The 288358-nt window shown below is 42.3% G+C and overlaps 3 protein-coding genes and 2 long non-coding RNA genes across 10 annotated transcripts; 3 read left to right on the forward strand and 2 right to left on the reverse strand.

The window, feature by feature from the left end:
* Window positions 1-1252: 1252 nt before the first annotated feature.
* On the forward strand, window positions 1253-17401 carry LOC115342277 (putative uncharacterized protein C1orf229). 2 transcript variants are annotated; one of them, XM_030016354.1, is made up of 2 exons: window positions 1253-1793; window positions 16625-17401. In XM_030016354.1, exons 1-2 carry the CDS (start codon window positions 1355-1357, stop codon window positions 16876-16878), a joined length of 693 nt encoding a protein of 230 aa, XP_029872214.1. In that variant the 5' UTR covers window positions 1253-1354; the 3' UTR covers window positions 16879-17401. The 2 variants fall into 2 exon arrangements, with proteins under 2 accessions (XP_029872214.1, XP_029872215.1); XM_030016355.1 differs by lacking the exon at window positions 16625-17401 and adding an exon at window positions 6502-7048.
* Window positions 17402-54815: 37414 nt separating this feature from the next.
* ELAPOR2 (endosome-lysosome associated apoptosis and autophagy regulator family member 2) lies at window positions 54816-107867 on the forward strand. The gene is made up of 21 exons (XM_030015198.2): window positions 54816-54937; window positions 72667-72862; window positions 73489-73636; window positions 77058-77144; window positions 79542-79647; window positions 80288-80440; window positions 81527-81615; window positions 84945-85125; window positions 85878-86006; window positions 86974-87064; window positions 88196-88298; window positions 89469-89606; window positions 89884-90147; window positions 91064-91237; window positions 92715-92904; window positions 96742-96838; window positions 98062-98163; window positions 100462-100588; window positions 101368-101546; window positions 102555-102720; window positions 105788-107867. Exons 2-21 carry the CDS (start codon window positions 72699-72701, stop codon window positions 105845-105847), a joined length of 2748 nt encoding a protein of 915 aa, XP_029871058.1. The 5' UTR covers window positions 54816-54937; window positions 72667-72698; the 3' UTR covers window positions 105848-107867.
* On the reverse strand, window positions 58427-76886 carry LOC121233334. Its single transcript, XR_005932482.1, has 3 exons — window positions 76876-76886; window positions 59525-59531; window positions 58427-58596 (listed from the first exon to the last, which is right to left on the reverse strand). It is a non-coding gene; the product is annotated as an uncharacterized LOC121233334 (long non-coding RNA).
* Window positions 107868-113570: 5703 nt separating the features above from the next.
* GRM3 (glutamate metabotropic receptor 3) lies at window positions 113571-220647 on the reverse strand. 5 transcript variants are annotated; one of them, XM_030015560.1, is made up of 7 exons: window positions 220554-220646; window positions 182017-182116; window positions 159187-159790; window positions 145990-146845; window positions 124248-125314; window positions 119678-119852; window positions 113571-114118 (listed from the first exon to the last, which is right to left on the reverse strand). In XM_030015560.1, the coding sequence occupies exons 3-7, from the start codon at window positions 159682-159684 to the stop codon at window positions 114045-114047; spliced, it is 2670 nt and encodes an 889-aa protein (XP_029871420.1). In that variant the 5' UTR covers window positions 159685-159790; window positions 182017-182116; window positions 220554-220646; the 3' UTR covers window positions 113571-114044. The 5 variants fall into 5 exon arrangements, with proteins under 5 accessions (XP_029871420.1, XP_029871419.1, XP_029871421.1 ...); XM_030015559.1 differs by having other exon boundaries at window positions 182007-182116; XM_030015561.2 differs by lacking the exon at window positions 220554-220646 and adding an exon at window positions 219718-220059 and having other exon boundaries at window positions 182007-182116.
* Window positions 220648-223998, forward strand: LOC115341931. The gene is made up of 3 exons (XR_003923579.1): window positions 220648-220753; window positions 221835-222444; window positions 222851-223998. It is a non-coding gene; the product is annotated as an uncharacterized LOC115341931 (long non-coding RNA).
* The last annotated feature ends 64360 nt before the right edge of the window (window positions 223999-288358 follow it).

Below are 288358 nucleotides of genomic sequence, written 5' to 3' on the forward strand. Positions count from 1 at the left end.
TCCAACCGACATTATTTTTTTCCATGTATTTACAGGGTGAGTCCGTTGCTGCAGGTCTAGGAGTGCCTGCAGCTTTGTGTGTTTTATTTTAGCAAATGTAAAAAGAACCACTGCTCCAGCTGAAATCAGTGTTCCTCAAACATGGTTTTTTATCCCACAGTTAAGGTGAGCAATGAATCCTTGGGACCGACTTTGTGATCTACCTGGTCCAAGAGCACAAAATATAAAGCACTGTTGCAGTTTCTATCCTGTTCTCCACTTTTTCTGGAAAGATAATTTGACTTCTTCGTGTAACAGTTTACACAAGCTGCTTCATTTGGCACCCTGGTGAGGGATGGGGACCGTCAGCAGAAGAACCGATAACCCATTTTCCTTCCTCCAGCTGGAGCTAAAAGCAGAGCAAGGCTTAGTACGAGAACAAAGAGAAATTTCAAACTTGTCTCCGTTAGCAGAGCATCACGGAGCTCCCTCCAGACTGCTCCAGCAAGGTCCTCAAATGACACAGAATAAGCAAATTAAACCATTTTTGTGTTAGCGTACAGTCACAGCGATGACACCAGCCAGGGATGGCGAGAGGGGTTACATGACGCAGGCAAAGATCTGACTCTACCCTCAGACGACTCATCTCTTTTCAAGAGATGAATAAAGGCTGAGTCAAACCTGGATCACGGTGAGCAGGAATTGCGGTAAAATTGCCAAAAAAAAGTGTCACTCAACAAATTAGAAGTAAAAAAAAAAAACCCAACGGGCTGTGTATTGGAGTTTGAAAAGGTAGATCAATAGGAACGGGAACATACCGTGCTAGCGATGAGGAGCGCTGTGTCTGTGCTGGGTTTTGCTGGTTAGGTAAGAGGAGGCAGAAAGGAGGGAAGAAGCAGGAGGGAGCTGGAAAGTGAGGAGGTTTGGCGGAGATGCTGGGGAGGCAGAGGACTGTCAGTGCCCCGGGCAGTGAAACACTCCATGAGGAATGAGTAGCTGGACGTTGCTGGGGAAGGGGAGACAAAATCCGGGCTGAAAGGCAACCTCTGAGGGAGAAGTCTGCCTAATTCTGGGGATAAGAAGGATTTGGGTCAGACCACCAATAAGCTGCTCTCCCACCCCACGGAGCAGGGTGGCTGTCATGCTCTGGCGGCGAGGCGCTGGCGGGATCCCACCTTCCGAGGAGGGGGGGGACGGACACACGGACATCCTTGTCACCGGCATCCCGCAGCAGGACCGGGGCAGGGGGATTTCACACCCCCCCCCCCCCAGGGCCGCTCCTACCCCGCAGCCTTTTTGGGGCCGGGGACTTCCAACCGGGGGGGTGCTGGCGTACTCCCGCTTGTCATGCCGGGGCTGGACGAACCTCGGCAGCATGCGCCTGCGCTGCCTGCCTGCCTGCCTGCCTTCCTCCTCCTCCTCCTCCTCCTCCTCCTCCCGGCCCCTCCTCCCGGCTTTAGCGGTGCCGGCTGCCGGGAGCGGGCGGCCGGCGGGGCCGCTGCCGTCCGTGTCCCCCCCCCCCCCCCCCCGGGGTTATGCCTCCCGGCCGGGGCAGGGAGGAGGTCTCCGGCAGGAGCAGGGGGCGGTGATACCCCCCTACACCCCCCTTACATCCCCCCCCCCCCAGCCCTCCCGCCCCCGGGTGCGGCGTGGGGAAGGGGTGCGCGGCCGCTCCGCGGCGGAGGATGAGGAGGATGAGGATGCTGAGGATGCGGCGGGCCGGAGCGGAGCGGGGGTACCCGGGGAGAGCCTGGCTGTACTGCTGGCTGCTGGGCTGGCAGGCGGCCGCCCTGCAGCTGCCTCCCTGCGAAGAGGTGAGATTCTTCCTCCTCCTCCTCCTCCTCCTCTGGGGTTTTCCCTATCCGTGGCAGGGGGTTGGGGATGCACGGGTGCGGGTGGAGGGTGGCACCCCGGGAACGGGGGGGGGGGGGGGGGGGGGTGTTGCTGGTCGTTGGTGCTCCCCCAGCGTTGTCCGTGGGGTCGGACCCACGGAGAAGGAGCCTCCGCCGCGGTGCTGCTGAGGGCTCTGTGGGGCGGCCGAGCTCCCCCCCGCATCACGCGTGGAGGGGCCCCCTTAGCCGACGGTCGCGAAGCCCCCCCCCCCCCCCGCCCCGGTTGTTGCTGCTCCCTTCGGTGCGTGGAAATAGCAGAGCCCCCCTCCGAACGAGGAGGGGCTCGCCGCTTTTCAAAATCCCGTGTTAAATCCGCGCAAAAGGAGGAGAGTAAAGGCGGGGGGGGGGGTGTGGAGGTGTCCCGACCTCCCTGTGTCAGGCAGGGGTGTCCTAGGCTGAGCCGAGTGTGTGACATGGGGAGAGAAACTTTCTGCCTCTCTCCTGCTATAAAAACCCGAAACAGGAGGGACTTGGTGTTTTCGGAGCAGGGACCGCTCTGCGGGGCTGTGCGGGATGTGGGAGCCGAGGCTGCCGGACAGGGATGCCCAGCCCTGGGTGGCCCAGGAGCCCCGATGGAGGGGACGAAGGCTGAGCCTCTGCTCCAGGGTTTCCATCCACACTACTACATGCAGGGAGATCCTCTCTGCTGCTTTTAAAGAGCAAGGGGGTCTTCCCTGTGGTTTAAATCTAGGCGTAGGGGCGAGGAGGCTGGGTACCACCTTCCTAAACAGGTCTCGGTGGCTGGGGCACTGCTCTAGCAAGCAGAAACCTGTAACTGGGTTGGCAGCGGTCGGTCCCCTTTCTCCTACCCCTCCGAGGATGCTCTGGAAACAGAGCTTCCTCACCTCTCCTGCTGCAGTTGCGCTGTTTAGCAAGAAATGATTTGTATATGCTCAGACTGGGTTGGTTGTGGGTGACTGCAGCCAGGTCGAAGCACTCGGCCGGCGAAGGGTCCTGATCCGTGTTTGGGGGGCTATTGCAGTGTGGGACCTCCTCGGCTGGGGGTGCAGAAGCCCGTGTCTCCTCCCTGTGGTGAAAGCAGGCATCCCTGACCCGGGGAATATTCCCTCCTTGCCTATTGAATCGACTTTTTGTCTTCCAAGTAGCAAAGCCTCAGTGGGAAAGCTCAGTGCTAGTCTAGCATGGGAAATCTTGCAGTAGGGGGACATGTGGGATACCCAAATCGGTGGCTGTTTTGGGCATGTTTCTCCTAAACGTTGGTCAGCCTCAGAGAGGGAGATTTATGTAGCCACCTGCTTTGAATTACCTATCTCCCTTTTCAGCTGGTGAAGGGAAACAGGCCCTTCTAGAGCTGATCTCATCCTAAACTGTTTGCTTAAAAAAATGAACCTCTGCAGATGGTGAGAGGTGGCAGCTGAATCTAAGCAGAGGTACCAAAGGCGCAGAGCTAGTATTTTAAGCATTACATATCGGGCTTTACGTGTGCAAATTCTCTCCTGTGCCCCACTTCTGTGCCCCTTTGGATCTGGACCTGAGTTCTTTTGCTTTCTTTTCAGAAGGATGGACATTGTTGTTTTACTTCAGTTTCACTTAAATACTCTTTGAGACAGAGACATCCCTCACTCACATGGTTAAAAAGCTTGTACGTTACTTGTGCTGGTGTGTATGTGCAGCCATGCAATCATATGTCCCAGGGAATATAATTACAAACATGTCCGGATGGAGAGGGAAAAAAAAAAAAAAAAAAAAGGCTTGCAAAGAACCAGGGTAGCAGATCAGCTGATTTACAAAAAGGAAGAACAAAAGTTAATAGTTCATGTAAAACATGGCTAATACCTGGCTATTATGTGTCAGTCTCAAAACTTTGCCGTTTGCCCTAATTCAGCCTAATTCGAGTGAACTGGGTTTATTGCCATTAAAATCATGACAGCTCCCGTTGTGATTGACTCTGGTTTGGGCAGACTCAGACAGGGATGAAGTCGCGCAATGAGAAAGCACAGCCTGTTAGAGGGTATTGCAGTCCTTTGAAGACTTAGTAAAGGTCTTACTGTTTTATACCCAAAAGGCTTGAGAAGCACAAGGCTTAATGCACTGGCAGGTGGTTAATTTTGAATCTATAGGGGATCTTTCCTTTAGCTGCACTTTCCCCCCTCCCTTCCCTGACAGCTTGTTTTTCTGTTTCCTCACTGTTATGAGAAATACGGCTATCTGCCAGTTTCTGAGATTTCTGCACTGGTACAGCATTTGGAGCAGTGGGATCTCTGGCTATGCCTGAGGCTACATGGTGCTCTGATAACATAGATAGTAAAAATAATAATGTATAGCAATGTCACTTTCCAGAAACCTTTTTGTCATTGGTTTCTTTCATCAGGGACGGTCGTAGTTCAGCACTTTAGGAAAGGCATGTTTGTGCTGCAAACCCAGTGTACGAGCAGCTCAAATGAGTATTCCCGTGGGTTTTTTGGATTAAATTGATATAGCCATAAGCTTCTGGCATAATAGCGTTCAGTCCAGGCTGTGGTGTCCGTTACCATCACGAGCTTCCCCTGAGCTCTCTGATGCCAGCAGTTAGTTTGAAGGTGATTTAGGTTCATCTTCAAGAGACAGAGGCAGACTCTGGGCTTGGATGGCCGCGGTACCTCTGGGGTGCAGAAGCTGGGACACCCACCTCTGTATCCTGTGCTTCTGGTAACTTGGTAACTTAAATCAGGACAGTGGTAGAAGAATAACTGCTTGGTGAACTCTTTCTGCTTATGCCAATGATGAACGGGATACTAATGCAAATGTTTCATGTGTTGCATAAATTATGACTTCAAGTGGAGTTGATGACACCCGTGTTTTTCACTGCCATTACATACACATTCAGCTATTATGATGGAAATGGTGAGATGTTCATGCCCACCCCCCTGCCACTGCAGAGCGCATCTTTGCTACATCTTGTTTTCCAGTGTTTTATGCTTTTTCTAAACTTTCCAACTGAATGAATCTTCTTTGGCTTCCCCTTCGAATTGCCCAAATCTGAAAAGATTTTGCTTTTAGGACATTTTAACTGATACTCAGCCTAAATGGATCTTCTCTTTATTTCATCATTCCTTTCTCTCTGTTGTTTTTGCAACCATAAAAAAAAAATCACTGAGTGACTCTTCTCTTACTTCCCATTCAGCCGAATTGTTTGCAAAGAGAGTTATGGAGTATCTGAGCTGCTGGCAAAAATGTTTTCTTTCATACTCCCTGTTTGAGTCTCAGTTACTATGCAGATTGAGAGCAAACACATATGGTTTTGGTACAGATAATAAACGTGATTCCGCTACATTGGATGATTTACCTGCCATTTCAGTAGGCAGGTAAACCAAATATAGCATTATAAAGTGACTAAGTGAATGGAAAGGGTAATGTTAAATGCCTTCTATAAGGGAAAGTATTTCTGTACTAGTCTGCTGGAATACTTCTGGAGAAGATAAAAATGATAGAAGAAATTTATTTGGACAATGAAAAAATCTTTTATAAAATCACTTGCAAGACAAAGCCAAGGAAGTCTTAAGGAGGGAGGGGAAGCATGAACTTGAAACTGGGCCAAGTACAGCAGATTAAGTATGTTGAATTTTGTCAATTTTCATGATGAGAAAAGGTTAAAAAAATGGGGTGGGTCTAATTTAAGCGTGAAGTATTTTAAGGATATTAGTATCTTAAAGCAAGGTACTAGGTGCTAAGCTAAGCAGCCTGGGAAGCAAGGTGAAGTTCTGCCTCTCCATGTAAAGGATGGAGAGGAGATACCTGTCAGTCGTGGAAGGACGCTATGTAACAAAGCTAGATAAAAGTCAGCATGCTTGCCACCCGATATACGCGGCAGGAATAACAGGGGTGTCTGCCGGAAGGAATCTGAGTATCCTATACACTCTGATATTGTAAGTGAACTGTACCTGCTTGGGAAGAGGGTTGGGGTCATTGTGGATGGCTCTGTAGAGACAGCCCATGTGCTCATGATGAAATAAGTTGGACGGATGATAAAAAAAAAGAACAAAACATGTAAGAGTGTTTTTTTGCCTTATCATTAGCACTCAGGAACCATGAATGTTGTGTTTGTTCTTTGACTGGTTAATAAGCATATAGTGATCACAGCAGAGGGTGGTGCTGTCTAAGAAGGGAGTAACTTGAGGGAGGAAGAGAAAGAAGAACATGCATTAATGCATGGGGTAGAGAAAATTAATGAGATGCAAATCTTTAGGACAAGGTAGAAATAAAAAGGCTTTCTGTTCACTTGAAAGGGTAAATGCTGTTACTCTTAAAAGGTAATACTTTTTTCTTTTCATGTAACTGTAAACAACCTCTTGATCTCTGGGATTCATTTAGTCTCTGTTGGCCTTAAAACCTCTGAAGGGAATAGCTCATTGCTAAACATTTAGGAAGGAATTCTCCTAAGTCTGTTCCCTCGCTGTCCCTTATCGGTACCCTTGTCCCTTTCTCTGAAGCATCTGCACTGCCTATTTTGGCAACATAGCAGGAGCTATCTATACCAGCTGCTGGGGTGATCCAGTGTTGTATTCCCTGATTTCTAAACACCCTGAAACACCTTAGACTCTTAATTTATGAACAGTTCATAGTCAGCAGAGGCGGCTGTGGAAAGAGTCCTAGACAGATCATATTATTTTTATCACCTCTTGCTATGCAGACTTGTGTCTTTGAGGTGAAAAGAGAAATGTACAGCTTCCATTTGCCACCGTGATGGATGGTCATAAAGATGAGGAAAGAAGAGCAAAAAACCATGCTATAAAACTGCTGACAATAAAGTCGATGGAGTGGAAACAGGTGCACAAAAGGTGAGAAGACAGATGCTGAGACACAGGTACCACAGCAGAAAGCATTGCCACCGCAGCAGGTAGGCAGACCAAGGTGGGAGGTGGGGGGAAGCACAGGAGGAACCGGTGAGGTGTCGGAATTGAAACCTGAGAAGGAGGACAGATGCTGGTATAAAAAATGGAAAGTGAGCCATGGTCATAATGATTCAAGAATAAGAAAATTAGGCACAGTGGAAACTGCTATAACAGACCATAAATTTGAAAGAGTAGTAGACATTAAGCCAACACAAGATTGCATTTCTTCCACTATCAAACACCACTTGATCATTCAGGATGAGTATTTATCATCTATAAAAAAGCCCATGATTTTATTTTCTTCTTCCCCCCCCTGCTTTGTTCCTCATAACTTGTGTAGATTTAGGGAGGGCGAGCTTGGACAGGAGCTCTGCTGGGGTTCCTGACACATCCATGCATGGTGCTGGTGGGGACCATCGCTGAGCTGGGTGCCAGGATGGGTGTATGCAGTGATTTGGGTTGTCAGCTGCCTCCTCCGGGCCACATTTTCCACCGGGTGTTTGTTGGGAAGGCTTTAGCAGTGCTGTGCATTGCTTTATGCTGGCTGATGACCTGGGTCAGAAACGCTGGAATCACTTGAAGGAAAAGCCTTGCCTGGAAGTGGGACCCCATGCTCAGCAAAGACATTGGCAGGGCTCCCACCGACCGCAACGACCGCGGGGCAGAGCCAGGGGTTATCGCGACTTGCAGGGCTCACTCTGTGGGCAACGGGGAGATGCCATCAGAGCAGGCTTCCCCCATGTCATATGTGTAAGTTGGCTATCGATGCCTGCTGAAGGAAGTTAACTACTGGTTAAGTAGAAAAAAAAAATTAAAGTGGAGAACAGATATAGGTTGGTAACAAGAAAGGCAGCCTTGAACTCCTCATGCTTGAGATGGGAAAGAAACAGTGTTTGGGAACAGGTCCCACATGTCTCCCAGATGTCTCCAAGGTTTTTCTAGGTGCTGCTACTGTGAAGGTCCCGTGCTGGTATCCAGCATGGCTGTGTCTTTCCTAACTCTTACACCGACTTGGAAAAGAGTGTTCCTCCCACTCTCCCTTGGTAATATTTTAGCTCTTATCCTGGACCTGAAAAATCTGTTTAGGTTTTGGCTGCTTGTAGTGGAAACATTTTGGTTTTCAGCCTTTTGAAAGAGAAAATCTCTGGCTTTGAAGAAGAGGAATAGTTAAAATCCCTTTTTTTGACAACATCCTTTTTTTAAAAAAAAAAAACAAACAAAAAACTTTCAATTGCAAAACATTAGCCAAATCTAATAACGACCTTGCTTCACAAACATTGTGATGCTCACTTTTATAAATAGTGCCGGACAGTAATTGCTGTGCACCTGGGACACAGGCTCACAGCTGATTTAAGATGATCTAAGATGACACGTGCAGCTGAGCTGCTGGCTGCCCTGTGTTGCTACTGACGATCCTGTCTCTGTGTGCTGAGTCAGAGCAAACGTTGATTCGGCTGAAAACTAACCTGCCAAAAAAAAAAAAAAAAAAAAAAAAGAAAAAAAAAAGAAAAGGGTCAGTGTTTAGCTGGGTGTGTGGCAGAGATGATTCAGTGTTTAGTCTCTGAGGGGCTACAGGTAGTGCAGGAAGTTTTGGGACCCACCAGGCACAAGGCTGGTCCCCTGTTATTTCTTGAACATAGAATTTTGGTTGGATAGAGCTAGCCTGGGTTTACACTGAGATAATGGCAAGGGGATTGTATTTCCTGATATAAGAAGAAGAAAATGAGAGATTTGTGTGTTAAAGGTGTGAGAGAACTGGGTTGTTGCTCTCTGTTGTGGAGGTCTGTGCTCTGGCTTCAGAGATGCAAGTGCCATCTCTGTAAGGAAAGGCGGCTGGCTGTAAGATATGTTTTCAATGAAAAAAAAAATAATTTCAGATGACAGGCTATTCCCAACTAGAAAATTCCTTTGACAGAGAATTTTTACTGCTACAAAGAGAGGGCAAATCACTCATCCCATTTTCGCTTGCTGATATGGCATTAACCTCTCTTATCTGTTAGTGTTTTATGGTCAAGAAATGTAACACATAACAGAGATGGTTTATGGTGGTACTTGAAGATTATTAGAAAGTACCTACAAAAATGATAGGAACTGTGTTATTTGCTGGTGAAAATGCTGGGAAGCTCAGTTTTCATTTGTTTAGATTTCGTTCCACCTTAGAGGTGCAAATATTTTCCAGGGATAATCCACAGGAAAGTGGCTCAGGGTGTTTGGGATTGGTTGAAAGGATATGCCCATCCTGCCGAGTACAGGAGCATCAGGAGAAGAGACTCATGTAAACAAGGCGAGCTGCTCCACAACACTGGACCTCTTTCAGTTACCAGGGTAGACCCAGCCCAAAGAGCTATTTTTTTATATAATAATTACCAATGTAGGTTACTAATGCTAATCTTATAATCCAATTTGATGAAAACCCCCTGCTTTGGGGAAAGGGTGAACTTTCCCTCTGAGGTTGGAACTGACCTGAACATGCTCAGAGGTATTTTTGATGTAATGAATATGGTCAGAAAATTGAAATGCATCAGATAACCAAGCTAGAGGAGGAAGCGATAGGGAGTGCAAAACCTGAAGATTCCATTAACATAATTGCTGCTGGCTTGATAAAGTACACTATACATTTAACAGTAGAGAAATCAGTGTCTAAATTGATTGTACTGTCCCAGAAAACTAAAATGCACTGAGGTGGCAACTTTTAGCAGCAAACTCAAGGGTAAAGGTGAGCTAGACCTCAGCTGTTGACTCTTAAAGTGTTAAATTCCCATAGTGTTTCTTGTGGCATGTGAAATCCTTCTGGTTTTGTACTTACTCTCTGAAGTTTCTCAAAGGAAGATCTTCACACAGGCCGGCCGTGTTTTATACACACGTAGGGGTGGTGGTGTGTCTTTTGAGAGACGTACGTCAGAAATGGATGACTTCTGATTTTTCCCAGCCTTTTATATCCATGGCTCCCTCCTGCTGGCAGGTCAACAGTGCTGATCAAATGCTGCTTGTTTCTGGTTAGCTGCTTTTTATCTCCAGCTCTGTGGTTCCTTAAAGCAAACGAAGAAAAAGAAAGATTTCCCAAGACAGTTCTTTTCTTCGCTCTTTTGTTTGGTCTTATTTCATCCAATTTTTAAAAAATTCAGACTTCTCTTGAAAGGAAAGAAACAGAGGCCCTAACCAGACTCCTTTACAGCAGGATTTATGCTTGCGTGGAGGGAATATGAGCTGACGTGCATCTCGGAGATGCTGGGGGGATGCTGCTCTGTAGAATTGGAGAGGATAAATGATTCAGCTCTTCACACCGCACCTTTATTGGCAAGCACCTGCCCTGCAGACCTGCTGATGAGCAGCTTGTCTTGCCTTGTGATAAATGTCAAGTGTCCTGGTTAGTAAGGTAATGGCTGTCTCCCCTAGTGCTGCTCAAGTAATAGCTGAACCCAGGCCAACTGTGTCCTCTTCCAGAAGACCAGACAGGGTGACTCTGTCGATTAATGCCTGTTTTTGATGCTGAATATAGGATTCACCAGGACTCTGAATTCTCCTTTTTTTGGCTGAAAGCCCACTGTGCTCTGTGTTAGCCTCTGCATGGTGAAAGGCAGGGGATCCATAGGCATTGCTCAATCCTGCACCAAAGCAGCATGTCCTGTTAGTGTCAAGGCATCCTTTAAGGGATGCACAGGCCAGGTATCACAAATAGTTCAGCACTGAGACTTGCAGTCCTACTGAAATAGCTGTGATCGATGATCAGAATCCCACTCAACCTAGCTAAGAGGAGCCATAATATAAAAAAGAATCAATTCCCATATCTTTTTGTTCTGCAGTATTTTTAACTGCACTTAAAGCCAACCCTACTTAAATGTTTGCTGGCTTCTCTGAAGAGTCATCGCTTTTTAGTTCCAGCTTTTAAATTAAAAAAAAAAAAAAAAAAAGCTGATTTGCAGCATTGCCCATTGCAATACTGACCTGCTAATCTCTTGAACTGCTTTGCTAAACAAGGGAAAAGATCTCCTTAAAGCCTCATCATGTGGTTATGCAGGAATCGCAGCTTTCATTTAAAAAGGGGGAAAGGAAAAGGTAAGTCAGCCCCTCAGTATTGCAGAGAAGAGTTGGAAAATGTGAACCTTGTGAAGCGAAAACCTGGAAAATTAAATGAACTGGAGCTAAGTTGCATGGTGTTTTAAAGTCCTGTGGCACTTAAATAAGTCATATGAATTTGATGGGGTGGAAGCAACGATGCCTGACTCAAGGTTCTGGGAGGCTTTATGTGACTGTTACTGAAAGTACAATCTGATTAACAAACTTTGCCATTATTCAACTTTAGTGTTTACACTGTAGATAGTCTGATGGGGAGATCCAGTGGCACCTCATTGGGCACTACACATGCTGGAAATAAAACTAAATTATTGGGGCAAAATCCTGCTTTCATAGGCAGTCTCTAGCCTGCTAAACATGATGGGCCCAAAGAGCTCTGGTCCTCGAACTGTCAAGATTGCCCCAAAGTTTGTTAATGTGCTCCCTGACATGGATTTGCCCATGAAAGCCGGGACAGGATGGGACATTGCAGTAGAAGCTGTGATGAACTCCCACAGTAGTCCTCCAGTTAGACAATAGAGATGAGTGGAGGCAGTTTTGTCATGGAATGACTGTAACTGGGTAGTTACTTGAATACCTATCAAGTTAGGAGGGCACGTAGCACCCTCGTAGTTCTTCAGGACAGCAGAATATAAGTGTGAACAGAAAACTTGCTCCAGTGATCCATGCATAGTCCAAGCATGAGATCCTGGTGTTGTGGAAGTAGCTGAGCACTGGGCAGAACCAGCATTTCATACCATAAAAAGGACTTATCTTGCTTTTAACTGTACAACTTGGGCAGCTAGTCTGACCTAAATGTCTAGTTGTCAAGACAGAGGCAATCACACTTCAAGACTAATTTTTCCCATCCTGAAAGGGTGCTGTGATTTTTCTGCTGAATGTGCCCGTTTTCTTCCACTGACTACAGAGGGACTCTGGCTTATGTCAGGTAGATGCTCAACTTCTAGTTATCTAAAGTAAAATTAATCTGGACCCGTCAGGGGAATTAATCTTCACTGTAATTTAATTACCTTAGCTGTTACAGAAGCTACAAGGTTGCTTTGCAGTGCTCTGTAAGCTGCAGGGGTGAAGGTGTTTTGATAAGGCTGGGGCATCGCAGTGGTGGAGCTAGGTCTCTGCAATGACCTGATTACACTGGAGAAGGGACCTAAATCTTTGCCTCTGAGCTGCTGAATTAAAATGGAAGCACAGCAGGAGCACAGCCTTGGTCCTTAGTTCTGGACAGCTATTTGTGAGTAAAGAGTTTTATTGTTTTGCCTCGTAGCGGCTTCCTGCAAAAGGCACATTATCACACAGCAGAGTCCCTTCCTATCCAGGGAATAATTAACATCAAGCTCGTGCCAGTGTAAATTTCTGTCCATGATATATGCAGGATTAAACCTAACATGTAAGCTTGCTTGTAATGATCAGCTTGTAATTTATTGCAACCGTTTGTCAAATGGGCTAGACCTTGTATTTGGATTTAATTTCCCAGTGCAAAAAGGCGGGTGTTCAATTTATGATTGCTTACAATGTGCATGATTACAGGCTGACTGCATTACCCGGGCAGGAAAACCAGCTATGAATGCATTTCTTTCTTCATGTTGTAGACTGGATCATATCTCGTGGGCGCAATCAATAGCAAGGGACGGCTCAGGAATGTGTCTGAGCAAAACTCTGATCTCTTCCTTGTCCTGCCTTTCCCCAAAGTCCGTGGGCTGATGAGTCACTGCTGATTGATTTGAATGATACAGCCCTTGCAATAACGCGCTACCCTGTCCCTTGAAGAGGGATTAATGGTGCCGCAGCCAAAGCTCTGCCTGCTGCTGTCAACCCCCGGCTGATACCTCAACCCAGCCTTGGTCCTACACAAGAGGGAAGCTTGTAGCTCCAGGCACCATCTAGCTGCTAGAAATGCTAACAAATTTGGATCTGTAGCTGCCTAAAAAGCTGCCTTAGCCCTATGGGTAAATCTGGACTTCAGAAGAAGTGTGCGCTGAGCAGGGCTTGGCTAGACCCTGCTACTGGAGATCATTTTGACTGGGGTTAGCAGCGTGAGTACAGAGAAGAATCTAGGAGCTGAACGCAGCCGATGGCCGAGTTAAATCTAAGATGCATTTTCTCCATCATTTGCTTAGCTCAGGCTGCCTTGGGCTGCTAGCTTGTCCTTGGTTTTATTTATTAGTTATTCTTGCAGTGGAAATGGACTCTGTGGGCTTGGAGGCAACCCAAGAGGGCAATATTGGATGAGGCTTCCTCATAAGAATATCCAGTTACATATTTTTCTTGTCAGGCTGTGATTTAAGATCTTGCTTTGTTCAATGAACAGGGTTATTATTTCAGACACATAATACAATTAAGCACTCAGAAAGGGCATGGTCCTATCCTGAGACAAGCGGTTGCGAGTCAGGCAGAAGTTCCTGAGCTAAACCTCCCAAACGTGACCTCCCTCTGATGTTACAGGTGTCATCAGTCTCTTTTTTGTCTTCCCCCCCCTCAAACAGAATACTCATAAAAACATGCAGCATTCCCAAAGCTGAGTATCGATGAAGGTTCAGCTAAAAATTGTAAAAAATATCTTATTTGCTGTGGGTTGCTTTTTTTTTTTCCTGTTTGAAAATATTCAGCCATCTGGTCAGCAAACAAATAAAATGCTGCATGATATTGGCAGCAAAGCATACACTGAAAAACAGCTAATGGGAGAAGAAAACAATTCAGAGTCTTTCTGTAGTCTGGTGGGTTTTGCAGTTTTTTCCCTACACACAGGACTCCTGAGATAAATTTGTGTTTGTAAAAAGCAGAATCTGGTCATGGTCTTCATATAAGTAAGTGCAGCTTTGGCAAACGCTAAAGTCAATAAAAATATTTCTATTTTTACTTCCCCCCAAGGATTAATTAGGGTCAGTGAAAGAAGCACAGCTTTCTTCATTATCAGAATCCTTACTTTGTAATCCTATATGTAACAATTAAAGTCCTGACTCTAAACACGTTTTCTGTCAATGTGACCACTTTGGTTAAAGTCCTGTGTTGAGGAAATTATGCGAGTTCAAGTTCTAGAGCAAATCAGTTGTATTGACACAGAAGTGACTAACACCTGTAGCTCTTATCCCTCTTCTTTTGGGGATTATACATATTGGTAGAGGAGACTTTGTTTTGGGGTAATTCCTTCCACAATGAAGGTTTATTTCACTTTATCTCTCCCCGGCTGTACCTAAAACTCAGCCTCTGAGGAAGTCCAAGTCTGAAAGGGAAAAGCGGAGCTCCGAACTGAGCCAGACCCTGTCCCCATGGCTTGAGCGAGGAACACACCAAGAGCACACAGACCTGGGTCAATAGTGACGAGGAAATGAGGGACGGGCTTTTCACAGCTGTACCCTGCTCCTGCCAGGTGCAAGCCAAATAGCTAGCAGATATTTTTTCATATAGTAACATCTCTCAGGATAGAAAAGGAAATGCGGAACAAGTGCTTTTGGTAGGAAATTGTAGAGGAGGTGACAGGGCAGAAAAATGATACAAGATCAGATGAGCCAGCATCACCCAGACTTCCTTCTAATAACAGCATTGTTCCTTTTCTAATATTTTTCTGCTGCCTAGTGCCCTATGAAAAACTCGCACACCTAATGGAAACTGATAACCGACAGCAGAGGGGCAGGAGCAGAAGCTTTGTGAAACGCTCGTGCGTGTGCCTGGTTTGAAGCACATGAATAATTCCACTGAAGTTTGAAAACCAATGCCTTATTTAATATGAAGTTCATGCTTAAATACCGTGCTGGATTAAGGTCAGGGAATTCTGTGAATTGCAGAAAGTCAATACTCTGACATAACTGAGATATATTACTGAATTTAAACCTTTTACTCCAGTAAACTGAAGATTTTCCTTTAGGTGCAGTGTTGAAAAAAATGCATTGACTGGTGTTCTTTAAAAGTATTGAAACGTTAAATCAGTTTGGTGCTCATTTCATGCTCTCTTTTGTGGGTTTTCATAAAAATACTTCTTTTGTTCTGTATACATTCAGCGGACTTTTTAAGACTAACTGATGATGTCCTTTTATATGCTTTTTAAAATTTAATTGCGTAGCAGATTGGACAGGATGCTGCTGTGGGACTCTGCTACTGGAGAGGAAATGCAATGAAATGGGCCACATTGATTCCTCAGATGATTAAATCTGGCCATAGTTGAGGTCTTCTCTGGATTAAAGTGGACAACTTGTAAAACTGTATTACCTTTATAGTGCTCCACATGAACCTGCTGGGAGCCCTGCGAGGATGAGACAGGCGGTTTGGTGACAGTTTGTGGACTGAATCCTTGAAGATGTATTTTCCCTGTGGATACTGTAACTGCAGAAGTTAAACTTGGTTCAGAGCGGTGGCTCGGTGAGGTAGTGGCCATACGGAAGGAGATGCACAGGCTCTAGGATGCACTTGCACATGCCCCAGAAATGTTTATTTTGCGCTAAATGGCTCACTCCGATAGGAGGAGACTCGTAGATAAATATGCTATAATGGTTACTTTGACATTTGCTCCATCTCTCTCATTTTTCTCAAGTACATAGATATATTTTTCCCACTGAAATTATCAGCTCAGGTCCTCAACTGAGGTAAATTATTTTACGCTACTCAGCTGTTTTATGTCTAATGTAGTTCTAGTTTGTTGACTCTACACATCTCAGGAGCACACAAAGTGAGGTTTTTGCTGTGTCCTTTATTTTGAGAATATAAAAAAGGACCCAAATCTCTAATCTTGTCTTCCATCTGATAAAGAAAGGATGTGACAAGGCATGACAAGAAGTGGGTTCACTTGGCTGGTGCTTAAGGAACTGCTGAAATTGGGCACAGCATTGGTGTAGGGGTTCAGAAGGAGGGCAAGGGGCAGAAATAAAAAGGAAAAAGTTGTCTTGGGGAATGGAGAGCTGAGTGCCCCAGGGAAGCCTGGGGAAAGCTTGTACATCTGTTGAGTGGAGGCCGCCTGGGGCCAAGATCTGCTCGTTCACCTTGAAGCAGTTGACTCATCTGGTTGCTGTCCATCTCAGATCTGGAACCTCCTGATGGCCTTGACTCCTTCACAGACGAAAGCTCAGCAGTTTTCCCCCTGGCTTTAATACATCTGTTGGGATGCTGCAGGTACCTTCAGTAACTGCCTTCTTGGGATTTGCTTCTGGGCTATTAAATAATTATACCATGAACTCTTTTTTGTGCAGATTGCCTTCTGAATAGGCAACAGCCAGCAACATCTATACTCAAAAAAATAAAAGTTTCTCTTTTCATTTACGAGTCTTCAGCCTTGAATAGCTGGGAATAAAACATCAAGGTCGAAAAGGAGGAGGAATGAATAAAATCCAGCATATTAAAAGTTATAATTAGAACTGTGATCAACTTTGATACTGTCAGGCCTTCTCAACTGTAATAACTGTGTAGCTCTGAATAAAAAGCCTAACCATATTTGCAGTGAAACATGAATCCTGTTCTTGGAGAACGTTTTGGCTTATTACACAGTGCCAGCGTGTGTGAATTAGAGTATGCTGTACTGAGATCTCGTGGGTGGCTTTATCTAGTGTCCATATGCACACAGTGTTTGCATAAGGCGTACTGTATAGTTGACGTTTGTGAATAATAGACACTCAAATTTACTTTCCTGACAACAAAAGCTGGTTTCTGTGTATGGAAGTGACCTTGTGCAAAGAGTTCTCTGCCGACGTGTCTGGAGGCTGCTCTGTTAGCGTGGTAGAGAGTAGGCGAGGGGCACCCGGCCAGCTGGGGACCGTCCACCCTGATGGCACCACAGCACACGGGGGGGTACCTGAGCACCTGGCGTCTCAGAGCACTTTGGAGAACGTCTTCCAACGCTACCCAAAGCTTTCCTTGCCGTAGGGAAGACAGACGAGTGTCATCACGTGCATGGTCTTGGAAGAGCCTTCAGCAGTCAGCATGGACATCACCTGCGGCTCTTGGCTGAAGCGGGATGTGGAAACTCCTCGCAAATGTGGCACATGGAGTCAATGTGTCATTGTTCCCTCTGCAAGGCTGCTTGTTTGCTTTGTGCTGTGCCTGTTGAATACCAAATAACAAAACGTGAGGATTTAGTGAGTTTTCTCCTTTATAGTTTCGTAGGTAGAAATTTATGATAGTGGGGAAGGGAAAATACTATCAAATCAAAAGTGTGAGGCACTACACCTCTTTTTACCTTTTTTTATTGATATAAAAGGGTGGATAAGGGATAGATTCCCAGCAGTTAACAAAGCAAGTACTTAAGCTGCGGATAGGATGCTTAAATATTGATAGTTAAAAAGCTGTAGCCCATTAATTCTCCTTTTGATGGGCCTGCACGGGATCGTGAATATTGGCATTAAACCTGACATTTTTTACTTAAGCCTAACATCTCTGTTAATGCTTGATCTTTCAAGCTAGTTGGCTTTAATATCACAGGTGTAAGCCCTGAGAGCCTACTTCAGCAAGGCGTTTAAGGGATTGGTCTTTCTGGGTTGAGGTGAAGATGTGCCCAGTAGTACGGTGACCCGGTTTTCCATCACAAACTTGCACATGCAGTGACCTGAAAACCTCTTGTCACAAACAAGAACAAGTGAAAAAAATGTTATTTTTGAATACTTTTATTGAGTATTGAAATAGGGCTTCCTGCTTTGCAAGAGATAACCTCAGGAAAAGGCATTACCATTGAAAAGGCTGGAAACAGTGGATCTCATAACTCCTGGAAAAGCTGATTCTTGCTGTGTGGAAGCAAAGTGATATGAAGCAGCGTGATGAATACTTGTAGGGTAGTGTAAAATAATCACCGATGTCTTGCCACAGATAGTGAAAGTATCACTGAAGAAGTTTAGCCACATAGCAAGTTGTGTGTGTGTTTATTAAACTTAAAATATTATTGCATGTGCATTTCAATGCTTGTAGTGAGTGAGACTCTTAGAAAAAGAAAAAACAAACCCACAAAAAACAAGCCCTCATGGATAACCCTTAAACTGTAAGATTTTCTTGTCGTGAATATTAAAGAACAGTTGTCATGTATAGATTGATATTAATAGAAGTAATTCTCAGTTTGACAAACTACGTATATTTGTCTGTAAATATAAGAGGAAAATAATAAAAACTCATAGAAAGCTCATGGCAGTTAATATTCACTTTATGGAACTGGATTAAAACTGTCCAAATATTACTGCTGGGTGACTAAAAGACTGGATGACTCAGCAACATTAGGACAATGAAGATAAATATATTTATGAACTTCCTTTACCACCATGTTCTTCACTTCAATTTTCTCTTTAATCTGACTGTTTTTTCAGAAGATTTAGGAGCTCACTGAAAAAAATATGATTTTCTGATCACCCTTGTCTAAAATCTTTCTGAGAAACAGTAGAGATTTGCAGGTGAATTTGTTAGGTTTTGAGACTGAAGGGTTAAAAACCCCACAACCCAAGCTCCAAATTTCTGGGTTCATCAGAAATGTCCTCCTGGTTGCTGGGAGAGCCTGGCAGTCTGGAGGGACTCCTGGGTCAAAGAGGGGTTCTCCACCTTTCTGCTGATACTTGCCTTGATTTAAATCTTAATTTCTGCATTAGACCTTTAAGTCTCTGCTACAGGCTGTGTAGGAAACTTAGGTGTCATAGGAGGGAAACACTAAGGAGTGGGGAATTTTTGGGTCCTCCTTCCAAGCTGTGGAGCCCAACTGGGTAGATGTGCCTCACCCCAGCCCTTTCTTCTGTAGGCTGGACCCGGGCGTGAGCATGGGTGTAATGTCATGTTCAAACTTGCCCACTTTCTGGGCTCTGTTGTAACTTGCTAGTGGGAACTGTGGAGCTTTATACAGAGTAGCTCTTTAGGATAGTCTCATGTTTTATTATCTCATTCAGCAGTCTCGCATCCCTCCTGCTCTCGTGAGAAAGGGACATGATGGCTATGGTGAAGAAAGGGGACTGATGTGGTAGCAGGAATCATTAGGATTTTTGCTTTGGTTGTGGAGTTAACTTCAGCCTGCGTAAATGACACCGAAGAACTCCCTGAGAAGAGACTGGTCAATTGAGATGAAACCACAACGTTATGGGGTAATTAAGGTGTGAAGCAAGCTTTCAAAGCAGTGTTTGAAAGGGTCAACCACTTCTGCCTGTTCAGAATGTAATGGTCAGGTCTTCCGTTAAAGAAAACCCCAATCTGAATTAACATGTGCAAACAGCACGGTTTTTTTTAGAATCTGAGTTGTTGGGCTTCTTTCAGTGTGTGAAATGGAGTGGGATTAATCTCTCTGAGTGGTGCTTCTCTAGTGGGCAACACTGCCATCTCCAACCTGCATCCCACCCTGTCCTGTACCAAGTCCACCCTCCGCATGTGCTTGTTGACCACACAAGAATTCCCACCATGTAGATGGCTGAAATTGGATGAGATGGATCCATCCCTCTTCTGCTTGCGTTCGTCCAGCAACGATGGTGGATAGTGGCAGAGTTAGAGAGCTGGGGAACTTGTATCTTGGAGGTGTATAAAGGGTGTGATGTGTGGACACTGTGTGAATGCATTCAAGAGCGTGCTTTGACTCCTGGAGAGCCGAAACTGAAACTTGGTGCGGTGTGAATGGAGATGAGGCTTGCCCTCTGGCTCTGTCCTCTCACAGGGTGGCAGAGTTGCCGTCCCATGTTGAAGGCTGTAATATTTGTTTTCCAAGAGCCCTGGTGCCAGGGAGTTTCACTGACACGCTCCTGGGAAGAAAATGGAGAAGTGAGAGGGACTTAGCCTCAGCGAATTCATTTTCATAGAGGTTAATTTTCAAGAGGGAAGGCTCTGAACTCTCCTTTGGGCTCTTCTAATATTTGTAGAGCTTTATGAAGACGAAAGGCTGTGTAAGTGCTCAGTGTTACAGTTCACAGAGACAGCAGATGACATGCCGCTACCCTACAGTAAGCCAATGTGCCGCTGACAAGTCTATTATGAGTAAGGTCTGGCTGTGGCTTATTGCATTCAGCATCTTTTTACAAAGGGTAAAGTGTTTTAAAGAATTCTGTGGGAGAGCTGTGACAAAATGGTCACACCAATTTCTTTGCTCCGCACCAAAGACAATGCTCATGTCAAAGTAGCTGACCTCCTCTGAAACAGTTGTTATTTAAGGCCAGAAATGGTAAAATCTGGCCTTACAATCAAATCCAATGTGTTATTTAGACTGAAAAACCCTTTGAGAAAGGTCCTGTGGATCAGGAAGAGCCAGACCCCGAGTGGTTCCGGCATTATAACTGGATGAGTGCGTATCAGAAATACTTAGGGTTGGTGCTGGGAATCCTGAAAGGCAAATTGACACATCTCAGGTTAGCAAAGGTTAGCAAAATATTAGATGTATTCCAGGGACCGGAAAGAACAATAATTAAATGTGTGGTGAAACACTGACAGGTGAGAACTGGGTACATCATGTCGCAGCAGGAGCAGGGGCTGTAGAGAGGGAGGAGGCGGGGGTGGGTAATGCAGCTCATTGCAGCATTTGAACTGCTCCCTTGGCCTGGAGACTGGCTGGCTGGAGGTTGGCTGGGCTGGTTTTTGCACCAAAAGTATTTAAATTTATATTATAAACTGTATAATATAATATTATATATTCTCCTAACTAGGCAGCTCCTTATATTTTCCTCCTCGTAAAGTTTCTCTGAATTAATCCAACAAATGCTGTTGGATTTCAAGTCACTAATTATCGTAGAAAGGGTTGTGACAAGCTTGAGGCTTGCTAGCTGCAGCTGTACTGGCTGGAAAGGGCACCTCCATCTCTCTGCCAACCCCTCTCCAAGCTGAGTTTAAAAACGTATGAGAGCTGTCTTGGCTCCCTTTCAGTGATGCAGGTGAAGGAGGGATTACATGAGCTGGTCATCCTGGGGGTGGGAGAGGGGAGGAAGGGGAGTGAGCTGGGGCGAGTCGGTGTGGAGAGTATAACCCTGTTCGTTTACCACAGTGGCATCCGAAACACAGTGTGTGATCGTACTGTGTTTGGGAGCAGAAAGTCTTTGTCATTTATGCAAAAGGAGGATCCATATTATTGCTGCTGACCAATATTCATTAACTTGCAATCAAAATTAATTTAAAAAAAAATCAATGGATTTTGGTGCTATTGGAGAAAAACCTTAAATGATTGTAGACTATGTGGGAAACCAGTTCTTGACTGTCTGTGGTACATACGTGGGGACCCCATCCTGCAATACTCCAGTGCCTCACAGTAAGCTATACCTATTCTCTTGCAGTGGCTCTGTAGCAGAGCCGATATCTTCTAGCCTCATTTTACAGATGAAAAATAATGGCAGATGTGACTGGTTTATGTGTATCCACTTACAGTTCAGAGAAGATTGTTCCCATCTGGTTCTAAAAAAGGGTCATTTGATCCCTCTGCATAATGATATGCCCGTGCTCCTGGGCTGAGCTGGTGATACGTGTTACTACAGGGTCCCTGCTCGCAGCTGAGATCCTTGCCCATGCGATGGAGAGCACTACCAGCCCGGGCCCCTCTCCTACTCCAGCCTGCAAAGCTGCATCTTCCCAGCACGTTGTCAGAACAAGGTTCGGAGTTTCCTCAGGACCTTTTATTTGGCTTTATTATGGTGGATTTCTTAATGATGGAAAAAAAATGACATCTTGAGTCCTAGGGAGATGGAAGAGGAAAGGGTTTTACAAAGGATTTGATGTTGGTTTGGTTTAGTTTCCATTGAAATGGGTGGAATTTCTGCTACTGATTGAAATGAGAGTGGACTTAGACTGATCTCTCAAAGTCTTACCCTTGTTTTTTCATCTGTTGTCATGGTGTGTCCTTGAGGTTTCTAAAACTGTAGTGTGAAAGTCTGCACCCAGTTGAGAGCCTGGGTTGGAGCCACAAAACCAGGCTTTAGAGTTGGGGTTCTCGGTGGCGACATGACTGAGCACTGCATTCTCCAATGTATTGGAGCTGCCTGCAGTCAATACACGGATGTAAGCCAAGAGGTACAGGCAAAGATGGTCAGTTTTTGGCCTGTAGGTCTAAACCAAGGATCTTAGGTCAAGTTTGCAATTTCACAAGACACTTGATTCCTGTTAAAATATTACTATGTTAGTTTTCATTTGGACAAAAACCTGAACTACTTCTATCCTGATCCTGACCATTTTTAGGACAAATCCAGAATTCTTTCAGAGTTTATCTATTTTTAATTCAAATAGATTTTCATTTTCACCTTCAGAGTGAGGAAAATGAACCTGACTGGAGTTCCTAGGGAAATCGTGAACGACCGAAGCTTCTTCAAAGCCTTGATTTTGGTTACCTTTCCCCACAGAGTTGATTTTTAGCTTCAGCCATGCAAATATCCCCATGATTAACATTAACCTCTGTGCTGAGCCCTGATGGATGGCATCTCCTCACTGCTCTCCCCACCACCCTAGGTGCTATGCCATGGTTTTTGCCTGTCCAGAGATGTGTCGTGCCCCAGGCACCACCATCACCTCTGAGCCGTGGAGGCACAGTTTTGCGCCAGTCCCCCTTGGTCCCCGAGGTTTGGGCAGCCCCATCACCGCGTGGGAGTAGTTAAGCAAAGCACATGAGGGTTTATGTGCCTGGGGGCTACCAAAACACATGGCTTGGCGGGGAAGATGTTTGGAATATCTACCATAAAATAATCCTAGTGTTCCCTGAGCCCTCCAGCTAAGGGGATAGGTAGTAACTTTGTACCTTGCACCTCCTCATTAGGGGATTAATTAGCTGTGCTTTTACAGCTATTTTGACAGTCTTGAGGTCTTCATCTGTAATTATTATGACCTCACTGTTTTATCTCAAATGTTTCACCTCTAGAATTGGGCAGCATTTTCCTGCCTTTAGGCAATTTCAGTGTCAAAGCTGTTATTTTCACTCAATGTTATGGCCTGATATAATTTCTTCCTCTAATTCTACAAAAGAAGAAAATTGACATCTCAGTTTCTCAGCCTCCTACACAGAGTAGCACAGTATTTGCCTTTTATTCCCAGAGTAGCAGAGTTAGTTAGCAGTGGTAAAATCTGGTCCTGTTCTCTGTAACTGGAGAAGTAATAAAAATAAAATGATAGAGGAAATTGTTTGCTCGTTTGTTGTTATTTTGCCTTTAGGATTAAGTGATGTGCTACTGAAACTAGAGACTTAACGATGGCTTAGTCTCTCTCTGTTATTGGATGTTGCCTTTTGAATCAATCTCTAGGTCTTTGAGCTAATTATTTTGAGGAGGTATGACGGTGCATGGCCCATGCATTCCCCATGCTGGCATGGCCTATGAGGAGGGAAAGGACTTACGCAAAGTCCAATATAAATGCTGACCCTGTCTGAGTAAGTTAAGAAGGAGCTGGAATTACTGATAGGAGTGATGGACTCCATAATCTGAACAAGAATGAACATTCAGATAAGAAGTATTACTTAGGTGAATCTGTAGTGAAATTTTAATTATGCCCTTTTGTGACTAAGCCTAAATTGCTGCCTTAACAACTTTCCAATCAGTAAGGCTAGATGAAATGGTGTTAAATAACGTTAGTGTTTTATCACTAACATTTCTTAGGAGCAAGGCTCTGTGTTAATTTTCCGAGAGAAGCACACTGCGTCGTTTTCCGCTTTGCTCCAGCTCCCTCTGATGCCATCGGGAAGGTGCTCGCCCACTGGAGTGGGAGCTGACTGTGCCGTGGGCGGGCGGCTGCAGCCACGTTAGGCACATGAGCTGTCATCGTGATTTTGAGAGCAGCAGGGTCGACTCAGACCATCGGAGGTCCAGGGGAACCCAAGCTCCCAAGGCAATTGGGAGAATTGGGGTCTGCATCTGAGTTTTCTTATTATAGGAGCATGGTTTATGTTTTGCAGCTATTTGCCTTCTCTGACTGTATAGGGTAATGGATGGGGATGAAACCTGCATTACTGTCTGGAAGTTAAGCAGCCTATAAATAATTGTGCCTTGCTTCTGAGTTTTCCACGTTTCCAACAGTGAGGCATAACACAATATGCTGCAGCCCTTAACCGTGGGCATATTAGGACATTAACAAACCTGTGTGTGCACATATACTTGTAATACTTGTGTCCTATGAAAAAGGGCTTTTAAAGAGTATGCTTTTAAGGTATTAGAGATGCAGAGATTGAAGTGGGAGGCCCAGTGGTTCTCTCAAAGCCACACAACAGCTCAAGCTGGTGGCAGAAGGGGGATCAGGAGCTGTAAGCCCTATTCCCAGTGCTTGCTCTAAATACTAATGAACATGCCTTTTTCTAATGCAGAGCCAAAGCCTAAAGTCTGTGTTGTCAAATATCCAAGAGAGTGAAACTCAGGATGTTTATAAGCCAGTTATCTTCAACCCTCCCAGACATTTAATAGAGAGCCACAGTCCTGACTCACTCTTGTATACCATTATGAGTAATCAAGCTGGTGAAATGACAGAAATATCTCTGATTACTTATAGCAGTTCCTCGTGTTCAGGGGAAAACATACAACTAATGTAGAACTTAAGGTGACTACCAAAACTACCTATGGCCCAAAGAGCAACAGGATTCATTCTTACATGTACATTTTCGTTGTACTTACTTATCACAGGACTCCTCAGGAAGAAAAAGAAAACCATACAATTGATTAGATGGGATATTGGAAAAAAGTGGGTGGAAAATGAGTCAGTGACTAGTTGTTATGGTACCTAGATGTGCACTACAGGTCTAGTAGTTTCATTTGGATACATACTCATGAGTAATTCCCTATTCCCTTCTGCCATGCAGAAAAGAGCATCTGCACTCTCATTTATTATTTATCTATGAGCAATGTTTTTCATTTAATTAGAAATGTCAAGGTAAAATGATCTTTTCTGGGAATAGAAATGGCTCTTGTACGCAAAGGGTAATGTGTGCTTGGAAAACGTTAATACATTTTAATTAGTGAATGTCATGTTAAAACTAGTGTACTGCACAAAACTTTGTAGAAATAATGTTTTGGAGGAGATGATAAAATTTGATAAAAAACCAGGTTATTTTTGGTCAACCTAAGCAGACATTTATTGGTAATTAAAGTGCGTTCTTTTTATGTGTTATAATGTCATCCCTGTACGTTATAAAGCTCTTTGATTGCGGATGCACATGAAGTGTAATGTGTAGGAAGAGATGCACTGCTATATTGTGCCTATGCTTTGCACTTACCCCTGTTTCACATTTGGTCACTTCTCAGTTTGCTGTGTTGACTGCTATCCATAAGTAAATGCTCAGCAGCAAATTCAATTTCTGAATGGATGGGGGGTTGAACATGTTCCTCGTGTGTCGTCTTGGATGGTATTGCAGCGAAAAGCAAGGCAGCATGCAAAAATGTCAAGTATCTCTAGTAGGAGGAGTCGAGGAGGGAAGCATGGAGCGGGTAAGGATTAGTCCTGCCAGTCCTACAGACCTTAAGAAAAACACTCCTGAATTCATGGAAAAGGCATCTCTCTTTTGGGGATATGGTCTCCATTCCCTTTCTCCAGGCAGCACAGCTCTGGGAGGGTGGATGCTGCAGATGCCAAATCTGTGGTTCCATGACAGAAGTACTGGAGCAGGGCACTAACAAAAGGGATGCTATTTTTAGCGTTAAATGTCATCTGGCGACCGTATCACTTAAGGAAGGACTTGCTCATTCATATTAACCTGGGGATGCTCAGACCCACTTGTGCTATAGACAGACCTTACCACGTGGCTTCCCATCCTTTTACATGACCAAAGGGGAGTCCACAGCCTTTAGGTTGTCAATCTTTGCTAGCTAACCCAGTTTCACCGTCAGTAACTCTTTTAACAATTTTTAAAAAGGAGCAGCAGTAGTAAGATTAATATGTTTGAAAGCATCAGTTGATGAGAAATGGTGTTTTTTGGCAACTCTGCCTCACAGGGGTAATTTCTCTGAAGTCAATGGGATGACTTGCTTGAGTAGAGGCCATTAGTCATTGCATCTGGCTCGGTACATCCTTAATGAAGCGCGTGTCGCTACAGGAAGGTTGCTGCTTCTAAGAGGAAGGCACGGGTTCAGGCTTACTGAGTAGATGGTGTTGTGGGCAATCATCGCTGCTCAGTGGTTTCATCATTTTAGGAAACATGACTCAAAAATTGTTTCCGTCAAAAGTTCCCATTATATTTTTATTTGGATTAGGTTAGATGCTATTGGGTCAGCGGGGTGAGAGTCTCCATTAGCCTAGAAGCTATGTGTGTTCTTGCCATGAATATTAATCTTTGCTGTATTCATTTGTAAGCCAGTGACCAAGTCTTTGATGGGTTTGATAGCCTAACTCCACTGATTTCAGTGGTCATAATTTCTTCAGCAGGTTAAAATAATGCAGACAGATTGGAATATAGTGAAACCATTACCTACAGGTCACTAAAAGGAAAACCAGGGCTAAGCAAGCTGCTCAGTTCGAATAATATTGTTTCCAAATTTTCCCAGACAGCTGCACATGAATTTTCTTCCAGTTGCAATGCATTTTCCATGGTGAGGTATAGGGTGGGAATGGCTGGAAAAGTCTGCAGCCTGAGCTGTGCCGCTTTTATCATTTAGTGTTTTTTCTCTGGTGCTCTAATTCAGTGGACTTTTTGATATGGGATGTTGCAACGTGCAGTTCATAGCACTGAAAGGATGCTTTCCTATGAGCTGTGTATGCAGCAAGACTTAGAAATTCTTCTTAAAAAAAAAAAAAAGTTTGACCAAAGCAAAACTGGACTGCAGAACCCGACCCACTGCTGATCCTGGTCATGATTTTGGTGGTACCTGAGCGCAGCCGGAGTCCACTCCTGGGCTGATAACAGTGCTCTGGGTGCAGCGGTGCCGAGGGCAGAGCATCGCGGGTATCTCTACAGCATGTCTGTGCTCTTATTGGGACTGGGACTACTGGGGAGTAGCTGAAAAAAGCCAGTGGTAGTAAAGGACGTAAGGTTTTTCTTAACATATTATGGACCAGCTAACCAGAGCTCTTCAGAAAAAGAAATAAAATAAATGGTATTATCAAAACAGTGGGGATAAAAATATGTGCGCTGAGAAAGGTAAACAACCAGATGAAGATATAAAGAGGCACCTCTGACTAATACGGGAAAAATAGCAAACAAACCCGAAGAATGATATATATTATATAAAATAGGTGATGTTGGCCAAAATATATCAAGGGAATGGAGAGAGCTTTTAGACTCCTAGAGACGAGAGAATAAGGTTTACTTTACATTAACGCCATTACTGATAATGTCTTAAGCATTTTATTATGAAGGGATACTCACCTGTGAAATACCTTTATGGAAAATAATTAGAAAGTGGTGAAGAGCCGGTACAATAATTAAAAGCATGATTTGAATCTAGAAAACAAATATTCAGTTAATGTATATAAAGAGTTTGGTACAATAATGAGTAATGGAAAATTCTGAGAAATGGAAAAAAATAATGCTGTACTGTTTTTCAAAAAAAGGCAGTCTTGGCTATTACTGGCCCATAAACCTGACTAAAACAGTGTAGCAAATAATGGAGGAGAGAAAATCATTATCTAGCAAATAGCAAAATCATGGATTTCACTGGAACAAATGATGTCAGACAAATTTCATTGCTTTTTCTGATAGAGACAAATCGGTAGATGAGGGTGACTACAGCTCTTGTTATTTATGTCTGTCCTGTGATAAAGCACTTGCTATCGTATTGCATTGAAACCTGCTCATAAAGCAAATTCAGCCTGTGCTTTGAATCCTACTGCGTGGATTGATAAGTGGCCAAGGAGCTATAAAGCAAGCAATGACATGTCCAGACAGAGATTCATAGCAGGGTAAGTAGTTCACAGAGCAAAAAGCATTTCTATTTAACATTTCCTTTGCTAAGGGTAAGTTTCAACTACTCTCAGAAACTGTGTAGATGGCATTAAACTGGTAGGTATAGGAAACACTGAGGAAAAAGAATAATTAATGGTATGGAGATATTTGATTGCTAAATGTGTAACTTAGTAACAGAGCGACCAATAAATTATTTTTACATCCTCAGTGTTTGCTTTATTTTTTGTTTAGGATTTTAGGTGTACACAAAGAAAAATTATGTGAAACTCTTCCTCATTTCTGTGCAAGAGAAAGAGTTGGCCATATGCAGTGAATCAACTGCATGTGTCTTAACACCAGAATTGCATTGCTTTAGTCAGAAGGAGACTGAGCCAATGTTTGCCAAATTTGCAATGGAAATCCGATTCTTTCTTCCATCCCTTTCAAAGGCTGTTCATGGACATTTAGACAGCTTTTTGTCCACATGCATATTTGATAATTTTAATTTTAAAAGTTCCATCTCTCCTGTAAAGGATCTGATACAACATGTACCAGGGCATGCAACTAGTAAGAAAGTATACAGATCCCAGCCCCCAATCCATCAGCCCCCTGCAGATACATGCTTAGTTCTGAGGTTGGGTTGGGTACTGGAAGAATACTCTATATTTTGGGTTTAAATAGGGGATATGGAAATGTTGACATGTGCTGGAGTGTTCTGCCACGTAACTGCAAGGGACAGTGCTCTCCCAAATGACTCGGTTCCTGCACACTAGCTAATATCTACCAATAATAAAATAATTACTTTCTAATGACTTCTTAGAGAAGGGAGGATTATATTAACCAGAAAAAATGATTTCCAGTGAATAATTCAAATATCTGTAGTAAAAATAATCTCAAAGATGTGTTCAGTGGAAAGCAGAAACCTGGAAATAAGGAATGTCTAAAGAGATACGGGGATACAGGGTGACAACAGAACAGACTAAATTTGTCAAGTAGCATAGTGAAAAAGATCAGTTTGGTGACAGAAAGTGCCAGTCTGTCTCCTGGTGGCTTTTCCTGAAGAAATTATAAAAAATACCAGTGATGAAGGGTGTAAATAAACAGCTTAGGGAAAAATTCAATTAAAATTCAAATTTAATTCAAACTCAATTCAAATTAAATTCAAAAATTCAATTCAAATTCAAATAGATTGTAAGTGGTTGTAATGGAGAGGGAAAATGTGACATCGGTTTTATTCTGCTGTTTACGGCCCCCTGAGTGCTGAGCTGAAGCTGAACTGCCTGAAATACTGACAGCACGAGATGAGGACATATCACTTCTAAGAGGGTGACCGATTTGAGATGACCAAGGTGACCGGGACTGGTTCCTGGACTCTTGAGTCCATCTCTGCATCCTGTGGTGGCACCAATGGAGGCTTTCCAAGGCTCTTCTTTTCCCCTGGAGAGTAAAGGTGTGGCATAAAAATATTTTCCTAGGAAGCTGGGGTGGATTTAGACTTTCTAAATCAAATACAGGTGTTCTGAGAGACACTGCTGGTGGAACTGCTGTCTTTTGAAAACCCTTGCAAATGCCGGTAAGACAATTACCGAAACAATCCTGACACAGCTTTTAACTCTGTTTCGCGTTGCCTTATCAAAGCACCTGTATGTGGTGTGGTGGCTCCAGGGAGCTGGCAGCCTGTCGCGGCCGGCATGAAGTGTGCATCCATTTAGGTCCAGCTCTGGTGGCACCCCGTGTTGCTAAGGCTGCTTGAGGGCTGAAAGCTTTGTCCCCTCCTGACACACAGCTCCCGCCAGCGTCTGAAGCCAAGAAGATTTTAATGAGTCTGCCTCTCACAATAGTGGAGACGAAGGGCCAATTATAGGCGGTGTTTCGGTTTCAGGATCATTAAATTAATCTGGAAAATGCATCCTAGTTCCTGTGAGGATGTTGTGTTTTGCAGCCGAAGAGACTGTTCTACCTGCTGCCTTTGTCCACCGCCCAGAAACAGCGAGAAAAGCTGAAAAAAGAAAAAAATCCCATTGCAGGAAAAACAGCTCAATGTAAAATTTGGTATTGTAGTTGAGGCCAACCATGAATGTGGTCTCTTCTGTTGACTTCATATAACCGTGCTGCAATATTATCTGCCTGTGCCTAGTTTGCTCTGTGAATGTATAACATGATAGCCAATATATTTCTTTCTAATGTATTCCTTACAGTTAAAACAACTCCCTACCTACCTCCTCTTTGGCAGTGATGACCTTGTCTTCTGCCTCCATCTTAGTTCTTATTTCTTCCTTCTCCCTACAATCCTTCCATTTATCTCCTTTCTCTACCAGCCTTGTGCTTCCTCCCCTGCTATAGCACAGCCGGGTTTAGAAATGATTTTATGAACTGAAATTTACAGAGATAAAGAGCCAGCTCCTGCAAGTCATCTGTACATAAAAGACCATTTAACCTTGAGAATCAGTCCTGAAGGAAGCTGGGGAAGATTTCTTCTATTCATAAGTCTATGGGGTTTTTTTCTTCTCTTTTCTTTGAAATGTGCCATTGGATCAAGCTGTAAGGAAACTCCATTGACTTTGGTGGTACAAATGAAATTGCATTTTGATACCGAGTTTGACTCAGTAGTTTCCTTTGAAGAACGCATGTTCTAGGAAAAAAGCACTGTGACAAGTTGTAGCTTCAGTAAAGACGTAGCAGGGTGACTTTGGACCAAAGAAATTTCTTTTAATGAAGAGAGTTGTAGAAATCTTTGTGATTTAACATTTTTCACTGCTTGCTCACTGGAGCAGAAATTTAGTTTTGTGAAGTTGGATGTAAATGCACCAGGGGTCATTTTACAGACTGTTACTGTAGATAGGAGCTATCAAAATAAAGCAAGTCATTTGTTTAAAGAACAAGAACACAGGCAACAAAGATAGAGAAAGACAAATATTGGCAACCAGATTCTGTTCTGTTGAAGGATAACTTGGTGATAATACCAAAGATCTAAATGAAAAGTAGTTTCTAGATGTGGGGTGAAACCTCTACATTTATACTCAAGCTATGAAATACATTGGAAGCTCTCATTGCTTTCTTAGAGCATTACATTTTTTTAATGTACAAATGTGCTATATATAGATACCATTGATTTCAGTAAACAATTGACTCTTGTTTTAGAGAACAGTTTCACCAGTCTAAATAAGATCTCAAGTCTGACATGCTGCAAGTTAGGAATTGTATTTAATTTATAATTTTGTCTCTCTTCAACTTTTACAAAACTTTATTAAGCTAAAGGAACAGAATTATCATTTGCTTATTGAATCATACTTTGGAGTTAAAAAAAAAAATCACATTAGGGAAATCCAAGGAAGGAAACTCTTACTACTAACAGGAAACTGATAAGAAATGCCAAGTGAAGCCAAGTTGGACTAGAAGCCTGGAAATTCATAGATATTTGCAAATTGCAGTGTGACAATCCTGAAAAGCATTGAAGTTGTCCTTGGAGTCGATAAGAAATGAGAAAGCTTCTCTCCTCAGTTGAACTCCAGGACAGTTTTGAGCTCTGAAGCAAATATTTTTAGGTTTTTATTTTTAAAAAAGTCTGAAATGCAAATCACCCTCAACTTATACTGAAGGGGAATGGATTCAAAGTGTGCCGAAGGCAGGGCAAGTTTTTCCACTGAATGCAGGGGTTTCTTGAACTCCTCCGTGTCCTCCCCTCCCTCCATCTCTGACTTACGACCGGTGGTCTCATTTCTGTAGCTGTGTCATAGCTTCTTCACGATAAAAACACAGATCTGCTCTTTTTATAGCTGGCTTTGCAACAGTATCATAAGATGCTGTAAGACTAAAATACATTAAAGTTATGAGGATGTGTGAGCAGTTCCAGGCTACAATAAACCTCGTCTTCAGTCTGTCCTTATATGTCTAGTCATGCTGCGTATTCCCAGCTAGACAAAGGAGTAAGGGGGTGTGATAGACCTGAAGACTTCTATAATTTGGATAGCATAAAAATACCGTGAAATCTATGAAGATCATGTTGCTATTAAACCTTTTCATCAGGAATGGTGAATGGGGATGGAGCTTTCTCTTCCCCTCTTCACCCCTCTTGCCCCAGCTGTGTGATTCCCCTTGGAGCTGGTTCCTGCCCCAAAGGGATTTCTTCTTGTGGGGTGAGGTGGGGAGAAATGGATCCTACTGGTCCCTTTTCTCTTGCCCTCCGGGGGTGTGGGCACCCCTGTCCCAGACACCGCAATGAAAATCTCTTGGGGCTCATATTCCTCCTGTCCCTTACTAATGGCACATACACACCGTCTTTGCTCCATGTTTCAGTGGGAAGGAGGTTGCAGAAGACTGGGGGGAGGAAAGGAGGCTGTGGCATGGCAGGACTTTTGGTTTCTTGGTGGGTGCAGGGCACGCTCAGAATCGCAGAATTACGGGTGATCCATCCCTTTCCCTTTTGGATGCTAGCGCTGGGGGGTTGCTATCAATGCTTGGACAACATTTACCATACTTGTCACTTTACAGCTGATGATCGTCGCAGCTCCATCTTGGTCCCCATGTGTCCACGTAAACTCCTGTTGACGTGAACAGCAATATATGCCAACCGAGGGGCTCGTAAGGAATGACATCCTCGTGGCGTGTGAGTGGGCACAGTGGGTACGAGCCCCTCCAACGGTGGGATGCCGTAACCTTTGTCTCCGCTCCGGGTTGCTGGGATACAGAGCACCAAAGTGACAGATACAGGAGGCTATTCATTACTGATTTCCCTGTCAGCAGACAACTGCCACTTTTCAGGGCAATCAGCTCTGCTTTTCCTTGTGGCTCTAGCTCTGTCGAAAGCCCAGCTGAAATCTTGGCTGGGTGGTTTGTCCTCTTCAGATCTACTTACAGAATATTTTTTCTGTGTGGAGAACTTTCCTTTTAAAAGAGATTTTTTTCCTTCTCTCATTTAATGTCTTTGTCCACACTAGATTTATAGATTCACAGAGCAGGGCTACGGCTGTCAGCTTTGCTCTGCTCACTTTGGCTTACTTAGGACTCCAGAAATGTGGCAAATGCAGCCAGACAGAAAATAGCAAAGCATGAGCTGCTTCTCCAGCAAAGCAGAGGACTCTTCCAGCCACTTGAGGAACAAATAGCACACGTTTTAGCAAACACTGTTTTTCTGTTGAGAGATCAAATTACATTTTTTTTCTTACTAATTGATGGGAGTGTCAGATCCCCACTGGCAGGAGGACCTGTGGATCAAATCCCAGGTGCCCTTTTAGAGCTTCATCCTTTGAAGGGTGCAGCTTGCTGATGCCGTGGAAGTTGAGAGAATTTGGTGTATTGTATGGTTTGGTCCTGAGTGAGACTTTTTTTCTTTGGCCTGCTTGAAATTAGTTGAAAGATAGTTACTGACTTAGTGGATTTGGATGGTGGCCCTTTTCTGAGTCAGTTAAAAGCTGAACTTCTCTGGAACCAGCTATTTCCCTGCTCAGCAAAAGCACTGGAAGCTCAGAAGAAGAGCACTCCAGTTCATTATGGAAGTCAAGCTTCATTTTTTAACTAAAAAGTGAAAAAGAAATCTGGAAAAGACAAAATTAGATGTTAATAGTTTGTCTACTTGGAGGTTAAAGTATTCTGTACCACTGGAGTGAAAAAGTGGATAATCTATATATAAAATGACTAACGAGGACATGTGGACAATACAGATTTTCTAAAACGGTTCAGTTTGAAAAGTTTACAAAAATGTGGTCACTTCCCACAAAATATCTCAGGGAACTGATGCTTTTCCAAAGAGCAATTTTTCAACCAGAAACTCCCAGCCAATTCCTGTCCATATGTACTGACCTTTCTGAGCCAGAGCTTCTCGCCGTGCTGTAAGGCCAGATGAGGTCCTCCTGGACCAGAGACTTGCCCTGCTGTGGTCTGGAGCATCTCAGCAGCAGCAGGAGCCCTGGGGGCTCCTGGGGCCCTGGGAGAGCATCTTCCCAAGCCCTGCCATCACTGTATTCCCTGTTCTGGTAGGAGGACAGGAGAGGGTCTGTGTATCCTGGATGTATTTATGGAATAAGAAGATATTCTTTGAGGGGTGATCATTGTCTCCAGTAAATACTAAGCACCTCTTCTCGTAAGTTTAAAAATGTTTATTTTTCCTATAGTTCTCCCCCTGCTCCTATTCCCAGAACAATTTGTTTTCTGCCTTTTCATGTGTAGCCTCTTAGCATTAAGTTTACAAATGTGCTGTGTTTGTGCTGTATATAATCTGTTTAATAGAAAATGATTGCCTGAGGCTACAGATCTTAACCAAGCGTTAGGCAGACCTAATTCAGCCATGGTGCCTATTAGCCTGCAAAAGCCAGTTGTTTTTTTTTATTTCCCCTTTCCTGGCTGCATAAATCTTCAGAGGATCCTTAGTCATGTGTTAAAGCTTGTTTGGCCTGAGGAGTTAATCCTTTCTAAGATAAGTCTTTTCTCTCTCACATGCATGGGTATTCGTGAAAGCACAGTCTAAATCCAGGGGAGTTTTCTTTAGAAACTCATGGCCTTCTGCTAAGGAAAGTACATTATTCATCTAAAGAAGAGACCACCAAGGCTGCTGCATTTAACATTTTCCTCATATATCATAACCTTAATTTAGACCCATTTCTGTCTTTGCTTTGAAAAATTAAATTGTTTAATTGTTGGAAATTTTATTCTCTCTCTAAAACAGGGAGCGCACACTCCCCTGCCTAATCTTCCTGCATCTACCCCCCCCCAACCCAAGCTCCGGTGGTTAAGAACTATTATGCATTCCCTGACTTTTAGTAGGGTTTGATATGCCAATAAATATGAGCCTCCCTCTCTTGCCTGCCTAAATTTCTGCTCATGAAAAATAATTTTTTAGCTGTTTGGGCTCACATTCATTGCCATGAATTCAGTCTGATTCATCAGGACATCGGGGGAGGTTGTGACTGAACGTGCTTATAAAAGAGCACTTTTTTTCTTGGGATGAAAGGATTATGGTTATGTGAACTGCAATATTGAATAATGAGAGCATTTGTAACAGGAAGAATTATATGTGAGATCTTTCTAGGTAAAAGGACAAACTTTGCTTGCATGCAAGTACTAGAAAACCTCTGTACTTTTATGATTACCCAATTAATCAGAAATTTTCCTCTCCGAGTCACCCAGTTAGGATTGTATTAAATCCATGAGCTCCAGACACAAGTAATTATACGGCAAACACCCCAACTGCGTGAGCAAATGTGTGAGCACCCTTCTCCTAGAGAGCCTGTATAGCCCTACAGTCCTCTTCGTGACCCCCAAATACCGCTCTGTGGGCAGCTTCTTCCCTTTCAGCTCTGTGTACAGCCTCAGGGTTCACCACCCACAGCCCCACGCGTGCCAGCTTCCGAGCCTTGAAACCATTCTACCCCCGACACGAGGTACAGCCCACAATATCAGTTATGTCTGGTTTTCCCAAGCACGTTACTCTCTGCTTGTTGCCAAATGGCAGCAGAGATTTAGGTGTTCAGCTGCTAATTCCCATTCTGCACTACATGAGGTGTCTTCAGATGGTTTACCCCTGTGTTAGCTGTGGTACCACCCAGGATCCAGGTGGGTGAAGCACCTGTGAGTGGAAATATCCTAAATCGGCTGGGCGGTTGGTAGTGCCTTGCAGGCTGTGAGTTTCTCACCACTATCCCGAAGGTGGGACCTTGCTTGGTGATGAGTTTCCCATGGGCAAAGACAGACACCAAAAAACTGCTTTCTGCTTCTGTCTACCATCATTTAACATGATATAGCTTGTGATTTGGGTAGCATGTGATTGGAGAAGAAAAAAATAGTTAGAACTTGATTATGCGCCTGGTAGAATCATTCACACCATTTTTCCTTCCTTAAAAACCACGCTGAGTGCGTAAGTGCAATGGCCCTGTACAAAGAGCTGTTAGTCAGCTATATTATTACTATTTCAAAATATAGAGGCTTTTTCTTTGTGCAGAATGTGGGAATGGCATTTAATGGTCCGGTTACACCCACTTCTGTCTACAAAATTTAGGTCCTGGCTCTTCAGAGTGTTTCTCCCTGTGGGATCACTTACGGTGGGAGCCGGCATGCGGGTGTGTGGCTCCTGGCAGGCGAGGGGCCGCGGGCAGAGCCGAGCCACTGGTGCTTATAAATTGCTTGTGGGCAGAGGATTATGATGATGGGAATTGGCTGTCTGTCGGTGGCATGCTGGGTCTTATTGCACAGCGCTGGCGAGTGGGGGAGAAGAAGAGGGGTCAAGATGTGCACCATGATCCTCCAGTGTGCACGTACCACCACCCTCAGGCAATGAAAAACATTTCCTCTGTCCTTTCTGCGAGTGGGACGAGGACATCTCCCACTCTGTTGCAATGGAAAGGTTTGGTGAGGCACCTCCCAGACCCATGAGAGGGGTGGTTTTGGTTGCACCTCCATGATGCGCACTGTCAGGACATGCCTCTTCACCAGGTACCTTCTGCAAAGCACTTCCCTGCTTTAAACCCAAAGATAATCCTGGGATTACACCTTCTTCCTCCACTCTACAGGGCATCCATCACCCACCATTGCTATCACATGGCCCCGTGGTCTCCACGAGAAGGATGTGGCCCTAGCCACGGACAGGACCGGGCTGTTCCCAGGGGATGCTCATGCCTTACCGTGCCTGAACCCATCTGCATCCCTTGGCATCTCTGCTTCCTGGCCACGGCTTTCACACCAAGCAAGCAGCTGTGTTGCTCTGCCAGCGCAGGGAAAACATCTTAACTCCTCCTCTGCTGTCCCGTCCTGACTTCTGCATGCGCTGCTGCTTACTGCTGGCCCTGCCATTCCTCATATGTGTTTTTATCCCTAAGGGTCAATTAAATCACTAATGCCATCGTCTGTCTGCCCGGGATGACTCCCAAGCACCTAACATTTTGCTGCGTAGTAACACAGAGGCACTTGTTTCTTTGAGGCTGTATCTGTGAATCACTGTAATGTATTTGCACAGTGAAAGGGATTTGGAATTAATGCGGCCCAAATCGTGGCTATTGATTTAGCCCTCTTTTCTGTTTGACACTGTTTATGTTTTTTAACGAAGACACGTCAGCCATGCAGTTCATACTGTGCTGAATCATCGTTCATAAATCACCAGGTCAGGCTGGTTTTTTATTTTAATTTCCCTGTCCAGCGGAGTGGGGATAGCGGTGCTTCGGGAGCAGCTCAGCCCCAAAGGGATCGGTCACTCCTGGGTTTAATTTTGTCATGATTTACTGTAGCATCACACAGTAAAAAAAAAAGCAAAGCAAACCCCCAAGCTCGGGCAGATGGCCTGTGCTGGTAATCCTTCATTGTAATGGCTCCTGACAGAGCAGCTGTGGTTCACTGCTAGTCAGGGTTTTCCATCAGAGACAACAGTTTTCCTGGGATATGAAAATTGGCTGTAGCAGTTTGCTTCACTCAAGCATCTCTCATACAAAAGAACAACACAAGAGAGGGAATTACTCTTTTGGAAAAGGGAAGCAACTTCCTTCACACTGAGATAATCTGCCGGCATGTGACTTTTGCTCTCCGCCTGTGCTTATGTATTTTTAAAAAAAATGTTTCAGCCTTTAAATTGTGGTGTTGGAAAACTCTTGTAGAGGCTGGAGGTGAAAGCCTACAAAAGTAAAACAGCTTCAGATGGTCACAGATCTTCATAAGAGACCAGTGCATAGGCAAGAGTGAATTAGAGAGTCTGGGGTTGCTAATGGAGGATTTGATTTAGCACTTTATTCCTTCTCTTCGTGAATCCCATGGATGTAAAGCTAGTTTTTCTGCAGGACACCTCCAGGAGCTTCACTGACTTTGTCATCTCTTGTGTTGGATTATCCAGTCCTGCCTGAGGTGTCAGACGGGTAGAAAGGCTGTAATTGAGATTTGCTGCACTCGGTTCTGTGCCTGTGTGTATGTGTGCAAAACACTCAGACAGTGGTGGAGGATTCTTAATTATTTCTCTATCTCTGTGCCTAGCAGTGCATAGTTGTATATTGATTTGCTGTAGTTGAGATGAGCAGACTAACTACAACATTTCATTACTAACACTGAATTATAGCATTAGGCAGACAGTTGTTTGGTGTGTGAAAAATCATGAATAAACAGGATAGGATATTGCACAGAGAAAGACACGTGGAAGGTAGCAGGTTGGAATGGCAAGGAGTGCTTTGGCTGATTTGGCAGGGCTGCTTCTCCCTGAGTGCTGCAGGAGACCCTTAAGTCATATTGATCGGGGTTATCTCTGCATTGGGTGTTACGGTGAATTAGTACTGATGGTGTCTCCGTCTGACACAGTAAAGCTTTGGCTGGGTTGTCTCCAGCTCACATGGAAGTGGAACTGCTGTACGGGTTGTGCTGTGGTTATATTCTGAGTCTTGACAATATTTTAAGTCTGCAGTATTTTAAATGAGTGAAATGAGACAAAAATGTCCACTGGGTTTGTTTTGTGTTTTTTTTTTTTTTTTTTCTTAGAAGAAAATGTTTTGGTGGGTAGGATTTGAAGTCGTCCACATTAAAAGGAATGTTTTCTAATCCATTTTGACAAGCGTGCTTCTAGCTGGAAAGCAAGCCATCTTCTGGTGAACTGATATTTCAGAATGAAATATCCTTTGCTTTTCAACTGAGAAAACCCCACAACTCCAACAATCCTCCCTCCTCCTCTCCCTTCTTCCAGCCTTCAGAGTGAATGACTTTGACATCCCTAGTGGTTTCATTTTAAAGACCCTCAGGTGGCAGAGACTTCTCCGAGATGACGTGTACCATCCTCTGGAGGCCCTACCTCTCTTCTTGGACAGTGAAGGGAGACATTTAGACTCATTTAAATGAGGACAGCTAAATTCCAGACTCCCAGCTCTGGGACAGATTTGATATTGTTGAAATAGGTACAGTTTGTGGAGAAAAACGGAAACATAGTCATGCTGTGCCTGTGCTTAATTCTGATTTTCAGAGCCAATTAAGAATGCATTTGGTGCCCACTGCAGGGTAGAAACATGTCAAGCCCATATGACATCTCTTAATTTCCACTTGTCCCTCCTTAAATGTTGAGTCTTGTTTAAAACTTCAATGCTTGCAAAGTGCACGGTGGTCAGTGGTGGGAAGATGCTGTGGAAACCCATGCCAACGTTAGCCTGAGAAATGCAGAGTTAACAGTATTTGGAAATCAGCTGCTTTATATGCACGTTGCCTTTCAGTATATTGTTTTTATTATTTTTTTTTTAATCTAGACTACATTAACCTTGTGCTGGCTCCATCACACTGGCTGACATAAGATGGATGATGTTTGTGGCCTGGCATAATGTCCCGCATGCCCAGTGCCTTTGAACGGCATCCGCTGCCTTCAAAGGGGGAAACCTGTTTGCTCAATAAAAGCATGTTTAGCAGCGCTATCTGCCTAATTGGCTGGAGAAGTCCATGCCCCTGATTTTATGTGATGAGCTTTCCTTGGCAAGAAAACAGATGGATTATCAGGAAAGCTTTGCAGAATGACAAAAATGGGGCCAAATGTTCCTATTTTGCTGATTTTCGGCACTCTGCTGAGGTGCTGGTTGGGATTGCCGTGGTGGAGGCTGCTGTAAGGAGATTTCCTCCCACGGTGAAAGCACCTTGCTTCGACCACTCCCTCAGGCAGGATCAACACTGCAGATTTAGGATGCTTTTAAGGAGGAGATTGATCCGGTCTTTAGACCCTCGGGAGATCTGCGTTCGATTTTCTTGTGTGCCACCTTGTCATAGCACTTTGGGCATGATTCTAAGCTAGTCAAGAGCCCAGCTGCTCTAATAATAGGTACCTGGGTAGGAGCAAGGCTCTTAAGTACCTTTTGCAAATATGGGCCTAAATACCCTGAGTCTGAGCTCAGAATTAAATTGGGATAACTACACGTGTCTTCCATAGAAAGGTGCTATGAGGATAAAGACACCAGATTGCCCAAGATGTGCTTTGATTTTCTGTGTCATAAGGAAGCAGATGTAAGCTGAACACTGAATTATAAGATTTTTCATAGGCTCTCATTTCAGATCTCAGATCTAGAAGCTGAAAAGAGCAGTACAGAGCAGGTATTGACATCAGGGCTGTTCTCAACCATTTCAGTGGGTGCCACCGCTACCTCAGAATTTCACATTTTCCAGTTAGAGTGGAAATATGAACCCCTGCAAACAGATTCTGCTTTGGACATGAATTTGCAGCAGGCTAGGTGGATGTCAATGTGTGTGTCGTGAGCCGGTCAAGGACTCGTATGCTGAACTTCCAGCATGCTCAGAAAACTTTTGCTTAATGGAGACTGACTCAAACATGTACTGCGGTCTTTTCTTGTAACCGTGCCTCGGGTGATGCTCCAGTTTTGGGGAGAGGCGTAGGTTTGCTCTGTTCTTATAATTTCAGACTTGCTTTGAATTTTGCCCTTGGTGTTTTTTTTGGGTCGATTCCTGTACATTTTGGTGTTAGGGTGTTAGCTGCAATTCCTTCCCCAGCTCCGTAGTGAAGACATGGAGCCTGACTATCTGTCACTGGTGACCGTGGAGCAGCGCAGTGAGCCTGAGCCTTCGGTTCTATAAACTCCTGTTTAATGAGGAGTTTCTTCTGCTTTTGGCTCAGAATTAAGAATGCTTATTTACTTCCTTACGCAGGGAAAACGCCTGATAAACTCAGAGGGAGTCATATGCAAATTCTGCAGTCCCAGGAACAAATATTACGCCTCTTTTAGCTCTGCGTGCAATCAACTCTGTGCAACTCTTTCTGCGCTCTGTTGTGACAGTCAGCGTGGTCTTGTTTCTATTTTGAGCCTCGACTGATTGAACTTTTGTTTGCCGGGTTTTGGCTCCGTTGCTCCGTGCTACCTGGAGAGGAACTGAGGGAGTAAACAGAGGGAGTAAACAGCTTTCCTGAGCTATTGTTACTGCCTGGGGCAGATCCAAGCAGCTTGGCCACCCCACGCAGGCGTGAGCAGCGATCCTGAGGGGTGGCCAAGGGGACAGGGACAAGATGGGGAGTCTGGCATCTGCTCTTTGCTGGAGGGATGAGGCTGGTCTGGCTTGGCAAAGACACAAGGCTAGGAAAATTCTCATCGGCACCTCCGATGTCAAGAGGGAGGGAAAAGGGCTGTCATCGCCCCAGGAAAAGGGTTGTAAATTGTTTTTTCTGCTCCGCTTGCTGAAGACTATCTCTGTCCAAATCTTCTGCCACCTTTTCCCGTGGGAGTTTTGCATAGAAATAGGAAATAGAAATAATGAAAGGGGGAAAAGCGGTTATGTGGAGCTTGTAGAGAAGTATTACTGCAGCTGTTTTAGCTGGAGCTTTAGGTCACAGTCCTTAAAGGAAAGGGAAGAGCCTTTAGTTGCTCCTGGTTTAGCCTGTGGGTCTGAATGCCTTTTTGCTTTGTCCGGAGTTATATTTCTGCCCTCCTGTATTTCTGGGGCACCTGCATCCCTTTCAGCTCTCCAAAGACCTGCACTTGTCTCAGGCCAGGTTAAGGTGGTCTGCTGGCAACCGCCTGAATTCAGAGCAACATGTGCTTCACTTGAAGTGTGATTTTTATCTTACCAGAGCCACAGGTTCATCTCCACATAGCTGGGGTGAAGCATACACTGAAGCACTCAGGGTGCTATGAATGGGCAGTCGCATGGCCCCTGTGATGTGTTTCCCTCCCAATGTCCATCAGGATATTTTCTATCCAGCTCTACAGACTTTAGGAGCTCAGATACTTGTTTTCTGGTTTTTGGCAATCCCTTTTCAGGCTGATCTGAATCCCTCTGTAGAGGTAATTGGAGTCAAATTTGTGTACATGCATATTTGTTGGGGTGCCACAGAGACAGAGGCTGCAGGAGAAAGCACGAGGCTGGAGTGGCGCAGGGTGAGGAGAATAGATTTGTAATTGACAGAAAGGAACAGATGGCTTTGGTTGTAATGCCTATATTTGTATTTAATGTTAATATTCCTCCTGGAGCACCAGCACTTCAGTGTTATGTAACACAACATAAAAGCATCTGGGGAGAGCGGGGATAAGGGAAATGGGTTTGTCGGATCCCGGGAGGAAATCCAGCCTTGGACTTTGCCACGGGGCTTCAGTGGGTGTTAGCAAGCAGAGAAGGCAGAAGTTAGCTACAACCCTCCTTCGGGCATTGCCTTGGTATGCCCATGCCATAGATCCTCAGGAACGTGATGGGACCCTGGAAGGGAGCAGCGTTTGTGCCCAGTGAGATGTTGCATCATGAAAGCAGCACTTTCTCAGAGCATTTTTTTTAATTCCAAGATAGGGAGAGACATCAAGCTCCTGCTCCGTCGTCCTCGCTGTCCACGTCCTGGTGAGGTCAACCCCATCCTATCTGGCCCCTTATAGATTCTCCTCACACTGGTCCATGGTGGGATTTACTGGCGTGCTTGGAATTGCTTTCTGATTCATTCTGTGAATGCAATTAGTCACCACTGGCCCACAGGTGGAAGATGAAAGTTAATTCTGCGGCACCTAATTAGCTGTCATTGCTGGAAGGGTTTGAAAGCAGAGACAGAAAGTTGCAGTTCTGGCTGCACAATCAGGGGGTCTCGTGGAGCAGCAGTGAGATACACCAAATTTCACCTGAGACTTATGTGTTACCTTTAATGACCTTTTGTCTTCGTTAGAAGATAAACAAGAAGCTTGAGTCTCTGCGGGTGTAAATTAGTGTAGCTCTGCTGCAGACAGTGGAGCTGTATCAAATTTTATCAGCCAAGGAGAAATGGAGCCTGTGGGTTAAATGACAGAATTACTGTTGTGTGAGTTTTTGTGTGTGAGTACGAAAATGCACATGCAGGTGCATACGTGCCCGCACACTAGTTAAAGGTGACTGCTTTTTATATTTGTTTGTATTTAGTGCACCTTGGAGGCCCTACCTAGACAACAGTCGTAAATGAAATGTCATCAGATAGTTAACATGTCCCTGACTTGTTAACAAAATAATCGCATAATTTGTAGTTAAAAAAGCCAATTGAAAGACTTGCTGAGTAATCCTCCTTCCAGTCCCCTGACATGTACATTTATTAGAAATCCATCTGATACAAAGCACAGAACAAAAGTGATCGATAGCAGGTTACAGTGCTCTTTATTACAATAAATTAATTGATCACATCTAGCAGATTTTCCTCCCAGCGGAAGCTCTGGGTATTGAACGTGTCTCTCTCATTTCTCTTCCATCCTTGCTGATGGAAACATGCCAGACAGTTTCATACCATCATTTAAATTTATTTGTGACCTGAGAAAGTTGTGTCACCCTTGAGACGGTTAACTTTCAGCTAAAAAGTTTGGTGACATTGTAGGAGATACAGGGATGGGTATTATAAAAAGTTTTCTGATGAGAAGGTGGAACTCTTCAATCCAGTCCTGCATCAGCAGGTCCCACCTGAGAGCTGTGTTGAAATGTTCTTCCTGGTCCTTGAACCATTCTTATTTGACTGGCATCCTATTCTAAAACCAACATGCACTGAAGGTATTAACCACCACTGTTTTTCATAGTCCTGGGCAGTGGAGCCCAAAAGCAAATGATTGCAGAGAGTATCCCTTCAGCCTGGAGAGGAGACTTCTTGTATCAGATGATGATAGAGATGTGTTGGTGGAGAAAATAGAGTGGGGAACTTCTGCTGCTTTCTGTGCCATACTATTTGACAGCTTATGCCCTTTCTGCTAGGTGTTTGGTGGCTCTCACATGTGGAATGACCTGTCAGAGACACAGCAACAGATTATTAACCTGCTGTTTTTACAAACTCTATCCCAACTGAAGTGTCCTCTTCCAGGCTCCTGTGACTGGCCTATTGCAGTGTCTTAAATGTAAAGAAAGTAAGCGCTCCAAGCCTTTCATTCTTCTGAAGCTATGCAGACAGTGGGTGAAATGTTGTGGAATTACATTAGTTAATTTAGATCTGTTTTGTGGTTTTGTCCTTTGCCTGTAGAGTAAGAAGTATTATGTGTTTAAAGACTCAGCTTCTGGATTCCACTCCTGATACTTGTCTCGTAATTGGATGTTTGGTAAGAAACTAAAAAATGGTCTGGCTCCCAAAATAATCTGCAGAGAAATGTATCATCTCCAGGTGTGCAAAATGAGATTGTACTTGTAGGGCAGGTGAGTGAAGACTCCTTTGAGACTCCACAGCAAGCCAGCAGTTGACCAAGGAGGAGGACTTATGCCTCTGGTCCATACTAACCTGCCTATGCCTTATAAAAGAGCCCTAATCCTCCTGTTCACTAAAGGATGTGAGATCTCCTGCCATTTTTAGAAGGTGCCACTTAGTACTTCCATCTCATGTGCTTTATCTGAGATGTGTCTACAGCCCTCACTCCCACATCTCCAAATTGCCCAAGTCAAGCTATGGGGGGGTAATGGAGCAGGGTGGGAGCGTTTAACTCCTACTTCCTCCTTTATGGGAAAAAAAAAAAAAATTCGGGCTGAAGATACCATGCAAGCATGTATCATCATGTCTGAATTTCTTGCTGATGGCTTTCCTGTGAGTTGCTTTCTGTAAAGCAGAGAGGGGAAGTATTAAAACAGGAGTCAGCGTTTCACCAAAGATGCAGTTAAAACACAAAGTTTCTTCTTTAACTCTATTTTTTATGGCCTGATTGGCATTAAAAAGTCTCTCTTTGATGAAGATTTGTAAGGCTTTGTTGCTATGAACCAGAATATGCATTTGGAAATTCTGTTGAGTGGCTGTGGAGATGTGTATCCCTAGAGACTGTTTTAATTTCCATATTCATTAAACTGTTCTGTCGTGCCCGAGAGAGACCCAAACCCTTGAATAACACAGCTGTGAAAGCTGGGAGAGGAGGCGTCAGGATCAAGGCACACTTTCACCATCAGTTTAACCCAGTCTAAGTCTGCATGGACATTAGGTCAGTCCTGTTCCCTGATTTTCTTCCCCCTCTCCATCTTTCCACCTTGGCCACCCATTGCCACTTTCTCCCCAGTGTCTACAGCAGCACTCACACAGCATGCGATGAACCCGATCAGGGACCTGTTCTGGCTGAAAACTAGTGAAAAAAAATGACTTTATGATGAATCAGGTTCTTCTAAGCTGTAGTGCTGACACAAGGGAAATGGAAAAACATGGGCTGGGGCAGGCAAACTGCCCAATATCCCTTATTAACTTATTAAGCCATCACTGGAGATGCCTCCACACATTTAGTTTGTCTGGCTGAAAATAATCTTTTTGAGGGCCATTTTGCACCATCCTGTAGAATTCTGTATTTGTTATCTCCACCCATGAAATTCAATGGGATGATCTTAAAAGGTAGAAAGGTCTTTTCTCTCTCTAGATTTTTACTTGCAAGGATGGCAATGCCCATTGCCTGTTATTTAATACTTAGGGTGATGAGTACATGAGCTGGTTGACTGTGGCTCATCCTGTTGTCCTTTGAAGTCAATGGATATCTTTTATTGACTTTGCTGGGCAACAAATGAGGCCCTGGATGAAAGAGCCACTGTTTTACTAAAGACTACTTGTCTCTGTAGGTTGCAAAAATAAATAATCCCAGACACTTTCAAAGATGGCTGGGGTAGGGCTGCACATAGCTTGTTTGTGAAATTTTATTTAAAAGAAAAACAAATTTCTCACAGTCAAAGGGCTTCTGGGTGACCTGACCTTTTCAGACTGAAAATGGTCACTGAAAGGATAAGTAAGATACTGACAATAAAAACTCTTCTAATCATTACTGGACTGCTGCTGAAAGGGATTTGGCAAAGGCTGAAGAAATGTCAGAGTGAAAAAGCACACCATCTCTGCTGAAAGATGATTGTGTCTGACCCTGTCCGGTGCCCAGTGAGGCTGGTGAAATCTCCACTGATTTCAGCCAAAATGAGGATGGCTGAAGGCCAGGAGAAGACACTGCTCAGAGCACAGCCCTGAAGTTTCGTGCAGGTGATGTCGTGTCACATGGGAATGCACTGTCCTTAACAAACCATATACTAAATGTATAGTAAATATATAGAATAGTAAATGCAGTTTCTTGGAAGGACGCAGCAGCCTTTGCTGCCAGCCGTGCTCTCTGAATCTGTTTAGATGTTGAAATGGTACCTTTTGGGCTGCGCTCTTCAACAAATAAACTCTTCACCCCCACGTATTTCTCCTAGCTCTTTTGCTCAGCTTCCTTGATGATGATAACTGCTTCATTAGCTGCCTGATGAATGGTCTGTGCACCTTAGCATCATTTTATCTAGCCAATAACTATGAGCTTTACCTTGTGAAGCTGTGCAACATCCATCACTGGGGGTTTTCGAAGAGGTTAGGCAAATTTCTGTCAGGAATGGTTTAGGTATGGGGCGCAAGAAGATGTGACTAAATGGCTTCTGAAGTGCCCTTCTAGCCCTGCTATCTCTTACTTTAAAACTCTGCCATAGTAATAACACATTATTTCTATGATAAGCATCTCTGGGAGGCTCAGTTAAGAGGTGGGTGCCTCTTGGACTAGGAGCTATTCGGAGGCTGCACCAATGCCTTCAAAATTGAAATGGCAGCCCAGCGTGTCACAGCTGGGTGAAGAGGTACAAAGGGAAGGACTTGTCCCACCTGACCTCAGGCGCTTGTGTGGAAATGTGTGCGTACAAGCTAGGCTAGCTAGCTCCTGCAGCTCCGGAGGGAGAAACAAACACAGCTCACGTGCCCTGCTCTGAACATCTGAGATGTGCTGGAAGCACCTCCTCTCTCTGCTGACCGTCATCCCACGCTGCAGTACGTCAACCAAAGGCCAAGGAAGTCCTTTGACCTGGTTGATATGAAAGCTCAGTACCTTTCTCATTTCCACCGGGACACAATATTCTTCCAAACACTCTTCTATCAGCTGTTTGTTTCTAAACATTGATAAGGGTGGTCTCTGTCATCCTACTGCTGACGGAGCTGCTCATGGTTCTCTGAACTTACCCCGTCATTCTGCAGAGATCTGTCCACTGCAGGTCACTCCGCTCACTGGCCTGGGACTAGACATTTATTTTAACACATTTGGGTTAGAATCCTGGGAATTATGTTTAAACAGGTTATATAAAACCATACCTAAAATGTCATTTATTCTGATTCCTCGCAAATATTGATAATATATTTTTGCTGAATTTTGGCTTTCATTCAGTAAACCTCCTCAGTTCATCTTTAATTTGCAGATGGCTCTGGCAGTGTTTCAACCTCAGCTTCTGGTGGCTGAAACCTGGTGCTTGAATTAGGCTCAAGATGCAAATAGCCTGATTTTCAGAAAGTCTGAATATATGCAGCTGCCTTGTGGAGTTCTAAGTAATGCAATTAAGGCTGGGTTTCTCACTGCCAAAAAAGCCACAAATGAATTGGGAAGTCCGGAAAGAGAAGTGTGACAGAACATACAAAAATGTCTTTAGGAATTTGGGGTATATGGATGGAAATAATTGAAAGCCTGGCTCAAGTTTTCAGCTGAAAAGCACTAATGTAAGTTATTTCAAAGGAGATTAAAGAGGAACGTGTTCACGTTCAGAAGTGTGGAGCTGGGCATTAGGTCTGAATGAGTGATGTGACAGAGCCCTGCTGACGGACAGGTCTGCTGCTCACTCGTGGGCCGGGGATGATAGGAGCACAGAGGGGAAGCAGGGATATTTATTGATGCCAGAGGATAAAATCAGAAATAATGAGTGCAGTAAAAGAGGAGGATGGGCTAGAAGCCCCAAACAAATAAGAAATGGGTACTTGCATCTCCTCTTTCAAAGCCTGAATTAGGAGAAGTGACTGATAGGAAGCCCCTGAAAGCACTGGAGTAGTTTCAAAGTGTTGAAAGTGTAGTCCCTGAGTGTGCTAATGCTGCAGAGGCCAGACGTGGGGAAACACAGCCACGCAGAGAGACTGCCATGTTTCTGCATCTGCTGTCTTCTGGGATATCACATCTTGGTGTACCAGAGAAGTGAAAATGTTGTCTCCTTTTCAGCGTGATTAGTCTGGGGGGATCACAAGAGTGCTCAGTGGGGTTGGACTCCCTTATTAGCTCCTCCTGTATTCATTCTTTCCTTAAAGAGGCTTTTATTTTTGTGTGGGTCTTTTTTTTTTTAATAATTACACAGCTAATCCTTGTTGCACATGTAAATAGAGATAGCACATGGGTCTGTAAAGATTATGGATGCCCCTTTTGGCAAGCAATATCTTTTAATAGCATTGTGTGCAGTTAATCGGGTTAAGCAAAAGTATCAGTGGAACAAGCAGTGCAAGTTCAGGGAAGGAATAAGTGACAGACCTCTTGAGAGTTATTGTTTAGTAATATTATGGCAGGTAGGGTAGAAGCTTTTTTTCTTTTTTTTTGGGCTCAGCGATGTCTGTGGTTGGAAAACAACATGAGCAGAGCAAGCTGTTAAAATGCAAGAGACTCTTGCTATTATATTTCATAACAGATACGGTAAATGTTTATTGCTCCTGGGCTTCGTCGATTGTTTTCTGCCCAGATCAAGTGTTCAGTGCATTGGGAACTGGTTGTAAGGGCTTGTGCTCTCTCTGCCCTTCAGTTCTAGTGAAGTGTGAGGGGCTACAGGGCATCTCCCATGTAGGTGAAAGGAGGGAATGAAAAGATTGGTGCAGAAAAATAGGAAAGGCATTGAACTGGGTGTTGCTTTTTGTGATGGAGGAAGCTCAGTTCTACAGTGGGCCATCTGGGAGAAAGCTCTCCGGTCCATGGAGAGGAAACCAATACTTGTAGAGTTTCAGAAATGCCCTGAAATAGGCATTTACTTTAAGACGAGAGGAGCTGTGCCCTGGAAATGCCTGTGTCTGTCAACTGTTGTAAAGGACCATGGGACGACTAGCTCAGATGTAGAGCTCTGCACTGGAGACATCTAACACTACATGCACTGGGTCTGGGCACCTGGGCAAGGAGGAGCACTCAGTGCCACTTAAAGTCAGGCCAAGGATTGTATGAGGAGAGGGCCAGAGGAGTTGGGGGACACACTGGGGGACACACGCTTCGCTGAGGTGTCGCTCATGGTGGGCTGGGAGCTGGAGGAGGGCTGAAGGGCAGGAGGGGCAGGTGCCCCCAGGGAGCCAGGAGATGTCTGCTGGAGTTTTGCACAGGATGCGTGTGAGGGTGGCAAGCCCACACCATCGATCCCGTATCGATGCTTTCTGAACATAGGATGCTGGACAAATTCTGTCATTTTTTTCTCCCCCTGGCAGAGCTGTGACCAGTGCACCATCTCTTTGATGTCATGTGCATTCACAAGGGCATGTACTTTGTACATGGTGTCCTTCAAAGAGAGCGTACGTACGTCAGAGACTTTCTTACAACAGCTTTACATGGTGGTGCAGATGTGATTTCACTAATTCTCCAAGAACGATAAAGCAAAATTCAGCACAGGGTAAAACAAACGCACTTGCCTATTTTTGGCGGCATTTTTCGGGTTACTATTAACCTTTCATTTGAAATGTCATGCTGAGGACGACACATTGATTCTGAGCGGCTTCTTGGAACAACATCAATTTTCCATTTAGAAAATTGCTTTTTTTTAAAGTTTAACCCTATATGGGGGGGTGTTAATTTTTTCCTGAGAGACGCTTTCCTATGGAAAGCTACTCTTTGGGTATGAAATTCAAACCAGTTTTGCCAAAGTCTAGGAATTATGAGCAATAAAATAGGAAATGTTATAGGAAATAACAGCTGAACTGGGGGAGGGACATGTTTAGAACATTAAGGCCAAACCCAGAAAAGTAATAAAACAGAGTCAGAATTACAGTTAAAATTAAAACAGGCCCATGGCCAAATTTAAAGATACTATATATCTGGATGACAGTGGGGAAAAAACATTGAAAGCAAAAACAGAGTAATAGCTGGCAACAGATAACCTCTGGCAATGGATTTGCCATGAAATTCATTTCAGAGAAGTGGTGGGTTAAGCAATTTCTCTGTCAGGGAGGAGAAGAAATCCCAACATAATGCAATGGCATTTTTCAGTGAGAAGCAAAAGTGTTGTAAGTGTCCCACGGTGCTGAGGAGCCTCCTCTGTCAGCCTTCTATATTTGGAAGTTCAAATTGCTGAGGCAGATTAGAAGCGCTGAGCCCAGTAAGCCAGTGTTAATGGGCGATTTCCAGTGCCTGCATACATCCCATGTGCTCTGAAGGTGCTGGTGCTGCATTCCAGGTGTGCTTCCAGCTCGTAGGGATGGACCTGAGCTACACTGGGTGCTGAGGACAGTGTCACCATGGCTGCTAAACCAGCTTGAGATGCTGGGTCATTTAGCTGAACCAGAGCTCCATGCAGTTATATTCACCCACTATAAGTAGCCAAGATGGTTAATTTAAAGCTGGCCAGCGGTGCAGCCGAAGTTGTGAGCTGCTGACATGCCTGTGATGCAGTGCAGATATATTCTGGTTATAAAAGAGGGATGCAGCTGGGCCATCAGTGGTTGTTTCTAGGTAAAATTATAGTATAGGGGAGAAGAACTATAGAATAGAATAGATTAGTATAGTATAGTATAGTATAGTATAGTATAGGAAAGCCAAGGCACAGCTTGAGCTGAACTTGGCTAGGGATGTGAAAAATAACAAGGGTTTCTTCAGGTACATAAGGCAACAAAGGAAGATGAAAGAAACTGTACTGCCCCCATGAGAAAAATGGGAGACCTTGGCTACAACTGACATGGAGAAGGCTGAGGTACTCAACAACTTTTTTGCCTCAGTCTTCACCGGCAAGTGCTCCAGCCATGCTGCCCAATTCACAGAATCCAAAGGCAGGGACTGGGAGGATGAAGTACTACCCACTGTAGGAGAAGATCAGGTTTGAGACCATCTAAGGAACCTGAAGGTGCACAAGTCCATGGGACCTGATGAGTTGCGTCCGCGGGTCCTGAGGGAACTGGCAGATGGAGTTGCTAAGCCAGTATCTATCATATTTGAAAAGTCATGGCAGACTGGTAAGTTCCCAGTGACTGGAAAAGGGGAAACATAACCTCCATTTTTAAAAAGGGAAAAAAGGAAGACCCAGGGAACTACAGGCCAGTCAGTCTCACCTCTGTGCCTGGCAAGGTCATGGAGCGGACCCTCCTGGAAACTATGCTAAGGCACATGGAAAACAGAGAGGTGATTTGTGACAGCCAACACGGCTTCACTAGGGGCAAATCATGCCTGACAAATTTGGTGGCCTTCTACAACGGAGTTCCAGCGTTGGTGGATAAGGGAAGAGCAACTGATGTCATCTACCTGGACTTGTGCAAAGCATTTGACACTGTCCCACACAACATCTTTGTCTCTAAACCGGAGAGACATGGACTTGATGGATGGACCACTCAGTGGATAAAGAATTGCCTAGATGGTCGCACTCAAAGGGTTGCGGTCAACAGCTCAATGTCTGAGTGGAGACCAGTGATGAGTGGCATTCCTCAGCGGTCCATATTGGGACCAGTATTATTTAAAATATTTGTCAGGGATATGGACAGTGGGATTGAGTGCACCCTCAGCAAGTTTGTGGATGACACCAAGCTGACTGGTGTGGTTGATACTCTAGAGGGAAGTGATGCCATCCGGAAGGACCTTGACAGGCTTGAGAGGTGGGACTGTGTGAACCTCATGAAGTTCAACAAGGCCAAGTGCAAGGTCCTGAACATGGGTCAGGCCAATCCCAAATCTGGATACAGGCTGGGTGAGAGTGGATTGACAGCAGCCCTGCGGAGAAGGACTTGGGCGTATTGGTGGATGAAAAACTGAACATGAGCCGGCAACGTGCGTTTGCAGCCCAGAAAGCCAACCGTACCCTGGGCTGCATCAAAAGAAGTGTGGCCAGCAGGTCGAGGGAGGTGATTCTACCCCTCTGCTCTGCTCTGGTGAGACCCCACCTGGAGTACTGCATTCAGCTCTGGGGCGCTAACATAAGAGAGACATGGACCTGCTCAACGGGGTCCAGAGGAGGACCACGAAGATGATCAGGGGGCTGGAGCACCTCCTGTATGAGGACAGGCTGAGCGAGTGGGCGTTGTTTCACCTAGAGTAGAGAAGGGTCCGGGAAGACCTTATAGTGGCCTTTCAGTACTTAAAGGGGGCCTACAGGAAAGATGACAGGGACTCTTTATCAGGGAGTGTAGTGGTAGGATGAAGGGTAATGTTTTAAACTGAAAGAGGGTAGATTTAGATTAGATGTAAGGCAGAAGTTCTTCACTGTGAGGGTGGTGAGGCACTGGCACAGGTTGCCCAGAGAAGCTGTGGATGCCCCATCCCTGGCAGTGTTCAAGGCCAGGTTGGATGGGGCTTTGAGCAACCTGGTCTAGCGGAAGGTGTCCCTGCCCATGGCAGGGGGGTTGGGACTAGATGGTCTTTAAGGTCCCTTCCAACCCAAACCATTCTGTGATTCTATGATTCTGTGATTCTAAGATGGTAGCATTGGTAGCTGGCAGAGATTTTGAGAGTTATGCGTGTGTGACCAAGGGCAGAAATTAATTTGCAGGGTCTTCATTACAGTCAATTACCAGAGGAAGAACCAAGTCCATGGGGTGGTTTTCAGACATAAAGTTGAGTTGAAGGTCAGATAGAAAACAAAAAACCCAACCAAAACCTCTTCCATAAGGGAACTGAGCACAGTAGAGGAAAAAGTAATTGAAAGAGACCATGTAAGAACTCTAGTTCTGCTGTACAACCTTCCTTGTGAGTCTTGGGACTCCTCTGTGGACATGGCCAGCTGCACACAGGGATGGGGTGGTCAGAGGGAAGGATATCTGTTGGGTCCATCTCCAGAAACCTCATCTGACTGGTTAAAGCTGGAGAGATTTCCATGGAGGGATGGATAAGGAGAGATGGAGACATGACTCTTCTGCCTGAGCTTGGAAGGAGAGCAAAAATCCTTTTTTCTTTATAAATTTAGTTACTGTCTTGAGTTTTGAATCTCCGGTGATAGCTGACAGCCAGACAACCATTAGAGGGGATGTTTCTGTACTGCATGGTGTGTCCCACGCAGCTGCACCACTTCTGAGACCCCCTCTGGCTGCAGAGGGATTTCATGCTGACTAGACATCCCTGAAGTCTATTTTGAGGAGTTGGCTATGGGAGCAACCTGTGTTGTTGACACCAAACTGCTGTCTATAATTTATTTGACCTCATACGATATAGAAAAGAGATCTGAACATGGGTCAGATTCAGAGCATTTCAATATCCTTTTCTTTGTTTCACTCTAGTCTTGCATATTTAATTTAATAGATCATTTTTTTCTTATGTGATATGAACTATGAGATGAATCTATTACAGATATGTTACTTATGTATTCTGGTTGCCTTATAGGCAGATTTCATACCAAGATGATTAAGGACTGTTTTTTTTCTGTTCCTTGAAGATTGTATAATGAGATGAAAGTGGGAAAGTGCAAATTTTAATTGAGTATATTTGTAGATTTGAGAGTGTGGTTTATTATATTTCATGTGTGGCTCTGGGTTTGACAGTATCTTTTTATGCCTTGATTTATTTTTGAGACAAATAGTTTTCCTTTCCACTGTGCTGTTAGTTAGCTTTCTAAACCATAGGTTGAGCCACAAAGATGTTTATTGAACCATGAAAATATTAATTTCAGAGAAATTGGAATATTATTTGCACTTGGATGCAAAATAGCAAAGGCTTTAATGATGTTTAGGTACAACTTTATTAACATCTGAATTTCTCTGGAGAGCTATGGTAACAGTAGGAGAAGTATTAAACTCAGTATTGCTTGGTTTTCTTTAAGTAAATGAGGAGAATTGCAAGTCTTCTCCTTGTGAGTCAGCTGGATAGTTGCAGGGATTAACTAATCTGTACGAAAGCCAGCATGGACCGACCCTTATCCACCTGATTCCCCTTCTTCTGCTCCATCATGTGGGATGTTAGCACGCAAGGGGTCATAGAAGGTGCAGGAAAAGATTGCCCCCCAAATAATCCTTGTGTGCACAGAGTATCTCCTCCTAGGGTAGCATAGCTTAGGGACTGATGTCTGCAGTCATGGTGGCACAGATCTTTAGGCAGGCAGATTTATGCTGCCTTATAGGTGCGTTTCGCCGTAGTGAGAGTGAGCTATGCCAGCTAAGGAGCTTTTCTGCTTGTGCCTTGGACTGTGGACATGACCACTGATTTCCCCCTCCTTGGTTCATGGCCAGTCCTGCCAGGAGAAGCCAGATAAATTGAGAGGAACTGACCAAACTTTATGGATCCACTACACCAGACTGCCCTAAAGCTGCATAAACCTCGAGCCTGTGGCTAAAGCTCTGATCCCGTTTTCCTCAGTCCCATGATTTTGTGTGTTATTTTTATGGGCTATGCAGGGCCATGCAGTGTTGGAGGTGGGGTTCCCCTGAGGAAAGGGACAAGTCTCCATCCAAACGAAGTGGCTGGTCTCTCTCTGTAGCCAGTGGAGAGAAAGAAGTGTTTCTAGGACGTGTGTTATCTCCTTGTCCCTTCTGCAGCAGCTGGTCAATGTTTTCCCTTTATTGACTGCAAAGGGAGCTGGAGGTGGCCTTGCCCATGTGAGGGCATCTCATGGAACTTGCCAGTATGTGTTTTAATATACGTCTGTTCCCTCTGAAGAAAGTTATGTACCAATTCTGCCAGCTTCACCCAAACTCTCTCTTGATACCAAGCTGGTTCAAGAATGAGATGTTGCTGAGGTTTATTTTAATAGCAAAATTCTGGGATATGAATTTGGAAACAAAGCTACAAAGACAAAACTAAGAATGCAACTAGACGTGAGTCTAGGTTGTATGCGGGATCTGAATCAATCTTATTAATAAGATCAATAGCTAATATTCTTTCCTAGCTAATGCTAGGATGTTTCTTACTGCTTTTCACTTAGACTGCTCAGGGCTTGTCTCCGTCACAGAGGCCATGGGGCTGATCTCTGCTCATACCATCATTCTGCCTTGAGGTACTCCTCAGAGCTGACCCTGGATGGCATTTTCAGAGGTATCCCATACTGAGTTTATCTCCCCTAGTTTGTCTGGGCATCCTCTGAAATCGATGAAGAGGGAAAGGCACTTGCAGAAGGTGATTCATCTCATCTATCTTAGACATCCAACCTAACATGGGATGACTTGTGCTCTGGGTATGGCTTGCTCCATTGACCAAAGAGGAAGCCTGATTGACTGCTGTAGATCAGATACCATGACGGTGAGAAGTTTGGGAGCAATCCTGCTCTAAGACACTGGGAAAAAAATTCTAGTGGAATCAGTGTCCTGTCTCTCAAGTGCTTTTACATATCCCACCCTCTGCCTTAGCTTTTGTGCTGCACAGCATTCGATGTGCTTTGCGCTTGCTCTGTGATGATACATGGTGATCATCAAAGCAGTGAGAGTGCTGCACAGTATGTTCTACACCAGCTACTTCCTTTCTGGTTTAATTATAACTGAGTTTGCTAATCCCAGTCTTGATTAATGAGCTTAATATGCAAATGTTATAATGAAACTGAAACTCTTTGTAATTGCTTGCAGACAGATTACCACTTCGAGTACACAGAGTGCGACAGCAGTGGCTCCAGATGGAGGGTGGCTGTCCCGAATCCGTCGGTGGAGTGCTCTGGACTACCCGACCCGGTGAAAGGGAAGGAATGCAGTATGTCGGCACTTTTCATTTTACAGACCGTTACTAGCTGTTTCTGCTATCTACCCTTGTATGGCTTCTTAGTTCTGTCACTGATGTCCCAAGCGTCCCTGAGTTAGTCCTTCCCCTCCAAAACCTTCTTGTCTCTCGGAGCTATGGAGCAGGGATTGTCTTTGCAGCATAGTTACATAGCTCAATATGCGCTACAAGTACCCTTGTATGCTAATTCACAGACAAGACAGGTCTACTACAACATCTCTTGAAGAGGTGTGGTTGCTTGTCTTGAGCTGCCATACTCTTAAGTACTGCAGCTCTCCCATTTGTTTGTAGCTGTATTGGCCAAAAGGGTGACCAGGAGTGGCCAAATTATATTTGCATAGTGTCTGCATTCTCCTTACCTGCATTATTTAGCTAATTAATAAGCTGAATGCATAAGTAATGGTAAATGTCTTATTTGCCTGAGGTAATTTCATGATGAAGCTTTTGCATTTTATTTATTTATGTATTTATTTTTAACAACTTGGAGGGTTCTCATATAACTTGGTACTGCATTTTTTTAATGTTAAAACACTTCTTTGCATCTGGGGACATAAGTGAACTGCTGCTCTGCAAACACTTTAGAACTCTTCCCTCACTGTTTTGTAGTTTCCCAGGCTGAATGCTGTTTCTCATCACACTTCCTTGCTCTAGAAAGTCTCTTCACAAAAGATCCTAGTAGTGCTTTACTTTCTCAGTAATTTGTACCAGAGGGTATAAATTATTGTATCTGACAAACCATATGAACAATGGCAACATCCTTTCAGTTCTGCTGTAGGAGAGGTGAGATTTACTCACTTCTGACTCTCCTCCTGTAAAGGTTTATTGTTCATTTCTTTACTACATATGTTCCAGTGTGAGGCACATAAATGTTTTCTGTAGCAGTGTTGACCACTGGAAGATTTCTTGTGGCTTGCAGGCATCGTTTGATAAGTTGCCTGTGTCATTCTTGGTATTTGGGTTTAGTTTCTGAGGTTTTAAATGTGGAATCTCTGTATATCCTTCGAATGTGTTTTTCAGTTACAGAAATACAGAGCTGGGAAGCACCTCAGGTGATCCCATAATTCATCCCCCAGCCCAAATAGCTATAGTAGCAATGAATTTGTCATTCATGGCTATTGTTTGGCTGGACTGTTTTCATGGACTTCTGGTGATGAAGAGCCCACAAGCTCTCCAGATATTTGCTCGTCTATTTTGTTCTTTTCATTTTCCCTCCTGTTACAGCTTTTTCTGCTGTTGAATCTCCCTTGTTGTACTTCGAGCCTGTTACTTTTTGCTGTCTGCACTATAAAGGAGCAGATAGTGCTATGCCTTCTGCTGCACAACCACTTTTGGTGTACTCTGGAGTACACAGGTATAACTAATTTTTTTCTGATATACACTATTTCTTCTTAAATCTTGTGATAAATGGTTCAAGGTCCAGCAACTTTACACTCTCCTCGACTTTCTGCTACAGATTTCGACAAATGGTGCACTTCCCTCTTCACCCCCTCTTATTTGTGTGTCTTTCTGGTCTTAAATCAGTTCCATGAAAATTCAACTGGTTTATAACAACAGATGAATCTCTGGCTTCTCCATATCTTGCCCCCTGCTAAACAAGGGGAAAACTTTGCCTAGTGGATTGGCTGTGATATTATACACCAAAGTACAGGATTCTGTTAAATACACTGGAAAACTCATCTCAGTAGATGCCTCTCCTCCTTGTAGTGTTGCTGTTAAGTCCCATGGCAATTCAGCTGGTTTGAGAAGCAATTGGATATTTGACTTTTTTTACTGAACCTTTCAGATATCATCTCTCTGGGCTTTTGGGAGTGCAGCGGTGTTAATGTAGTTCTGTCTTTTTTGTGTGTCTGTAGTAGATTATCTGGCTTCAGGAGATGTCTGGCTATATTCTGATGGTAAAAGTCATTTTAGGTTTCTCATCTCTTAGTCTTTCACCTTTTGCTTTAAGAACAACCAATCTTTCAGGCTGAAAACGTGAATCTGTCAACAGCAGTCAATCACTTCAGGAATGTGTAGGGAACACCCTTCCCATTTGGCTTGGCTGATGTGGTGGTTTTTACTGCAAAATATTTGAACCAGCATAGAGTTTGGCTGACAGTCCATTCTTCAATGGGTGGGATATACTGGGAGAGGCAGCTTTTTGGAAATTCTGTGCCCTCCAGCTCTTTAGAGTTTGCAGATGGGGGTCTGTTGTTGATGATGAGTTGTATTACCAAGAATGTGTTATACTAAAAGCACAAATTTCTGTAGCTGGAGGAAAATGAAAGGTTCTGTATTTGGGGCTGCTACAACTCACATTCTCAGTGGATCATGTGCAAAGTGAGACTTGGCCAGGGGTTGCGTACGCATCTCACCAAGTAATTAATGGCTCCCTGAGATGCCTTCCTTTTCTCATAGGCCTAGTGTTATTTTATCCCGAGCCTATCAAGAAATACCATAACTATGCCATATCCTTTGAGATGAGTCTTTCTGGACATTCTACAAATTTATTCAGGTTCTCCTACATCTTGTAGATCCTACCCTATGCCAGAGCATACTGACACTGGGGCTCATCTTGACATTTGGTAAGAGTCCTGAACTCCCTTAGGTATCTCTTTCAGTCCTTCAGCCTGCAGAACTGGGGACCACAGTTCAATTACCCCAAGTGGGATGATTTCCAGCTTTGGAGATCTGTTATCTTCAGAAGTTTTGGTTGGTATCTACCAGTCCTGATATATAGCTGAGCCAGCTATGTCTCTGCTCTTAAAAAAGGGTTGCAGTTGTATAGCAGCATGAGCTCTTCGGGCATTTTCGTCTCCTTGAGGTTGGCAGAGCCCTCAGCGGTCCTTGGTGGCAGTTAGGACACAATGGATATGGAGGAGTCTGGGTGAGAAAGTGTTTTTTTTGGGAACACATCTACCACCGCAGCTGACTTCACCACATACCATTTGCAGTTGTTTTCATCTATTCAGAAATGCCTGCCGCTTGAGAATATCTGCTGTTGATCTTTACTGCTCCCTGAAAACAGAAGTGACTAGCAGGCTGTCATTAATTTTGGATCCTGAGAATAATGCGCCAACTTCTCCCGCTTCCAAATGTTCAGCAGTCATTCTCTTTAAATTGTGCCTGAACTAGGAATTCGAAAGATGGTATAACAATATGTTAAATGTCTCCAATCATCTCTGTAAATACGTCTAGACTGTGGTCTCCAGTGGAGTGGAAAGACACTTGAGATTGCTAAAAATGTATTAGCTCAGGTGCTTCACATATCTGGAGCAATCTAACTGTGGCACCAGCGCTCAGTTGGCGTCTCGAGATGTGCTCATTTTCAGGATGTTGTGTTTTACTGCTTTTCATTTGAATGAACCCATTTAAAATTAGGTTGGTGTCCTGGTTTTGGCTGGCATAGAGTTATTTTTCTTCCTAGTAACTCGTATAGTGCTGTGTTTTGGATTTAGGATGAGAATAATGTTGATAACACACTGATGTTTTCATTGTTACTGGGCAGTGCTTGCACAGTCAAGGACTTTTCAGCTTCTCATATTGCCCAGCCAGCAGGGAGGCTGGGGGTGCGCAAGAAGTTGGGAGGGGACACAGCCAGGACAGCTGACCCAAACTGGCCAAAGGGGTATTCCATAGCATGGGACATCATGCTGAACAATAAAACTGGGGGGAGTTGGCCGGGGGTGGGGGCCATTGCTCAGGGACTGACTGGGCATCGGTCAGCGGATGGTGAACAAGTGCACCGTGCATCACTTGTTTTGTATACTCTTTTATCATTATTATTATTTTCCCTTCCTTTTCTGTCCTATTAAACTGGCTTTATCTCAACCCACAAGTTTTACCTTTTTTCTGCTTCTCTCCCCCATCCCACTGCGGGGGAATGAGCGAACGGCTGTGTGGTGTTTAGCTGCCTGCCAGGTTAAACCACAGCAGTTGGGTATCTCTGCGCTCTGCTGCATTTTGAAGTGCATGCCGACCTGCAAAGCACAGCTGACTGTGACCTGCTGAGAGTAACTGCCAGCATTCCCTGAAATGGCTGTCGTCTCCAAAACATGTCAGGATTCAGCCCTTTTTTTTGTGTCTTCAAAAAGTTAATCAGCAAAGTTTGTCTGCAAAAAGACAGAGTCCTCTGAGAAATAGTCATGGGGTTCAGAGTAGAAAGGATTGTAGTATTTTAACTGCTTTATGACCTGGTTATTAGAAGAAGGGTTTTTTTGCCTTTATCTTGCCGTGAGCACAGAGCAGCGTGATGACCCAGCTTCCCCTCCTGCTACCCTCCCCTCCACATCTCTCCCATCCAGGCGGGAGGTGGGAAGAAAGAAGGAACCTCACATGGCAGAAGTCTGTGATGCTGTAGGAGGTCCTGCTACGCAGTGACCCCAGACACGGGAGAGGACGGACAAGAGCGGCTCTGCAGCGCGGTAGCTCACTTGCAATGCACTGGGACATGCCTCTTTCTGTATTCCACTCCCCCATTTTTTTCTGATCTCCTTGCCCTGTGGGGCTGCAGCTATTGCCACTTTCAGACCTCACACCAGGGTGTCAGCCTGCATTTTGCCATTCAGCGTGGTGTGGTACCTCAGTGCTCACCCTGTGGGGCCGGGCTGCCTCCGGACAGGCCATGGCATGGCCACGCCAGACTGTTCAGCCACCTCTCTCAGGCTTGTGTTTGTTCAGAGATGAGTCATATTCCTGATGCCACCACATCACAGTTGCAAGGGATCCTGCAAAGACACACATTAAGAATGCAGCAAAGGTCTTGGCTAGGAAAAAAAGGCAATATTTATTACACCTAAAGCTAGTCTGTGTGGCTCTCCTCTGCTTCCCATTTAAGATGTCCCCTCCAGGCATCTTCCCGGTACCATTTTGGTGGTAGGGTCCATACGTGGAGGCAATGGAGCGTTGCGCTGGAGGGGTGGTGGACTGAGAGCCTCCCTCTATGAAATCCAGACCTCTGAATCTCTCCATTACTTCTTGACAGTCGGGAATGTACTTAACTAATTTGGTCTCGTTCATTTTTAATTACCACAGATCTCACTCTGATCTCCTCATGAGTCTGATAGCAGGAAGGGAATTTAGCTGATAAGGATCACTGCCATCAGGGAGGTTGCTTGGCTTTTAAAATGGAAAATATTTATGGCAGTCAATGGGAGCCGGAGCGAAGCCCTTGCCTGCATTCCATGATGGCTGGTACCTCTGAAACCCCTTTGCTTTGGTGGGGGGGCTGTATGCAGTGTCTAACGGGGACCTTTCGGGGCCTGGCAGTGGGAGCAGGACTTGGCATCATGCTCCCACTGACACGACGCTGCAGTCTGTTTTGGTGGCCACAGTCAGGCTTTTCTGCCAGCCTGACCATATGCTGCATGTTTTACACTCAAATTAAAAGTCTGAATTTGGAGCCTTCCTTCCTCCCATGTCTCCTTTCCTTCCTCTCCCTTCACCCAAGTACAACTCAAATATCTGGTTCAGACTGTGCCCTTGCTGTGCCCAGGTGCATGTCTCAGCAGAGTTTAGGACCAAAAAGGGCTTAAAGGGTTCACATTTTGACCTCAAATTCTTTTATAATACTAATTCTCTTATTCCACAGAATATGAGTTATTTTTTGCTATTCTAAACAAGAACAGTTTGCACCTTATCTCATAAATATCTGTTAATTTTAGTGGTGCTAGGTGCATAATAAAGAAACTACAGTGAGAATAATAGAGCAATTTCAAAAGGAGTTGAATTTGCCATGTTCGAGGGGAAAAAGTGCTGGTAGGGTCACTGTTATAGTCAGCACCCAAATGTCAGTTATAATCAGTGGTGCCACTAAGGTGTGAGCAACTTCTTTGAACTCAGAAATGTGCTTCAGTTTTGAGGCGAGGCATGTAAGTGTGTGCCAAATGGTAAGCGTGTGAAAAGCTCCACTGACTTCAGAAAATAGACTATCCTTAATTACAGTGGGCTTTACTGGGGCCTGGGAGCAAAATTTGTCCTGATTTATTGCTACTGAACTGTGTTTGTTGAGTTTATTCTAACTCGTATAATCTGCTCCTAGGATACCACAGGAGGGGATATGGATCTTCCTGCTAATTGCAGGGCACTTTAGACACAATTAGGGCAAATGACCTTTTTAAGGCTTGTAGGTTTTATAACACTTTAAGGCAATTTAACTGATCTGCAGGAGTTTTAACATTCTGTTTTTGTAACAGAAAACTGAAATAGAAGGGTTTGAGTTTGATGTTCTCTCAGCCTCTGGTAAGATTGGGTATCCCAGGCAGGTGAGAAGTGGGTCTGCTCCTAACTCCCTTGAAGTCAGTGGGCATCTGCAAATTTTATAACATACAGTGTATGCACATACATATCTGTGTAGATGGATAATATCAAATGAATGTTATACATCTGGCAAAACCTGTGGGCTTGTGTTACAGCCTTCTGACATAAAGTTTACATCTGTTCATTGTCAACTAGATTTGTATTCAGGCAAATTCTGTGTAGTCTTTGTGCTAAAGAATTGGTTCTTCTGGAGAATCCTACTCAGGATTTTGAAATGTGGCTGGTGAAGACTTGAAAATAGCAATGATAAGTTTTAGTAGTTTCTTTAATGTTTACATTATTGCACATGTGGATGTGAATGTACATACAAAAACTCCCATGAGAATGGTGCTATTTATTACACAGTCACATTTATTTATGTTATCTCAAAATAGTTTGTTATGTAATAAAAAAATTTTATTATCACAACAGTGTCATTGTCTTTATATATGAATGCATGTAAGAAATACTTTTCATAGGGCTTAAATAAGTCCAGAGTTATGGCCTCTTGAAGCAAACGTGAATCCTAACAAATCATCAGGGAGTTTTTTTCCTGTTTTATTTGACATTCACTGAGGATTATTTTCTGGTCTCATTAATGGGCTTTGAAATGATTTGGATTTCTTTGTTTCAGCTGAAGAGGGGGAATATGGTGACATCGGCATAGCTCTGAGGACTAGGCATGTATCCGTTCTCTTTTTTTCTCATGGGTTGAAAGCACTTGATCTTGTCTTCATCAACCTTGACGTATGTATTGGGTTTGCACGGCAAGGCTTTGGTAGTGGGGGGAGCTACAGGGGTGGCTCCTGTGAGAAGCTGCTAGAAGCTTCCCCCATGTCCGACAGAGCCAATGCCAGCCGGCTCCAAGACGGACCCGCCGCTGGCCAAGGCCGAGCCCATCAGCGATGGTGGTAGTGCCTCTGGGAGAACAGATTTAAGAAGGGCAGAAAAACTGCACAATTGCAACTTTGGCCAGAGAGAAGAGTGAGAACATGTGAGAGCAACCGCCCTGCAGACCCCCAGGTCAGTGCAGAAGGAGGGGGAGGAGGTGCTCCAGGCGCTGGAGCAGAGATTCCCCTGCAGCCCGTGGGGAAGACCACGGTGAGGCAGGCTGTCCCCCTGCAGCCTGGGGAGGTCCACGGGGGAGCAGATCTCCACCTGCAGCCCAGGGAGGACCCCACGCCGGAGCAAGGGGATGCCTGAAGGAGGCTGTGACCCCGTGGGAAGCCCGCGCTGGAGCAGGCTCCTGGCAGGACCTGTGGCCCTGTGGAGAGAGGAGCCCACGCTGGAGCAGGTTTGCTGGCAGGACTTGTGACCCCGCAGGGGACCCACGCTGGAGCAGTCTGTGCCTGAAGGACTGCAGCCCGGGGAAGGGACCCATGCTGGAGCAGGGGAGGAGTGAGGAGTCGTCCCCCTGAGGAGGACGGAGCAGCAGAGACAACATGTGATGAACTGACCCCAACGCCCATTCCCTGTCCCCCTGCGCTGCTGGAGGGGAGGAGGGAGAGAATTTGGGAGTGAAGTTGAGCCCTGGAAGAAGGGAGGGGTGGGAGGAAGGTGTTTTGAGATTTGGTTTTGTTTCTCATTATCCTACTCTGGTTTGATTGGTAATAAAATTTATTTTCCTCAGGTTGAGTCTGTTTTGCCCATGATGGTAGTTGGTGAGTGATCTCTCCCTGTCCTTATGTCAACTCACGAGCCTTTCATTATATTTTCTCTCCCCTGTCCAGCTGAGGAGGGGGAGCGATAGAGCAGCTTTGGTGGGCACTTGGTGTCCAGCCAGGGCCAACCCACCACAATGTACTAATTTTTTTTTCATTTTCGATGTCATTCAGACATTGCTTCTTTGGGTATTCACCTTGGAAGAAACAGTGAGGTCTAGCTATTAATGGCTGCTGATGTTTAATCATGTCATTTAGATCAGACATATGCACATAGATCTACTGACATAAGGTAGCAGATGCTGTTGGGTATCCTGAGCTGTAGGAAAGTACTATTTTGAGAGAATGTTCAAACAAGGTATTCATAAAATCTCCCCTTTCATTCCTCTGTCCTTGAGATTGCTCACTCGAATGGTACGTGCTGATCTCATCCCTCATTTTGACTAACAATTTCCCTTCTCCCCTCTCTTTTGAACAGTCAGGTAGCTCCCATGAAGCTACCTGTCAACATATAAGTCACATATGGAAGGTTGCTCTCTCTAACCTAAGTACCAAAAAAGTCGATTCTTAGTGGGATGAAATCCAGGGAATCTAAGAATTTCTTGATATTCTATAGATTTGGCCCTTGGCCTGTCATGTATTACCTAGCAATTAAGGATGTCTAATGGAGAAAAACATAATATAACTCTGTGTCTGGAGCCACCTCTGATGTTAACAGCAAGATGTGCAAGAAGTAGATTTCAAAGTCATGAACTTTATAGGGGCACTTTTTTGTGTATGGCCTGCAGAACTGTCAACTCAATTTTAGCTGACCCTCTTTTGTATCCCTAGGAAATTTTTTTTGTCTTTTCTGAAAGGAAAAGGAAAGGCTTTCCCACTAGACCACTCTGAGGAGGGGACTAGCACATAGCAGCAGAGGCTGCTCTGAGGAACGCTGCGGAGCTGAGGAATTAATGCAAGGCTGTCAGGTAGCAAAGATGTTTAGCCAGCAGTGGTGTGCATGGCACAGTTCGAGAGTTGCTACTAAAAGGCTGTGATTTAGCAAAGCACTCAAGCAGATGTTTATTTCTGTTCATCTTAAGAGTATCCCTGCTAATGTATGTTCCTAACTCAAGTCAGGTAGGTAAGTCCTATTGATAGCATTAGGTTTCTCACCTGGACTGAGGCTCAAGGCTACATTTTGCCATGGCATTTCCATCTGGATGTTTTCCTAATGCGTATTCTTATTCTGAGAGATAACCAAGTTTTACAAGTAATTTTTCCAGATTTTTTCCTCTATGCATGAGCAATGCACTGTCTTTGCAGAAAAAGCCCCATTGTTGGCTTTTTGAAGCACAGATTCTTTTAGGTAAATAGTTAAAAAAGCAGAAGAGTTTGGACTGAGCCCACAGAGTTTAATTCCTGGAGAGAAGTTACCAGGAACTGCATGCTGATGTGTGTATTGAGACTTCCAAAAGAAAGGTTGGCTTTAGTGTCTTTTGATGATTTCTTCACCCTATTTGTGTACATGATGTACTTAAATAAGTTAAATGCAGCTTCCTCTGAGTCACTGATTTTTCTTTCAACAGGAAAGCAGCTGGCAAGACCTTCAGATTTGCAATGGCTTGGCAGTGGGATGAGAGGCAAGCACTCCGTGTGTGTGCGCGCGCGCACGTGCATGTGTGCAGACGACATCTCTAATGACACTAGAAGCCATTTGCACCAACCTCTTTGGTTGGTGAGCAATCAAAACAGGCCTGATGGAGTCAATGGGGCCTGGAGAGCCACTCACTCACCTTGAGGTATGTTTCCTGCCATCTCCAGTGCTGAGCCACTAGGATGGTGGTTGTAACCCTGGCAGCAAATGTGCTTGCTAACCTCTTGGTGACGACGGCTTTCCTCCACTCTATGCCAGACTTTCATGAATTTATTGAGTATTCCTGTTCCAAAACCACACCTTTTAGTGTCCAAATGATGAAATAAAAGTGATAATAAAACTGTCCTATGTGCTAGGCCAGCTGGGGAAAATGGTACTCTTCCTGTCAAAGAGGTGAACTGGAAAAAGCATTACTCTATTTTGTAATTTCTTGGGTAAAAGGAAAAATTATTTACTCTTAGGAAAAGGAAAGGTCTCTTCCACAGAAGGTACTCTTCCCCAAGTTACATCAGCTTTCAGCGTGATCATGTTTCAAGCCTAAACAGCCTTGACAGACTTTTTTTCTTAAATTAAGATTCAGTCTGGTTCCTGGTAACACATTGGGATATAATGACTGAAGAAAACGAACATCAATTATTCACAGTCTATTGGAGAAGCCTCATATAAATTATTCACGGAAGACATTCTGAAGCTGGCTGAGACTATAGGAAACATTAATAATGAAGCAATGATTTCCTCTTGTCCTTTGGCTTTCTTTTTTTCTCCTCATCTCTTATTTTGGTTGGTCCTTGGCTCCATGTTGTGTGGACCCCGATGTCCCAGGGTATCACTGAACAGATGTTTCTGTGTACTTGTCCTTGGCCACATCTTCCCCTCCAGGTTTGTGGCATGTGTCTGCTGAACCCAGCAGCTGTTCAGAGGGACAACTGTGTGATGCTGCCAACCTCATATTTTCTTTCTGAGCTACAGTTTTCACCTCTGCCCATGGGAGCCTGAGACAATTCAGCCCAGACTCCTGCCTGCAGGAGATAGCAGCATCTCACGTGAAGCCCAGGCAGCGGGGCTTTGGATGAACAACATAGGAATGGAGGGGGGAGAGATGGAAAGCCGGTGTTTGAGATTATCTGTCCTGTGCATTTTCACTAGTTTGGGTAGAATTGCTCCATTGCTACCCCCTTCTAATGTTGTTATAATCTGGCAAAATCCAGTCCTGTGTCTTTTTTTAAATTGTAATGTGTTGAGAGCCAGGGGGACACAGAAGGACACACATGAACTTGCACATACTCAGTGGCAACAGGATAACAGAAGAGCTGAACTAGTTTTAGGTATCATACGTAAGAAATGTCTGGAGACAAATGTCTGCTGAGAAGAGTGACAGAGGTAGAAGTAGTGGGTCCAAGTGGTGTGGGACGGGAAGCTAGCTGAGGGAAGGTATAAGACTGAGTGGCCAGGGCTGCATAGAGGAGGAAAACAGTTGAATATAATATAGGTTTGCTGTTGGAGGATGCAGGGCATTGAGGCAGCTTTGATTAATCTCCTGGTGAAATCACAAATATTCTGATCCCTCTCACAGCGTGGCAGTATCTTGGAGATACTGGACGTGAGAAAACACTCCAGATGAAGGTTTCAGACCTCAGAAGAAGTTGAGTAATCATATACGTGTGAGGATCAACTCTGTTAGTCCAGGTGTGTTCATTCTAAGTCTGTCCTGACCCCCAGCATCAGAAAGTTAAGCAACGTGAGATTGTTAGGGTCAATTAATAGAAAAGTGCCAACTAACACTGATCCTAGTCCACCAAATTCACTGGGAAGGCCACAGCTGTACTAAAAGGCAGAATGTGACCCTGGAGCCTTGCAGTCAAAGGACAAATGAGGCAAGCTTGTTTATGGTCTGTTTTGCACTCTGAGGAGCCGTTTCCATGCCTGCAAAGTGATTGTAAAGTGCTATCAGATCTGCAAAGTAATCTATTGCAAGCACTCCTTGGAAGTGGTTGCACAGTGGGCAGGGTTCCTGCTTCAGGATGCCCCACGTCCGTGGTGTGTCCCAGGAGGGAGGTAAGATACCATCGCTCTCCACGCACAGAGTTTAGCAGGAGGGGGGTTAATTAGATTCCTGTTGTGGTTTAAGCCCAGCCGGTAACAAAGCACCATGCAGCCGCTCGCTCACTCCTCTCTCCTAGCCCCGGTGGGATGAGGAGGAGAAAATATAAAGAAATGCTCATGGGTCGAGACAAGGACAGGGAAGGATCACTCACCAACTGCAGTCATGGGCAAAAGACAGACTCAACTTGGGGAAAAAAAACAAAATAAATTTAATTTACTACCAAGCAACTCAAAACAAAGATACTGAGAAATAAACCCAAATCTCAAAACACCTTCCCCCTACCCCTCCCTTCTTCCCGGGCACAACTTCACTCCCAAATTCTCTACCTACCCGCCTCCAGCAGCGCAGGGGGACGGGGAATGGGGGTTGAGGTCAGTTCATCACACGCTGTCTCTGCCGCTCCTTCCTCCTCAGGGGCAGGACTCCTCACTCTTCCCCTGCTCCACCGTGGGGTCCCTCCCACGCAAGACAGTCCTTCACAAACTTCTCCAACGTGAGTCCTTCCCCAGGCTGCAGTCCTTCCGTCACAGCCTGCTCCAGCGTGGGCTTCCCCACAGAGTCGCGGCCATCCTGGGGGGCATCCATCCCCCTGCTCCAGCGTGGGCTCCTCTCTCCCCAGGCTGCAGGTGGGCATCTGCTCCCCCGCTCCCCTCCGCGGGCCGGGGGGGACAGCCTGCCGTCGGGTCTCCCCACGGGCTGCGGGGGCAGCCCCTCCTGCCCGCCTTCCTCCCTGACCTCGGTACCCGCAGAGGGGTTCCTCTCCCTTCCCAATCCCCTCTCTGCTGCAGGTTCCCCCACTGAAATCCGCTCTCCCAGAGGCGATACCGCCGTCGCTGGCGGGCTCAGCCTGGGCCAGAGGCGGGTCCCGCTCGGAGCTGGGGAAGCTTCCAGCAGCTTCTCACAGGAGCCGCCTCTGTAGCCCCCTCCCCCTCTACCAAAGCCCTGCCACACAAACCCAAAACAATTCACTAGTTTGACCTCACAGGCCATTAAAATGCATCCAGTTAGGCTGACGCTGAGGCTGATAATTTGTATTTGGCGTGAGCTTTTCTTCCATATGGTGTCCAGTTATGGTACGAAGCACTTGAGAGACAAAGGGTCCATCACATGCCATGCAGATTGTTCCAGCAATCAGTCATTCTTCCTATTAAAAATGTGTGCATTATTTCCAATTTGAATTTATCTGGGTTCAGCTTCCAGGAGGTAGGTCTTCTTATGCAGTTCTCTGCTTGATTAAAGAGTCAAGTGGGATCCTGTGTTTTCTGCCCCTGGAAATGCTTATGCATTAATCAAGTTGACTCTCAATCTTCTTTTGATAAACTAAACAGACTAAGCACTTCAGATCTCTCACTGCAAGACATTACCCCTAATTTTAAAATCATTTAAAGTCCTTTTGTTTTGCATTGACCTCTTAAAAATGCCAAATCGCAACTATATTCAGTATTAGAACAATCTTCTTGCCTGTAATACACATGTTTCATCCTATCCTACACATGTCTACCTCCACCTCTAAATGTATCCACAGATCTCAGTAGCACCTTTTTTGCATGTTTTGACGGTGGAAGCTCTTGATGAATGGTGAGTCCACTGCAATGCTCAGGTTTGCTGCTCTCCAGGATACATTTCAGCCTTCGGCAGGCAGGGCCAGCACTCCTTGCCTTCAGTGGCTTGTCTTTACCTTTGACTCTGTTAAAACACTGACTTCGAGTGGGCTCAGGCTTGACAACAGTCTCTCACCCACCAATTTTAATAGTGTTCTGTTTCTGTTTGCCTCCAGATCATTGATAAAAATGTGGAGAGCCATCAGACTCAGTCCTGGGGCAAGCAGAACTGCCGCCTCCCTCCCTGCCCAGTGATGGTTTCCCACTGACAGCCCTGTCTGAGATCTGTTACTCGGGCAGTTCTTAATCCATTTAAGATGTGCCTTACTGGTACTGTGCGGTACTACCTTCTTCATCAGAATGACATGCAAAACGAACTTAACTGTATTAGAAACCCTAAGTCTATTACATCCACTCAGTCACCTTTATCAAGTGACTTGTAATCCTTTTAAAGAATGAAATGAGGTCTGTTTGACAAGACTTATACAATGGTTTTGGTGGGTATTAGTACTGTAGCTCTTGTTAATTTTTTATGAAGTGAATCTGGTGTCAGCTTTATTGCATGCATGTATGAAATGTGTGTGCCTGCCTGTGGCAGTGTCTGTCTAACAGTACTTTACAGCATCTTTTGTGACCAAGACTGGTCGCTTGTACAAACCACAACTTTTTTTTTCTTCTGTATTTATTTTAAGAAAGCTACAGCTGCAAATCACCAATAATTGCATCGGCTTCACTGGAGCTACTGAAGGCATTAGTGTGTTAAGCGCCACAGTATGTCGTGCCGTTCCTAACTGCCTCTGACAATGTTCTCGCAGTTTTAAAAATGCCCACGATGGGGCAAGTCATGAAACATTTTAGTGCGTTTCACAGTTTTTTTCACAGACAGAAGATCAAATTCAGTCTTCACGATGTGCGTTGCTCTAAGTTGGTGTGTAGCACCCAAACTGGTATTTGAAAGGTATAATAGGAAAGTTTGCAGTTGAAAGGGAGAGGAATAGTGATGTCCAAACCGGATCAATAGTGTTGATGCTGGAAAAGATTTTCAGAACTGCCTACCTGATTTAACAGCCTTAGTTCTGTTTTCTGAAACAGGGTAGACACGTAAGGAGTTATTCAATAGAGACATTTTCTCAAAAAATTAAGTATCAAATGCTTAAATAAATGGGCTCTGGGGTCAGGGGGAGATGGTGTTCACAAAGGCTACCTCTAAGCCAGAAGACTAATTTTTCCTCTGGAGTCTGAAGCGAGAGGGAGGGTTCAGTGGAGGACAAATCAGAGCACACACCTAAAATATACGATTTGGAGTCCTGAAACTTCACACTGCACCTTGACCTCCTATGTGGTGATGCCGTCCTTCCCGTTGACAGCATCTTGCCTGTGTCACCCCCGCAAACACGGCGGTGCTGCAATAATGTCAACCGTTCCCGTGAACAAGCAGTCGCTGGTCAGTGCTGGATCTGTGCTCAGCCGCGTCTCAGTGAGAAGGAGCAGCCAGAAGCGAAGCGCCAGTGCCCTGGGACGGATCATCCGTCTGTGCCCTGTCCCCCCGCAAGTGCCTGCTGGCCCATTGCGGGGGACATCTGCTCTGCGGGGTCCCTCTGGGCACGGCCACAACCTGCCCGTCTCCAGCTGGGACAGACTCCTGAATTAATGCTGCTTAGATTGAAGAGGGTTTGGCCTGGCTTTTGGTCTTCCCCCTTGCTGGAAGAGCAAGTTGTGTGACGCTAGGAGAGGAGACCGTCTTTGTGCTCGTCACACGCCGTGATTCCTCCCCATCCCCCTCCAGCCGCTCCCAACCACCTGGAACGAGACCAAACGATGCATCTGTTCCAATGTTGAAAGTGGTTCCTGTTGCCATTAGCCACGTTCAGCCCCAAATTGAACGAGGCAAGCAGCTGGCATGCTCAGAGCTAGTTTGCTTGCAGACGTATGTGTTTTGACGGGAAATGCGGCTGCCTTTGAAATACGATTCTTAGAAAAGGGAAAGAAGGTAATTCCCCACCTAAATAAGGAAAAAGGTCATCTCTCTCTTGGAAGGTGAGTGATGGATGGTGGTGTCCTGCGTGGCAGCCTGCCTGATCTCTTATACCCTTTTTTTCTTCTAAAATGATCAGGCTGCAAGCAGTTAAAAGATATTAGTTCGGTTAAAGCAATAATCTCTGCTCAACCTCACTGCAATTGAAGAGGAGGCTCTGCTGCCTTCTGTGTCTTCATTACGGCAGTGAATCGCTCGCAGTTACTGACTCCTTATTCGAAATTCACAAATCTGGAACATGGTTAAGCAGCACTCTCCATTTCTTGCTATTTAACTTTCTTAAAAAAAAAATGTTGAAACTGTTAAAGGATTCGAATATATTATGAGAGCTTGCTTTTTTGCTTCCCTTCCTCTCTGCACTTCTCTCTGCACCCTTCAAAAGAAAAAAATAAAGCTGGATTTATTAATAATGCTAAAGCAGTGAGTCAGAACACCTTTACACATGTTCAAGCTGTGGTCTCAGTTCAGACACATAGGGAAGTGCTTGCTACTCTTCTCTGGGTCTCTGAAGAAAGCTGTGTTTCCAACCCCAGCTGCAGGTACATCCTATGGCTTGGGCTGAAGTCGCAGAATTAGTCAGATGGGATGTTAGCTGTACTGCTGTATCATGTGCTACTGCCTACAGAAAACCACTTGCTCCCACTGAGGGTGGATTTTTTTGCCTGTCTGTCAGTCTTTCACAGAAATCCGTTGCAGCAGGATTTCCTTCTATATACCCACCCCAGCACTCATCCCTGCTAGGCTCCTGCCCACTTTCCTTCTTGGTCCACCACCAGTGTGTGACGGGGTTAGAAAAACAGATTTGTTGATTTGAAGTCCGCTGGTTCAAATTCAGAGTATGCTGATATGACCAAGAGGGAAAAATGGCCCTTTGGCAGATCTTTCCATTGAAATGGACTTTTTATCTGCAACCCAGTGCTGCCCATCAAGGGACAATTACATAGAGAAATGCTGTGGGATCTGGCACAGAAATGGGAGTCAGAACTGCAGTTGGAGTCTTTATCAAAGAACTCACAGTCAAACAAGTTTTTCTGCAGTTAGATAAACATCAGCACATCTATAAAAGTGCATATGATGGGACTTCAACAGGCATCAGTTGTTTTGGGCCAGTTTCACCACTTTGGCTAGCAGTCTGGTCTTGTCTTACAGTTTCTCAGACTAGTGAATTTATGTCTCTCAAAGTGAGTGTATGAAATATCTGTCACTGCACAACGCGGCACTCGTGAAACAGTAAAAGATCCCACCATTTCTTGGGGTGTGAGTTGTGTTCATTGCTCTGAATCCTGCTTTGGCTAGACTGACACAGTTAAGTTTAAAAATCTGCAAGCAACATGGGAAATACTATGTTCTGCAGAAAGCGCTCATCTGTTTTCCATCCAGGGTGTTCAGTCTCAGAGAGGACATGGTACAGCATGGGGCTGGGGGAAAATGGGATGGTCTGCTGTTGAAATCAGCATTCAGGCAGGAGTTATGATTCCCAGCACAGACACGGGGCTCTGTGGGCATACAGGACTTCAGCTGCTGTCCAGGTTTCCTCTATATAATGTGAATATTCTTCCCTTAGCAGATAGAGATGTGATCAGACTGGAACAAGGGACGTATAGTTACTTGGAGTGAGTAATTTTAGAGACATCAGTAAAAAAAGCACTTTGTGAACATTCCTTCTAAATTATACTTCCCCTAGTTACATATGTTTAAGTACTGTCTTTTGTGTGCTGGCAACCAGTGTTTATTTTCTCAGCATGCTAATATCACCCCCGTCAAAGATCCTCATTTACAAGACCCAGGCCCCCTTTTCCAAGACCACCTGGTTTATCAGGCAAGATGTTCAAGGCTTTGAGGCAGCCTGTGTGAGGAGAAATGTGGAGAAACCCTTGGATTAGGTCTGCAACTCTCAGCCAAGGTTTGTAGTGTTATATTACCATCAGCGTCCTGCTGTACACTCTTCTTAGCTACCATACAGGTGGGTGAGACAAGTCTGCTCTGGCTCTCAGGTGCTGGTGATTTTAATTGAAGCTGTAACAGATGGGTGAGGAGAACTGTATTACAAGTCCTTATTTTCACAAATTGCTTTTGGACACAAGTCTATGGGTAGAGATTTTGTTTCTAAAAATCTTGTTTTGCCAACGGAGACAAGCTGCAAAGCAGGAGCCGTCATTTGAGATTTGGTTTCAGTGCTGCCACATCAGTGAAGAAATAGGCACTGGTGAACATTTCAGTTTCGCAGCCAATGTTGGTAGTTCAGCTGATGTGTTCCTGGGACTGGGGCATTCCTGTTTGGTTCCCTTTAGTGGGAGTTCACTCTTAATTAATTAGGGACCAAAAAACTAATGGAAATTATTTGGGATTAATTTCTCCATTAATATGTTGGAAACGATTGTCTCCCCAGCTTTCTCCTGTGCCTCTGGTGAGTACCTGGAGATGAAGAACCAGGTGTGCAGCAAATGTGCAGAGGGGACCTACTCGCTGGGCAGCGGGATTAAGTTTGACGAGTGGGATGAGCTGCCAGCAGGATTCTCCAACGTGGCGACTTTCATGGACACGGCGGTTGGTTCAACTGAGAATAAAGCTGACAGCTGCAACAAGTAAGAAGTTCTGTTTGCATCTGGGTTACGCAGCCATTGGTAAACCCAAGACAGCTCAGCAGCACAAAGGCAGCTTAATGACTTATCTAAGCTCTCCAGAGGGTAACAAGCCCTACTAATGGCAAACAAGAATGGCTGGGAAGTGAAATTTTGTAGCCATCTCTTTGCTGTCCTCATGGTCTCCTTGGGCTCATCAGCAGCTAGTGAGTCTAAGACTAGCCTGGAGCTGCTCTTATTTGTAACTGGAAAGCTCCAGGGTCATGGTGTAGTAAATGTGGCTAAAAGGTACTTTCACAGCCTATTTAGAGAGCCATGGTGGTTGCAGAAGGCTGTTGCTGAGTATAATTGAAAGTATATTGAACCTATGGATAATAAACCTTTCCTGTGTAGGCTGGGTCCTAAATTTCTAATGCCATATCCCTTCCCATGCATGATTATACTGAAAAGTATTATATTTACATGAAAAATAAATGGGAATCTAGTAATAAAGTTATAAATTCACTGCAGTTAGCTATTGTGGGATTCTGGGTCCTTTATTAAGCAACGTGTTTTTGTATAGTAGTGTAAGAAAAGTCTCCTCAGTGTCTGTGATTTCAGCTGAGGCTTGTTTTGTTTATGTTCATCAGCTCTTCGTGGACGCCTCGAGGGAATTACATAGAGTCGAACAGGGATGATTGTACAGTTTCTCTCATCTATGCTGTGCACCTGAAGAAATCCGGTTCTGTCTTCTTCGAATACCAGTATATTGACAACAACATCTTCTTTGAATTTTTTGTAAGGCCTTTTTTATGGTGAATCCAACCTTATATTGTAAGAATTCAATGCAGATAAAGAGCATCAGAAACAGCTTTTTCCTCCCTTTACACTCCCCATATGTCCATAGCTTGGTATTGCTGAACAAGATAAAAAAAATCTTCTTCTCTTTCTGTCACTTGTGCTGCCTTTTGGCATTTATTTCAGCTTCAAAACTCAGGCTAAACTGATCCTATCTATCATGCACTGGGATTTTTCCATGAGGGGTCATGACTGCCCCTGTTAGTCCAGCCTTTTACGAGACAGTTGTTGGTGGTAGATGCTTCAGTTTGGGGGAGTTTGACTTGAGATGCCTTTGAAGGGACTTGATGTTTAAAAAGACTTCTTCCAAGGTAGGCATCCAGAACCTGAGGTGCTCCAGGACATTAGTATGTGGAAACCTTAGCTTTAGTTTTAGGTCAATTGGGGTCATAGCAATTAAGATGAAAAGAAAAGCAGGAGAAGAGACAAAAGGGTGACCCTTAAAAAAACCAAACCAAACAAACAAAAACAAAAGAAAAAGGCAGAAACAACAGTTCTCCAAAGAGATTTAGGAGTAAAAATTCAGATGACTTTCAATAGGAATTAGGCTCTGAGGATGCATCCGCACTGTGAAATGGAGGGGCTGGTGATCATTAGCTCTGAAATGGGAGCAGCCTGGCTGGGCTTGCACCACACTGTACCCAAATTAATAAAACAATCTGATCAGCAGTGACCAGAATGGGAAAGGCAACCCTGCTCTGCCCCTGTGGATGGACTGGTTGGTGTCCAGGGAGCTGGAGGGTTCCCAGCACCAAGCTCCACTATGTGATATAGATGTCCCACATCACTGAGATGCTTTGGGAGGTTCCACCAACACCTGCATTGCTTTCCTTGGCATGTTGTACCTGCCATAGGGACAGAAAAAAACATAATGAGAGGGCAACTCAGAGCAGGAGATGACTGGAAATTTTCAGTCTCCTCTGTTACTGCCTCTGTATCTGTCTGGTGAGCTCTGGTTTTCATCCAAAAAACACAGCTTATGGTATCTCACAGGAGTGAGAAGTCTTAGCTGGTGTTGATTAAAGTTTCTTGAAGCTTGGAGAAAAGTATCCTTATCCTTAGTAGAGATGGGAAAGGAAGACAAAAATACCCTGTTGGAGGCACCTGCTTTCTGCTACATCAGTGCAATAGATTGCTGTTGCACTTTGATAACAGACAGTGCAGGCAATATTATTTAGCCAGTTCAGTTTTATATTAGACTATCCTGCCTTCTTCATAGGGAGAAAGCAGCAAATATGTTTTCTGCTGTCAGATGAACGTACCAGGATTATGAATCCTAGCTCCAGTCTCTTGACTGACTGACTGATCTGCTTCTGCAATGGAACAAATATATTGTTTCTCTGAGCACTGGCTTTGAAAATGGGTTTTTGATTATTACTTTTATCCATATCCCACTCATTCACCTCCTTAAATTTATCTTTCCCTGTTCAAGAAGCAGTGAGTGGTGCAGTCCTTTATAGAAATGCCCATGTAAATAATTCCTAGTCAGCCTCAGTATTTCAGGGAAACCATATTTAACACTCCTCTAAAAGTCTATTCTTTTTCTCCAGCATGTCTTTGTGCTTAAATATATTTAACAATGACACTTCAGCTCTCGACAGTGGCATTTCAGTGGCAGTGGTTTGCAGGTTGCTGGGAAATGGTGACATTTTTGGGCTGTCCAGGTGCAGGTGGCTGTACTGCCGGTCTGAGGGTAAGCAAGGAGATGTCCTCAAACACGGGAAGCAAGCGTGGATGCTTCTTGTTAGATACCCAGTGCTTCTGCAACCTGCCCTTCCCAGGCTCTTTTTATATATTGAAGCCCTTTACACCTTGTGAGAAGAGAGTATATATTCTTCTCTCCTTTTTGCATTTGGGAACAAAGGCACAAAGATGCTGTAGCTCAGTTTGCACAAGATAATAAGGGATCTATTTGCCTTCTACTTAGGTGCTTCTTCTCACCTCTTTTCCTCAGTGCTGTTGATCTAGGTGGGAATTAAGTGCGCAGATGCTTTGGAGGGTGTGGGTTTATGTAATTTATTTCAGACTTGATGTGGAGCAACTTTGAGGAGGGTGCTTGACACCAGGTCTTCTGAAAGTGTGGAACTGGCTTTTCTCCCTGCTGGAATAAAAACTGATAATTGAACTTGTGCCTCAGAGGAACTTAATACTTCTTCAGAGAAGATAGTTATGAGAAGAAAGAAGTGGACCACTGTGAAGCCATGCACCAAAGCTGAGCTGCGCTAGACCTGGGCGAGACCAATCAACTTCATACTTCTGCCAGGGCAGACTCTCCATGGCATGTTGCCTCTCCCTTGATGTTACTCTCATCCTAGTGAGGTCAGGTGGCAGGGAGCCAAAGACATAGCAGATATTGGCTGCAGAGAAAGCAGTTTGTCTTCTAGCTTTGGCCCATCCACTCCTACCTCCCTTCTGTCTTAGTGTCCTAGTTTCAGCTGGGATAGAGTTAACTGTCTTCCTAGTAGCTGGTACGGTGCTATGTTTTGAGTTCAGTATGTGAAGAATGTTGATAACACTGATGTTTTCAGCTGCTGCTAGTAGTGTTTAGACTAATGTCAAGGATTTTTCAGCTTCTCATGCCCAGCCAGCGAGAAAGCTGGAGGGGCACAAGAAGTTGGCACAGGACACAGCCAGGGCAGCTGACCCAAACTGGCCAACAGGGTATTCCATACCATGGGACGTCCCATCCAGTATAGGAACTGGGAAGGGGGGGTGGGGAATGGCTGCTCGGGGACTAACCGGGTGTCGATCGGCGGGTGGTGAGCAATTGCACTGCGCATCATTTGTACATTCCAATCCTTTCATTATTGCTGTTGTCATTTTATTAGTGTTATCATTATCATTATTCGTTTCTTCTTTTCTGTTCTATTAAACTGTTCTTATCTCAACCCATGGGTTTTGCTTCTTTTTCCTGATTTTCTCCCCCATCCCACTGGGGGGGGGGGGGGGGGGAGTGAGTGAGCGGCTCCGTGGTGCTTAGTTGCTGGCTGGGGTTAAACCACGACACTTAGAAGCCCATGGATTTTAGAGAACTGGGTCTTGGTGGGCTCAGGAGAAGGAGGAGGCAGCCAAGACAAGATGCTCAGCATCCAAGTCTGACCAGATAGTGAGAGGACAAGGCTGAGATCTTCTCCTGCTCTTTTTTTAACCATTGCATCAGAGGTGGTCATTGGAGGCACTGTTAAGCTGCTAGCAGGTTTTAAGAGTCAGGGGTTTTTTTTGCCACAAGTAAGGCAGCTGCTGTCCTCAATGTGTAGATAAGAGGAACAAAGCTGAATCTTATCATTCCCAGCCAGCGGTCATTATGCTGACAGAGAGATGCATCTGATTGTGGTCACTAATCTTGTGTTTTTATTAACAGATACAAAATGACCAGTGCAAAGAGATGGAGTCCACAGCAGACAAGTGGGTGAAGCTGACAGACAACGGGGAATGGGGCTCTCATTCTGTAAGTGTGCAAAAAATTCCTTCATGAAGCTTTTTTCCATTTATAAATGTCTCTGATTTCCTCTGAGCAAAGAGCAAACAAGGGCCCGATCCTGTGAATGCATTTGAAGAAGCACAGTTTTCTTACTACTGAGAGCAAAGCCACTGAGATCTCTAAGAGGCTGATCCCAAAGCAAATGATATAGATGCAAGACTCTGTATTGATTTCCCTGGGCTTTGAATCAAGTGCTTTATGAGGTTAAATAGATTTATGCAAATCCGGATGCCACAGTCACTCTGCATGATTGTAATTGAAATCTTCTGCAACAGTTGTTTGCTCATGAGAACACAAGATTATGCCCTGTTGCTCAGCAGAGCGGCAGGAGCGGTGTGTGTTTGTGGAGGCAGGCAGGATGGGCATTTTATTCTCAAGTGTGTGCAGAAGAGCTGGACTGCACCCAGCTTGTGCTCTGTGGTGACTTACCCGGTTGAAAAGAAAGCTCGCAGCACCAGGGTGGCTCCTGCAGCACTGGTATAAGCATGTCCACGTTGGGAGCGGCAGTCCTTTGGCTGGCCTGTGACCCAGCTGGCTGAGTTTGCCCCGTGCACATACCACGTGTAGACCAACTCATTAGCTCATGGTGACGCCTGGCTTCCACTATACCATCATACCCTAATTCCCAGAGCCACAACAGCAAAGGCCCAGCATAGGTGACATTATGCCAGAAATAGAAGGCTTTTTATAGGCATAGACAGCAGTCTGGTCTCTGTTTTCCATAGTCTGCTTATCCTCCTGGAGGAGAAACCGTATTCCCGAGCCAGCTCTTGTTGGCAGTGCCTGTTAGCTCAGGAGCAAGCCCCGCGCGAGTCACGTTGGAAGGCAGGAGAGCTGGGTGAGGAGGGGTGAGCGGCACGGGCTGAGAGGTAGGTCCAAGGCCAGGGCATCGACTTGGGTGAGCTGAGAGATGCAGACAGTGTCTGCATGGGTGACGGTGCCATCTGAGCTCGTCATCTGGGATGTGCAAGCATCTCCACTATGAGGGTTGCTTGGATGCCTGGCTGAAATGTAGACACACGAGCTAGGTGAGATGACTGTGCTGGCTCTCCTCAAAGCTTTTGTCTGCACTGCAAATCCTGTCGTAGTGGTTTCTCTGAGCCCGGTATTCCAGTTGGTGCAGCCTCTGCTTTCAGCGTGCTAGTCCTGCTGTCCCAGAGCTGATGTTGGCTATCTCTACACCACACAATGTGATGTTTGGTTCAATAGGGTCCCAGCTCTCCTGTTACCTGCAGTAACCCAGCTCTCCTCTGCCCTCCTGGTTAGTAGCTGTTTGGGGAGTGGGGAATACAATATGCTGTATTTCTACTTTGCTGAATTTTTGGACTCTTTTATCCTGGGTTAACAAAAACTGTGGTCCTGCCAGGCCCGTACAGCACCGCCGTAAATCTCATTAGCCTGGACCCTTATGCACGTAGAGTTTATCCCTCTTCTTGTGTGAAAATTTAGCACCTTCAGGCCAGTATCACTGTGTTGGCAGTAGGCATCTTGTACCAGGCTAGTAGATACGGTACAGCTTTGCAGGCCAGGCGGAGTCTTGGTAAAACCTGCTGCTTTTAGTGAGTAGAGTGATGCTGTAGTTACGCAGGTGAGTTGAAGGCAGCAGGCACCAACACTGCTGCTGAAAGAAGTGGTCCTGCCTTTCTCCTGCCCCTTATCTCAGCCATGGTGCCACCAACCCACCACCCTTCCTGTGCCAGCACAGGGGTTGTGCAGCTGCTTGCCGAACCATGCCGTGAAGACAAGTAGGTCAAGGCAGTTGGAAACCAGGTTTTTTTCTGCATCTCATCTGCTGTTCAGAGTCAGAAATGAGCAGGAGGGATGGGACTGCTGCTGGGGACATTCATGGTTTGCGCCTGGCTTGCCGATCATGATGCTGTAGTGTTAGATGCAGGCAGAGCTTGATTTTTAAAGCCTATAAACAAAACTCACTTGTGAGCTTGGATTTTTGAACTCTAGGGCGTGTTGGGTTTCTTTATAAAAGTGTATCTCAGCGCTTTAAAAACAAATTGATTGACTATATCTGAACATAGAGATAGAGATAAAAGCGCCTGAGTGCCAGGGCTAGCTGGATAGAGGCAGGAGCAGCTTTCTCCCAGTTCTGCTTACAATCTCAGAAACAGCTCTTGGTGTTTTACCATAAAACTGGAGCGTTGAGAAGCTTTTTTATAAAGCACTCTTTGGCATGCCTTAGAGATGTCTCTACAGCATCTGCCTAGCTGTCTCCCCATTACTTCTGGACTCACTAAGCAGCTTAGGAAAAGCCAGGATTGCTGCTAGGATGCAAGAAATCTGAGTAATGGAAGAAATAAAACAATTTCTTGGTGAGGAGATGTCTGCTGACTGTCATGTGTGTTGTTGCAGGTAACTCTGAAATCAGGTAGCAACATATTATACTGGAGAACAACAGGGATTCTCATGGGGTCCAAAGTAGTAAAACCAGTTCTGGTGAAAAACATCACAATTGAAGGTAAGTGGTATTTACCTTTTAGGCCTTATCTCACTCTTTCGTCACAAGTGTTTGCCAACTGCCATTTATACTGGTGTGCCTACAGCACCGAAGTGGCTTTTTTAGCCCCTTTGTCCCCGTCTCCTTCTCTAAAGTGTAGAAACAGAACAGCAAAACTTCACACTGTCAGGGAAAGGCTGAAAAATTAATTTAGCTGGTAAATGATGCCATCTACCGGAGAACACTGGCTTAGCAAATAGAGGAAAAGGAATAAACAGGTTTTCTTTAATGTAGTAGAGAAAGACCATGCTCATTGGTAAGCCTCTCAACAGTGATAAATGGATATATATATATCATAACAGTGACAGTTAAATTACTACTTAAATAATTTAATTAATCTGGGATTGCTCTTTTGGTTCTGTTCTAAGTGTAAACTTGGAGTGTCATGTAAGGTTATTACAAGGGTCAGCCTTGCACTGAGGACCAGAGATTAAAGACCTAAATTATGAATCAGCAAAGCCAGTGTCCAAAGTGATTGGTGAAAGTCTGTGATTTTTAAGCTGTGTTATGCAGCTGGCTTGCTTTGCCCCATAAGCAGGTAGGCAGTAGTGATGGAGCATACCTCTGTACTCCAATGCTTTACCTGTAATTTATCTTACAGGAGTTGCATATACATCTGAATGCTTCGCATGCAAGCCTGGTACTTTCAGTGACAAACCAGGTTCATCTGGCTGCCAGGTGTGTCCAAGAAATACTTATTCTGAGAAAGGAGCTAAAGAGTGCACCAAGTGTAAAGAAGAAATGTATTATGCAGGTACGTTAATCAAACGGGTTAAGCAAAACCAGGGGAGTCTGAGTACGTAAGGTCATAAGCTGTTTCTGTGTGCAAATGTGAGAATGGTTTTATCCAACAACGAAGTTTAGTCTCCAGTTGATAATGCAAAGGGAAAAATGAAGATGGGACTTCCCAAAAGCTGCAGAGGGCACATATATATGTAACGGGCCACAGTCAGACTTGGCTAAGGTCATCTATGCTAACATGAAGGGATGGACATCTTTAGGACCTCAAAGGGCACAGGTCTTCTGAAGGATAATAACAGTCGTGCTGTGCCCTCTCGTGGTAATTTTTGTTATCAGTTGGCAGTGACCTGAATTGGCTTCATCACTGCCTTCAGACTTGTCATGTTTTGAGGAATCTACTTTGCAGATCCTCTCCCAGCCTCCGGTGTGGTTGGAAGATGTGGTGATCTAGTTGCAAACCCTAGTCCCCAAAGTGCTCTGCATTCCCAGCTGTGGTTAGCTGGTGATCACCAAATAACACAGGCACAATCCATTCTTCATGGTTGAAATGTCTTCAGTTTTCTTTGTTGTAGTTGTTTTAGAAGAAAGTTTTTGAAGAATCAGTTACCAACCATAGCACCTGCTATCACAGATTATGGCAAATGCTTGGGAACCTGTGCCTGTGCTTATGATGGGAATGGAAATTTTGAAAAAATATCTGGGGAGAGGAAAAATTGGGCCAGTGTTGTAAGGAAGTTTCTAATGGGTTAGGGTGTTTTTGTTCCTTATCAAGTGAGAACGTATTTCCATGCTTGGCAAACTACACAAATTACTGCTTGAAGGTGGAGGGGTGGGGTGAGTGTTTGGGTGACTCCAAACTTTGGTTATATTGAATCAATGAATTTGAGTGTGACAGTGCAAGCAAAGCTGGTAATTTACGTGTGCCCCTGTTTCATTTCAAGAGAAGGTTTATGTAGACTCCATTAAGAGTTTGATTTTTTCATTCTCATTTAGTATTTTTCTGCTGACTCACTTTAATCTCCAGATTTTAAGCTCCTTATGGTTGTTTCAAGGGACCATTTGATAGCTTAACATCCTGTTCCTCATCCTTTCTTTTTAGATGAGGGATCCAGTGCGTGTATAGAGCGTCCTCCATGCACAAACAAAGACTTTTTCCAGATCCATACCCCATGTGATAAGGAAGGAAAAGTAAGTAGAAAGCATGATACTATTTTTAAGCTCATTGAGGTTACTGTGATCTCTTGATTTGAAAACAAGGTAGGGTTTCTAGGCATCTCTTTCCCAATTGCTTTCCCAATTTTGTTTCCAGCTTTGAATATCTCTGAGGCTTTGGCCTTGTCCTTTAGCTGCCTTCTCTCCAGCATTTATCCATTTGTAAGAATCTGCCTGTCATGGGTCTGCTTAAGGGATCTGTCACTGTGAAATGCTAAGCTCCTTGCGCTTGTGATTAGTATGACTGGGTCACTGATGCTACCCCCATGCTCATAAAAAACAGGGTTGGAGCACAGGGTGAAGTACTGTCCCAGAATAAACCCTACTGTTTAGTTGTTAGCAATCTTTCCTGGCAAACTTTTGGTTTGTGACAACTTGCCCTGTCCCAGCAATGCCCAGGCATGGTTCAGGTGCTACCATGGCACAGGAGCATTGGACACGACCATACCTTCAGGTGGAAGAGTGTTTGGCTGCATAGGTATGATGTGTGTATCATATCCCTTAGTTTTAGCATCAAAGAAGAGCCCGTGATCTGTTGAAATAATGGTATATACATAGCCTGGGAGTATTCATGTGCAGCAGCAGAGCTTAGCTGTTAATAATGTGCTTGCCTCATGGGATGCCTCAAACCACTTGGACTCTCAGTAGATTGTTTCACCCAGATCTTAGATCCACTGGGTCTCTCATAGAGGGACCTGCTGGTGGAGCAGCCTGGCTTTGGAGCTCTCCTGCCCTTTGTCCCAGCAGTCAAGAGGGGATTTTGGTGGGATTTGGAGAAGAAACTCCTATTTACTGGTAGATGGAGCCCACAGAGGTGAGGACACATGGTCAGGCCTGTTTTGTCTCTTTTTTTCCCTTTCCCAGCACTCTTAGATACGGATGGGATGGCAAGTAGTCAAAATCCACAGCACCTGTAGGTTGCTGGCCTAATATTTGCTGGCACGATGGAGTATTTTGGACTCTCCTGGTCAGCCAGTTCCAAAATGCAGCTGAGAGTTCCTGTGCTTTAATACGAAGCATCAGTGAGTTTAGCCCCAGAGCTGGCAGGGTCTACAACCTGGTCTTGACTCACTGATTCTTGCTCCGTGAACTGCCTGCAATGACTCGAGGAATTAGCAGCAGTGTTCACTGCTACACCCCCAGGTACTGCTTTAATTGCAGCCTCCTGCGGATTACCCTGTCACTGCTCTGTGCAGTTCAAGGCTCCCTGGCATTAAATAAGTTCCTACTGTTGACCTTCTTCCTGCCTCCTCAATGGCCTTTCCTTTCACTGATGGCCACCATCAGAATACAAAGTGGGGCTTTCTGCAGACACCCTTCATCTTCCAGTTGCAACAACGATGTGTGTCATAGATGCACAGCTACTGGCTGGGTTTTCAGGACTGCTTTCACCATTTAGTGCTCTGCATCTGTGGAAATTGGTCCAGGCTTGCCGCGCTCCCCAGCCATCTCTCCACGTGATGCAGCTCAATGAGAGGGCCTGACTCTGCAGCCCACCTTCAGGTGAACAGTGGCTGTAAAGCACCAGCCTAAAGGCCTATTGATCCGTGGCTTACTAAAATCAGCCAGGTTTTTCACTGGACATCAGATTGTTGTCTCCCTCCTGCCGTCTCCACTCAATGCGTAGAAGGGGCCTCAGGAGATTTAGGCACTTGACTCCTATTGACTTTTCACCTACCTACTGCTTTAAAAATCCCAGGCTGATTGCGTCAGCCCCAGCCTCACCTGCGTGGCTATGGGCACTCTCTGACCCTTTTCTCTCTGCTCGGACGCAGTAGGATTGCTTTAGCATGTACAGTGTGTCCGGGCTCTGGGCAACCACACAGGTACTTTGCCAGCTCCTGAGTCTTTTTATCTTAAATGCTGCGTATCCTGATGCTGCTGAAGCATTTCTGGAGCAATACTCCAGAAAATCCTCAAAGTGTTCAGGAGCAGCAAGGACAGGCTGATCCGTAAGGGACAGATGCCACTCTGACAGCAGGAGCAGTCCCAGAGTACCTGAGCAAAGCCAGCAAAGCAGACCCAGCGTCAGCAGCCAGATTCGGCCAAGGTTGCCAGACAAGTCCATAGCGATGAGGCACGACCAAGGTCAAGCTGGGATATCGAGTCCATGGGTCAGTCAGGATGTGGGTCAACCAGGGTACATGACCTGGAACAGGCATGGCTGCAACACAGCACAGGCAGGGAGAAAGGGCAAGAGCCTCAGCTTCATTGCAGCTCCCAGGAGCCGGGGCCTGAGCCTGCTTCCAGCTTTTTTTCAAACAAAGATGAGCAGTACTTCTTGAAGAGCTCTGTCTCATCAGAGGGCTAACTAACCGTGAGCGCAAGCGGCTCAGCGCCCAGGATGGCAGGGGCATGTGCTCAGGGCCCTGGATCAAATTCATAAGGTGAAATCTCCCCTGCCAAACTCTGGCCTCAAGGTTCCCTGGTTGCACTGCTGGGACTAAAGGGTGGAAGTACCCAGAGCGGGAGCTGTGGCTACGTTAAAGTCTTGCCAGTTGGGTTTCTCAGCTCTGGAACTCAGCTAATTTTCATCTTGAGATCTTAAACCCTTTCAGGGATAGACCCCAAGTCAGATGAAATCTGAAACCCAAGTTCATGGGTGATGCATCTCACCTAAGCCTTTTCCTTACGACAGAAAACTTGCCTCCTCAAAGAGAGGTGATGATGGAGAGGCGATACCATTGTATATGGTAATGCCAAGGACTGACTCATGTTAGTTTTCATAAACTGCTCCTTATGTAATGTGGAGGCACTGGAGAGGGTTTGGGAGAGCTCCTGTGTGGTTTTGGTATTTGCTCAGTAAGTGAAAATGGCCGGAGAGAAACTGAGGACTTTTCAAAGAACAGGCCAGTATGGAGAAAAATTGCAAAATTTGTAGTGTTCTCTGCTAACAGGTGCCTTCCCAATAAAGGGACTTTATAACACAGAAGTTATATTTTGGGTTACTATGGTCAAAATGCACAGATTGCTTATGCAGTTGTTAGAATTATTTATCTGATGTTCCTCAGAAACATTTTCATGGGAAAATTCACTAGATAAATAAGAAAGAACAGTAGTAATTGTTTTAAGCTTCACATTTTTGCTTTGCTCTTAAGGTCTGATATCTTGGAATTGCCTGTGAACCCAATCACTTCTGTTTCCCTTCTCTGCCCTTCCCTTTATTGTCCTGGATGTGCAAGGTCTGGTTTTGGCCTAAAACATTGGGAATACCCTAATTTCATTTAAAAGGGGGATCTTGATTGGTGCATCTAGTCCTAAAGCTTCGTAACACACCATGTGAAATCAGTGTCTTCTCCTTCCAGACTCAGATCATGTACAAATGGATTGAACCCAAGATCTGCAGAGAGGATGTCCCCGATGCACTGACCCTACCTCCTTCTGGAGAGAGGAAGGATTGTCCACCTTGCAATCCTGGCTTTTACAACAATGCCTCATCTTCCTGTACTCCTTGCCCACCAGGCACATTTTCCGATGGGACACAGGGTAGGAGTCCACAAAAAAATTGCTTGTTTCCTCAAAAGCAGTTGTCTGCTCGCATGTGACGTAGTTTAATGACACATCATCATAAGCCAGAGTTCATTTTGCATAAAATACTTATTAAATAACTTTGGAGAGAGGGAGTTGGATGTCTGTTTTCTCTCTGAAGTCCTTTCTTATCAGGGATTGCTGCTCTAAGTTCACCCACTGTGTTCTGGATGCATTTCTCAGCTGATATAAACATCCTGAGGGTTATTTTAAGGATTTTAAGGATTGTGAGAAGGCAATCAGAACTTTTGCAGTCAGTAATTCCCTCTCACCCATTCTCCTGTCCATGCCAAGTTCTTCCCTGTGAAAATCTCATTTTAAGCACTGTCAGCTGAGTACGCTGACAACATTGTCTACCCTAAGCTCTGGCTTGTTGATTCTGAAATGTATTGGCCGAGTGGTCACCTACAGCATTTTATGGGAACTCACGTATACCAGTGTGATCAAACCTTCAGCTGAAGCCATTAAAAACGAAGTATGGCTTGGGGGAATCAGTGGCGGATTACTTACCACGAGGTTATGATTGGCAGTTTATAAAATGCTGGTCTCGTTTCCACTCTTTGGTCCTGATAAGTCTTTGACCATTTAATTATAAAGAAAGAAATTAATTTCTTTGCTCATTACTTGCACCAGAGAATAAAAAAGTAATATCTATGTTTGAAATGTGCTTTGGCTGTGTGATTTCCTTTTCCTGCCCTCTTGCCCTGTAGAGTGCAAAGCCTGCCCTGCTGGGACTGAACCAGCCCTTGGGTTTGAGTACAAGTGGTGGAACATCCTGCCAGGCAACATGAAGACGTCTTGCTTTAATGTTGGCAACTCGAAGTGCGATGGGATGAACGGTGAGCCAAACCCCCTGTGTTCTTATGTGCCTGCCTGTCTTTCTCCTGCACTGATCACTGTTGTAATGGAGCACCCATCAAAATGAGTATGCTCTTTGCTGCCTGAGTCACAACAGTTTCCCCTCTTTTCTTTAATTGCACCAGGCTTGAAATTTCCTGTAAGAAGTAATGTCACAATATCATAAAGAAGAAATAAAAAAATCTCTTGTATACTGGAAGAGGGCAGCAGCTGAAGCCTATGTGAAGTCCCCTCAGTCAAGGACCTATCCCAACATAGACTTTGATGCATCTGAATATCCCCATTGAAAAAAACACAACTGCTTGACTTCTTTTTAGTTTATCTCCTTTCATGTTTTGTGATAACTATGCCCGTGGAGGTCACACATAATTCCTTTGGAAAACTTAATTAACGTCTGTGATTTTGTTCATTTAGCACTGACAGCTTTGTCTCTGCACATGTGCTAGGATTGCAGCAGAGAGCAGTCACAGCTCACCGATGAAAATGATTCTGTTTGGGACTTCTGCCACCTCCAGCCTTCTCTGAAAGATTTTCCTCAGCCTGATCTGCCCTGTCAGGCTGGTGTAACTCAGGCTTTGAATTATGTGTGTTGAGCAGAGGGGCACTGAAGTATATGCTTAACGTTTAACACATAGATTCATTGATTCATCTGTTTTAAGGCTGGAAGAGATCAGACGGATCATCCCCCTTGAGCTGCACGGCACAGTTCAGGGAATTTCAATTGCTTTGCTGATTTCAAGGTGACATTTGCTTATAAAATCAGCAGTTCATAAAATTGCTAAAATTTTTCATTCAAAAGCATTATTTAACTGCTCTATAGTTTATACCAGGTATCTTTACAATGTACTAAAGTACTGAATTGCTTAAACAAGTATGGTAACATAGAAATTTTTTTGCCATATGACCCAGAAACCATCCCTTTTTTTCTTCTTTTTTTGTCCTGTGAAGGTTGGGAGGTGGCTGGTGATCACATCCAGAGTGGGGCAGGAGGCTCTGACAATGACTATCTTATCTTGAACCTGCACATCCCGGGATTTAAGTAAGGAACAGGATTTTTTTTCATCTATTTCTCATTTATCTCTGTCTCTTACACCTATTTCACATTACCCCTGGAATGAACCGAGTTTTCCTTTCTGAAGTGCAATGGTGTCATGAATGAGAGACAAGAGGAAACTGGTTTTATTCCTGTGTCCCCAGTCAGCCCATCGCAGCAGATGATTCTCCTAGACCTTGGTTTTTAGCAGTGTTTGCTTCAGTCCGAGATGCCAGCCGGTTGGCTGCCTGGAAGCTGAGAAAAGATATCCCTATCCCTTTGTTTCTAAATTATCCCAAAGTAACCAGCTAAGCCTGCCACGGAGAGGATACTGGTGCCTGCCCTGAAGGTATTTTACAGAAACGCACATTACTTTGTGCTGTGGCTCCAGGCAGCCCCTGGAGCCAGTGGAGAGATGCAGGCACTGCAGGAGAACAGGACATCTCACCTCTCCCGGACCCTTAGACAGGATGAAAGAGCTGTTTGAGGTGCTTGTGTCTCTTTGTCAGAAGAGTGAGCTTAGACTCCTAGCTCGGACCAGGTGCCAAATATTAAGACAGGTAAGGGATGGCAAAATGAACCTCACCCTCCCTTTGCTGTATCTCAGCTGAGGGGTTCGTGACTTCTTACACCCAATGAGCAAGCCCTGATTTTTATTTTACAGTATGGGCAAACAGAATTAAAATAAAGGAGAAGCAAGAAACATATCCGTGGAAAAGCTTGGCGTGTCCCAGTTTACCGTTTAGTACTTTGCAGGACAGCACCCTGAATACTTCTGGTTTATGTGAAACTCCTGAAAGCATCTCCCACCAGTGCAGGGTAGATGCAATTAAACTGGTGTAAATCACTTAAAGCATATAAGGCATTGAAGTGCCTACCAGTATGGTCAAATCTGGGTGTTGATTGTAAGGAGGGAACTGTACCATAAAGAAGTTAGACACTTAAAAAATAACCCCGCTGTGCCCAATACCCAGTGCAGAGCTGCTGTGCAAACCTGGCCTCGCAGTTCTGCAAGGGCAGGTTTTATGTGACAGGACTTTGATGGTTTCCTCACTGTACGAAAAGCAATTTGAAGGATTGACTGCTGCCTGTCTGGAGAGCACCTTGTAAATGTTTTGTTCCTTCTCTGTTAAACAGACCTCCGACATCGGTGACAGGAGCAACTGGGTCAGAACTAGGACGGATTACTTTTATTTTTGAGACCATCTGTTCAGCAGATTGTGTGCTGTACTTTATGGCGGTAAGTGAGACCTCTCTCTCCATGACTGAGGACTGAGCCTGGTATTCCACATGTCACTTTAATACCTCTACATAGGTGTGATTAGTTGCACTTGATTTATTATGACTAAGATTAAGTATGACATTAGTTTAATATCTGCGGTGCCCTTGCAGCAAGGATTTAATGAATGACCTAGCAAAATTCCTCCACCATGTGAGTTGTGAACCATTCCTGGTTATCTGTTTATTTTAAAAGAAATCACTGGACACCAAAGAGCCAAATTTTCCCCTGTTAATCCATATGGTAAAATTCTCAGTGTCTCTCGTGCAGTCGAGTTAGCCTCCAGAAGTTTAATAGAGTCACAAGTCAAGATGTGGGACAGAGGGATGGGAAATGGAAAATTTGGAAATTTAGTCTTGATCCTGTGAATGACCTGGAGGATCAGAAGGGCAGCAGGCAAACATTTGTATGTGAAAGCCAAGTGCTGTGGACTTTTTACTTTTGTCATCTGCTTATTGAAAGGCCATCAGCTGAGGAAGGTAACTGGGTCTGCGATGGCTCCCTCATGCCTTCTGTTGCAAAGGGAAGCTGGTCCTTTTTTATGTTTAGTGGTACTTTAAAGGAATCTGCCTTTAGTGATAATTTAAAGGCATCTGTTTTAAAGGAAAATCATCTTTCACTGGAACATTTACAGCTGATGGAGAATAAGAAACATGAACCTAGACCGAACAGGTTTTTCTCACGTAAACTTTGACACTGCATTGTTGGCCTCAGCTCTGTTTCACTAGAGACACCAGCAAAGTGGGTATCTGAAGATGGTAGAAACTACAATTTTTCTTTGAATTTTGGCCTTCCCCTGTCTGTGCTCTGGTACCCACATGTTTTATACATAAACAGAATTTCAAATCTGAAAGAACCACTGTATTGAATCTGTCTTCTTAACATTTATAACCTGCTACAGGACTTTGAACTTAAATGCTGAGTGAAATAGAGCATCTTTTGGAATAGACACCCATTCTCAATTAAAAAATTGCCAGTGGTGGAAAACAGAATAAATATGTTTGCTCTCCTTTATTAAACTTTAAATGCAATTGTAAAGTCCTTTATATATATTAATCTCTATATTATAAAACAGTGGTGTTTAGTATATTATGACCACACTTACAATTTCTTTAAATGTCCATTTTATAGGATGTTAACCGAAAAAATACCAATGTGGTGGAATCATGGGAAAGAAGTAAAGAGAAACAATCCTACACTCACATCATTTCCAAAAATGCTTCCTTCACATTCACCTGGGCCTTTCAGAGAATAAACGAGGGCCAAGATGTAAGTACTTCTTTAGGTATAGGGCTTTACAACACAGCTTTCCTTGGACACTCACCGCCAGAGCTCTTGCCTTCCATTGAAGCTCACAGGCTTCTTGTAAGGGGTGAGTGGCTGTCCCCATACAGCAGCCCTTGGGAGGCAGCTGTGGATAAACCATCCATGTTGAAAGACAGACACATGCATAAGTTGAACCCTGAATTGGTGCACAGAGTTGTGGTTAGTGTCAAAATGCAACGGCGTGATGACACCAGGGTGGTTTCCTTGGCTCTTGTTCCAGAGCAGACAGTTCATCAATGACATGGCAAAGATCTACTCCATCATGGTGACCAATGCAGTGGATGGAGTCGCCTCTTCTTGCCGGGCCTGTGCGCTGGGCTCGGAACAGTCTGGCTCATCCTGCGTGCCCTGCCCGGCGGGACACTACATCGAGAAGGAGACCAGCCAGTGCAAGGAGTGTCCGGTCAACACCTTCCTGTCCATCCACCAGGTCTACGGCAGGGAGGCCTGCATCCCATGTGGGCCTGGCAGCAAGAGCACCAAGGTACAGACACCAAGTGTCTCTGAACGATGGGCAGACAGGGTTTATTGGGATATAAGCACTCAAAGGGCCAGTTTTAGTGCTTTCCTACAGGTATGTGCCTTGTGAGCATTGGAGTATAATTATAACCAGTGATCCCACTCTTGAAAATATGTCCCTAGTCTAATTTCTGTTTGTAAGTATGCAATGAGAAGATAAAATTGACCACACCAGCTCAGAAAAAGGCTCATTTCAGGAAGCTGTACTGGGGACAGTGTAAGAACAGGGCAAGCATATATGTTACTTCCACCTAAAACTGTCCCAGACTCCTGCTGTTTTAAACTCAGGTGCTACCTCATCTGGATGATGTTTCTGTGCCTTTAGAAACCTGTAACAAGTTCCTCTTATGTGAAATTGCCCTTAAGCCTAGATAAACATTTATCATATGCAACATCCTTTGGCAAGGAGCTGCACAGGGACGTGAAGAACTGCTCAATTTGTTCGTATTCTGCCTGTCTTCAGCTGGGTTCATATCCTGTCCCTGTTTCTTGAGCTGTTTCTTGTGTTTCCTTTGCAAGATGCAGGTGTAACTGAGGCCATGTTCTGGTCTGTCTACAGGGCTTTAAGCTGGGACATTAGGATCCTAAAAGCACCCACAACAAAAAAGAGCAAGAAACTCCTCATTTTCTTGGCTAATGCAGCGGACAGCAGAAAGGCCAGGCTTAGGGAATGTTAAAGTCCTGATATGTGAATGCAAGGGACTGAAACAGGAATGGGAATTCTCCCAAGGGAAAGGTGAATTACAGGAATAGGACAAAGTTCCCCTCCATCCTTAACAAGGAAAGCAGTCCTGCGTGCACCTGCTTGCTTTAACTCCCAGGTGAATGGTTTGCTGGTGGTCTATAACTGCTCTTTAATGGATGCCTCTCCTTTTCTGAAGGACCACTCTGCCTGCTTCAGTGACTGCCTGGTGTCGTACATCAAGGATAATCAGAGCCTGAATTACGATTTTAGCAACCTCAGCCAGGTGGGCTCGTTGATGAGCGGACCCAGCTTCACCTCCCGAGGGACCAAGTTCTTCCACTTCTTTAACATCAGCCTGTGTGGGAATGAGGTGAGCTCAGCTGGTGTTGAGGGTCGTGGGGATTAACCAATTTGCTGCCCATGTTGATGGTCTGTGGCATCACACTGGGACAGGACGAGGACTCGCCTACAGCTGAGCTGTCACCGACACTGCAAACGCTTTCCTCTGGATGTTGCTTAGCAGTGCAAGAGGACTTTTGAGCAGCCAAGTGATTTTCCAGAGCAAAGATGACAGTGTTTTAGGCATAAGTAACGCCCAGAAGAAAAACCCTGTCACATCCCTACCTTTTCTTAGTTCTTGTGCCTTCAAGTCACTTGGGTCACAACCCTGACCTTTTTGTGCTGCCACCAAGGAACTCAAGTGGAGAGTCTGAGTCTTTCAGTTGCCAACTTCTTTCCATACGTTACCCTTGTGAATTGGCCTGAGATGTTGCTGTCAGCAGAGCCCCTGGTCACCCTGCTCTCTGCCAGTGGCCAAGATGCCCGTTGTTGACTTTGATTGCAGCCTTTTAAAGTGGTGGAAATATGTGTTTAGTCCATGAGTGCAAACAGTCTCCGCCCCAGAGTCAAGATTTTTCTGTCTGGGGCTTGGACTATACCAGAGCATGGTGTCACATACATAAATTGAAGTTTCGGAGCAGTACCAGTGATGTGTATTGTCCCATGAAAGCCAATGCATGTAGTTTACATTAATGTTCAGCCCTGTAAAGTTCTGAAGTTTCTTTCCATGTACCAAGAAGTCTGCATGAGTTGAGGCAAATGATTGGTCACTTTTCTTTACAGTGTTTCGCATACTTTTAAGCTTAAATGTGTGTTTAAGTACCACCTGGATTAGAGCTGCTGACAACTAGATCCTCAAAGGTACAGATACGCTTACTCCCCTGTGGATCTGGTCTTCATTTTCCCAAACTACTACAATGGTACTGCAGTACTACCAACCATATCATTAGGTCGTGAGTGCTTGACATTTTGTCAGGACAACTGAGTCTGGTGATTTGTCTTTCATTGCTGTTGCTCTGAGATTCTAGCACTGGTCTTGACATGTGACATTAATGCAGCCTTGAACGCTAAATATCTGTTTAGGGATTTCATGTATTTATGCTTTGAAAATATTTTATCTGGATTAAATCTCAAATAAAGAGGTATTCTACAGTATATTATTTAAAGGCAAGGGAAATATGGTTTTCCTTTGCAAGCCATTTCATTATGCTCTGCTAGTAAACACTGTGCTGTCAAGATAAACAAAGAAGAGTGCTTTGTAGCACAGGTTTCTGATAAGACACGTACCAGAGGTGACATCGTGTTTCTGAGTCTGTACAAGGCTTTAATCGGAACTTTCATGATGGCACAGTTTGTTGTTGCAATTTGTCCTTCTCATGATAGAAACATCAAGTTGTTTCTAAGGTGCGGTAATGAAACTCATTCAGTTTGCAATCTCTCCTTTCCCAAACTTTTTCGTGTCTTATCAACAACCAACTGCTTCCTCATTTTTTCCTGATTGTCCACAGGGGAAGAAGATGGCTATTTGCACTGACAATATCACCGATGTTACTCTGAAGGACATGGTTGCAGAATCAGAAGATTTTTCCAATTTTGTGGGAGCTTTTGTCTGTCAGTCCACCATCATCCCATCAGACAGCAAGGGTTTCCGAACAGCGCTGGCTCTGCAGTCCAACAGCCTTGCTGACAGGTTCTTAGGTACGTGGTTTGTCTTCTGCTTATAGTTATCTTGCATGTACTCTCATGTATTTAGGGCTGCAGAGTAAATCCTTTTCAGCTCAGCAGGGCTGCACTGGGGGAAGAGTGAAGGGGCAGCCCAAGATTCAGTCCCACTTTGTTCCTGAGCTGTGAAGCAGATCCGGGCAGATGCCATTGCCTTTTGCTGCTCTTTCAGTTCAGCTGATGGCTGAAGGAGAAGACTAAGGGCTGCTCCCATTCTTTGTTTTCCATGCCAGTATTACTCACTCTTCCCTGTGTTTGGTCTGGTGGGTCCCATAGTGCATAGAATTTCAGCACAAAAATCTGGAGAATGTAATTAAAAAGCACTGGTTTTCTTTCATGTTTCCTACCCACCTCATGCAAGGCAAGACCAATCACTGTAGTAGTCACATTAGTCCAAGAGTTTCTGCCCATGCCAAGTGCCCACTCGGGCAATTCCAGAAGAAGAATCTGGTGCTGGGACATAATTAGGCGAGAAAGGAGGAGGCTTAGGGCAGCATGGGGCCACGCATATCACTAAGTCTTACATTGCTCTGGCTCACAAGTTCCCAGAGTCTGAGGCCAGATTAGACAATGAAGTCATTTAGTCTGCTCACCTATCCATTACAGGCACTGAGTGTTTGTACTTTCTCCCTGGCATTGAGCCCAGAAACTCATGTTTGACAAAAGCACGTCTTTGGAAGAGCATTCAACCTGGACTTTTAAGACAGCCAGAAATAAAAGCTTTGCCACAGTCATTGGTATTTTTTTCAACTGGTCAAACACCACCTCTGTATTTTGTTTTAAAGCAGACTTGTTTCCTGTTTGAATTTGCCTGGCTTCAGTTTTCAGCTCTTGCTTCTTGTTATTCTTTTTCCATTTCACACCCACATTTTCCTCCTTGGAGAAATATTTTGTGTAAGGAATCACCACACCCTCCCCAGTCTGCTCTTCTGATAATCTAAGTAGACCAAGTTCTTCTAAGTCTCTTGCTGTCATGTATATCTCTCAAGCATCTGAATAATTTTTGAGGCTATTTCTGCAGCCTCTGTAACTTGTTATTATATTTTCTTAAAGCATGGACATCAGAATGGAATAGTATTCCACTATTCAATTCACTATAATGGCAATAAAAATCTCTTTCTTAGGTCTGGCCTTCATCCCTTGCTGCACTTGTCTGCACTAGAATATGTTTATTTTGATTGGGACCAGCTTACCAAGTGAACCAAGTTGCTCCATATTCCTGTTCCTCTTAATCTTTGTCTCATCTACACATTTTGTCAACAGTGATTATATAGTTACTTGCAGATCCCTGATGATAATCTTGCATTTTGGGTCTCCAATATCAATGCCTAGGGAAGCCTGGAGACATACCACATTTGATGACAATTTCCCATGGCCAGATAATTTTATAATTAGCTAGTTAAATAATTTTTAATCCAGAGTGTGCACTTAATTGATATTACACTGCTAACTTTTTAATTAGAATCTCATGTGGTAATTAGTGAAATAGTTGATAAATTTACATAATTTTCTTTAGCAGCCAAATTCATCAGCACTCAAGGAATGAAATCAGATTCGTTCAACAATAGCTGTTCTCCACAAATTCATGTTGACTGTCACTCATTATGTATCTAATCATTAACTGAAACCCATCTTCCACTTACCTGTTATTTTGCCTCATCATGTCAGCCACATTGTTGTTTGGCTCACCATATCCCCTCTCCATCACTCTTTTGACATTTCGCTATTATTAAAAGCTCTTTAAAGGTCACTCTTAGGCATGTGTTTGCTAGTTTATAAGCACGCATGCCAAGTAGATGCCAATATCCTCTCCAGCTGCTGAAGGAATGAGGTGTTCAGTCATTGTCTTGGAAAGCAAGGAGATAGTCCTGATTTTTTCCTAATACAGAGAAAAGATACCAAGCTCTTCTGCTACCTTTTATTTATCACAATTGTTACATTTTAAAATGGTTGAAGTTTGCCTTTCCTATCCATAAGATGTACGTTTATTTCTAGTTTTTCTAAAAAAGCTCCAAACTTATACTTTTTCCAGTGCTGCCAAACACAGGCTTTTCCCTGAAGTCTTTAGCATCCATTATCATTTTTCTGTAACTCATAACTTTTGATTGTATTTGATTCTCTATTCTCCATCCATTAAGCTTGTTTTTATCTGACATTGACAAATTTGACATTTATTCGACATAAAGACAAATAAAAACATTAAGCAATGTTTTTATTTTAACTGCTTTTTTACCACTGTTCTGATCCAAAGTGGAGTCTTAGTCAAAGCTATTGTCATTCTTGCAAGAGTCATTGTGGCTTTTTAGCCATATAATTAATATCCTCTGAAGAATGACATTTCCCCCCCCCCCCCCTTCATTTTGCTTCTAGTGTTCTTATTTTTGAGAAACTGCACTTTGAGATACCATGTCTACTGTACTGCATATTGGATGGGAATATTCTCTCATCACCTCTGTTGAATATAATAAGGTCCCTAGGAGCTATCATCTTCCAGTCTAGTGAGTAACTAATCTCTGTCCGTTGTGTAGCAATCCAAATTTAAGTTACCCTGTGTTCGATGCAATGTCTTCGATGAAAGGAATGCATCATCTTTGCTGATGTCAGCATATGTTCTCAGAATGGAGGCCCCTCCAAAATAATCTGACATCTTTCTGCACGTGCTCCTGATGGTTGCTGCAGCACAGCTCATTTTGTTCTCTCTGTTGACGTGATGCTCTGTAGTTATCCCTCACCTGCAAGCCCTCCTGAGCAGTGTTACTGAGCACAGTGATCCATGTGCTTTCACAATCCCTGGCTCTGACTTGTCCTACACCAGGTAGTATTGTCTAGTGCAAACTGTCAGCTTCATTATCTACTATATTTACCTAAAAGGGTTATAACCAGACATGGATTTTCCAGCAGTGTGAATCGTCCTCCCAAATGTAATACCAGTCAAGCCAAAGTCAAGTCAAAGTCCTAAGAATTCAGTTAGGCTGTCTGAACTGTTGCAAGAACAAGTGGAAAACTTCTTTTCTTCAGTCTTACCCATCTTCCCACCAGTTGCTGGCTGCTACCACTTTTTCTTGTTCTAGCAATTTTTCACCTCACTGGAAGGATGCAGCCTGTCCCATTTGTACAGCTCCCTCTTCTTCTGAAATGTTGCAGTGCAGCACCAATATCTTCTGTCGTCTTTGATTCGTGGGGTTGGAAGGATCTCTAAGAACTTTGGTTACTTGAATTTTCCTCTTTTTCAGCTCTTCTCCAAAATCCATGCAGACCTGTGTAACCTGTGTTGTTCCACATACCAGCCTGTCATTTGTTCCAAAATGTGCCGTCAAGGCTTGCCTAAGACTCCATAATCCTTCTGAATCTTGCATCTTTCAGTTTTTCTCCCACAGTACTGCAGATTGCTCAGGGTGTTACATGGTTATGATGTGTGAGAGTTATACATTCAAGGCATATGCTTTGAGCAGTTGTTTGGATCAGGTATCTTCAGCAGTCCTTTCCCAACCTAAATTATTTTATCATTCTGTAATATCCCATGGTTGCTTTAAATTCATACAAAAGAGTAAAACTTATTTACACTGGTGTTGTTTTATTAATTTTTTGCTTTGTTATGTCTATGTAAGGAAATCAGAATGTATGAGGAACATATGAATCTGCAAAGTTTAGTTAGAATAGAAGAAAGTGTGTAATGTATGCTAATGTCATTAAATGCTACTAAGTGAGACCCATACCTTTCAGACTGAGAAAATGTTATATGTGAATGCCTCAGAAATTGATTCTTAGCTTGTTTGTGGATTTTTTTTTTTCTCCCCCCTTCTCAAATTTTAGGAGCTACTGTTGAAACAATGCTGGAAAATATCAGCATCAAGGCAGACGTGTTTCCTCCCTCTCCAAGCAAAATACCCGATGTGCATTTCTTTTACAAGTAGGTAAAAAATTCTGTTTATTGGTACGTCAAATTTCTTCATTTGTTTAAAGGAAACTAAAACTTTGAGGGGAGATCGTTAATCTACCTTTAATCTTTATCACTTTAATCAGTATCTGGCTGATATTGATTGGCATGTTGAAGAACATCTTTTGAAATCAGCAAACACTGTTTACTCAAATGTAAATTACACTTGATCTGTAGAGAGTGATACCAGAGCTTTGATTCATCCAGGTGCCACTTCCAGTGTCATGTTCCTTTCCATAATTTCTCATATATGGCTTTGATATGTCCACTTCCCATTGCATATTTTCTTTCACATTCATTTGTATTTACTTTGATGTTACAAACCCAGACTAACCGAGGTTAAATATAATTGTTCTAACCTGCACGGTTACTAGTGTGCCTTTCCTATTCTTCAGTTTCCTCCATAAAAAGAATGCCTCAGCTTGGGTAACAATTAGCTCAAAGATCACCTCAATTAAGATGTCTACATGCTGGTGTCTTCATGTGAACTGGGTTTCTAAGCTTGGACTGTGGAGCCCTTAGGGCTATTCAGCTTATCTTAAGGCACATACCTATATTTATTCTACTGATTGGCTCTCTAGATTGTGTTGGCTTTAGTGATAGATCTTAATTGGCTGTAGCACTTTGGATATAAACATTTTATGCATATGTGAATGCTTAAATTATGTGTCTGATTCTGCAGACTGAATCCCACACAAGTGACCCTACTTTGAGTATATTATGAACTTGGATTACAATGTCTATCATGTTGGAATAAGGTCCATTTTTTTAATCCCCTTTGCCTTGTGCTATTTCAGGACAGTGTGGTTCTCTCATTACTAGGCGAGGAGAGAGCCGTCAAAAACTCTCCTGCAGAGTAGCACACCAACCACAGCACCCGCAATTCTCTTTTTAAATTGTTCTTTTCTGTTTTATGGGCAAGTTTATTCCTTGACTCAGCAGAATTCAAACTAGTTAGAAAAACAGAGCAGTTCCCTGAGTGCCATCTTGCAGCACTTCGAGATTTAAATGAAATGGTGAAACCTACCCTGCTTCTGTTGCTACTTTTTTTCTTCCAGCTGAAAAAGACAAAAGCACTGTGGTAAAGCGTATTTCTTTAGTATTCCAGTTGCATGAATGGATGGAGACCTATTAAAGAGCAACATGTATTTACTGTAGTGAAAAGGTGTTACATTTCTCCTCTTGCTTGATATTAGGTCTTCAACAGTGACAACCTCCTGTGAAAATGGCCGTGCAACTGTTGTGACAATGAGGTGCAACCCCAACAAACCAGACCAAGGAGAGCTTTCTGTGCCCAGGTATTTAAGTATTTGTATCCTAGTAATGTCAAAAAGCCTTTTCTCCTCAGGTAATCTTTACAAAACTCATTAGTAATTTTATACTTAACAGCAATGAGGAGTGCTGTCTCCCTCATCAGCCACCCAGGAGGTCTCACTCGTTTCTCCTAGGTGAATGGCATTTGTGTCCATCACCTCCCAGCAGACCAACTGCTCTGTATTTAGGCTGTGTGGTGAGAGAAGTTAGAGCTCAGGCAGGTTGTTCCAAGCTTAAAGCCAAAAGAAAATATAGTGATGTTTTCTTGTCTCCACTTCTCCCTCATTTCAGTTCCTTAATTTGATCTTTGGCCTCCTGATTAGAACTGCCTAGTCGGGGCTTTGAGAGGTAGTTTTTCTTCCTTGATCTATAGCAGTTGCTGTGGACAAAGTGATTTTTTTGAAAAACAGCAGCCTGTCCTAGGGACTATGAAATCTGCTATTGCAATGCTTCCGTGAGCCCTGATTCTGTCTAGTTCAAGTTCTATATGTATTTATTTATGTATGTGTCTCATCACTCCAGTTTGTATCATGCAACCCTTGTACTAGTTGTGTTTAATTTGCCTGACCTTTTTTGCCCTTCAATCTGATTCAAGTGAATCGAAAAGGCCTCTTTTTTCCAAAGTCCTGTTTATGCCTGCACCTGAAAAGTTGCAGAGAAAAAACAGTAAAAGAGTTAATTCTATTACTCTTTAGCAACACCCTGTGATTATTCAGAAGTTCCCCTCAACTCTGATAACCCTCCTCTTTGGCCGTCAAGGCCCATCTTAGTCTATAAATATCTATAGTAACTATAAAAGTTACTATAAATCTGCTGATAGCCCTTTCACTCATCCTCCTTCCCAAAAGTTAAGTCCTCTTCCAAAAAGCTAACAGTGTGAGAAGTGTGGGATCCTCCTTTGATCCCTGTCCCTCTTGGGACAGGTGAGCCATGCTCACCTGAATGAAGGCAAAGAGGCATCTACTTCACAGGTGATGGATGAGTGATTGATGTTTGAACACCTTTGGAGATGCTTACCCCAGTTTCTTAGGGACCTGACACACTACAAATCATGCTGGGCAACAAGCCACTATCTATCAGCTGCCATGTGAAAATCCTCTAGGAGTCCTTCTAGTGTTGTAGGTTAAACACGATGTGAGCTGTGACAACTCACTAGTAGTGAGGGAGGAGTAACCTACCTTGCTTTTAAAAGCGTGAGCATGGGCAGAAATGGCACACAGCTGACATGATGTACCTTGTCTCAGTTCTTGTTGACTTCTCCCTTCCTAGTCCCCTTTGATTAGGTCAGCAGTCCGACCGGTATTTTCAAACAGTGAGGTATCTGATACACGTCAAATAATACTGCATGTAACTCCTTTATCCTCCAGACATGGTGTTTAGTATCAAATGAAGTTACAGTATAAGATGAAAGAGGTTGAGGAGAAAGGTCTGTCAATGCTCTTGCCATGTACATTGAAAAAATGTTGCATAATCCAGAGAGGACAGTTGTCAGTTACTCAAATCAGGATAAGCCAGAATGGGCTTTTAGGGCTGTGGATTTTTCAATCCTTCAGATGATAGAGAAAAAAAAATAATCCATTTTTCTGTATGGATGTATTTCGCATTTACATGATCTAGCTTCTTGCATGGACTTTTGGCCACTGCTGCTGTTAGACCTGATGTAATTGTCAATAACAAAAGCTGCGTGAATGTCCTGCCATTGCCAGTACAACTTTCTTCTGCGGGCTGAATACAAAATAAGGTCATTAGTCTTTCTTAGACTAAGAGAAGCTGTTATCTCTTCATTAACTGGTGAACATCCTTCTAGTAATTAACCATGACAGGACAAGTCCATTCCATATGGACGAAATCACCCAGACATCATTAGAACAACAGCAGGAACCAGATAGCAGCATTCATGTGGAACAGTCACCCAGTGCAGGAGAACAGCGATAGAGGTGCATGCTGGGCTAGCCCGTGCTGGTGAAATGCTGGAGTAGTTCTGCTGATCTCCAAGGCTTGCTTCTTTCTTTTCTTTTCACCGTAGGTGCGTGAGTAGCACTCACTGCCAGGAACTGAACTGTTATTTTAGACCTTTGGCAGCCCAACATCTGTTTTCACTTGAGAAATCATTTTGCAAACTGGGAAAAATTCTTTCCCCAGATTTTTCCATCTGCTGACTTGATGGATGTTTACCCATTTGTTGTACTTACCCTTACCGATCTTCAGCAGCAGAATGTGGAGTGAGGATGCAAACCCCAGAGTGTTTCGTAAGTGATAACTAAGCTTTGCTCTCCTCCTAGCTTATGCCCTGCGGGCACCTGCGATGGATGCACTTTCTACTTTGTATGGGAAAGTGCAGAAGCTTGCCCTCTCTGCACGGAGCAAGACTACCATGAGATTGAGGGAGCCTGCAAAAAAGGATTTCAGGTAAAGGACACATGTTTCCGAGTCAGATGGGTTCATTTGGGTATAACTTGGACTCTGTTGAAATTTGGTGTGCAAATCGATATGTAAGTGAAGGTAAAGTTGGGAAATCTGAGTCCAGGCTCTGAGCTGGCTGGGTGCAAGTCTTATTAGTGAGGTGCTGTGTTGAGACTCAGGGATATTTGTGCCAATGGCAGCGTGGTTCCTGGAGGAGAGCTGGCTTGTGCTGAGCGGCTATGTGGGTAGGGATGTGAACTCTGTATGCATTCATACATGCAGGCAAGTTATTTGTGAAGGATGGAGTGCCCAAAGGACTTCAGTCTTTTAACAGCCATAATCAGGGCCAGGCTAGGAAAGGATTCAGAATTTCAGTTCAGAAATTCATCCTTCCTTGCTTGCAATTTTTTCACTGCTGCCTTCTCTAGTCAAACAGTAGGAAGTCCTTTCACAGGTTCAGAACTGTCCTGTTGATCAACAGCTCCAATGCAGGCACAACACATTCACAATCGCTGTCCAACCCATATTGTGCCAGGTGAAGAGCAATACAGAAGAGGAAATCCTTTTGCCACATCTGAACCTGCAGGCACAATCAAGGGGACAGTTGAGTAGACAATATCACTCCACCTAGAGTCTGAAAACCTGAAGTACATGGTTTGGTTTCCTTTCACTGAAAAGATGTCTAACCTTTCTACCTCAAAACAGCTTGTTTTCTTCAACTCTGAATAGTTCTTCTCTTTTTCTACAAGCAGTTGACTTTTTGGTATTTGTTTTCCGTTTGAAAGGAAACCTTGTATGTATGGAATGAACCAAAGCATTGCATTAAAGGGGTTCCCTTGCCAGAAAAAAGGACCAGCACTTGTGAAACAGTGGATTTTTGGCTAAAAGTTGGAGCTGGTGTTGGTGCTTTCACAGCTGTTCTACTCATAGCCTTGACCTGCTATTTTTGGAAGAAGAACCAGAAGTAAGTACTGCAACTTGTGTTCCATATAAAAGCAAGCTAAAAGTTTGACGTAGTGAACAGAAAGACATTTGATGGATCTTACCTTATGACAATGTTGATGAGAAATACCATGTTGGATCAGTCCGTTAATCCACCACGTTGAGATTTCTTCTGCCAACAGTGGCTATTGAAAATGCTAGTGAGGAAAGTATAGAAAACCCACAGTAATTTGTTGTGGCATAATTTCCCAACAGGAACTGTCTTTTTAACCCCCGAGAGTTTGAAGTTGACCTTAGGTCCTGAAGCAACAGGGCTTTCTCAAGGTCTGAAGACCAAAAGGATACCTCTTCAGTCTAATTAGTCCCTTTCAGCTGGATTAAAATAAGGTTCTTGACTGTATATTGCTTAGGTCTATTTTGGTGGGACATGTCAGGTACACACCCAGAAGATCCCTGCTTCTTAGACTGAACATACTGACTGTTCCCCATACCCATTGTCCTCTGCTTCCCACATCTCATGCCATAAACTTTCAAAACGTGATTCCATCTCCATGGGATTTCATCACCCCATAGCACATCCAGCTTCACCAAATCTAGACTCCAGTATCATGGTCCCCACCTCTTGCTGCCTCCTACCACACACTGTTACACATGTCTCCTCTCCCCCGTAGCCTCCTTGGATAGGAGTGTAGTGCAGGTTCTGATAACAGGCTGAAGTCAGACCTGCGATTGCCCCAACCAGCACACAGGTCGCACTTCTTCATGCAGGAAATCCTCTTGACCTACCCGTGGTCTTTTGGGAAAACACGGATCTTTTATAAGGATAGAGGCCTAATCTAAGAGAGCAGGAGCTCAATGTATTGTTAATACTATTTTGGTTACATGTTTTTAATGATTGAAAAGTATCTAATTTCCAATAAATACCTCAGAAGTAACTATGTAGAAGGACTGCAGATAATCTAAATTACAAAAACCTTGAATATGGGACATTTGTAAAAAAATTTGTGCCTGTGTGTCTTTATATCTTCAGACTGGAGTATAAATATTCCAAATTAGTGATGACAACGAACTCAAAAGAGTGTGAGCTGCCAGCTGCTGACAGCTGTGCTATAATGGAAGGAGAAGATAATGAAGAAGAAATAGTATATTCAAATAAGCAGTCACTGCTGGGGAAGCTCAAGTCCTTGGCAACGAAGGTGAGTAGTAATTACTACTATTAATACTAAAAATAATTATTATCTTTATTTATTACTGGACGTGATGAGGCTGTGATGCTAATTTGGACGGTGCTTTGTGCAGCCTCCCACGCACACTTCACCCAGCCCGTAGTCAATCTGCTGAAATCCACAATGTGGATAATGGTAAGAAATGTTTCAGGATATCGAGTAAATGCTTCCTCTTCTGCAAAGAGATTTCACTAGCATTCTGTATTGTATGGGTGATACCTAAAAAGAGCAGTTCATAGCGGGAGGAACCTCTCTGCCTGGATTCCTATCAGACACCTCCATTGCTGAGGCAAACACAGCTATTATAGATATAGAAAATTAACATTGGGAATATAGCCACCAGCCAGCTGCTTGCAGCTCACCTGGGCTGGCTTCATGGCTAACCTGAGAACCATAATTTTGAGCACTACAAGATTCAGTTGAAGAGGAGGCATCAGTCACAGCCTGTTACTCAATACAGCAACCTCCTCCATTTCAGTGGGAAGCAACAGCAAAAAGCATTTTTTTCTGCAGCACATGTGATGTGGGTTGTTGCGTGTCTGAATTCATGGCATGAAGGTCTTTGGTGTTCTTTGAACGTTTCTGAGAGGAGCAACAGAAGATCATCATGGTAGATCCTGCAAGCACTTTGGTCTTTATTCCAAATGCCTTGAAGTCTATGGGAATGGTAATGTTGTCTTTAAGGGAGTCCAGCTGGGGCATCTATTACGATCAGGATAAAGGTGGATGACATTTTCCCTTTCAAACAGTTTTGCTGAAGTAGGTTGTTTCAAAATAGGAAGGTTTCTTAAAAGATCACAATACAAATTTATTTTAAAAAGTCACTCTCTTGTTTCTTGTCCAAATAATATTTCAGAATGTTGAATTTTGAGATTTTTTTTCTTGTATTCATTTTTTTTCCTTTCTGTGATTGAGTGCAATATAATTAAAACCTGTGTACCTCCTTTCTTTTCCCTTATTTTTCTCCTCTCTTTGTTCTTTTACTTTTTTTATTGGACTGCTGTCCTCTTTCCATGCTACCTGCTCCCTAGATCTCCCTCCTAGGAGAAGTTACCATTACACAGCTAATATGCGGAACTTCCCCTTGACCCCAGCCTGACCATTTGTCTTGCAAAATCAATATTGTTCCTTGTGGAAAGGGGCAGAAATTCAATATTAATTCTTAATTCAATATTAAGAATATTGAAAATGTAAATAAAATCAAATCACATCAAATTTTGTAGTGGTGTTGCGAAAATGGAGGTTGATTCCATTTTGAATCCTGTGGGGACTGACTTTGAAATACTGATGATGTTTTTTTTGTCCGCGAAATGGCTTGGCTGGCTGTGGCTGAGCGTAATGACCAGTGCTGCTGGTGAGGGTTATGTTTTGCTGTACGCCTGATAAGTGTAAAAGCTTTGCTGACTCCATTTGCAGCATCAACCACTGGCTCCTTCCTGATTAGAAGTATAGAGACGAGAGCATGGGAGAAGTGGGGTTTTTTTGACTCTTTAAAGTAAGCTTTAGTACTTTAGTATTCAGACCACTTGAATGCCTATTTGGACTCAAAAAGAGTTTTTTAAAGTTCCTATATCCATTGTAGGAGGCTCCCTGAGTATTCTCTCCTTTTTAAACAAGCCTGTCAGATATTTCTAAGCTGGTTCCTTTTTTCCAGCTAGATAATCATAGCTGGCAAACTGAGCTTCCAGTACCTCATTAGCTTACTGAAATCTGTGTCCTGTATCCCTGCAGATAACTGGAATTTAATGTATATTTCTCCAAAACAAATGTTATAGACATCAGTTTTCATTTATGCAAAAGAAGAAGAAATTCATCTCCTGCTGCATATGCATGTAAAATATGGAAAAAATATATGGAGGAAAACAGGGGAGAAAAAGAGGAGAAATGTAAACTGAGAGATAAAGAAAAATCTGAGGTACCCTAACTATATGTTCAAGCTTCAGGCAATGGCATTTCTATGAAGCAAAACATCTCATGAAGTTATTAGTGGTTTTGAGTACCCAAGGAATTCAGGGCTAGGCCTGTAATACGGAAAGAAATGACTGTTATTTTTAATGAGAATATAGAAGTTAAAGAATTATGAAACTGCTTCAGACTGGAGGCTGTTCTAGTTCCATCTGTTGTCTCCAGCATAATACCAGGTCCATCAGAACAAGAAATATATACTCTGCAGTAGGCTCGCGTAGGACAGTTTTGTCCCCTGCTCTCTCTCACATCTGCACTAGGCTGTCCTGATCTGAGTGAGATGGCTTTAAAGATCAGATCATGACGTTAGTTTAACATAGTTTCCAAACTGTTTGTGTACATCAGCAAGTGTAAAAGGTAGGTACATGAAGCAAGAACCAGCATTTTCTAGTGAGTAGTTTTATTTATTTAGTAGTTTTATATATCCTTCATTCATTGCTTCTGCACGGACCATTGGGTTGTTCATACATACAGAGTAACACGTACATCCACACTTCTCACCCTGATGCCTGCCAGCCAGATGGCCTAGTCTGTCACCCAGCAAATAGAAACAGAAAGAAAACTCAACCCTTCAGCCCTGATTTTTAAGATGGCAGAGGATTTGTAGACTCTTTTTGTCCTGTGGGTCTCCCAGGGGAGGAGCTGGGACGGGAATCCGGGAGTGAGGCAGTGGTGTTCACATTCAGAGACTTTGGTCCAAACATTTTATTTGTTGTAGGAAACACATTAATAAGTAATAATAACCATAGATATGATTACCTTGCAATTCCCCAGCTCTGACTACCTGTCCTATACTATGACAATGAAATGCAAACTTGCCCTGTACCCTCTACAGTAAGTACCATGAACAATATATATGGCATAATTTTATTGATTTTGCAATTTTTTACAGAATTAATAGTGTTATTAAATAATAAAGGGTCAAACTGTGCACTTAATGACTGTGGTAGAAATAAAGGGAAGTCTTTGGCAAAGGCTGCTCTGGAGATATTAACAGAAGAAGTGACTGTAGTAACTGTTGGAGTGAATTTGAGGAATCCCAGTTGATGGGAACCTGTCTGTTCCATTGCAGGAGAAGGAAGATCATTTTGAATCTGTTCAGCTGAAATCTTCAAGAGCCCAGAATATATGAAGAATTAATGCTGCCTTCAAAGAAACAAACCTAATTTCTATTTTTACAGGACCATATTTTAAACATATTCTGGCACACATTGTAGTGGTGATCTTGGTGAGAAATGCTTGGCCATTTAGGAGGAAAGAAGACAGGGAGCAAACCAGAAAATTGGATTGCCTTACCATGTGATTGAGTACCTTGCCAAAAAAGAAAGCAGACACTTGGATTCCATACTGGGAATGAAATTCAACTCAGGAAGAGATATACATACTGCAAATAACATGAATTTTTTGGATTCACCTGGGCATCGCTCAGGCATGCCATATGATTTATAGGTACCTTTCATTTCCTATCACTCCTTCTACACTTATTCATAAGAAATGATTTTCAGAGAGGCCTGAAACCTCCTGCAAAAGTTGCGTATTGTCCTTTAGTAGGATAACTGAGTCTCTCTTAAAATCAGAATTGTGAATGGTACTCGAAATGAGCCTCAGGTGAGTTTTGATCTTTGGAAAATACTTTTGATTTTAGTGCTTTGAAGGGCTGGATGGTCTGTGTTGGCTTCTAATGCAAGAGGCATGGTGTTGCACCTGCAAGTTGAACCCGTTCTGATGCCTAAGTCATGGCCATCAGGGCTGGGATAAAAGCTGGTGCTATTCAGTTTAAATGTGTTAACTGCTGTTGTATGAATCGTAGGTCTGGGCCCATGAGTTTATAGGCAGTAGCAGGCTCAAACTCTATAAAGAGAAGGAAAGTGATACCTACAGTGCAAGTTGCACTTGTCCCTCTCTGTGGAAGCTTGTCCTTTCAAGAGAGGTCGTTGGCAGTTTCAGCACCTTCCCTTGGGCTGCCAATATGTCACCTTTCCCTGGGTTGCAAACCAACAGAACCAGAACTCTGGAGGTAGAGCAAGAATCTCTACTTCTGGAAATCAGGGGTTGGCTTTGTCAGTTGGGAGGCTTATTAGAAATACTCAGCCATCTCTATTCCTGGACCCATGCAAAGAACAAGGATGGATGCCCAGCAGAGCTGAGCATGGGTTATGTACTTGCACAGCTCAGCATCTAAATGCTTTCTGCTGTCAATGCAAGTACCTGCTTTGGAAGAAGGGCACAAAATGGTGCCTTGAAAACTGGTGGTTAGATGGACTTTTTCATAAAATCAGCCACATTATAAGCATGTGATCTTCATAATACCCACTGTAAAAATTTCCTGAAATTCCCATTGAGGTCAAACTCAAAGGAATCTGAAACTTAGGCAAAAAATATTTGAGTAAAATTATGCAAGACTTGTATAGAGACAGGAGAAAATGAGGAATGATTCTTGTATTGACCTCTGGTCAGACTCATATTTCCATTATAGCAAAATTATGTGAATTGTGGAATGCATCAAAAGCAGAAAAGACACATGGGCAGAAATGGTCTTTTTACTCTAAGGAATATAGATTTTTGATTTTATATGACTGAGCTAGATCTATCAATAAAAGAGGGCCCTCTTTTAAGTAAAATTTAAATTGAACTGAATTTTCTGCACTCTAAATATTTTATTATACTATAGGTGTGGACAAAAATTTTATGAAGTTTAGATGATTTTTTTTCTTTAGGGAAAATTCAGCTCAGTTATTTTATATCTCCAGTCAAAGAACACAGGCTTTACTCTTTTGATGGGAGATACTTCAGACATCTTAACTGAAGTGATGTACATTTTTTGTTGTTCTTGAAAAGGCACTTCACTTTCCCAACAAAGATTTTTATGGGATATTGTTGAATGTATATTAAATACACATTCCTTTTTGTATATTTTGTACCATTGCACACTTATTATTGTACATTGTATTTGTTGTCATGATGTCATTTATATATGGTTGTCAAAGATGATATGCTCACGGAGTAAATGGTTATGGCTTTGGGATTTCACTTCTTGGATCTTTTATGAAGAGGGTTTTTATGTTGTTGATTTTTATTCAACTAGTGTGCTGTAGCATCAAAGATATATATCTGATGGGCATTCATAAAATAAAGTGAAAATATATTTGAAATTTTGGACTTGAGATGTTTGGTGGAACTGCAGCCTTTCCTGAACATTGCAGGTCTGCAGTGGTGGCTAGAGCTTTACACTGCCATCAAACTGCATCTGTCTACACCTCCTTTAATTTTTTCCCTTCTGTGTCCTTATGTTTTCCAAGCTATAATTACAGTTCATTCTCCAGAACATAATTTCTTCTTTCATCACTGGACCCATATCTCTGAAACGTCAAAATGCCTTAATTTTCATGAACTATATTTAATTTGACTTAATACCACAGAGGGTTTGTTTGGTTCCCTTCTCTTTCCCTGTTATTTCCAAATAAAGTAGAGAGTGGAAATTTTTTGTCAGCTCTGACAGACTTTGCTGTATGACCCTTCTCAGCTCTGCTTCCAAATGGTTTGTCATGATATTGTTGAAAATTCTTCCAGGCAATCCAATAGCAAATCTGGTGCAGTGCTAACATAGTGGGATTCAAACCAATACTGTAGACTTTATTTACCTCAAAATAAGAAAATCACATTTTCCAACAATTAATCAAGTTAAACCTGGTATATTTTAGCTGACTTCTGCTATTCTTTTCTTTCTGTTAAAGATATAGTAGAGAGGGGAAGTTTCCATTTTCCCATAAGAGGCAAATTTTGGAAGCCTTTAACACTTCATTAAGAAATCAGCTGTCTGTGACCTCTTCCAGTACTCTGCCAAAATACACTTACAGCAACCTTCCCCTTTTCTCCCACATGGAATCACATCAGAAGCTGTTGTTTGACGCCGTAAAACAATGTGAATCAGTCTGTTATGTGTTCACTTGATTAAACGGAATGCATTTTATTGCTGCATTTGCATGCTTTTCTTTGAAATCAGGAGTCAAGCAACCGAATCTCTTTGAGGATTAAGCACATTTTAGTGGTGTCTCTGTATAAATTATTGGCAAATTAGCAGAATGTTATTGTCTCAGCTTTCACACTGCTTGCTAGGGGGGAAATGTGCAAAGAAAGTATTCTATCTTGGCTCTGATTATGTTGGTTGATTTATGTAATATATAATATGATTGATTAAGAGTCTAGGTTTGAGGAAAATTAAGTGTCTTAGAGCCACAATGGGAAGTTACTGAGTAGCTCGAAGGAGCTGTCATCTTTGTTCAAAGAAAGGATTTGACTATTTGTTCTTGAAAAAAGGGTTCTGGGACTCTTTGTTAGTAAGGGGGAAAGTTTGTATTTTTCTGGTTTGTCTGTCCTGCTAGAGCCAGTAGTACCCATAAAATCGAGGTACTTCTTAATTCTAATCAGACAAGATAGCAGCAGATATTGCCGTTTAGGAGCCAGTGGCTGTCGACTCATCTCCAGCAGTGGCCAACACAAATGCTTCAATGTAAGAGTAAAAGCAGTTACAATTGGTGCTGACACACCAATGGGGATGATATCTCTTCCTAAGCAAGGAATGCTGCTGGTTGGTCCATACCATGAAGCATGGAGGCCTTAAATAGCTATTCTAGGTAATGTAACAGGGAATGAAAACCTCAAGAGAAATCTTGGGAAGTTCTGCTTATCTTTGGTGGTGTTCTCTCTTAGTCTTTCCCATTGTATACTTCTTTCACTGAATCCCCTTGGTTTTATTTCTTGCTGCTTTTGAATGCTTGTGAACTGTGCAAACATGTAAGGAGATAGGAACAGAAATAAAAGGAGGTCAGGCTCATCCTAAAATATACAATGTGTGTCACAACGTATGGTGACGTCCCCAGCCACCTGGCTGGATGTGCCCACACTGAATACATGCAGCAGAAGCAAGGGAGACATGAGAGGCCAGTTGATCATAAGCTGCCACCACGTTTTAGTTATTTCTCCGGATGCATAGAGTTGGACCTCATCAGGAAGAAAACTTTAAGGTTCCCTATATTGTGTGGCTGGTGCTCTAACAGCACCTAAAAGCCAAAGCGAGGTTGTGTGGATGTGTGTTTGCTTGAATAAAAGACATGCAAGAGCGACCTCTGAGAGCTTTGGTGTTACATACAGCCTGTTCCTGTCCTTGCCTCCTTCCATATTTAAAATGGCAACGTATTAGAAAGTCACTCTCTTTAGGGGTAACATGCTCTGTTTTCCAGCGGTGAAGTCGTTACCTGGCTTGCCGTTGCTGCCTCAGAAGGAGGGGTTGGTGTGTGTAGGGAAGTGGCACTGCTGGGGAGAGAGAAGACTCTTCCTGGCCCTGCCATTTCCCTAGAGGCAGGAGAAGCGAGAAGATCGGCATTCCAGATCTCCCCCAGCCCTTGCTTCCTACCCATCCCCTTCCTAATGCAAGAACAGCCCAGCCTGGCCTTGGTCGCTTTTCTTCTTGCAGTGACAAAACTCAGCTTTGCCTACATTGCTGAGAAGTTTTGAGGTGGCTCTGGATAAACAGCTTCTGCCTTTCATCTTGCAGCCTGCAAGCGTTAATGAGTAGGCCATGACATCATGGAAATCAGACTGAGTTTGGTGATGAGTTAAGGGTTTGTTTTGGTCTCCCTTACTCTAAATGGACTAATGGGGTGAAGGATTGCAGCAGAAACCTCTTTAACCAGAGATGAGACTTCTGGGTGGAGCCAGGATATTTTGGACATTTTGCATTGATTTTGGGGGGGGGATTTGTTTTGTTCAGGCAGAACATGATATTTTTAAATAGTTTTTTTATAATTTTGAAACAGGTGCTAGAGGTTTTCAATTTGAAAAGACAACTCCTTTTGAAATTTCTTTGGCTATGACTAAAACCAGTTGTGTTCAATTAATTCAGGAAAAACAGTCACTTGAAGACAAAATAAAATGTTTTGCTTTACCATGGTGGATTTTGGTTTTGCTTTCAAACTTCACTCAAGGCTTAAAAAAGAAACACCTCTCCTACAAAAAAAAAACCCAAAACCCACAACAAAAAACCAAATCCAATATGAAGAACAAAGACAAAAAAAGAAAAACCCAAACGTTGTTTACTTCAGGTTGACCTGCAATGATTTTTTTGAATCTTATTTTTCTGCTCAGCCAATAAAAAAAAGTGATCAGTTTTCCACAAACCTTTCTGCGCTCTTGATTTATATCAGAGAGCTAAGGTACTCTGAAGTTACGGCTTCTGAATGAAAAACTAATCTTATTTGCAGCCTCCAGTAAGACACTGTAGATGCTGGGTTAAGCCTTGCTCTCATCCCCAGCATTTCCCTCGGTTGGTAGCGCTCAGAGCAGTGTGACGACTGTTCGTGCTCACAGCCAAGGTACTTGGGGCTCCCATCCACCATGCGAGGAACTATGACTGGACCCACTGTGCTTTGAGGTGAATTACTCAAACCTTTACGTATGATAGGAGCAATAAGGAGACCAGCAGAGGTTTATACTCTAAAGCCAAGTTTTACACAAATGGGAACAAAAACCATGAACTGTTTTAAGCAGAGAAACTAAAATCATGAAGTGAGACAACATTAAAAAAAAAAAAAAAAGGCATTTTCATGCCAGTGTGGTGTGCAAAGCCTCTGCCAGACTTTGATATTTTCCTTTTTGTTTTGTTGTGTTTTGAAACTGGATTACTTGAATCATCAGGGGCAATACCAGATAATCTGCATCCTTGGACATCCAACAGAAAGTAGTGAAAAGCTTTCAAGACAAAACCAAGTACAAAAATGTCAGGAACATTCAGTGGAGCTGGAACTCCAGAGCTCTACGTGGTTTTTTTTTTGGTTTTTTTTTTTTCTTTTTTTATGAAAAACCCACATGCAAGTGGCTTTCAAAACACCTAAGTATTCATAACACATGTTCAGATGCAGACATTGGATCATTTTCTCAATAGTCCTATTGAAATGAATGAAAACTCTGGGACAGTAAGATCCTCACCTGCTATAAATTAGCTTCAGTGATGCCAATTTGGATTCTAGGGATGGAATTCATCTGACACAATGCCTTTATTTTCAGTGCAAACGTTGTGATCTGAGCAAGGTGTGCTGGCCTTTGGAGAGATTCATCTCAGCCTAAAGTAGCAGTCTGAGATAAGCCAGGGGAATTGCGCCTACTTCCCTCCACTGAGTACAAAGGGAGAAGAGGTTGACGACCTCCTATGCAGCTATTTATATTGTAGACAATGAATGTTAGGTGAGGTGGATTTGACCTTGATTGTTGCTTTTCATAAAGACTGAGAAGAAATTCTCGTTGGCTTAGGCATTTTTAAGAGCTCCATAAAGATAATGTAGATGCAGGGACATCAGCACTATGGTCAGATATTCTGACCTCTTGCCATACTGTGAACAGCTTCTTAATCCATAAAAGAGCACACAAAGGTCAAATGAATGTAGCTTCCCAACTTGAGATGCTTTAAGGGGTCTTGGTTTGGAAAGCAAGACTCCCAACCTGTCAAAGCTTGCCCCTTGTGGGAACCAAGCCCAAAACATTAGGCACTTCAGAGCTTGTGGAGAGAAAGAAGCTGAACGCAGGGCTCTGCATGTAATGTGGGATGAGCAATGCCTATTTTGGGGAAAGTCACAGGGATTTTTGTACTAGACAGCTCCGTGATGCAGAGACTTAAATAGCTGCTGGTGGAGCCAGTTGCAGAAGTGTGGACCTCACGAGGTCTTTGCTGGTGGACATGTGGATGTCCAGAAAGAATAGGCATCTATCTGTGAGTAGGAATTTTAAGAACCTGCATCTTTAATTTTTACATTCAAAATAACAGCTACTTCCTTTGCCAGTTCAGCCCTAAGTACTTGCACATTTCCAGAAATCAGTAAAAACATCTGCAAGCGCAGGAGAACTGGGCTCCAGAGAACTTGTACATCCAGCAGTATGTATCTGTAGTGTCTGCCTTTCAAGCCTCAGTGGTGTTGCCTTTGAAGTCAATGAGAATTTTGCTATTGACCTCAGCTGGAATGAGATCAACAGGAACAAGCCCTTAGGTAAATATGCCCAGACACATTAATCAAAGGTGTGTTTGTTTCCTTAATGACTTATTGGACCCAGCAGAAGGGAGGATTTCAGAATGTTTCAATAGAGTTAGGGCAGCTTTAACAGTGCAGTTATAAAAACCAGATTTTAAAGCTATTTTACAATTGTCTAAGTAGCCGGTATGTGTGTCCTGAATCGTTTGGTTTGAATGCAAAGGTCACCCCAGAGACATGTGTAAATGTCTCCTGTATTTCTCTTTTTTGTCTTCTTTTGGTCTCTGTTTCAGCGGTGCTCCAATTACCTTTCACGGCACTGTTGATGCGGATAAACTGAACCAGCTTTGTTTTGGCTGGAGGTATAAAACAGTCTTAGCTAATTTTCTGACAGATTTTCTTCCATATCTTTGCCAACCTAATCTAAAATCTCTTTGTTTTTTATATGCTACCAATCTATTGTGTGCAAGACAGCATTAAGTTATGCCAAATGAGTGAACCAGAGGTCAAAAATTTTTTGCTAATATCTCATTGAGACACAATTAGACATTTTCACTTTTGAAAATTACCCTACACTTTAATAACAAGAAGAGCACTTGAGATGCTTTAATAACGTGCTTTTTTTTTTAAGGAGAGGGAATTTATACTTGACCCTGACAAAGCATTCATTGTAAGCACATATTATGTGATACGGATTTTGTAACAGAGGCACAGACCCATACGCAGATACATGTGTACACACATTAGTACTGTAGACTTTTTATCCTTTTTACCCATCCTGGTGTCTAGAGAAATGTAATGACCTTGAGGGAGGAAGAAACAAAAATGAAACCATGCTGAAAAACTTTTATCTCTTTATTATTGGTGCCTTTACATTAATACTGCTGTTTTGTGCTGAGAAAACCAATCTGTTACACGTAAGGTAACTGTAATATACAACATAGAAATGCAGTCTAAGTTAATTACAACAAGGAGCTACAAAAAAATTTCGTAGGAAAGAAGTCACCTAACATTGCAACTGTGCTTGCAACAAATCACTCCCTTACTGCAGGACTATGCACATTGTGAACCATGGTTATTTACATGTCCCTTATGACCGTTAACAACAGAAGGGCTAAAATCAGTCTAAAAAGTTCCAGAACATCACTATATACTGTACAATCCTCAAAAATAATTTATTACACTGTTTCTAAAAAAAGGTACTAGTTTTGTTTTGATTTCTTATGTTTTCTGGTGTTTTCCGGAGTGCACAACATGTGCAAAATTTTGCCTAACAGTCTAAAGACTCAAGAACTGAACTGCAAGTCACAATCACAGAGATGAAGTGGTGGAGTCCAGAACTTCCCTTCCATTGCAGACGGTCGGTACGTACATACTAGCAGATGCTGAAAGAGAAAGAGAGGGGAAAATAAACTGACTTCAGCATAGCAAAAAATTACAACACACAGGATTAAAATTTATGTTGATCTGGACCATCTGACCCAATTTAATCAAGGTGCCCAACGAAAAGTCACTGTACGTGACTCTGTCAGCAGTGGAGGTGATGGAGGTACTGCCTGCACCTCTACCAGGCGATTCAGCTCTGAGGCTGAAGCATCCTCTGGAGGAACCTAATTTCTCTTTGCCAACCATTGAGAGCTCTTAGAGTGACTAAGCTTCTCCAAGAAGAGTCTGAATAAAATACATTAATTTTTTTTGGTGATTCTGCACCACCGGGTCTCAGTTTATAGCCCTTTGCATGCTAGTGTGAACTAATATAGCTAGAGTGGTACTAAGGTATCCCTGTAGAATAAAAAGTGAACCTTTGGATTTTTCGTGTTTTGCTGGCAAGAAATGCTAAGGTCTGATCCTTTGAGCTTTCACATAATTGGAATGGACTTTACTGAAGTAAAATATATGCATTTTTAAATCCAGGAGAGAATCCACCTCTGCATATTAGGACTGTGTGTTGGTCTACCTTTTAAACAAAAAAAGAATTCTAAGTACATGCTGGATGGAGTGAAGAAATTTTTGAAAAACTGAATTTGAAAGCAAGATTATTTCTCACCTAATCCCAGAATATTTTCTGGCCATAATACCCTTCATTTCTAGGAGCTCCATTTTATACAACAGGTTTTCATTGCTTCGATGATATAAGATGACAATTGAATCTGAGTATCAGAATGTATTTCTAAATGTATTTGTATTTTGACTGTAGGATATATTACCATTCTGCTAAAGTCTTGTGGATTTTAATTTAAAAGCAAGCTGGTTTGTCCATCTTTGTTAAAATTATCCATTGGGCATCAGGAATATGTTTTCAGATACTCCGTGACATCTCTGCTCACGGCACCATAAAGCTGTTTTTTGAAAGATACATTAGGTTAATGATAACAGTGACCCAGAGAAATGTGATGCCTTCACCAAAGAAAACACACGGCAAGCAATGACTTAGTAAACTCAATCATCCAGTGTAAAAAGCAATTTATGCAGCTGACAAGGGCATGCTCAATCTTCCAAAACTGGTGCTGGCTACCCTCTCAGTGGCAGACTGGTTCTTTAAAGAGGCTCAGCATCATTTTTAGAACAAGTCATTCTTTCTTCAAACCAGCTACTATTTCTAATTCTTTCATTGACTGAATAAATATTTCATGGAAAACAGAACTGCTTTAACAAGAGAAATTTAGAGGCACCTATTGGACTAACCTACTACTCAGAGGGCAGGACATATTCCTGATAAACAGGAGAGCCAAGAATGAGCCCCTGCTCTGAATTAGGTAGATGGAGTCTGATCTCCCACAAGATGGATATGTGTTGTGAGTCACATACATGAAAGCAGTCATTGTAGGTAAAAGGTCACAGGGCATCATGTCTATGATTTTGTGAAAATTAACTATCGGTTTTGTATTCAGTTTTTAATGGGGTATAATATGGCAGCACATTGACCTGAAATTTTTATTATGGTTGTTATTTTTGTTTCTACTTATTGTTGGCAAATAGAAAAATCGGTACTGCTTAGGAGACCTGCTTCAAATCCCTGTTCTACTGCAGTATGACTGCAGGCAAAAGCATTTCGTTCTTGTGAACATCAGTCACCCACCCAGAACTTTTTTCGCTTCAGGGTTTTTTTGAAGTCCAACACACTGAAGAGCATGAATAGCTCAGATACTACACTAACTGGTTTAGAACGATGTCAAAGTTGGACAGAGAAATACGGTGGTAGGCGAGAAACGAGTGGCCTTGCCTTTTGGGTTCCCAGGCTTCCTCCACAGCATGTCCCTGTCCTGTAGTGCTGGGAGGCTGTTATTAACTCTGCTGGGTGGAGTAAAGTGTTCACACTGAGTATCCAGCTGTCTCTGGGACAGAACAAAAGATCTGGCTTTTCCTTACAGACCTCAGCAATGTTAATCGCTGGCCCTGTAGTGTTCTGAGTTTCACATTGTGTCTTATAGCAGCAGCCAAGGAGTTTCCTGAAATATTGCTGGATCTGCTAGAGACACTTCACCTCCATTTTGCCTTTTGTTGAGGCCAACTACAAATGTGTGACATGACCAGAAGTCTTGATTTGGCTGCAAATCACGCTTTTGATCTCCTCTTTCCTGGCCGTCCCTCATTTTACTTAGATAATCCAAGGCAAAGAACGAGAGGTGAAATGCAAGAACCCAGCACTGCCATGGGCACCTTGCAGCATGCCTACATAGTCAGGAACAGGCAGATTCAAACTTGCTGTCTCTGTGCCACTTCCTCTACTCATGCTCACGGCTGGACAGCTGTGAGTTAATCATGTATAAAAGCCGTATATCAGGGCTAGTTTGAAGCAAGGGCTGGGAAAATAAATTCTGAGAGAGAAAATTTACCAGTCTGGCTATAAACAGTAGCTTCAATTCTTTTTCTTACCCCTGTGGAGGACACCTGGAGGAGCTCAAGTCTGTGTGCAGCTCTCCATGTGGACGTGGATGAATGACATCTTCTGGGTGCAAAAGCTCAGCCTGAATCATGCAGGTGCTTAAATCAGTCCCGAGCTCTCTGGGAAGTTTTATGCGTGCTGACATCCTACCTTATGGTAATACCTCTGCCAAGCCCATAAAACAGGCCACAGAAAAACTTGGGAACATCCCGATGAGGGAAACATGGCAGGGGAAGCAGAACCTATGCAGCATTCTGCCAAATGTGAATATTCAGATTCAAATAAATGTGTACAGATAAGTACGTTTCAAAATGTGTCATGTACCTAGGTACACATATATCCTGCCTCTCTTCAGCTTAAATCTATATTCTTTTGTAGTCCAGACTTCAGCTGTCAAAATGATCAAAGCTCCGTGCCTCTAAAACAAGTTTCCTCACTTAGCAGTCAAGTATTCAACTGCACTTACTTTCTGCAGAGCACGCAGCGAAGACGAGGAGCTGTATTCAGATGGCTACATGAGGAGCCCAGTTTAGCTCTCATGACCAGTACCACACCGCATGCAGCTCACGCGGTTGACCATTGCCTCAGGCCCTCCCTCCACTGCTCACTTTAGGGATGTAATTGCAATACACCCTTAGAGCTAACACTTAACACTACCCAAGAGCATCATGAGTGTCATCTTTTCTCATAGCGTTTGGCCACTTTTCATGGTTCAAGGAACTGTGTTATAAATTGGCTGAGTCGCTTGCTGTTCATGACCCACTATGCTCATAGCATTAATGACTGATGGAGCGAAGAGGTGGTGGCAGCCCTGAGATGCAATGGAGGTGGGAATCCGTGGAGATAAGAAACACACTGCCCGTTCGAGCAACTTGGGTACCCCTGTCCCCTAAAGCTCTGATAATGAATAAGAACAGGCTTTTCGGATGTTGCTGTTACCAGAATGCCCTGGAGCTAATTTTGATCAGTCTCATATTAAGCAGTTTCTGACTGATGAAAATACCATCAAGACCAAAATAAAAACAAGCTGACAGCTCTGGGACTGATGAGAGGAATATTTTAGACACGGATTAGAATCAATTTGGATTACAACAGTTTTGGAGGTTTATAAATGACTAAACAGTTAAGAAAAAAAAAGAAAATGTATTTAAAATAATTTACAAATAAATGGAAGGGAGTAAGGGAAAATTTTCCTTCTTCAAAATATTGGTGCTGATAAACACTGAGTTCTTAGTGTTATTTTCCCAAACAACTGTCCTAGATGGAAACTATAGGGCTTTTTCCATTGTATGTGATGGACATTTTAGTCCTCCTTCCAGGTCCATGTCTTGCCATGGCCCGAAAAGACCAACAAAGATGAGCAGCCCTTATTCAGCTAGGTGTAAGCAGTAAAAGAAAATGACTGTGGTCACCTTTCTAGACAATGAAGTAGTAAGAAATTGTAAGTCTGGATTTTTATGCTTTCCTTAATGTCTTGAAACCATTCACAAACCTGAAAAAGTAGGCTTTTAATATGAAAATGTGCATTGAGGATGTTTTCAGTTGCATGCATGCTTGCGCACACACATGTATTATCCAGCCGTTATAATAAAAATATCAAATTCCAAAATGCAATCCTGTACAAAAGTATCCATGAATCAAAACGGTTTCTGACTAAGCTTATTCTGTAGTATGTGAGAATTAAAAAACTTGGAAAGACCACTTATACAAAATTTGTAAGGGATGAAAATAATCTCATGGGACTTACCATTTCATCAAGGGACCAAGTTTCTAAAGTTTATTAGGAATCCATTGGTCTTTTGGGAGTGCTCAGCACTTTGGACACTTAGGGCCATCTCATCTCTCTTGGTTTTAGTTTTTCAAAACAGCAGGGAGATTTTGGGTTCGGGTGTCAGGACTGGATGCAGTCCTGACTATGATGAGATGGGGGATGAGTAGAACCACATGGCTGTTCTCTTGTTAAGGGACCCTGGGCATTCACACACAGTATGGTTTGAGGTGGGAAAGCCAGAGATGACTGGGACCCCTTTGCCTCCTAATCCCTGCCAATGTGATACACAGCAGGGTCCCAAAGTTCCTTCCATGTTCTGTCTGAAATCTGAACTGCCAAAGGTTTCTAGCCCATTTTGAAATTCAGACGATGCTCAAAAACCTGAGGATAGGTTAGTGTGAACTTGCTGGCAAGCCTTGCTCTGTGTACCCCCTTTCCTGTGTTTCTTATTCCTTGCCTCTTTATAGTTGTCATGTCCTTTTTCAATTAGCTTTCCAGGTTAGACATGCTGTCCACAGAGCTCTGTGAACAAAGTGCTGAGTGCTCCCATGCTTGACCAGTTAAGCTTGACACGGAAAAAAACCCGCCAACAACCATACAGGTGACCTATTTTTTTTTTTTTTTAAATCGAAAAAACCCTCTGAGGACCTCACCCAGAAGAGGAGCAACAGCCTCAAAACAAAATGACAGACGTGAATCTGCTTGGGATGAAGAGACTGAGGATGAAGGAAAGGAGGGAGGCAGAGCAGATGAGCTGTCCTTGCAACAGAGCACTGACTGCTTCTCCCAGCTGTGGCACTGACAAAGGATATTGCTCACACCCCGCATACAGATAGAGTTTATGGCATCCCTTGTATGCATTTGCTGCAGACTTGGAGCCTTTCCTTATAATGCAGGCGATAAAAGCCATTGAGAGCATGCTGTATCGTGGCCCAGGTCCTGTTCGCATGTCATTTTGACAGGAATACTCCAGGGCAATCTGTTCCTGTTGCTGCTGCGAGAGTGACAGCGAGTGCCAGGCTCTACTTGCTTTGTGCAGCGAGCTGGTGTCAGAGCCCATCGAAAGCTTTCTGCTGACTTGAGGGAGCTTCAGAGGGGGCTCTGAGCTGATTCCCATGGAAGGGAGATGAGTTTTTCTCTCCAGACACTAATGAAGTGATGCTTCCACCGGGTACACAGCTCAGCCTATAAAGGTCTTTTTGTTGCTGGTAAAAACCCTATTTCGTCTTTACCCAAACCCACCGCAAACCCACATCCTTATAAAAAAGTGGCAGTTTTGTTACTTACACTGGGAGTAAGTGGTCCCGGTCCCACTGACACTGAACCTGTTGAGATGGAGTCTGTGAGTGACCACGTTCTTCTGGGGCTGGAAGAGGATGATGTGCACCTTGGGCGCGAACAAGCAGCCCAGCACAACAAAGCCGCTCAGACTCACAGAGATGCACATGGTGGTGGTTTGCACCTAGGAGAGAGTGGGTGCAAAGTGCTGTGTTTCAGTATGGAAAGCTCTGAAATGCAGAATATTAGAAGCATTATTATACAACAGCAGGAATCACAGTCCTGGGGGTTTGCACTGGTACAGGCTGGCTTGAACGTCTGTCGCATCCTCATCTTCCACAATCCTGGGATCATACGAGTGAGGTGCATGGTGCTGAGTGTGCCCTGTGTCTCTGCATATCAGGGGGAGATTGACCGAGTGTGTTCTCCCTCAGTTTAGTACAGAAAGGATAGTTCTGCTCTCTTTCTATCATCTCTCATGTACCTTGATTTCTAAATTGATCAGGAAATCCTCTGTAACACTTATGCACTATCTGAGCAAAGCTGGCTGCAGTGGAAACCGGCTTGCACATACTGTACTTTATGTGGGTTTACATTAGATTCCCCATGCAAAGGATCCATTTGAAAACCAGTTTCGTCTCCAGCCTCAATCCCAATCAGAGAAGCTGAACAATCCCTTGCAGGAATAGTGGTGTGATTTGGAGTAAACATAAGAGCTGGTGACATTTGTCAGACTGGGCCTGAAGGGTGCCCTGACCTTGAGACTTAAGTTTTGGGGCTCAGAAATGAATTGTGAGGCTGCAGGATTTTAACGTAGTTGTCTTGGGGTATTTGTTAGTGTAACTTTGCTGGCACTGCCTATCTTTCTTCCTTTTTGTTCAATGGTATAACTAGGTGCCAGTTTACTGCCTCATTTTCGGTTTATATTCTTTTCTTCCAAGCAGATTCCTTAAATAAGATGTTGAATTAAACTGCTTTAAACTCTACTGCTTAATTTGAATGATCATACATCCACAGCTTGTTTTTCTTTAGTTACACTCTTGCCATCCTTGGAGATTAGCCTTCTTCCATGGGAATGCTTCTCATATCTTCTTGTCAGAAATAATTGGAGCAAAATGAAAAATAGAGTAGGGAATGGACTTTGTTGCTTTATATATATACTGAGCACCAAGTGCTTTGTCAGCAGTGAGTATAATTAATGTGATCTTATAATACTAACTCTTTAGTTAGATGTGGTAGATGTGGCAAGCACCATGAAAAGGTGCTCAGCTTTCACAGGTTGAGTGAACATGGAAAAGCCTACAGGGACAGAATGAGAAAGGGACACCTTAGTGTTTCCAGCTGCACTTTCTCCTTCACTTCTCTACATTTTGTCCACAGGGCTCTGCAGTCATTCTGGGGTGCGTATTGAACCGGGCACTGTACAGGTGAAACAGGATTGGGAGTTTTCTTATAAAACAAGAATAAATGAAGGTGGTAGTTTCAAGGTAAATTGTCTTCACTAACAAAGCCCTCCTCTCCACCCTGCTCTGCTAGGGTTCGTGCCTCCCGGAGCAGCTCAGCTGGGCTGACATAATTATACACTCAATCAATGAAATGATTTAGGTTAAAAATAGCCCCATCCCATAGGGTTCCTTTTAACCCAGGTCACTTCAGTGGTTTGATGTGTAACCCAGCCTCACTGGTAAGAGGCAGAAGAGACATTGGTGTGCTGGCAGAATGGAGGCAATCCTGCTAGACCAGGCAGGAACAACTGGCAGGGAGGAGAGCTCCTTGAGCCAGAATTACCCCTAAAAAATGCAGGGATAAACTGTCTAAACAGTAGGAACTTTTGAAACCTGATTTCGTTTAACACCCAGACTTTTCCCTTCCCGTGTTACTGCTGGATTTCTTTCATCTGAGGTGATCAGGTTGAAAATTCCCTTAAATGTACTAGATACTGGGGCTGCTGTGAATTTATCTTATGTGTGCTTATTTAATCATATCAGGTCTCATTGTACCTTTGATTCTGAAATCAATGTGGATCTCTGCATGAAAATCAATGGCATCAGAGAAATCTGTCTTTTCCAGGAGCTGTCCTTCAGATTTTTGACAGGGCAGCTAACAGAGTCAGCCACCAAACGCAGCAGTTTGCAGAGCAGTGTCTGGCCTCTGCTTTGGGATCTTCTAGACCTTCTGGGATCATTGGAGGACTCTTGGGAACACTTCAAGGAATGCCAGCGTGCCTTACTGCTGCTGGGAGAGGATCGTTGCAGGAGGCTGTGACTTCTAGCAACCTCCATCAGCTCCTAAGGAGCTCTGTCAGCTGTCCTTGACCAGCTTGGAGCTTTGGTTTGAGCTGCCTCTTGGTTAGGTAAGGTTGGGCACGCTTCTTGCGGGTGCTGGGAAAAGCCCTCTGTAGGTGCTCGGCAGCTAATAAGTTCAGCAGTGTGCAGAAATTTGCACAGAAGAGAGCTAGAAACTTTGCTGAAGGCTGTGTTTGTGTGCAGAGCAAGGGGGATGCCTCAGGGCACGGTCCCCACTGCCTGCGGGGGCAACTATCCCTGGCATAGCCGGGTTGACCCGGACTGAGCTCCTGAGGGAAGATGCAGCTCTGCAGCTTTGGGGCTGCAGGGCTGTCTGAGGGGCTGGGGGAGTTGTTCTCCTTTTCTGGAGGAGATGTGGAGGATTTCTGGTGCCAAGTTAAGGAGCTACGGGAGGAGGTCAGCAGACTTTGCAGCATCAGACGTGATGAGAAAAAGGTGGACTGGATCTTCTCTGACACTCTGCAGGTACAAAAGCCTGGTCCGTACTAGAGAAGATCTGGGCAGCCTATGTTTGTTGAGTTGGGAAATGGAGACTCCTGTGATGATGAAGACTGGAAGTCTGTGACTTGTGGCAGCAGGCCACAAGAGTATTAATTGGTTCTAAGGTTATTTGTTGGTGATGCCACCAGTATTGGTCTACATTAGGATGGCACAGGTTGATTCAGAGTCAACAGGTAACACTCCTTGGAAATTAAATATGGGCTTTTCAAAGGACCCCCAGAAGTGTAGACATCTAGAATGGGATTTTCAAAAAGCTCCTGACATGTCATGAAAGTATCAAAAAAGGTATTAAAAGCATTTTCTGTCAATTTGGTAGGACCTGAGTTAGCATATTTGGAACCTTGCATTTAAGTTAAATGCCTACAGGTGGTTTCAAAAATCCTGCTTGGGAGATAAGGCTGAAAAATGCTGCTTGAGCAATCAAGTCATGCTCCTCTTCACCATTAGTGTCTGTGCTGCCAGCTGATGTGGCTGTCTGCACTGATATTACCCTCCTTCTGTGTCTATCTTCCTGATTACTTTGGGTGTCCAGAGCTGTTCCCCTGTGCCTTCCTTACAGTTTTTCCTCATTAGCTTCCATCCATTACTCACCATTCTAACTTCTCCTGAGACTGAATAATCCCTTTCTTTCTTTTTGTTGCCTTGAAATTATTTATAGTCTGTGATCACATCTCCCTGGGTTTACTCTTGTCTAGACTAAATATATTTAGCTCTTTTACTGTCACTCTGCATATCTTACTGCATCATTTGTTATCTATCCTTGTTTTCTTGAGGTTTTCAGTACCTTTCCTAAACTGAGAAAAACAGTACTAAATATACTGTTCCAGCGTGGTCACACCAAAAGTATGTTAAGTGACATTATTATCTTCACAGTTTTACATGCTATTTCGTGTATGTACTACTGGTAATAATGCCACCCTTAGCTAATCTACCTTTCTTCTGGGCAGAAAGTTGAATTAATTCAATGCAAGCTGCTGTAAGGGCCAACTCCAGCAGTCACTTCTCACATCATAATAACTGTGAGATTTCCGGTGGAGCAGATCTGAATCTTTTTCTGAGACAATTTCCTTCTGTCCAAAAATATGATTTTATTGAACTTGAAGCTTTGCAACACCATGTGGCAGTTTAAGCAATTTAATGTTTTTTTAAGTTTGTTGTTGAAGGCTGACCAATATTTTCTGCTTAGTGAGGTATGTGTTTTATCCCCTACGAAGTGGAGAAAGAATAAAAAGTTCTCTATTCAAGGATAACATTTGTTGGATTTTTCTTTAAACAACCCTGTTTCACAGGAAACTTTGAAATTCTTTCCTTATCTTTTTTATTTGGAAGAAAATACCATGTTTGAATGGCAGATTCTTTTGTAGAAGGAGACTAGTTAGTTTAGTTTTTATTTAAGGCCCACCTCCACCAAATAATTCATTATGACTCATTCTAGCTCAAGATCTACTAGGTTTTTCTGTTAGGACTATGACTTCACAAACTGATGTACCAATATGAATACTAAATCCATATGCTCCGCCTCTATCACAATCAGACTGATAGTACTAATCCCTTTCACCTGTAACTGTACATGCTCAGTTTGAAATGAGACCATCTTTCTTAAAAATAAGCTCAAATTTGGTAATACGCTTACGTGGACATTAACATTGAAACAGGGCTTGTTTGCAAGGGATCCAGGTGGCAAAAGGAGTGAAAGTAACTTTTAGTGAATGCTGACATGGTCCTCTAAAGTGATGCATATGATTTATGGAAACAGATATCCAAAGACTTACTCTGTAGTCACTGGATGTCACATAAAATATGGGGAGAAAGGCCAGCCAAATGATGCACGTTGTGTACATTGTGAAACCGATAAACTTGGCTTCGTTGAAGTTCTCTGGACATTTCCTTGTTTTGAAGGCATATACAGTGCATAAGACTACGAGGATTACATCATATGTTAAGGAGATTAACATACTGGAATCTTTGACATTGCATTTCAATATGACAGTCTCTCTCTTCTCAGGAAGAGTGTACCGCCTGGTGCCAGGAGCCTCCAAGATAAGCCACACGGACACCACCACGATCTGTACCAAAATGAGACTCAGGCAGATGAAGACCTGAGAGCTGGGGCTGATGAACTTAGGCCTTTGAGCACCGTTCTTTACACCATCAAATATTCTGGCTATGCAGTTCGTTTTTGTCAGAAGGGCAGAGTAGCAGACAGCAAAGGAACTTCCTAGCCCCAAACGACGCAGGGTGCAGATAGCTGGAGAAGGCTTGGCTATGAAGAAGAAAGTCATGCTGTAAGACAAGAAGACCCCAAAGAGCAATATGTAGCACAGTTCACGGCCAGAGGCTTTGACCAAGGGGGTATTGTTGTGCTTGATGAACACCGCAATGACCATAGAAGTACAAATAAAGCCCAGGCATGCAATGGTAACAGGACCTATTGCCCAAGCATCTTCCCACTTGATGTAGTCTTCTGGTAGGTCATAACAGCCAGTCAGGTCAGCTGTGGGCCATTTTCCAGGCCCGCAGTCTGCACAAGTGAATTCATCAGCCAGGTACTCATAGGTTTCACAGGGAATACAAATCCAACAGCAGACGTCTCCTGGTTGCATATTCTTCATCTCGTTAGGAGCACAGGGGTCACTGCACTGGGAGACCGGGACAGAGTTCCTGGACCAGTGGATAGAGTCCACCTCAAGTGACAAGGTTTCTGCCCACTGACCAACCTTCACATAGGAGTATCTGCCTCCAGTGTACTGGAAATTGAACACGTTGTATCGTCCTATTCCATCTCCATAGGCATCAAATTTGACCATACTGTCTGCAGCATTAGGAGGGTTGAATGGAGCTGTGAAAAAAAAAAAGAAATAGAGAACGCTATTATCAAAGCTGCAGATGACTCTTTCATCCCTTTGGCAAGCACAGACACCTGACAGCTTATAGAATCCAATTCAAGTGCCAACAGGTAAGTCGAGAGGTCTGTATCTGTCTCATTTTTGAACTTGGAAGAAGAAAAGAACTCAGATAATACAACACTATTTCACTTTACTGCATGGGATATATTTGTAAATGTTAGATTACCAATGTCCTTACTTTTTTTGTCCTGGATACAAACAAATTCTCCAGTTATTTCCCCCAGTATGTGCAATCACTACCTTTCCCATTTTCTTTTGAAAGAAAGAGGTCTGCTTCTAACTGAGACTCAGCATTTTTTGGTGAAATTCGGCTGTCATGATATAAGGAAATTTAAATGTTCGGATCAATAAACATCGGTTTTGAGGCCAACAGTCTGGAATTCAGTTGAATAGAGGATTCATTTCGACGATGATGGAGAAGTAAATATGAAGTTCTCAACAATTTCTTACTATGTCTTTTTCACTTCTCCCTGTGTTGTAGGAAGTTTTGAATCCCTTCTATTTTGCTTCAATTTTACCAGTTTCTGATATTTCTTGTCTGGTCTGAGGTTCCCAGCATGTGCTGCTTTGGTCGTATATCTTGTTTGGGGAATAGATGAAAAAAACACCAACTGGATCTGTGACCTTCTGTGAAATCAATATTGTAACACTTCCAACTGGTAAGCTCTGGAGAGTTTTTGTTTTTTCTCCAGCTGCGGCTCATGCAGGGAATGGAGAAATATTAAAAATGTAGGAGGAAATTGCATTTACCATGTGATTTATTGGTCGTTTGCTGTAGCATCAAAGGTGAATAGCTTTATAGGCAGGAAGCAAAAGGGGTTTTTTTTGCCATTGATGAGCAATAAAGGTGATTTCATTCCCCAGTGTCTTTGGTTACAGAAGTGGTTCCACTGTCATTGCTGGAATAAATCTCTTTCCCTGCATCTGTGCCCATGCTGTGCTTGAACATGAGCAGTATCATATAAGGGTGTAGTATCTGCCTCCACTTCAACCTCCAGATACTTTGGATTTCTTGCAGTAGATTTATTTAGCTTCTATAAAGCACTGAGGCCAAATTCTTTCACCTTTATTCCTGCAGAGGGTTACTTTATTTTGCAGTACTCCCACTAAGGTCAGTAAAAGGGACTGGTTTTTGGTACAGAATCCCCAATTGGAGAGTTGATGCATAACCTGCACTTCCCCAGGTGCTGGACTTGAAGTGCATTTTTTTCCCAACTTTCTTCTTATCTTAGGGCAAGGTTGGAAGATAATTTATGCCCACCTATAGTCTCTTCTGGGTTTGAGCCAGGACTCTGCCTGTTCTTATCCCTGCCCTCTCCGCCACTTTACCACCTCACCTGTGTCAACCGCAGTGGGGGACAGCCTTGGTTTGCAGGATTACAGACTAGGTCTGGATAGCCCAGGAATGTATAAGAAGAGGATTATTTTCTCTTTTTCTTCACTGTTGGCATCTAGTTGTACCACTGGCTAGCCCAACAAGACCTCTGAGTGCACAAAAATTAAGGGGAGCACATTACTCCCCCAAATGGCCGGTCCTCCTGGAAATAACATGCTCTAAATTAAGCAAGTAGTTGAATTCAAAATATAGGTCAACAAGAAGAATATTAAACAGTTTCCCTTCTCTCCCTCCTCCTCCTCATGCACAGGCATGCAAGCTCTCTTATCCAGGAGCAGCATTAAACCGAAATCATAATGCAGCACTTAACAGCTCTTCAATAATGTGTTGTCATTGCCAGTGTCTTATTTCATTATTCAGAACACTTATATAGATTGTAGAAGCTGTTAACACAGCAGCCCAGTTTTAAGAGCCAATTTATTCACTTCAGTGTTACACTGGCCAGCTCCTGAGGTGTGCTGAGAGCCTGTGACTTCTACTGGCACCAGTGGAGCCGCAGGTAAGACAAACTGCAAACTGGTTGCATGGCTTATCTTCTGTCGAGTGCATAACTTCAAGTGCATGAGCACCCCAGTGCAAGCTACGTGAGGATCCGAAATATCAGCCCTTTTCAGGAAAAAGGTCCCTCTGTGTAACATGTTTAAGAACTTCTTAGCTCTGATAGAATTTTTGGCATTTAAATAGAGCAAAGTATTTGCCTTGGACTTGGCAGGTAGGTCCAGAAGGCAAAGCAGGTAATCTCAGGTATAGTTAACTTGAAGCTCATGCGTATGTTGTCTTCCACGGGGCTGTTCCCGCGCTACAAATATGAAGAAAAGATTTTTGTAGGACAATATGTTTTAAGTCAACCACAGCTGGTAGCTTGAAACATTCATTTTTAGTGGCTGCTGATAGAGGAAAATATATCACACTCCTTCAGATGGAGAGGATGAAGTCATTTAACCAAACAGTGATATATTAAATTATAGAATGGTGAGCCAAAGCCTACAAATGAGCCCACTGGGTGGCAGGAATTAATATACCCACTGATTACGTATAAAATCCGTAGGACATTTTAACTGATATTTATCAACGTGTTCTAGATCCTGCAGAACCACTTCCAAAAAGTCATGTTTTCAGAAAATATGATGCAATAATAATGATAATAAAAATAAGGTGCTTATAGGCAAGAATGTAACATCATAAGAAAGCAGGACTTTATGTTTTGGAGTAACAAGAATATTTTTTGCATATAAGTAGATGATTTTCCCAGACATTATGTCAGGCCATGTCATAAGTCACTCTGAGAATTTTTTTGCAGTTACGTTTCAGTTTTGAGAGTAAACCTACAATCTTTATAACAGATATTTCTGGCAGGTCTTGTTCACAGTTGTAGCTAAGCTGTTTCGGATTCGTCCCTTGGGAGATGAGAGACAGGACTCCCTGGGTCTACCCGTGCTGTTAGCTAAGAGACTAACATTGAATGACAATGCAAACTTTGACTCCTTTGAGCAGTATCTTTGAATCTTCTCCTCCCCTTGCACTTCATGAAATGAATTATTTTTATGCAAAGCAGTTATCCAAGAGAAATTCTATAGAAGAAGTTATCAAGGAAAAGAAAGGATAATTAAAAGTGACTTAAAGATAAACCAGTGATGCTTTGTGCTCCAGCTTGCAGCAGTTCAGCAATGAAGATGCAACAGCAGTGACAGGAGAAACACTCAGGTATACAGAGTGCAGAAGACAGAAACCTATGGAGCCACAGTGCAGGCAGCCCACCTCTGTCTGCTCACTGAAGAAATTCTATCAGAGAAGAGGATGCCATTGTGTAAGTGGAGGACAAACTCCTCCAGCTTCAGATAAGAGAGGAATGACTGGGTAGTTTTATGACTGTTTTAGTAGCAGATATGGATAAGAACATAAAATAACATCATAGCTTTTATATAATGAATTATGTCATTTTGTTTCCATCTTCCTACAGTGGGATCATCTTTTCCAGCAATCACATAGTTTGCAAGTATGTGCTTATGTGCTGTTAGAAGCAGGTGAGTTGCTTGCTTTTGGAAATCTTTATTATTTTTGGTGTCAGTACAGCTCTTGGTGACATGAAAGAATTCAGAAAGAAAGTTCTGAAGAGCAGATTTGTTTTCTTATTGGGCAAAAACATTATTTTAAGAGGTGGTATGGGAAATCTTTTTTGAAATGCTTCTGATTCTGCACATTGGCTCAGTTGGGTGAAAAGTACTCCAGGATTTTTTAATCAGAGATGAGTAGATGAGGAAAACAAAGCAGTTTTAATCCTAATTAGGCACTGAAAAACTTTTAAGAGGCAGAGCAGCCTAGGAAAAGATAAGCGTCATCTTAACTGGCTTGGAATCAGACCGAGTTTTGTTTGCCAGCAGCATCTTTGGGCCAGGAAGGATATTTTGCATACAGAGTCTTGCATGCGTCTGGCACAGAGCTGAGTGTATAGGTGTTGCCTTATAGAAAATATCATCAGTAACACTTCCTGGTAGGAATGATGACAGGTATGCCTACATCTAAGAACATCCTTCACATCCAATAAAACACACATCTGTTCTTTGCTTGCAGAGTGTATTCTTTCAAAACAAGGTACAGATCAGAGGCACGGCTCACTAGCTAGGAGGCAATTCATTAATAACAAGGCTTGATGAAAGCTCTGCAGTTTTTCAGCTCGGCAGTTTGCAAAGCTGTAGGATTTTGTGTGGTTCAGAAAGAAATGTGAAAAGGACTATTGTGTGCACCAAAGGCACCTTCTTCAACAGCTTGTTGACCCCAAAGACTTTCAACCAATAGACTGTAAGGAGATCATGGTTAAAAAGAAATGCAAATGTAAAGAGGGAACAGACTGGAGCTTCTGAAAAGTTGAGTAAAACCTCCTTAGTCTCACTAGATGGTGCTGCAAAAACTCTGAACTTCTGATTTAAGACTGAAAAACAAGACATTTGTTTATGTAATGGAAAAATACATTTTTTTTTTTAATGCCCCCTACTCCTTCCTGTTACATATCCTGGGCAATGCCTTTTTAAAGCACTGTAAGGAAGAGCTTTGATAATAATATAACAGGATATGGTGTGTTTGTCCAACGGGCTCATCTGCGTGTAGGATGCCTTATCTTGAAAAGTATCACAAAGGACCCTGAAAATGCATATATCTTTTCTTTTTCTTTTATTGCCAGCTAGATATGGTTTGTTGAGGTCAAAGTGACTTATTTCTGCTTGGCTGAACATTCAGACCAAGTAATGGACATCTGACACACCCACTCTTGTTTCCATCTCAGCATAACGCAGCTGTTTTCACACCTGATCGGTAGGAGGGACGTTGAAATTTGGCAATTTAAAATTTAGTATACAGAAAGCTCAGAGTGAAGTGTCACTAGATCATACCTCTCCACAATTAATAAATAATGAACGGGCTTAAAATATCAGATTTCACAGAGACAAGTAGTCACTTTTAACCTCTGCACCATCGTTTCTGGATGTGTTGGGGTCATATGCGGTATTGCTTCTTCTCACTCAAGAAATGAGTGAGACTGATTAGTCTTCTACAAATGTAATTTTCCTATCTGTTGTCTACAGATTTTCCATTCACCTCTATGGTGTCTCTCAGGTTAGAAACTTGCTGTGGGGAATTTCAACACATGTCATAGACTCCCACAGCATTTGCAGTAGTCGGAAACAGAAACATTTCCCCAGGCCTAGTTGCAAAGATCTATCACATGGGTATCTGCACATGAGTTAGTTATCCCAAGCTTCTGTCCTACAAAAAAGAATGGGTGTTTCTGGGGTTCACCTTAGATTAGATATCTAGGATAGCTCAACTGAACTGTACCTGTTTTTTTTTTTCTGCTGACCATAATGAGAGTGACTAGCTAAAATACATCTACAATATAGGTATCTGAAGTGAGGTGAGATGAATATCACTGATATTTGGAACAGAAAGGCTCACAGCTGGAGTGCCAAGTGGTAGCAGCTTGTACAAGCTCTCCGCAATGTACCTGCGAAGGGGTGTCTCCGGCAGGCTGTCTGCACAGGCTGCTGTGACTGCAGCGGAGGCTATCGGAGAGAACAGTCCAGGAGAAAAGTGATGTGCATGCTGGCAAAATAAACTAAGAAGGGTCCGAAAGATCAGAATTCATTCAGCTTGTCATTATCCTCAGCCTGGCTGAACAGAGAACTCCCTAGCTAACTTGCTTGTGAAATGCTTGCCTCAAGCATAATGTTTTACATTTTCAGGTGTGTGTTGTCCTCTTGCTTGTGTGGCCCTTAGGCATATGTGTGGTCTTTAGGACTTGGGGAGAATGAACTAGATAGACAGTAAGTTACAAACCTTCATCAAAGAAATTATGAAATCACTGTCATTTTGTTAAGGAAATTTAAGGAATTAAAAAGGGAATTTCTGATATCTTAAAGGATTTGGATTTTGAGGCATGGAAGGCAGAAAACATGAAAATGTTTTGCAGTCATTATATTTCTCCTTAAAAATACAAAACATATCCCCTGAAATTAAGAAAATTTCTTGAAGTTTTTTCAGTTATGGTTTCATTAGTCTAACTTCAAAATAAATCAAACATTCATGGACAAGCATCCAAGGCGTTTTTCTTTTTTTAATAAGTCTGCTAGGTTGATAATTGATACGAATGATTTGTGAGATTCCAACATAGCAATGCCTTTCAATTGATACCATTCTTTTAATTTAAGATTATCCACTTTAGGAAATGGCTGACACAAGAGGCAAAATGCATGCAAGGTAATTTATACTAGCAATCATCTTGCAATTACAAAGGAAATTAAACCCTGACTTTAAACTGCCTAACTCCTCCCTCAGGCCAACTAGTTATTTTGTAAACAGAAGCAAGGGGAACCCATTCACATTATGAAGAATTATGACCACTGTTAAGTTGACAACACAAAAGCTTGGGAGCTGGAACGATAAGTTCTGGGCTGGCCTTTGGTACTTCTTGAAATATTTTCGTCTAAGGAAAAAATGAGTTGGCTGGTGAGTTATCTGCCAGTTGCTGAACATTAACGTTGCTTTCAGAGCTTGAGATTTTGGTTGGAACTTTCTGCCTGTCCCAGGGTTATGAGTTCCCTGTGTCCGATTTGGACTTCTGGGTGAGGGACATTCCCATTTAACGTCAGTGCTGGGAGCTGGTGCTTTGCCTTACCCCTCTCTTCTCAGTACCTCCAGGGTGCAGCTGAAAGAGGTTGAAGCTGTGTTTTAATTTTGCTAAAATTCACTTTTGTACTAAGTGAGGGACTCAGTTATGTCACAGGGGCATGAATCTTCCTCTTTTTGGAGGCACCATTCCATAGGGTGCTAATTCCACCCCCAGATTGCATATAGTAGCTGATGGCTAAGGAAGCGTTGAATACCTAATAATATTTTTTTGTTCTTCTTTGTCAGCCTGAAGGAAGTATGAATGGATTCAGTTATTAAGATATTAAAGGAAGTTGGTTAAAACATTCTCTCCTCTGTGGGGACTTGAGGATTAGAGAGGTGTTTCCAGACAGTGCTCTGAATAATTTAGTTAGATAGTTTGCCCTTAGAGATCAGAACCAAATGAACCATGAAATAGACCCTCTGGCTGCTATTTCCTAATTGATGTGATATGAAGACACTCCCAAATCAGGTGGGTTGACATAGATTTAATTACTTATAGTGCAGTACTTTTATTTAGTGGTAGTAATACTGTAGCTGTGATGGTCTAAGATTCAAGAAACTTCAAGCCCATTAGAAAGGCAGTATTTTTTATTAGACTAGTCTACAGATGGAATAAGTGCACAAGCTTTCAGGCACAAGGTCACTTCATTAGGTCATCAGAAACATTGCTCAATAAATTTGACCTTCAATTATTTTGAAGGAACAGCTCTGCTTGGAATTCAGTAGATCAGGTTTTTATTTCCTCCTGGAAACACAATTTCACTTTGCAAACAGCCTCATTACTATCCATTTACAGAGTAATTGCTGAGAGCTTTTTGTTCGCTTATTTAAAAGTATATAGTTTAGAAACACAAGATCTGATCAAGATGCAAAACAAGATATGGCAAAGAGATGTTATGCCAAAAGCTTCTCTGTTTTTTCCAGGTATGTGGGCAGTCTAATAAAGGTATTGCCTCTTCCTACAAATCTTATGACTCTATGCTATTACTTTTGTTAAGAAGCTACTGAAAACTCTCAGCAATCACCCTACAAATTGCTAATAATGAGGTGATTTGCAAAATGAAATTGTATTTCCAGTAGGAAAATAAAACCATAACTAGTGAATTCTAAGGAGAACATACTTCTGAAATAACTGAAGCTCAAATTTGTTGAACATTTTGTGGAAAAAAAAGGAGTTGCAGGATGCTCAGAGCTGGAATAAAGAAACAATGCTACAGTGAAACACAGAGAGGAACCTTTATGCTCAGACTTATTATGCAGCTCAGTTATAGTATTTGGCACACCTGAAATAACGTTGGTGGAAGACAAAGGAGGCTCAGAGTTCAGCTGGAAATGTAAATGTTTCACACATCTTATGGCGTAAGATTCTGGAGTGCATCAGTTTTCTCTGTGAATATAATATGTGCATGAAAAAAGTGTTGTAAATTTCTTTAACCAAAATGTAATTAGAGTGTCTATATTGGGAGTGTAGTTTTCTTACAGAGCTCCTACAGGCAGTGGAGAGAAATAGACACCTCCAAAGGTGGGCTCTGGCTATAAGGAGTTGCCATCAGGAAGGTGGGTAGCTTCCTCCATCGATAGTTCTCCAGTTACTAGACTACAAAGTGAGTTGCGTCAAAGAAGATATGAAAGCTGGCTGGCTTGAATTTTGGCCACTGATGGAGAAATCATACAACTAATGCTTTCAGTAAGGCCCACCACACACATTAAATGTGACTCATCTTCCTTTGTAAAGGTTTGAGTCTGGATTTTCTTTTTACTCATTTCCATATAACAATGTGATGGCTAGAAATGCACATCTACTAAAATGACAGGTTAAGTCGATATTCAATACAGTATATCTCATGTATGACCAAACGCTGAGTCAGCCAATCGAGAGGTGAAAGTGGGCTACTCACAACAATGAATTTCAGTGAAAAGATAGTGAGATAAAGGGTAAGAACTCCTAGCTTTTAAGGTTATTCATGCATATCACACACCAGGTGCAAGGGTAGCACGTCACCTCTTCCAACATCATCAGTGTTCATTGGCATGCATTACCCTACAACATGCAAGCTGCATGTCCTATTAATACTTGCAAATTCTTCTGCTCTCAGGAAGAAAAGATAAAGCTGAGAGCATAGAATCATTTTTGCTAATGTTTTGCTCCACTGAATCAGTTCAGAAACAGCAACAGCAATCACTGGACCTCAGGGGAAAACGTAAAAAGAAAATGTTGATTTATTTGCCTGTTTAATGGTGGAAGCAGAGACACATTGATAGGCTTAGACTGATAAAGTGTTTCAGAGATCTAGAAAGGACATTAACAGCACTGCCACAAACCTTCATCTGACTTGAGATATTTTCTTCTCTAAAGAGCCTTTAAAGATGGGCTTTTTATTCTTTCAGTTACTGGACCATTAACTAGCCATTAGCTATTTATACAAATAGATGTGCAAATGTAATACAGGAAGTGTAACAAACTTTTTCAGCACATTTTTTGTCAGTTCCCAATAGCAGTTTCATACAGTGTCTTATTTGCCACTGTCTGGTGGAGATCTGTCCTGGCACAGCAGGCCAATCTCTGCTCCCAAGCTGGCATCAAGATCTTGGAGCAGTGATCAGCTGCTCCATCCATCAGGGCCATTGATAAATACGGAGGAAAACCTCTACATTCAGAGAAAGTATAGGTAAAAATTATTTATAGGGGCACATGATGTGTTGTTACTTATGTCAAAGGAATAGACTTGGAAGGGACCTCAAGAGCACAACCTTCTGCTGTTAGGGGCAACTATGTCATTGCTGCTTAGACTAGAAGAGTCCAGCAATCTGATCCCATACAGTTCTGCATATGATCAAGCATTTTCTAGTGTTTTGTAGCAAATTTAAGACCTACTGTAAAGGATAAAGAGCCACAGAGAAAGTGTTCCCACAGGAAGAGAGCAGGCCAGTTCTGTAGCAGAAGCACAGGAAGATACTTGAGGCTTCAGAGCTACATACTAACAGTCAGCTACTGATAACTAAAGAAATTCAAACTTGACAACAAGGGGGGTTGTTTTTAGGGCATAATCAATAGAAAGAACATGTATACAGCATATGCAAAACATCCAGTGTATGGTGAGAAGATAAAAAAGATAAGAAGCTACAAGGATGGTAAGGTCCTTTGCAAGAAAAGGAACAAAGGGAAAACTGAGAGAAGAATCACTCTGGGACTGCTCCTTGGTTATGGATGCTGCAACTCATCAGTGCTGCTACCTAAACACCAGGAGGTTCTTCCTCCTCTTCAGTAGAAAAAGATAACTGCTTTTTGATTTTGCTGTTCACTTTTTGCCAATGCAAAGTCAACAATCATACATCAAGTATTATCTTTTACTGTAGAATTGGGTTAAGTAAATCCGAATTCTAAATAACAGTGAGTGAGTGCTCTTGTGAGCGTGTGTGTGTGCACATGTGTGTGTTTTCTGATCCAAACTTCCCATACAACAGTGTGGTTGATGCTGAGTCATGGAATCAAAGTGATGTCAGGTGCAGCCATTAGGAATCACAGTCCACCCTGAAAGTCCATGTGCTTTCAGCTGCAGAGTTACACAGGATTTCTGTGGCACATACTTTCTGTGTGAGGACTTTTTTCAAGGCTGTGCTTCGCTCAGCTTTCTCACACTAATAGTTTCCCTGTTTCCACTGAGCATGGTGCAATTCCTTCCCTGGCTAAAACTACTGTGTTTTCTTAGCTGAGCCTCATATTTCAGCCGCAGAAGTGGTAAATATTTCATATGTACAAAGGAATTGCTGCATTAGCTTATTCTGTTGTCCATCAAATTGTCTGGAATCTGTGTATAGCAGCAAATAGAAAAATGTACTGCATGAAACCTGTATTGAATTGAGGAGCAATTCCACATACACATTTAGAAAGTGAATATCTCTCAGCCTTCAGAAATACTCTTGAATTTCTTCTGTAGGAAAAGTGCTAGATATATATGTGTCATTAGTCTAGAAAAGATGAGATGATTCATATATTGGCAAGTAGAAAGATGGGCTTGTAACAAGAACAGCAAAACTGCAGGAGATGAAAAGTGGATGTAGGATTGAGGGGGCAGGGACCTTCAGACTGTGAGCTACATTAACTGCTGCTTTCTATTTACTGGGTGTTTGCAGCCACCATTCACCTCACCACTGTTTTTGGCTCTGTGCTGTTCTTCCAATGCACTAAGGAGATAGTGAGTTTTGGTGTGGAGACCCTACAAGCCAACTTAATGATCTTGGTAATTATTTTATGATTTACATGCCTTAAGTTTAAGGACTTATATTTGGAGATATTGTCATTTCTGGCTTAGTGCTGAACCCCTTTGCATCCCAACAGTGAGCAGGTGAGTTGATGTTGATTTACTGCTCCATGGCTGGAGCAAGAGGTGAGAAAGCAAATCAAAGGATTGCTCTTTTGGCTAAGCTGCGCTACAGCTAGGATTTTGTGGACATTTTTGTTAGAAGTTTCTCTGCTTCTGATACCCTTGTGCATGAATATGTGTGTTGTTCCCCCTGCCTTGGAGAATTTTAGTATTCTTTGTATTCACTTATATCCTCAGACAAAATTCACTTTCATAGCAGGAAGAAGGAAACAAAAGGAAATGACTCACTCAGATAACAGCAATGAAATATCTCTTTACATTATATTCTGTATCTGCTAACAAAATAGCCATAAATATTGCAGTGATGCCAAAGCAGAGGTTTTCTGAGATGCTTTTAGAGGTGTTTAGATGCATAGCTCTAACAGATGAGGAAATAAAAGAAAGTCACCCTTTAACACATTTGTCTGCCAGGTCCATCCAGTTTGCAGTTGACAGGAATTGGGTAGAAGGTCAGTTTGTGAAGAGTACTCATATATAAAAGGAGTTTCTGCTCCATGAAAGTGCAGAGCTGATTGCTTTTTGAATTCTCTTTTAGAAGGTAGGTGTGAACTACTGGCTTCAGTAATTTTTTTAATAAAAATACTAACACTTGAATGAATAAGAAAGGTGAATATGTGGTAGGAAATCCTTTCAGTCATTCCTCTGAAACTTTTGCCTTAAGTACTTCTTTTGATTCATGAGACTACCTGCACAAAGGGAAAGGCTGTGAATATTTGGGAAAAATCTGTGTTAGTGCAAAAATTTACACAAGGGATGTTCAGAGATTGGGTTGAGTTCCTTTCTTGCTTTTAGATAGAGAAACATGACTGTGTCACTGAGCTGCTTTTTTCTGCACTGGGAGTCAGAAATGGGCCAGACAAGCTGGAAGGGAATAGTTCAGGCAGAAAGCTGAAATAGATTCACATGCTCATCTGGGCTGCAGTTTAACAAGTACAAGTATAGCAGTCATCTTGTGACAGGTTTGCCTGGAAACATGCTACGTGGAAGTGATGCAGGGTTCAGACCAAGATCCATGTCTAGATTGCAGCACCAAGCTGGCCTGAATGTTAGTGGCATGTTAATGCAGCTCTACTGGTTTGGTACCAGTTCCCATTTAGTCAGTGTCAGCCTGGGAATATTTTTGCACTGTGCTCTACTGGGTGAAGCAAACTTGTCTTCCAGGAGTGTAGTGATATTAAGGTTATTTCAAGAGAAAAGATACTTTTCTACAGATTATGCTTTCAGTTCTGCCTTTCTAGGATAATTATTAGCTGCCAAGAAAAATAGAGGTTTGGTAAAAATAACATAACATTTACTTATCTTTGGGATTAGACATCTGGGTTTGTGACTTTCTGTAGTTTTCTTCATCACCTTTTGAAAAGACCAGTTTTCTCGGGGACTCACTGGAAGTTCAGGACACACCTGGATTACTCAAAAGAGTAATTTATTTTCCCAATGTATCACACTGTGCCAGTGTGTCCCTATGCAATCTCCTTCTCATGTCCTTGTCCTCATCCTCATTAACTCTGCTGTGGTCGTGTTCTGAGCACAGCCTCTGCCTTTTTCAGCCCCTAAAATAGCACCCCAGCATGCAAGTGAGACTAGTTGAGATCAGTTCTGGAAGTGCTAAAGTGCTCTTCCATTGCAGGTAATAGAGAAGAATCTGGTCCTCCCATTGGCTTTTCAGAGCCAAATTAGATGCTAAAATGTAAGGGGTAGGACTCCTGAACCAAAGCCTTTTCTCACATGATATCTTGTCCTTCCAGGTCACAAAGAGAAAGAAGCAGACCTGACACCTTTTTGGTTATGTGTGGATGTCTCTCACAGGTAAATCTGCATGAAGAATAAGAATATAATCTCATGGTATGTCCTGAGTTGTTCCCCTATTGTAAAGACCAGTGGGACTGGAAAAGTGAGTGTGCTTGGTTGGGTGATGAAAAGGCTGTACGACTCTTCCTGCTTCTCCGAGCACTTTGACTGTGCAGACCCTCAGTGTTTGGGATTCACATGACATTTGCCAGAGAAACGAAAGATGAAATAATTACTATTATAAAACAGGCAGCAGGCAAACACAGAAGTCTGTGATTTAGAGAAATTAGGTTACCGAGCCTTCTGTCTCTCAAATATGTGATCTGAAATAAAATCATTGCTCAGTTTTTCAGTCATGTGTTTCTCCGTAAACACAGGGTGTCTAATCTCATCCTCATTTACACACCCGCACAGGCGCTGCGTACTCTAGAGATATCTGAGATGCCTAAAGGCTACATTATCAATATGACAAAAGCAGCTGACTGTAAATTACATACAAGGCACAGACTATATAACTTTATGTACAGGTTTTCATAGCTCAGCTGAAGTGGTGTGTTGTATAAATATTCAGGTAAAGGAAACTGAGATGGAGAGCTATTTGCTATTTTAGGGATGTCAAAGCACCTTCACCTAAATATGCTGCTATAACAAGTTTGAGGCCATTGCTGGCCTGTGGTTTCTGCAGACTTTCCAGGAATGGCACCCGGCTGGGTAAGGGCCAAAGGTGACACGCTTCCAGAATCTTCCTGAGGACTATGAAGAAAAGTTGTTGCCGCTCTGTGTCCTGCTAATGCTGAATTTCCCGTCTTTTTGTCTATGGGAGCTCAGCACCCAGGTCAGGCAGAAGAGTGGTGGCAGCAGGCAGAAGCACCTTGCTCCCAAGTTAGATGGGAAACAGTGGTCCAGCACACCTTGGCTTCTGCTGCCGGAGCTTATCTCAAGAGGTAAGGACGCAATTCAACCTCTGCTCCTGCTCGCTCAGGCTAATTACCGTTAATTAGTACCAAATGAAAGCATGAAAAGGCAGCATTTTATGATGGTCTCTGGCTAGATAACAGACACCATTAACAGGTAGGTCACTGACCTGCCATCATGGCAAGAGAAGTTTTAATGAAAATTTTATTTGGAAGTTGTGCCCTAGAGATGACGATGTCTGTGTCTTGCTGCCAGCCCAAGTATTCAGTTTACACGGTGCAGTGTGTGACACACAACACATCCAGAGTACAGATCGGATTGTTTGCCATCGTGACACCTCAAACCTAAACTAGAGGATGAAAAGGTTCTGTAGTATTTTAATTTTAGCCAGTTTACATCTATAAAGCCCTGAGCAACTTGGTCTGATTGCGCAGCTGCCCCTGGTTTCAGCAGGATATTGGACTAGAGACCTCCTAAGGGCCCTTGCAACCTGATTTATTTTTTAACTTTACAATTCCATATATTATGAATCTATATTATACACAATGAAATATATATGTATGAAAATATGCATGTACATAAACAAAGTACATAAATATATGACTATATACACATATTAAAAGCTTCAGGAAGGCTAAGCAGAGATTTCTGCCCAGAAACCTCTTGGAGAGGTAAATTTGCTCCAAGGAAAGGAACTGCAGATCCCCACCAGCAGCCAGGTCTGCAAAGCAGCAGTTGGAGGAAGAAGAAAGTGGAGGGTGTCATCAGGAAAACCAGGCTGTCAAAATCTCGCTAGAGCTCTGTCTGTGTACATACCAATGTAACACTAATACAGAGAGAAATATGGGAAAATACTGTGCAGGTTCAACTGTTCCTCTGCTCTGGAATAGCAAGTCTCAAGTGTACTTTCAGAGACTGTCCCTTAGCTGCTCTCAAGGTTTTAAATGCTATGATACATTTGTGGTCCCAGGAAAAAGGCAGTAATTTTTCCTATAAAACCTACACATCTTTTTCATGTATATCCTAAATAAATATCTTGGGGAATTCACTCTACATTTTCCTTGGTTTTATTGGCCACAAATCCATCATGAATTACACTTTTAAAACTTTTACGATTAACAAGGTATTAGATGCCTTCTGCCCATGAAATTTTTACCTTCAGCTGAAAGCGGTGTTCTGGTTTATTTTACAAATAAGCATCACAAGGAAGGCCAGGAGGACCTTACAGCTGACTGTTTGAGTGCTGGAGGTGAAGAGGATCTGACCTGATGAGCAGGAGCTCGTTGGGTGAGATGATGGAGTAGCAGGACCCCCTGCTGCAGAGCCGGGGATATGAGCCCGCACATCTACTGACAGGTACTCCCTGCTGCAAATCTCTACCTGGCCTTTGAAGTTTCTGCATCCATAATCTGCTTGTGATCGCAGATGTATCCTTTGTTGATCTGTGTTGTATGCAAGCCTGGCAGGACAGTGAGCTTCCAAGTGGACTTTTGACAGGAAACATTTATGGCTAAATCCCAGAGCAGGGACCTTGCAATGCTGCTGTGCTCAGAAGTGAGGTGACATCTCACTGTTGCAGACCATGACTTTTAAGCTCTTTCCTACTTAGGTGGAACAGTTACGATGGAAGTGGTCTGTGAAAGTATGTTCCCACCAGGGAAGTCACCAGCAAGAGTAAATGAGAAGGTGAGTTTGTGTTTCTGCTTCATATTATTTGAGTGTTGACTGGGGCAGAGTGGGGAGGAAGAAAGAAAATAAACCACGCAGAAACTTAGAACCAGGTGGGAAAAAAAGTTTTGTCATAGAGTCCAGGGGATGAAGGGAGACAAATCAGACCTGACTTGCAACCCTTTTCTCATTTTGGGTAGTCATTCTGGTTAGCCACAGGTGAAGATTTTGCCCAGTATAAGCTAGATTTGATGATGTAGGCTTTGCTGTAGAAGAGCTGGATTTCTGAACATAATACAGGGAGGGACATGACAGTGAGTCTTGTAGCTGTGGAGAAAGAAAGGGGTAGGAAAAGTCACGGAGTACTATAAACATATGTGTTGCCTACAATCTTTAATGATCTGTTTTCCAGGATTACTACTTTAGCCAAATTCCTCCTACCATTTGCTGCGGAGATTCAGAAAGGCGCAGAAGACAGGTGGACATGCATACACCCCTAAATCCAACCTCCCTCTGCCTCTACGCTCCCACGCTAGACTCACAGCAGAATTAGTCTTGCAATACCATCAGCCTTGCTAACTGTAGTGGGAAAAGCTGGAGCCCAGTCCTGCACCCTTGGGTGACAAGGCTGCCATCCTGCACAGCCAGATCAGCAACCCTGGGCCAGATGGAGATAATGCTGGTCCTTGAATGTCACTGCTGTCCTTCCTCACCCCTGGCCAACCTGGAGCCCAACGCCCCAGAGGAGCAGCTACACTAGGCAGCAACATCTGGGGCACAGCTGTGCAAGACCCTGCCACTTTATCCCAAATGATGGACACCCCTTTCACGCTGCCCCTGCTAACGTTCACTGCCCTGGCACATGTCAAATGTTGTGAGGCTTGCAGTAGCGCTGTGGGCAAAAACTCTGCTTTTCTGTGTCATCCTGGTGGCTTAAAGGAGCTAAAACAGTTAACAGAGCTGGTTGCTGCACTGGCCCCTCCATCCCTCTGAGGGAGGGAGGCTTCTGGATGTGTGGAGCTCTGCCTCGTGTTGGGGTTCGTCCCTGGATTCACAGCCCTCCCGAGAGTCCCCTCCACACGCTGCCCTCCACCAAGCAATGTCTGGGTGCTGGCGAGAAGGTGAGTTTACTCTGTGCTCTCTCCCATGGAGCCCTTTATTTTTGTTCAGCACTTCTCTGTTGTTCTGGTAATACAAACTAACAGCCTCTTGAACCAGCATCTCTTTATCAGCAGAAAAGCATCACAATTCAGAACATCAAGTGCTGCACTTGTGCCCTCAGGAGAGAATGCAGAGGATGGGAAGATCAAGAAGATGAACCAGCCTATATCTCTTTGAAAGGCCAAACAAGCACTGAGATGGAGTGAGTGTATTTATCTAGGGGCTGGGCTTTGCATTCTCAGATCCTGCTACTGGAAGTGGGAATCAGGCACAGGCATCTCTTTTCTCCCTTACTGAAAAGATTCAGGATATCATGACATTTGTCATATACATCTTATTGACTTGCAAGAAAATTATGTGCTCGGTGTATCTCACAGACAATAAGGAATGAAATCTCACCCTGCCTTCATGCCACACTGCAGTTCTATGGAGTTATTTCAGTTTAATGAAAAAGGAGAAATAAGTAGGGCCCCGGAGATATTAATGAAATACCTGTCACACAGCACGTCAGCAGCAGTGGCAGCATGAGAGTACACAAATCCTGGCCAGTCCTCTACTCCAGCCCTGCTGTTAGCTGGTCCCTGAGTATTTCCCTACAGATCCCATTATTGCTGTGCCTGAGAGTCTCACTGCAGGCTTTCAGCTAAATGGCAAGTGAGAATCTTAGTTGCTCTGTGCTCCATCCGTAGTCAATAGTAAGAGATGTAGGGGAAATCATATCTCACATGGGCTACCTCATGTGGGCTGAACCACACTCTGTAAGTGCTGATCCCCTCCATTAACTGTAATCAGAGACTAACCAAAACTGATTCAAGTGCGTAGGGAAAGTGTCTAAAATTGCACAGACCCACACCAGTCACATAAATGCACCTTATCATTTACTCAGACTGGTGTGTGTGAAATGCACCATCACCTGTTCCTGGAAACTGGGAGAATACGTTCAGGGCCATTTGTCAGATTCCTTCCATGGCAAGCTGCAGGTTTATGCATGCAGGGCTCATCTATTTGTACCTCTGCTTTTCAGCAGAGGAGGTATTGCTTAAATAGCTGTTTGTGTGCGTGTGAATACGGTTATCACTGTTGTTCTGTTTCTTGCCTGCTTCCTTTTGGTGGGTGTGGATCACTACCTACGCTAAAGAAGAGAGAGAATTCCCAACTTGACTCGGTTGCAGTGTACCTGATGGGCTGGTAGCTTCCATGCCATCCTCTCTGTACTGGGGATACCTTCTCAGATTTGGAGCTGGAAATTTTGAGAGCATCATTGATCAAATGTACCATGCAGCAGGGTCCTGGCATTGTATTAAAAACTCACCCAGAGACTTTCTTCAACCAGAAAAGAGCAAAGGCGAATTCTGGGTCCCATAGAAATCAATGACAAGACTTGTATGTATTAAAATTTCACTCCTTTCTGAAAGAGGAAGGCATAGGAAATTTGCTGATTCTCTCACTACGTAAAAATCACTCATCTGCTTAAAAAATCACTGACATTAAAACAAGGATTCACATTATAATGGAAGAACTGATAACAAAGAAACAGGAGATGAGCAAATCATGCTGTAAGCTAGTAACAATATATACAGAACAAAGCCATTGGAAAAGAACCCGACAGGTTTTTTAATGTTTTAGGTTCGAAATGAGAATTAACTGAAAATAAAGCTCTTCAGAGTTTCAAAGATTTCCATGTTGATTTCAAAACAAATTAATTTGGCTCAAAAAAGAGCCTTCTGTTTTCAAAATTACACAATGACAGGTTTTGAATTTTTTTTTTTCAGCTCGAACAGCTTCAACTTCCAATTCATAAAAAGTGAAAAAGATATTTCAGTCAAAATGAAAATCAATTTTTCTGGCTGTATCTAAATGAAAATTTTCTTGGAGTTTTGGTCAAAGAGAATGGTGGTTATTTTGACTTTATGCCTAAATGTTGAGTAGGAAAATGCTTGGGTGCTCAAAAAATCTCCGCACAATAGAAAAACAATTAGGAATCATGTACTGGAACCAAGATTGTCTAGCGACAGACTAAAGATGGTCTCTGTTAAGAGCGTATACATTTAAGCCCATAAAAATACCTGGAGTGTCAAAAAAAGTATCAAAATAATTGAAATTTAAGTTACTGAAGTGCCTACTCATTTGGGTAGGTTGTTACTGTCCTGAAGTGTCTCCCTGGCAGGGGCAGAAGCACCTTGCACACCACTGCCATCCCTGGCAATCAGTATGCCAGGACCCAGCTTCTGTGAAGTGCTGTGCTCCTAAAAACATTTGATTTCAACAATTTGCAGACATGCAAGTATCTCTGAGGATAAGTGTAGGCAAACGAGAAAATAGTTTCTATGTATTAAGTGCTGTGTGGAGGGGGAGGAGAAATGATGCTGCTTATTTTCCATAGGTCTAAAGACTAAAAGGTTGTTTCATTCTTGTGCTGCTTGTGAAATTGATAAATAAATCAAATGCAATTACAGCAAGATGTATGATATGTATACATTGCCTATGCATCTGTATATGTCATGGTATGTGACTATCCTTACTGATGCAGCAGTCTTTAGGAGCAGACCAAACGGCACGACACACACAAGCATTGTATTGCTCAGGCCAGGCACGTGGCTTCAGCTGCATTGCATGAAACGCTCAGATGAGAGTTTTGAAGCATCTCAACTTTCAGCCGCTCTCGCATTATTTTTGTTTTGTGACCGAACGTATATTACCAGAACATGTCCAAGATCCTGGGTCCTCCTGAATCCCCTCCTGAGAGATAAGTTAAGATGCAGCAAGCGACCAGTCCCATCTGCCCCTTCTTGATTTCCCATGGTAAAGAAAACCAGGCACATGGGCTGCAGGAATCCCTGATGTGCTCTGAACAAGTCAGCTAGCAGGATACTGGGAAACCAGGGGTCCTAAGGAGCTCTGCAGCATGCACTGGGAAGTATGTCTACAAGTGCCCAAGAGAATGGAGTACTTGGCTACACCAGCCATACCCCACTGAGAGTGAGAGAAGCACTAGGGATGTGGTCGGTAGTATCTAGAGATGGTCTGAATCAAATGCTGAGAAGACCTCTAAAGAAGGGAAAAGTTCAAGCTCTAATCTGACAGTTTCACATATTTTCCAGTGTTATTAAGTTGTACCATTATTGATGGTCTCTTGGGACTGCGCATGTTGTATCATACACGTATTTATCCTTCAATTCTTCTTGGAGCTAGTTCTCATACAAAGCACAGCATGATGTTTCCTTACTATCAACTCGGTCAGCTGAGAATATCAGTTTAATAATACATAGAAAGCAATCTCAGCCTAGATGCTTCAGAAGAAAGTTAGACACGTAACGACAAAAAGACATGATGCTCTACACTTCACTTGTTTCCTCTGTAGATCTATTTAGCCTTGTTATGGTGTAACATTAATAACAAACCTAAGCTCAGCCATATGTGATGGCAAAACCACAGAGATGTCATGTACTGCCCAGCCAGTCCCCATGAAGTTTGCTCATATCATTGCCAGATCATCCACTCTCTCTCCACAAATCTCCTGCACATGTTTAATCTAATTTTTAATACTTTGTCATCAAGCCTAAAGTTCTGTAACATAGGTCATGTACTATCCCACATATTTAAGTATTTTATACTGATCTGGTTCTATGGCAGGAATTATTATTTTACTATCGCAAGGACATTGGCCATTGACCATGGTCCAGCTATTATGTAAATTCATAACAGAACAAGGAAGAGAAGGCCAAATCTTCGCATAGGCATAGTAGGCGGTTGCCTAGTGTAGCAGGTGGTGAAATGACCATTGGCCTCCAGACGTGCCCAGCTGAAGCCAAACTGGCTGGGAATGAAATGGAAGTTGGTGTGTGGAAGTTTAGAGGATGGAGGGTAACATTTCCAAGACCAGCTGTTGCTATCTCCAACAATTCCTTCTGCTGGAAACAGGAGGAGCATTGAGCTGTTTTTTTAGAGTTCTCACCAAGATTCCTGTCCTTCTTTCTCCCTTCTTGTGACAGGAGTGGCCTTGCCTGGGTACCACCCTGGTCTGAACTGTGATAATAGGTGCTACTGGGAATTCAGCTGGCTCTTATTGTGACTGATGAACATTTCATTAATTACAGCGACATTCTGTATGTACCAAAAAAGAAGTTATTACCTGTAAAGTTTACTTTCAGGAGATAATCTTTGTACAGCTTCCTGCCATCCAGATGCTTCATGGCATCACAGAGTTTGGTGGTGTTTGGACACAGAGTCCTCTGCATTTTATGCAAGGCATGGGCCATTGCATACACGGCGTTCACAACAAACATGATCTTGGATTCTTGTTCGTAGTTGGAACTGTTGATGGTGAAGTGCTTGTCACAAGCCTTTTTATGTGGTTTTCGGTTCTGGAGATTACACTGGAATTTTTGCTCCCAGAAGTCCTTGAACCAGGGGTTCCGTCTGTTATTGTAAGGGCTGAGGCTTTGGAAATACTTGTCAAACTCTTTAACTGGATGGGAAGCAAGTTCCAAGGTGATTGCCCCAGAAGCTATGTGCTCATTGCCCTTGACAATACTCTCTTGTGCTCCCCATCCGTCGCTGGCAATCCAGGTAAAAGAAACGTTGAAGCGGTTGGCAGCTGCAATGAGCTCCCGAGAGTCGTCGCCTCGCATGAAGAGCACCACCACTCTGGCGTTGGGTTTCTGGAGCAGCTCTCGGATCACGCCGTCGTAGGACTTTCTGATGTTGGACCGGCCCACTTTCTCGGAGGTGGCAATGCAGATGTTGCGGAGGCGAGCTTCCTGCTCAAAGGCTTCGATCCCTGTCTCCCCGTAGTCCCCTTCTGAAGCAACCGTTGACACGTAAGTCCAGTTGAAGTACCGTAAGATTTCAGCCATGGCTTTAGCTTGGTAGAAGTCTGGGGGCACTGTCCGCGCGAAATAGTCGTAGCGGGATTTGTCGCTCAGCTTGGCACTGGTGGAGGCATAGCTTATCTGGGGGATCTGGAAGAGTCTGAGCAAATTTGCCACCTAGAGAGGAGGGGGAGAACACAGGTTTTTAAAGAGTACTATTTATAAAACTGAACAGAAAAATCTAGGGAAAGGCATAAACAGTGTTTTTTAGTAAGAGGTGTTCTGACAATCACAGATTAAGGGTGTTGATAACATACTCTGGTGAGAGCAGTGCACTGTGTATATGCAGAATAGCTGTTCTGCAGCCCAATTAATTCCCAGGGTCCTACTGGGACTGTAATGGACCTTTTATTTCTGTCAAACTGAGTCTGTGTAAACCAACAGAGAATTTGACACAAATGGACAATATACTTCAGTCTCAGCCTGTGCTCCTTACTAAGGTCTGGGGATTTGCATGCCTTTCCTATTCATAGGGTGATTCATCTTCTGCAAGACTCATTGTATTTGATAACCAAATGTACTAAGACAACATAAATTTCTCTTTTATGCAAATATCATAGATACACATGTACAGGTCTTTCACAGAACTTTCTGACCTCACTTATTCAAGCTCTGATTCCACACCTTTCCTACTTTTTACTCTTTTAAACTCTTTCTTCTGAGCTGTTCTGACTGCAGTCCTCCTGAGATGGCATATTTGTTGCATGTTAGTACTCCTCAAGTGCTGCACAATGTCATGTTGACCTACAGCTTTTCATAAATAATAAAAACTTTTAATAATCTCTAATTGCCCTTCTTGTGTGATTTATGTTGTCCAAAGTCCTGGTTTTTGTGGTTTTTTTTCATATGTTGCTATGTCCCTTGCTTAAATATTCCCAAATCTACTGTGTTACTCTCATAGAAGTGTAGCTCCTGACAATATCTGGAAAGAAATGAAGAAAGGTTATGCCATTTTTTTCCTGTGATAGCTTCTTAAATGACAAAGGGAAGACTTTGGAGTTTGCTCTTACTGAGTGGAAGATGTGCCCAGTAAATTAAATTTAAAGCTGATCTTGGAGTACAGCCTGACAAAACCATCTGAAAAGCAATAGTGTAGTTGAGATTCCTAAGGGAAACTTACTAAAAATTGCCCAATCAATTAATTTTTCACATTTTCCCCAAATGTTTCTCTGACCACAGACTATGTCTGTGAGAATTCAAAGGCAAAGGACTGTTTTGAAAAAATGTTGTGGAAGAAGGCAAATTTTAAAGGCTCAGATGTCAGTAGCAAAATAGACAGTCTGGTAAAAGTAGCCAAAAGAATTTTATTGCTTTTTGGCAACATTTATCTCTTGGGATTTTATAGATTTAGATTCTGTCTGTTCTTTAATGCGGACACCGGACCAGTGTCTCTCTGTGGCTCGTCTCCCACTGTAAACTGGTGTAATTTATTGTCTGGGCCAGACTGCTGTCGAACCGTACATGCGCAGTGCCTTTCGCAACCACCTGGGCCACCTGAAACGGGGGACCTGAGGAGACCCATGTCCTACTGTCCTTCTGGGGCACCAGGGAAGAGCAAGTGGGATGCCCTGGCATTTCAGGTCTCTAGGTGCCTGTATCTGGGGAGCTGAAACATGTCTTCATAAAATAAACCGCTTACAGTAGTTTATTTTAGTTTAAACCAAAATAAAGCCTCTTCTACACTGCTTGGAAGGAATACCCTGACAGGGGGCTTTGGCTAATGCCCTGTGGTTTTGCCTGTGGGTGTAGGCACGTGGTGGGAAGTGCTGTGGCTGAACAAGTTACCGTCCCTCAAGAAAGAGCTGATGGGTCCTTAACCACCCTGCTAGGTGATAACATGCATTAAACTGCCTTATACTGGAAATGTGGCATTTAATTTCCATTGTGGTGATTGAAATGAACAGCTTTAAAGCAATGGAGTGGGCTGAGAGGCTTGTTTTGTCGCCAAGGTGCAATGGATGCTCTGAGCATTGTTAAGCCTCCGTGGCTTTGTAACTTTTGATGACAGGCCCACATATCCCCATGGTTTGGTTTACGTGTCCTCACTCAAAAAGAGCACTTTGATTTGGTAATAAGAATGTCCTCCATGTAGCTATTCCGGAATATTTCTTGCAGAACCGTGTGGGCTGGAATTGCTATTCTTGTCTCAGTTTATTCTAGCAGGAATTATTTTATTTGAGCTAAACCATAATAAAGATATGCACACATAACATTCTGCACCCCCCCCCCCCAAAAAAAAAAAAAATTGGCTAAAATAGAAGTCCATTTTCTAGCTAAAGGAGTGCTATTCAGTGTGTAGTCAAGCCTTCAGCTCACAGAAAGATACTCTTAACAAATATAGCAACTTTTCTATTGTTTTTTTATTTCTTTTAGTCTAAGCAGCAGAGTATCCATATGCAGGGAAACAGAACTACAACCCCATTTTACAAGGGAGCCCTGAGCCGTGGAGGTCACTGTACTTCTAGGGTCGTGCAAACTGCCTGCAATTCTGCTTCCTGTGCTACAGGGAGGGGAAAGCTTTCCTGTGGCAATGCTGTTTGCTGCAATGCTCTTCACTGCAAAGCTGTCCAGATGGTAGCTTTTTCACAGACCAAAAATTCAAAGATATAAGAAAGACTGATTAATCATAGAGGATAGTGACCCAATCATCCCTGAGAACTGCGACTGATCATGGAGCTCGGTGAAGTTGTATCTGTTATTAATTCAGATCAGGACACTCTTCCGGAAATTCTGAAGTTGGGGATTTTCTGGAATATTGTAACATCTTGATTTTAGGGACTAATTTTTCAAAAGAGCTCAGGTGTCCAGCACTGTGCTGAAGCAGTCAGTTTCAGAACGGTCCCTTTTTCCAGCCATTTCCATGCTGATCTGAACATCTGATTCTGAAAATCAGATCCTGATTAAATGAGCAACAAGGTAAAGGCACAGGTAACAGGTTCTGGAGAGGAGCTGATGTCTAAGGCTTTGTGTATTCTGCAGTGTCTCAGTGTAGTAGAGGACAGTGCAATGTGAACCAGAGTTATGAGCACGGAGATTGAACCACCTGGGGCATACCTACACTGCAGCTCCATGCTGCTTTGGCATGTGTGCTACAGCGTCAAAATTGCAGTGTAGATCCAGCTTTTACTAAGTGAAATAATCTATTTTGGCAAAGCTCCAGGCAGCAATTTAATCAAGCCATGGTGCATGCAATTAGAGCCTGAAATCCATATGTTGGCACTTAAGTAGCAGTAGTAGCCTGGTTTTTTTTGCTGTCAAAACCAGTGGGTTTTGCAGATATGCAGCACCTTTGAAAATAAGACTGGTTGTTCTGTATCTGCAACCTAAACCAACTGCTTTGCACAGCTCTCTGTGAACAAAGCGTGTCGAGATAGTCAGCTTCCAGAGTGACAGGAGACCTTTATTTGCCCTCCCGCTGCTGGGTTTATTAGTGCAGCCACTGTCCTGCGCTAAATCGTCCATTTCCCAGGTGAACCTGGCTTTCACCCAGCTGCTAGGGTGGCGGGTGATGCGTAAGGAGCTGCCCAACATGAGCACAGCAGAAAGCGCGGTGTGAGCCGTGTCCCTCCGTAGGGACAGGCTGCACCAGCAAATGGAGCCACCAGGGCAGTGCCAGAGCAGACTGATGTCCCTCTCTCGACGTCGGAGCCACAACTCTCACTTCTACTTCTCTGCGCGGTGGGGACGGTGCGAATACTTGTGGGAAATTGCCAATCTAGTTTATAACGCTGAAAATGGCTTCCTAATACCTTTCTGCAAGGAGCAGTGAATTAGGTACAGCTAATTCAAACATGGGAATCTGGTCTCTGAGTATACTTCTGGCCATTCAAGAGTCCTGATGATAGATGGGGTGAGGCAGGTAACACCTATATGTCTCAGAAACTCATATATGGATTTATTGAATCCCGTCAAGCATTTTGCCTGTCCCCTGTAGGAATTTCTTTGCTGGCAGCAGGATTAATTCTGATGTTTTTGGTTAAAATTTCCCTTAACAGCCTAGAGGCTGTTACATGGCTTGTTTGAATGTGTTACGGGGCTGGGGAGCACAGGAAACACTTTGAAAAAAAAAATCTCACAAGTGTTAGAACAGATAGGGTTTCTCCAACATAATACACAAGTGTGTATCACACATTTGTTGGACAGAGGAGGCCCCTTGTTAGATGACAGTGCTCTCTGCACTTCTAAAATTTTACCATGCGAGAATCTCATGGCACTTAACACAGCTTAATGAATCTGATTTCACAGAGCTCCTTTGAGACAGGCAAGAGCTCCTGTGGCTGTTTTGAACAGACAGTAAATTAGGCTGCTGAGCAGAATGGGATTGAGGTAAAGGAGGTTTGTCTCTGTTGAGAAACTGGAGAAATCCCTGTCTCTGAACTGCAATCTGTCCTAATGAAAATCCAGTTGCTGCCTTTGGTCACCTGAAAAAGTCTTTCTGTTCATGAGGGTAAGTTGCTTGTCTAGATTCCCACAGTGAGACCATGGCAAAGCCATGTCACAAGGATTTTCTAACATGTAGGTCATTGCTATAGCACAGGAGCTGAGCTTTTGTTTTGAAGAAATGTGTGCTGCTGCCAGCGTATGCTGTATCTAGTTCCTAAATGATGGTAATCTACAGTGTGGGATTTTTGTTATTATCTGGGCAGCTGCAGGTCAAACTGCAGCTAAAGCATTTGCTCCAATAATTTTTTTTTTTTTTTTTTTGCTTATTTGGCTTTTTATTTTTTCTTAAATCTAAAAATTTTTTAAACAAATTTTAGCAGAAAGTGTCATTTTAGAAAAGCAGGAAAGAAACATTGGTTCTGAATGGGCTGGAATGTGGGTATGTGATAAGTGGTGGGCATAAAACTAAAGTAGAGAATAAATCAGGTACCTGTCTCTAGTCAACTGCCTACACTGGCCTGTGCACTCTCCCTGTGCTCCTAGCTCCCAGCTTGTACTTTTTATGTCAAGTTAGAACTTCCCTTTGTTCAATTAATAACCATTTTCTTCCATCCTCCTGTCATGTATCTCAGTAAAGACACCTGCTTTGTCTTCTTGAGAACCAATGCATAATACTGAAAAGCTGATAGTAGGTTCCCACCAAACCCTCTCTTCTCCAGTTTAAACACACCCAGTTCCCTCCATCTCTTCTTGTAGGGTATGTTCTCCAGACTCTCCTCCTCACAATCATCTCTGTATTTATTAAATCTTTCTTTTATTGGGGGACCTAAAGCTGGACATAGTATTCCAGATGTAGTCCAATAAGAATAGAATAAATAGAAATAAACAGAATAAATAGAAATAGTAATTTCCATCTATCTACTGGCTATGTTTCTGTAGATACTGCCCAGCATGCTGTGAGCCTACAGTGCTGCCAGACTGCATCGTTGACAATAAAGATGACCAATACTGAAGAGTTAGGCTCCACCATAACTTTCCTTGTCCTGTTGGGAGTCAGGAGGCTCAAAGACATAGCTCTCACCTTGGGGACAGTGTGACCCAGTGTGACTTAGCTTGGGCACTTCTGACATACTCACATGATGTGGGAGTATTTGGGAGGTGATGTCAGTAATGCAAATGCAGCTGCTCAGCTCAGACCCAGGAAAACGCTTCACTCCAAACTCTGTTTTGTTTTCAAAGGGAAATCAGGAGTTGAAGTTCCTTACTGGTTCCAGAACTGAAATACCTCTATCAATCTGGAACGTCCTCTCTCCGTAGCCCATTTTAAAACTGTGGGTGTTTTGTCTGGGGTATTATAATAAGCACTATGGAAGACAGTCTCTACATGGGGGCTATGTCAACACCTGCAACCGAAAATGCCCATTTGGCTTCAGCTGGAATTCAAGCTCTGACCCCAAGAATGCATCGACAATGCTGACATCCCAGTCCTTTTAATCGTTAAAGGTCAGTTGCAAGGAATTAAGCCAGGAGCAGTGAAGTTATTTAGGAGTCCTGACCTGGCTTGTACTCCTATGTAACTGTCTGGCACATTGCAGGACTGAAGCAGTGGTTTCCATCAGATTTCTCTATCTTTGGTATTAAGAGGGCTGTTTACTTGTTAGTGAGTGTTGTTCCTTAACAAAATTCCTTCCAAAAGGTAACTCAGGTAAAACCCATATGTTCCCAAACAAATAAAAATGTCTGGCATTTTTTGTTAGCCGCGGGTGGGGAGAAGTCAACATTGTTTTTAGTCTTGCTCTTCTCCTGAAAATTTTGGCAATGAAGCTGGAAAAATATAGCTAAATATTTGCAGCGGACTCAATAGTTGTCACATCCAGAGAAGCAGTAGTTGAACAGTGAAATAATTGCATCTGTGAAATGAACATCGGAAATAGGGAATATTGTCAGAATAACATCTAGGATTTCTGCAGAGGACCCAGGAATTTCTTTTTATATGTGTGTCCTGTGTAATCAAAAATAAACCAAGAAGGACATGCAGATAAATATTGTACTCGGAGAGAAGAATTGTTTGGAAATCTTTTTTTCTTTTTTCCTGCAGGGGATAGCACAGTGAGCTGTTGCATATGCACTCTGCCTCCATACAGCATTAACTGTTGAAGTGAAGTAAGCTAAGCACTAAGCTGGCACCCTGAGAAGAGATCTGTGCAGAAGATCTTGCTTTGCACAAGGAGTGTAACTCTTCTCTGAGACCTGGTAAACCTGACTGTGAGTGACTCATGTCACATTTACACATGATGAGAAAAGGGACTAAAACTGGGGTTGATGGCTTTAAAAGCATGAAATGACTTCTGGAGTTAAAAGAGCTATAATGGATAAATATGATTATTTGAGACTCATTAACTGATGCATAAGTCCTAGTGAGAAGGGACAGAATGAGTGTGGGTGATGTCAGGATGTCCCTAACTAGTTCCTATTTTTTGGCCACTTTGTCTTGTAGTTGCATCCTTTCCCACTTGTAACATGGTAGGGCTCCTTCTTTCTTACCTGTGATCTCACGGGTTACTTACCCATCCCTATAAAATCGCATCATTGCCCCCTGGCAAAAGGAGAAAATGCTCACACAGGAGGGGAAAAAAAAAAATCCCAAACCCAAATTAAAAAGGCTGCAAAGGAATCAGTTACTTTGGGATTTTCAAAGCCAGCCAGAGGGAAGTACTCACATCCCTTTGAAATCGCTAGGAAAGACATGTCCAGTGCTGTCTGGGCACTTTGAAAATCTCAGCCTAGTGGCTGTTCAGTTTCTGAATGTGGAATAGAAACAAAGAGAGGAACAAACAGCAAGGATCTGGCTGAGACGTAGTCGAGGGTGAGGAAGAACAGAGATAAAAGATGGAAAGAGTTTAAGGGAGGCACCATGAAGTTAGCAAGTGCACGTGTAGCTTAAATGCTAGTGGTAGGTGGCCCATCTCACAAAATAGATCTGTTAATAAGGATCTGGTTTAGTTTACAAGCACAAAATCACTAGAGGCTGTTGTTGCACAGTTGAATGCAAAGCTCCTCTATAAGCACGGCACAAATGGGATAGATGGTCTGTGGTCCCTGGTGAACCCCTGCACGTTTCTCCTGATCATACCCCTGCTGGGTCCATGTACAGGGGGACAGAACCCCATGTGTTATGTTGTTGTTTTTTTTTTTTACATGTAGTTCTTCTAAGGATTTTGCACCATTTTCAGTGGTTATGGAAGTCACAAGCTATTGTTAAGACTCTGGTTGGAAGATGGTTTATCCTTGGAGGAAGGAAAAGGAGGTGATTAGCTTTCAGGCTCCATGAGCTCTTGGCAGACTTGTGTGGCTAAGAAGAAATGACAGCCAGGATAAATGAGTACATATTCTGAATTTCATGCCAGATGGTCACTCACTTAGGAGAGAGGCCTTAGTTTTTGTGATAGCAGCAATGTACCTTTAAACCTTCTCCAGTGGTTTTGCTACAGTTTACTTGAGATACAGCAAGGAATTGAAGAGAAGACAGCTAAGTACTGGTTTATATTCTGCCATTTTTTCCTGGATGAGGGTTTAACTTGGGAATAACTTTCATGGCCGTGATCTGGAGGTCTTGTGGGTTGGTAGCATAAAGAAAACTTTACATAGGGCTAAAGCCCTACATCAACATGAATATAGTGTATATGGAAATGCAAAGCCCAGCCAGCCTAAGGGAATGTCTTAATGTTTCTAAGAGTTGACTGCAGGGAATGGACCCCAATCTTCATTTTCAGAAGATGGGTCTAGTTTTCAGAAACAGAGAATAACAAATCCAGCACTTGAATAGTCGTATTCCTGCTTACACATGCATATTCCTGACAGAGAGGACCTAAGTATTTTAAACATGGCATTTGGATTAGCTATGCAGGTGCTTCTCTGTGCAAATGAACAGTGCTTTTTTCTTATTCTTTTTACAATGTCATTAAACTTCTCCAAGGAAAATACGTTTGAAATTTCTGTTGTAAACTAGGAGAGAGTGGATAATGTGGCTCAAATGAAAACCCATGAACCCCAAATAAAGTCCTCCAAACTTTGGAGAATTCACTTTCTGATCCTAGATTCAGCTCCGGTCAGAATTTTATTTCACAAAACCAGCTTTTTTTACATGAGCCCTTCCATTGACTGGGAATCCTGGCTTGGGTTTTGAGGGATCAAATGCTGTGCAGATTGGGCTCACTGCTAATTTAAACACAACATCTAAAAACTAATTATCCAGATCATCATTAACGATAATAGCCTAGTCTGACCAGAAAATAATTAAGCATTCTGCATTCTCTTGTTGTTTTTAGTCTCTGTAAAAAGTGCCTATCGCACATACTGACTCAGTGGGGAAGGTGTTCATTGCTGATTTACCAGCAAATTCTTTTTTCCTTGGTGGAAGGATAATGAAAGAAGCAGAAATCTGACAGCAGGAGCATCATGAAGTGATTTGGCAGACAGCTGTCCAGACAAAAATCTGGAGAGGGAGGTTGAAAGGAGGGGAAGAAAAAGTATTGAAATACAACAGCAAATTCACAGGAGGAAAAAAAAAAAAAAGGCAGAAATAATTTCTTGTCTGAGGAGCTCAGCATGGTTTATTTTAAGGCTAAGAAACTGCGCTGTGGACTTTACGATGTTTACAGCTTTCAGGCAAAAGAGAAAAGCTTGACAGGGCTACATCTGGAAGCATCCAGCACCCTGAGCACTGTTGGGAAGCACGGGGAATGGGGCTGCTCAGCCTTGCACACGCACCTGCTGAAGTGGTTTGCCATTCAGTGGTGGTGCGATTCCAGTTGCTACTGGAGCTACTCTGTACAGGTGACTGTCTCTGACATTTGGTAGTGTCTTCTTCTGGCACAGCACCAAAATGCACAGCTCTAATGCTTTGAAGTCCTTCTATCTTCAGGCTTGAGTCTGCAATGTCTATTATGCTTGACAAGGATTTTCTTTTGAAACAGAAATCATGACTGATTATCTTAACAAGATGAGCAGGAGTGAATGGCTTAATTACGTCTTTTCTAGATAGTGTGAAATCTAGAGGAAAGCTAGAAAAGAGGGCCTGAAGGAAGGCCAACGCAATCTATATCAAGGGAAAGTAATCAACTGAATACTCCTCTTCTAGCTGGAAAGTGCTTGATGACACATTGAATGATTTGTGAACCTATCTCTTTATTTTTCTGAAGAACTATGTAAGAAAGGTATTACGTTTGAACAACTATTGGCTACTATAGGGAAGCTGTATAGATCATAGAGTAATACTAGATATGATTATTGTTTCATCACCCTTCATAAGTTTTGAAATTTGGGTGACATACAGATATGCACAGAGCTATATTGCTATTTTTCACATGTACTGAATGAGAAAGTCTCTTATCAGGACTTCCGATTTCTGTCTGACAGCTGCTCCAAACCCAAGCTTTTGGAATATGAAGCATCTGTATATACTATGTATATTCATTGTGTGCTGCATCCAATCTGCTGTCTCAGATAAGGATTTAGGCTTATGTCAGTGATCACCAGAGACTGGCTTCAAAGGAACAGATTGACAGATGTTGTGCAAGAGGCCCCAGGCCATTTTAGGAGCATGGCGTGACTGCCTCAGGGTTTCTGGGAGGGAAGGAAATATCTGTACCATTTCCTCAGCTGTAACTACTTTTATGGATGTGCCTTTGAGGCTACTTCATGTCTTCATGTCCATTGGACATACTTGAATTTAGGGTGGACTGAGAAACACACTGACCACAAATGACTAGACCAAAGGTACAGCAAAACCACTGCCACCTCTCCACCAGTGCGATAGGGCAAGCATATGACGTTTCAAAATATTTTACCAGCCTTAAGATACTTGCAGGTCTTGGAATTTCTGAGCCAGAGATAGTATCTGTACAGAATTTCCTCGTTTTTTCTAGTCACTTCTTGAACTCATTTAGTTTTTAGCATCCACAACAACCTGCCATTCGCTGGTTTAATTTGATGTACCCTTTGTCTGATTGGAAGAAACAATTAATAATGATTTCCTTAACAGTTTGTGTTGCCCAAGGTTTTGTAGCTATCATTTCTCCTCTTCAGATGTCTCTTTTCCAGCCCTGGAACTTACTTGTTCTTTGTGCTCCAAGTGATCAGACCCACATAACTGGTGAAAGATAGTTCTCTGCTGTATTAGCTGGTCCAGAGAGGGACAAAACCACTCCTAGTATGAGAGATGGCTGAGGTTCTGCTCTGCAGAAACTATTCCCCTGTGCTATGGGTAGCCATTTGCCCATGTATTCCCTACTGTGAATACACAGGAAAGCCACACACTGGAACACAAAAGGGAATAAAATACAATTTGTTGAAATGCTGCTTCTGTGCTCATGCATGTCTTATGGAAACTGGCCATGCTCCCAAGCTGATGGGATTTAATGCCTTGACAAGAGCAGCAGCTAGTTCCCCAGTGTAATTCTGACTGAAATGAGCATTGGATGAACTCTTGGCCTGTTTATGAAACAGGTAAATGAAGCTCTGTGGGCTTTCTGTCACTGCTGGGATGGTCTGTAGTACAGAAGAACATTTTTCTCCTTTGACACTGATGCAGTAATTATGGCCTGTACTCAGTTTGGAAAAACACATTGCTCATAGTGGTCCAGCACTGTCAAGGCATGGTGCCTTTGGAAACCTGGAACTGACCACTAGGAAATACTAGATGCAGGGTCTTAGCCTACCTAAATCTGGGCTTAAGACACCACTCACTTGTGGTTATGAGTGCTATGGACTGGTTTATTTAATTTAACCCAAAATAGTGAGATATGTGTAGATTTGGCAGCTTCAGTGAAGCTAGGGGACATTTTTGCTCATGGATAGTGCACACTGGCAGTGGTGGGGAACTTTAGAACATCCGAGGCTGCACTGCCGTAAGAGTACCTGGTCTGGAGAGGAGAAATACAGAATTTCTGCTGTAAAAAGAAATTTTAAAAAAAATTTTAAAAATTAAAAAAAAATTTTTTTTTTTTAAAAAATATATGTTCTTCATGTTCATTTAATGGAAAAAAAAATGCCGAGGACTTAAAGTTTTATCATGAATTTATGAAAAATGCGAAGCCAAGACCAAAAGGAATCAACATCATGTTTAGCCCCTTGCAACTGAAACTAAGCATGCAATAAAACCATAGTTGGAAGGATATATGGAACATTTAACCCACCTGCAACTTTACACCTTTGCAAGCCATTGAATAGCCTCCACCACCCTACTGAGACCCTGTCTGGAACCAATATTGCACAACCAAAAGCTGCAGTTACAAAGTGCTAGAAGGAGGGAGCAAGATATACTGAGGGCATCTGTCTTCTGTGCTGGACTTCTGACAGTGCTTACACTGCACTTTGCCAGGCAACATTTCTTGGCAAAAACTGTCTTAGTATGAACTATATATGGAAACAAAAGGAAAGACAGCAAATTTAGAATCCGTTCAGAAACTGTACTGCCTGCATGGGATATTTGAGACCTTTCTCACTGAGATCAGCAGAATAATTTTCATTGGCTTTGGTGCGCTTAATTGGATACTAAAAGCTTGCAATCATATGGTCAGGTGTAATTTAAGTTTCTGGCTAGTATGCCATTTTCATTTTATTTCAGCCTGGAAGTAAGATAAGGATTTCTTCTTTCAGTTTTAATCTCTATTGTTTAAATGACAAATGTTATGTACACACAGCATACATATATTCAGAAATATAGGTGGTATAATTTATTATTGATGTGAAAGCAGAGATTTGAACTTAGAGTTCAAAAGTCTCATGAAATGCAAAGTTCAAAATAAATACTAAGACTTTTGGAAACTTCACATGCCCTCAGGATACACCATAACTAGAGGAAGTGGACAGCTGCCAGAGGTTTAAACTACAGCAAGTGTTTTAAAGAATGAATCAAACTAATATAAATTCAGTAAAAAGTATATGCTAGATTGACCCCTAGGGTAAAGTGATTAAGCTATGACTTGCTTTATTGACAAACTTAGGTAAGCAGTAGTTCTCTCAGAGGAATTGCAGACGAATGATTCTCACCTGATGGGGCTCCTGTGACTTACCTGTATGGAGACGCTGCTATAGGAACCGCCTATGACTCCTGCAATGAGTAATGGTAAATTCTCTTGGATGGCATATGAGCCATCAGGGCACATATACTCTGTTTCATCCACTTTAGTCAAAGATGCCCTGACAAACTCCAAAGACTGTTCTAAGGCATATGTATCCCTGGAACACGTGTCCAAGATGTGAACTCCAAGCTTAATTCCTGGAAGCAAGTAGTTGTCTCTGTTGATTTCATCAATGGCAAACAGCATGGCCTCCAAGCGCTGGATGCCTCGGTCTTCATTGATTCTCCCACATTCTTCTATCCCGGTGCCTTTTTCATTGATTGGGAATAAGCCACCTAAGACCAGGTCTCCTTCTATCTTAATTTCCTTCCTTACAAAGCTGTGGTCACTTAGGGAAAGGAAAACTCCTTTGGAAAATAAAGCTAGCGCAAGGACTTGGAGTCTGGTGAACATCTTCATTGGTCCTGTTTTAGCAGCTCTGAGAAACATTGGTGGGAGCAAAAGTGCTCTTCAGTCCTTCTGATCCATTGCCAAATTTGAAGTGCTGCCTCACAAGCCAGCGAAGAGCAAGCCAACAAGTCTTTCCACTGGACCTCTAAAGAAGAGATGGAAGAAATTAGAAAAGGCAAAAGGACATGTGAGCTGTTACAAAACTTTGATCAATAAAACATTCAAGAGCAGTGTTAAGTGATTGCTGGATAGCATAGAAAGTAAGAAATACATTTGTCTTTTGTTCTCATAGAGCATGTTATTCCATTTGCTTCATAACTGATTACAGGCTAAGCATCTACAGCTATGCACAAAGATCACAGACATGGGGCAAGATATCTGATGTTGACCACACTGCTCAACAGTATTTTATGTTTTGCAAGGGCAGAGAGACCACTTCTGACATTTTTCTTACACCATCCTCTCTTATTCCATCCTCTCTCTCTTCTGGACTCAGAGTCTTATGTATTCTCATTCACTGTGCCTCCAGCTGCTTCCAGCCCTTAACAATTTTTTTTTTTTTTTTTTTTTTGGTTGACTGCACTCTACTTACTATTCTTTCAGCTATAGCGCTGTTACAGTGTTATCTCCTTGCTGTTAATTTTTGCTGAACTCAGCATTCGATCTTCAGTTCCACTCTTTAGCTGAAGTCCACCTGCCCTGCCTTCCTTTACTAGCCTGCTCACCTAGTGCAGGCAATGAGAGGATGGGAGAAACCTCTTGGGGCTTTACCTCCATTTTTGGGCTGTGAGAAATATTTGAAACACAGGAGAAGCCCTGTTTTACCAGGTGGGAACTGAAGGCTGTGTCTGTAATAGAAAAGCAATCAAGTCCATGCAATACCATTTAACTGTTAACATGCTCCGAGGGACGGTTTTGAGTCAGGTCAACTAGTGCTCTTCTAAACAGTGCCTGGACATGGTTCATGGACAAGCAGACACCAGAGACCATACCCAATAAAGAGTTTTGATGTGTTTCATCCGTTTCATGCTGGTTGGCGTCAACAACAGAGGATGGTCCGTGGTGCATTTAGTTATTAGCACTGCATTTCTGCAAGGCACTTTATTGAGTGACCCACCAAGGGTAGTTATTATGTGGAAGGTCTGGAAATTGAACCTGGCTTTCCATAAAATGACTTAATCACAAAACCATCCCTCCTTAAGGCACGAAAGATTCTCTTGCAAGCAAATTAAGTTAAAAAAAATAAAATAGAAGAGACATGAAAGAGAAAAAGAAGACACATGACAAGGAGGAGTCTTGCAGTTGATGCTTGCTTAGGGCATGAAAATGCTTACGGCTGGACTTGGTCTCTTTAATGTTAATCACAGTTCAATGCTCAGATCAAAGGGAGAACAGAGCAGTGATGTATGTACTTAGGATATGATTTTACTCTCAGTAAGGTCAAGATAGTTTGCCAATGACCTTAAAAGGAGAAAAATCAAGCCTTGGAGTGAAGACCATGTTGTAACAATTTTGTAACTAAATACACATACACAAAGTCTATTTATGCAACATAGACGCATGATTTCTCCATAGTCTCCTTGTCAATATCTCTTCAAATATGACAAAGTGACTGCCTTGATCTCCAAATCCTCAGATAAATCAAATAGGGTAATATTTAAATAGATCACTTTAATCATTTATTGCTGTACTTACCTTTTCCTTAACAGATAATATATTATTATTAAAGTTGCAGGGTTATTTATAATTTAGAAACACTTAACACAAAGAAGTTGAAATAAGCAACAATTAAGATTTAACACTGAATGATGGACGAGCACACTGATTGCAAGGCAGTTGTTTATCCTGGTACAATTTCAATATTGCTGTACCAAATTGTGTGAAAGGATAGCTTTTTATTCATAATTAGTCCAACATTGTTCTCTCGTAAATCAATAATATGTCAGATGCACTGTTAAAGGTCTTTCTCTGCTGTCCTAGTAACGTGTGTAGTCTGAGCTGCAGGCTGTCTCAGCAGAATTTTCCATTCAGATATAAGTGATATGTCAATGGAAAACAAGCTTCATCATCCCTCGGTGATCTATAAGTAAGCTAGTCTGTTGATCACCTGTGGTTTATTAACCAGGTTCAGAAAATATATTTGCTGGTAATGTTAGGGGGAGTAATGAAGTAACTGTACTCAGCAGTACTTTCTGTGTCAGACTGAGTACTATAATTTACCAAATATCATTGAAGTGTATACAGGCCATATAAAATGGTGATACTATCCCATTGGAAATAATTATCAGACAAAAAGGTAGCATTTGTCAAATAAATGGTTGTGTGGTTAATAATTCAGTTGAATCGACTTCCATTGTTCTCATCACTAATCCACTGTTTGGATAAAAATGGGACTTGGGATTTTTTTTAATGCAATATCCATTCTATTTACTTCTGTAGCTTCTGTCACCACTGTATCTCAGCAAATATTCATACATTTATCCTGACAACACTGGTAAAATATTTATTTTCCCTGTTTCACACTTGGGGAAAAAGAGGCACAGAAAGATGAAATGAGATTCTCAGAAGAGTCTAAGTTCAGATTTTGATTTGCTTGGCACTCACAATCACTATCACACTTCGAAAAGGTCTCTGCTTCCCTTTAGGAATTGAAGAACATGCTTCCAACTGTGCCCTGCACCCCCTGGTTCCCACTGAGGCACTGACTCTGAAAAACTTCCTACGCAAGCTGGTGTGTCTTCTAAGCCTGTTCCTGAATGATTTACCTAAGGTCATGAGCACAGCCAAGAATGAAACTTTGATCTTTTCCAGGGCTCCTCTGATACCTTAATGATAGACCTCCCTTGTTTTCCATTGCTCCTTCTGGCTTTTATGTGAGTCTTTTATAAGGTCATATTAAAACCAGCCTGTTTTCAACAGCCCTTCAACACTACCAAGAACAACTAAGTTTGCCGAAGAAAAGGCTTGTAAACGGGGTCCTGTATACGGTTTTCTAAACCCTACCTGGAACATGCCTAGAGCTACGGTGGACTTACCCTGAACAGCACGGAGTCTGTTCTCATCCCCCTGACTCCTTCATAGGTGCTGGTTTCTGCAAACGGCATCACCCTCCACCTTGCATCGCATCTGTGTCTCAGGGATCTATGTGTCTCTGACACGTCAGCAATAAAGGCTAGTAAGGTACCGAAAATTACTTCAACATTGTACGTAAAAAGCATATATGTGAAATGAATGATGGTATAGACAGAACTGATTCTCCCTGCAAAGAATGCAAAGGATTTCTATATTTTATCACTTAAGCTTGTTACAGTGGCCATGCTGAGGGAAACTGAAATCAGTCATGGCACAGCAGAGGATCAGTCCCAGCAGAAGTCAAGAAGCGATCGGAGAAGTTGGAATAGGTATGACCATTTCTCTGTTTCTTCCTTGCCACTTTGTGTTGAGACCCCCGGTCTGGACGTGTCCAGGGATATGAAGGGAGGAGATGGTGGGAACCCCACCTGGGCTGGAGAACACAGATGACTCAGCCCCATGATCCTGCTCTATCTGGGGACACACTGCTCGGTAAGGGGTGCCCATGGGTGGGTGCCACCCACCGACACCCATCGCCTTAGCCTTCCCACTTGACAATTCCTGTGAAGCTCTGAACTTTCCACAGAGGCTTTGAAACTGTAGGGAGACACCACGCATGCAGAGACCTGCTTTCCAGGAGAACATGATCATCCTATTTTACGTGTTCACACCCTTTGTTTATAAACGGGAGACAGTTACCAAATACACAGCTTTGGGTGTCGAATGTGCTTCTCTCCTTCTGCAAACTCGGTAGCCCGTGCGCTGCTGCCCGTGTAGCGGGCAAGGACCAAGGGTGCTGCGCGCAGGTCGGTGAGTGGAGGCATTAATGCGAAAGCTGGTTTGTCCGGGGAGGTTTCCTCTTCGGGCTGGGAGGGAGGGATGCTTCCAGCAACAGCAGCTTCTCGGCGGTGGGACTCCTGAAGGAAGCTGCGAGTCAGATTTGGGTGGCTGGTGAGCAGCGTCACTATGGTGACACTGAACAGACAGCTTGGTGCGAAGAAGGGAGGTTATTTTAAAGCAGCTAGCAAAGATGGGCTAGCAACTCAGCTTCTCTCCTGTTATCTCTGGCGTGCACCTCCCACGTGCTTTCTCTGCAGCTTGCATAACTCACGACTACATATACAAATATTTTGTACCTATTCCAGGCTGATATAGCCCATATTCCTCCCCGTAACCATGGTGAAGGTAGCACCCCAGAGTCAAGATTTGCCATTTCCTACCAGAAGTGATTTCACTACACTGGCCATGCCAACTTGGTTTTGCAGTACCCTCTTCTACTAAAAGCATGTTTCTGGGATGTTTCAAAAAAAAGTACCTGTTGATCAAGTTGCAATTCTTTCATTTTTCATTTGTATTTAATGTTTTAACTCCAGCTACAGACAGGGTTGTATTGTTCTAGGTGTTCTGTTAATATTAAAAATACGGACACTCCCGTCCTATATGCTTTGGATCCCTGGTGGAAATAGAAGTAGAGCCTAGGTGTAGAAGCGATCCAAATATCGAAATGAAAAATAAACAGAAACAGGCAGGAGAAAGGTTTCCATGTCTGGATCAGAAGGTTTCTGTCAGCACTTCCCTATGTCAACTTTAGCCAGCAGCACTCGGCTTGTAAAACACCTTCACTTGGCACTCCGGAGCCCCTTTTCTTTCCTCCAGGAAAGATCCACAGGGGAGAGCTACATCTGCTCTTGGGGGACACTGTCAGCACTTCCCTCAGTAAAAGCAACTCACTTGTGTTAACTGGCAGCTGTGCTGCTCTTGTTGAAAATACCCTTGCCTCTTAGTCTGAATAATCAGTTTTGGCAGACTATTTCTGTGCCTGTAAAAAGTTGATCGCACAAATACGGTATTTCTTGGTGCAAGTTTGCTTATTTACTAAGGATGTGCACACTCCTGTTTCTGTGAAAGCAACTCGAACGAGAAAGAGGATGTCTGGGTTTTCTATGTTCAGTATCCCACCGATATCATCTCCAAAACTAAATCTGTCTTTCCTGGCTTTCATCCAGGGCTATATTCACATGACAGCTCTGGTCTTCTGCAGGCTTTCTGTTTGCAGCTCACAGAGTAGCTCCACCTGTGCTGTCAGTTCAGGGGTGAATTCTTATTAGGCTAAGTGTCTTCAGTCTATTTTTCTAGGTGTCAAACTTCAAAAAGAAGTGCAGTTGAATCTTTCATTTAGCCAGATGACTTGTGAATCGAGTATGATTGTTCATATATCAATGACAATTTTGCTGATACCTTCCACCATATCAGCACCAATGGTTGGCACTGGCAGTCTATCCAACAGCTGTAGACTTTCCAATTTTCCACTTATAAGGATGGAATGGGAAACTTTATTGAGAGCTGAGGCACCTCAGGTCTCCTAGCTATTTGTCAATGCCATTTACTAGCAAATGGGACAATCTACATGGCTCGGCTAAAACTCTGGAGGGTTTTCCCCTCATCCCTACCATATGCTATATCCTAAATTCCTCCACATTTGTTCCCCTTTGCAGTATTTTGCAGGGCTCATCTGTTTACCCAGCTTCCTGAGAAAGGATGCAACACGAGCTGCCGTGGGTGCTGGAGAAGATTATGTTTAGCTTTATTGTGGGTGGCTCCCTCTTGGCAGTCAGGGATTTTTACTGCATTATTCAGGACTATAATGTGATACTGTGGTGCCCGGGGACATACGTCAACTTGGTATCACCTATCACCCTTAGTAAACTTTCTTTGGAGGAGGACCGTGCTCAGTGGAAGGTCACAGGGGAGGTTCTTCACACCTGTGCTCTTGTGGTGTATTACAACATTGAATTTAATAGTTCCATCAACATATCTGTCTCCAAGGACACCCCATCAGAGAGATATCTCTTCCTGAGCCCTTGCTGTGCCCTACAAATCTTATCCTAAGGAAGGAGATTTCTAAAACAATTCCAATTTTGCCTCCAAATTCTGGCGCATCTTTCAAGACTGACACAACAAGTTAAATGCCATGATTTCTTTCTCTCAGAGATCACGGATAACTTGCACAGCAGCATTGTTCATCCACCACATTTGGCACATTTATGTGTGCTCTGCCAGCACTTGACCTTAATGCCTGATGAGAACTGCACTGAAAGATAAGATGTCATACTTCGTTGGAAAAAAAGTGATGGACAAGCTTGAATCTCCTTACCAGTTATAATTAGAGATGCCATCACCTCTGGAAGAGAAATATTTGTAAAGGAACCCAAGCCTTAGGGTGACAGATATGTGCCAGGTACACAAATTGCTCACATCCTGATTCTGGCTGGCTGAAATCTGATAGCTTATATCAGGAAATGAAAAAAAGGAGGAAAAAGTTGCAGAAAACATGGTGAGGTAGAGAAAACAAGTAAATTTCTTCCATGGAAACGGAGAAATTTCCTTCATGAAATGTTAATCAAGTGCTGACACATAAATTTGCTGAAAATGAATCAAAGTGCTTTAAATTTCAATTGCTGGCTGTTATCTCTCAGAACTATTTTTTTTCTTTCCTTGTGAAAAATGACAAAAATGGCTTTACAGCTAGGTGATTTTGTGCCTTTCATTTCAACTTGGAAATCCATACATTAAAAACATTAATTAATACAATTACCACTGCCAGCAGCATGAGAATACAAGCTATACAAGTTCATCTCATGCCTAGCATATTGTAGAAGAGTTTGAAAAGCCCTAAAAATTTAGGGGCAATTTCAGTATAAAGAATGCCATATAAAGCAAGAGATAGTATGTCAGTGTAGGAGACCATTCCTCTTAAAATACAGACTTATGTTCTGTTACTTTAGAAAGAGAAGAAAAAAAATCAGAACACTGCATTACTGTTTGTACTGTGTTAGCATCAACAAGTGACGCTTTATGTTTTCTACAATGTCAACATACAACAGATGCCCAGCCCTTTCCTCAGAGATCTATGATATATTCATCCTGTTTCAAAAAGAGAATTTAAAATATTAATCACACAGGAAAACAGATGTCTCTGACGTGATACTCTTGAAGTTTCTAGATATTAAAAGACTCTATAGATTAGAACAAGACCTATTAATTTAGCCTGAAGAGGAACAAGGAGCCCCTGGAGATTACCGGACATTAATGTGGTGTGGAAATATGGGTCTTTGCTACTTGTTAAATTACATGAGTGCATTTGGCACTGGCTGAGTCCTTCTAAAGTGAGTTTGGTCTCAGGAGGGGAAGCTGCAATGAGCAGACCACCAGAGCTAGAGATCTGGGTCAGGCTGTGCAGTCTCCTAACTCGTTAGAGTTTCTTCTGTACTTTGACAATAAGTATATTCAAGCGTATTGAGAAGTCCAGCCATGAGCCTGAGGCTTTGTACCATCTGGACAATTTGTGGTGTAATGATCTTGATGTAATGCAGGGTTAGACCTTTGAAAGTCCCACCATCTTCCCGTCTGTCTTTTTTGGATTGTGCTGAATCCTACTGCTTTTTATCCATCTGCTTATTTCTTCCAGGCATTGGCGACAGCTGAAAGCACACCAGCAGAGACAGCAACGAACAGACAAGTGCTGTCTGCTTATTGATTGCGTGTTAGTCGACTTTAGTCTCAGTCTCCCTGTGTGGTCCCAGAAAGACATGGAAGAGGAAAAGTGGGAGTATAAAGACTTTGGGGACAAAGGAGCAGCTGGCTTCCATGACCTGTGGATGTCACAGCAATTATTCCTGCTAGGTGGTGCAGGGACGTCATCGCCACGCTAAGGTCAGCAAGGTCAAAGGCTGGGTGAGAGAGGTAATGGCATAAACGTCGGGTAGTCCTGCACAAAGTGAACCGTGACGTTTTCAGCATCATGTCCTGGCACGAAACTTGTAGCTAAGAGGAGCTTAACACTTGAGCTTAATGCAAGTAAAGCTTAACTAAGTGAAGTTAACACCAACCTAAGTATAGACTGCCCAAGGAGTATCTGTGCATTTAGGCCTTGGACAAGTATTTAGCCTTTCCCTCTTACCTGATTCTTAAGCAGCTGTCTTTCTGCCCTCACAGAGCTCATTTCTGTCTTCCGCTCATAATCGTTTTTCAGCTCTCTGCAACATCTGCGGGGTTTTTCTTGGGCCCAGATCTCTCTGTGAGTTTCTGCCCATGCTCCAGCCGAGGTGCTCTGCCTGTGTGTTCTTGGCTCCCTCTGAATGGCATCGGCGTGAGCTGCCAGATTTCACTCTCATTACTCTTCTGCCAAGACATATCCCTCACATTGCGGCAACATGGCCAAAATATGGCTGAGCCTCTGCATATGTGGAGGGCAAAGAGTCCTTTCTCACTATTGCTCCTGTTGAGATTCAATCTGGCTGCCAGCACAGCCAGCCTTAGTGTCACACAGGCCTTGCAAAGCAGCTAAGTGTGCACCCTTTCTCTTCTCCGTCTGATGTGGGATGACTTCTGCTGCCACCCATTCTGCTCTAACGGGACCCAGTCCTGGCCTGGAGCCCCAGGTAGTGGCATTCAAACCTGGCCTGGCGCCTTCCACATGACTGGTCAGGATAGGAGAAACAGCAATAGCAAAGGTGATGGCCAGCAGTGGGCAAAGCCCCCTCCACGGCTCCTTCTCACCCCGCTGTGACTCAGTCATAAGTCAAATAAAAGCCTTCCCAGGTTGGTGCTCCTATCCCTGTCTGGTCTGAGCTGTACCTCCCAGTTCGCCACAACAGTACCGAACACTCAGCTGGGAATTTTCCAGGTTAAGATGGTTCTTTTCATTTGTCAAACAGGGCAGTATTTATCCTTCTGACATATGCACTGGAAGCGCTTCAGAGCAGGAGCTGTTGCCTTGCCCATGGCTGTTCAGTGCTGAACTCTTGTCTCATCACCACCGACCATTTACTCATGAGATTCAATCTGCCTATTTTGCATACTTAACATATGGCAACATTTTAGGCACCTTTGACCTCCCACAGAAGAATCTCCTGTCTATTCTGACTTAAGAAAGACACAAGGTGTCTCTGGAGACCTCCAAAGGCACAAAAATATTTGTAATGAAAATTTAGGCGCTTGCTTTAGGCAGACTAGTTCACCTAGAATCTACAATATGAGATCAAGGTAGGTGCCCGATTACACAAACAGAGTTTTACCTACCGGTCATATGTTTTGTTGTATTCTTGATAACAACACAAAGCAATAGACAGAGATCAAAACAGGGAAAGACTGTTCAGGTTTTTAAAGAAGGGAAAGAATTTTTAGCGGTGGATTGTAGCTTTTTGCTGCTGAGTTGGTTTTTTTTTTAACATAAAAAGATTAAAAATTTAACAACAGTAGCCTCTCTTGAAATGATCCTTTCCCCTGCCCCCAGAGCCCAGACTGGTAACTCTTCCATCACATGAATGTTACCTCCAGGCTACAGCATTCAGCGGAGTGTGAAATCACAATTAACGGAGCAAGTGTTTTGTAAGTGAGCAGAGACGGCTGCAAATTACATCCTGCTATTAGCTGATTTTAGAGCAACGCTGTTGAACAGCTTCATGATTACTGGGCTGTGGCGTGTATTAAAAAACCATTAATAAAACATAATTGATTGTGAATTGTGCTTACTGCCTTTATAGGTTTAATCACAAATGTCACAGAAGTTTACTGGAAACAAAAGCTGCCCTCAGCTATCTACGGGAACTGGATTGTTCTAAAAATTTTACTGAACTTGATTTGCAGCTGCTGTAAATCAGTAAACTACTGAAACCTATGGATTTTGCTGACTGAGAGATCCTCTTTGCGTTTTTCTTTTCCAGTCGGCAAAGAGAGGTGTGAGAGTGCCTTGCTTCTGCCAGAAAGAACCTCTGGAAGCTTGATGGAAACAATATCCTCAGTCTCTCAGACCTGCCATTCACTCGGCTTGCCCTTAGAAGTAGGTAATGTCACTGGTAGGGAACAGGAGATGGCAGTTTCTATTTGCTGGGAAACAAGCAACAATACAGAGCTATACTTAGAAAATACTCACATTTATTTCTCTCTTTTGGGCCCCAAATTATTTTCAAACCTTAAATCATGTATTCTTACAGGAACCCAGTTATGTTTAATTCTGATCCATGACTCTGTCTGGGCTCATGGACGGACAAGTTACGCCACAGTAAGTTTATGGCTACATTTTTCAAACTTGGATGCCCTGCTATGAATTTATGGACTTTAAAAAGGCCATTCACAATCAGTCTAATTTGGGACTTTGACAGAATTCGCATGCCAGCCAGTGATACAAACTGCCTGCCCTTCTGCATCTGTTAGTACTATGGGGACCTAAAACTCACTCTCAGGCTGAGAATTCCCAAAGCACTTAAAAGCAGGCACTGCCTGCATTTGCTGATCAAGGTGACACCTAACTCCACTTATTAGCCAAATTTAGTTAGAGAAAGACTAAACTCTGCCAAAGTCCCCAGGGAAATACGCTCAGGTATGCGGGCAGGATCTTGCCCTAGCTGTGGGTATTTAAGCCCATACAATTTTCTCACCCCACAGAGAAGTGGCATAAAGTGAGGAATAAAACCCAGGAGTTCTGACTCTGTCTTGCTATGACCACCAGAAATGCTAGTGCTAGGAGTGTATCAAAATCTTGGAAGAGGACCTAAAATGAAGTAATACAATACGTGCACTATTTATTGACTTTTTGGCAGCCTGTGCCCTGGCAAACAAACTAGTATAAACACTGGGAGTAGATTGCTGAAAAGCATTTCCTGCTAAAGAGCTAGCTCTAAGGGGTTTTTTTTAGTAAAAATAAACCCTTGAAAGCCAATTTTTCCTGTTTCTGCAAAGATGTATCCCACAAAGGCAGGAACAAACATGCCTCATACTGACCAGAGGAGTGAGTTGTTCTGGTATGAAACCAAATACAATGGTATGAAACCAAATATAAGTCAGTCACCACTCAGGCTCATTTGTATCTTGGACCCAGCTATTTGCAGGTGAAGGTGCATCCTGGAACAAACACCTCCGACCCGCAGCAAGCCGCTGCTTTGCCCTGTCCTCTGTCCATCCCTCAGCTCTGTTGTAAGCTGTTTTCTTGTCTTCTTTCATGCAGCTCCACAGCAGTGTACCTACATGCATATATATTTTTATGTGAAGAGCCAGAACCTCACATCCCCAACACGCTCGCTGCCTTCTCTTGCTCTAAATGGCCATCGCTATGGCAACAACTGCTTAGCTCAAAATTTAGAGAGGCACTTAGCACAAATTATGAAAGAAGAGATGCAACAGCATTCTGCGTAAAGCCACGGTTTGACGGCCCGCTGTGGCTCCAGTCGCTGATTTCTTCAGGACACCCTAGGGACCTTGCCACCTGTGGTCTGGCACCTTGTGCTCAGCGTGGCACAGGAAACAGCTTTCTCTAATGCTGGCTTTGTCTTTATTCTTCTCTGTGCTTACAGTAAATGGCATTTAAACCATCTGATCAGCCACAGAACTGAATTTGCAGCCCGCCCAGTGCGGTCCTCAATACCTCTGCCAAAATACTTCATGGTCTGATAGTGTGGGGGGAATTCCTTGCTAATGAAGACAGGGAAAGACACAGGACCTATTTAGAGTCTCTTGAACGGTACTAGTGTTCTGCATCAGCATGCCTGGCAGCAGATGAAGGGCCTGTCTGAGTTGTAGGACAAAGCACACCGCATGTCTCTGACACTTCTCCTTGCGAGGAGTCGCTCCGTGGTGCCAAATCTCAGATATGATGATAGAGTAGAGGAAGGACCAACATGAATAATCTCAAGAATTCGTAGTGAATTTAGGAGATTCATGTCTTTCTAAACCTGTATGAACTTTGTCGTCTGTTCTTGCATATGGCCACATCTTATATAAGGCAAGATGAAGGTGTCCCTGTCCATTCTTCACTCTTTGGATGAAGCACACTAATTGGTAAAAACTATTCAAAGGGAGACATATCGGCAACCAAGCTCCTTCTTCATAAAAGTCCTTGGGAAATCCTTTCCCAAACTCCATTCAGACAACTAGTGCACAAGGATGCGAAACCTACCAGGACCTGGAACAGGCTGGAAGAGTGGGGACTTGTGGACAGAAAAAAAGGCTCCGTTTGCAGCTAGGCATCCCAGGAGTGGATTTACTCTTGGGAAGGTGGAGGTTATATATGTTTTGGATCCTGTTAATGCTATGAGAAGATGCAGTCTGGGGATGAATAGAGTAAACCTGCTTCTAAGAGGAAATCAGTGAGGTGGTTTCCTAATCTAGGGTAAAAACTAGAATGACAAGAAGGCAGGCATGCAGATGTGAACTATTCATTGCTGCCTGGCAAGAGCTGTTCTGTTGATAATCTTATTTTCATGGTGGACATAGGCAGGGTGTGGGTGGTGACCATTCACTGCCTCCTCTGCTACAGGAGGGAGGGAGCACATGGGTAGGCAGTAGGTTGCATGCTCAGAACTGATGAAGGCAGGGTATTCTTCTGCCAAGATACTGCTGAGCTGCTCAACAGCTGCTGAACGCTTGTGGTTGGCCAGTATGGATGCTAAATGTCTGCATAGACTCAGGGTCACTGGAAAAGTTCATGGGGGAGAAATCCACCCTGGACTAGTAAGCTTGAAGACCACAGGTCTTCCCAAGGAATTCCCTGCCTGGGAAAGGCAGGCTGTGAATTTACTCCGGGCATAGGCTACACTGCAGGTTTGCTCTAGCCCTGTGGACTGCTGCAAGATGTGGGACAGCAATTTAAGTTCTCTATACCTTATGGTCACTGTTTACAAAGCACAGGGCTGTGAGACTTTACTGAATTAAGACTTGCTTCGTTGTTTGTGGAAACTGTTGTCTCTTTATTGACTTCACTGGGAAGACACAAGCGCACTAGCAGAGAGAATCTGGACCTTAATTTGTAAAGGGATTGTGGACAGCTGTACTGCATGAGGCCAGCAGTCCACCTTCCCTACATCCTCCTCTTGGCAGTTGTTAAAGCTGGTGCCTATGAAAATGAGCAAAAATTGGAAAAGTGCATTGTGTTATTTCCCATGAACACACTCCCAATCTCCAACAATTTACAGCTCAGGGGCTTCCTGTGCTGGATGTGATTTCTTTGAATTTATTAACCAGCAATAGATTTATCTTCTACAAACTTGTGCATTTTCCCTTTGAACCCATGAAACTGTTAGCATCCACCAAATGACATTCGGAGTTTTGAAATGGGGTTCTGGAGCTTAGCTAGGAAAAACACCTTTTTTTTTTTTCCATGGTAAAAATGCACCTCCCTGTTTGATCCTGCCTCCTTCCAGCTTTGTCTGATGTTGTCTCATTCTTATAGTGGAAAGGTAATATGCCTGACTGAAAATTAGGAGAAAGAAGACAACTTCCAAAGTCGTCCACTAAAGACAAATGTTCATATCTAATTTTAAACATCTAAAGTGAGGTTTCTTAGTCTGGTTTCCTTTACAATGGACAGATGGAGATAGGAACCTCCAAAAGGCAAATCCTGTCCTGGGTGGGATGAAATACTTTCTGCAGGTGCTGCCTCTACTGTGGAAAGCAGGAGCTCAGTGGGAAAACAACCCTAACTTCACTGCCTCAATCAGAAGCCTCAAGCTAAGCAGGTTGAATTTAACTCCTAACTGTGCTCCTTTCTTCCCTCACTGGAGCCAGACAGAGAGTTTTAGTCAAGGAAGAGTTAAAACTGTTTGCATGGCTGTTTGTATAGAGGTTTATTATTTCCTGGAAGGTACAGTCCACATTAGGGATGTACTCCTCTCTCACTCCAGGAAGAGTTAGATCTGATTTATTTTGGGAGGGCCAGGGCTGAATATTCTTTCTGTGGTCTGTGTGCCTTGTAATAACAAACTTTCTTGTTATTACAATTCTCATTGCAATTTAAGATTAATACTTATATCCTAAATTTCACTGAGGCCAGCATGAATGAATAATAATCCCATTAAAGAATTCAGGAACCAGCCAAGAGTCACTGCTTATATTTGTTAAAAAAACTGAACCAGAGGTGAGGATTTCATTGCTTTGCTTGCACTTTCTGGCTTTGATTGGGGGGAAGCTCCACGTCTGCCAACATTTCTACTGACCACAGGAACGCTAGCAGAACTGTCCACACAACAGTGGGAGTGCAATGAATGATATTCTGTGGTAATTGCCCCAAATTCTTCTGATGAATGCTGATTGAAAAATGTGAGCTGAGAAACCACAAGACCAGGTGCATGCAAAGAAAGTAGGTTAGGAATTGTACATGCCAAATTGTGATCTAGGCTGCATTCCCCTCAAGGACATATTCTCCTATATCCATAGGTTGTTTCACGGGGCAGGAAGATGACGGAGAAGAGCGATCTCTGCAGATCAGCTGTTCTTCCCATCGTGCAGATGTGTGAGGAGCAAATGGGCGTGAGGAGGCTTGGGCTGTGGTGTTGCCCCTGTGCCAGCCCCACGGCTCTAAGAGGAAAAGGACCCTACATCGCATGTCTTGAACTGCGGAGGTGTCTTCTGGCAAGGAGAGAGATCAGGAAGCAAACGGCAGACCTGGAAGTGTCTGTTCCAGCAGTAGCTCAGTAGCAGGTCAGACCATTGCTGAGCCTGGGGCCAAATTCTGGGTGTTCCACTGGTAGCACCTGGGCAGAGGGGAATTGCGGAAGGAGAACGAGCCCATAAATGGGAAGGAATTCAGGGGAAGTTTTAAAATTCATTTTCTAGGGCAGAATGGTAGCTTTGACAAAATCCTAGACCTTTAAGCTACATGACGTTTGCAGGAGAAAAGAACTGCAGTTCACAGGGGTTTAAATTAAATGGCCTTATGCTCTTTTAGGACCATCACACTAAATTTAGCAACATGTAGTGAAATACCCTCCCTTCAGAGCTCAGTCCCAGCTGCCTGGCCACAGAGGGTGCTGGTACACTTTTTCTCAAAAAGGCAAAATCAGTGTGACAAAAATCCTTTGCCTTTTCCTATTACACACAGGAGTGAAAAACATACATGCAGAATGGTGGAGTCCTGTGAAAGTAGGTGACAATATTTAAAATGGTAAATTCTATGGCATCTCTTCAATATGAAATGAAGACAATACTTGAGTAACAGCCTACATGTGCTTTATCACAGGCTGCATGTTTTCCGTACATCCCAGTAGGCTGCAGAAGAGACACCTTCATCTGCACTGTGAAGGTCTCTCATGCAGAGGTAACAGGTATTAGACATAGTCAGTCATCCTGACTTAAGGATGTCTCACTGGCTTGGATAAGCTACTGAATGCTTTCAGTGTGCCCTACCTGCAGCTTTCCTCTCTAAAACAAGGCTGCAAGGCGTGAAATTGGGGTTTACTGAATTTAGAGCTGAACGTCCACTGATTTCACTCAAACCCAGGCTATCCCCAGATGACACCTGAGTCTCAGCTTGTGTGTTTTCTTTCTGACGTTGTATAAAGCCAGGGCACTTTATTTTTTCCAAAGCAGATACATCGTCTGGTGGTTTCCAGCTGATGCAAGATAGGTTACAACAGTGATATAGCCTATCCAAGCAAGTGAGCTTACTGAAACTCTATTTTCCTGTGACTTTTTCTCCAGGGAGGATTCTCCAGTGTCTGCTATTGTGGCTGAGCTCACTCTTCAGCCTTTTTTTTTCAGTGGGATTTTAATCTTGTTCTCCATTCCTTTACTCAGCCACCTTCCTTTCCTCAAAAGCGAACCTGTAACAAATTAATGTCTTTGAGGCCTGTATTTTGTACAATTTTGTTGAAACTGGCTGACATTCAAACTTTATTGGAATTGACAGTTAATGTCATTGCATAAGCCCTATTTCCTTAGGAAACCAGCCTTCAAAAGACCAGAGCATGCTATGAGCATTCGATTATCCTTGAGATGTCCCAGCCTCTAACATTTAAACCTCTCCTATTGTTATGTAAGCCAATAGCACAGTTTTACTTCTGGAATTAGTCAATTATAGGATGTGATTCCTCTAATATATTTTAGACATCGGGAGAGGATGAAATAAATTGCACCCAACCATATCTGTTTCTCTCCACTGGCAGCGAAGAGGGCCTGTGGAACCAGACAATGGAGTTTTCTGCATCGAGTGAACTCTTCAGACTCCCCATTTAGTCAATGAGGTCAGTGTAGCCAAAAGAGATTGGCATGCAATTCATTTTACCAAACGGAGGCATCTGTTTTAGGCTGAATCACACCCTACACTCTATTGACTATATTGATGAAATCCACATTAAGTCAGCTCACATGCAGACATCTACAACAAAGATGTCCAGATAAGATGGATTCCCCTTCATGCACTCTTAGCTTTTGGTATAGCTAAAGACCAGTCCCTCTGCCACATTACTATCATACTCCCATGTGCCTTAGTACCAAAAAGCCCTGCTCTGTGAAGGAGGAGCAATACCATATGAAATAGGAAGAGCACACAGTTTGCAAATCCATTTTCTCTATGGGTAATGTTTCAGTTTCATTCTGGAATCATTGATTTTCTGGCTTCGAGCTGTTTCCTTCATCAAGCCCAGAGGATAAATTTTTTGCACTGCATCGTTCTCTTTTCTGTGGCTAATGCTAGCTTATTTTCCTTCAAATCTTATGTAAAGCTTTTACAGGGGAATACATCTATGATATGCTCTTAGGCTTGTTTTTTGGAAAAATATGAATAAACCAGAATAAACTGGAAGATTGTTAGTGTCTTTTGCAGATTATCTGTGTACCAACACTACTCACAGGAAAATGCAAAGTCGATTAAAACCCACCAAGTGTAATAAATATGTTTTTTGATTCTGTCAGCATGGCTAAAGTTGAAAGTTAATGGCAAATCCATAATACAGTCATAGAGATCAAATGACATATCAGTCTATAAGCTTGCATTCATGACAGATAAATGCTCTTATTATCTTTACAGCATGCCCCAGTTAGTCCAGCATGAATGTGGTGAGTTAACTTGGTACTCTATAGTTAAAATGCTTGCATGTAGGAAGTTTGCTTTTTATGATAGGACTGCAAATGCTAGAAGTTCTGTTTCTTCAGTCTGTGGACTCTTCCCTTCACTGACTACTGTTCAGCTCAGTCCCTCAGCAGCTCTCAAATGTATCCCACTCCTTGTTCCAAGTTGCAATCTCCTTGTGTTCCTCTTCCAAACCTTCCCCCTCTTCATGTTAGCAGCCCCTTTCTCCCAAGTTATTTTTACACTGCAAGACGTTTTGGACGCCCTTAGCATTTCAGTGGCATGTGGTTTTTTTTTCATTCTACCTGACTGTGCTGGAGATGGAGAAGAGACTCTTCTGGTGATCAGCCCTACTATGGCTGGCTGCTGAGAACAGCAATTGCAGTAAAATTCTGGTTTTGCTTCTGTGATTTTGTCATTCTTTGCATAGATAAGCTGGTCCCAAGCAGAGTGAAGCAATGCAGCCTCTTTCTCTGCTTTGAGGGATTATTCTGGGTGGCATCAGAAGCACTGAGAGGCTCAAGTGTTTTCAGCGAGGGCAGACTCTTTAAAGGCTTCAGCTACTGGTCTCTTAAGATGGTTTTCCTGAGTATGTATAAGCGGTGATTATGTTGAAGGTCTGGTAGCAGCCCAGCTTCAGGATATGCTCAGAGGTTTAATAAAAGTCTCCACCAAATGACTCCTGAGCTCACTCTCAGTGTCCTGCTTCAAAGCATGAGCAATTGCTTTCTGAAGAAAAGCTTGCTAGATTTTTTTAAATGGCAAAGCAACAGTCCTTCCATCTCCATTTGTACCTCTTGCACAATTCCTGGCTGAAACTTTCTCACCCTCAGCACACTCTCAGCTCACCTTAAAGTGAACCTCAAACAGACCACACCCTACATTTCCATTCAGCTAGGGCTCGAGAGACACATGATGGCAAGTCTTTGACAAGTTTAGCAACAGGCACCACTGAAAGGGTCTCTTACACAGAGAGAAAACGTGTATGTTTTTCAAGCTGAATTCAAGAATTTGTGTCAGTTGCTGAATCAACATCCATTGGAGTCAACATGAGACCTTTGACTGGCTCCACTGGTTCATTGAGTCAGGAGCATTATAGACTTGAACTATGAGCTCTCATGTACCAACAGACTGTTTTGAGCTAAGACTGTAATCATGTGGAATAAAACACTGTGCCAGGCAATGGCCAAATTAAGTACTGGTGAAAAAGAGTCCATTTGTGTCATCATGATTATCTCGTTGATGGATCTGGATGGACCATTGTTAACATTAAAACCTTTTTGTTCTCTTGTTCCAGCTATTCAGAATTATTCATTCACCCTGAAAGAATATTTTGTACTTAAACTGAATCTTAGGACCTTACTTAGAACCACTTAAGATCTTAAATTAAATATGAGTGTAATGTGGGAAGGCATAGAAATGTAATACAAAGATCCATAATTTTTCAAGTGGAAAAATTAAATTCCTCCCTCCTTCCCTTTCTGATGTGATGGATCTAGTACAAAGTATATTGAATTTGAATAGGTGTAGTAAGAAAGCCAGAGAGCTTTAATAGATATCTGCATGTGATGTAGAGCTGGATCTTGTCTTCAGGTATATGGACACACGTGCATTCACTGTCTGGGACAGCAGTTTAACCTGACACATGCAAATGAACTAATTAATTTTGCCAGATGCATGCTGGTGCCCCTGAGTGACTGCTGCAAGTGTGGGTAGGTCCTCATTGTAAACATATTTAGTAAAGGAACAAATCGATCTGCAAAATGAGCTTGTGGGCCATGTTAACATGTCTATTAGAGGTCCATATAAGTACACCAACTGATTATTTTCATTTCTGATAGAAGGTGTAAACTTTCTCCATTGATACTTAAAAGTCAACAGGACTAACTTATGAATTTGTTATTGCATCTCAGGAGCCATGGAGAAGAAATTGAAAACTCATCAGTTGGCCAGCATGGAGGCTCAGAGGTTTGATGCTTTCAGCTGTTAAGCCTGCTGTTTCAGAGAACCCATTTTAAACTCCTAGATCTGCTGCTTAAATCAATGTGCTGATATTTGGTTGGAAGCAATACAGTTCCAAACAGGGCAAGCAATTTATAAAATTTCCATCAGCCTAAGAGTAGCAATGAGCATATATATGCATGCCTGCATGTGGGCTTTCTGGCTGCTTTCAACATTCAGGAAACAATTACAGGAGAGCATTAGCTGTGTTTCAGCGCATATTGTGAGTCTAAAGCAATGGCATGACCTTCACTCAGGGACTGTTAGTATCCCGGATGGCTCAGCGAGGCAACAGGGAAGTAAACCAGTAACACACCTCATTTTCCTTTGGTTACTTCTCCGTTTTGAACACATAACCCTTACACTCAGAAATATTTTTTCATGGAGTTGTGAACAGCTCTCTCCTTTTCACTAGCTGAACTAATAAACAAGAATATTTTGTACTTCTCCACCACATGCAAATCCCTTTATGACTGGGGATAAATGCCATCCCTGTGTTCTACCAATGAGAAGCTGTGAAGAAAATGAATTATGGCATGAATCAATGGTAGAAGATGAAAAGCTCACTTCTTTTCCAGTGCTAGGATCTAACTCTCAGAGATGATCAGTCTCTAAGAGCAATGAAGAGAACAAGAAGCTAGAGGCAGTGGGGTATTGCCTTCAGTACAGCCCAGTCTGTACACAGGAAGAAGTGGTTCCTGTTATAACACTGATACGCTGCAAAAAGTAGACACCAGTTAGGGTACAAAAATTCTTTTTCAGGTCTTCATTATCCTAAGCTTATTTGTTTCTCCTCAAACACATTAACTGAATTCTCATTTCTCTTTACAAATACTGCCTCACTTAAATTAGAACACTGTGGCCATGCCACTAACCCTTTACAAAGCTATTTTTCCAGAAAGGTGATGAATTTCAATGGGGAAGTGACTGCATAGCCAGTAGCAGAACCAAGAGGAGGGAAAGAGAAAATCCTGACATTTTCTATGAAGGTGTCCTTCAGCATTTTTTGACTTTAGGACAATATCTAATTTAAAGACTCACTTCCCCAAATCTCTTAGGAAAACTCAGGTACACCCTTTATTTCCTGCAGTCAACTCATTAAAACTCATAGGAATTTTTTTATTGGCTTTGGGCTCACAATATAATATACAAAATCCCCTTCCATTTGTTGGAAGGGCTCCAGTCTAGTAAGTAAAACAGTGCACTGAAACTTGGTTCCAGTCTCATCTCTGTCTTTGGCTCACCTCTTTGTGCCTATATAAAATGGGGATAATAATACTTTCTGACCTTGTGGTTGCGTCCTAAGAATTAATGTTTGTAATGTGCTATACACTCCTCCAGTGAATGGTAGTCTCGTCAGTGAGTACACTCTGTTCTTCCTTGCATGGAGGTAAATTAGGTATGCCTCTGGTGGCAGGAGAAATTTGGCCCCATTGGATAGCAACATTAATCCCATCTTCTCCAGGCTTCAGCCAGATTTCATTCAGCTGGCGACATGCCTCAGACCAAACTTCAATGTTGTGACATATCTTACAGGGAAAGATTTTTTTTTCGTGGTTATGAGAGGGTGTATTGGTAGGTTGAGCAAGAACTAGGAGCACACACTCTGGCAGAAGAGGAGGTACTCTCCAGAGAATTACATCACCTGCATCCTCTAAATGGATTGAAGGAAGAAAAATTAAATAAGGCATATGGGGTCATCTTTGCTGCTAGCATGTAGAGAAAAAGTCATAAGCTAGCCATCTTCTCAGGGCTCCCTCTTCTTTCTGGGCACACGCAAGTTCCTTAGAAAAATCCCATGGGATTTTCAGAGCACCTGGGTCTGGCTCCTGCTCCAAAGTGCGTTCTGGAGAGCCTTTCTAATGACCGTGGGGGAGCGTAGCGTGGCCAGCTGAAATATGAGGGTGTCAATAACCTCTATTGATTTGAATCTAAATTACCTTGGGACAGAGCAACTGGCATAGATGGACAGCACGTAGGCAGTGGTACTTGGCAGGCTGACACTGCTTTCTGAAGCCAGCCTTCATCTTGCAGCCAGAAGAAGGATGGTGCTGGGAAGTCCTCCTGACTGTACTGAAAATAGCCAGCCTACAGCTCAGGGTGCAGCCCACAATGTGCTGGGGGATCCCGACACCGAGGAAGCCCTCTCCCCAAACAACCATTAGTCTGTGACCCCATATCATGACAAGCATCAACTAAAACGTCAGCACACACCGTTCTGGCAAGCAGGAGTTATTAATGATATTAATTATTCATATATTTCAATTTTATTTAATAATTGGCTTATTTCTATGTTCACATTACTGTGCCCTTACTCCAACACTTACACACACTCAAAGGTCATACTATAAATACATTTAATACTTCCACAAATACAAATGCTTTTGTTTGTTTTTTGATGTTTACTTGCTTGACTGGAGCATTCCACTTGAGCCTCATACCCTAGTTAGTTACAACAGATTGCGAAGTGGGATTCATGCCTGGGTAAAGATAGTTTGCTTGCTTTACAACACCAAGATAAATGCCGGTCTGAAGCATTGTCATGAGGTCAATCAGGTCTAAGATTTTAAGCACCGAAAGATTTACAATTCTATTTTGACAGCCCCTCTGCTCCTCCTCCCCTTTCCCCCAGCAATAAGACTCATTTAAAGCTTTAAAATATGGGAAGCAGAAAAGGAGTCATTAATTTTACTTACACAACAGCATTCGCACTTGCAAGGTTTTGACAGCTTCACTAAACCCAAAGGAATTCAGATAGCTATAGCAAATGAATGCGTACCAATACTCGTATTGAAAGGAGGTAGTTTTCAGGGCTGAACACATATTTTCTTCCTGCAGGAAGCTGACACTGATGAGAGTATGTAGGATGTTTTACTACCGCATTCACGTGATCCTACTTAATGTTCTTTTTCCTCCTGTTCAGCATATTCTCTTTGTGTTTCTGAAATCAATAGAACTGCAGCAAGTCAACAGATTATTTCAGTATCTCTTAGGATGCACTGCCTTTACCACCATACTTAGTACCTATTGTTTTTGGTAAGGCAAATAGACTCCTTAAATGTTATATTTGCTACTTAGAAAGTTCAGTTGTTGACTGTGTCTTTTGGGGGATGAGAAATCCAATTGCAGAAAGCTAAACGTATATGCATGGAGCTGAATGATTTTGGAAACAAATACTGTGGGATTTTATTTTTTATCACTGTCATGATTTTGGATGGAAAATGGAAAACTTGCAATGAATTCATAATAGGCCATTGCATTTCCATCTGAGACAGAAGGAGCGCGCTTACTTCTTCAGAAGGGAAGACAGATGAAGACAGGCAAGCTGCAGAATAAAACAAGAATTAAGTGGTAGCCACTTGCTGATCATTGTTCTGCTATCTGTCCATTATCTGTCTGGGTGTAGGTAGTAAATACCACATGAATTTAAATAAAACCCATTACTCACACTCACTTACAGACGGTGATGATAAGAGTTGCTTGACAGATCTTACACAGGAAACTCGGATGTAATTGAGCCCGTTGCTGTGTTGATTCTCCTCCAGCAAAATCCTCTACCTGTGCAGGAATATTTTAAGACCTCACTAAATTTGAAATGGTGACAGAGTGTTAGGGCTTTTCGCTTATTTGTTTTTTGTATCATTATTGGATCTCTACAATAACAGATGGTGAAATCTCTCCTGAGTAAGCCAAATGCCAGTGCTTTTTCTTACAGGATGTCATGCAAAAGTGCTAACAGCTCGGCTTCTATTAGTACTAGAAACTGATGGGCCTGCTCCAGTGCCTTTTAAAGTTCCTGGGTGTCTTTGGATCAGCTCCTTGACACATCTGAATGAGGCAGGCAATCTGCTTTAAACACTTCCTTATTATTCCCAGAGTTTCTGTTGGACATGCTCTTAAACAAGCTAATAATCTCTCTTTAAAGAACACTTTCTTTTTATAATACACAGGCTCCCTTATACACAAGTATAAGGTCAGGGCAGTTGGCAGGTAGTTTTAAAACACCTATTTGCTTTTCCTTCTTGAATGAGGGACTGCTTGTTTCTGAGATGGCCACTGCTGGTAGCTTGTGTTTGCTGGCAGCAAACACCTATAAGTTTACAGTTGACAGAGATTAGATGTGTGACAATCATTTTGACCAGACTTGTCTTTCCTTGGTCCTTTCCCTGCGTCTTTTGCTGTGCCATACTGAAGGAACATGGCTTAATGGCTATAAAGGGAGACTTAGAGCTATTTCATGCTCCTAGAGCTGTCCTAATTGACTCTTTTCTCTCATCATGATTAACTTATGAGCTGATGATCAGGAAATCTCAACTGAATTCACAGTTCTGTGTCAGGTGTGACTGTAGACACATTACTCCATCCCTGTAAGTCCCATATTCCCCACTGGTGGTATGAGAGAAGTTGGAGTCCTTTCATCACACTGATGGCCTGTGAAAGTAAGTTTGGGTATATTTATAAAGTCCCTAAATTCAGATTTTCTTCTATTATATCACCCTGTGTTTCATGTTAAGATTCTTATTTTCAAGCATACATACCTATTTATGTTCACTTGTTTCATTGGATTACTTTTTGATTTATGGATCAAAAGGTTTTAGAAGATACATTGCTTAGAACACGACTGTGAAATGCATGAATCGAGGAGTATATAGATATCTCAAAACTGTAGCAGCATTTGGCTGTTAGTTGGGGTTGCGGGAGAGGAAATGAGTGGATAAATGTGTTTGAGAAGCACCTGTAACAAAAGTCCTAAGCCAATGGCTCTCAATTCACAGTGTTCAATGCATCACTGCACAGGCACAGAGCAAAACTCCAGACCCCTGGAAGAGAAGCCAGACTGGTGGCATACTGAGCAGGGGATGCCTGCAGCTGGTGGGGAGGGACAAGGTGCCGGCTGGGTTAGTCCTGAGATGCCTTCCTCGGAGCTGTAGGGAAGTGGAGGGAGGTGCTCCTGCATCCGTGTAGTCCATGGCATTTATCCTTCTCTGCGTGTATTCTCTCCTCACCAAAAAGCTTGCCTGTACTTCACTTGCTTTGTCTCAGACACCATCAGAGGAGGAGGAACTCATGGTGGTCCCCAGACAAAGAAGGATTTGCGTTGTTGAACCTCTGGTTTGAACACGTCCCACACTGGCGCTCAGGTTTGAGTCTTTCCTTTGCGCTTAAAGAAAATGGCAGATAAGTGCTTCTCATCCCCTCCCTGGTTCCTCAGATGAGATAGATACCTGGATTTGTGACAAATATTGTAGTTTAAGCATTGTGTAAGTATAACTAGGAGTCCTAACAAGGCAGAACGCTCACTGCAGCAGGTTTTATACGCATGCCGAGAGGGAGTCCTTCCCTCTTTATCTCTGGGACTGTCTGTGTTGGATAACAGCCAATAGCTGGCAGTGAACACTGAGTGACTCAGTAGTAAAAGGACTAGATATCTGCAAACCTGATACAACCCTAGTTACGTACAGATGTTCATGGTTTTGGGCTTTCATTGCTCTAGGCTCCTTTGTTTTCCAGAAGGATAAGCCCTGACTTTATCCACTTTGGCACTTTCCTTGAGAGAGGAGACAGATAGTAGAGGGACAGAGGAAAGAAGGGGATTCATATGAAATGTCTTAAAGGAGAGTAAATTTCTTTTGACTGCTTCCTGTGGAGTTTTCATATTTATTGGGAAGGAAATCATGCTCAGCAATTGTCATTGCCTCCCAGAGAAGTGCTGCATCCGTTTGAAGGTACATATTGTGTCAAAGCTCACTGTCTCTCAGACATGACATGTGACAGCTGAAATCATTTGGGATGCTCCAGTTAAAGGAATTGAGGTCCAAATTCCCAGGAGCTGTGGACAGTTTCTGTATATAAAAGTCTCTTTGAGTATAAAGGGGATTTTTCAAAAGCATTGAAAATCTGTTTTAGCTGCTCTCATAGAGTTAATTCTGCATTCTCTTGATCACCCAAATAGCCCTTCACTACATCTGATCCAGTTTTGCTGCAATTATCTTAGCAAATAGGATGGGACATGGACCACTCTAGCCTGGATACCATCTGGCACAGCTGTGCTGTACCCTTACAGCTAAAATGTCTGGCACTCCAGAACTGGATGGTCACATCCCAGGAGTCTGTTGTGAACTCTACTGGGGCTGAGACAGACAGTCTCCAGCCTCTTCCCAGGAGTTGTCTTGGGAGAGTTATCTTGGTCAAAACTCAAGGGCCAGAGACTGTGTTAGCAATTAAGTGATATGGATGATCATATTCTGGTGTGTGTCACTGTTTAAGAGCTGTAGCTGCAACCTTCGAGCTCCTCTGTCATGAATACAGATGATCAGAACTGTGCACAGTTCAGATGAGGATGCTAGACACTAGTGTCAATAGGTATGTCTAGTCTCATAAATTAAATTTACGTGGGACCATTCTCAGGCAATGAGATCATTAGGCCCACAGTGGTGCACCCCCATACAGCTAACCTCTCTCAGCCTCTAAAACAGGGTGCCCACATTGAAAATGTATATGGTGAACGGTCCCCACTATGTGCTAAGTCCCAAGCTATGTCTAGGAAGTATTTGGGACACTATCATGTCCCAAAAGAACTCCGTGACTCAGGTCAGAACTATGCCAGAGATCATTCAAGCAATTTCTCAGTGTGGGCAATCAGATTATATTGTCTAGGAGTTTTCACTGGCACTGTTTAGCTTAATAGTAATACACAAAGACAGTCCTCACTACTTCTGCTAGAGAAATCTTGTCTGATGCATCCTAGTACTGAATTTGCTTTGCTAATAGCTGCATCAAGATTGTTCCCGGACATCCTCTTGTGGATGAGAAAACTTGTGTGTCTTTTCCTAAGAGGTCTCCAGTATAAGCCTCCAGGTGCTAACAGGAATTCCTCATACTTTCCTAAAGCTGAAAGCTCCTTTGCCGAAAACAGCAGAGGAGACACACACACAAGCAGTGAATGCAACTTCCAGGGTATAGACAGAAAGGATATTTTCTGTAGATGCAAGGTAGTGTTGGTGCCATTGCACAGGATACCATTTAAAACTTGTGTATAATCCATGTATTATTGTGAAAATAATAACGGAAATAGGAATAGGTGCAGAAAAGGACTACTACAATAACCAGGGGATGGGTGAGCCTGTTTTAAGGGAGGAGAGCAATGTGGCTTCACTTATTTAGCTGAGTAGAAGGAAGGCTGAAGTTTTTGACAGCTATCCATAGACACTTCAGGGGGCTGAGTACTCAGGAGGGAGGAGACTAAAAGACATTTCTGGCACAAGAACAAATGATGATAACCTGGTCCTGAATAAATGGACATTGGAAATTATAAAGAAGTTTCTAAGCAGCAGAGGAATGAAGTTTTGGAAAAGCCTTCCAACAGCAGGAATAAAAGCCAAAAAATCAAAATTGAAGACAGAGCTTAAGAAATCCATAGAAGGGAATGTATGACCTGATGGCGCATGACAGCAGGAACTGAACTCAGTGACCAAAGAGGTCCCTTCAAATCATATCTCTGATGATCTGAGAAGTATCTAAGGAGACCATGTCCCATTGATCTGCAATGACAGAGAAGGTGGAGACCGAGTCTCAATCTCTCCAGAGCTAAATGCATGATGATGTCCTTGAGCAACAGTCCTGCCATTCCATATAATAGCAAAAGAGCCCAGGAATAGCTTCTGTGCAGACACACACAGTAACTTGATATAACACAGCTGGGGGAGAATGGACTGAAAGAGTTATTTACCCTAATCTGTGTTTGCAGTATCTTTTGTCCTGGGTATGCTATAAGCACGAGAAATAAATAGGCAGATATCTAGATACAAATTTTAAATCCATCAGATCTTAAATTCAAGAGCTTTTGTATCCAAATGGCTGCTTCATGCCCTATATTCTCTGAGTTGTGCTTAATCCTTTCAGCACATAAGGCATGTAAAAACCACCCACCCACTACTTCAGAGCCATTTTTCTTCATCTAAATGAAATTTCTTTAGTTCCATTCATCTTTACAGCTCATTCAACAGGTCCCTCTGCAGCAGTGAAGGGAAGCATGTTTCAATGTGCTAATCCAGCTCGGAGATGGATTAATTGACTCACAGGCCCCTCTGATCACTAGCCAGATGTCTCTCCCCAGCTGGCAAGCCTTACTAATTTTCTTGTTGTTGTTGTTGTTAATTCTGGGTTTCCAGCCAGCGGGGGCCCTTCTCCACTCAATCAAGGGCAACATGCCCTCTGCCGACATTTTGTGTTCTTTGGCCTGCTTTCCCTTGGGCAAAGATATTCAGCTATAAACCTCCTCTCCTGGCTCTTTGTCATCTGGCCTGTGGCCCCTGGAGAGAAGTCTCCTGGTGCGGTTGCACTTGTGTGTCTGGCGTGTTGGGCCACCACGGGGCAGCGCTTGTGCATGCTCGGGGTGGGTGATGGAGGCATAGGGGGCCTGCAGTGCCAATTTCAAGAAGTGGTCCAAAATTTCAGGTCTGTGCGTTCAGTTTTTGGGAAAACATAACAAGAGTTAGGAGCATTTCCTTCACCAGGCTGGGCGCTACGAAATGACATGGGAGCTAACTCTCAAGAGTGCTTGGAAGGACTGAGTACGAGTAGGCCAGTTAGGACACGAAATTGGGAAGCAATGTAACATAAAGGATGGTTTGAAGATGGGATGTGTGAGTGCTCCAGGCTCCATTCCTGATTCTGTCATTGGCCCTGATGTCTTGAGCAAGACACTTCACTTTTCTGGTACTTCTGTTTTCTTGTGCCTAACAGAGGTTTAATGATAACCTTATTTTAAAAATATCTACTAATGAGCAAGACACGGTGTGAATTAAGTATCGCTTTCATCACTGAACATACAGCCATGTATTTTCAGTGTGAAGGCTTCTGCAATGACTTGCAGTGATTTAGCTAAAACTGTGTTACTGCCAAATGGAAAGGTGTCAATTTTGGCCAGACTATAGAACATTGCTTTTACCCAATGTCTTGGGTCTTTATTGTGATTACATTGAGTAGAAATTTAATCTATCAAGAATTCATCTGTATGGTGCAACCTTTATTCACCTCTGTGGTGACTTCCTCACACAAGTTTTGGGGGGTGAGTTGTCACTGAAAGAGGACAACTGAGAGTACTGGCAGCAGTAGGAATATCTGAAGATTTGTACTTTTTAACACCAAGACCATGGAGCCCAGCTATACATATAACTGAACCAACCTTATGGTTTCTGAATCATAAAGGTGGAGCCCTGGTTTTCTAGTTTCTCACTAATGGGGGTCATTTATCCCAAGCTGCAAAAAAATGAATTCCTGGACTATATGAATCCTTTCCCTTTCTCTTCCTTTCCCCTCCCCTATAATAAGCTGACAGAAAGCAGTTGCCCAGAATAGAAAAAAACCAACTCCCAAACACTTCTCCTTGACTGCACAGTTGTTTTTTTTCATTAGAAAAGAAGTTGCAAAATATTTTTTCATGACAAGATCAAGAAGAGCACAGCTTGAGGAGAAAGAAATAAGAAGTTCATCTAAGGTGTGAACATAAGAGTTCAGCTGCATTTGCTATGGACCAAACACTTCCTACTCCAACTAAAAATGGGGAGGAGGTAATTTCTTCAGGATTAGAGCAGTTGCTTACAATTCATAGGGATGTAAATAAGAAGAAAATCTCACTCTTGTAATTTAGCATCTTTGGTCTTTTTTAGCTTAGGTACGTGCCTTGTATAAATCTCACCACTAATTTCTTCCCACATTAGGCATAGCCCCGGGGAAGTTGTTTTACAGGGAACTTAAGGCTTCGACCTTTGATCACTGTAACCTGGCTTCTCACAACCCCGAAAACAAGTGTCTAAAAAAATGAAATGTGAACAACATGCACCATCAATATCAATTACTGCGTTGTTATGTGGTAAATTTTCCCCACAGGGGGTGAGCAATTCACTTGACGTGTTTGGCAAAGGGTTTGATTCTCCTCCCCTCTCGCAGCGATGTGATGCTGACATCTCTCTCTACACTTCAGTGGGGTGCAGAGCGGAGTAAGGGAGCGCAGAATCAGACCCAAAGCCTCTGCGAGCACAGAGAAAAGCGGTCTCTGTCAGGAGAGGGTTTATGCAGTCTGAACAGTGAGCTGCAATCTTTGAAGAAAAGACTTCAAAGAAAAAAGGAGAAAAGAAACAATGTCTAATCTTCATACAAATGTGCTCAGGGGTCTCTGAAACTCAGAAGCTTCCAAGATTTAAGAATTAATTATCACTTGCCAGAAGCAAGCTTTATTCACAGGTAACGGTTACAGCAATCCGAGTCCTTTAGGTGTAAAATTCATGGAATTATATTGAACTGGTTAAAGCTCAGTAAATCACCGTATTTCCCTTCGGTGTACTTGCACATTTTCCAAATGTTTGATCTTATCCTTCACATTGTTTATGCAGGATATATGATAGCAGCTCCTAAAGTTTCATCTTTCAAAGGAGATACACTTGGAAATATTTTGGTACAAGCACTGTGACTTGCAGGTTTGCATTAAAACATGCAACAAAGCGGTCCAGCTTCTCAGTTCCTGTAGAGCAACACAGCCCTGTTGGCTTCTATTTACCGCAGCAAAAGACAAGACTCTAAATCATTTGTCAGCTCCACAGCTGTATAAATAGCGAGGAGCACTGTGAATGACTAAAAGCAAAGCACTGCTGTTCCGATTCCTCTTAGTGGAACGGTGTGTGTAAAATGTCCCTCAGGCCAGCTGAGGTGTTCAGGATATCTCAACACCTCACAGGCTTTATTGTATTTGTCCTTACAATACCTTTTTGAGTAAGCACTCCTGTTATAGCCATTTTACACCTGAAGTTTTAAACCTACGGAGGTGATATGAGCCACAGTTGCAGGGCAAGTTAGTGGTGAAATCAAGAATTAAACATTGAGGCATCTGGAGGACTCAGTTATGCGATGAAGTTATTGTGATCAAGAAAGTGAATAATTTGTTGTGAATATCTGACCGGACGCATACTCAGGCCACAGTAAAGTGTAGTTTAAATCCTGCATTTACGGCAAGCTGAAGGTGTGAACCCAGCTGGCTGGTGTGGCTCAGCTGCTGCACAGAAATACATTAACCCACAACAACTTGATTGCGCATCCCAGCCCTCTCTTCTATAAAGCACTCTCTGTCTTTCATCTGTAAGACTTCAGTGAAAACAGGTGCTGCAGAAGCTTATGAGAGACCTGCACCTCTGCGGGGAACCAGTTCCCTGACACAAACAAGGGTCTTCAGACCCAGAGCAGCTGTATCTGATATACAATTAAAAAAATTGCCTCTCTTAAAATGTCAGTGAGCCAAGGCACCTGTACAGAAGAGAAAGGGAATGAAAGACAAAGACCGGGTCAAATGCAGCCACTTTGAAAGAATGAATCTCACTGGCAGGATTGCAATTGCTTCATTTTGTGTTTATAGCCATATGGCTTTTGAGGTTAGATGCAATTTGTCTTGATATTTGCCCACCAGCAGTCAGGAGGCATCTGCAACTGTTGTCTCCCCATACATATGAATACTTTGCATCCTGATAATAAGCAGACCCAACCACTATGCACCCCCAGCATTGCCAAAGAGGTGGCAAACATAGATCTGCTTTTGCTTGGGAGTCACTGGCCATCACAGAGGGTCTAAACAACACCGGGGCATTGCGTTATCCCGTGTTAGCATGCAGAAGGATGCAAAGGACAGAGTTTGACCCTGGTGTTGCATTACAGGCAGGGCTGTGGGTGTTTGTTTTCAAAGGAAATTTTCTTCTGCGAACATTCAGAAAAAATCCCAGGCAGTCTTCTCTCACTGACTGTGGCAGCTCCCAAGACAACAAAACCGAAGGTAACTGGTGCTGCCTCTCCCTCCAAATGGGAAATGTTGATATTTCAAGTATTTGTTTAACTGCAGATAGTTGACACAGCTTGTGAGAAATTATTCTGGGAGGAAAGGAAACCTCCCAAACTCCTCCGCTTCCTTTGCCCTGGGCTCCTCTCGGCTCCCACTGGGTGCTCTGAATCACCTCACCAGGAATGACCCTGCTCCAGAGCGGGGTCCTCCACCCCTTCCGCAGGATTAATGTTTTCCTGCAGCCATCCCCTCGTGCCAGAGCCAGGGATTGAGGGGTGCACAGGGAGCAGATCCTCGGCGGCTATAAAGGGTCCTGGCATCAGTGGGGCCAAGCTGCCACCCCCCAGCCCAGACCGGGTAGATAGATAAAGTAGACTCTGGCCCCGAGTGACTTGGTACCAAAACAAGCAATCTGGTACTGAGCTATTTTTGCCCGGTGGGGGATATTTGATGTGTTTGTTCTAAGATTTTGGTGTCACTTATCACATGCCTGTTATAATGCATTGCCTGAGGCATAATTAAATTCAAAGGGCATGTCTGTGTTGAAAGGGAGGGTTGCAATTTGTTGGTGTTAGGATTTTTCATTAAAAACCAAGCAGTTTTTCTGACTGGCAGGAACAATGGTTACAGAACAAAAATTCTATTAAAAAAAGAGAAGGCAAAGGATTTTCTTTTTTTTTAACAACTACCTGCCTGACATTCCCACACTGACTTGGAATAATGCCCAGCATTTAAAAATAGCGGGATTGTAACATCAAGACAAGGCAAAGAGAAGAAGAGCCTTGACGTTAAGAAAGGTCTGGCAGGTGACAGGTATAGCTTACATAGGTATATATCTATGTATCTTTATGCACACAAATATCTATATCTATATGTGTGTGTGTGTTAGTATGTGTATGTGTTTCATCTCCAGATGAGAAATTTGCCTTTGCTGCTGAAGTTTCCCTGAAAGCTCAGTTAATTAGTTCTCATAACACCCATGGAGGCAGACATTAGTATCATCCTTATCCGCAGATGAGGAGATAGGAAAGAGCACAGAGAGAAGGAAGCACAGAGAGATTAAGGGATTTCTACTACAGTAAATTCAGTGCAGAGCTGGGAATTCGGTCCAGCAGGCAAAATCTTAACCCTATTAAAAGCAATGGGAGACTAACTTAAGAGATGCCTGGATTTGGCAATTTTGCTTGCTTTGTTCAAACCTATCTGATCTGTTCACAGTTACATGTGTCCTGATGATGCCTTGAAAAGAAAATCGCACCTCTGACTGTCTACAGCTCCTGGTCAAGTCTCAGCTGAGTCCCTCAGTCCCAGAGCTTCATAACAGGAGCTGAATCTTTCTGTGAGGGACTCCGTACCATACATTTACATATATCTCAAAAAATAGTCTGGAGTGATAAGTGAAGTAATTTAAGATCTTCCTAAACTGATTACTCTATTCTCCCAGGCCACCAGGGTCACGGGAACTGAAATTTTACATCTCTAGTTGCTATATTCCACAGCACAGTAATATCAAGAAATGGCTGGAGGGTTTCAGCTACATTTAAAATAGATTGGGCAAAGCCAGCTCATTAAAAAAAAAAAAAAAAAAAAAAAAAAAAGATGTCCTCATTTTATAATGGCTTTCGTGCCTTCTTGCTTATATACTTGTTCCAGGGCAATATTTTCATGTTATTATGGTGTTTTCAGTTCTTATTTTTAAGTTCAGTTCATTAATGGTGGTAGAACACTTTGAAGTAGAAAATGTAAGTGCTAAGTGGTATCACTGACACACTTTCAAGGCAATGCTTTTGCCTTCCCAGAGGTCATGTGAAGCAAATGTGTCACACCTGCAAATGCGCATAAATTGCTGCTGGCAGTAGAGGGCCAGATTTCCCTCGAAACTGTTGCAGCAGCTGTACGCTGGCTGCAGGTGCCTGGAAGAGGATTCCTCTTTTTGGCAGGGAGCTGGTCTGCCAAGGAGGGGTCTGCCAGCTAGAAACCGAGTCCCCAGCCTTGCTGTGAGGAGCCTGGCAGCAAAGCAGCTGTGGGGCAGAGCTCCACTGTCTGGTACTTCTTATCTGCTGGATAAAAATCCCCTAAACCCACCTGAAAGTCACGCAGTGACTCCTCCAGTGTTTGGCACCAAATCTCGAAAGTTTGTTCTTTCTCAACAAGAGCGTAATGGTCTAATGGAGTGCAGCGCGTATGGGGTCACGGGGGGAGGGAGGACTGCGGGGGTGGGCAGGAGGTGTTCCTGCTGGAGCATCTTTGAACACGGGCACCGTTTCACGGGGCTCGTCTGGAGCTGCGGTGCAGTGCTGTCGAACACCGGGCTTTACTTCTCGCTTGCCTCCAGCCTGAAGGATCACAGGGCGGGAGACGGGTTACCAACACCTGAGACAAGGTCTTCTCTGTGGTGGGTGGTATCTGTACGCTCCTATAGCCTGCTTGAGAAGTCCGCAGCGTCCAGGTTAATTTTGAAAATCTGCTACTGCAGCTGTGGCCCGGCTGCTCGTATCCCCTCGCCGTCACCCGCCGGGGTGTGGGCACACAGGAGGGATCCTGTCTATCGATCCCGGGATACGATTTGGACGTACGCACTGCTGCTTGCAGAGAGCAAAGCGGGAAGCTGTCCTGGCGCTGTATGGCAGCCTTCCTGCTGAACTACAACAACACAGCCGCCCCGCTCACCCCAGAGTTGTGATTTATTACCTTGTCATATTTCAAAAGCCAAAGCAGGTTGAGCTTGGTCAGTGCTTAGATGGAGAGGTCTCCAAGGAAAACACAAGAGCTAGAGGAAATGTTCCCTGAATCAGAGCCGGGGCAATAATCCAGCACGGTGCTAAAGATGTTGCTGTTGGACTGATTGTAAAATCAATGTATTGGCCACTGGTGGTCCGTGGGGAGGGAATGTAACACCTAACGTGACTGGACAATAGCTGCCAGGTATTTCTCTTCCTACAAGGGTCATCTCTACAGCGGGTGTAAATTGGATGAACCGAAGATGATGAATCCGGCTGATTGCTTTCTCTGCTGTGTCTTGTTATATGGATTTAGAGGCTTGGTTGTTTTTCTTTGTCCTCTTCCTTTGTGTGTTACATAATTCCTTACATGGCATGGAAGCACACAAGGTACAAGAACAGGCAAAAATTTAGTGATTTTTTTTTTTTTTCTAATAACATTCCCAGCTTCTGGAAATCCATAGCTTAAGAATCCCCTTAAAGTTTTTTTCTCCTTAAGACTATTGGTTATGTGGACTTGATTTTTCTCTCATCATTTCCACAGAACTATCTGAAAGCTCAGGCTGATCACCACTGTTTGCAAGGTTGGATCCATTATCTACCAGCTTCTTATACAGGGCAGCAGCTCTGTGCCTGTCCCACAAAGATAACTGGCCACATCTGTTCCCATTAGCTCTTTAGATGTTGTGGTCCAGATCCTGAATTCTGCCTGCCGGAGCCCTGGGACAGTGCATTTTTCTGCAATGAAGCGTGCATGCTGATTATTCGTTACGTAGTTTGTTTGAAACAGTGCCAGTCAAGGAACGTAGACATTTCCTTTCTGTGAAGCAAGCTACATGCATGTAATAAAAGACAAGATCCCTTTTGTAATTGCAAAAAGTGTACTAAAAGAACACTGATCTGAATTTAAAGAGATAATGAAAATGAACAGTTTCATCCATGCACCAGTTTGGCCCCTCTGGTTTCTAAAGAAGTATCTTTTCTTCATCTGTCCTCCATTTGTAGCACAAAAAGAAACATTTTTCCATGGGATGATGGAATTCAGATTCAAAAGCTGTGGTTTTGTCTCCTGTTTCTGTGTTTCTGGTTTAACAGTTGCAAATTTGAAGAAGGAAATGTGATAAATGATCCCATACTAAAATCTGCAAATCGACTGGAGCATCTCTACCCACTCCACTATTTTAGGTGGTCATTTCAAGAATGAACCACCCGGACACCTTTGAGGACAGCAGGGCGTTTAAGAACTGCCGCTGCAAACACTCTGTGACTGTAGTAATTAACTGTGGCTCTCCGCTGGGAAAGCGAAGCCTTGATAAGCACATTACAAAACCATTGTCAGGAGTACAAGTGCTTTGAAGAGAGCACTGAAAGGAATTTTGCTTCAGAATATAAGAAAGTATGTAATGTGAGATTTCTCGAAGGAAAAGATTATGCTTTATTTGGGCTTTTCTATACAGGCTGAGAAGCAGAATGTGAGAATACTTCACAACTTATTTAGGAACACAGACATTTGCAGGCTGGACTGCACCCAAGTCCAATCTAGTCCAGCATCTTGTGTCAAAGAGTGGCCAGCACCAGATGCTGCAGGGGAAGGTACAAGAGAATTTGTAGAGGTTATGTTTTCACAAGTGTGGGAAACATCTTCCTAATTTCCAGTTATTGTTGTTGCTGGTATTATGTGTAGATTTAATTTCTATCTACAGACTTTAGATATCATTGTCCAAAGCATAAAATGCTTCCTCCCAGTCATACCCTGAATGACTATAATCAAGCCAAAAAAACCTGACTTTCACCCATGCAGTTAGCTATTCCAGTGCATGTTTCCAGTACAGATACCCATAATATGCTTCAGCTCGCTGGCACAGAAATGACCACTTTCCTTTGGCCAGAGAGCAGTCAAGGCAAATGGGAATCTACCCTGTGGTTTTGAACGAGGTGCAGGATTTTTTCCGACTGTCATGCCAGCAGATCAAGACCAAAGCTCCCCCCAGCCCTCACAGAGGGGACGCAGAGGAGGCGTTGGCCAGGCTGGGACCCTGTTGATGGGGGTTCTTACTGGTACTGGTTGCCTATGGGCAAGTTGTTTCCCATCTCTGTGCTGCTTCTACAGAGGAGAGATACTGGCACTTGCCTTCTTTGCAAAGCAGTGTGATTGATAGCTGTGGCTAAAAAATAACTGTAGAACATAACAGAAGAGATTGTTTTTTATGATTATCAGCTCCACCACTGAAACTGCTTGAAACCACCCACAAATCTCTTCCTTAGACAGAGAAGAACACATTCACCTCCATGCAAAGCTTCTCCTTATGTTCCTCCCGTAGAACTAAGCTGAGCCTTTGACTTTTATATCTTGATATTGGCTTTTTTTGTTATTATTATTAATATTATTAAAAACCCACAACTTAACTGTGGTCGGATCCCTCATTGAGCTGCAGTAGAGGAAGGACATTTGCACTGGAAATTAATATGGCTAGCATGTCTGCTTTGGTTTTGAGGATAATGTTTTCATGTTCTTTTCCTTTCTTCCCTAGCTTTCTTCTCTTTTGTGTCTGCCTGCCTCTTTCCCGTTTCTTTCACAGTCGCTATTTTTGTTCCAAGCAAAGAACTTGGTCATGCTCTCACCCTCTCATGGGCTCTGTGTACACTTGTAGTCAGGCTAGCAAACCTGACTCTCTCTGGAGCCAAAATTGCATCCTTCCCTTGCCCTTTTCATACCCTCTGCCTCATCGCAGTTTTGCGTCTCTCATTTCCCGGGTTTCCCCCTGTCGTGCCGTGTTCCTGGGGGGCAGCAGTGCCTCGCTGCTGGCACATCTGGCTGGGGCTGGCTTGGGTGCCGTCGGTGGCTCTGATGCAGAGCTCCTGTTGGACGCTGGGCCAGTCACTCATCTCCCATCTGATGTATTTTATCCACTTCAATCACATGATTTTCAGGGAAAGGGACAGTCTGTTACTCTTTGTCATTACCCACTATAGCACAACACGGCTCCCCTGTGGTTCAAGGCACCATATGCTTCTTTAATATACACAGTCACTTTGATGTGCCCTCACCTTTCTCTGAACTCACTTCACCCTTCTGTCCCTCCTTCCTCCTCTCTCTCCTGTTCTTTTAACACAGTCTTCCTTTTCGGCACTGTGGTCCTTCTTCCTTTCCCCCACGCTGTCCTCGCCCTCCTCCAGGGCTGTGCTGCCAAGCCTTGGGCAGCGGTCCTGGGGTGGAGACGGGGCTGGGACCAGGGGCCAGCAAAAGTCTGCCAGGAAAGGTCAAGCCACTTTGACCCTTCTCCCTTTGGAGGGAGTGGGGATTTCTATGCCTGATCCTAAGTGGGCAGGGAAATAAAGGGAGAGAAGAGGCAGAGCTGTCTAAAGAGCTCAGCAGCAGTGACACAGCTCGTTGAAAAGGCTGTGTGAGCAACAAGAAGCAAACCTTGCTGGAAGGAGTATTTAACATCTTGCTTGCAAAGCCTCGTTCCTTGGAGGTCTGCAGTCATTTTATCACTTCCATTTTCGTGTCTGCCCTAATCTGTCCGTTTTCTTGTTTATTGTTTTCTCCAGTTCTGTTCAGCCCTTCTTCCTACCATTCCCATCAGGCCTATGGGTTGCTTCACTCCGACCAATGTTCCTAAAATCCCTTGATTGGGGTGCTCCAATGAGGCAACAATTAATTCCTGTATCTGTAATTTGTTTATCTTCTTCTATAGAGTCTTACAACAAGCCTCAGGAGAGGGATATAAATGATGAATGCAGGTTAATAACACAGGAGTCTGCAGAAAATTGCATTAAGATGGCACAGCAATAATAGGTATAAAAACAACTGAAGCATGTGGTGAAACCCCTACTATATCATAATATTTCCACTGGTAATATACATCGTAGTCTGTACTAAAAAATCTGAAACTTAAAAGTGATAAAAAATTAATGCCTCCAAACTGCTACTGAGAAGAAAGAAGGTTAGGCAAATTATTCCCACTTGTTACGATAGGTGAAAAAAATAAGCAAAATAGGTAAATTTAATCCTATTTAATTTTAATCATCCAAAGGACTGGAGCCTAGCCATGTATATCAACACAGCTCCCTCTCTCATCAGTGCAGAACGGCAGAGACCTCAAGGGAGACAGATTCATCCCAATCCCAGAAAAATGCTTAAAAAAGGGGGAGGTGAAGACCCTGGCTCTCCCTTAACTGGAGAAGACTAATTAATCTAGTCTTATGTAGACAGGATGTCTAACCCTTCCAACAGCTACACTTGGGAGCTTCGTCCTTCTCAAAGACATTTTTAAAAAATGGCCTAAGGTCACTCTGGCATGACTAGGATTAGCAGAACTATTTGTGGTTTCTAATATTCTGAAAAAGGGGTAAGACCATTTCTATTTGTTTAATAACACAGAGGCAGCTCATGGATTTTGCTAGATGCACTGGAAAGTCTCTGGCAGACGTGAGGTGTTGAAAGCAGAGCTACACAGTTGCACCAGATGCTCAACTACCTGTATATCATCTTTGTAAACATTTTGTGTACCTGTGTGAGCCTAAGGGGAAGTTACCTGTGTGAGCTAATATCACACAGGGGTTTGAGAATAGCTGCCACAAATCTTCAAGCAGGCAAACAAACCAGAGAAGCCTTGCCTCTCATGAACAGTTTATCATTCTGCTTTAACAGGTTGAGAGGGTTGACAAGAAGTGATGAAGGAAGTAGTCACATTGATATGAAAAGGGAAATCTGCTTCGCTTGGTCCAGTAATGAATCAAGAGAATGAGAGATGGACACTATCTTTGGAGCACCAACTGGACAAATGCATAGGACAACCTTTCAAGAAATCAGAAACCAGAACACCTTATGTGTCAGGACACAGGTATTGCAGAGATGTAGCTGCCAGAGTGACTGGAAAATTATGAGAGCTACCTGCTGAACTAAGAACACGCGTAGGGTTTGTCATCGTGGTGAAATATGTTTCTACTAATATATTTCAGCATAAATAGTACTGATGTTGTTTTTTTAAATGATAGCATAAAGATGAATTGGGTAAATCCTTAGGTTAGAGGTGCATTCCTAGGGAGCCAAGAGTGCAAAATCCCACTTCAATGGGATAATGTAGAAGAAAGTACTGTGGAAAAGTACTTAAGTGAAGAAAAACAATCCATATAATTGTCTGTTCTTCCAAAGCCTTAGACAGAAATCTGTCTGAAACACTGTTTTCAGTGTGTGATCTGGTAGCCCAGAGACTGCTTTTAAGGCAAGGATTTTGATTTTTTTTTTTTTAAATGTTATTTCCCAGTAACAGTAAAATTGCAGTTTTCAAACTGTGGTATGTGAATCTGCACAGGTCCGGGATTAATTTCCTGACATCCATGCTTTTCTAGTTTTCTGAGAAAAGCAACCCTTATGACAATACACTTACAGAAGAATTTGCATCCACAGGGGGAAATAGGAAGTGTTTAGCAATGAGAAAAAGAGTGAAAACGACTGTTACAAAAAGCGTATTTTTTAACTCGACACAAGAGAAAAGGGATCAAGATTCCTGTGGCCTTTTTTTAAATGGAAACACCTTGGTTAATGGAGGACCACCTACACTTGTATCAAGAAAGATTGAAAAGCAGAGAAGTTAGATGTCAACAATCATTGACACCGTCAACGACAATGACACTGTCATTGCCCAGGAAAGTAGTGCAGAAAGTGCTGAACTGAAGTCAGACTTGCTAAACTCATCCCTGGGAATTGGAGATTTAGACCGTGGCCTAAATCTCCAACCTGGTGCGTGAGCCATGGCCCTTTGCTCTGAGAAATGGGAGATCTGAAATCTTATCATCACCCTTGATGAGGGGGAGAGAGGCCAGGAGGCTGGCAAGAGGCATTTAGGAAGGGGAAAGCGCTGACTGCCATTTTTATTGCAACAATATAAATGTAGCATGGGCCTCTGCATGTTGCTAGCCAGCTGTTTTTAGATGATGATGGCATCTATTTTAGCACAATGCAAATTTGGGGGGTATTTTATTATCCAGCAGGCTGACTGGTCTGTAGAAGAAGTTCTGCTGGATTTGCCACAGCAATCTGCCAGACAGAATATTGCCAGCCAAGTGTTAAAAATATGAGCACATTAAAGGTATTGAGAATTCCGACTGATCCAGCGCTCTATGCAGATGAGCCTGCAAAGTGCATTTTCTTTTACCTGACTTGAGTTTACTCAGTGGAATAACAGCCTGTGAGCTAAAAATAGCTCACAGAAATAGAAAATGCTTTCTCCTCGGCATTGTCTGTATTCCTCACTTGCTGGATGTTGAGCTGCTATTCGTTTCTGTGGCAAGTCTGTGCAAGGAAATTATGTTGAATATCCAATGGAGAATTAGCAGGTGGATTGGAGATCAAAGGTTGTCTGCTCTGCTTAATATCTGCGGCATTTCTCAACTCTCAGGACCAAACCAAACCAAAAAATCATCCAGGAAAAAGGCTGTTAATTGGCCAGATAAAACCCATGATCTGTGGGCAAAATCCACATCTTTGAGTAAATTATGGAGGGGAACATTGAAATTGCAGAGCTCAGATGTATGATACAAGCTATGGATAAAACTTTATGAAATTACAGTCTTTGATGTCATCTTAATAATCTTCAGCTGCTTGTTCATCTGTATTTGTGGAAAACATAGCCTTAACTCTTTTGATTCATTAAGCTCTTCTCTTTTTAAAAAGATCAGTAACATCCTTAATATTCTCCTAGGGCTGTTTTGCTTGAATATTACATATTTATTTGTCAAAGACAGATGTCCAGTATTATGAAATGTCTAGCCTAATATCACACATTTTTTTTAACATGACATGACATTAGAACTGAATAATTTTTAGACATGAGTTCTGTACCTCTAGTCATCCATTGACAGCTGGGATTTATTTTAAAAATATGTTAACTCTGGACTGGAGCAGTTTAAGAACAGTTTGGACCTAGTAATATATGACTCATAAGGAGAGTTGTTTCCTTGTTCTGTAAGTATTTTTTGACCGATTTAAGCAGTAAATACACAGCCTGATGAGACATAAACAAAGGTTTGTCTATGAAAACAGCCCCCTTAGTCTTCTTAGCTACATCTATGAACACAATAAAGTTAGTGCTGGTGGATTTGTGAATTCAAATGCTATGAAAGGATAACTTGGTCTGCTTCCCTGATGTTTATGGTGCTGTAACTCAAAAGTATTTCAGTGAAAATCAGTGGAGACCCTTCAATTTCATGCTGAAGAGACATTTTCATCTGTAAAGACAGCAAAAATGGACATTCCTAACCACAGCAGGAATATGTTAATACTAAATTCCAATTTTTGTAATGCAGTCCTAGAGAAGGATAACCAAGTCATCAAAACCAGTAGTGCAACAGCATCATCCTGGCAGGTCAGTATTGGGGACCAGTACTAGCGGGGCAGGGCTACGTGCAGTCCCTGTGTAGGTCCAGTGGCTGCCTGTATGGTAACTAGTCCTCTGCCAATTAACAGATACTGATGGAAGGGTGTGTGTGCGGGGGATTATAGACCCTTGAACATAAAGCGGTGAAAAGGGGAAAGATTTCCCCAAATCCCTGAACACCAACGCGTAAATACAACCCAGGCTATAAGGATTGAGTGATACAGATGGTGTATCGTCTTAAGGTTCAGCAGGGGTGTGTACTTGTAATTGTTGCTATTACCTGGTTATGCCACTCAAAGTCAGAAGGACCATCTTGAACTAATAAGTAGGACAATCTGAATATGTAAAGGAAAGAACCGTATTAACCCAAATCATGCCAGGGAAGCAATTCTATTTCTGATTGCGGTGAAGACCCATCTAACAGATGATGGATGTTATAATGGCCTTGTCCTGATCCTGTTAATAGTCCTGTCTTTGGGGGGGACTAAAGTCAGCTGGCTTAGTTAGAGAGGAGAAAATCAAGCGGGTGGGGAAATCTTTGCAAGATTACGGCACACGGGAATCTCCAGGAAGCTTTCACAGCCCGAGGAAAGACTTCCCCTAGCTCTAATTGAGCCAACCTCAGAATGAGAGACACTGCTAAGTGCAGCAGGGGAGGAGGAGGAATAAAAGGTAGGTTTGAGGAGGAGAAAGGAGTACACGAGGGAAATCATGAGAATCCACTCCTGGGGGCTATAAGACTCAGATTCATGCTGGTTTATGCAGAAGGGGCAAAGTCTAGCCTTTTATCAGAGAGCTTCAAATGCATGACAGCTTTTAACAGAAGACAGCAAAGGCTAAAGAAAGAAAAGAAAGAACTCAACCCACCAGTCACTGAATTTGAACTAAACTAAACTCTGGTGAACCCTGCCAGGGAATGTGTGCTCAAAAAGGAAATCAGGGGACCTGAGGTCTCAGGAACTCTTGACTCGAGGAGGAAGAGCAGGTATTTATGATACTGCAAACGCCTCTACACAAAAACCTTGAGTCTAGCAGAAGTCACTTTCTGACAGCATCACTTGGAAGGAAGTGTATTTGCTTTAATTTGTGCAGTGTAACCTCCTCCACACTCAAACCACAGAAGCTCTGAGCCCAATTCAGCTTTATGAACAGGAAGCAGTGTTTTAGTTTAAGAATGTTAAGTTTTTGGCTTAGGAAATTGTTGGTTCAGTCCTTATTATAACCAAGATGAAAGTTATCATATATGCATGGTATGTAAACTGAGAAGACTTTGCATATTTGAATACTTTAATATTGGACCGAAGTGTTGACACTATGAGATGATTGGAAGAATAAATTAATATTTTCAGAAAGGTCTGAAATGCAAATCTTTCAAATCAACAAGATCAAGATGAACAGTGAGCCTAGACTTGAATGCTTGCCAGGTTTTCTAATAATTTTTTTTTCCCCTCACTTAGCACAGTTTTAATTTGGCATCCCTGAAGATTATAGATAGCTAATTCACAGATCTACTGACTTTAAAGGCACAGGGGCCATAATGACCTTCTAGCTTGATCTCTCGTATAAAGCAAGCAAAAGGACTTCCCTGTATTAATTCCCACTTCAAGTCTAATAGTTTAACACTAAGAACTTAAGAACCTATGGACTGGGTTAAAACAAAGACCTCTGTAGCCCATGTCTGTCACTATTCAGTCTCTGACAGAGGTTGTCAGTGTACACTTAGGGAAGCATACGTGTAACACCACATATATAGAGTGATCCTTTTGGTAATGTCCTTTGATGACAAGTTTTTAAAAAACTTTGCATCTCTTGAAGTTTCAGATGGCAAAAAATCCCCATCAGCATAAGTAAGTTGTTGCTTTTGCATGTGGTAAAAAAGTTAAATCTCAGTGGAAAGGCAAACTCTGAATTCTGAGAGAGAAAATTCCCTTTGCAAGATAAACTTATCTCCAAATAATAAAGATGGTATCTTAGGGTATCAGGCACATTTTTGCCTTCCTCCTACTGAGGATCTCATGTTGCAGAGTGATTTCCTTTTTGGAAGAGATGCAGAGCAGACTCTTGTGGAAATAACTGAGGGAGGACAACCTGGCAAAGACCAGAGAAAAAACAGCAGCACCAGGTTTTCCTCTCTTGCTGATACAGCACTTTGTTCGAGGTCAGTCACAGAGCAGGCTCTGACTAAAATTATGACTAAAATTTCAGTCATGCAAGAAACACAGATAAAACTGAGCCTTGCCTGCTGGAGTTCTATCTTAGACATTTAGGTGAGATTCTTTTAACCAAACAGCCAGATTACATGTTCCTGCATCTGATCTGGTTATTCAAAGGTCCCTTTATAGTCAGTTTACAGAAAAAAACCAAAACATTTTTTGGACATGATTCCTCTCTTTCTATAGTAGATGTCTAAACCAGGTCAGTTGAATGACTCCTTAAAAGTGTAATTCTTCTTTTTATCATCAAATATATTTTCCAAAGATGTAGACCTCCTCACTGTGGCTGTCTCTGTCTTCATGCTATGTCTGCTGAGATAAATTCCACCCTCAGATGCTTCTTTTCCTTGATTTGAACAAAGAATAAGGTTGTGGAGTGAAAGGACTGAAAGAAGTCCCAATTCCTGGGTAGTCACAGAAGTGGTGAAAAGTGCAACAGATCACTACAGATACTCTCCTTTTTTCCCTCACAAAGCCCACAACCTCATTCTGACCTGGTGAAAGGGAGATTATCTCATAGAAGGGACAGGGGAGGAAGACTGCTTGTTCTTCCAGACATCTGAGTGGGAGTCAAGGCAGTTTGGTCTTTACGAGGGATATGAGGCAAATAAAATATTATCTTCACTGTTGGTATTAATCACAAGAAGAAGGACTTAATATAAATACATGTATTTGTTTTGAAGCGGAAAGGACTACTTGCTTGCTTGGAAAAGTTTTTATGTGATGTAAGTCTGATGTAAGTCTGAAGTGTCTGAGATGAAATGCATTTATTTGGTTAACTGCAAGGAGTTCGCTGGGAGACTAAATGATATGAAGTTCAGACCTAAAGGCAAAACAATTAGCATAGTTGTGCAATCAACTGAGCCTTTACAATTGCTCTCCACGCACTTGGTTGGGCTGGAGTCACACATGACCCCAAGGGCTCGGGGCACAAGGTTCCCAGCGCTACAGACAGCGGGAGGCTTGTGGGCAAGAGCGAGGAGACAACTGCCTACGTGCCAGGCACAGATCCAGATCATATTGTACTCTCTACAGGCCCAAAGGTCCTCCAGCACATTGTAGTTCTACTCCAGAGGAATGTGTCTGAGCTGAGAAAATAAGCCTGGTTTGTAATTTCAGGTATTCTTCTCTGCTGTCACTCTGAAAAAGTCAGGGTCTTAGAAGCTAGAGAGGACCAGCTCTTGACACAAGAGGCAGGAAGGAATTTGGTAGACGATCTGTCCATAGTCTGGAGGTTCTAAGAAAATTTCAGGGAGGAAAGTGGCTTAGAAGCGTCTGAAGGATGTCATTAAGCTGTGTGCCTGGGTCCTGCGGTGAAATAGGAGGGTTAGACAAACAGAGGAAGAGCTTCAGGCCCTGGAGCATGGCTGACAGTCAGCAATGAGGACAACAAGCATGGAAAAGCCTGCACATATCTCTGGCCACCAGGCACTGCAAAGGTCTTTCCCTCTCTCTCAGCAAGAGGGAAGCAAAGTGGCCCTGGCACCAAGTGGAGGCTGAGCATGGACCAGGAAAATACTGTAGTGAATCTCCTCAGTGAAGAAATACCCGCCAGCCCAAGGTTTAGCCAAGGCTGCTGCCTCCAGGTAGCTTTGCTAGAGAAGACCAAGCCCTAGTGAAGAGCAATGAACAAGGAGGATGAAGTGTTACCAGTAACTGTTTACTTGGGAAAGGTTTTGAGCTGATTTGTTTTCTTTTCATAAATCAACTTAGGAAGCACAGTGACTCTTAACCATCTGAGTCAGTCTGGGAGGTTTTATTGATCATAGTAGAATAGTTCACCGATAGAAAAATATTATCAGAGAAAAATAGACATTTCTGCCATTCTCAATAACTTTTTCATCAACCCCTTTTCATCAGCCATAGCTCTTTCTTTTACTTACACCTGTTTTCTTTTCAAATGAGTATTATTTTCATCACCAAACACTGAGTCCTTTACTCTGATAGAACCTAAATGTTTTCTTTAATGAGCATAAGAGATAACAATGAATCATGTTAATCATTAGTTGGAACCATCATGCAACAAGAACTCAATTCTATTTAAAACCCACTTAATGCATGGGCTGAAGTTTGTCATCTCACTAAGGAACGTAAGATTATTTGGTGCTACAACTTAGAAAGGAAGCATTATCCCACTGACAAGATTGTGCCAAAAATCGGAAAGAAATGCTTTCCTTTGGAACACACCACACTAGTTGCACAAACAGCGTAAAACATGTCTTGGTTCCTATTGCTTAATGCTAAAAACTGTAACAAAATCTCCCTGTAATAGGTGACAAAATAAAAAAACTCAATCTTAGGACTCTGGTTGTTCCACAAGCATTACTTTGAGTCTTTCCAGTGCCAATGAATGTTTCATGGTTTGACGGCCAGTTCACCAGACTGGAAGCTGTCTCAGACTGAGAAGTGGGCCAGTTTCAGAAAACTTGAGAAATCATAGACAGACTGGCAGTTTTCCAGATCCCATCAGCAGTCTCAGGTTCATCACAGATATGTCCAGACCAGATTGTAAGCAAAGCTGTATTAAGTTCAGGAGGTGAGAAATTGATTGGGATGAAAGGAGAACTTTGGCTGTAGTCATTAGCTAAAGCAGAAATGAACTTAAACTGCAAAAATAAATGTTTAGGCTAGATACGAGGCAAAATGTTCTCATCATAAAGGTAATGAGGCACAGGGACATGCTACCTGGCAAAGCTGTGGAGTCTCCGCCATCAGAAGTTTTCGGGAAAACAATAATCTTTTTTCAGAAGTGACACAATAATCCTGACTCTGCTTTGGGGCGGTAGATAGACTGAATTGTTTCTTCCGGCCTTATTTATGATGCACAACCCCCATATTTCCCATATTTACAAGCTGTCTCTGTCCTCGGAGCTTGTAACTGCAGTTACACTGATTTACACTAGTTGGGGGATTGGGATAACATGTTCATGACTCATGTTCTCATGCCATCAACTCCTCAGCAGCTTCCCGCTGGTGACGACCAAGCTCAGAGTCAGAGTGCAGTATCCAGGCTCAATTAGACAGGCTAGTGAGCGTGCCTGAAGGAAATACCTTATTGCAATGCAAGGATTTTGCTGCAAAGTCCTCTCTACTGCTTGAGTAAGGATATGGGAAGCAAGCAGGCTGACATTTGAAAACCTGAAACCGCAGATCTTATTGATCTCTTGAAGCTGTTAAATGATTGAAGTGCAGTACACCGGACAAATTGAACAGCATTGCCAGTTGGTGTAACACAGAGCAGCTCCATTGACTTTGTTGCTAATTTATCAGTCTAGGATTTGACCCACTGAATCCTGAATTAAGTTTTTATATATTCGTGCACTATTTATACTGTATGACAAATCAATACCTTTTTATTGTTCACCTGATTTAGGATGGATAAAAGGAATATTTCAGTATTCTCCAGGGTCAATGCAGAGGGGCCTTGAATGATGAAAGATACAGTAGTTTTTGAACGGAAGAAAAATTTCAGGGTAGAAAGGAAAGAGTGTAATCTAGGCTAAATATCTTTTCTATCAGTGATATGAATAATGCATTTTTTTTCACAAACTCACAACAAAACATAATGTCCTTTTAGAAGATGACATATAATTCTTTATCTCTCTTTAAGAAAGAGTTATTAATTTTGAAAAATCTTCTTTCTGAATTTCTTTGCATTTTGTATGAGCCATGAAACCTCCAAGGAATTATTTGAATTTCAATACTGTTTCACACTTTTATTAAAATATACTCTAACCCTGCTTCAGTAATTAACATGAAGATAGGGCCCTTATTTCTAACAACTGAAATCTCTCAGTTATTTCAGATTTTCCTTAAGTATACTTTTGATTAAATAATTACTGGGTAACAGTATTAACAATTTGTCTATGATAGGGAACATACCACAAATTTCCTACTCACGTTTCTGCAGTTTATGCTTTTGCCAAACTGTTTTATGAGTATTTATTAAAGATGACACCTTGAGTTAATAACATAAGATACCCACTAGTTTCATAATCATCACTGCAGTGCAGAAAGCATTAGAGTTACAGTAGTTCTGCATTGACGACATCAACAGATTTACTGCATTCATTTTCTTATGCAAATATTCTAAAAACATACATTACTTTATAACCTTATATAGTGGGTTGCCTACACATGAGGCTATCAGAGCCTATCAACATGCAGAGCAGACTTTAAAGTTGATGGTGCAAGTCGTGCTGTGCCTTCCTTTCTTCTTTCTCTGTTGTCCTAGTATTAGAGTTCATTTAATGTTTTTTGGAGACACATACACTTCTGCACAGTCCCTACAGTAAGAGGCGGGACTGCTAATGGTCTCTACACTACAGACTACCTTGCTATCTGTACCGAAGATGATGCAGCATGCTGCTGCTCCTAGAGTAGAGCAGGAACTGAATAGACACTCATAACGAGTCTGTGTGTGAATTAAGCAGAAACTTGTCCTGTGTTCTCTCCCTGCACACACACCTGACCTGCCTCTGCATGGCAGCGCTACTTCTCTCTTGCAGGACAACCTTGTTTGCTCCTGAAATTTGTCCATTTTTTTCCCTCTTCCCCGAGAGAAACATGTTGCTCTCTGCTCTTACTGCTTCTGCTTCACCTCAGGAAGGGAGCCGTGGGAGCTCTGCTTTGCTGGCAGATGTCTAGACTGTCTCCTAGGGAGGTAGATGTTTGCAATAGAGAGTGCTATGTTGCAAGATCCTGGGGTAGGAACCCTGAATGATGTTCAGGTCACTTAGAGAAGAAGAGGGTTGGAAGGGACCCTGAAAGGTCTTGATCTTCCATTGCTATTACGCAACTCAGGATCAACTTTACTTATGTGTTATCTAACTTATGTCTTGGCTAGCTTGTTTTTAAACATCTTTGGTGATAGGAACTTCCTAGACTTCCCAGCAGTTTATTTTGTTGCTCCACACTCCATACCGTTAAAAGCTTTTCCTGAGGCCTAGTCTTCCGTGTGACAATTTAAGCCTGTTACTTACCTCTGATAAGTCTATTTTTTCACACCTCTAATTCTTCTTGTTGATATTCTCTAGACTTTGTCTCAGTGATTTATATTTCTTCTTAAACCATAATACTCAAAACTGGGCACCATACTCCAAATGTGTGCCTACTAGTGTTGAGTAGAGAGTAATGTTTACATTCCATAGCTTGCAGACAGTATTCCTATTTATTAATCCCAGTAGGAAATTCCCCTTTTCACAATGATATGACACCATGGTGTTGAGTCATCCTCTGCTTCTGACCTTCCGTAGCCTTACATCCATTTCTGTTGAACTGCTACCTTGCCTGTTGCTCATCTTCCCATATTTGTGGTAATACCTATGTGAATAATTTTATGGTGAGCCTACTTTCCTCCAACGGTTGTTTTGGGAGCCAGAATCTGGCAATATTAAAGTGTAGCTGATCTGAAAAAAACATTGCTTTCTGGAACTTTGAAGACATGATAGTCAAGTTAGCTATCAATAACTCCCTGTCTTCTACTTATCAGGTAAACAGGTAGTCAGCTGCACATCAAAATAATGTAAAAATTAATATGTAATAGTAGTCAGCAATCAGCAATCAATTTTAGAACAATTCTTTTGGGTCAGGTACAATCAAGACCACTTTCATAGGCCATTCATAGACCTATGCATAATTTACAGAATTATAGCTTAATTAAAAATGGAGAGTATCTAGAATTGATACAGATGGAGAATGCATTCACATTAATCTTATTGAAAGAGTTTGAGTTTTATTTTAGGAAAAGAGCAGTACAGAGAGTTCCAGTCACATCTTGAAGTCCTTCTGCTACTGCTGTCATGGAAGTTTTCCTTGAGAAAGGACTATAGTATTCAAGACCTGCATTTCAAGTGAATTCCTTTATTAATAAATAAACATAGGTGAATTAATACATGCAAAAAAATTTTGGCAGGGATAATAATGGAAACAAATAGAAAAAATGTTGAATGGATTAGCACACTTAATCGGTCTTATGTTGCCTAATGAACAATTAGCCTAGTGTTTAATCCCCCTCGATCCATTCATTTTTGCAGCTCTTACTCTCTAAAGATAAACACGGATGATTCAAAATGTGCTTTTGTTTTTGAAACTACTTATATTAGAATTACATTGTAATCATTGGCATGGAAACCATGTTATAAATGGGAATGGACAAAAATGGGACATGCTAGAGCACCTATTAGTTGGTGCTTTAAAAAAAGTGTTGCAAAAAAACTTGCAGCACTCTAAAATAGGACTGAGATGACTCCTGTTGATTAAATATAGATAACTCTTTACATGGAAGCTGTTTTTTAAGGCCTTGGGAACACACTGTTGACCATCCGATAGGTGGCATTGCAATGCTAGCCTCTGCTGACCATGATCAGACAGTGTATCTTTGGTACTTATCTTACTTAACATGATCTAGGTTCAAGAGACAACATACCTGATGAGTACTCGGGATTGCTAAATGCTGAATGCACGTTTACCAGTGGAGGGAAAAAGCATCAAGCTGCATCCCACTGGTTGCCTGAATGTGCCCCCCTGTGTCTTTCTATCCCAGACTGTAAAAGAGTTCTCCCTCACATGGAGACCAACCTTCTCCTTCACTCAGTACATCCAAGCAGTGTTTATTTAGCAGTGCCAGTGTGACCAAGTTACACAGAGGGTGGAGGACAGGGACTGCTCTCATGCATAATGGTGTACTCTGGTAGAGTCATGCCAGTTAAATCTTCAAAGCAGCTGCTTACCTGTTCAGTGGGAATTCAGGGCTTGGAAGTTAATGGTCAGGAACTAATGAGTTGGACTGGATGTGTTTTAATTTACTAAGATATATTAAAACAACATGTTGATTAGTTTGAAGGCCAGAGGGGACTTTTTTTTGTTGCAATGTTAAGGTGCTCCATGAATTGCTACAGATACTTCAGTGACTGCTTTTTATTTTTTTCTTCCTTTCTGAGGCTTTTTTTTTTTGGTAGTAACTACTACTCTCATAATATGCATGAACCTAACACCTGCAAAAGGTTCTCGAAGGAGCCTTTGGGACAAGTACCTGTGGCAGCTCCATTAGGACCCCTCTCACGTTACCCGTGTCCTAGCCAGTTTGGGATACATTTTAGGATGGCCAGGGAAAAGTTTGAGTCTTAATAAAAGAAGAGAAATTAAACAAGAGCGGCACAAAGCGTGTCTAGGGGGCATGAAGTTCTGGATTCTTGCCTAATGCCACATTCATCAGGCTTAATGTAGATGAACTCTGTGTAGGTTTGCCAGCAGCAAAGTCGAACTTCTCATTTGAGACTTTCTGACGCATTGCTCTGCAGTTATGATCCTGAAAGCATGAACAGCTTCTGCTTTTTCATGGGCCTATAGCTGGAATACCCAAACAAATACTGATCCCGTATTTGTTTCCATCATTCAGCTCTGCAACATTCGTTGGTATATTTTATGGCTGGAGTTGGTCTGGAGGCTTCTCTTCTACAAACTCTCCCAGGGAGCTTTTCTTTGACTTGTGGACAATCAGGCTGCTAGCTGAAGTTAGGGATCATGATGGTCACTTCATACTAAACATGCTAGACACGTGTCATGCTAAACATGATACATGCTAGACAATGCAGCAGTTAAGCATCCCTCTGTTTAGTAATGATTGAACCAAAAGAAGCCATCACCCATACAGATGCCTCTGGCAAAGACAAAGCAACAGGTTGTTCAAACTACCTAAGAAATTTTCTTCTGAAATGTTAATGTGGATGTGAAGGCTGACGATTTTTGGTTGGAGTTGTATGTGTTTGCGAACTAGAAATGACGAGAAGCAGTCAAGGAAAAATGTAGCAAATTGGAAGGTGACAGGACAAGGACATCACTATGATTCTGTGAGGCTCCTGAGGGCTCTTTGGGCAAAATGCTGGCTGCAGTGAGGCTTGGAGCATAGAACAAAGAAATAGAACAAAGGATTTCTTTGAGGAATGTTGTATTCAAGTCAAGTGAAGTCAAGCCATTTGCTAGCTGTACTCATCTTTTGGGTATGGGTCCAAATGGCTGACTGGAGAAGGTCCAAAGGAAAACAACAAGAATAACAAGATTCTAAAAAAAGCACGTGCCTAAAAGAAGAGCAGTTATTTCATTGAGTCAGGAGGAGATGACTGAGGGGAACATTACATAAATGAATGTCAAAAAGCCAAAATCTAATCTCTTTGCTATATAAAAGGCTGGAATGGGAAGGAAAGTACTAAATTACTTCTGATTTCCATAGCAGTGAGGACAAGCTTGATAGGCTTGGTTGCAAAAAGTGGGATTTAGTTAAACTTTTGGAGACCTTTTGTCCATAAGAACAGTGAAGCACAGGCACGTACTGTTGCAGGAGAGTGTGAAATCTCTGTGTTGCAGATTTTAAGGGAATCATTCAACAAATATTAGTTAATAAAGACTTAGAGATAGTTTATGGTATCTTTGCAGGGGGAGATGGATCAGATTAAGTCCTTACTGGTGTCATTATCCGTGGAACTATAAATGCTGCGCTCAGGAAAATAGAACATTGTGTACAATCTTTGAAAATGAAGAAGCTTACATAAAAAAGGCCTCTTTCTATCCACTTCTACCCTAATGGATACTGCACCCTTTCAGGATAAGTTCTAATTGGGACCTTGTGCCCTCGCCAGGAAATCACAGGGACTAAGAAACCCTATTAGTCTCTGCAGCTGCTCCCTGGACATTGATTTAAGGTATCTAGGTCTAAATGGAGCTATTTGTCTACTTCCTTCCTTAAAACTGGTGAATGTGGAATAGACAGGCAGACTGAAAGGAGAATGTGGAGACTTGACTCTACCGTCTTACCTACTGGCCAAAATACCTAGATCAGTGACATTTTAGTGAGTGGGAACATCTCCCACAGATAAGCAGACAACAGAGCATTGCTGGGTCACACCAGTCCCTGCTGCTACAACTGGATGCTTCAATTTACATTTCACCCTTTGGCCAAGAAACCTGGGCTTCAAGTCATCTTCCAGCTCCCAGGAGCTGGCGTTACTTCCAGACTAGGTTCTTCTTCCTTTCTTCATACTAAATAATGCCACCAGGAATATGTTTTGATACTCGAGGTATTAGCATTAACCTCTAAGCTTTGTCCTGGATATCTGCTTCTGGGAAAAATCTTGGTAAGATCGACTGATATCATTGAGAAATTTATAGTCCTTAGAAATCTCAAAAATATCAATGAAACAATAAAAAGAAATCAATCTTTATCTATTCATCAGAGGACTCTAATGTTGTTGAAGTGCCTGATATTTCCAATAGTCTTTCAAATGGTCTCTGAAACTGTTAAAATAGACACCTTTCCCACATTTTCTTTCTCTGCCTTTCACAAGTGATGGTTCTTTTAACCTCCTTCTCTCCTCTTTGTTTGCTTAGAGGATCAAAGCTTTTTTATTTATTTCTTTTTCCTCCCAAACAGTTTCTGGAGTGTTAAAAAGCACCACCAGTATACTGAGTTTACATTACAAACAAGTTAAAATTCCCAGTCTGTCAGAGCTTTTCTCCTAGGATACCAAGGAAAGCAAAGTTCAGCGAAACTGCACAATTAATTGGAGATCACTTCTGAGTGAAGAAGAAAAGGTTGTTTTAAGCAGAGCTATTCTCTTCTTGGACATTTAAAGTCCACTTTAGAAAGCAAAATTATTATTCTCTGAAAGTTATCTCCCTTTATTTGTATTCCTGGAGCTACCCCATTAGGTCATCTTCCCTTTTCACTCATAAAATCATCTTAATGAATCGACTGTGGGATTAGCCATATGTAAATACATCCTTATTGACAGCCACATTGACAAGTGAATGGATTAAAAAGGGCATGGACTGCATGTTGCTTTTGCTAGAACAGCAGTCGTTTTTGTTCTGCTTTCAAGACCCTGAGGCAGACAGCTTATTTCTTGGTTATGAAGAAAGTGCTCTTTTTCAAGGTAAACGTATCTTGTAAAAATGGTAAGATAAAGAAGCATGTGCTGGATGGTTTAAGAATATTTGGCTGAAGCAGACTTCAGTGTTGATCTACCATTCCCACACAGACAATTGCTACCCTTTTCTCAACTTTTGAGAGCAAAGACTGGCCTGATAACTCAATGTAGTGCATCAGTCCCATGTGGGATGGGCTTGCACCTTTTTAAGAAAATGCGCTGTCTGTTATTGTTGGGGGTCTTCTAAACCCCTGAAGGTTGCAAGGAAGAAAGTGGGCAAACACTATTAAGACAGCCCAACAGAATATACTGAAAACAGTTGCAAGGTAGGTTTGACAAGTGTACTTTAGTGTGTTCTTATAACGTTTGGAAAAAAGTGATAAGAAGATTCCTATAAACTTTGTAAATTTTCTGCTAAAATGTCATTCTGTGGTAGCATTTTGTGGACAAGGATTTCATAATGAGGAAAAGCAGACCCTTATTACTCTCTACGCAAATAATGTGCTGTACAGACCAGCATCATAAGGTATCCTTTTCACACAATTTTGCTAAAGTTTAATCCAATATTACTACATTGATGTCCCATGTGGGTGGTTTTCCCCCCCTGCTTTTTACAAGGCAGAGTTAAATACTGGTAAAATACCTCTGTTATAAGGTAAAATCAAGATCTTTCATCTGTTGTATACTGAAACATCTGGAACCTTTTGCAATGGAACCAAATTAGGTGTCAGTTGACATACAGTGAAGATGTCTTTCTGACTGACTGAACATTAGTAAAAATGCCATTAAAAATCTATGATAAAAAGCCAAAAAGTCTATGGCCGTATTCTCAACTGGTGACACTCAACACTCAGATAAATGCATAATCCCACTGAAAATTAGAATGAGTTTTTTCAAAACTCCCTCATCATGGCAAAACCAATTATATTTTTTCATAAAATATCAAATTTTCAGTGTTCTTGCAGATAAAGATAATTTTTGACATTTCTTATCCATGTAAGCTGATTCAAGGAAACAAACTGTTCTAACACCTCAGAACAAAACTCTCCATGTCTTACTGCACAGTATCTTTATCTTTTTCTTTGCTTCCATCCTTTTGTCTGTTTATCTGTTTTCTCTTCTTACAAAAATATACAGAAGTGAGGGAAGAAATAAATAAATCATTCTATGAGTTCTGGAAACATTCCCAAAATGTACCTCTTGATTTTTATCAGATCTCTGGCTATGTGATTCTAACAGCAGGGCAGTCAATTTCTGCTAAGTATCACAAATGTAATGTAATATTTTCAAACGCTAGCAGAATGATGTCTTGTCATGCTTTCCTAATAATTTCTTCACTCAATGATGCAACCACTGTGAATGAAATTAATAACAATATGAATATATAAAAATTATAAAATAATACTGAAATTGCTAGGCAGTAAGTACCAGCTCAGCCAAAGACCTCCTATAAAACATCCATGTAGAAATGTACACTCAAGCACAGCTGCAAGTCTCCCATCAGGAAGGGATGGCACATACAAGCTGGAGCCGGTATGGGATCTAAGGGGCCTTAATCACAGCTACATTATATCAAAAAGACAACCATCCTGATGCTGTGAGCTGTACATTAAAATGGACAAGAACTGCAATGCATACTCTACATAAGATAGTCAAGGTGAACAAGGTCAAGAGTGGTCTAGCAGCCTTCGGAGAACACAGCAGCTTTCTATAGGGCTCCATTCCTCACCAGGGAGGAGGAGTGTAGCTGGCCCTTAGGACCCCTTTAGTCCCATAGCAGAGGACTGGGGTTGCCTGACAGCTCCTGCACCATCACAGCCCTGCTGTTACCTGTCCGTGGAGCAGGAAGCCACACCACTGATGAAACAATATTTGGGGATTTTTAGGGATGAAAATGTTAGGAATAAATTTAGGGATAAATTTTAGGAATTTAGGGATAAAAAAATATTTTGTACAGTTTTCAAACCCCTTTCAAATGGTGTCCCATCCTATGCTTCATAGTTTGGTGTAATGGTCGTTGGTTTGACCACATAGTATTCAATGACTGTCGCAAACCTCTAAAGTTCCCGAGTGCTAGATTTGGCATCTGACACGCTAGTTTTGCTGGAAGAGGTTTACAGAGTCGCGCCATACAATCAGGCAGCCCCTTGTTGGCCACTTATCTCAGCCAGCCTCTTTGCAGGGCTAATTCCAGAGAAGAATCCCAATACTGCCAAATCTCAGACTCAGTAAATTGCCTGCAGCATCCTCCTTCGCAGGCTGCACGGTAATATCTCAGTCAGCCTAACAACATGTGCTTTTGAGGACCAGCCACCACAAACCAGAGAGGCTTTGCAGAGCCCCAGGTTATGCAGTTATACTGTTATGGTAACCTCTCCAGATGCAGCATTTAGGTAACACAAATATTGTCCCCAGTTTGAGTGTGGACTCGTTAGTGGAGCTTTCCATGAGTGTGGAAGCTAATGTATGAATCTTTCTATATTTCTCAGCTGAGGGTACACTCAGTCACTACATCCTGCACACTTTCTTTTTGCTTTGTTTTCCACCAGCATGTCATCTTCTAGACAAAAGTTTTTCCCAGCTTTCTGGTTCCCTTCAGCTCCTTCCTCCTGGCTAGCCCAGGCCCTGCCTCCTCCTCTGTACCAGTGGGAGGTGACTTCCCCATACCACCCATCCCCTCTGCTCCTCTTTTCTTTCCTTTTTTTGGCAGTCCTTGCTTCCAGCCTTTGTCAGTGCTTTTCCTCTGATTTCATCTCAGTCCTAAATCTTTCATTTTTCTTCCTTATTTTTTCTTCCCTTTGTCCTCTCCTCAAGCACCCCTCATTTTCTCAAGAGCAGTCCTGTTTCTTCTCACTTTCATACTCTACCTCTTCTTCTCAGCACCTCCCCTCTCAGGTGCCCTGTTCCTTAAGGGGTACTCTAAGCTAACATATTCATCCTTCTTCCCACAAATACCTTCCTTTTAACACACCAATTCTCCTAATACAGTTCTGACCTATAAATTTTCTGGCTTTGTGGTCACCCACTGAGCTTTTGTGTGCCCTTGCTTGGTTTTCCTCTGCAATCTGACAATCTCTCCTTTGACTTCCTAAGAGACCCCATCAATCTGCTTCTGCCTCCTTTGGTTTTACTGCACTGTCTCTGGATTTTACCCGAAGCCCATGCATGACTACAAGTTTCCTCTCCCTCCGTTTCTAAAGGATATGCTTAATTTGTCAGTGTGTGCTCATTGTATGCTAATACCTGCTAAGACTTCTTGGCCACTATGGACTTTAAAATTCTCTTACATTCTGCCTCTCTACCTAGCTTCTTTATCTTTCTTACTACTTCAAATTACCATGGGAAAAATCAGCTCTGTGACATTTTCTCTCCCAGCTTACCCTTTCCTACATCTCTGATGCTGTTCCCTTCCTTAGTCAGTATGCTTGAATTTGCCTATTATGCCCTTTTTTGTCTTCGCAACTTTTTTTCTTCTCTAGTCCCTTTTCTAATGGAGATTTTCAAGGTCTCAGCATCCACCAAAAGTGTGCTCCAAGTTCCCATTTCATCCATGAAATGTTCATCACCAATTCCCTCTATACACCTTGCTTGAGGCATATTTGATATAGTTTATATACTTGATCATCATCCTGTATCCCTTTGGATGTGCTGGGAAAGGGACTTTCAAGGTCAAGGTCATCAGTACTATCAAGGTCAAACCGCTTGCCAGACTTTAAAGCGCTCTGAAGGAAGGCTGCCTCAGTAACTGGGGTTAAGACTATGCCTTTACATGCGGTTAAGTTGGGTCTTAGAAGGTCTGGAAAAGCTTCTGCACTGCTGCTTAGGTTTTTGAGACAACCTATTGATTTACATGAGTAGCCCATATGTTCCTATATAATCAGTACAATTGCTAAGTACACAAACGCTCCCATAATCTCAGCATAGCTATGAACAATAGCATGATAATAGTTCCAACTACATCATTTTATATTTGAGAGGGCAACATGAGATAAAAGCAATATAGTTCTACAGCCTTTTTTGTGTAATTTGCTATAGCTCTAGTAAATTCTCTTCTTTTTGACTTTAATAGGTTCATAGTGATTTACCCCCTATGAAAATTTGCTGCATTGCTTTGGAAAGACAGCTAGAAACAAGTCAGTATATTCCTTGCAGTATTTTTGAAAAACAGAACATCCCTGAAATAAAATGTCCAAAACCCTCATAAGACAATAGGTAAGACATCAAATTCATTTAGGTCACACACTAGATTCTAGGCTTACCTGAAAACAGAACCAATTGCACTAATCTGTAATAGTTAAAACACTTCTGACAATGAACTTTTTGTCTCAATGGAAATATCTGACAATTGCACTGAGGCTGTTCCCAGACTTCATTGTGCCCAGGAGAAATTCCTATTTTTTTTGTCATTTTACTCCTGCTACTAAAACAAACTCATGATTTTCAAGCCAATCTGTATTTTCAGAAGTTGAAATGTGTCCCAGATTTTTCTGTGACTTCAGATTATCACAGTGAAAGTTGACCTTACTAAGTTCATAGCCAGGAACAGTCACAGGCAGAGATTTAGGAAGATGGCACCAGCCAGAGACTACGCTCCTTCCCTGTCACCTTTGGAGATGAGGTCCACCACCGCTGTGCTCTGGACATTCAGCGCCGGGTGCAGGGGCAGGGTGGCTAATCATCCTTCTGGTCACCCCTTCTCTTTGGCTGTGGATACCCCTCAATTGCAAATGCAACCCACCCAGGGAGTAAAGCACAACCTTATTCTCCACACTAGTAGAGAGCAAGAAGACAATCTTCCTTTTAACTCTCTGACCTGGACTAAGTTCTTGATTAAGCTTTAAACCAGCTGTCAGTTTTATGTCAACAAGCAGAAAAAAAACCAGTCAATATTACATGATCTTCTTCACAAGAGCTTATGTAGCTTAATGTAGTTATACATATTCACACACAAACTGTAATGCTGTCTGATCCTGAAGTGTGCCAAGCAACTCTGTGTTGTTCTGTGGCATCCTGAGAGTGATAGTATTCCTAGCATTTTATCAGCCAGAAAAATTCATACTAACTGATCGATAACTATAGTACAACAAGTTGGAAGAAACAAGGTGCAAAAATCCTGATAAATATTCTATAGGGCTTTGGAAACAGCTTTCAAAAACTGAACAGACAGTGAAGTCCCTTCTGCAGGATGCTGTTGGTAAGTTCAACAGCCTCATAGACAGGATCTTGTACCCCGTAAAAGCTTTAGGGTGGATTCTCAAATCACACTGCTAAACCAGACTCTTGGTGGGTACACACTTCATGAGACCCTACCGAATTCTTGTAGACAAATAGAGAATTTAGCCCACCAGGTTTCAAAGTAAAATTGCAATTTGACCCCAACATAAGTGACACTAGAATCAGGTCATTCAGGTCTTATAGTATTCTATATGGGACTCTGTGACCTTCAGAATGATTTACGTTCTGTAGGACACGTCCATGGGAGAGTTGTGTTTGCACAAAACGTCCAAATAGCTCTTTCTTTAAATGCTACTTTCTTCATTTCCAAATTCAGCTCCACTTATGTAACACAGACCACTGAACTGAATGATGCCACTATTTGTAATGTATTTCTTTTCTTTTGGCTTTCCAGCCTGATTTAGTACTTTGCTTTGTCACAATTTAATTAAGTGTAAAAACATTAAGTGAATCCACAAAGATACTTTACTCCTGCATCTTGCTTTAGATTCACTGTTTCAATGATAAAATTAGAATTTTACTCCTAGACAAGGTGTCAACATTTGCCTAAAAACTTTATTTGTAGAACCTTATAAGTAGGTCATCAGCATAAGTAACACAGACAAACATCAACAGCGATTGGAAAAGCATCTTGGCTCTGGGACGAAAGTCTTGTTTTCATGTACTTGATACCAATTCCATTTTGCTTGTTTTTAAGTTACAGAACAGTAAAGCAATTGGTGGATTTTCCATTTTGAAGTGTGTTTTATGTTTTATATGTATTGAGAGTGGCAGTGGAAGGCATCATTCTTCAAAAAGAGCAACAAGCAAAAAAGCCACAGAAATTAAAGTATGAAATATTCTAGTGGAGGACAAATTAGCTTGCATTGCTCTTCAAGTAATAATTTTTTTAAGAAGGATTTGCATGCATTGTTACTGATTTCCCTCAAAGAGTAAACATTACAAATGTACAATTTTTCTATTACTCTAATAGCGAATAGAAGTAGCTTAATGTGCAATTTTCCCCAATATAACTGGGGAACTTACGTTTTCTTGAAATACTTGCGTTTATCAACATAAACAACAGCAGAAGTCGTAATGATTTAGGTGTATTTGAAGAAAATTAAAAAAGTAATTTTCCTAACATATGTATTTGATCAGGTGGGTTGTGTGCTTTTCAAATTGTTTTCATGCATATTTAATCAATGTGAAACATACACTTATGCAAGCTGAAATAGGTATCAGTCTGTGTCCCAGGCTGTTCTCTTTCACAGTCTTCTGGTGGAGATTTTTTAAAGCTGAATTAATTATTTAAAAAATGAACTAAAATCATCTTTCGCAGGTGGCATAAACCAAGAAAAAGCCAAAGAACTCACAAACTACCAGCAAATCCTTAGTTCGGTTCAATGCAGTATCGGTAAGATGCCTAGTTTTTCAAGAATTTCTTGGTTTTTGTCAAGATTGCTGAAATACAGGGATGTATGCATAAAATGATCCATGGAAATACTACGATAACCTGAGGAGGAAAAGCCCCCAAAATCCAACACCCCCCCAAATCCTACCTACACACTGGCATTGGGATACACTTTCTCACACCCACATGTGTATCTCAGCAGATATGTGTGCCTCACACACACACAGATGAAAGATATGTACCCACAGACCTCTAGCTCTACACAGAGTTAGATTAACACTGTCTAGGAATAAAACCACATTCCTATGAATCTATACATATAATACATCTATATGCATCCAAGCAAACACAAGCATAGATATGTAGACATACACACCCAGAGACATAGGAACATAGGCAAGGCACATACGTAGGCACAAACGACTCTAGAAGCACACACATATACCTATACAGCTGGATGCATACTCACATGGACAGATAGATATACAGGCATATATGAGGGAGAGTTTACATTGGCTCTATCATCCCTGCTAATTTCTCCTTTCTTTTTGAAGCCTTCCAATTTTAGGATCCTGGAGTAAGCCAGGTCCCTGCCGGGGAGATACCTCAGGAGGAGCAAGGCACTTCCAGTTTCTTTAAGGTTCCCCACCTGTCTCCCCCTCTCTCCCAGCAGCAGATCCAGGGAGATGAGCTGGGTACCCAGCACAGCTCTCCCAGCTGCTGGCTTGGCACTTTCCACCCCAGCTTAAGGAAGCGTATAGGACGGCAAGCTTAAGATCTCCTCCCTTCACCCCCAAAGCCTGCCTCTGCGGGAGCAGGAACCTCTGGGCAACATCTGGACACAGCTGCTTTACCCCGGGCGAGCCAGCCCCTTTCTGCCCACCCCCCGCCCAGCTGCGGACTACGGGGATCCCCCTGCACCCTACCTGCCCTCTGCAGGTGTGAAAGCCCTTGCCCCCCCCCCGCTTCTCCTGGCCCCCGACTCCCGTCAGCAAACCTCTTTGCAAACCACCATTCCAAACTTTTTCTGCGGCTGCATGACCCGCAATTCCCCGGGCAGCGGCTGCAGCTCGTCGGGAGGGCAGGGCCGGGGGGGGGGGGGGGGTGTGTGCGGGTTGCAGGGACCCAGGATGCAGGGATGGAAGCTGCAGGGTGTGGGATGTGAGGACTGGGATGAGAGGAGGGCTGGGATGAGGGATGCAGGGATGCGAGGACCTGGATGCACGGATCCCAGACGCAGGATGCAGGGAGCGGGATGTGGGATGCAGGGACCGGGACGCGGGATGCCGGTGCCCAGCTCCTTACCGTGCGATGGATGTAGGTCCCGGCGAGGGTCTCCAGCTGCTCCCGGGCATCCCGATGTGCTCGTTAAACATCCACCGGGGAGTCTCACCCCCCCCCCAAACTTGTGTGAGCTGCCTCCTCTGGGAACAGTCACGCTTTCTCCCCCCCACCTTGGATGGGATCCCGATGGAAACTCATCGAGGCCTCCTAAGCGGTCGGAGGTAAGGCTGGCAGGGAGGAGGACTAGAAGGGGGCAACGGGAGGCAGAGGCTGTGATCACCAGGCAATGCTCCCCTTCCCTTCCCCTCTCCTCTGGAGCACCCCCTTCCCGTTCCTCCGAGCAACTTTGGCTCGCCTCGACCAGGCAGCGCCTGGGACCGGCGCTGGTAATTGGGGTCCCTTTTCGCAGCCTGGCATCTTTCTAGATTTCTTCTCCTTTCCGGGCAAAGGGGATTGGTGCAAAGCTTTAAATTAGGAGGCGACCTAGAGTTGCAAAGGCAAGGAGGGAGAGCCGGCTGGCATTTGCAGACCGCCTCCCCCGGCTCTCGGGGCGTGCGATAGCTCTGCAGCCGGCGCTGCGCGGAGGGACCGGCTGAGGCTTTATTCCTACCATTTATTCATTTACCGCCTTTCTAGTTCTAACTTTGAAGCTGCCTATTGCTCTCGGCACGGCCGGGAGCGGGGCTGAGGACGGAGGAGAGCCGCTTTCCCCACGCTGCGGGGCTGCGCGGCGCGGAGCTGCCCGCGGCTGTTTAACTGCGCCGGCAGCGCGGGCAGGAGCGCAGCCCGGTCCCGGGGGGGAGGACACGAAGTACGGGGGGGGGGGGACGGGGACGACGGGACACGGGGACGCTGCTGTCGCCTGGCAACCCCGCATCCCTGCCCCGAGCATCCCTCCCCCAGCGCCCTGATTGGACGGGGCCCGCGGGAGGGATGGGGCGGACGGACGGACGGACGGACGGACACGGGCCCCTCCGAGGAGGCTGCGCCCTGGCACTGCGACTTGTCGCATCCTCGAAAAGCCGGGAGCGGGCAGGGGGGACTGAGAGCAGTTCAGGGTGTTGTGTCACCGTCCTCCTGCCTTCGCTCTTCCAGCTGGCTTGATAAATTTGCTTCTGCTCTACATCTCCTAGAAAAAGAACGTATTTGTGTATATACGTATACAGATAGATACAAAATATACAAATATATGTGTTTATATAGAGATGCATATCAGTAAACGTAGATATTCTATACATGCTATCTGTATTATCTATATTCTTTGTGTTATCTCTCTATATTCTAACACTCCCATATGGGAAGACGGAAGAAAAATAGTTACTGGGGAAAGATCACTCCAGAGTGCAGCAAAGCCGGATGCAAAAGGAAAAAAGACAGCTACACTTTGTGTTATATATGTCTGAAAACCAAAGGTTTACATCACCTGGAGTGTTAACAGGAGGTCGTGGTCCTAAAGAGAGAATTAAACACCATGAGGTGAGTGAGTTGTAACAGTCAGTGAGGGTGGATGCATTGACTTCAGAGAGGGTGAGTTTAAGCTGTGCTGCATGGGGAACCGCTGATATTACATGTGGCTTCATTGCTCATTCTTTGCTATGGGGGACAGCCAGCAGCTGCTTCTCGCTGTTTGAGTGTAGTATGGAGAGGGTGTCCATAAAACCCCAATACCGCCCTTTCCATCACAGCTCCGGTTGGGACACTGTGAATTTCTCACCTCTAACTCTTCAGCAGGGAGAAAGCCATCATCCACTTCTCCCTGAATTCTTCCCCCCACCTTTGGACTTGCCCCCAGCCCAGCTCCCATCAGTGTACCATCAGTGCTCGGGTAAAGCAAGGAAAGAGGCACTGCAGTCAGGAGCTGCAATCCAACAACTCACATGGGGCCACTATTGTTTCAGCAGCCATGGTTCTGGTAAGGAATTAAGCCAAAGTAAAGTGAAATAAACAACAAAAAAAAATCTGTTTCTGCTTTTTAATATTTTATGTTAAGTTATTTAACATCTGCTTGCTTTTGTGATCTACCCATTACATTTGAGCTACTTGGATAATTTTATAAGAGTTTTTTCCTTGGAAGCCAAGGACATTCACTAAGATGTGCATGTTAAACTGTTTCATTAAGGACTTCAAAGTTAAGCAGGGAGCAAAATGAAAGAGTCCAGTTTCCCTCAGGTTTACCCTACTGTAATTTGGATTAAAATGTACATGAGACATTGCAGTAACATCAGGGTAAACTGGAATGAATAGGAAATCAGTCCCATGTCTTTTAAATCATAGCACAATTTGACAAAGAGGTCTGGAATACTATTTTTTTTTCACAGCCTTGCAGGCTGATTGCCAGAAAAGACTAGTGGAATAAAGGATCTGATTCTGCATTGCCTTGTACACAGCAGTCATGGCTCAAAGTGAGTATGAAAGTAACTTTTTGGTTGGGTAGGATATAAAACCCACTATGTATGAAATTGGTCACCACAGGCACCAAGTGGAATTTGGCTGAGACGTATTGTGTGCTTTGCAGCAGGCCACTTAGAAGCAAGGAGGTGACCTGGTCATTCATGCCTTGGCTTTGAGAAGCATCCTTGGAACGGATGTTTCACTCTTTTTCCATGCCTGCTGCTGTGCAATGTCTGATAACGGTTCCTAGCACTGCTACTACTTGCATTTACACCTGATTTATGGCTACTGAGAAGCAGGAAAAGAAACCTGACCAGCCAACCAAGCTGTAGGCAAAGGCACAAGGGTTTCAGTCCCACTTTCTGCCAGTGCGCTTCCTCAGCTGGCTCTCCTAGCACAACGGGGTCTCATTTTAGCCACAGGAGAACTTACCCAGTCATCCCGAAGCAGGATTCTGGAGACCTTATTTCAGTGTATCACTCTGCCAGAACCATCTCTATTTTTGTAGGGACAACAACTGCGCCTCCATTCCCTTTTGGGATAGCGTGTGCTACATCCAGAGGGTGTTGTGAAGATGCAGTCCCGTACTGAGCATGTGTTTTTCAGACAGTCGGATCCTGGGAGTTATGGGTACACACAGTGGTACGATGCAGGGCAATCCAAACATCTCAGTGAAGCCCTGTGCTAAGCCGTGTTTGGGTGTTACTGGGCAAATTACTCACTTGAGGCTAAATTGTGCACCTTGCGCTACACTTGATTGTAGATATATCCCTAGTTAGACACAGCAATCAGGCAATATAAGTTCTGCCAGGGGACAGCTTTGAGAAAACAATCAACAGCCCTCAATGACTTTGACCTGGATCCAAAGAAGGAGTCTTAATATGAAATGTATTTATTTATTTATTTTCTGCCTCTGACACAAAGATGTTAAAGCAGCATTAAAAGTTTCTGAAATAGGAAAATTTTGCCTTTGTGTATTATCTGTTAGTGAAATAATAGTTATAGCTAGTTAAAAGATAGATTCCTTTCAAATTGAGTTCCCACATCACACCAGGTTGAGTTCGTAGAAAGCTTTGATGAGCAGAGGAATTTGGTTTTACAAATTCATGAATGTGATTAATTAACAGGCTTACCACCACAAATAAACAGATGCGTATCTTTTTCTTACATGGAATTTTAGCACGAGCCTCAAGATTGTACACATGGGAACTTTCCAATTTTACGTTTGATGGCAAGATACTGTTCCAGGAAAACACTTTGCAGGGTTCCCTAACTTGCTAGAAGCAGCTGTTTTGAGACACGCTCAAGTTATTTGCTGATTAAAGCCTAAAGCGATGCTTTAGAAAAATTGCAAGTGTGCATGTACAGCAAGCGAGTGATCTATGGATTGGGCCCAGCCTACTTGAATAATTCATGAGGCCTGTGATCTTTCCTCCTTTCCTGGGGACCTTACAGAAATGGACAGGGAATAGGGCCATGGATCAATGAGTTTTTTCTAGCAAATTTCTCCCTGCCACCTGATTTCCAGCAGCTCTGCAGCTCCTTCCTTTGCTTCTGACTGGGCATAATCCCACTCTGCGGCAGTTGTCCTGAGCTAACGGTTGTGGTCATCACCACAGGACCAAGCCTGGCATATCTCAGTGGTTTGGGGCACACATCAGCAACACCTAGAGATGATATGCTCTCCTGGGAGTCTGCCAACCCCAGGGCACAAAACACCAGTTCGATGGAACAGGAGGGCTACTCTCCCATTTTTGGGTAGCCACAGGGGTGTAGATGTGTCTTCAAAACACTATGGCCGTGGTGGTCTCCATCTTTGGAGATACAAAGGCAAAAAGTTTATAGGGGCTGATGCAGAGATCTACAAAGCCCCACACTGTCTGGCTCATCCCTACCTGCCTATTGTAGGTGACACTGACATACTCCAAAGCAACAACTCAACAGCACGGGGCTTTCAGAGGTACATGTCCCCCATCTGGTAGTTCCTAGGGGAGATCCACAGCTATGAAAAGTGTAAGGGGTGTCACTCTGTCATACTCATGGGCCTCATGGATCACCATGGAAAATTAGGCACTGTTGTGGTGGGTTGACCCTGGCTGGACACCAGGTGCCCACAAAAGTTGCTCTATTACTCCCCCTCCTCAAATGGAGAGGGGAGAGAAAACATAATGAAAGCCTCATGGGTCGAGATAAGGACAGGGAGAGATCACTCACCAGTTACCGTCATGGGCAAACCAGATTCAACTTGGGGAAAATTAATTTATTGCCAATCAAACCAGAGTAGGGCAATGAGAAATAAAACCAAATCTTAAAACACCTTCCTCCCACCCCTCGCTTCTTCCTGGGCACAGCTTCACTCCCAAATTCTCAACCTAACCCCCCCAGCAGCACAGGGGGATTGGGAATGGGGATTGGTGTCAGTTCATCACACGTTGTCTCTGCCCCTTCATCCTCTTCAGGGACAGGACTCATCACACTCTTCTCCTGCTCCAGCGTGGGTCCCCCGCGGGGTCACAAGTCCTGCCAGCAAACCTGCTCCAGCGTGGGCTCCTCTCTCCACGGGGCCACAGGTCCTGCCAGGAGCCTGCTCCAGCGCGGGCTTCCCACGGGGTCACAGCCTCCTTCGGGCATCCCCCTGCTCCGGCGTGGGGTCCTCTCTCCCCGGGCTGCAGGTGGAGATCTGCTCCCCCGTGGACCTCCCTGGGCTGCAGGGGGACAGCCTGCCTCACCGTGGTCTTCCCCACGGGCTGCAGGGGAATCTCTGCTCCGGCGCCTGGAGCATCTCCTCCCCCTCCTTCTGCACTGACCTGGGGGTCTGCAGGGCTGTTTCTCTCACATGTTCTCACTTCTCTCTCTGGCTGCAGTTTCTGTGCCCCAGCAACTTTTTTTTCCCCTTAAATCCGTCATCCCAGAGGCGCTACCACCATCGCTGATGGGCTTGTCTTGGCCAGCGGCGGGTCCGTCTTGGAGCCGGCTGGCATTGGCTCTGTAACACATAGGGGAAGCTTCTAGCAGCTTCTCACAGAAGCTGTCCCTGTAGCCCTGCGGCTGCCAAAACCTTGCCATGCAAACCCAGTACAACTGTACCAAGAAGTGGCAATCTAGTGAGTTTCTCCTGGGACAAGTATGCTCTTTCCTATCTCTTAACAACACTGATGGTTGATTAACTTCATCATGAAGCTCATCATCAAAATGGAATGTCTTCTTTTCTTATTGTTAAGTAGTTTTGAAGAGATTTTTAGGTCAATACACATAGTGCAAAAAGTCCCGATGTACATTACTACTAACAGTGGTTATCCTTAAGAGGTGGTGCCCATTGGGACTTCAGCGACATTGTTATTTCTTGTCAGATGTCCAGTGATGACTTCTTCAGCTGACTAAAGGGATATTGGCCTAGCACCAACGTGGAGAATATGCCATGACGTGCTCAGATATGCTCAGGCAGTTCTTGGGCAGTCTGAGCCTTTCTCAGCCGCAAGGCCAGTGGAAACTCTGACTACAAGGCTCAACACAACAAAAGCCTGGCCTTCACGTGGTGTGGTACGGCGCATGGAAGGAAGACTGCATTCAACACTGTCTGTGCACATACAGCTGCATCTTCCCTTCTGCCTCCACCTCCCATGACCATCAGTGTCTCAACCTACCCCTTCTCCTCAGCTCCCCCTTCTCCAGCCAACTTTCCCATTTCCTTCAAACAGTTTCCCTCTGCCTTTCTCACCTTCTTCTCTTTTACTCTTTAGACAGTTGGCTGCCTGCTCACGCCTGTTGGCTATGTCTCCAGTTAAACCCAAGGTTTCCTTGCCCCTTCTCAGCAAAGAGACCTCTTTCCATGGAAAAAAACCAGCAGCTGTTGTTCATCTTCATCAGCTACAACAGGGGAAAAGTTCTGGCTTCACTGTGGGAACTAGCTGCCCTCTTTCCACCTCTGCTTCCTTCTCAGAAATCAGGTTTCCCAACATACTGCTGGGGACACACATGACACCCAGCTGTCGTCCAAGTGGGGCTGCTTCATAAAAATACACGAACAGGCAAGGATCCCTGCAGGTCCCTGCCAGATATTTGAGTATACACACTCCACTTGCACCCCACAACCCTTCCCTAGCCAAAATCCTACTGCAGTTTGCGCAGGTGCAGTGATGAGCATAACACAGGCTCTGCCTGATGTATGCCTGGTATGTGCAGCACACGTTGAACCACCTCCAGTTTCCATTGCTCATTACTCTGGAGCCCAGGTCCACCATCCGTCCGCATCTTCTCACTCCATCCTCCCCAATGATATAGGAGGTAATACTTGTCTTCTGAGAGGAGACTAGCCTTCCCCAGAAGGAGCAGGGATCTTCCTCATAAGGGGACAGGACATGGCACAGTAGCACATTCCAGTCTCTGCCATATTCTTTAAATTAATACGTGCGGATGACCCCATTCTACAAAATCCTGACTGTTCTCTCTTTTTCCTACCATGTAAATAATTGGGTACCAGACACCAGAATGACCTAACACATTTTGCTTTTGACTTAAGTCACCTTTATGTTTCTGTGCATTATTATTATCTCTATTAGTATTTCAGCTGGTAGCAATCTGGCTTCTTCAAACTACTTCTTCCTCCTTCCCCAAAATCCCTTAGCAACATTTCTTCTCTTCTGAAACACTTTCCCTTCCCCCATCTCTCTTCTCTGTAGGAATTACGGCATTTACATATTTTGTTTAAGGTGCTTAGGAATTATTGACAAGTTTGCTTTGCCCCTGGGGGGTTATGCGACACAGTCAAGCTGTGAGCCACTTAAAGCATTGACTGGCTGATAGAAGGGATTGCTTGTGACTCTGAATTAGGGCACGGGCCAAGAAATGTAGCACAGTGCTGTCAGGGGCTGTGGCACATAGATCCATTTCCTTTATAATCCTATCATATCTATGACCTACCGCATACAGAGCAAGGCAAAAGATCTACATTTTCCCATTAGCTCAAGATACAGGCTTCCTGTGAAATAAATTTACTCACAGCCCCTATGCCACTGCTTTGCAAGCCTGAAAACCCTGTTTTTATTGTGTCAGTGAGTGTATTTCAGACTTCCTTCACACTGAGAATCCATCTGGATATACTACTGTCTAAATGTCCTGCTGAGATTCTGCTTTGCCACTAGTTAAAAATGAATGGCTAAATTTATAAACAGGAAGTTTATTGTGTTTGTCTGCTGAAAGATATTCTGGATTTTATCTTGGCTGGGATTTTTGTTGGTCGTGTTTTGGTTGTTTTTCTTTTTTTTTTTTTTTCTTTTTCCCAACCATTTAATTTTATGAGCACTCTTGAAAGGAACAGTGAGTCCAGAGTTAGAAAGATTAAATAAAAGGAATGAAGCTCCTGGAAATGAGACTGGGAAAAAAAAAAAAAGGGGGAAAAAACCTCAAACCAGTCACACAAGCTAAGGATCGTCTTTCCCTTAACAGAGAAACCATTTTCCAAGAAGGAAGACATACCTGTGCTTGCAAAACGGCTACTAGCACAAAATATAGTTCAGCAGATGGTGACAAAAATAGCACTTGGGCTGTTTTAAAGCCTTTTATTAAATGCCTCTTTTTTTTTTTTTTTTTTTTTTTCTCAGAACACTGTTGTCCGCTCTAATTTAAGAAAAGTGAGGAAATACAGGCAAATAGAGAGAGCTGTATGTTTTTCTTCTGCTTGTTCTATTTAAACTGCACACCAGTAAATGTGGTTAGGAGAATAACTTAAGGTTGCAAAGCAATCCAAATTTAGGCAATATGAGAATTAACATTGACAGTGGAATCTTAATTCAGCTCCCTTGTGCATGTGCATGTTGATACACTCTTTAATTGGTTTAACACTGTCTTTTTTCTTTTTCAGAAAATCCTGACACATTCAGCACCCTAAAGAAATAGAACTTTGTCAATAGTTTGATTTCTCTGCACTGCTCAGTGACTCTGCCTTGTATACTGTGCATTATTCTTACCTTGCATTACAGAAAGAACGGTCCATTTCTTCTCCAGAAAAACATTCAAATGTTTTGCAAACTTTTTTTTTTTTTTTTTCATTTAGTTTTACTACATTCCTGAGGTAAGGGCTGGTACTTTGGTTTTCCATTTCACAGATAGGACATAGGCATTAAAACCTAAAAGTGTTCGTGACTTCTGAGTGTCTGATTTTTCACATTTAGGAGGTACACGCTTTCTGAATAGTTTACATTATGCCTTGAAACAATGGCTGTTGCTCACCTTATTTTAAGCCTGTGCTCCCAGTTGTTGGGTTTTATTGGGATCTAGAGTTTGGTTGGGAGAACGATATAGTTTTCTTAGACTCATTCTCATAAATGACTAAATCTTTTAGTATCAAAGTATGGATAGAGACAGACAATCAGCATGGAAAACTCCATGCCGACAACTAAATTTTGGCAAAGGTGTAAGCCGTTATAATCAGAGCTTCATGGTGGGAAAAGCTCAGTAGTTAGACGACTACTTGGTATTAAACTCAGAGTTCTAACAAACTCCAGTAACTTGGTATTAAATAATGAAGAGGGTTTGGTTTAAAATACCAGTTAACATCAGCAAGGTAATGATCATACATTATCCAAAGCTTATTGATACCTTCACTCTGCAAAGCCAATTTCATGAGTCCTGTGAGATGGCAGGGGAGCTGGTGGCTTGCTCTTTTATTGGTCTCTGTCTCTTACAGGCTCTTCACCAAATATATGTTATTTTCAAACTTCATAAGGACATATCTCTGTTGGTCGTTCCTCCCTCCTTCCTAAATAAGGGAAGGCTGAGATCACCTGCAGATAGTTGCTAGAGATGGTGGACTTTGCTCAGACTTCCTATTAGAGGGGGCTGCCAGTGTTGGCTCTTATGTAGCCATAAGGCTCAAGCTGTGCATCAGTACTAGATAGTCTGACTGTGGATACACGACAGTAATTCCGTTTACACATCTTAATTTTCCATGCAAAGGATTAATGAAGGAAAAAACCTTAATTTTCCAAGTAATAAATGGCAACTAACATCAAACCCTCTCTCTGTAGTACGTCCTTATGGCACCTGGCTTAATATTACAGCATACTTTAAAAGGTCTGGACTTCGGACTATTGTGGAGGAAAGGTTTTGGGAGGGAAAAGAAAAGAAGAGTGAGAAGATCCCCAAAGTACAGATCCTAGATGGATTATGCCCTGGTAGCTTTCTTACAGTGTGGAACAAGCACCTCATGTGGTGACAGTTATCAGAGCCTAGCCTGGGAACAGAAATAGCTTTCTAAGAACGTTATTGTGGGATCACACCAAATATCCATCCAGGACAGTATTTTCTGTCTAGTCATGGTCAGTAGCAGATGCTTAGAAAAACATGGGGGCTGGACAAAGCAAATTTTTCTCTTGATATACCGCTTATGGCTTCCAGTAACCTGTGCTTTAGAGACTTTAATCTTTTTTTGATCCCATTATTCTGTTTGCCTTTACAAAACCCTGCTGCAGGGAATTCCCCCACTGAATTAGTTGGTGTATGAAAAGCACTTCCATTTTTCACATTTAAAGCTTACCTCAGTAAGAACCCTGATTTACTGTGTTCTGAGAAACCACAAATACTTTTTCCTTCCTCATCCTTTCATACTGTTCATGGCTTTAGACGTTTGCCATATCCCTCCTGTGTATGGAAGTTGAAAAATTCTAGGCTGCTTAATTTTCCTTTCTCATTATTTGCTCATGACCAGATTTTTGCCTTTCTGTATTCTCTTTTTAGCTTCACTGTACCTTTTTCTGAGATCAACAGACCACCATTTGGAGCACTCAAGGTGTGGGAGAAATACCTATTACTACAGTGTCATAATGATGATATTGGTTTTCTTTATTTTTTTGCTGTTCCTTCCTCGTAATTTCTAACATTTTCTTTGTTATTTTGGCAGCTGAGCTGGCGTTTTCAGAGAAATATCCTCAATAGTAATAGTTAATTTAGAGTCCATTGTATCATACACATAGCTCGAATTATTTTTTTGTCTCATCTGCAGTGTTTCACATTCATTGACAGTGACTTTCATCTGCAATTTTATTGTCCAGTCAGTCAATACTGTGAGATCCTTTTGTGCCTTGTAGCTGCTAGTTTTACTTTTTACTGTTCTAAATATCTATATGAGTAACAGTATCATGTCTTGATAATAAATAATTTTCTAGATCTTTCCAGACTATATTAAGCAATACAAGTCCCAGAACAGACATTTTGGGAACAAACTGAGGGGGTCTTTTTCATGATGAAAGTTGAACATGAATCCCTACCTGTTGCTTCCTCATTTTCAGGCACCTTCTACCTCCTCTTGTCTTCGTTAAGTTTCCCCGAGAGTCTTTTATGAGGCAATTTGTCAAAAATGTTGCAAAGATCCAAATATAGTCACCGGTATCTGTTTGCTTATGGGGTCCAAAGCGCTCTTGCAGCCATGTGCAGCATGGCTTTCCCCATATCATGAACCTATTCCCGGTAGATTTTTCCACACATTAGTTAACAACATTCCTTGACATAGTTTTCTTAGCAATTTTCTGGTATGACAGACAGATTTATTCATCTGTATTTCTCCAGACCACCCCCAAAATACTTTTAAAAGACACCTGACATATTCTATTCCTTTTGTAACAGGGCTGATTTAATGAATAGGTTACAGACCACAGGCAGTAGGTCAGCAGTTTCATATCTGAATCCCTTTATTGCTTGGGTCTGGCAAATTTTTATTGTTCTTTTTATCATTTTTTTTAATGCTCTTGACAACTAGATTCGAGACAGTTCCTCAGACTTGTCACCTGTAAAGAAAGGCTACGGTGAACACTGATGCAAAAAAATAATTTGTGTTTTCTGTTATAGCCTTAACATCCTTCAGTGCTTCTTCTATACCTGGAGTATTTATTGACCCCCTTAACTCTGGCAGCTTTCTTCTGAAGTAGTAAAGAAAAAAATTGCTATTTGCCTTTATGCTTTTTTTACACATTACACCTCAAACCCTTTTTCTGTTTAATGCATGACACTGAAGATTTTATATATCATAAAGCAATTGCCTAAATCCTATCTCTAAGACCAACAGGTAATCCACTGCAGAAGAGGGAAAAATGTAAATAAGCTACGCTGAAGATGAGCTTCACAACTATTCGTGAAGGCAGGGATATTTGTGGCCATTTGGATGGCTTCTGAATTGACTCGTGCAAGTGTGAGGTAGATGCCAGGACTCCTAAGGTCAATTTAGTGGAATCTCAAAGTACACTTCCAGCTACCGCTTCCATCTGTCCAGCGACACAATTTTACTGTATCAATTCTTATCAGGCTGTCAAGGCTTGCTGTAGAAAGCCTTGCAGAGAAATAAATGGGAAATACTTTGCTGACCCTGCTCAAAAGAACGCTCATTGTTTGGACTGGCTATTTCACTTCTGACTCCCTCACCTTTCTGGTCGTGCTTCTAAATGTTAAGAGTGTCAGAGATGTTACTGTAGCAGTAAAAAAGACTTTTTTTTCTTCTTTCTCTGTTTCATATTTCCTGAATTGCTTTTATGAGAGTAGAAAAGGAGAACAGGAAGTGAAATGTCTAACTTATTATACCAGACTGATTAATATATATCTTTTTTGCACTACAGTAGAAAGTTGAAATTGGCTTGGTTGGTTTCATAGCTTGCAACTAACTTTCGTTACTTCAAGCTAGGCAGACCCGAAGGAAATCTGTGCATGCTAATGAATAAAAAGGCTTGAGGACATCTGCAGAGAAAAGGCATTTCCCTCTGGTTCCAACATAATGGGTCTTGTTGACATAGCTCAACTAGACAAAGAGGAAAACTGGCACCAAGTGCTTGCAAAAGGCCTGGCAAATTTATTACAAATGCCAAGTTACAACTACCTGTATATAACGTATAAACACATACTCTTAAGTACTTGAGACAACCCTATGCTCAGAGGTGACTGTCAAAATAACTTTGACTTTCCTAACTTGCTAGTCACAGACAAAGTAATAAAAAGCTAGTCAAACACATAAACACATATGAACACAAGGAAGCTGAGCAAAGGCATTTCTGAGGCACATGCTGATGCTCCCACAGGGGACCAAAATACCTCCAGGTAGAAATGTATGTCAAAGAGATGACATTGCCTTAGAAGGAAAGCATGTGGGAGGACAAAGCTGGAGTCAGATATGCAGCCGATATAATCCTAAGGCTACGGTTTATAATAGTTCTCAAGCTTATGTTATTATAAGGATTGCTATAACTAACGTTGTGCATAAATAAGTTATATATATGTTATGCATAATGCATAAACATGGTGCATACAAGCCTTAGATGAGATGTAGTGCCACCACAATAAACGCCTGATGTGTTACTGGGACTTGTCTTTTCTGCAGTTATATTCAGTCAAAACACAAAAATACGATTGCTTGTACAACGTAGTGGTGCTTGTATTTCAAGTCGGATGGCTCCAAAGAGGGACATGCTGCAAAACATGTGAGTGCAACTCCGTAAGTGGTATTACAACCTCTCAATATATGCCGATGCCAGTTTGTACTCCTACAGTGAGTCATGGTAATCCTCCACATCCTTTCCAAGGTTCCCTTCTCCTCTTCCTAAAAAGCGCACCACGTAAGTCATGAACCTTACGGCAATGCCGAGAACCGCAGCTCTCGGCTTCAGGGGTGATTATTGCACCCACAAGGAAGTACAGTGTGAAAATGCAGGTATCGCATCACGCGTGGCATCTCCCGCCTGAGTGGGGCTAAGGCAGAGTGAACGGCCGAGGAGCAGCTGCCTCGGCTTGGCGCTGCAGAGGCCGCAGGTGCGGGAGGCAACACGTGCCTGCCGCTGATGAAGCAGGTGAGACAGGCAGAGGAAAGATTTGATTTGCCATAGATTGCAGTCAAAGCGACTGAGACAGAATGAAAAAGGTCTGAAATCCAGCTGACACATCAGCTGTGAATCGTAGCACTGAGAATTAGACCTCAAGAGTGTGAAACACCTTTGGCATAAATGGGTACAGTGGACTAGGCACTTTTGGAGCACTATATAGCCAATGGAGAGAAACAAGATTTTTTTAAATTCTTTTTTTATTTAAGGAGTGCAATTGATCTTATCTGGTTTAGACATATCTTTTTAGGTGTAGAGTGTTAGACGATTCACACCCTTAAATTGCCTGTTTCCCTCTGCTAATTGCAAAATGAGTCTTGGGGACTAACTCAGAGTTGCACCCTAGACGTTTGATCAGCTGAACAACCCTGTAAATGCCGTAGTTGCTGCCTGTGTCTAAACCCTCAAATAAGCTGCGACAGACGTGGGGATGTGCCTGGCGGGGTGGTCAGAGGGGTCTGCAGCCTCCCCCCGCAACGCTCATCATCCTCCCTTCACGTCACGCAGCAGCAGCCCCGCGGTGCCCAGCCCGGCAGCCCACACGGCCACAAAGCCACTGCTTTCCTCTGCACTGTTACTAACGCTCTCACTTACTGAAACTGAGAGGATTAGAAACAAATAATGAAAATCCCTAATGCTTTTTTTGCCTTGGGGCAGCAGAGGACTGCAGTAACGGACACGCCAGGATCACCTTGATTTATAGGGTAGCTTCCTAGTCAGTCTCGTGTATTTAATCCTTTTGTGCCAGCAGGAAGTTGAAAAGTCTGGATGGCAAAAAGTTTAATTACATGCTTATAAGGCAAATTAAAAAAAAGGAGTTGCAAAAAAAAAAAAGAAAAAAGCCTTTTTACGATTTGTAAAACCTTACCTACTCTAAACCTAAAATTCATTTCCATGTGACTAAAGGCATTCCTTTAGCAAATGTGAGGAAATAACTTTGAAAGGGGGGAAATAAAAGGTACAGATCATATGGTTTTTATTTTTCATTTATGTCCTATTCGCCTTAGAGAAATAGCAGCAAATATTTTTGTAACTGACATGTATACTGTTTTGCTCTGAATGACACATTCATGTTCAAATTTTAATGTTGCTAACAGCTATTCTTTCAGTAAAAACACATTTTTGTGAACAAACTCTCCTTACCTTTTGTTATTTCTTACAGTGCCAAAACTTCTGCATATATACCGATGTCAAATACATACCTGTGATACAATATGAATGGGATATATTGCCAAGCCATTTGGTGACTGCATATAAAATGAACTTTGCAGTCTTTCACTTGCACTGTTTCCTAATCCATTTCTCTCAGGCACTAGTACTGTAATCCTCTGAGATGTTCCTAATAAAAACATAAAAAACTTAATGTCTCTCTTCAATGTAGAAGGGAAGTTTATATGATGAGAAAGAGACTTACAGCTTTTTGATAAGACTTACTCCTTATTTTAGTACAGGAGATTTCTAAGTATTTAAGTTTTTAAGGCCTTGACTTATTCAAAGAAAATTCATTTTAGGTGTTTTGGGGGTTTGGGGATGAGATTTTCAAATGGAAATTAGGGGCTTGAAGATATACTGAGACATTACCTAATGCAGAACCCCCCGGTATTCATAAAACCTCATTTCATTGCACCTAAAAATCCTTCATTTTGGATGCGTCTGCAAGGAACTCCGGAACCTGCATTGCTGCAGCTGCAGCTCGGTATGGAGCAAGCCAGCACCCATGTCTTGTTTAAGTCCCATTGGCACCAAGGAAATAATTATCTGTTCGCTAAACGTTCCCCGCGTTAACTGTGAAGCCTGATCCAAACCTGCTTTGCTTATGACCTTTCACAAATCCATTTCTCCGGAGCCTATCACACCCGACGCACGTTACGGGGAGCTCGTGGCGTGCTTGCTCTGCGCCTGCAGATCCTGCAGACACCGAGACAGCAGCTCCCGCGCCGTTGAGAGGTGCAATGCCTGATCTCCCCTTGGGTCTCTGGTTTGTGAGCTTCTGTTTGAGAACACTGACGGAATAGGTGGGGTTCGTCTGATTAAAGATAGATATTGGTAATGTAGATGTATTTCTGTGAGCTACTCTGAACTTGCTTTCTATATGTCTACTTTAGGATGAGGTGAAGTGGCTTCTGAAGGTGCCTTTTCCTCTCCACTGCCTCCAAAGGCAGCCTCAGGCGACCAGCTCAGGTAAAGCTGTCTATCCTGTAGAATTAGGAGAGATGGATCCCATCCCCAGTAACAACAGTTTATTCCTCCAAATACTTACGTACAGGACACGCTGCGGGGCTGCTCACATTTGCAGGGTTACTCATATGCATCAGTGCTTCCTGCGTGGGTGCAACTTGCAGCGGCAGGCAGTCAGAGCTGCCCCCGTTTCTAGCAGTGGGCTCATTTATGCTGTGTTCAGGGATGCGGTATTTCCAATTTCTTCTGGAAAATAACTGCTACTTTCCCAGTACAGGATATAGAGCATACATTAATTTGGGATAGGGTACACAAGACAGAAAAGCAGTGTGTAGTGATCATTTCAGGCCTTGTCACACTGGAAATGACCATTTGTCTTAGGTTATACAGAAACATTCATTGAGAGGACTTGCCATATTTTTAGGGCCTCTCCCTTTTCCCTTTCATCCATCCTTTTACTTGTGTGGTAGGACTTCTGTGTTCCCTCAGCCTCTGCCAGGCTCCCTGTCTTTCCCACTGACTGCTTTTTTGGGTTCATTGGCTTTTAATTCCATGACTTTAAAGAGCCTCTGACCTTCATCCCCAAAATATTACTTTCCTGAATTTCTCTCTTGCTATGCATCAGTCACTTTTTTTTTTTTTTTTTAAAATTTCATTTATTTGCCTTCACTCTGTGGATTATCAGTACCTTGGTAGCCCTGATCTGCTTCAGCTGGGACCTATTCACAATCAGATCAAAACTCATTCCCTGTCCCAAAGAACTGACAGAGAAGTAGTAGAGGTGGCTCCTTTGCAGCTGAGTGCCCCTGCTGTTTGGCTATAAAGCCACCTTTTGTTGTGCTGTCTCCATCTTTGAATATCATTTTAGCAGAATGATGGAGTGTCCCATTGCCTGGGTGGGAAACCTCTGAACTGGGCTGAACCCTGAATGGAGGCATTGCTGAGGGCTAGTCTTGGACAGACATCCAACCTGCAGAAAACTATTACTTAATCGTTCAGATCATACCTTGTGGGTTTTTTGGTTTTGTTGTGGTTGGTTGGTTGGGTTTGGGGTTTGTTTGGGCTTTTTTTTTTTTTTTTTTTTTTTTTTTTTTATTGTTAGTGGCTCCATTCAGCATATTCAGTCTCTGGATCACTCTTCAGAGTCACCTTCTTTGCCCTGAGTGATTGCATAGAAAGCCTAGCCACCCAGTTAGAGTAGCTACTATATTTTCAGATGCCACTATACTTCAGTGCTTGAATGGATGTCTTGGACCATGGTGTCCTCTTTAGCAGTTCCAAGACAAGGAGGCAACTGCAAAGGAACCAAGTGTTTCTTAATCATGAGGAGTTTTGCCTCCTGATTTTGGAAAGCCTGAGGCTGGCAGGATTGTTATAATAACCTTTTGTTAAACGCCTCTGTTCTCCACTAAGCCTTACCTCTTCATGCTTCTCCTCTTGCCCAAGGTTCCTCTGCCTCGTTTTCACAGAGACTATTCTATAGTAATTAATTCTGTCCAAGCATATATTTAAATCAACACTCTTCATCTGGGGTACATTCACCTGTACATAAAAGGATGTAGAAGAACAGGAATTAGTAAAGGATCTCAGAAACTTGTTTTGATGCTGGGAACAATCACTCTTTCTTATATTACTATGGCAGAAAAGCTTTTTTCTTCTCAGTCTTTTTTCTATCCCATGATTATTTTTTTTTTGGATGGTGAGATTAGCCCCACAAATACTTAAAAAATAGGAGTGCTTTTGAAGTGACACCTCATTTCCATTTGATTAATGAGCCAGTGTAATCAATGAATCCTCAGATACCTGATGTTTTGCTTAATGGTGTTTGAAAATTCTACACAACTTGTTTCTTCAGTGTTTTAGGGGGTAAGAGGAAACTCCTCTGTTCCCCTTTCTGTTCTTTCCTCCACTGAATAACAATATAAAGTCATACACATAAAGCATAAAACTTACAAGCTGATATTTTTCCAAACAATTATGTTTTCCCCAGAAAGAAGCATAAACAGTGTATTTTCTCTGCTGTGCGAGTTCACACTGCTAATCAGCCAGACCATTGATAACAAGCATAGCAGACAGAGAGAAGAACCGTAATTTCTTATTATGTGCATTTTGGTATGGTGTAGAGAAGTCACATTAAAATGACAACTCTCATTGGGTGAGGTGTTATAATATGACCACAGAGAAAAAACAAGTGCAGATAACAATTACCCTACAAAATTACCTGGGGCAAGCTTTCCTTTCTTGTCTGTCCCAAGATGATCCAACTTGACCTAGAAGTTTGGCTTGTGCCTTCAAGCTCTAGTAGTTTACACTTAAGCCTTGGATGCTTGTGGTTCAATTCCCTGTGGATTGCCTGAGAACACAGTTATCAGACTTCTATTTAAGGGAGACAAAAGATGGAAGAACAATAAAGAAATGGCTCCTTTATACAAACTAGTGGATCAGGCAGAGATGGATACATCAAAGTACTTGCATGCCTAATTTCTGTTTCTCTCAGAGGGAATGCAAGCATGTAAACATTTTCCTAGATTTGGCCCAGAGGCTAAGCAGAAGACTTGCAAAGTAGATAACATTTAAGCACCTAGGTATTTTGTAAGTAAATAGTCTTTAGGTGCTATTGCACAGAAGAAGCCTGACTTACACTTTTCACATGTAAGAAAAGTTCAACTCAACCTTTTAGACACAACTGTATGTGAAGGTAAGTCAGACAAGAAGGCATTCAAAGGAGATAAAATTACTCAAATCTTTCTAGTATGAAAGGGAAGTGGGAGTATGACCATGAAATCATCCTGACACTATAGAGAAAAAGCTCCAAAGTGACCTCAGAAGGTTATTGGTCCCTATTTCTGCCTGCAGACAGGACCTACTGTGCTTAAATCAAACCAGACAACTTAAAAATGACATCTAATCAACAGACAAGATAAGGAAGAGGTTACTGTACTCCTTCACCCTATTTTAGGACCTTTTTTTGATCCTAATGCTAGAATGGAGGGGCCGCACCACCTCGACTCAGGCTGTGACCACAAACCATGCTACTTCAAACTGCAAAATATTTCTACTTACTACTTTCTTCTGCTTCATTTATAATTAATGACTCTTAGTGGCAGCTGTTCCCCATGCTGCCCAACAGAAAAAAGGTTGTGTGCAAAAACCAGCACACCAGTTTATCTGTAAAATTGTTGCTTGACACTTTTGACTTTTTTGATTTTTGTGTATGAATAATCCCCTATTCTGATGAAAAGATTTCATACGAAGTCTCTGCCAGAGTCAGGACGTAGGCCCTTATTTCCTGAGTTTTATTCCAAAGCCTGAAGTATTATTTCTCTAAGCACCCACCAGTGTGAGGCTACACCGGCTCCTTCACTCTTGAGATGAACTGTACTACCAGGGGTTGTATTTGTTATACTTAAGGTCAGCAACATCCCAGGCAGGAAGGGTGGGAGCATACAGCATAGATGTCTACACCTGACTGTGCAGTCTGTTTATAGGGAGGAGATAAGATCTCGAATGGCATTTTTCTGACCTTTTGTAGAACTTAACGAGGGGAGGATTCATTCCCTAGACTTTATGGACTGTTTTGATTTGTGCTTGTTTGACTAGAACGGGAGATTAGACAACTGTCCTGAAGGCAGGCACCTGGGGTATGTCAGTCACCAAAATGCAGGTATGGAGTGCCATTTGAGATACCCTAGAACACCTGAGCTACCTGCATGCCTGTAAGACACAGGAACTGTGGAGGCCTATACCTTTTTGGAGCAGCAGTTAGAGGCCAGTCAGAATACTACAGAAAACCTGTGTTCGGATAGCTGATTTGCACTCCTATACTGCAGACACCCCTCATCTTGAACTTAGTCAAGAGGAATCCTACCCCATCTCTCTACAAGATAACACCGTGATATAAATAATTACAAAAATTAACTTTTGCAGTCCTGTTAGTGATGAAAGGGGTAGATGCTTTTGCTTTGTTTCTGAAATGTTGTTCAAAAAATCCCAGGCAACCAAAGGAGAAAAGATCTTGCCCATCTCCTTCTATCTAAGACCTATCTCTTGGCTTCATCTACAGCTATGTAAACTATTATGCCTTTGGTGAAAATCAATGAAATCACACCAGTTGACTGGGTGGCGATATGCCCAAAGCTTAACTAGATCACTTATAATAAGAAAACAAAAACTGCATCTATATCTTTCAACCTTAAGTTCCCCAAGTGCTAAATTAACTCATGCAGTGACTAAGAAAAGTTATGCCATTAGAAATGTTCAGAGACAGTTAAAATCGCAACTGATACTCGTGACCCAAATTAAAAATGGCCTTCAAATTTATTTTAGATTGTAATATGATGCTTTTGAATCCCCCCCCCCCCGATCTGTTGTGAAAATTAAAGTTCTTGTGGAGGAACAATGGATTTTTTGGTGACAGGTGACCGACCCAGTGAAGACTCTGGGGTGAATTCCCCTCTAACTTCTAATGGTGTGAAGTCAAAAGTAACCCTTAAGACAATTAGTGGAATTACACAAGTGAGCTACATTTATGTGGGAGTACACCCTAGGCAGAATTACTTCCTAATTCACACCTGGACGGTCTTAATGAGGACAAAATAACTGTGATTTTAACAAGGGAGAAGCTGGCTTAATAATTCATCAATAAAATGTGCATGATATGCATGATACTGGATTCTTTACAGAATCAAACCACAAACAAGAATCCCTCACTGTTCTCAGTGAGGAAAACCATGACACTTAATCTATATTATTTTAAATCTACCATGTAAACATCTTTTTAAAAGCCTTTAAATTTGGAATGTAATTGCTACCAGCTCTTGATTACATACAGGCTACATAATCTATCATTGAATCAAATAATCACTAATACTGTTGGGAAATAGGGAATTATACAAGAGACTAAAAGACAGCACTGCATAGCAGGCAAGAAACAAACAGATCAGGGTTGGGTAATCAATCTCTGTACCATAAAATGCTAATGTTGTCCTAATAAATAAGAATTCTCTTCCATTGCTTGATATGCTCCCTACCAAGCATGTCACTTAGCCTGTGGTATGCTTTAGTTTAGTTTAAAGTAGCACTACCATTAGTGCTTTAGCAAAATAATAATAGTTTCCTTTCATTTTCATAAAAGTAATTAAACTTATCAGTTTTCTTATTAATGCAGCAAGCCAACCAATAAATGGGCAAAAAAAAGTTAATTCGTGGTACTTTCAAATTAGCATCCTATGCACTAGGGTTTATTCATATATGAGGTTTTGAATTAATGATTTTTATTAAAAAAAAAAAAGAGCAAATAAGTATGACATTGGAGGAAAACCATTCCTGTCAACTCCTGTGTTGACAAAAAGGTATTAATTATAGGATAGCTATTAATACTTCATTGCAAGCTCCCAATTTCTTCAGATAAAGCTAACCTGGTGACTCCAGAAGGATACAGAAATTTAAATTGCACTTAAATAAAAAATACCTTACCATGGTGAGAAGCAAATTGCATGTTAGGATGGACTTGGACTTTTCAAGGTACGTTGAACCTAGAGGATGCATTCTGCTCATGGAATGTAAATTAAAGAGCTTTGAAAGGAACTGCGTCAAGAAAATTGCTCAGAGATACAGCAATGAGTTAAGAGAGAAAATATTCTTGGAGAATTTATAATTTACATTGACCAAATTTCAATCCCCTCATGAATACAAATGATAATATATTTTAAAACAGGTACTAACATATTGCTCAGAGGCAGGAGTGAAGTCTGCATTTGATTTATGATCTCAGAGAAGGAAGAGACAGAAAGATGGGTGGGCCCCACGGCTATTTTGCCCAGGTGATACATTCCCCAATCTGACTTGTAATGTTCAATATGATGAGATTCCCTATGCTTTTGAAGGTCAATTATGCCAGAACAAAACTCCCAATTATGCCAGTAGGGACTTTCTGCTGATCTTCCAGCCATATGCTGGCACGTGAAAGGGGACATCTGCAAACTCAGCTGCCTCACTATATATAGTGAGCGAGAGAAGAAAAATACAGAGATGTGTGTTAAACTCAATTGATTTCACCTCATCACACCATGCTGCCAGAAAGAGTCAGGGTTTGGATGTGTTATCCCTACCCTTCAGCCAGCAGATTATGACCAAGGACAAGGAAGCTGTTAGAAGGAAGCCTACCAAACAGGGTTTTTTTGATCCTCAGGTGCTGAGAGCTTGGAAGGCTCATTTGGATGTTGCCAAATTTTCTGAGTAGCTTCTTTTAGACTTTCTGACCCAGGAAAGTGATTAGTGAGGATTTGCATTGTAGCAAGAACTTTATTTTTCCCTCTTCTCCATGACACTTTCATAAACTCCTTTAACAAAATGTTGTGCCTTATAGTCATTGCTTGATGGGCCGGTGGATAAGATGCTTGATGTGACACAAGAGACACATAGTCCTTGTTCTGTCGCAAACCTGATCTTGGACCAGATCTTCAAAGGTGTTCCGACCCCTAAAGGTAGGTATATGTTCCAGCAAGATTTTCAAGTCTACTAGCTTAAAGTACTTTTGCCTCCTTGATTTCATTCAGGCTTATGTACTTTAGGTGCCTATATATATGCACAACTGAAAATCTCACAAGGTGCTTATCTTTATCAACCTGCTTTGCCCTTAATTTCTTAGTATAACAGCTGTCTTTAGCTGATCTGAGTCTTTAGAAAATTAGCAGGGTAGAAACTATCTTTCTCTTTTTATATACATATGCAGGCAGCACAGCATGAGCAGGCGACAGGGCTTCTGTTATAACAGTGAACAGTGTTTCTACACTTAATTGGATGACCATAAGACTTGGGAGCAAGAAGATTGTCTCCAATCAACACAGTTTCTAAACAAGTGTTTTCAATTGCACTTTCAACCTTCATGAACTGGAAATGATCCCTCCCATTTGGAGACCTGTGACCTTAGTGAATACTGGAACCAGAACACACAGGACCCTTAACTTTTGAAAACATTTTATGGATTAGGGCTCTGTTTTCACTCTCTGGCCACATCTGATGGTAAACTTGCATTTTTATCAATTTATGTTCTTTAATATTATGGCCAGGAAGACAAATAACTGTCTCCGTATCTAAAAACTTCACTGGGAATGAACAGCTGAACAGATTTCAAACCCAGAAGTTTTCTTCATGGTCATCTAATTTTCTTTCCTATATAAGAGAGGTTGTGGTATTTCAACCAGTAAATGCTACTGATTTTCAAGTTCAAAGTTTGTAGCTAACTCTGAAAGAAATTTGTTACCCTTTTTGTAGAGAGATGGGGAACAGTGAGATTAAACTTTAGATTCTCCAAATTCCCTTCATTGCTCAGTATGTTAGAATAGCTGGACCTGTGTCACTCATGTAAAGTAACACACAGAGCCAGGAATAAAATCTGGATTTTGGAGTCCTAGTACAGTGTTCTCTATGGCAGCACTCTTGACTTCTATTAAAACCAACATCTGGGTTTTCCCGCAAGCCTGGCACTTATCAGACCAACAGAAGTCTGGTATATACTGCCTATACACTAAACCTAAGTGATAGAGTGTGCTGTCAAAACAGCACATTTATCAAAGAAACATTTGAACATTTTACAATATTTTTAGAGAGCAAACAAATCTGTTTTCCAACAGCTGAAGTGATTACTCGCCCCACCACAAGTTTTAATGTCTATTCACGTGATAATCTCTGCTGCCTTGAAATACACAAAATAATGAACAGCTGCTCTGGCTGATCAAATGCAGAAGCAAAGTTGAGGTACTAATCTCTCATAAAAACAGTTTATTGCATCTGGAATACAAAAGCAATAGGGGGTTATTGTTGATGCAGAACAAGCCATAATAGAGATAAGAACAAAATAAACATAGCTTCATCCTCTTCCTTTCTGAAATCCGACTGTGCTACCTCTGTAACAGACATTTGGATGGTGTACACATCAACATGGTTCTTGGGAGGGGCGATCTGTATTCACTCCCCGGTGCTGTGTCTGGATACAGTGCCTCTACCTGTCTGCATCATTTAGACTATTATTTAGTTACTTATTGGTTATGTTTTTGAACTACAGGTGAACTATGTCTGCTTTTCTTTTTACACCCGTTAATTATTGTTATTCTAGCCAAACTTGCAAGCTTGGAAGGAGAGGAGTGTGCAAGGAAGATACAAGGAAATTACTTGAAGAGGAAAGAAAAGTTTAGAAGCAGCGAAGGCTTATGAGCTTATCCCAGCAGGACTCCAGACTTAGGCAAGTGTAATAAACCTGGACCTATTCTGACCTTATCCACACCATTTTTGAGCTGTGAGTAACCCCATTTGAAATGGTGGAATGAGATCTGGGGAGATATCTTTATCATTAAGGAGCAGTAATATTTCATAAGACTTACGATGTGACATTTGCCGAGGAGGGGATAGTAAAAAGGAAGCCTTCTCCCCCCCTGAATATTGCCTCTTCAAATCTTGGATGTCTAGTCTAGCACTTTTTTTCTTTCAGGCTCCTTGCCTAGGAGTACTTCATCTTGGTTTAGGCTGATAGCTGGTCCTTCCCCACTTTTTTCTTTTTGGCTTCCTGGGTGAAGGAAGGAGATGTTCATAAATCTGCCCGAACTTGGGACCTCAATTCTCCCACACTCCTATGAGAAGAAAATAGTACTGTATATCTGCATAAGACCCACAGTCTGACTCATCTTCAGCTGGGGCTTGATCCTGCTGCCCTTATTTTAAATGGACTGAAATTCCCTGTGGAACAGGGTGCTGCCCAGAGAGGAGAGGTTACGACAAACACAAGTTCTGAAATGAACACACTGGCTCATAAAGCTTAGCAGACATTTCCTTGCTCAAATGCAGGAACAGAGATGGATTCTGATTCTTGCTGACCTACAAGAGATTCTCACATTATGGCCGGTTTTCAGCTGGCATAGACATAAGAGTTGCAGTTTGATGGGAGGGATGAAGGTAAGAGATGGGCACAGTGCAGATCTTCACCATGCTTTTAGCCGATTTAAGAGTCTGTTGGTGTTTCTTAGTTCATGCTGGCTGAGACCAATCCATTCAGGCAGAGGGCTGTGACTACCCCGTGGTGACTTTTCCCCTTTGCTGCACTGAGCAGAAACTGGGTACAGAGAAGAATCTGTCTTCTGGGTACCCAACCAGGGCAGTGGAAGTGAATTGCCAAAGGATGACTGCTTTTCTTTGAGAACTTGAATTATAATCCTTTCTGTGCTGTATTGTTTTTAAGACGATAGTTCACACAGAAATCTTTAAAAAGTCATGGATATCCAATAAATCATCTATGTACATGATGAGTTACGTAGAAAAACAGATACTTTAAGACTAAAGCAAAAGTTTCATTTAGGAAAGCTCTGTGTGAATATTTGATACACTTATGCCTAATGATTTCATTGAAAACAATTGAAAACATGTAAGAAAGAGAACAAAACAACACTATGGCTTCTTAGAACGGTCATTGAATATAAAATATCAAGCAAACACTGTCACACTAGAAATTTTATCCGGGGATTCAAACACATCAGGGTATAATATTTACTTAAAGATGAATGGAAGGGTCAGGTGAAACATACTGGTAGTTCAAACAGAAACAGGGCCTTTGCCAGAGGATGTTCTCAGGGCAGGTGTGTGGCACATCACCTCCTAGAATGAATCAATCAAAAGTGAAGACCATGGAAAAACAAGCCCACACAGCACGGTGCTAACTGGCTTAAATACTTGGGCCAGTACTACAGGAGGTGCAAATTTGCAAAGCTCAGTGGAGATTTGCTGAGTTACAGAAACAGGGGATCTGGGTATTGGTAGTTTAATTTTTTTAATATATGGATGCAAATGACAGAAGTGTTAAATATGGGGAGCCTGATTTTCTTCTCGTTTATATCAGTGTTAATTGGGAATAACTTCAATGAATTGACTTAACACGCTTCTTTCTGCCCTCTGGCTTCCTTGTAGTTAGTCCTAATTAGAATTGTGCAAATAGTTGGCTGTGTAGGTCATTGTCTAAAAAAATAAGATAAAAAAAATATAAATTCTTAGGTTGAATAAGGGAACTTAGATGCCATTTGTTGTGCCAAAGGGGTTTTCTCTTTGCTGGAAATAGAGAACATGTTTATCTAAGAAGTAAAGACTCAAAATTCTTTGAGGCTTGAGTGGTTTAAGCTGAGATCCAGAGAGGTCCTGTCCATACTCCTAGTCAGGCAAGAAGCAGTTTGGATGTGGGCTTTCCACACGCTGCAGGATATTCCAGTATCAGAGGTGTACACAAAAATTGGGAAAATGGGCTCCAGTTTTGTTGTTAGTACCTATTTTTCGAAATGTTGCCTCCCAGATAATAACATACTGTTGTGGAAATGTCAAAACAAAATATTTCAATGTTATGAAGAGGTTTTTTTTTTCCAGACATGAATGTTGTAAAAGTGATGGTTTGGATCCCTGAAAACCTCTTTTGTGTAGGACAAAGAAGTGATTTGTTAGGGTTGCCTTATTTTTTCTTCCCGTTTTTTTTTTTTTTCCTCTGGGTAATACTAATTTGCATCTGTGTAAACCAGAAAAAAGTCAGACCAATGGGATTATGCTGACAGGTGCCTGGTGCAAGCAAGAGGCGAATGGGAGCTGGCGTGTCTGATGGAACCAGGCTGTTCCTCTCAGCCCAAGTGAGTAAAGGTCCATTATTCCAGGGCTGCAGAATCAGCAAAGCAATTAAATTAAGGAATTCTACAGACTTCCCACATAGTTAAAATGAATGAAAACAGATTGAATTTAGAGCATTACACAGCAGGGGAGCAGAATAAGGAGGGTGGGGTTAGAAAATGAAAATCCCAGAGTACAAAACAAAGAGAAGTAAAATGCTCATCCATAGGAAATCATTATTATGATAGTTAAAAAGAAACATATTACTGCTTGCAGGATTTTGGTTCTATTTTATGAACCCTGTTTTGTATTTATGACCTTTTGACATCTCTGTTAAGATAACCATGCTCAATTCTCCATGTGCCATGAAGTGTTTTATTAGGCCATTAGTGCTTATATGGATTGAATCTCATACTAGTTGTAAGAGTGGGGATACGGAAATATCTAGCTGTTCAATAAATAAATACTGTAAGCGCTGTCTGTGAGGACTGACCAGTATCAGCTTTTCTCTTAGAGCTGTGAAGCCGCAAGCATATGCCTTGAAGTTGCATGGCTCCTTCTGGGACTTCTCTGAATCCAAGTAATCTCCTTGAGCAATGGATTCACTTGATGGTTCACAGTATTGCTGCCAAGAAGAGATTTGTCATATCTTTATACTAAGAGGAGAAACTCTGCAGTACTAGCTAACTCCTCTCCACAGGGGAAATCAGCATATTCTTCTGGTTATACTGCAGTCCTCTGATCAATATATTTGTTCAAATTTAATGCTACGTGTGAAAACCAGCATTCTCATTTTGACAAACAACTACAAGCAAATAGTGGCCTATATATGGGATTTGTCTTCTTTCCAACTTTATTCTTAACAGAAAACATCTGGAATTAATGGTAAATAGCTGGATTTGAAGATTTCTTGATTTTTGTGGAAGAAAGTTGGCATTTAATTTTTTTTCTGCCTAGCTAGTCAATAACAATGTTCTTAGCTTCTGAAACCTGGACAGATTTATAGCTTCAGCAAACTCTTTCGCGCTGCCATTTTTAAATACACATCATATATTTCACAGAGCTCTTCAGCAAAATTTTTAGACATGCCAACATGATTTACAAGTCTAGAGTGTATTTAAATGTGATTGAAGCATTTAGGAAAACAAACCCCAGTGGCTTTCAGTAAGATTTAGACCATACAGAAGTTAATTTCCAAGATGGCACATGTGCCTTCATGTAAAACTATCATATCCTCTGATACCTACGACCAAGTTATTAACCTTAAGATCCCATGTTCTTAAACCAGTGGATGATTGAAGTCATCGATAGCTCAACTTCCTACTGGAAGAGTCTGTCAAGCCCATGTATTTGTGGTACTCAGCATACAAATACCCAGTGAAACACTGGCAGTGCTGGGAAGACCACTGAATCTCATGGCTAAACACCACCTGGAGTAACAAGTAAAGCACTTACCTCTAACCTAGCCCAGCTTGGCAACAGTCCTCACACACCCCTAACATACATATAAGCAGCAAGAAAGGAGTGTTTCTGGCTTCCCAATAACTTGAATGTATCCAGGTGAAGTGTAGAAAGGCTGTTTAGGCTCAAATGCCTCCACTCTCTGAGAGAGATGAACTTGCAGCTACCATGTATGAGGAATATATACTATCACCAGGCTTCAACTTTTGGAGGCAGAGGAGAGAGAAGTATCAGGAAAGGGATCTCTGAACTGCTCCTTCTGAAGTTCCTCACTGCACATGGGACCATTAAAGGATGCCTGAGATGGAAATGAAAAGTTGAGAGAAGTCTTTGACCTAGGTAGGTAAAGCAGTTCTTGACTGAAGTGCTCTCCCTGCTTGTCTCAGAAGTGATGCTTAAAGCTTACTTTGGGGATGGGGATCAATATCTATTCACAAAGAAATGGGATCTGTGTTGAGGTGTCTCTCGTATGTCCATACACTGTTTCTAGACTACTGGGTAAAAGACCACCTCCACAGGGATTTGGTTCAGAACCTGAGTCCCAATAGGGAGTGCTGCAGCCAGTGAAATTCTGCTTCAGAAGAAGCAACGTTCTTACTTCTTCCACTATTTTTAAAAATTTCTTCTTATTTAGGACTTAGTCTGATGCAGGGTGGAACTAAGCCTACAGGGTGCCTGCCTGATGTTTTTGTCAGTTCCACACCTGTAGTAAGAGCTGCAAAATGATCAAGAACATCAAATTTCATGCAGTCTCCACAAAGGCTACTGAGGCTTACAGCTCTGGAGAAGGCTTTCAAGGGCCTGAGGTGTTGACCCTGGAAACCCTGCAGGTACTTAAATGGAACTAGATTTTTAGACTGAACTGCAGAAAGCCTTAGTTGCTGCAAACCTATTGAAACCCGAAGTGTCTCTTTTGCTGATGGCTCCAGACTCTCAGATCCTGGGAGCCTGTCCCATGGCTTCAACCCATAACTCAGCAGTACAGCCCGCCTGGACATATTAACAAAGGTGACTGCTCAGAAGCCACAAACCCTAGGAAGGCTGGCATATTCAGCCCTGTAGGTTTCATCCTTACAGTAGGATGTTTTGGGCAAAACTTCTGCAGCTCAATGAATACTGAAAACCTATTCAAATGCTGGGCCCAAAGTTTTATGGTAAAACTGGACTGCAGGTTATTAAGTTGCAGTTGCATTTAGAAATGCTGCCTGATGTCTTTCAATATGTTTGCACAGCACTTAGCCCAACAGAAGTGAAAGAGCAGAGTTTAAATATGTACAATGTGGGATGAAACTATTATAATCACTAAGCTAACATATCCCCCTACAGTTACCTTTGTGGTATATATTTAGCGCTAATTAGTTCTAAATCTCCCAACTCCCATTTTCTTGACTGTGGGGTTTTTTGGAATTGTCCTTTCCTGTAGATGTTTGAATTGGATGAGTGCTTGAATTACACAGCATATAAGTCTCTGAATTGTTATGACTTAATAGGAAGGTATGGACAGAAGAGTGCACTGTTATGCTTTTGCTCAAAGTTCGTTTGTGCAGTTTTTAGCTTCCTGAGATCTTTGCTGAATTTAGGTTTTAGGATCACAGCTAATCCTGGAAATGATTTCCAGGCACAGTAAGGATGAAAAAATCATCAGGAGTAGTCAGCATGGCTTCACCAAGTGGAAGGCATGCTTGACCACCTTGATAAACTTCTATGGTGAAGTGACTGGCCTTGTAGATGAGGGGAGAGTGGTGGGTATTGTGTACCTGGGCTTGAGTAAGGCCTTTGACAACGTCTTCCATAAGATCCTCATGGAGAAGCTGTTGGTGTACGGGCTGGATGAGCAGACTGTGAAGTGGAATGAAAACTGGCTGAATGGCCAGGCCCAGCGGGTGGTGATCAGTGGCACAAAGTCTAGTTGGAGACCAGTGACTAGCGGTGTACCCCAGGGGTCAATACTGGGTCCAGCCCTGTTTAACATCTGGGTGATGGGGCAGAGAGCGCCCTCAGCAAGTTTGCTGATGACACCAAACTGGGAGGAGTGGCTGATACACCAGAGGGTCGTGCTGCCATCCAGAGGGACCTCACCAGGCTGGAGAACTGGGCCAACAGGAACCTCATGCCGTTCAACAAGGGAAAGTGCAAAGTCCTGCGCCTGGGGAGGAGAAACCCCATGTACCAGTACATGCTGGGGGCCCCCCAGCTGGAAGGAAGCTTTGCAGAAAAGGACTGGTGGTTCCGGTGGACACCAGGTTGAACACAAGCCAGCAATGTGCCCTTGCTGCAAAGAAGGCAAATGATATCCTGTGCTGCATTAACAGGGTATTGCCAGGAGGTCAAGGGAGGTGATCCTTCCCCTCTGCTCAGCACTGGCGAGGCCACACCTGGAGTACTGTGTCCAGTTCTGGGCTCTCCAGTATGAGAGAGACATGGACATACGGGAGAGAGTCCAATGAAGGGCTACAAAGATGATTAAGGGACTGGAGAATCTCTCCTATGGGGAAAGGCTGAGAGAGTTGGCAATGTTTAGCATGGAGAAGAAAAGGCTCAGGAGGAATCTTATTAATCTATATAAATATCTGAAGGGAAGCTGCAAAGAGGATGGAGCCAGGCTCTTTTCCACGGTGCCCAACATGTATTCAGTTTACATGGCAAGGTTGTGGTAGCGGGGAGGCTTCAGGGGTGGCTTCTGTGAGAAGATGCCAGAAGCTTCCCCCATGTCTGACACAGCCAGTTCCAGCTGGCTCCAAGACAAAGCCACCGCTGGCCAAAGCTGAGCCAAACAGCGACGGTGGTAGTGCCTCTGGGATAACAGATTTAAGAAAAGGTAAAAACTGCTGCGCAACAGCAGCCAGAGAGAGGAGTGAGAACATGTGAGAGCAACAGCCCCGCAGACCCCCAGGTCAGTGCAGAAGGAGGGGAGGAGGTGCTCCAGGCGCCGGAGCAGAGATTCCCCTGCAGCCCGTGGTGAAGACCACGGTGAGGCAGGCTGTCCCCCTGCAGCCCAGGGAGGTCCACGGGGGAGCAGATCTCCACCTGCAGCCTGGGGAGAGAGGACCCCACGCCGGAGCAGGGGGATGCCCGAAGGAGGCTGCGACCCCGTGGGAAGCCCGCGCTGGAGCAGGCTCCTGGCAGGACCTGTGGCCCTGTGGAGAGAGGAGCCCACGCTGGAGCAGGTTTGCTGGCAGGACTTGTGACCCCGTGGAAGGGACCCATGCTGGAGCAGTCTGTGCCTGAAGGACTGCAGCCCATGGGAAAGGACCGCCGCTGCAGCAGTTCATGAAGCACTGCAGCCCATGAGAAGGACCCATGTTGGATAGGTTTGTGAAGGACTGTCTCTTGTAGGTGGGACCCACAGTTAAGCAGGGGAAGAGCATGAGGAAGAAGGAATAGCAGAGGCAACACATGATGAACTGACCCTAACCCCCCTCCTCCGTCCCCCTGTGCCGCTTGAGGGGAGGAGGTAGAAGAGTCAGGAGTGAAGTTCAGCCTGGGAAGAAGGGAGGGGTCGGGGGGGAAGGTGGTTTAGATTTGGTTTTATTTGTCACTATCCTACTCTGATTAATTGTCAGTAAATTTAATTTCCCCAAACTGAGTCTGTTTTGCCCCTGGTGGTTGAACTGGTTTTGGCTGGGATAGGGTTAACTGTCTTCCTAGTAGCTGGTATAGTGCTATGTTTTGGGTTCAGTATGAGAAGAATGTTGGTAACACATTGATGTTTTCAGTTGTTGCTAAGTAGCGTTTAGACTAAGTCAAGGACTTTTCAGCTTCTGATGCCCAGCCATAAAGAAGCCTGGAGGGGCACAAGAATTTGGGAGGGGACACAGGCAGGTCAGCTGACCCAAACTGGCCAAAGGGGTATTCCATACCACGTGACATCATATCCAGTATATAAACTGGGGGGGGGGGGGGGGGGTGGCCTGGGAGGGATCATTGCTTGGGAACTAACTGGGCATTGGTCGGTGGGTGGTGAGCAATTGCATTGTGAATCACTTGTTCTATATTTGCAAATTATTTTACTATTATTATTGTGACTTTATTATTGTTATTATTATCATTATTAGTTTCTTCCTTTCTGTTCTATTAAACTGTTCTTATCTCAACCCACGGGTTTTACTTTTTTGTTTCTGGTTCTCTCCCCCATCCCACTGGGTATGGCGGGGGGAGTGAGTGAGTGGGTGCATGGTGCTTAGTTACCGGTTGGAGTTAAACCATGACGGTGGTAAAAGGTAAGTGATGTCCCTGTTCTTATCTCAACATACAAGCTTTTTCATTGTATTTTCTCCCCCCGTCCAGTTGATGGAGGGGAAGTGGTAGAGCAACTTGGTGGGCACCTGGTGGACAGCCAAGGGTTAACCCAAGGCTAGGATGAGAGGCAATGGGTGCAAACTGAAAAACAGGAGGTTCACTCTGAACATCAGGAAACACTTTTTTACTGTGAGGGTGGCTGAGCTCTGGAATAGGTTGCCCAGGGAGGTGGTGAAGTCTTCATCCTTGGAGATATTAAAAAAATGTCTAGACTCAGTCCTGGGCAACTGGGTCTGGGTGGCCCTGCTTGAGCAGCGGGTTGGACCAGTTGATCTCCAGAGATCCCTTCAAACGTCAACCTTTCTGTGATTCTGTAATCACATAACTGTAATTATCTACATCAGTTGAACTGGCTGATGAGTGTTCTGTGAAACTTCAGGATAACAAAACAAATAATAGTGTTTTTATCATCAGTGCACTGGATTTTATCAAGAACTAGATACTGCAAAAGACGTGGGATGCTTTATATTGTGATTCACTAATAACTCAGTTTAACTTCTCTTGACTGGATTCTGGTCTCATAGTTTCCTCATACACTGGAAGAACGTTTGCAGAGTTAGTTTTCACTTACACTGATCCAAAGGAGAAGAGAATTCATTCAACTTCAAGGAGAAATATAACCACAGAAAATGCTAATTTTTCTCTTCAATCAATTCATTTCAGTCATAATTTCAATCTTTTAACAGAAGATTACTTCAAATTTCATAAACTAGAGAGACTTAAATAGCTTTTCTCAGTAATTCAATTTCTAAATAGTTCAATATCATAAAGGACATCAGGTGAGTATCTTTTATTATCTAGTATTTCCCTATTTTGAAACTCTGGTAATTCCCAAATTAGTTTATACAAAAGCAGAGTTTCATTCAGCTGTTGGAAAAGATTGGATGTTAGTGTAGACTGGTGACGTTAAGGCTGCATACAGTAATACTTGGGCAGCATTTTCTCTACCAAGTATTCTCTCAGAGTGCTAATAAATGAAACTCTCAGTAATACTCAAAGTGAATATCTACACAGATTCCATTTAGATATCTGTTATATATCCCACAGTTTGACAATGTACTTGCAAATTTATGTGACTGAGGGCCATCATTCTGTCTCCAGCCTTAGTTAATACTGTACTTCCCCATGATTTTCATATCCAGCTCTTCTGAGTTTGCTGTTAATTCTTCCTATGAGTTATCAGAAGAAAAAGCCTATTCTTAATAAGAAAATACTGATCTGAAAATGCTTCATAATATTTTGTGGGGCAGGATAATTTCCCCAGGGATTGTTCCAAGGAAACTTGTTCTTGGACCAGTTTCACCTTCCAGAGTGAAAAATTGCAGTGCTAATCTGTCTCATCATCTACAATCTAAAGACCATTTACATAAGGATAATCGGGGGAAGGACAGAGTGATCAGGGTTGTAAATGCCTGAAAATAAAGATAAGACCAGATCTGCTGGTATGAGCTTTCTGTGTGGTGCATCTCAGATGATGGAAAGCAGCTGTAAACTGGTATAAGCAGCATTTGTGATTCTCTGCATCAGTGGAGCAATGCCAAAGAGCTCTGGTATATCAACAAATCCAGGGCAAGTGGCAGCTGCATCTTTCTAGACAGATAAAGCTTCTTCTACTGAAAGTAGTTTGAAGAAAACATTTGCATATATACAGTAGTGTATTTGTTTGTATGTGTTCATGCATGTGTGTTTACACGTACACATGCACAGCTCTGCGAGTATGTGGTGGGCCTGGTAACACCATCTGGTATTAAATTTACCCATCAACTCTGTTGACAAGAGCAGTTGCTTACAGTCTTGCTAAATGCTAGTCAGAAAGCCAAAGTCTTCCATACTATCAATAACCCTTTTTGGACTCAGGCAGAATAAAGGAGAAAAATTTGAACAACCCCAAAATCCAGATGCATACATTAGGCCAAAAGATCTGGTGGGACTGGGCGTGTGGAGGAAAGACTGGAAGTGATTGACTGTACGTGGATGCTGGGACTGGTAGGGTGTGTAAAATGGACAAAGAGCCATGAAGGGATGGAGGTTCGGGTAGTGAGCCAGTCTGGAAAATGTTGCAAGCCCATTTGTCGGTGCACAATATGGGGGTAACGTGAGAATCTGGAATATGGAACACATTTGGGCAGGATGGCTAAGGGCTGCAGATCAAAGGGAATAAGAGTTAGCATCAAAGTACAAAAAAGAAAGATCTTAGCGCACTAGGAGAAAGGGCAACGATGGCAGTTGTCCAGGGAAAAAGGCTAGTCCAAGAGACCAGGCAGGGGAAAGAAGTGCAGGGGTAGGTCAGTAGTGGATGTGTCTATGGTCCAAGAACAGGCTTGAGTTGGGGCTCAGAGATGTGAGAAGCCAAAAAAAGAGGAAAGTCTGAAAGAAGAGTGCAGAAGAAACTGTCTGGCCAAACAGATGGGAACTGTTTGGGGCATGCTTGTTTGCTGCATGGGAAATGATGGATGGGACACCCAAGCACTGATTGGCCTTGCTGGGACTGAAGCATGCTCAGGGGAGAGAAAGCTAATTTCAGTTGCTAGGCTCAGAATAATCTCTTTTAAGCATCCATGAATTAAGATTTTTTTTCAAGGCTTGTAATTTGCTCATCTCCTTGTAGATTTTCTTATACACACTAAGTAGAATGGCCCAAATTTCAAATCCTTCCACAAAGCATCCTAGAGCTATCTAATTTTTCTAAGAAAAAATGCTCCCCATATTTTTTCTAATATTGACCAACAGTATTCTCAGGTTTGATTCAAAGAAACTAGTTCTGAGTCTGCTTGGATAGCATCATCATGGAAAAAGTCTTAATCAAAATGATTAGTAAAGTTATGAGCAACTAATAAAAGATCATAAAACAGGGAGTATCGAGCAACACTAGTTACAGGAAATGCTGGAATATTTATAGACACATACACACATATTTGTAGAACAACCTCTAGGCTTTCAACTTTCCTGGATTAATCTCAGCGGAGGGACCGTTTCAAGTGATAACCTAAATATTTTGGTTCAGTATGTTTATAAGCAACCCACAGACTTCCTTGAAAAAATGAATGGAGTCTGGCACATAGTTGGGGTTATGGCTGACTGTACGTCTTATTCGCTAGAGAGTGTATTTTGCTATAAATGCATTCTTCATTTGTTTGGAAGAAACTGCGTTTTGACTTTATGATTTTTTGAAAGATAGGCTGAAGCAATTGTTTACAGTCATGTTTTATTGTCTGCTAGCACTTCAACTAGTGCATAATCCAGCAATTGCTGAATGCATCTTTGGTTCAGAAACAATTTATTTTCTCCTGTTATCAATGATGTGACACTTTGGGGAGTTCTTTTGTAGCAGAACTCAGAGAAGCCCCACTAGAAGAAAATTGAGCTTGCTTTATGTTTTTGAGCATTAGAATCCTTCATACTAACCTAACAATTATCCAGGAGAATGTATATTGATGAACAAAGTCAAAACACATTCAAAATGGCTGTAATTTCACATTCAGCCATAAAGGTTGCACCTACAGTTTGGTATGAAAACACAAATCACTAGCTATGGAAAGGCAGCGATATTGTGGTGACATTGGGTGGTTAATAGAAAAGACTTTTACAAGCAGAGCTTTTATTCACAGAAATTACCTGTATTTTCCTAATTATAATGGAGCTGGAAAAATGTTGTTTTAAACAATAAATCTTATTATACATTCCTGAAACTGTGGGTTACAGAGAAAAGAGCCTGCTTTCCTTCTACACTCCCTTTGCCTTTTGGTATAAATGAAATTACATTACTCACAAACACTTAAAGCTTGATTATGATGCCCAGTCTGGAAACGCCTACACAAACCCAGGCAGAAGAAAAGATGACACGTTGATTCATCTGGCTGCAGGTAAGGGCTATACTCTTTGCTCCTGTGTTATGTTATAGGGCATCCTGTTTGGTATATACATCAGCGTCTGTGCCCCAGCAACAAACAGTGCTGTGTAGGAATATCTTCAGGCAAATACTCAAGAGTATGACATTTACTGAGGTGTTACCAGGAAATGACCATTTAGGACATGAAACCTAGGGATAGGAAAAAATGTCCAATAGTAAAATGCCAGCTTCTTCCATGGTCTTAACCGCTCCACTGAACTTTGTGAAAAATGCTCCTTTACACCAGCTGAAGTCTTGGACCATGATCTTTTAGAATGGACATCAGTTTCTCTAAATTGCTTGTCAAGAGGAAACACAACACTATATTAACTGTTACTCAGCTAGCAACTGTGTATTTATCATGATACTCTACTTCAACTATGTCCTGCTGCTGTTAGGCATCATCTTAATGTTTCTTTTTACCTAAGAAAAATGAGATTGGTGTCATCTTTAGGATTCAGTTACAACTGCACTTTATAAGTGGAAAAAATATAGCTTACCAGCAAGCTGCTTAAAAAAAACCCCAAAACTAAAAAAAACCCCACAACTCTCCCAAATTGGAAACCTCAGGAGAAATTAATTAGAAATGGTTACAAATAGTAGCAGTAAAAATATTAGATCTTGAAAATATTACAGGTCCCTAACTAGGCTTTGAGTCAAACAAATCTAGGAAAGAAGCAGGCTCTGGTGCTTCTTTTAGTGCTTGCATGAGCCATAAAGTAAAATGTTTGGAAAATACCAATATTTAATGACAAATGCTGTAATTTCGAGAGCAAATGATGTTTTATTTATCAGCAGTGAAATAATATAGCTCAACCCCTCCAACTTCTATATCAATCTGCCATTTTGTTCCCTGATGATGGCTTTGGAGTAAATAGGAAAATAAAATATTTCCTTAAAAACACTCAAATGATTTGTTTTGGGGCTCATAAACATCTTTTATGAACAGCAGTTAGGTAATATCTAATGTTAAATAATAGCAGCGGTGGTGTAAGTATTCTAGACTATGGATACCATAGAAAAAATGTTTATAGGGTTTTATTAGACTGATCTAATTGAAAAATCACATTTGCTTTTGGGCGCAGAAACCTTGTGAAGCGTGTCTATTTTTTTCCAGAGTGATGTGATGTTATTGTTACACATATTGCTTTGAAGACACATAAATGCTGAGGACAAGCAAAAAATCCTTGGGCCTTTTGAGGCTTGATTCTTATCTTGCTTATGTATGCACTCAAAGGAGTGGCCACAGCAGGCTTGCCTTCCATTCCCAGGTGCTCTGGGCATTTCGGCCACCTTGACATTGTACAGTGAAGCTGCACACTGGATGGAATATGTTCCAGGCAACGTGAGCGGGATTTCTCCTTTCGTTCTGGTGTTCTCAGAGATCTGAGTGAGCAGGGTTGGTAGAGCGAGTGTCTTCATGCTTGAAGAGTGCTCAGATGTATTTGGGAAATGGTGTTTGAGTATTGGCAACACCATTTTATGATCCCTCTTAAAACTAGTCTCTGTCATGATGCACACAAAGGTTGACTGTAGTTACATTGTTCATGTGCTGTGATAACGTCCTGTCATATTAATTAATAGGATCTCTTTCTACTCTGCATTTTCCTGTCCATTTACTGATTCCTGCCTTACATTCTACATTTTACGCTTTTAAGTGTCTTTACAGCACTTATCACCCTGAGATCGTGGTCCATGACTACATTTCCTATCTCAATAACTTAAGAAAGAGACCTAGCATTAGTATCAAAGCTACCGTGGTGGTTTTGGTGACTTACTGTGCTGGGAAGTCTGAAGCAGACAAATAGTCATGCTACCCAAGTTAGGTAGACCGTTTATGCTGGGAATAGGATTCACCTCATTTTAAGGCAGAGATCTATAGTAGGAAAGATGAATCACTGTCACAATGTGGGGTTTTTTTGGTTTTGTTTTGTTGGGGTTTTTTGTTTGTTTGTTTTGTTTTGTTTTGTTTTGTTTTCTCCTGAATATGAAAATTATCTAGATGTTTAAAATTAGGGGAGATGTATGTTACCTATATGCCTCTGGTATCTGCTGTATCTTGTCATCATTTATTATATATAAAGCCAGATCTGTCAGCGCCAGAAAACAAGTATAAATAAATAAATATTAGATAAATACACCTATCACTCTTCTCTGAAACATGCTGTGAAGTTTAAGTCAGGCACTTATATTAGTGGTTTGAATGCAACTGCTATGCATTATAGTAACAGAAACTCTAAGTGATAGCAGTAACACGGGAAAGCTTTTATCAAATTAAGTGAGGTGTTTGGATCAGCTCCCAGCAGCTATGCCTTCATTTCTCAGAAACCAGCAACTGGTTATCTGTAGCAGCTTTTCTTACTGTTCCAGCAGAGTCCTCATGGCCTGAATGGTTGATGGGAATTGCTTCCAAGCTACGATCAGTCCCGTAGGTTAAGACAGTCTCACACAGCTGTGCCTGTGTAGTGATTAGTCCTTTCATTGAAATATTGTGATTTGAAATAGGAGTTGTTAATGTTGGTTGACAGTATCTTGGCAGAGAGGAGACAGGCAGATCCCTTCTCCTCCCTCAGTAGTTCTTATATCTGCTGTTTTATTAAAACAGCTCATCATATTTGTAAGCTTCAATGCACAATTCTTCTTAACGTACTCCCACGTAAGGATCCATTGAACAACTTGAATTGTCTCAGCTACTTTTGCAGATAAACATTTCTTTGGGAGTGCTCATGAAACCTACAATCACTAAGTTTCAAAGATAATAAATGTCACCTTCTTCAGTCCATTACAGGAGGTATTTTCTTTGCTACTTGAGAAGATAAAAGTTAGGAGGAATAACATTGACCTTAAACAGAATGACAAAAAACTAGGGTAGTATACTAGGACCTCGGCTCAGGAGTATGGTAAAAACTGTGAGTTCATTCTTGGAAGGGAGAAGTTGGAGCTAAATCCATGTTAGATAAAAAAAATTAATCAGTTACTAATCATACTAGTAACCTTTAAAATGAAGGAATTGCCTTTCTCCTGGCTTCTTAGGGGTTATTTCTTGTCATACTCCTTAAGCACAGGCAACCTTTATCTAAATCGGACAAGATGATTGAAGAATTTTAGTGGATAATACAGTGAGAATTTACTAAATAAAGATTGTATAAAGACCAATTTCCTGAAGTGGCTTGTTCCCTTAAGATTATTCCTACTTTAAAATAGAATTCAGGGGTGACTTAAGCTTTTGGGAGCCTTGTATCTCTAATAATTTGTGGGACCAAGGCTCCTCTATCCCTTAAAGTGTATTGCATTCCAGCTGCCTTAGGTAGCTCTAAAGTAATTTGCTTGGATATAAAAAGCAGTATAGTAGGTTTGCATGGCAGTTTGCCCGGACTAATATAACTACTTCTAGCTGTGTTAATTAGTCACAGTGGAGCTCCACAATAAAGCTTGTTTATTCAGCACTTGCTCAGGTATCTTCATGCTGCACTGCTTTATGTCATATAGATATAGTCTTGGGTGTTTCTAAAATTGTAATCTCTTGCCTAAGGGAAAAGTAACGTAAAAATATCCATGCAGATTCCATGTTTTGTAGCTGCTTGTTGATTTCCAGATCAGATGCTCTCACTCTGGGCCAAACTTCCCCTGCAATACCTCACTCCATCAGCAGGGAAGTTTCAACAGGACTAGGTGTGAGTGGAAGCACTTTTTCACCCTTGCTGTGCTGTTAAAACATCAGCCATCTCTGTCCTACATGGATCTGTTGACATGGTAGAACTAACTCAAATGAAGCATAATTTAAACTTATTTAGAAGAAAGGTTGCTTTGAGTAAATGACTCCCAGTAGAAGCTGTAGGAAGAGGACTCACCGGGTCCTTTATATCTGTTACAATTTGAGGAATATCTGTAGGCTTCCTTCAGGGCTCTATTCACTGTCCAATTTGGAAGCAGACTTGCAAATACAGCTGTAGAGACCAGACTGCATCTAGATTTATTCTAGTTCAGCTCTGTTTGGGATGGGACTATTAGGAGTTCAGATTCTCCTCCACTGGAGTTATGGTCAGATACAAACCCAGAGAAGCAATACCTCTTCTGCTGCCTTTCCCCCATTCATTAAGGTAGGAATGATAACAGGAGAAATGCTTGAGAAGTTAATATGTTGAGAAAGAGAGGGCATTTTGTATTTGGCTCCTTGTCGGATTAGAATTGCAATCCCGTGTTTCTTTCCTCTGTGAATGTAGCACTGGTGAAAGGTGCCAGACTGACATACCTGGAGAATGAATACCTCTTTATATGCACAGTCAGAGTCTGAGCACATCAGAGGTTCTGGGCTAGTAAATCTCCCTAATCCCAAGAGGTAAATTCTTAAAAAGATGTTGTTGGTAAATGTTAATTATTTTCCCTGAGATGGAACTCAAAGTCAGAGAGAGAGGAGATAAAGGAACACAGAGACGTGCCTGATAATTCTGAACATATTGCCAGGAAAGGCCTCTCTGCCAGGTTGATAAGGATATGTCCTGCCCTCTCATGTTGTTTTGAATGTGCCTACCAATTTCATATCAAATGTCAGAGCCTTCGGCCACTCCACAGTTGACCTATGCAATGCAAACACAAAGCTGCAAAAACACAGCCTTTAGCTTCTGGTGATGCATTTTCCTGAAGACAAAACAACTGTGACAGTTTTTCTTAAAATGTGAATTTTCTACTCATGAAAAACAGCAGTTCAGGTTTCTAAAAATAACCGGCATCTTTGCACGCTAGAGCTGAGGGGTCTAAAGGAGTGTGCCAATTAATTGGCTAGGGAGCTTAAAAATGGAAACCTGTCAGATGGAAGTGTCTGGACTGTAGATAGGGAGGAAAGGAAGATGGAGAGCAATGTGTGTGCTGGCATTTCTACCCAATCATGTAGCTTGGAGTAGGCACTCCGACCCAGGTGATACTAATGGGGAAGGAGCTATTGCTCCCCATCTTCTCTCCTTTGCCAATCTTAACTGACTCATTGCTTTGGAAATTCTTGGCTAACATATTCATTCATTTCTCACAGAAACTAAGTGTTGCAGCTAGAAATAAAACAGAAGATGGCTAGTAGTGACATCTCTATGAAGAATTCATAACGCATGACTTTGTGTCTCAGAAACTTCAAAAAAGTTATAATTTATTCCTTTTCCCACTCTGCAATATGTCTAATGCCTTTGGTATAAAAACTGCATGACCCAGCTGCCCATATTAACAGCAGTATTGAAAAGTGCTTTGTGGTTATGAATCCTTCATTCCAGCATGCACAATACCCAGGACATTGACCTACAAACCGCACACCCGATGGAGCAAGAATAGGCCACCCTGGTAACAGCAGGGAATATGAAGACTGATTTTCTGTGTGTGTCTGTGCCCTTAACACCCCCCCTGTGCAGCTCACAGGGCTTCCACCTCTTTCCTGATTCCTCTACAGGTTTTCTGGGTGAATAGGATGCCATGCACTGGCTTTTCTAAATGATGAATTCTTGAACATTGGGGCAGTACCTGTGCTGAGTGGCTCTGGCTTCTCTCTCTCACAGTGGCCAAGAAGCTGACATTTAGGTGTCTTTCACGACGATGGTGGAACTGCTTTGCGTTTCTTACCTCTCTATACCAACAGTTTTCATCCAATACTTACGAACTCTATCCTCTAACCACCTGTATTTCAGTAAAATTAAGCTGCTTTTGCATATTATATTTAGAAGTTATTCTGAGCAGGTGACAACGATTTTTTTTCATGTTAAACACCTGGACAGCCTAAGACTATCTTTGGTGTTGGTACATTGTCTTTCTGGCCAGAAAATCCCCAGAGAAACTGTTTTTCCTTGGAAAACTGACTTTTTAACAGAAGCACTTTACAAAATATGTCTACTTTAGATGGATAACTTAGATATTGCCTCCAAAACAAGCTCCCTGTCAAACCAAAATGTTTTGAATGCGAAAATCCTTTATGGCATTTATGGTTGATAGTCTCTGAATGCAGTGTACCCTTCTTCTCTAGGTCTTCTCTGCTTCCAACTGACTGCATTGCTGACTGTCAGCTCCCATAATGCACAATCCCCAAGAGAACAGGTTTATGATGCCTCATGGGAGTCAGAGTTTGCTCTAAAGAGATTGTCTGCAGAGGAGAAATAGACCGTGAAGAATCAGGGAGTCACCTCCCATAAGGCATTGCAGAACATTTCCAAGAAAACATTTTATTTTTGCACTTAAAAAAAAGTATTTTGATTTTTAGGGGTAGACCCATTGCTGATATCCAACCAGCATATTTTTGGAAGACTTTCTTATTTATTTTTCAGTTTTCCTGTGCATCCTTCTTGCCAATTAAACTCTTACACTGGAGATAGATATCTCAATGCTCTTACAAGGACAGTCTGCAGTGACAGCATAGAGAAGATGATGGAGACAGCCAACTCAACCAGCTGCCATAGTGCTGAGCTGTCCACAAACCCAGGAGCATTCCAGGAATGGAACTATGACCGCAAGGGTCTCACAGTCAGCATATTGATTCAGTTTTGAGGAGTAACATATTTGATGCTGTATGGTGGAGCTAATCTTGTTTATCAGTGCTTCCCCATCCATTTGGTTCATAGTAGGACTTATCACACAAATAGCTACTGCTGCGACCCTCTGCAGAGCAAAAGACAGGTGTGAGTGGTCTGAGGAGGTCTCAGCAGGAGAGTGCCAGTTGGAGACTGAACCAAGACAAAAAAGCTCATCCTTTCTAAGTTACACCAAAACATCCAACGTGGGATGGATAAATAGCTCAGCTCTGAGAGAGATTTGTAGTGGACCTCGCAAGCCGTTTTCTTATTTCAGCTCCAAATTTCAGCATTATAGTCAAAAGACTCTATTACCAAAGGTTTGTCTATAATTAAATGACAAATCCCTATGTACTAATACACAGCAAGTCTTGTCTAATCCTTTAACAATTACAGGTTTCCTGTTCATGTCTGTGTTTTTTCAACGTTAACACACAATCCAATGTTTATGCTATCTTACCTTACCAATAACCTGCCTTTCCAGTAGTTAATGTTATTTCACTGCCCACCTTGGGCATCTGTGTCTGCATGAATTTGATGCTCACCTCAGCCGACAGCAACAGGGGATTATTAGGCACTGACCACAGACATTGCCTGTGAAACATTTGTGCCTTGAACTATTGATTGGCAAAGTAAATGCTAGACTGAGCGTGGAAACAAGAGACCTTTCTGTTAGCCTTGACAAAACTTTGAACACACTCAAAAGGGCCAACTGCCTTTTTGATAGTCCTGTGTTGGCAGCAGGTTCACCCTCTGCAATTTTGCTGGCATCTTTTTATTGTCATATATTTCAAGAGGGCTAGGGTTGCTCCCAGTGTGAGGTTTGCCTCTGACTTTATTAGCAGGAAAGAGAATAAAGTTCAACCATCCAAACCCACCTGCTTCCTTCTGGCCTTCTTGACACCCACTTGCACTTCACTCCTGAAGCTTAGTTACGTGCTGTGTAATCACTGCACAGAACACACCAGCTGGAAAAGGGAGCCTGAATAGCTGTTGCTATCTTGTGTTAGGAGAGGCTGAGGGTGGGGAATGAAAAACCAAGAAAAACAAACTTGGATGAGGGAGACATTTTTGTTCTCTCATGTCAAATCCCAGAGAATGAAAACACAGCAAGGAGTTTAGCTCTGTGAGTGCAGTCTGAGAAAAAACAATGTCGTCAAACTTGCCTGCTTTTCAGTCAGTCTCCACCTTCCGCACATTTTATATATATGTATAGCTATAGATATAGGTATATATGTATACCTGAGGACAGTCAACAATTGTAAGAAATGTACAAAGTCATCAAAGAATAAATGTCATTCTATGTTGTCTGGAATTAAACTGTTAAAGAACAAAGAGCAAAATATCTGCATAATCCCCAATCCTAGCACCAGGTTAAGCACAGGCAGTAATCTTTTCTCTGTCTGTACAGAAATGCACAGAAAATTAAAGAACTGGGATCAGTACCCTGCAGCAAGAGCAACTGCTTTGCTGCTCAGTCTAGTGTTTGGAAGAAAACAAGTTCTAGATAAAGGAGATTTATTTTCTCCAAAATTATCTGTTCTTCCCACACACACTAACAGGAGGTATTCTGCTAACAGTATACTCCAAGCACAACAGTAAAATAAGCAACAGAAGAGCAACTCCCATTATTTGAAAGTAAGCAAGAGAAGGTGAAGAAGCAATTGTATCTTCAGTCTTCCCAAATTCCTCTCCAACTGTGAAGAGGCCTAACAAGCAGACAACTCTTCAGCCATTTCTTCCCTCTCCCTCTTCACAGCATTGGTGTCCCAAAAAGTAAGCAGCTATGCTGTCTTATAGACCAAGAGATTATGTTGTGCCCTTAACCTTCTCCTTCCTACCTCCAGGAGCTTTGTCATGCTGGCTGTGCCCGTTCTCACACTGAAGTTGTTTTCACCGGGAGATCGGTGTCTATGAATTTGAATGAATGAGAGTTTGCTCCCGTTTTCTCAGACACATGCCTTGCTGCTGGAGAGTGCTGCACTAGCTGCACCAAAGAGACATTTAGTGGACAAAGAAATGGGTGGAAGCCAAAAGACACAGTGTCGGACAAGCGTCCTTCCTTGGCTAACAGCAACATAGTGGTCTGATGGTTGGAAAAGGCAACTCCCAGCACCCTGTAGCCCTGCCGATTGCCAATCTTTTTCCTGTTCTTGATTAGTTGCACTTACAGCTCAAGCCTGCAAATCAGTTGTCTCTCATCAGAAAGGAACTACTTTGCTTGTACTCCAAAGATGAACAGTTTTTGTCTGTGGCTACTTGTGTCATTCCCCTTCAGATCTTGGACGTGGCTTTGAGAGAGGTTCTGCTGACACCATGGGTTGGACCAACAATGAGACACCAAGTTTTCTCCTTTTTTGGAGGTGAACATGTGTCTACATCTGTGTCTTAGTTTGAACCAGAAAGATACTTTTTGAAGATGATCTTCTGCTTTTGTCCACTTACCATGCTTCACTTCACACTGGTGGTCTCAGACCTTGCAAATCATGCCCACCTTATATGGAGCTAAACCAGAAAATGTGCCAGAGGAATATGCTTAGTGTGCTTCAGCCACTAATAGGTGTTCAATCCACAGGAACAAATGGAAGCTAATCCCAAACGCAGCTTCCATAAATGAGTCTACAGTAATGGAAGAGCTGCAGCATTAAATGTTTCACCTTTCAAATCTCTTCTATAGACTATACTAGCAATGTAGACAGATGCTTCCTTCCTTCCCATCCTTCTGCCTTCCTGCATGCCTTCTTTAACAGGAAAATGAGGTAAAATTTATGTTATCACAAAGCCAGCACCTGCCTATCCTGCTATTCTGAGGGACCCATCTCCAAAACCACTGTCCCTTTCATCAAGGGTGTATCCTACTCACTCAGATGGACATGATCACCAAGGTAACTTTGAGTTACAAGGAGAGGCTGCTGGAGGTGTGAGATTAGGAAATTATGCTATTCTAGCTGGAGCAACATGGATTCAGCCAGTGACTAAGCATTAGAGAAACATATGACACAAGTTAATATTATTTCTTTGTTTGTTCTGCAAATGTAATGCTAAATTAACTGTCAAGGCCAAAACAAAACCACAGAAATAAAATGCAACAAAACGTCACAATATAATTTTTTTTTTCGAGTTGCACAAAAGAAATGTTGCTGAAAGCTTTGCCAAAAATTAGGAATACCACTCCATCACCACCCCTGGCCTATTTTTGGAGAAAGACTGTAAATCTCAACCAAAAACAGATTTACAATTACATCTCATTTTCTGTGATTAAACTTGGGTGTAAATGCTCATTGCAATTTAGGGAAAACTTAGGTTTCTTTAGCTTTACAAAGCTTAATTCTTTTACGACTAAGAGTACCCTCAGACAGTTTATCCTTAAAACTGTCTCCCACTGAGGACTAAGGACAGTGAAGTTACTTCATAGTTGTCAAAGACAGTTTTTGTGGGTCAGGTGAACTATAACTCATCACCTAAGCCATATCTCCAAGCCTTCAATTGCCTGTCGGTTAATAAGGGTTTCCTCACAGAAGTGAGATGAAGAGAATTGTGTTAAAGAGAAAAAGCCTGAAATAATGAGCTAAAAAGAGAGCCATGTAAATAGCCTACATTGATGTGTAGATCTAATCTTTGCGGGAGCTATACATTTGTTTCTAGAACCCATAAACAAAGGAAAAAAATAGTTCTGGTTAAAATGTTTGTGAAAAGCTCACTCCTACAAGCCGCATTGAAAGAAAACTTTCATCTCCACAGGTAATGGAACCATCTGTAGGAAAGGAAAAAACCCAGAGATTAAATGTGGGATTCTCCTAACCTAACTTCATCTCCTTCAAATTTAAGTGTCTAAATTGAAGCAGTCCTCTCGGCTTTCTATATTGAGTACAGAGTGGGAGAAATATCTCTAGAGAGTAATTAATCTTCTGTCTTTTAGTCATCTGTCTTATACAGGTACGAGTTGCCTTCAAGAGGTACATACATCTCTCCATTTATTGTTCAGCAAATCCAGATAGTCTTAGTAGAAAAGTCTTGACCATGAAAGGTCAAGTATGCTCGGTCCCATGGGTCAGAGAGTGGATTGGTTATGCTCAGGAAGACTGAACGGTAGTAGTTTGACTTTGAGAATAGCCTAGGACAGGGCCTAACATGTCTGATATGAAGGTATCAGATACAAAATGCTAAGAAATTCTTATCTTTTTTCTAGTACTCTCGTAGTATATGACCTTTTTTTATTTAAAAGCCAGTGGTATGTTCCTGTAAAATGGTTGTCCTATGAACACTTAATGAGAAATTCTGAAGAATGCAAAAACATGGACATTGGGTTTTTTGTTTCCCCTTAACTCATTCATTTCATTATTTACTGCAAGTGATAAAGCTAAATCCACTGTAGAAGCATTCAATCCTACGATGTATTATGGATTTCCAGTGGTGAACTATTAGGTGTTTTGCAATTAACACAGCATGAAAGAACCATCACTTCTATGGATCTGGGAGTTCACACTTTGCTCTAATGAGACCCAAGATAAATTGTTCCAGTTTCGGTGTATTGGCTACCAAATTGACCCTGGTCCATAGCTCACTTCAGGCTTCTGTAATTTCAATAAACTTGTAGTATGTACAGATCCACCAACTGCAAATGTCTAAAACTCACTCATGATACTCCAGGAGCTAAAGCCAGAAGGAAAAACACATATATTCCACTCAGGTTGATATTTTTTCCCTTTCTTTACCTGTGCAATAGAACACTTGCATCCATCTACACTGGTATTTTCCCCAGAGATGCAATAGGGCAGAACTTGACCTAGTGTATTAACTATAGTATTGGAATTATTTTTATTAACAGATGACACCATTTCTCCTTCTCAAAGTTCAAAATGCAGAGGAAAGAGGGGTGAAGGGAGAGAGGCAACTCTGTTTATGTCCACACCGTGTTTAATAAACCTTGTCCATAGAGGAGTCTGACAGTGCACTTTCTATTCTGGGTCCATTTGTACATATTCTTCATAAGAGGCAGCACATGAGTGAGGCTGCTGATTGTTGCTGTCAGCATCCAAGGTGGATGTTACAAAAGAATGGATGAGGATATTTCTCTGCACATCAGCACTTCCCAAAACTCACCTCAGTGATTGCATGCTGTGAAATGTTAGTGCTCATGCTGGATAAGTAGCATAACGTGTGAAATTCCCGGATCAGAAATCTTCCTTAATGGGTATGGGATGGGGCTCAGAATTTTGGAGGAGGTGGGTCATGCATTTCACAGATCCTACAGAGCAGCTGGATATAGCTAGTTCCTGAAATAGTGACTATGATTAAAAAAAAAAAAAAGAGGTAATCCAACCTGAGTTTCTAGTTCTGATGAAGACATAGGAACTGAGTGCCACTCACATGTCAAGAGATGTGAGCAATGATTGACATAGTTGTCTTCTTGTGCTCTCCAAACTGCCCTAGGAGTTCTTCAATGGGACATAACATGATCCGTAACACTGGTAAGGTGCTGGAGGACTGCTGGGACATGAGCACAATCCTGTGTGAGTGACACAGCAGTGCTATACCCCTGTTTTTCTGTCACATCAGGGACGAAGTTGGCAAAATGGTGGAGGAAGGGAATGGTGGGTCAGTCCATCACTGGTCTTTAATACCTGATGCTCAATACGTCTCTTTTTAGAGCCACATGTCAAAGTGCTGAGAGCACCCTTGTCCCTCCGGGAGGTCAGGCCTCGATGCCGGGGCTCAGTGTCCCCCATGACCCACGGCGATAGAGAGAGGTCCCCAAAAGCCTGTGGGGAGGCTATAGCAGGACTCACCCTGGTCCAGGGCACCTTTCACCCCCAGCCCTGCCTGAGCTACAGCCCTTTCTACATCAGAGTAAAATATTGGACTGTAACAGCAGTGCAAATTAAACAAACAATTAGCGAAGACCTAGTAGAAGAGATACATAATATATAGACAGTATTTTAAAATTACATAGGTAGTAACTTTTTTTTTTTTTTTTGTAAAGTCAGATTCTTCATTATTCATGTAAGTCTGAAGTGTTTTCATAGGAACTGTACCTAAAGCAGGACTGCCTCAGGGACTGAAATTTGAAGATCTTTAATCAATGACAAATTGCTTGAAAAAAAACCCTAAAGTTTATGCTGTATATTTTCCTGTCTTTGTCGTGATGTTTTAAGGTTATATTCTTTGGCTCTTGGGATGCTTATGTATTCTCTGCCTGGGAGTGCACACATGGAACAGAGGGGCTGGAGATAATGGCCTGATTTTGGATGTAGGGTTCCATCTACCTCTTCAGTCTGTAGGTTTCACTCCAGGAAAGAAAGATCATTGCAACAGTAACCCAATTCCTAGCCAATGCAGCAGAAATAATTTGCTTCTCTCCTCTCTGTGAATTGCAATGTACTGTAATATATTCCCACGTATGCAGGTAGGATGAAAGAAGGTAGGATTCCTTTGCAGGAGGAACTTAATGGGCTAGGAACAACACTGCCTCAATGTGTACCTTCCTGCTGATTTACGGTGGTATTTGACTTCTGTCAGGCTGTTGAGTCTCTGTGGGAATTTGTAAAATCTCTGTTCATGTTAATGTTAATTTCTACTTAATGTTCTAACACGCCAAGCAGAGCTCGGCATTTGTGTTTCTAGGAGCTAGCTAATAGGTTATTGTCCTTTGCATGATAGGCCTCCAACAGAAAGGAAGCCAAATCCAGCTGAACTAAATTTTGAATATTGTTTCTTGGATCACAAAAAAATAAGGTTTTTGCTCAACTATGAGGGTTAGATGCTCGCTTAATGAAAAAAGGAGTTAAGCGTGATAGTTTTTCTTACATGTATTTAGGAAAAGGGTTCATATATCACAGTCCATGATCTCACATACCATAAACCTTGAAAAAGAAATCTCAGTTGCCCTCCTAATTCCATAACCTGCACTGAAAAAGGCAAGCAATGTGTAGGGAGGCCACCTCTAACAGATATTCGCTTTAAAATCTCCAAGAAAGGCAATTCTGCAACCCATGTAGGTAACCTGTTGTAGTGCTTTGTCACAGTTTTAGTTAGAAACTTTTCCCTACTATCTAACCTAAATCTTTGTTGCTGCAAATTAAGCCAGTTATTTCTTGTTTGACCCCTACTGAACTCTCTGAACACTTGATCACTCTTCTTAACATCCTTTGTTGTTACTGTAAAAACAACAACTACTGGAAGATTGTTATCATGCCTTTGTTTAATCTTTTCTAGATTAAATAAATCCAATTATTTTAACCTTTTATTTTAGGATGTGCTACCTAAACCTCTTACTGTCCTACAGACTCCTTTGGACTTTCTCTAGTTTGTTTCAGTATTTCTTATATTCTTACAGATAAAAAAACATGTTTGCCTTATAAACAAGTCTTCCAATAATACATTTCACATTGCTATATGCCTTTTTAAAAATCATATAAATTTTGCTTCTTAATATGTTTGTGATTTTCTATATTCCTTCAGATTTGGTAGCATAAGCATTTTTTAATCTCAGTGCTGGATTTCCTTCTTTCAAAAGTAACATTTTTCTTTTTTTTATTAAATTTCATTTGCAGATTTCAACCCAAATCTCCAGTTTACTGAGATCAGTCTGTATTTTGACATCTGAAAGTACTATTTCACAGATGAAATGCCTTCACATACCTCTGTGAAGCATCACTGACCTGAATAAGGTTTCAAGGACCATTTTTATTGAGATTCTGGATCAGGCCCAGGTATGAAGTCATTATAAGGTCAATTATATGCCAGTCTGCCAGAACAGTGTTTCAAGCACATGTACTGGCACTTTATGTGTGTGGGAAATAGGATGAAGAGGAAGAACTTAAAAATACCTAGACTGACATTTCTGCTTTTCCATAATACTCTAGAAGAGTTTCTATATTTCCATTTTTGTCGATACATATAAATGAACTTGTGCACCCAACATTTATTTGCCCACACATTGTCTGTTTAGGATTTTTGCACATTTCTGACGTACAACAATCCTTCTCCACTAGTTGTTTGGGATTTTTTAGGCTTCTCCAGTGGTCTCTTACACATAACTATTATTTTTGCATGTGGTCTTTTTTCTTCTCCCTGCAATTAGCTGTTTAGACTAATAGGTACTTGAAAGTGAATTATATTGGAAACCAATGGAGCTTAATAGCGGTGACTCAGTATTATGCTAATTTAGCTCTTGGGTCCTTTTATATGTTGTCCAGGTCCATTCAGGTTTAAAAGTGAAGAACAGAAGCTTTTTTGTTCCAATGTTTACATGAGTTTTCCCTTCTTATTGAAGTATAATGGTTGATATTTATGTTTAATGAAGGCTTAACTGGAGGCGATACCTGGTGTTGGCTCCATAAAGCACGAAAGCTATCCTAGAGGCAAATAAATATTAGCATCTTGGCTAAGGGAGGAACTAAATAAAATAACAGTGATGAATTAAGAAAAAAAAAGGGAGAAAATATCTTTCACATATCACAGGGTTTTCTCCAGTTTTATGATAAAACTGAAAAGCACTTTGAAGATGGGAAATTGCAAATGCAGAAACTGTGTCTTCGTATCTCCAATATGTGTCACCACATGCTTCAAATGAATGTGACTGATAGAAGTGTTACCAGAAAACTGTGGCCAAGAATCAAAAAGGGACTGCTGAATTTTTAAATGTGTGATTCATTTTCATGTCATTAAAGCAAAAAATGTATTTTCTTGTTCCTCTTCTTTCTCTGGCTTTTGAAACTTTTCCACAGACATAGTGCTCTGGAGACAAGCTTAACCCTTGGTGTGTTTTATCGCTCTCAAGCATCTGCCTAGGAGAGTAGAGTGATGTGTCTTCTCTCTTTAAATGTCAAAAAGTCATGAGTCATCGTCTCCATGTATCATCTCAGTTTCTGAAGACACAGGGGAGTTTTCCCTTTGAATGTTTTTCTAGAAATTCTGTGCAAAAATGACTGATTTAAAAGCAGCAAGATATACTTCCTCTGATAATGGAAGACAGACAGTTTTGAGAACTTTGACAATTACAAGTTTGGTGGACAGTTTTGCCTTCTAAAAGATGCCAATTTTCAGAAAATTCTATATCAAAGCAAATAAATCCACTTCCAGACAACTCAAATTAAACATGCAAAACTGAAACGCTGAGAATCTGAAGCTGCATTAAAAATCCTTCCCTTAGATACCAGATTTCAGTCATACCACATATGCTGCCAAGGTTTTAAGGCCCATAGAACCTCTGATCAAATTCACTGTTCGTGGGACAAGTTTCCTTTGATGCCATCAGAGTTTTTTTATCAGCTGAACCATTTTCCCAAGGAATTAATCAACAGAATAACACTCAGCATAACTTTCCTGGAAGCCTGAAATGAGGGAAATAAGCATCAAATGGGAACTACATCCAAATTTGTATTTAATTTGATTTAGATTAATAAAATTATATCAATTATTTTGATGAATAGAGTTTTGATTATTTATTTTATGTGTTTCTTATATTCTGATCAATATGATTTTTTTTTATTATTTTAATTATATTTTAATTTATTTTTAATTGTTTTATGTTAGTGACAGTTCCCAAGTTTGTATCAAAGTATGTATCAAATACTAAGAAATCCTTATAGTGGAAACACAAACTATTGTTGATTGACTAACCTATTTGCTATGAAGTAGCAGCTATTACATTCATCTTTGCTGGGCTAAATGAAGATAGTCTTTGTTATTGTGAGCAACCTGAGCAACAAAGAATCAAATGCAAAAGTTATGAGTAGGAAGCTGCAGACACTAGTCAGCAATGCAAAGTAGAATGACACATGTAAATTAAAGTGCATACAGCAGTTTTCAAGCTCTAAATCAAATTTGTCAGGATAAAAATGGTGAGAAAAAAATAAGACCTGCTCAAATCCCATTTCCTGAAGCAATTTGAGAATCATGAGGCTTGAATCTATTTTAGGTCATTGAAACTTAAGCAACTGAAGGGCAAAATCCAAATCTCGTCACCTGTGCATCCTAACACCTAGAAATGGGGAATCCAGGCTCCCCTGTGATGTTTCATAATGACTCAGATCAACTTTACTGCTCCCAAGGCCACTTTCATGTTACTGCAGAGGGTCTATACCTCTGACGAGAATCTGTAATAAGGGGAGAGCTGAGAATATGAGCTGCAAGACAGCTGACACAAGACAGCATATTAGGTACTCCATCCAAGTGGAATTCATCACACCATGTTTTAAGTGAGCACCTGGAATGTGTATGGCAGTAATAGTCCTCTAGACCATAAATTAAAATAGTTTTGATTTGGTCTTAAGTAGTCATAATGTTTGTAGTAGTCTCTTCAGTCACGAAGCTGTCAAATGACTTTGACTCATATTTTGTTCAATGGTCTGTCCAGTGTTGGTTTTGTTGAAAGAATAATTAACTATGGTTAAACATATTGGAACTGACTTTCTGGTAGGTTAGTCTTAGTTTCTAGTTCTAGTTTCCAGATGGTTAATATTTGTTTTGTCTCGGTCACTAATGAGATCGAAAGTTGCTTAGCCAAAAAACTACTGTGATTTTTAGAAGACATTATAAGAAGACAGTTGTAGACATATCTATTTACCCTGAAGTCTCTTTAGTCTGGCCTTAGCATAGAGGGTATCAATGACATTTATTTTAAATCATCTTCATAATATCAGTGAGATTTCATATGATTATTAGCTCTGATGTTTCCCTTGTGCAAGAAAAACATAGCAAATTTAATTTACTTTCTCAAATGTTTTTATGATGCTCATTTAGAATTATTTTGATATAACAGTCCTGGAGGCAGTCCTACTCATAAATGCGTGCAGGAGACTTCATTATGTCTTCTACTCTGAAGCAGACATTATGATGTTATGATTTTCTTTGTGTCACTGACCTAGAGAAGTCCTGTGTTATTTTGCTACCCATTAAATGAAGAGAAGATCTTCCCATTTCTATATGGTGCAGCAACAGCTTTGGAACTTGCAGGCTTGGAGTACTCATACTACTTATCTTTACAATGGATATTTGCTGAATTTCCATGGTCATTAAACCCCTTTTTTGAACATCCAGAATTTTGAACAAGATTTTCCATTAAGCATGTGAATGGATTTCTGTCTGTTGGATTTATTTTAAGAGTACGGCAATTGAGGGAATGACATAAAGTGAAGAAGCAAAGACAAGCAAGGAACAAATTACAGCAAGTTGGAGGAGTGTGCAGACAGAAAGTTTGAACCACAAAGTGGCAGCACTAATGCATCAAGAGGGGAAAGGAACCTAAGACAAATACCTTGGATGGGTGGGAGGTGTCTGGAAGCTCTTGTGAATGATGGTAGACAGCATATTGCATGTGGGTGTCTACTGTGATCTACTTCCCCCCGGCAACACACGAACTGTACCTAGTCTCGAAGTGATACTTCCTCATAGTTATAGTTCTATGTGCTCTTTATCTTTATGCTCCGTGCCCTCCTGAAATGTTACATTTGAAATGGTTTATGGTCTGTTCTGAACATTTTATTCCTAGAAAGATATCAACAAACTAGAGGGACTTTCAAGAGGAGTGAGAAAGAAAACTGTGGAGCTTATCTGTAGTAAAAGAAAATATACACAATAGGTAACAATGGCTAATTGTGATAACTGCAATAGATGCCCATTGCCCAGCAGGAATTTCAACACATGTCCTTAGAAAATACCCTAATCATAGTTCTTTTTTGGGGGTACATTCTGATTTGTGTTATAGTATGTTTGGGTACTTATCAAGATGTAGAAAGGGGACAGAGGAATGGCTTTAGGCTCTGATTGCTAGAGCATAGAAAGGGGAGAGGGGAGGGGAGGAGTTAAACTGTTTTAAATGCAAGCATTCAAGATTCCTCAAAAAGAAAAAAATGTGAAAAAAATAATTTAAGAAAAAAACCCTCAATTTTGAATGTGGAAATGGTGAATAAAAAATTACAGCCAGATTAATGAAGAAGGTCAGCTGGACAAAAAACCCCCTGAACTTCAGCTCTGCAGCAGAAGAATTTTCAGGTTTTGCTCTCTCATTCTCATATATCCTTTAGGCCAACAAATCTGATGTACATTTACCCTGGTGTCACTGAGATCACATACTGGAGACAATGGTAGAATTGAAGAGGAGATTAGATCACGGTTTGGCTAACAGAACCTCTGTTATCACTGATGTTGTGTCACAGAGAAAGGCCCACTGTCAGAAACCAAAGTGACTCTGGGTGAGTGGCTGTGAGGGAAAACTTGTTTTCTATTTGTATGATGAGAAAATCAGACCTGGAAGTGAGATGAGTAGAGGACAGCAAATAACAAAACTCAATTTTTGTAAATTTATTATTTAGAGTAGGTACTAAAATCCAGCTCCTGTACTTGTTCAAATCTTTGTTGCTTAGACGTTTAGGTCCATGCACTTAGAAGTTTTCAGTAAACTCATATGCTTCAATTTCAGTGTATTCAAACAGAAACCAAGAACTCTTCATAAAGTAAGGAGCACCTTATCTCAGAACATTATTCACAGCAAGATATTTTGACTTGGTCATTCAGATCTTGAAATGATCATAAAGCTCTCAACAAATTTGATAACATGGGCTTTACTCTTACCCTACAGTATGTTCACATAGTTATCTTTGTGCTGTTTGTACTTACAGGGCTATTCTTATAGATTAATGCGTACTATATCGTAAAACATCATTTACTAACGTAGATTTAGGGGAAAAATCATTAATTTTGATGGATCAATTATTATTTCAGCTGATATAACTAATGTCAAAATACAGCAAGAAATTGGCTCAATTCTTCTGAATTCATACCTGAAAAGTGCCTGTAGTTTGCTGAAGGTACTTAAGTTGTGCTTGCAACCACAGAAAGCAGCCGACTGTAGGTTTGCTCTACTGATTCTTCCACGCTGTGCTTTCACTACCAGTCAATTTCTAAGCTTTTCTTTTAGTATTTCTTCAGATCTTGAGTTCAAGTTCCATCGGTGCCTATCAAACCACGAATGACATTTCTGGGCATAACTTATTAAAGCAGTCATTTAGCACTGTCATCATATATTAGAGAATGAACTTTAATTTGTCAGGTAGCAAACCTGCTTAGAAAGATAATAACACAATGGGTATGGAAAACAATTTATGTTAAATGATGTGCCTAAACTCATGACTATACATTGCATTAGCGCTGGGTGCATTGTGCCTTTATAGAGTTTTGACTCCCCAATAGATGCAGCCTGTGGCTTGGCAGGTTGTGCATATCAATGTGTAGGACACTTGGATGTCAAAAACAATTAGTTGTGACAATCAGCCAGTCAGTGATCTTGAACACCTTCCAGCTTTGCTCCATTTATGGTCATCAGTAAATAAAGCAGTGTTCTTAAAGCTGTGTTTTCATTTATTTTTTCTGCCAGCTAGTACCAGGCAACTTAATGGAGCCTCCCAACATTGCTCCCCTGTGGGAATAATTTGAATCAACATTGTATTTTTTTTTCCCCCAGCATAAAATGTTCCTTCTCTGTTTCACACTCCTTTTGCTTCATAAGCAGCTTCATAGTAAACAAGTAGAGGGTCCTTGTAATCTTTACCATCATTTACTTAGATTTGTTTGTGCTTCTTTTTAAAGAAATACTTTTATTAAAGAGGAAAAGAGGGAGAAAGTCTGGTTCTACAGCTGCTGGTCCTCAGTTCATCCTCAGAAGAAAACAGTCTCCAGATAAATATTACAGCTGTTGGAACTTTTGAAGTGAAATGTGCTTCAGTCTGGTGCTTACAGCTTGAATTGGAATTTTAGCATAGTCATTTTTCTAATGGCAAATGAATGCTTTTTTCTGTGTCACTTTTCTTCTTGTTTTACAGCTAGGTCCAGAAAAATGCAGAAGACGACTTCCCTCCCCAGCCCCCCTTTTTTTCTTTCCAGTTCTTTCAGGAAAAATGACATTTTCCATCCATAAGGATGAATGTTTTCAAAGAATCTTGACAGCTGTAACCAAAAAAAATAACAACAGCGGCAACAACAAAACCAACAAGAAAACCCCAATGACCTTATGGAAAAAGTGCTGGGCTGTGGGAGAGAAAACCTATAGCTCACTCCTGCCTTTCACATCTGCTTTCACATATCACTTCAGGCAAATGACTTGATCTTTCCAGTTCTGTATCTGTATGGGCTCAGCAAATAGCTTTTACTATATAGATACACAGCAACTAATATTCTTATCACTGCTGCTCTATTCTGTTACAGTTTAGATAAAACTATCATTATAAGGATTTAATAGTGTTTAATACAAAATCGATTTTATATACAAGTTGCATTTATTGCAAGAAAACAAATGGAAGGAGAAAATATCTATGAATTTCCAGCTTATCTGGACAAAGACTTTTATTAGCCGTTTCCTTGGTAACTTTTTTGCAAGAAACCTTTAAAGATAATTTTGCATTTGGGATTAGAGAATCTTGAAATAAGACAAAGGCTATTAAGAAGTCTTAATACAAAGGCACAATGTATCCCAAGAAAGCATTCATGATGTAGCTTTTATGTTTGAATCTCTGAGGAAAAAAAATATTCTGCAAAGAAAAACACAGCATGAGAGCAAAGATGGTCAGAGGAATTAACATACAGAGATAGCCACATCAAAGCAGCTAGGTCCTGTTTTGTTTTTGGGTTTTTTTGTACTTTTTTTTTTCTCAGACACTGCACTAAGTTCAATAGCACTTCTCCAGCTGGGAGAAGCTGGGGCAAGAAAGAACATTTTGACTTCCTTCACAGGAGCGTTTCCTAAGTAGATTAGATGTGTCATGAGAAATGATAAAGAGTAATTTGTAGAAGGAGATGATGCAATTAACAACCACGTATAGAAAGCAGCAACAGCCAATAAATATTTCTGTTCCATAATTGGAAACAGGCAAGAATAATGTACTTGTACAACATAAAGATGATGAAGTACCTTTCAGTCCACGTATCGTCTACCGAGGATAAACAATGAGAAATTTGCATGGCCTGGATGACTTACACATCACAGTCCAAACTTGATGAACATTTTGACAAATCCTGAGGAAAACCCAGAAGAAGCTCAAAAGAGTGGCAACAACCTGTAAAACCTGTAAATATTCAAAAGGGATATTTGGCTAACAACATTTCTGTTTTTCCAGGCCAAAAGGAAAATAATGGAATTTTATTAACAAAGATTAAAGGCTTCAAATTTAAGTAATACCAGCGTACTTTATGGTTGTAAAAAAAAAAAAGTATTTTGAGAAGATTAGAATTTTGGATGCCAAAAGTACCTGAATTATTCCAGTCATTATTAATTATTACATTACTTAAACTTTTGTAAGGATTTAGAACCTTGTGACATTCTAATTAAAAATATAGCACTGAACATTACCAAGAAGGAGTTGATGAATGGTATAACTGACAAATGTTAAGGAGATGCTATTCATGGAGAATTTCCATTATAGCTTTTTCTAGTGGGAAAATTCACCATGGAAAATGTACCTGGTACTGTTCAGGAATTTTTTTATCCATGATCTCGTAGTAAATATATCATCACTGTCAATAAAATCTGTGGTTGGCGCAAAGACTAGAGGAACAGTGAAAAATGATGGAGTAGTCAGATACAATAACCAGGACTGCCTGATGAACTGGTTTATTCAATCAAGATGCTTTTTCAGATCAGATAAATGCGAAGTTTTATCCATGTAAGTATAAGGAATGCAGGTCACTCTTACAACAGAGGAGTAGGACTTGAGAAGATGATGTTATTTAAAAGGTATAGGGATTATAGTAGAGCAAGAATCAGTGGATGCTCCAGTGGTTTTCTGCATTGAAAAACACTCATGCCAAGTCTTGTATGTGGCAGCAGTTGAAATAAAAAATATCTCCTTCTATAGTACTGATGAGATGGATATTATCATACTACTTCTAGAGTCTACAATTTCAAAGGGATATTACAAAATTGGAAAAGAAATCGATTATAGTTATTCAAGATCTGAGGAATATGAATTGCAGTGAATCATACTGGATTTTTTAGCCTTTTTTGGTCCAGCAGGGAAAGGCCCACTGAGAAGTCTGGACACTAAAGGTCATTCAGATGGGAAAGACAGTGCTTTAATACAGAGATTAATCAGTAATTAAATGTGAATGCACTTGAGGAATTAGTAAAATTGTGCTGGATTCTTCTCTCCTGATTTCTTCATACCAGACAGAGGTCTTTTGAGAGGATGCATTTTTGTCACAGACGAGCTGTGGACTCCACAAAGGAATAATGTGATGAATCATCAGCATCTGAGATAGATAGGAAAAAAATTCAGACTAGAAGATGATATAATGGTACTTGCTATGGAAATAAATGGTTATGGGAAGAGGAAGCCTGGCATTGCTGACAAAAAGCCAACATCTTTGGATCAGATCTTGGCTGTGCCAGCTTTCAGCTCAGTTTGAATAGCTTTAGGCTTGTGGCACGATTTAAGTCTGAGTAGCAGGGTAGTAATCCCCAGTGGCCTATCATTGTCATTAACAAGTGATTTCCATATCAATATGTATACTATCATAGAGATAATAGGAGTTACCTTTACAGAAAGTGTATATTACAAGTTCCTCCCTCTCTACTCATTCCATGAGGATGAGAACTGTTGGTAGCAGAGCTTTATAGCTTTACCAACTGATGATTTTGTCTGTAGAGGTACTGGGTTAAATTCCAGCTATATCAGCCAGCAGAGCAGCTATCACAACAGCAGCTCCTATGTTGGTAACCAGGCAATTTTCTTTACAGCACTCCTGAGTATATATTTTATGTACTACTGCTAAAAATATCAACTTAATTCCTTCTTTAGTAACCTCTTCCAGAGATCATGCATCAAATTACACATCGTATTTCATAAATAATTATCTTACAAGGAAATTTAGCTTGGTGTAAAAATAAAATGTCAATCCAATTTTTCTTCTGCAGAAATGTCCTTATGCCAAGACAAAATGAATCCTTCACCATATGGCCGTAAATGAAATAGAAAATATGTGATCTAATGGTGCTATGTTAGCAAACTCTTCTAATTGATTTATTTTTCTTAGCAATTACATTGCTAGAACATATCTATGCTTAAATTACCACCAGCTCTGCCTAACATCTCTTATTTTAAACACCAGGCAATGAATGTGAAGAATTTGTCATATTGTCACAGCTGATGTATTAGGGCTTTATATTTCTAATACTGCCCGAAAATGGTTAAGTTTTTAAAAAATTATCTTATTTCTAAAATAAATGTAAGTATTTCTTTGAGATTCATTATTAACTCGAAAGACTGCAGTCATAAAGAGCAAAGGTAAAGCACCTCTTTTTTTTTTTTTTTTTTCTTTTCCTGAATTTCTGAACATATACAAAGAAGTTCGATATTCCAGATATTCATACTATTCTTGTTTAAAAGCTGTTTGGATTTTTTTTTTTTGTTGACATGCGACATGTTCCACCACAAGGGATTGAAAACCACAATATACTGGCAAAAATGAAAACAAATGAAAAGGAAAAAAAAAACAGGGAGTGAGCAGTGAAGTCACTAAGCAGAAGGTTTTGCTTTCAAATCACTGAGACAAAATGTATGAGATAGGTGGCCTCCAGCATTTGTACTACAGCTTGTCTTTTTGAAGTGTTCCTTAGGAAAGCAGAAAGGAAAATCTGTACATTTTCATGTGAGCATCCTTTGTTTGTAAAATCACTGAGATTGCTCTTTAAATGACAAATGAAATATTAACAAGTTCCATCAGAGCAAGCACTAATTCAGAATATAATAGATGGTGCAATTTTATGCTATCCTGGGTGTTAAGCTTAAAATAATTGGGAAGTCAGACATTATTCTGTGCCTGGTACTTCCATTTTTGTGGAGGAGACAGTGTGGCATGTCACTACCTCACCACCTCATCCGAGTACTACTGTCTGCTGTAAAAGTGTCTTTACAGGCATGGTCTTCAGAGCATAGTTACCCATCAAGATGAAGGGGTAATAAGTCAGTAATGTAAACACTTGGGCAGTGCCCCAGTTTCATCATAGAACAGCTCCCAGTAAATTTGGTACAAATGTGGATTATGGCAAAAATTATCTCTTTTCTGAGTACAGCCATGATCCAGTGCTCTTTCAAGTTAGTAACAGTCTCCATGGACTTTGATCAAGCACTTAAACCCTTGTCAACTTTTGCTACAGCTGGATTATGTTGCTCTTATTTCCCATTGTGAGCTTTGCTTATTTGGAGGTTAGAAAACTCTTGATGGACTCCTGCTGGAAAGGTTAAGTCATATATTCCCATGTACCTTTTATTGATTAAGTTCTGTGTGGTGAAAACTGATGGAGAATTGCCTGTTGGACAATGTTGTCTAATTCTAATGGTTGGAAATTCTACAGCCCTATTAAGAATGGATCTCCCTCCCATAAATTCCCTTTGTGATATCCAGACAGCTGTGTAATGTGACAACAGACTCCCACTTAGCAGCCAAGGTGTATAATTCATTATTCAAAGCAACCTGTTTCAGACATCTGGGAAAACTGTTGTCACTGTAGACAAAGCAACAGCAGGAGAATGACATTTTGAAGAATGCATTGAAGTTAGCCGTGAAAATGAGTATAGTAAGAATCAAACAAGAAGAGCAGGGATTAGTGGTTAGCCAACTACTGCTTGTGAGTTTTCAATTAAGTTAGGAAGGGCCTCTGGAGGACTGCTGTCCAATGTCTTGCTCAAAGCAGGGTTAATTGCAAAGTGACATCAGGTTATTCAAAGTCTTACCCAGCTGAGTTGGCACTGTGCCCCACTACCAACACCTGAGGAATATCTCTCACATAAAGCTGGTTAGCTAGACTTGGAATCATTGACCACCATCTTTTGGGCTCAGCAGTCAAGTTTGCTTTCCATACACATTGTGGTCCACCCATCCGGCCCGCTTTTCCTAGGTTTGGTTACTAGAAGTTTATTGGATACTGTGTTTAAAGTCCTGCTTCATTTGAGTTGAACAATATCTACTAATCTCCCTTCATTTACAGAGTCAGACATTTCATTACAGAAGGCACTCAGGTTGATTAAACCTGACTGATCTTAGTAAATCCATGGTAGCAGTTCACAGTCACCTTCTTGTCTTTGATGTACCTTTCATGAATCATTTTTCTTTCAATGCACTAATACTAGGCCCTTGTTGATTTTCTTCTTTCTCTCACCTAAATTTTTATTCTAGTCTAAAATTTTATGAAATCATAATGAGAAGAAGAACGTATTCCACATTATTTCTTCGGACCCTGTAAATAATTTTCCTAGTGTTTGGTCTTTATGAATATAGCTATGTATTAAACAGAATGACCTATTAGTCACAGCAACTCATTAATTTGGAGCTTGAATTGATTAAGCCATACAGAAATACCTGATAATTGGGAATCTAGCTTTAAATGTGGTTTAAGTATATTTAAAGCCTCTCTAAAATTTTTGTCTCTTGAGCGTGAAGCATTTAAGTCATCCTTTCTTTTTCCATTTTTACCAAAACTTGCCAAGATATCATGAGCAGTTCAGATTTTTAATCCACATTTGTCAGACTGGGATGTAAAAAATTTAGCACCTTGATCCAATGTCACTGTTCAGAAAGCAATCTGATTTTCAGGCGTTCGGCAGTTCTCTTCCGAAAATGTTGTCTTTCATTTGTCTGTCTCTCAGTCAATTAATTCCCCCCTGAATCAGTAGGAAGCAGACTGAAACTAACAGTGGTTTTCATATAGCCAGCAGACAGTAGTTACATCTTTGCACCATGAACAACCCAGGCCAGACATTTTATGTGTAACTTAGCAGTGAAAGGCTCCATATTTCATTAGCAATCTCCAGCACCATTTGGTGTTCCCTGTGCCTTTAGCTAAATGCAAGAAATTACAAGGATGACATGCAGTGCAGGAGAGAGGAACACTATAAAAGGCAATATTTAGAAAGTGAGAAGTGGCAGTGCTCGCTTGCTAAGTATTTGTATAAAAAGTCTCGAAGACGAGAGGAATAGAAGCATTCATTATTTTTTTCAAATGCATTGGTGTGTTGCACATTCTAATTGAAACTTGTGGAGCAGAAAGCTGATCTTGCAGTAACATTTGTGGATACAATTATGGAAATCCTTTGAGCATGATTAAATTATACAGTGTCTGGATATGGAAGTTCTGATACTTACGTCTGCAGTAGAGTCAGTGGCAATGCATGAGGTGGCACCTTCATGATTAATCTGTTTAGGAAGGATGGAATGTGTAGAAGTTTGCGAATTAGCAAGTTTTTCCAGTGGTGAACACTAGCCATAAAAGAGTCATTTCTGCATGGTCTATCAGACAAATTTGAACACATATGATGTGAGGCCACCCTTGAAAGATCGCTCAGAAATGATGATCAATAATAAGTGGGTCATGCAACAGAAGAAATGGCATGTCTTCATATTAATTGGAACATGAAGAGTTTTTAGTCAGTCATTCATTGCTAGTTCAAGTCTTTTAGTGCCTTTGATATATATAGGATTTGGATCTTGGTACAGTTATTTGTTTGAGATACTGTAATTTATTCACCACAACAAATATGTAGGTTGATTTAGTCTTGTTGTTCGTCTCAAAGAGGTTGTTGATTTCTTTTGGTAGGTAAAGAGTGTTTTAATTTATTATCTGTTGTGAACACCTGGGCAAGTGTCCAAAGGTCCAGAAATTGTTTTTAATAAACAAAACTTGAGAACAGAGGAAGAATGATTTTTGCACAGAAAAAAATAAGAGTTGTAACTAACGTAAAGATATATTTTTTTAAATAGTGTTTCCTGTGAAGAAATCCAATCTATTCAGAATATTAAAATTGAAATGCTTAAAGGATTCTGTTTTTATGACAAATCACATAACTCCAGCACAATGTAGGTTTTTCTACCATACTCAAGCACCTAAAATTCACTGAAAATCTTGACTAAATTCTGGTTTCCCACAGCACAAATACATTCTAGCTGGTTCCTCACTAGCAGAGACACGAATCTTTTAAGGCCATTATCAATTTGATCAACTCCATAACTCAGGGCTAGGTTTTACCCAGAAAGTGCTGCAATCACCCTGACAACTTTCAGTTCATTGTGAACTCATTTGTTTCTCATTTCGAAAGAGAATCGCCCATGGTTTAAAGACTCTGAATGAAGGCGTATATTCTATATCTATCAGTAAAGAGTTCAAATGGTTAAGTATGCTCCTGCTAAAAAGTTGCATCTCATTTCCAGTTTGAAGTTTTGGCTCTCAGCCACTGGGTCTTGTTATTATAGATGAAAGAGCCCTCTGATATCAGGCACTGCTCCCTGAGTAGGTGGAATGTTCCCCATGTTGTCCATATTAATCTGATTCATTGCTGCTACTGCATTATCTTTCATCAGTTTTCCTAACGGTCAATTTTCAAAATACGTGCTAGTTTCAATATGCTGGCTGTTTTTGTAGCTGAGATGCCATGAAGTAGCTGGAGAGGACTTGAAAGAGATCCTCATCTGAATGAATTATTACTGATGGAAAAAATGTATATCTACATTTTTGAAGGATGTCTTATACTTTGGACTATAATTTTCTGGCAACTTTCACCACAAAGGACTCATGTTTGCTCTAATAAATGACTGAAGTACCTAGAAATTTATTCCTCTATGCTTGGCTCCTGAAACAGAAACTGAAACTCCTGAGGTAGACACCTTGGCTCAAGTTTTTCTGGCTTAATTTCCAACAACATCCCCGTGATTCCTACTAGCTACATGCTCTGGCGGCACAGAGCCAGCCAAGAGGAAACCCAAAGCAAAAGGATTTACATGGAATTTAGGAAATTTCCCAGCGCTTGGGAAGTGTTAGCCACTTCAGAGTAGTCCATGCGCATAGCAGATAGCCCTAAGAACTGACTGTAAAACTGCTTTACTATAGGAGCATGTCTGAAATTCCTCCACTCCTTTGCTGCTTAGACATATGGCTCAGAGCTGATGGAAAATGGAAAGATGGATTCAATATCCAGCATCCAGAACCCTCTACTGTGAAGAAGTCTACAGAAACTCTTTCCAAGAACTCAGAAGAGATTGCAAAAGAGACACTATTTCCTCTTTTCTGTAAAATGTCCCAGTGGTTTCATGCATTTACCTAGCAAGTGAGAAAAGAAGAGGCTATTCTCATTAAACTCACATGTGCCACCTCCAGAAGGTCCTGTAAGCACCACGAGGCAAGCACAAGAATTAAGTCCTTTTGTCAAAGGTGTGCAACAGCATCCAAGAATATTCCTCACAGATCTCTCAGGTTCCAATTCATCCCTTTTTCCCCAAAATCCAGCAAATTTTTATGTACCAGGAAATTGCAGAGTCACATTTACTTCCCTCTTCTTTGTGCTTTTTTTTTTTTTTTTTTTTTAATGTGACTATCTGAGCCATGACAAATAATTCTTTTTTCAAAATGTAAGAAGACTTTGTTGGCTTATTCAGAAGGAGAGTTTCCTAACAACTCAAAAATCAAAATAAATGACAATACTGCTGTCATACTTGTATTCAAACTGATCAAATACATGCTATGTCCTTATTTTTGTGGTACAACTTTCTACTTTGGGAAAAGCTTGTTGTAGAGAATAACGGAGAGAAGAGTGAAAAGAGTGTTGTGTCAGAAGCTGTGCTTCCAAGCTGTTTGGAAAAGGGAAAAAGATTTGGCTGGTTGGTTACCCTGAAACTTTTCAAGGAGCTTTTTGCTCAGATGAGACAGCAAATAAAAGCTCAATTTGAACGTACTGCTGCTTGGTTGAACTTAGATTGCCTATTGCAAAATACAAAGGCCTCCCCAGAGGCTGCAGTGTGGTTTCATTCCTTATGTTGGAATATAGGAAAATTGTTATTTACACTTGAAAGATGATATTAAAGAATCAAATACTGTCTCATTAGCTCCACCCAGTTCAACTTCTTCCCAGATTCTTTCCTTACCCTTATCCCTGTCACTGACCGTACTGAACATCCTTCTCACTGAGAGAGGATTAAGATGGGGAACGTGGCTCAGATAACACATCTGTACCTCATCTAGAGATGGTGGACGATGAGACTCTTCAGAGAAGACTGAAGTCTGGGTTTGCACCTCCATAATGACATCAGGGAAATACAGGGAGGGAAAAAATCGAAATCCACAAGATTTGAATGCCTGCCAATATTTGATGATTTGATGATTTCATACACATCTCTGTTTACAGACTTTGTAGCTGCTCACTGAGGTAGTGAGAAATGGAAAACTTTACAAGCTAAATAATTGAAAGAGTTAAGAATGAAAGAAGAGACCGTCTTTGACTGGCAGGATGCTAGGGCACATAAAAAATTAAAACAGGGTCCTCTAGGTAATCTTGAAAACACGTGAGAATGACCAGAGAACTTAGTTCCTCTTTAGGGATCAAAATAAGCAGCAACATTATCAGCATAATACACCATTCAGAGTCTGGCCTCAGACAGCATAATGTGAACTGACAGCCTTTCTGAGGATTTTTGAGAATTTGGCTCTAGCTGCAGTTACTTCACACTTCCAAATTTGGCTCCAAACACCAATAAGAGGCATTTAGCAGAACCAAATATTGGATCCAAATTTCTGAATGAATATCCATAGGACCATCCTTTGCCCCAGACTGAGACATTTTACTACTAAATGACACACTGAAGACATCCTTGGACACCTTGGTTCAGAGTCTGTATCCATTGTCCTGCTGTCACAAAGAAGGGAAGAAAAATATCAGAGAAAAATAAAAGAAAAATATCAAACCTGCTTGCTAAAATAAACAGATGGGAAAGGCAAATTATTAGTGAATACTTGTTTTCCAGCAAAGCGATTGGGGGAAATAGAAGGAATATGATCAAGTAAATATGCACAGCATTCCTGAAGGAGAAATGAATAGAGATCCTATTATACTATTGCTTATGCACAGCTTGGAAACTTCACTATAAAAACTGCAGGGAATAGAAATACACTGCATGCATGCAGAACGTTCTTGGACTGTTTATGACACCACATGCATGAAATATCCTGAGGTTCCTATAAAATACTTATTATTTACCAGATCAAGCTGTTTGACTTAGCTGTGATTTCTGTAATATTTCCTTCCATTGGAAGAAGTGCTATGTTGGTATAGGCTGGCGTGCTACAGCAGCATATTCTAAACTTTTTCAGATTGATAATATGTTTGCAGGCCACAGTGATGGATCCCAGGTACCTGGAAATTTTGCCCATCTCAGAACTTTTTCAGTAACAGCTTGGATTAGACAAGGGTCCATAACAACTGGTTTTGAAACATTTATCTAGATGGTGGAAAACCAAAAATTAATATTCTGTGCATACAAGAGAAAGTGCAGCCAAGAACTGCTTTATAAGTTCCCTCTCTAGGAGACGTCTTCCCCTTGTTCCACCTAGTAATTCTGAGAAAGATAAAAAATAAATAATATTTAAGTCAAATACCAAAACATATTCATCCTATGATATGATATAATTTAAAGGCTATTACATGTTTTTGATCCAACAAAGACATTAATGTATTTTTGGTGCCATCCTGAAGCTGCACCCCAAATTGACACTCAAAGCAGGACGCAGTCCAATCACCTTTTCTGAAAAGGCTGAGCTCAGTTCCTTGTACAGTGAGCATGACACATGCAGTCAGTAGACTTTCTTATTCTACCCTAAAAAATATTCTTTGTATGTGAAGTAAAAGGACAATTTTTATGAAAAAAATGGTGTAACAGGATGTGTCTGTGTCATCCCTTAAGTACTTCTTTCTTGATCCCAATTCAAATAAAGGAAATAAGAGTATCCGTGGGTGATGTAGTAGCCCTATCTAAACCTTAAACATCAAAAAATTTGAAAGCTGATGTGTTATCCTTAGCCGATCCTTATTCTAAACTGCAGGTGATTCTGCCTGGTACGTGGATCAATTCTTTAGGTAGAGCAGGGAATATATACCAAAATTTCAAGTTCATTTGCTACTCCATTTCCATGGCTGTGTATCAGATTCATGTCACAGATTTAAAATGCATTCATTTACCTGGGCTCTGGCATACATAAAGAAGTCCAGGGGGTTCTCTGTTAATTGCAGGGCAGAATATAACACTGAGTAAACTCACTTCTACTAAGCAAAAAGCAAGGTTTTTCTTGTTTTTGTTTTTGTTTTAAAGGATTTTCAACCTTAGCTACTTCAATCAGGGAAAATTGTTTAAAAGGACCAAGTAGGAAAGGCAAAACAATGACAAAATTTGAACTTTTTGACAGAAGACAAGGAAGTTTTTGATTAGGGGATAGACAGTTTAAGAATAATTTCCTTTCCTGAGGCTACACCTACAATCAAAGCAGGATACTAACTATTGTAAAACCCTGAGTATAGAAAACAGAGGAGCTCTTGGTGAGTGGTCTAGGAAGGAAGAAATTCCTCTGGGCATATCAGTAAAAACTTCAAGGACATAAAGTCTGCAGCAAGCAGGGCATCCAGAGAAGCTCAGTCCTAAGGAAAAATCATACCGGCACAGCGGCTGGAGGGGAGTATTCGCGAGACCGGCTGCAGTGTGTATCTCTGCCTCTTCTGTGAAATCACGCTCTACTGAGCTGCTTTGGCAAGTCATATTTTCTTTTGCAGGACTGAC

Source organism: Aquila chrysaetos, chromosome 5, assembly GCF_900496995.4.
Source record: "Aquila chrysaetos chrysaetos chromosome 5, bAquChr1.4, whole genome shotgun sequence".
In the NCBI taxonomy this organism is placed as follows: domain Eukaryota; kingdom Metazoa; phylum Chordata; class Aves; order Accipitriformes; family Accipitridae; genus Aquila; species Aquila chrysaetos.

Coding starts and splice junctions, on each gene's coding strand:
- LOC115342277 (XM_030016354.1), top strand. CDS start 1,355: ATGCGCCTGCGCTGCCTGCCTGCCTGCCTGCCTTCCTCCTCCTCCTCC. Junction 1,794..16,624: donor AGCTGCCTCCCTGCGAAGAG/GTGAGATTCTTC, acceptor TCCTTGCCGTAG/GGAAGACAGACGAGTGTCAT.
- ELAPOR2 (XM_030015198.2), top strand. CDS start 72,699: ATGAAGAACCAGGTGTGCAGCAAATGTGCAGAGGGGACCTACTCGCTG. Junction 85,126..85,877: donor ATTTTCCGATGGGACACAGG/GTAGGAGTCCAC, acceptor CTTGCCCTGTAG/AGTGCAAAGCCTGCCCTGCT. Junction 87,065..88,195: donor CTGCACATCCCGGGATTTAA/GTAAGGAACAGG, acceptor TCTGTTAAACAG/ACCTCCGACATCGGTGACAG.
- GRM3 (XM_030015562.1), bottom strand. CDS start 159,684: ATGTTTCTCAGAGCTGCTAAAACAGGACCAATGAAGATGTTCACCAGA. Junction 119,853..124,247: donor TGACATCCAGTGACTACAGA/GTAAGTCTTTGG, acceptor ACTCTCTCCTAG/GTGCAAACCACCACCATGTG. Junction 114,119..119,677: donor CGGGACCACTTACTCCCAGT/GTAAGTAACAAA, acceptor TTTCTCTTTCAG/CATCTGCTAGTATGTACGTA.